The sequence below is a fragment of the Carcharodon carcharias genome, chromosome 17 (assembly GCF_017639515.1).
Source record: "Carcharodon carcharias isolate sCarCar2 chromosome 17, sCarCar2.pri, whole genome shotgun sequence".
Lineage (NCBI taxonomy): Eukaryota > Metazoa > Chordata > Chondrichthyes > Lamniformes > Lamnidae > Carcharodon > Carcharodon carcharias.
The window spans coordinates 114,712,025-115,000,382 of NC_054483.1; the positions used below are offsets into that span (position 1 = coordinate 114,712,025).

Here is a 288,358-nt window from a genome sequence, read left to right on the forward strand (position 1 = left end):
TTAGGACCCAGACGGCTGACGGCATAACCATCATTGTTGGAGTGATTAAAATCAGGGATGCTTAAGGGGTCAGAAGTAGAGGAGTGCAGATTTGGAGGGTTGTAGTGCTGGAGGAGATTACCGAGATAGGGAGAGGTGAGGCCATGGAGGGATTTGAAAGAAGGATGAGAGTTTTAAAATTGAAACATTGCTCATCCAGAAGCCAATTTGGTCAGTGAGCACAGGGGTGATGGGGGAGGATGAGAGTTCAGTTACAGGCAGCAGAATTTTGGATAGTAAAATGTGGGAGACCTCTCAGAAGTGCATTGGAATAATAAAGACATGGATGAGGGGTGGTGGGTGGGGAGTGGGGGGTGCGGGGTGGTGGTAGGGAGAGAACCATTTACAGCATCAGCTAACATGGAAGCCAGGAAGGAAAGTGAGTGGTCAGCAGTTTAGTGGGAATAGGATCGAGGAATTGAATTGGGTGTCGTGGATGATAAGCTCGGCGAGGGCGTGAGGGAAGGTGAGAGAGAAACCAGTCAAAGATTCAAGTTCAGTGGTAATGCAGTGGAGGACTTTCGAGGAAGGTTGGTCCAGTGGGCTAGTAGAAGGGGAGGAAGTGGCACTGATTGTCACTAAAATTGGGACTATCCAAAGAAGTCCAGGAATTCCTTGCTCTTCTTGGAGGTGTGAATGGAGGAGACAGGAGAGATGGATTTAAGAAAAGGTCTTGCAGTAGAGAAAAGAAGCTGGGTGTTTCCTTTGCATTCCAGGATGATCCTGGAATATTTAACTCTTTTGGCATATTAGAACATCACCAGATGTTGCTTTATGCAGATCTGGCAGTAAATGGTTAAACCAATTGACCACCATATCTGTTCATACCTGCATCCCATGGGCTTAAGGGAGTAGAGATGAAGGCAGTACTGGCAATAGCCAAGTTGGAGAGTAATAGTTTTAATAAGGAATAAGACATCGATGGTGTAAGACCGAACTATTTAAACCATTTTCACAAAACCTTTTCAAATGCTCTTTTTAAGTTATTTACTCGTTTCCCTTTAAAAGCTATTATAGATTTTGCTTTTGGTAGGGCTTTCCATTTGCTAACAATCCACTGCATTAAAAAGAATCTTAGCTGTCCTGTGTTCTTTTGGTAATTGTCTTAAATGTGTGCAAACCAATTATTGACTCAACAGCCAACGGAAATAGATTTTCCCCTGCTTCCTTATTGGAAATTGTTGACAGATTTTAGTTCCCTTATCAGATCTCCTCTGAACCTTCTATGCTTTAGTAAAGGGTCTGCATTTCCCAGACTACCCTCCAAACTAAAGCAAATCTGATAAGCCTCTGTGCTGCCACAACAGTAAATCATGTTTCTTCCTGTTCAGCTCAAACTTGAGTCACAGATTTCCAGGCACAGGACTTTATTATTGCAGATGCGGGTCCGCCGATAATTGATAGGCCTATTAAGGCCATTAACCGGGAAATTATCCGGAATTTTACGCTGCCCGTCCAACCCTACGGTCGGCGGGGCCAGGCGGAAAGGCCGAGCGGCCTTTACGTTTTTTAGGAAACCTCATCCACGAGCGGGATGAGCTTTCCTGAAGCTGTTACAAATTAAATTAAAAGTTTCGGTGGAGCAGTCAGCTCCGCGACCGCCCCTGCCCGCTCCTGCTGAGCTCACCCGACGAACGGAAAATCCTGGCCCGAGAAAGGACCGCTCTTTTGACCTGTCCATTGGAAACTATTCCACTTTTAATTGACAAAGCACGTGCAAGTGCACCTTCTGCAGCCCCTCGCCCAGTTCACTGTAAAAATGGATGGTCTACTGTGACTATGTGCATGATGAGTCCTCACTTTTGCCAGAACCATCTAGATGAGGGACAAATGGATGCATCACTACAAAGGGAAGGGAGAATCAAAGCACAAAATGTCTTCATCCACTCTTGCAAATATCCTAGCAACTGACTGAAAATCATTACTGGGAGGACCTTTGTTTAAATGCTGATCTGAAATCAGTGTCACATCACAAAGGGACCTATGGAGGGGTCAAGGAGGACTGGTGAAATGGTTGGGGGAGATTTTTTTTTGTTTTATTAGTGTGTATTTTATTCTATTATACATGTCTGTATTTTATAGATTGTTCCTCTGAAGAACAGGGTCCAAATGATGAAAGCGAATTGGTGGAGCACAACTGCTTAATACATCCAAATTTCACTCTATATTATTTTAAAGAGGCAGTAACCCAATTATATTAGAAGGTTAACACCTCCAAGAAAAGAAAACAGAAAGAGAAATTTGTTAGGTGTGCATTAAGCATTTGTAATGTATCATTGCAGTGATTTCTGTCTTGCCTTAAGGAGGAAGGAAAGTATCGGCAAGCTTTTTCAGTTCAAAGTATTTCCACCAAGTCCCTGTAAAAAAGTACCTGTAACACATTAAAAATGTACATGCCGCTTGTCGACAAAACCTAGCTTCAATCTGTCACATTTTTGTCACCCCTTTTTCCAAATTTTATCCTTTATAAATTCCTATATTCACAGTTATAATGATATACAAATTTGTTACATCATAATTATGGCCTCCTGCAGGTGGTAGCACTGTAGCACATCAATAATAATAATAATAATAGTTATTTTAGTTCTGTTGAAGGGTCATGAGGACACGAAACGTCAACTCTTTTCTTCTCCGCCGACGCTGCCAGACCTGCTGAGTTTTTCCAGGTAATTCTGTTTTTGTTCTGTAGCACATCGAGTCTTGCCACTGCCCCACCCCCACACCACCAGCTCCATAATTGGCTATATAGTAGAGCAGCTTCTTTGTTCCAAACAAATCTACTTTTCTGCTTCTCAAACTGCAATAGCCTTTAACCGTAACTGATTAAAAAAAAAATCATCAAAATAATAAAAAATGTTTTTTTTCTTTTCAAAGCATTATGTAAAAATAAATATGTAATGCATGACGTTAAATCAAGGACTAATTTATAGCTGCCCTCACTGGTCCAATTAATCCTTACTATCCAACCCCACTTTACATGATTATTTTGGACTGGATTTTCAATTTGAGAACCTGGCGTTAAGGATTGGCTGTTTGTTATTGAGAAATCCCAGTTCAGCTCAGTGGAAGTGAAAATCAGGAGGTTTCTGTAATGGGTGGCTGATCTGTAACACTACTGTGAAAATTTACCATTGTGTTGCTCTTAATTCTCCAAGTACCATGCGGCAGGAGATTGGCTTTAATTATAAAACAAATTCCTGTTTTTGTTTTTGTTTAAAGGGTTGTGCCTTTAGATTGACATTTTCGTTTTGAGGCCAGGACTCAACAATAGCTTTCAGCCCAGTCCAAATCTTTGGCTATCACTAATGTGATTTTTCCTTCCTTAAATGACATTTGTGCACCAGTTGGGTTTTTAACAACACCCCCATAGGCACTGTCATGCATACAAAGTATTTAGTTACAGATCTTGTTCTTTAACTGAATTAAAATTCTCAACCTCTCATGGTGGTGATTTGAACTCACTTCCCTGGGATTGAGGCTGTGCCACAAGATTGCCAGACTAGCAACATAACCACCACACTATCAAGGCCGTAATCATTAGGACACTTAAGCAATTTGCACAATTATACAAAGCCACTGCAGTTAGATTAGTTTTTATTAAATTTTACTTTGCTAATGTATCAAGAGTAAAACAATTAATCTAAAATATGTCATTTTTTTCCATATACTGTAATCCTCCCTAAACTTAAAGCTATTGGACCATTGGTATTTACAGTGCAGAGGAATACCATTTAACCTGTCATGTCTTCTCTTGTTCTTTGCAAAAACACCCAATAACTAATTCCACTGCCCCACTCTTTGATGTTCCAGACAAAGAAAAAGTCATCCCCAGCATAGACATCTATCACCTTGAATCTTCAATCAAGTTTCTTTGTAAAAGGAGGAAGACGGACAAAGATAGAATTTTATGAAGTTTCACCAGATCTACTCACCGGGTCCAATGAGAATTAACAATGACGAGAACATCAAAAGGCCTGTTTCTTCCATGATGCTTTATTTAATAATCCTTGCAAAGTTCTCAAATTAGCAAGGTAAGTTGTTTCTGCTTTCTGTGCAAGTCCAGTGAAGGCTATTGACTGAGAAAAGCACTTTGACTAGCTCAGTGGTACGAAAAGCTGTCTTCAGTTACTGCAAAAGTAGGGTGGGTAGGGGTGTTTGGGTGGGGGTGGTGGAGGAACGGGGAGAGTTCTGCTGCTACAGGAAACAGATGTACATTCTAACAGCCTCCACACATCGTCTGAACTGCTTCGTCTGTGGTACACTGTGGTCCATACCACTCTACTGAATTATACTCAGATTTCTAAAGTCCACAAGCGTTTCAAATATTTGTTACTTATTTAAAAAAAAATAACTATTTTCTTCTTTACCCAATGCAAGTGACTATTCATGTTTTGATATGCAGTGGTAGAACACATCCCATGGAAACCTTATTAGTTGTTCCCTTCCCAAGCAGTATCACAAAAATGCAGTAGGGTCAACACTCTGGAGGTACCTGGGCAGGAGGAGAAAAAAAATGTTTCCTTGATGGAACTGTCAACTTTCTCCTTTCGTCCGCACACATGAAATTGTGGAAAAGGTATAGAAAACTACATCCAAAACCCATCCATTAACACATGTATTGGTTGCCTGTTGTTGGACACAGTACATAAACTAAGCTTGTATTTCCTGAAATATAGAAGGTTAAGGAACAATTTGACTGATGTATTATGATTTTGAAAGGGATTATTAAGGTCTAAAAAGGGAAATATTTTCCACAGGGGAATCTAGGACAAGGAGTCATAACCTTGAAATCTGAGCTTAACCATTCAGAGGAGAAGTTAGGAAACACTTCTTCGCTTGAAGAGTTAAAGAAGTGCGGAACTCCCTCCTACAAAAGGCAATAGTGCAGTTAGTCATTTTAAAGTTGAGACTGAAAGATTTTTGCTTGCCAATTTATTAAGGGATATGGAACCAAGAGAGGTAAATGTAGTTAGGATACAGGTCAACCATAGCTCATTGAAAGTTATAGGATTGGATTTTATTGGGGTGGTGGTGACCTCTGATAATGGGCCAGAAAGCAGGAGGAAACCCTACCTTGACCATTTGGAGAAACCTCAGCTAGATTCTAGGTCCATCAGAGGGCTGCCACCTCTTCGGTCCCAGCAGCGCCGCCGAGAGCGGTGGCCACTGGTGGGGCTGCACCCAGCTGCAAGACTCAACACCAGCCTCACAGCAAGTTACATGGGATTGGGGGTCACAGGCAGGCCCAGGTAGTGCCAGGGTGGGGAGGGGGTATTGTTGGTCAGGGAGGTGAGATATTGATGTGGGAGTGGCCATTGCTGCTTGGGGCTTCTCCCTAGGCCGCAGAATGCCCCCTCCCCCCTCCTCAGCCCACAGGAGAGACCACCAAGGTTTATCAGGTGGTCTCCTCATGTGGCACCATGGCAAAATGCCAGGAGTGATGTGAGTTGCAGAATTGGTGTCTGGGCTGGAGGGCTGCCCTCTACCTCCTCTCCCCCAACTGGCAAAATGCCATGATGGGTGTGGACACTCCACCCTGCAGCCTCCCTCCAGATTTTTTCGCATCCCCTGCCTCCTATCTTGCTCACACAGGCCCCATAAAATTCAGCCTATAATGAGGATTATTTTGATTTTACGCTGTAGTGTAAAGTGGGTGATAGTGAGCTGGAGATGGTTTTACATCTCTCCTGCTCTTTATCTCTATCCAAGCCTATGCACTTATATTAATGTTGTAAAATGTCCCAAGACACTTCACAGGAGCTTTATCAAACAAAACTGGACACCAAGCCAAATCTGGAGATATTAGGACAGGGTGACCAAAAGCTTGGTCAAAGAGACAGGTTTTAAGTGTATTACTTAAAAGGAGGAAAGAAAGGTAGAGAGGCGAGAAGTTTAGGGAAGGAATTCTAGAGCTTAGCGCTTAAGTGGCTGAAGGCAAACTACCAAGAGTGGAGTGATTACAATTGGGGATGTGCAAGAGAGCAAAATAGAGGAAAACAGAGGCTTTAAATGCTTGAAATAAGAACAGTAAATGCTGGAAATACTCAGCATGTCTGTCAGCAACTGTGGAGAGAGAACCAGAATTAATGTTTCAGTTCGATGCAACGTTCACTGTATTTTGCTTTGACTTTGAATGCTTGTAGGGTTAGAGGAGGCTACAGAGAAATGGAGGAACGAGGCCATGGAAATGGACCTCTAATAGGTCACTCCCTCCCCTTTTCTATGAAAAGGATCCCCAGCCTGTTTAGCCTTTTCTGGCAGGTAAACCACTCAGTTCTGGATCTGATTTTCTGTCCATTAAATAAAAAAACTAAGCTAACAGCAACGCACGGCAACTATTGTACTGGTTTCCAAACCAATGGCAAATCAATGGGCTTACTGACCTTCAAGACAAGCAATGGGCACTAGATGAAATTTTAAAGTCTGGAGATTTGGGAGTGAGCTTTTAGTCAATGATTGACTCTGTATCCCAGTCAACATAACACGTATTGACTTGCTTTGATATGTCGCAGCAAAAACTTGATTTGCAGGAAACTCTGGAGTGCTGGGGAGGGGGGAGAAATCACAATGATTGACAGCTGGGGACCAGGAGGAAATCCGCCATTTTGGTTTTTGTATACATTGTGCAGTGGTTTTAAAATTCAATTCCTTTGGCAGGCAAATTGTTTGAAGACCAATGTGCCCACCATAAAAACTGTTTACAATGCAGCTAAGGTAGCTCATAGATAGTTAGAAGCTTTATATCTCGTGTCATAAGATATATTAGCTGGGCCTCATACACAGTCTGCAATTTTCCGGCCTATATTGTGAGGCCATTGGTAAAACATGGTTTACAAAATTTACCCTAGATGGAAGTGCCCTAGAAACAAACTTGTCCACAACCGTGTACATGATGTATATAATTTATGGGCAATTGACAAATATACCAAAAGAAATGCCTTAAAACAAGTTGCACAATCAATACAGTCTTATTAGGAAGTCCCATTTGTTCACAATCTCAAGCTCTCCTAAAGTGCTTTGCAGTCCCTGTTGTAATGCTGCATGAGTTTGTAGCAGGTCCTGTGAATGTTCTTCATGCTGAATCATTGTTAAACATTGGCAAAAGCTTATCTGTAAACATCCCTCAGTGATGTGGAAGAGCATGTTGCCAGTGGAGTGATTCCACATGTTTCCTCTGAGCTCAGGAAAAGGAAACAAGGATTTTTTTTTTTTCATAGTCACTTCTCAGAAATAGACCAATGTAGATAGTTGTGGTTATTTTTGTTTTTGCACTAGCTTTGCACATTGGAATAAGGCATTGCAAATAGGCTGTATTCGGGTCACCATGTGGGCTTTGTAACCATCATTTGAGAAGCAAAGTCCTAATGCTCTGTCTTTCAAAAAAAAAGAGCTGTAAAAGACAAGAAAGGCTTCCATTTATATAGTGCCTTTCTCAGCCTCCTTCTTAAGTAGTCTCCTTCTTAACCACCCCCAAGTTAACAGAGCCATTGTCCCAACTAATTGACCATCTGCCCCACCCCCACTCCTCCCTCCTCTGTGTTTTACAAGTGTACTTTAGCTCCTTGACATTCTCCCACCAGCACTGGCTGCAGCCAGCCCATCTGACATTGCCGCCTCTTGACTGGGCCAGACATCCCCGAGGCACTTTCCGACCAATGAGCTACTTTTGAAGTGTAGTCACCATCGGAATATAGGAAGCACTGCAGACAGTTTGCGCACAAGAAGCTCCCACAAATAGCAGTAATCAAGGGGAACTTGTAGCATAGCCAGGCAGATACAGTGTACATAAATTTGTACTTTTGATCTCTTGCGATGATAAATCAGCTGTTGAAGAATGAGATTGTGCTGCAACAACTAACTTGCTACCCTCTAGGGTCTAGTCAGGAGCTGCTGCTACTCCATTCATTGATTCCCCCAGTCCTGGCTGCGGCTGGTATTTGACCTTGCTGCTTTGTTGTAGGGTTGGCTTCTGCGTAGTTAGATAAATCAGGGATTACCTACTGCAGCACCAAGTCTGGCCCAGTCAAGAGGCGGCAATGTCAGATGGGCTGGCTGCAGCCAGTGCTGGTGGGAGAATGTCAAGGAGCTAAAGTACACTTGTAAAACACAGAGGAGGGAGGAGTGGGGGTGGGGCAGATGGTCAATTAGTTGGGACGATGGCTCTGTTAACTTGGGGGTGGTTAAGAAGGAGACTACTTTCTGAACTGAGGGTAAAATATTAAGAGAGCGGCACAGCGGAGGGAGCAACTAGGACATGGTGTCTTAAATTGCAGGTAAATGGGGTTGTTGGAGGAGGGTGTATCCCTGTTAATTAAGGAATTGTTAAATGGGGAGAATGTGTCTGTGAGTCTGGGTAAGGGAATTTCAGGAAGAGAAAGTTTCAGTGAATGGGGGAGTTGGACAGGTAGAGTGTCTCTGAACTGAGAGACTGTATTAAAGATTGAAGTCGTAGTTTCACACCAAGTGATAAAACTAAGAGAACATGGGATGAATTTTCTTGTAGAAATAATGGTGAGGTTAACTGCACGCAAGGTTACTAAACTGGATAACAACTTCCGGAAGCTGCTCATGTCCAGTTAAACATGGAAATCAGGTGGCACTGTCCAGTTGGCCAACTTTTCCAGAAGTTGCAATATACTGATATCTCGCTGGGAGACTTGACATTGAAATACGTCTAATAGTGTGAAGTTCCGGTACTTGGGTGATAGATGTACACTCCAAACTCACCAGGAAAAGTTAAGGCTTGTCCATTCCAGCGCAAGTAAGTATTTAACGGTGTGGTGAAATCCAGTCTGTTCTCTCAAGTGGACGTATTTGTAGAAGAACTGGGAAGTTCTCCTTGCCAATATTTATCTCTCAATGAACATCACTAAAGCAGATTATTTGATCATTATCACATTGCTGTCTGTCAGAGTTTGTTGCGTCCAAATTGGCTGCTGTGTTTTCTACATTACAACAGTGACTACACTTCAAAGGTACTTCATTGGCTGTAAAGTGCTTTGGGATATTTTTGGGTCATAAAAAATGCTGCAAAAAACGCAAGTTATTTTTTGTTTTCTGTGTGTGGCTCTACAACAACAACTTGCATTTACATAAGTCAATTAATGTTGCGAAATGTCCCAAGGTGCTTCACAGGAGCAATTATCAAACAAAATTTGATACTGAGCCACACAAGGTGACCCCCTACAGCCTACATTGCTGACAGCGGGCATGCTCAGGGCAAGATGGCCAGAAACAAAGAAAGGTTTGCATTTATACCATGCCTTCCATGATCTTAGGACATCCCAAAGCACTTTACAGCCAGAAAAGTACTTTGTAAATGTTTGTCACTGTTGAAATGTAGGAAATGTGGCAGTCAATTTGTGCACAGCAAGCTCCCACAAACATCAATGTGATGATGGCCGGATGGCACAACTGTTGGATACAAGTGTTAGTCTAGGGGTGTGGCTCTTACTTAAAGTCTTTCATTGAAGGATGGGACCAATCTTGGGTCCAAATCCCAAATGAGCCTTTCTGTGTTGTCACATGTAGTCCAAGCCACTGTTTGCGTTCTCTAAATTTGAGCTTGAGTGTTGCAGTCGGTAGAGATCCAGCCTATGGGTTAGAAGGCCCTGGGTTAAAGAACCACTGCAGCACTTATGTCTCATGGGATAGTAATTTTTACGCAGGTTGAATTTTATGGAGACCTTGTGGCTCAGTAGGTAGTAGCCCTGTCTCTGAGCCAGGAACTTTGGGTTCAGGATTTATTCATAGGGCATCCAGATTTTCAAAAAGTGAAAACCAGGACTCCCTGAGGTAATGCTCCCTCACAGCACAACAAGTTTCCCTTTCAGGCTCCTCAAGTGCAACACCTTCTTCATTTTTACCATTATTCTACTTGAAACAAGTAAAGTGGCCATAAATCGGTGCCTTTTCTTCTGTTCAAAGTTGATCCCCTGCCATGTGCAGAGGAAACCAGGCTCTGTGGATGTAAGCTACTCGGACAGGCACCTCCTGCATGCCTGCCACTCATTTTCTGCCCACCTCACCCAGAAGTGCTTTCCATGTGTTATCCAGAAATGTAATGTCACGCTGTGAGGCAAAGTGTCACACAAACTGCACTGACTGTGGGCAAAGTGTCACACAAACTGCACTGACTGTGAGCAAAGTGACACACAAACTGCACTGACTGTGAGCAAAGTGACACACAAACTGCACTGACTGTGGGCAAAGTGTCACACAAACTGCACTGACTGTGAGCAAAGTGACACACAAACTGCACTGACTGTGAGCAAAGTGACACACAAACTGCACTGACTGTGGGCAAAGTGACACACAAACTGCACTGACTGTGGGCAAAGTGTCACACAAACTGCACTGACTGTGAGCAAAGTGTCACACAAACTGCACTGACTGTGGGCAAAGTGACACACAAACTGCACTGACTGTGGGCAAAGTGACACACAAACTGCACTGACTGTGGGCAAAGTGACACACAAACTGCACTGACTGTGGGCAAAGTGACACACAAACTGCACCGACTGTGGGCAAAGTGACACACAAACTGCACTGACTGTGGGCAAAGTGACACACAAACTGCACTGACTGTGAGCAAAGTGTCACACAAACTGCACTGACTGTGGGCAAAGTGACACACAAACTGCACTGACTGTGGGCAAAGTGACACACAAACTGCACTGACTGTGGGCAAAGTGTCACACAAACTGCACCGACTACAGAGCAAAACATCACACAAACTGCACTGACTGCGGGCCAAATGACACACAAACTGCACTGACTGCGGGCAAAGTGGCAAATCTACGGTACATGCGCAAATCTAAATTCAATTTGAACTCGTTCCTTTGGTATAAAGGGTTAACAGATGGGTTGTGCTAATCTATGATGTAGGTGATGATGTACCGCTGACATCAGTCAGTCAAGTATTAGACTCTCTTGAGAGTTTGGAATCATGCCTAAGACCTACACGTGTACTCTGTGACCTGGTTAGATGTACTACGAAACAAGTGTTAAGTAGATACTAAAGTATGCCTACATTCTGTGTAAGAACCAAGTCCCACGCCAAGAGTCCAAGGTAGAAGGACCCAATCTCAGAACGGTTCCCTCCTGCAGAATAGACGCGAAAGCTGAAAACTGGGACATCTGAACCATTGTGAAGGGAGATTGTCAGGAAGCCGGGGAGTGAAAATCTGGGACTGAACTGGCAAGACCAGGGCTTGGAGGCGCTCAACTCACTGGCCAGAGAAGGAATGCTGGTGATGCAGTCCAGAGAAGGTTGGCAGTCAGCCTGCTCCCCAAAGGGGAAGAACGTGTCTTGGCGGGCCGAACGGCCTCCTTCTGTGCCGTTGAGATTCTGTGACAACAAACATTCCTTTGCCAACATTGCTGAGGAATTGTGGTGATTGATATTGTCCAGCAGTGTGGGTTCACAGTGAATGGACAACCAGTTTCTTTTTTTAAAAAAAAAAAAGGTTTTGGATTTGAGAGAAATTTATTTCTCCTGCGTGTGAGTTTTCTTAACTTCCTTTTTAATGTGTCTGGGCTCCCAATAACCAACGGCAACTTTTTCTGCCTAACTTCTTCAACTTGCCCCCACAAAGTTTTGCTGCTCTTGCCAGTGAGGGAGGGGGCGGGGCCAGAGTGGGGTGGGGGTGGGCTGGGGGGGGGGGGGGGGGGGGAACGCACGCGACGCAGTGACGCACGCCGTGACGCAGGGCTGCGTGGTCGCTGGGAGACCGGGAGGACGCGGGGAGAGAAGAAGGTGGGCGGTGGGGCGGTGGGGCGGCGGGGGCGAGTGAGCGGCTGGACAGCGGGGACCGAGGCGGCGGGCGGATCGGCGGCGGGGCTGCGTCAGGCGCCCGGGGGAAGCCTCCCCACCTCCCTCCTTCCCTCTGCCTGACCCTCAGCAACCACCATGGCGGTAAGTGCATGGCTGGGTCGCCCGGATCCCTCGGCACTGGAGCAAACCTGCCCTTACCCCTCCCCCCACCCCCCCCAACCAACCAACCTACCTACCTCCCCCCTCCCCCACAAAACCCACTCTGCCTCTTAACACCAACCCCTTTCCTCCCACCCACCCACCTTCCAACCCCCCCCCCACCCCCCAGCCCCCACCCCCCCCAACCAACCAACCAACCTACCTACCTCCCCCCTCCCCCACAAAACCCACTCTGCCTCTTAACACCAACCCCTTTCCTCCCACCCACCCACCTTCCAACCCCCCCCCCACCCCCCACCCCCCCCAACCAACCAACCAACCTACCTCCCCCCTCCCCCACAAAACCCACTCTGCCTCTTAACACCAACCCCTTTCCTCCCACCCACCCACCTTCCAACCCCCCCCCACCCCACCCCCCCACCCCCCCCCAACCAACCAACCAACCTACCTCCCCCCTCCCCCACAAAACCCACTCTGCCTCTTAACACCAACCCCTTTCCTCCCACCCACCCACCTTCCAACCCCCCCCCCCCACCCCCGAAAGGGTTCACTCTTCCTCCGACCGGGTCCCATCGATGCCACCCCTCCGTTGAGCGCACCCAGCCCATCCAGGCGGCACCCTCGCCCACGTCTTCGAATCTCTTTAGGGCTGAGTCAGCGCGCTGGCCGGTTCAGGTCCCACTCCGGGGTCTGAGCGCAAAAGCCTGGTTTGGTGCTCCCAGTGGAGTGCCACTTTGCCAGGGGTGCTGCCTTTCGGTTGAGATGTTAAACCAAGTCTCAGCGGGACGCGAGAGCTCCCGTGGCACTGTTACGAAGAAGATCGGGGAGTTATCCCTGGTGTCGGGGCCAATATTTATTCCTCAAGCAATGTCATAAAAGCAGATTACCTTATCGTTGCCAGATTGCTGGTCGTGGGAGCTTGCTGTGTGCAAGTGGGCTGCCTGGGCTCCGATATTACCTAACAAATTTGATTGAATTTTTTCAGGTGGTGACCAGGTGTGTAGATGAGGGTAGTGTAGTTGATGTAGCTTATATGGATTTCAGCAAAGCCTTTGACAAGGTCCCACATGGGAAATTTATAAAGAAGGCAAAGGTACGTGGGATAAAGGGTAATTTGATGAGGTGGATTCAAAATCGGCTTAGTTGTAGGAGCAGAGGGTGATGACAGAAGGATGCTTTATTGACTGGAAGCCAGTGTCCAGTATCCAGTACCACAGGGATCTGTGCTCGGTCCCCTATTATTTGTCTTTTATATAAACGACATAGATGACTATGTGGTGGGTAGGATTAGTAAGTTTGCAGATGACACAAAGACTGGTTAACAGTAAAGTTGAGTGTCTTGGGTTACAGGAAGATGTAGACGGGATGGTCAAATGGGCAGACAAGTGGCAGATGGAATTTAACCCTGAAAAGTGTGAGGTGATACACTTTGGAAGGAATAATTTGACAAGGAAGTATTCAATGAATGGCATGACACTAGGAAGTTCTGAGGAACAAAGGGCCCTTGGCGTGTGTGTCCATAGATCTCTAAAGGTGGAGGGGCATGTTGGTGGGGTGGTGAAAAAGGCATATGGGACACTTGCCTTTATCAATTGAGGCATAGATTACAAAAGTAGGGAGATCATTTTGGAGTTGTATAGAACCTTGGTGAGGCCACAGCTGGAGTACTGTGTGCAGTTCTGGTCACCAATTATAGGAAGGATGTGATTACACTGGAGAGGGTGCAGAGGAGATTCATCAGGATGTTGCCTGGGATAAAACATTTAAGTTATGAAGAGAGGTTGGATAGACTTGGGTTGTTTTTGTTGGAGCAGAGAAGACTGAGAGGCGACCTGATCGAGGTGCACAAGATTATGAGGGGCATGGACAGGGTGGATAGGGAGCAACTGTTCCCCTTAGTTGAAGGGTCAGTCACAAAGGGACATAAGTTCAAGGTGAGGGGCAGGAGGTTTAAGGGGGATGTGAGGAAAAACTTTTTAACCCAGAGGGTGGTGACGGTCTGGAATGCACTGTCTGGGAGGGTGATGGAGGCAGGTTGCCTCACTTCCTTTAACAAGTATCTGGGTGAGTACTTGGCACTTCATAACATTCAACGCTATGGGCCAAGTGCTGGTAAATGGGATTAAGTAGGTAGGTCAGGTGTTTCTCACATGTCGGTGCAGACTCGGTGGGCCGAAGAGCCTCTTCAGCACTGTGTAATTCTGTGATTACAACTACAATTACACTTCAAAACATACTTCATTGGCCAGAAACCGCTTTGGGAAAGCCCAAGGTTGTGAAAGGCACTATATAAATTCAATCTTTCTTTACTTTGTTTTTTGAGTTGGGGTTGCCTAGAAACGTCACCTGGTGTGGCCCTTTATGTTTTTCTCTGATTGGTGCCTCTCCATCATCATCCAATCTATGGAGAAATGCACACAACTAGAGAACACAAACACAAAGTACACTTTCTCCATGTAGGACTATACTCCGCTGAACCAAAACTGTCGGCTCAGGTTGAGAAGAGCCAAAGTTTATGAATGGCCAAGTGTTGCACTGCAGTGCTGCTTACATTTATGTTTATTATCATTGCAGTTAAAACTGCATAGTAGACCAGCACTGGGCACTAGCACATCTTGCAGGTTGTCTGATCTGGCCTAACTGTCGGGGCTCTGCCTTGTAATGTTATCTAGAGTCAAGTGATAGGAAAATGATCATTCTAATACTCTGGTTAGCTACCTGTCGAGGCCTCACCAATGATTCAGTGTTTGCTGTTCAATCATTAGTTGTGGTTCAGAGATATTCAATTTACCTTGTTCAGGTATAGTGCCTTTCACAACCTTGGGCTTTCCCAAAGCGGTTTCTGGCCAATGAAGTATGTTTTGAAGTGTAATCGTAGTTGTAATCACAGAATTACAGAATCACACAGTGCAGAAGAGGCCCTTCGGCCCACCGAGTCTGCACCGACACGTGAGAAACACCTGACCTACCTACCTAATCCCATTTACCAGCACCAGGTGTTGGATTACCATGTTGCTGTAGAGATTTCACTCAATTTTAATCTCCTGCTACCAGGAATTACAGCAAACTGGTAGTTTTCATACTTGGCTCCGGTATACTAATGGCTAGATGACCCTAGCTCCCTGATGCTTTGTACTGACGAATGTCATGGTTTTAGCAAGTCAAATTCCAACAATACCCATTTGTATATAAGAGACCGCTAAGCCAGGTCATTTATTGACTTGTTCATAAATTTTCTGCACGTAGTAAGTGGCATGTGTCTCATTTCAAGCATATATTTCTCACTTTTGTTTGGAGACTATGGGGTATTGATGATGGGTTTCTTTGACGTATCGATCACCAGAATGACCATAAAAACATAACTTTTATGTTCTTTCTTACCCATTTTAGATTTTAGACCATAAGACATAAGAGCAGAAATTAGACCATTCGGCCCATCGAGTCTGCTCCGCCATTCAATCATGGCTGATAAGTTTCTCAACCCCATTCTCCCACCTTCTCCTGTAACCTTTGATCCCCTTACCAATCAAGAACCTATCTAACTCGGTCTTAAATACACTCAATGTCCTGGCCTCCACAGCCTTCTGTGGCAATGAATTCCATAGATTCACCACTCTCTGGCTAAAGTTTCTCCTCATCTCTGTTCTAAAAGGTCTTCCCTTTACTCTGATGCTGTGCCCTCGGGTCCTAGTCTCTCCTACTAATGGAAACATCTTCCCCATGTTCACTCTATCCAGGCCTTTCAGTATTCTGTAAGTTTCAATCAAATCCCCCCTCATCCTTCTAAACTCCATCGAGTAAGGACCCAGAGTCCTCAAACGTTCCTCATATGTTAAGTCTTTCATTCCTGGGATCATTCTCGTGAACCTCCTCTGGACCCTCTCCAGGGCCAGCACATCCTTCCTGAGATATGGGGCCCAAAATTGCTCACAATATTTTAAATGTGGTCTGACCAGAGCCTTATAAAGCCTCAGCTGCATATCCCTGCTTTTATATTCTAGTCCTCTCGAAATAAGTGCCAAGAAAATTGGACCAGGAAAGGGGATACAAAATATACTTAAAAGGGAGGATTTTCCTAAATGCCTGCAAAGATAAGTAAAACAAAGTTATCTACATACATTTTTCGAGCGCACCAAGCTAGTTAGCTTATTTGTAGCATTTTCTATCTGGAGATCATCACCACTTACTGTATTGTACAATGGAACTTTACACCTACCAGTTTATGAAGCAAGCTCCCAAGGAAGGCAATGAGGCAAATAATATTAGTGCATTCCAAGCACTAGATGTGCTTCTGACGAGAAGAGATTAAAATGGAAGATTTTTTTTCTGGTTTTAGACATTCGTGCACCTGTGACTAATTTATCCCCCCTACTTCTCCATTTTCTTTTGCAGGATAAGTCAGAGAAAGTAATTTTGGAGGACCATGCCTTTGAGGCGCTGGAGCAAGACTTCCAAGAAGTCCTTGCTGAACTTATGGGAGACAAGGGACTGGAGAAATTTCGCATTGAGTATGAAAAGCTGCATCGGGCCCTCAAGAAATCCCACGAAAATGAGAAGCGCCTGATGGCAAAATGCAAGGACCTAAATGCTGAGATTGTTGCAAATTCAACAAAGGTGACAACTGCACTGAAGCTCTCGCAAGATGACCAGTCAACTATAGATTCCTTAAAGCAGGTGAGGTTTGTGACAATTCTCTGGTGGAGCTGGGCTGTACTGATTTGCCTGTGAAATGCAGAGTGTGGTCTCTGCCATTTCTCAATAAACCTATGTCAAAATTTCACAATTTAGAAGTAGACAGGTGCACAAACAAACCAATACGCAAACTGTTTCAAAGATCAGTAAATTAGTAAATACTCAAAGCATTTCAAATTTAAAATACAAATTTATCATCACTTATTCCTTCTGGTTCCACCTAGTGCACACTAAGGTCCAGTGTTTAACCATGCAACCAGCTATGCAGTAGGTGTACTCTTCAAAGTAACTTATGCTTTCCGGGTGGAGAGGGAGATATCTAGAAAGCTTAATTTAGTTTGCAGTGTTTTTGCATGAATAAATAATGATGAGCTGGTGTCACAGTAATTAAGAAGGCAATTGTGATTAGTAAGGAAGAGCATCATTTTGTCCTTTAGTTTTTTCAAATGCTCTGTTTATTTTGCAGCATTACCTTTAGAGGCATTGTTATTAATATAAATGAGCCACTGCAAGTATCTCCAGAGGGGCTGAGAACCACATGAACTAGATTTTTCTAGTAGATCTCCTGGTGAAGTATTGGTGGGGGCTCTGCATGTGCTGGGCTCTTATTCTCTCTCAGTTTGCCAATATGTCCAACTTTGTGTTTTCTACATTGCTGGGCTGTGTGGAATCACTACTGACATAAAGGTCCACAGCCAGAAACTTGAAGCCATCGAACAAAGCAGTCTGATTCACGTGTGGGTCACTTTCACTGTTGCTGCTGGTCACTTGAATCCATCCTGTGGGGCAAGCAGCTAACATCTGGAACACCAGCAGCATTTCCTGACTCAAGTGGCAAAATATTTTAAATATTTCCAGTCAGTGTCCGTAGTTCTCTGACCATCATATGAAAAAGGACTTAAAGGACCACCTGGTCCTTCAAGCTTGTCCCATCCAGATGGGGGTCACTGTTTTAAAATAAGAGGTCGCCCATTTAAAATGGAGATGTGGCGAAATTTTTTTCTCAAGGGTTGTGAGTCTTTGGAATTCTCTTCCTGAAAAAGCAGAGGAAGCAGACCCTTTGAATATTTTTAAGGCAGAGGTGGATAGATTCTTGGTAAGCAAGGAGGTGGTAGGTTATTGGGGTAGGCGGGATGCAGATTTGAGGTTACTATCAGATCAGCCATGATCTTATTAAATGGCGGAGCAGGCATACTCCTGCTCCTTGTTCGTATGTATGTATGAACCAATATACATCATCTTCCCCAGTCACATAATCTCCTCTAGAGGAAAAAATGCCAGATAAAAATCCTGAGGTTGATTTAGGAAAAAAAAACACTGGGCAATTTGTCTCTGACTTTCAAAGGCAATGAAATAAACTCAAGGGAACTGCAATAACTGATGCTATAACTAATGCTCCCCCTTATCTATCTTCTGTAATTCAATGTATCCTTTCCTTTTGGGAACTTGTTCAGCTATTTTTAAATTACTGCAGAAACCCACATACATAGCACATGCTTTGGTGGCTTCCCGAAGTCAATGACTCTCGTGAAAAGCAAATTCTTCCCGATATCTAACATAACTATTTTGTATTTCATACTCACGTCCCTTAGTTTACCTATCCCCTCCTGTTCAGATAATCTACTGGAACAGAATCTATTTGCTTCATCGTTTTAGCATCTTTAATCATATTTTGATGTTTTTCCAATTAAATAAGCCCCATTTGATTAAAATAGTAACAGAACTTGCTGGAAATACTCAGCAGATTTGGCAGCATCTGTGGAGAGAGAAACAGAGTTTAATGTTTCGAGTCGAATATGACTCTTCTTCAGAACTGAAGGAAGGTAGAATTCTGATGGGTTTTATGCTGTCGAAAAAGTGGAGAGGGAGGAAGAATAAAAGGGAAGGTTTGGGATAGAGTGGAAGGCAGGAGAGTTTAAGTGACAAAGATGTCATGGAACAAAAGGCAAAGGGAGTAACGAGCAGTGTTGTCCAAAAGCAAAAACACGAAAAACAAGATTCAAACAGGCACAATGCAAAAGAAAAATCAAAATGGTGGGGACAGAATTCATGGTCTGAAATTGTTGAATTTAACGTTGAGTCCAGAAGGCTATAAAGTGTTGATGAAGTGCTGTTCCTCAAGCTTGTGTTGAGTTTCGCTAGAACACTGCAGCAGGCCGAGGACAGAAATGTGAACTTGGGAGCAAGGTGGTGAATTAAAATGGCAAGCAACTGGAAGCTCAGGGTCATGCTTGTGGACTGAGCGGAGGTGGTCTGCAAAGCAGTCACCCAATCTACCTTTGGTCTGCTCAGTGTAGAGGAAGCCACATTGTGAGCAGCGAGCACAGTAGACTAAATTGAAAGAAATAATAGTAAATTGCTGCTTCACCTCACCTGGAAGGAGTGTTTGGGGTCTTGGATGATGAAGAGAGAAGAGATGAAAGGGCAGGTGCTACACCACCTTTAATTGCATGCAAAGGAGCCATGGGAAGGGTACCAGGGTGTTGCAGAAGGAATGGCAAATGGCCCCCATTTGATTGAGCCTATTTTAATAACTAGGAATCCTAAGCCTGGGAATTATTCTGTTTACCCTTCTCTCTGCGTTCTCCAGAGCCCCAGTATCTCCTGCGCATTGTAAGGACGAAAACTGGACCTCGGACTCTAAATTGGAAAAACATCAAAATATGATTAAAGATGCTAAAATGATGAAGCAAATAGATTCCGTTCCAGTAGATTATCTGAACAGGAGAGGATAGGTAAAATATGGGACATGAGTATTAAATACAAAATAGTTATGTTAGATATCAGGAAGAATTTGCTTTTCACTAGATCACACCTATGAATATTTTTGTTTTATCAGAAAATGTAAAAATAGTTTCTTCAATCCCTTTTAAAAGCATAAAAAAAAAGTTGAGGAGAAATGAACAATGAAGTCCATCAAGCTCGTTTGTCTTTTCCTTCAACTCATCCACAATAAATCCAATTGCATTTTGAACTCTGTTAGGTTATTTGAAATTTGCATTTCCCTTTGGATTTTTTTTTATCTATGATCTGTTTTAAATTAAACTTTTATGAATTTACTTGTATGTTCTCTGCGTTATGCGGTTATATTCTGTGTTCACCTAAGTTATATCATTGAATATTTTATAGACCTCACTGAGGTCCCCATTTATCTTTCTCTTGAAACTAAACAGTTTAAGCATCTCTTTTCTTTGAAACTTACCTCCCTGCAACTTTGAATCATTCCTGTTGCCATTTTGTTTAATCTCACCCATGCAGCTATGAAGGCTTTTGAAGTTTTGTAATCAAAACTGCACACAATACTCCAAAGGGAGGCCTGACTTCTGCTTTGCAAAGTCTCTGCATAACCTTTTTTCACGTATACTACATCGTTCTGGCTAATATTCTCTTTTCCTTTCAATCGTGTCTTCATGTTTTTCAACATTGGTAAATAATGAGTCTTCTGTCATTGGAAGGTCCTTTATCAATGCGATAAGTCACAAAATGAAAATAAAGAACTAAGCCTCAAAATGTGCACCATCTTTTCTTTCCTGTACCACAAGACGGTCACAGCAGGAGAGAGCAACGTAGAAGCTTCTTGTACAAATTGCAGAGCAGGTAAGCTGGCTGAGGTGAAGATGAGCAAACTGCAACTAGTCAGCTTTCTGACCTTGTCCTTAATACTGGTATTGATTTTATTATCGCTGGGGACTAGAATTCCTCAGCCCAGTTATAGAACTTGGCAGCTACATTGCTTGCTTCTTAGTTATCTTATGTTTGTGATTGGTGACTTTCACTGCAGTGCTGTTCTTTTTTTAATCTAACTGTGATCCTCCTGGAAAACTTAAAAGAGCTATAAGTGCAACCCCTACATCACTTAACTTGGAGATGTAGTGTCACAGACATATTTCAGAGAGAAATATTCATCATTGAACTTGAATATGTACTTGGTATATGTACAAGTTTGTTGCTACATTCTGTCATTTCAGCAAAACTAGTAGCAGATAGCTGACAACCTTGTTCCAAATATCTGCTGTTGGAGCCTGTTATCATATTTGTGTGGGCTGCCATCTGTAGAATATTTTGTATTTCCCCTGTTGTTGTTCACAAGGTTGAGTCCGTGGGTGGAACCTTTCTTCTATTCAGCTTCAAGCCTTGGGCGCTGCTGGCAATGGTGGGATTTATTGCCCATCACGAGGTGCCCTGAATGCAACTGAGTGGCTTGCTAGGCCACATCAGAAGACAATTAAGTGTCAACAATAGTTAGCAAGGCACTTGAGTCACTTATAGGCCAGATTGAGTAAGGACAGCAGGTTTCCTTCCCTAATCAGTTGAGTTTTGATAACAGTGTAAGCGTGGCCATTTTACCTTGTACCGGCTTTTTAATTTCCAGATTTTGTAAAGTGAGTTCAAATCCTCAAACTGATTTAGAGAGATTTGAACCCTTTGAATTCCTAGTCCAGGCCTCTAATTTACAAGTCCAATGGCTACACGCACACCTTGTCTTTCGGAGTTAGGTTCACTAGGCTGCCAAACTAGGATCACACATAAATGAGACATTCAGGGTTGAGAGAAAGGATGTATTCGGTGATTTACGAGGAGGTGATAAGATTATTCATCACTTCCTTCAAGGCCTTTCCTCCATTTCTTTCTGGTTGTGGAATGCGATTTTCTCAAGGAATACATTTACAATTTTGCTAAAAGTGTCAAATGGAGGTAATTGTCAGAAACAATTTACATTACTTGTAATGACCAGAAGAATTCATATTCCATTGATCTTGAGGCCATATCGCTTCCTCTTTTTAAAAAAAAAAGATGGATCACCGCAAAATCTGCAGGTTGAGCTAATTCTGTTTCACATGTTTTTATTAAAATAAAAAGGAGATTGAAAAAGCTTGGAAAATGGTCGATTCAGCTCTTGAACAAGAAAAACGAGGAAAGGAGACCATTCGCACTCTAAAGCAGGAAATTAGTAATCTAACTAGGTTGGTGGAGCAAGGTGCTGGACTTTCTTTGGGCCAGGAAAGCAGGTTGGTTGATTGAATTTTTAAAAAACTTTTAATGATAATGTCTTTACTGGAATGTTATTGTATATGCCTGGTCACAAGCTGTCAGCATGGGCTGAGTGACAGCCTTGACTACTAATTAGAGACATCGCATTTATCATACTGAGATAATTTTGATTTTGGACTATAGTGTAAACTGGGTGATAGTGAATTAGCCATCCGTTCGTTATACACTCTCCTGATTTTTATTTCCATTAACCTTAACAACAATAGAAGCCGGGAGAGGTGCATAACAGGTGACTGATCTGCTGTCGCCTGTTTTTCACTATCTATCAAAGTCAGAATTAGCTCCACTTACTCTTTCTTGGGTGTAGCTGACCTAATCCAAGTAGCCATTTTGGATTGAACTTCCCAAAGCCAATAACAGGCTGCGTCTTGCAGGCAGTGGGTGACTTTCCTGGAAAATTGCTGATGTGATACCTTCAATTATCCAGTCCTGTGGTGTGTTGTCTCAGAGTCCTTACTGTTGGCTGACAATCTGATTATGGAGGGCACGTTCAGTTTAGAAGGTTTTTATGGTCTATCTATGTTAATCATTCCATAATATTCCTCTCAAGAAACATTAATGTCAAGGCTGTACTGCAAAGTATGATGGTTAGCTTCACTGAAAATGTCAATTTGTTAAAATGTGTGTGTGTGTGTGTGGCTAAGCAGGTGAAAGAGGCCACAGATGCTGACTCATACAGTTCAAGCAGAGTTCGCAGATTATAATATATTTTATGCTCATGAAAGATAGAACTAATTATACACTATGTGCACTAATATATTGAAGTCTGTTTTAGTAAATGCTTGCTTTATTATGAAATAATTTGATAAGATTATACTCTGTTAAAACCTTAATAAGAAGAATGGAAAAGAGAAGATGGAGGCTTTAGTGCGTGCTTGCTGAAAATAAAGGATAAGATGAATGTTGAAACTGTAGATTTGCAGAAGTTGAGCCATTAACAGAAATATGAATCTTAGAACCTTCGGAAAAAAACAGGAAGTACCTGAATATCCAAGCAGCCAGAATTCCTTTGCCACCTGATCTCTGGCATTGAGTGCATTAGGATACGGAGTGATAAGAGCTAGACGATTTTAACTCACTTTGAAGCCTGAATCTTGGAAATAATTCAATTTAACACAGTTACTAATAATTGCAAGGCTTGTGTGCCAAAGTGAAGAAGCCTGAAGTCTGAAATTTCCAGTTTGAGACCTCAAAATTTAAGGTGCTTGAGAAAGGGAGAGAGGACACCAGTAAATCATTGTCAGTGTTGAGAAATGAGAGTAAATGGCATTTTTTAAAAAATGAGAACTAGGGAAGATAGAAAGAAGTTTTTCAATGAGGAGAAAACTAAGCAAGACAGAAATGCTTGTAACTGGAATGCCAAGGAAAGATGCACTGGTTAGAAGTTTTGCTTTTCAGAGAACACTGACTTATTTATTTACAGCTATAATGCAAATCTCCCAATAGGGTAGGGAGGTGGTAATAATAATGCATGTGCTTGAATAGCTGTCATCAGCTTTGCTTCTACGTTGCCATCCTTGGAGACTGCCATTGAATTTAGATGCAGTTAGATAAAATTATTTGATAAAATCTTCATAAAACACTGGTTAGGCCTCGTCTGGAATATTCAGTTTTGGGCACCATACTTTAGGAATGACGTCAAGGCCTTAGAGAGGATGCAGAAGAGACTGACTAGAAGAGTACCAGGGATAAGGAACTTCAGTTATGTGGAGAGACATCTTTAGAGGGCTAGATGGAGATTTGATAGGGACAGGTGTTGATAGAGTAAATAAGGAGAAACTGTTTCCAGTGGCAGGAGGGCCAGTAACCAGAGGACGCAGATTGAAGTTGGACATCCAGAGTGGGGTAAAGAAAGTACATAGCGAGTCGTTTTAATTTGGAATGCACTGCCAGGATACAGTGGTGCTAGCAGATTCATTAGTGACTTTCAATAGGGAGTTGGATAAATACTTGAAGGGAAGAATGTACAGGACTATGGGGAAAGAGCAGAGAAGTAGAACTGGTTGGATTGCTCTTTCAAAGAGCCAGTACAGGCATGTTGGGCTGAATGGCCTCCTTCTGTGCTATATGATTCTATGAAAAACTATGTTTGGATTTCAGAGTTCCTTCAGCTATCTGAACTTACATGCATGAACTTACACCACTTAGGGACACAATTTGAGTGAGAACTCAATTTAAAATAATTATGGGGAGCTGTTACTTTTGTGCTGAGACAATTAAGCTTTCCCTCATCTTGAGCTATGCTGGAGGAACATGTCAGCTAAATAGCTCTAACTGCCTAGTGATGGCTGCTGTATGTTAATTGAACACTATATTTTGGAGAGCACAAAGGGATAATGTTGCATTAAACTGCAATAAGTTGGGCAAATACAGAAGATACTCAATACATCTTTGCAACACCCTCCTATGGTTAATAAGGGAAGAAAGAATGGGATATTTGGGCCTGGGTATCTGGTCACCATATTTGTAATTCTGTAGGCTACTGATGTTTTTCTATGCTATTACACATTCTTTACTTGGACACTGAAAGAGGTTAGAGTCCTATTTTGTTGTTCTGGTGCAGTATCTACTATCGGATAAAATGACACTGACAGCGGTGAATTTACTTTCTTTTTGCTTTCGGATGGTAGCTGCCATTCACACCTCCTCTAGACATATCTTTTGTTTCTTTACTTCTCCTGTCTTCCACCCTTTCACAAACCTTGCCTTTGTTCTTTCTACACTTCCTCCTTTCACTTGCTTAAAATCTATTCCGTTTCTAACTTTTTCCAGTTCTGATGCAAGGTTGTTGATCTGAAGTATTAACTCTGTTTCTCTCTCCACAGATGCTGCCAGACTTGCTGAGTATTTCCAGCATTTTCTATTTTCACAGAATCACAGAATTGTTACAGAATTGCGCAGAAGGAGGCCATTTGGCCCATCATGTCTGCACCGGCTCTCTGAATGAACAACTCATCCAGTGCCAATCCCCTGCCTCCTTCCCTTAACCCTGCACATTTTTCTTTTTCAGATAACAGTCTAATTCCCTTTTGAATGATTCAATTGAACCTGCCGTCATCGCACTCTCAGGCAGTGCATTCCAGACCCCGATGACTCGCTGCGTGAAATAGTTTTTCCTCATATCGCTATTGCTTCTTTTGCTAATTACTTTAAATCTGTTCCCTCTCATTCTTGATCCTTTCACGAGTGGGAACAGTTTCTCTCTATCGATTCTGTCTAGACCCCTCGTGATTTTATATACCTCTATCAAATCAACTCCCAGCCTTCTTTTCTCCAAGAAAAACAGTGCTAAATTCTCCAAGCTATCTTCATCCTTGGAACCATTCCCATGAATCTTTTCTGCACCCTCTCTAATGCCTTCACATCCTTCCTAAAGTGTGGCGCCCATAACTGAACACAGTATTCCAGCTGAGGCCAAACTAGAGACTTATACAAGTTTAACATAACCTCCTTGCTCTTGTATTCTATGTCCCTATTAATAAAGTCCAGGGTACTGTATGCTTTATTAATTGCTCTCTCAACCTGTCCTGCCACCTTTAATGATTTATGCACAGATACACCCAGGTCCATCTGCTCCTACACCCCCTTTAGAGTTGTACACTTTATTTTATATTGTCCCTCTGTATTCTTCCTACAGAAATGAATCACTTCACATTTCTCTGCATTGAACTTCATCTGCCACCTGTCGTTCATTGCACCAGCTGGCCTATGATCGTTTGAAGATCTACATTATCCTCCTCACAGTTCACAATACTTCCAAGTTTTGTATCATCTGCAAATTTTGAAATGGACCCCTGTTTACTAAAGTCTAGGTCATTAATATATATCAGGAAAAGCAAGGGTCCCAACACTGACCTCTGAAGAACTTCACTACAAACCTTCCTCTAGTCCAAAAAACATCCATTAACCACTACTCTTTGTTTCAGGTTGCTCAGCCAAATCCCTTTTATTCCATGTGCTATAACTTTGCTCACAAGTCTGTATCAAACGCCTTTTGTTGATGTACTTCACATCAACAGCGTTGCCCTCATCAGTCCCTTCTGTTACCTCTTTAAGAAAACTCCAGCAAGTTAGTTGAACATGATTTTTCCTTAATTAACCTGCATTTGTCCATGTGACTATTAATTTTGTCCCAAGTTATTGTTCCCAGAAGTTTCCCCACTGCCAAAGTTATACTGACTGCCCTGTAGCTGCTGGCCTTATCTTTACACCCTTTTTTGAACAAGGGTGTAAAATTTGCAATTCTCCAGTCCTCCAGGATCACTCCTGAATCCAAGAAAGACTGAAAAATTATGGCTAGTGCCTCTGCAATTTCCACTCTCACATCCCTCAGTATCCTTGGGTGCATCTCATCTGGGCCCAGTGCCTTATGAACTTTAAGTACAGATAACCTATCCAATACCTCCTACTTTTCAATTTTAAACCCTCCTAGGGTCTGAATTACCTCCTCTTTTGCTATGGCCTTGTTATGATTTGGACCAGGCCCCTAAGTTTTTGGTAAGATCTGGTGAGGGACCAATATTGTTTTGTTGACAAAGTTGACAAAGTTTGTGATACTAAGCGAATAAAGTCACAAGACCCCACGGTTTTTGAACAAATTAAAATAAGCTTTACCGTGCAAGGTCAGAAAGATGAAACAATTTACAACACCTCTCTTGTGCTTATACTTCAGCGTTGATGGTTAACATGAGGTCCATGTGAATTAACAGGCAAACTTTGGTCGAACACACCACACTGCACAATCAATGGCAGATACGACCAAGACAGAGTCCACGGATTTCTCAACAACCCATCCAGAAGTTAGTAAACACTGTGAATCAACCAATTTCATTGAAACGCTGTCTCTTTCATGAGGGATTCCGTTCTTCACCTTGGCTGTGACGAGCAGAATACTACTGCTCCAAATGCTACTACAGAATACTACTACTACCTTTACCCCAACGGCCTGCAGCACAGAGTCACGCCTGAGCCCTCTTTGATTGCCAGGGCTTCTCCTGAGCCCTCTAAACTTTAAAGTCTGTCAATTGCTGGTCTGTTTCTGCTTTTGCCTCTCAATCTGTTCCTCTTTCTTCCTAACTTAACTGGGATCTATCTCTGTCCCCTGTCTCTGTTCCCTGTCTGGGACTCCTCTTTAGGGACCTCTCCCACTCCACTTTCCAATTTGGACCTCTCCCTGTCCCCTTTCCCTGTACCCTGCCTGAAACTCTTGTCTGCAATGGCGCTGCCCGCACTACTCACGACCCGGGTTTTCGCGCCATTTTCCCTTTCTGTGCAGGCGCGCTGGGCCCATCCTCGGCCTGAAGAACTTAAAATGCTGAATTGCGCGTGCGCAGCCCTCTCCTGGTCCACGCATGTGTGGAACCTCTGAGGTCTGTCGAGGCTTGGAGGTTCCCGTCCTCTGCTCTCGAAAAGAAGATAAGTTGGCTTTTGTAACAGCCTGGGTAGCATCTTCTTCCATGGTAAAGACAGATGCAAAGTAGGCATTTAAAAATTCAGCTATGCCCTCTGCCTCTATGGGAAATTCCCCTTTTTGGTCCCTAATCAGCCCTATTCCTCCTTTTTTTTACTATTGATATGCCTATAGAAGACTTTGGGATTCCCTTTTATGTTAGCTGCCAGTCTCTTTTCATGCTCCCTCTTTGCGTCTTCTATTTGTTTCTTCATCTCTGAACTTTCTATATTCAGCTTGGTTTTCAATTATATTTTTTAGCTGACAACTGTCATAAGCACACTTTTTCTCATTTATCTTAATTTCTAGCTCCTTTGTCATCCAGGGAGCTCTGGATTTTTTTGCCCTACATTTCCCTTTCGAGGGAATGTACCTTTGGACTGTGTCTGAATTATCTCTTCTTTGAAGGTAGCCCATTGTTCAGCTACCGTTTTACCTGCCAACCTTTGGCTCCAATATATTTGGCCCAGATCCTGTTCTTACCCCATTAAAGTTGTCTTTCTCCAGTTTATTTTCTCACTCAGGGCTGTTCTTTGTCCTTTTCAATAGTCACCCTAAACATTATGCCACAATGATGAATGTTCCCTAAATGTTCTCCGACTGACACTTGATCTACTTGGCGCGCCTCATTCCCAAGGACCAGATCCAGCAGTGCCTCCTTCCTCATTGGACTGGAACCATTCTGCTAAAAAAAATGTTCTTGAACACATTTTAGGAACTCTTGCCCCATCTCTTCCCTTTACACTACTACCATCTCAGTCTATATTTGGATAATTAAATTCCACCATTATAAGTACTCTATAATTTTTGCACCGCTCTGTAATTTTCTAGCAAATTTGTTCCTCTACATCCTTCCCACTAGTTGGTGGCCTATTGACTACACCAGGCAATGCAATTACACCTTTTTTGCTCCTTAGCTCTAGCCAAATAAATTCTGTCCTTGATCGCTCAGGGGCATCCTGTTTCTCCAGCATTGCAATATTCTCCTTAATCAATACTGCCACCCTTCCTCCTTTTCTTCCTTTCCTATCTTTCCTGAACACCTTGTATCCAGGAATATTTAATGCCGAGTCCTGCCCTCCTTTGAGTCAGGACTCCATTACGGCTATAATATCATATTTCCACATGGCAATCTGTGCCTGTAATTCACCAATCTTATTTATCACACTCTGTGCATTCACATATGTGCACAGTAACCCTGATTTAGATCTATTATTTTCTCTTTTACTCTGACCCTACCTATTAACTTACTGTTCCCTACTCTAGCGCTATCTATCTCTCTCAGTATTCTGTGCACTTTGGTATTCTTCTCTGATATTATCTCCTGGTTCTCGCATCCCGTGTTAGTTTCAGATTTCCAGCATTGGCAGTATTTTGCTTTTGTATGAGCCTTACATTTGTTTTGCTTCAAAATGCAAACACCTTCTACTATCAAAGCCAGTTCCCAAGCTCCTGCCATTTTGTTCCTGAACCAGCTTTAGAAGTTAATTAGAATAGTTTGGTGGCAAGCTTTTCCCCCAGTCTCATCCATCTTCGAGCCTCATCACAATGTGGGAATATTCATTACACAGCTTTTTCCACAGCACTCCAGCTGAAACAGCTCTGACATCTTCTCACACTGTGAGGGTTGAGGGGGGTCTGAGACTGGAGGAAATGCTGTCTTTTTCTTTCAGAAACATACTTTGTTCATAAAATTTGTCAAAGTGCATTACAAAACATTACAAATTGAATACTACAAAAACTGCAATAGAATTCACCTTTTCTCCACACAGCATGTTCTACTCTGAGGTGCCAATTTCAGCACTCTTAATATTCGCAACATACCATGTCCGGCATACAGCCGAGGGGTTCTACACAGTTTCTAGCCCCTAGGTGTACTATGCCTGAAAGGCCTTAATGCTGACACCCGACAGTCCGATTCATTTCCAATTGACCAATTCAAGAAGACTAAGGCCGGAATTTTTCCCTCGTTGGGCGGGCTCGGCGGGAGCGGCTGGGGAGTGGTTGGGAAGCCGACCGCTGCCCGCGATCGGCCCCGCACCGCCACTTCAAGTGGGCGGGCCAATTAAGACCCGCCCTGGGTGGATCGTGAGCGGCAGTGCTCGGTGCTGCCTGTGCGGGCAGGGGGAGGAGGGAGAGCCAGCCTGGCGCGCTGTTCGCACAAGCGCGTGAAAGACGGGAACATGTTTTTAATTCCAAAATAAAGTTTTTATTTAATGTATATTTGCTTTAGGAAACCTCATCCCGCTTGTGGATGAGGTTTCCCAAAAAATGTAAAGGCCGCTTGGCCTTTTCGCCTGCCCGCCAACCGTAAGGTTGGACGGGTAGTGTAAATTTGAATTTAATTAGCTTGTTAATGACCTTAACGGGCCTTTCAATTATTGGCGGGCGTGGGCTGGCCGAACAAACTATCACGCGAGTACACAGTGACCTCGGGACACATGCCCGACGCCATTGCGCGTCATTTTACGCTCAGGTGTGTTGGGCGCGTACCCGCACACTGAGCGTAAAATTCTGCCCTAAGTGAAGTTAGGAGATCAAGTTCGAATCCCATCACTTCAGGATGCTTTGGCCCATGCTCCAATAAACGATTTCACCACTCCCAGATTGAGCTTCCTCATTATTTTACCCAGTTACTGTTTGAAGAGGGGCGTGGGAGGAGGAGGTTGAGAGGGTAATTAAACGCAAATGCCAAAGATTGTTGTCTTTTTCTTGGCTGTGCCATCTATGGGCTGAATTAACAAAATTGTGCTCCCAGCAGGGAACCTTGCCTGCTGAGATCAATAAGTTGCTCGCTGGTTCCCCACTAATTCCTGGTTATTCGACACTGTCAATTATTTTTAGTTATTGGTTGTCAAGTAGGAGTTTGAGGTTCTGTGTTGGGAGTGCACATTTGTAGAATTGTCTTTCTAGCACCCTCTCTCTTTAATAATTTAGAGTGAGTGAAGTCAGCTTTTGTTCTGTAGTTTGGAAAATATTTAAGCTTTGACAAATCTGAAATATGTTCTTCTGCCCCTTGAGAAATGCAATGAAACACTTTGTGTTTTGTGTTGTACAGTGTTAATGATATGCTGAAAATCCAAGAGCAGCTGACCAAAGAAAGAGATGAGCTACTCAAAGAGGTTGTCGCCTTACGCGATAAAGTGACGGAGATGGCAGCCAATGAGCAAGAGTATGAACGTCTTAAAGACGAAGCCGATCAAAACGTTGCCCAGGTTGGTAAAAGACTGCATTCCCCATTATCTCTGGCCTTTGGCAGATGTGATGTTGCGTATGTCTTTGGTTCTTTTGTCTCAGCCTGCCAGCAACGATATTTTGACAAATGAGATTCAGTTGTTCCTTCATTTACCCTCTAGTGAGAGAAAACGCAGGAATGTTATTATGTGGTAGCATTTCATCTCTCATCATAGAGTCTCATCATCTTAAAAGTGCCTTTTACTTAATCCTTTGATTCTCTGTGCAGCAGGACTGAATTTCTGCTAGGGTCTTATCAGATCCTGGCGGAGTTATGGTGGAAGACTAGTGGACCCCCCCCACAGAATTTCAACCTCCATTTGCCAGGTGATCACAGTAACACAGAAGATCATTGTATTGCGAATCACTTCATGTCCCTCCAAGGTGCAGTGTGCTGAAATATTCCAAGGGTAGCCCTTCATTCAAGGCACTGCTTGGGACAATGTTAATTGAAGATTGTATTTAATTGTTTGCAGGTGCTGGACATTCACTGGGGATTCATTTATTCCCCTATAAATAGGAACAGACTGTGTGTCGGGGGCTAAGACCCCACATTATATATTTTTATAATGTTCATATACATATACATATATAGATTTCCTCATGGCTAATTTCTAAAATTTTAAAAACTGGAAATTTTTTTTGAAATGGCTAAAGTCTATCTGTGACCCTGAACAAAAGGGGCAATTTGACAGTATTGAAGAAATTTGTACCTCGTTACCTCTGAAGAGCCCCAATGACCCCTGAGGACCGCAGAGACTAAATTCACAGGGAAATACATATACAAGAGGCCATCTACATTTCATGACCAGCCAGAGCCAATTCGTCTATTGGGACAAGGGAACCCGCAACCTCCCTTTAAAGACTTATTGGTTGGAACATTAACCCAGGAACCCAGACAAAGGGATACACACCCTTTGTCAAAGCCAAAGTGGAGAGGTGGGCATCATGTGACATGAACCCCTCCCCACCTAAAATTGGTTGGTGGAACCAGTGAAGTTGCCTTATGGAGCTGAGGGGTTTAGAAATACACCTCTGCTTATATAGGGGGGAACAAATCAAAACACGCCTTTCTGTTTACAGATGGGTGGTGAGAGGAAAAATCAGGGCTGTTTAAATTAACCCCCCCATCCTGTCCGTAACACTGTGCTTGTTGGGTTAGGAGGTGCATTTTTGTAATACGTAGCTCTGCAAGTAAATGTTTGGCTCCAGTTCTATTCTTTACCATCTGGCTTTCTGGAATATACTAGTTGAGAATGATGGCTGAAAGATAAAAGTTGGAAACTAATAAAAACATTTTCAGACAGAAAACTAAAATCTAGAGCATTGTGGAAAATGGCAGGAAGCAAGTGTAAAATGTTTGGGTGTGACTGATGTTCTCAGAGTCTGAAACATATGACCAGTAGAAGAATGTAATGGATGTGTGGACACTAGTGACCTTCCTATGAAGGGGAAAACAAGGTAGGGCCTTGGCATTGTTACTTCTGACAGGAAGTAAAATCTGAAGCCCTTCAGTTGGATGGTGATGAAGGTTCTGACCTATTACAGTTCTTGAATAAAATCTACAAGAAAGATGATCTGTTAAATGCCTTTGAGTTATTGTCAGAATTTCATAGGTTTTGGAAAACAGATAATTATTCCATGGAAGAATATACCATGGACTTGTAACAAATTGTGTAAAAGATTGATGACATTCAACTTGGGGATTCCTGGATTGGTGCTAGCATTTAAATTACTGGCTTGTGTTAAGGTGTCTCATATGCACAACCAGCTGGTTCTAACTGATATTTGGTTCTTGTGTTTGGTTCTTGGAGAAAGAAACCCTGTTGGATCAGATGTCTGCTGCCTTAAAAATTCCTTGGGAAACAATCACTTCCTTCAGTCTTCGAGAGATTCCGCAGCAACACAAAGAATAGAATACTCAATAGTTATCAGATTTTGAAATAATTGAGATGCTGGAGTTAGGTGTCAGTACAATGGAAGGATTAGAGACAGGCAGAATGAGGATGAAAGCATCTTTATCAGATCTTGCTATTACCACAGAAGACAAAGTTAGAACAAAAAAATAGTGGGTGAATGAAGTTCATGAACCCTCAAGGAATGGTTAATATGTGGTTCAGGTGTGATTTGAAGTATTATTATGTGATAAACAGACCAAAGCGAAGTGGAAGAATCCTCAAAATGACATATAATAAAGAGAATTCTGAGGAAGGGGATGAAGATAACGATGAATCTGAACAAATTATACTGGCCACAAGGAGTTTTAGGCCTGTGATGAATGTGTTAGCCACAGCCTCCTTTAACTGTATGGTACGAGATACTGCTTGTGCTTCAACAGAATGTGGAACAAATTGGTTAAAATGTTATCTTCATTCAATTAGTAATGCAAGGTTAAGGAATGTAAAAGTACTACTTGCTTTGGGTTTGACAAGGGCAACACATTGAGGTCACTAGAGAGAGTTGTGAACCCATGTAAGATAGCTAGAGTAACCCATTTTACAAGTACTGGTATAGTCCTTATTGAGATACCTATGCCGTTGAGTAAACCTATGAAAAAGACAGGAATGAAACTCGATATGGGGCATGATAAGGTAATTATTTTTGCAAAGTCAGATGATCTGGACTTTACCCAGTCAGAATATTATTATATCCCCTTAACAAATCAGAGTGTAAGACAAGTATTACTGGCATCAGGTGATATGAATTGGAGAGAGAGAAAAAAATGAATTGTCTTAAAGTTACATAGACAGTTTTGTCACCCTACTAGTCAAACATTAAAAATCCTGCTAAAAAATGCAGATGTAAATTTGTCCACTTTGGCAGGAAGGATAGAAAAGCAGTGTACTATTTAAATGGAATATTGGCATTTATTACAAGGCGAATGGAATATAAAAGTAAGGAAGTTTTACTCCAACTATACAGGGCCTTGGTGTGACCACATCTGGGATACTGTGTACAGGTTTGGTCTCCTTATTGGAAAAAGTTATAATTGTGTTCGAAGAAGTACAGAGAAGGTTCACTTGATTCATTCCTGGGATGAGTAACTTATCTTATGAAGAAATGTTGAACAGGTTGGGCCTATACCATTGGAGTTTAGAAGAATGCAAGGTGATCTTATTGAAACATATGAAACCCTGAGGGGATTTGATAGGGTAGATATTGGGAGGATGTTTCCACCTGTGGAGAGACTAGAACCAGGGGACAGAGTTTAAGAATAAGAGGCCTACCGTTTAAGATGGAGATGAGGAGATTTTTTTCTCTCATTCGGTTGTTATTATGTGGAATTCTTGTGCCTAGAAAGCAGTGGAGGCTGGGCCATTGATTTATCCAATGCAGAGTTAGACAGATTTTTAATAGATAAGGAAGTCAAGGGTTATGGGGGGCAGACGGCAAAGTGGAGTTGAGACCACAACCAGGTCACTTGTAATCTTATTAAATTGTGGAGCAGGCTCAAAGGGCTGAATGGCCTACTCCTGCTGCTAAATCCTATGTTTGTCCCTATGTATATTTGATGAAGAGAATAGAAGAGATTAGTTAGAAGTGTAAAGTCTGTAAAAAAGTATTGAAAGATGGTACCATGTCCCATTGTAAGCTTCCATTGGTATATGACTTTAAGCTGTTGCATAGATCTTGTATGGGACAGAGAAAGAAATACTTTCATCCTACATTTATAGATCTAGTGACCAGATTTAATCTATCTATAATAATTCATAGTACGGGTAAAGAATTATAGACAAACTCACAGAGAAGTGGATAGGGTTTGGACTTGGGACACTGGTTTCTGACTGATAATGGAGGGGATTTTGCCAATGATGAATTCAGAGACATGTGCGAAAATATGAACGTCATGGTCATGAATACTGCAGCTGAAAGTCCTTTCAGCAATATACTTCGTGAAAGGAATCATGTGGTGGTCGATGAACTGCTGCATAAAGTTTTAGCTGATTAACCAGACTGCAAGTTGACAACTGACCTGGCATGGGTAGTTCATGCAAAGAATTCACTCCAGATGGTTGGAGGATGTACCCTATCAATTCGTCTATGGGCGAAATCCCAAATTACCTTCTGTTTTGTGTGATAGTACTGCTTCTCTAGAAGGTATGACAATCAGTGCCATTTTTTCTGCATATTTGAATGCTTTACATAATGGGAAACAAGCTTTTGTCTAAACTGAGGTTTTGGAGAAAGTCCAAAGAGCACAGAGGCATCATATCAGACTTTCTGAGACAGAGCTTAACTCAAGAGATTTGGTATACTGTGTAAGAGTGGGCAATAAAATGGAAAGACCCTGACAAGGTAATTTTCTTTGATGGTAAGATGGCAGTTATCAAATAAACTGATCAAGCTGTTAATGTTTGTTGCTTACAATTAATCAAATTTAATTACAAAATCTCAGACTCTGAGTAGCTGATTGAAGTACCTTGTGCCTCACATGAAACTCTAAGTCAGCTGCAGCCTATGCAAGATCAAATCTGCAACTCCCTTCTTTGAGAAGCACCCAAATAAGTTATCAGCAGAACCTTCTAACCCCCACAGCCCATCTCTAGGGCAACGTGGCATGCTTTGGGATCTTCCAAAACAAACAAAAACTAGTTATGTTTCATCCTCAGCGCAGCACTTTGATCCTGTCTTAAACGTTTTGAGTCCCATATGACTCTTCTTCCCCAGAGATGAAGAGAGGTGGGAATGTGAAGGGTTTTATACCGTTAACAGTGGGGTGGTCGTGGAGCAGGTGGAGCAAAATAGAAGGCCAGGAAATGACAAAGATGTCAAAGACATGACAAAGAGACAAAGCCAAAAGGACAAAGGCATCTTTGTCATTTTATCTCTCCTAACCTCCAACCTATCCTTGACTTTTCTGTTTTGCTCCACCTGCCCCTGTCTTGCCAACATCATAAAACCCACCACATTTCTACCTCTCTTCAGCTCTGAAGAAGAGTCATATGGGACTGGAAACCTTAACTCTGTTTCTCTCTTGACAGATGCCGCCAGACCTGCTGAGTTTTTCCAGCATTTTCCACTTTATTTCAGATTTCCAGCATCTGCAGAATTTTGTTTTTACTTTGATTCTGTGGTGCAGATGAAATAATCTATATCTTTAATGGAATGATTGTGCTGTCTTCTGATTTGCTGGGTCCGTCAAGAAACCCCCCCACGTTTATAAACTGCCTCGAGCTTCTTTTCATCTGAACTACATAAACAATTGTTTATTGAGATGAAGGTAGACCTTCTGAGCAGAATTGTCCGGCCCTGCCAGCAGCGGGAAGTGTGTTGGGCAGGGGAACCTAATTTGGCGTGAGGCCAGAAATCAGTTTCCTGATGTCGAGATGAACTGTAGGAAATCTGTTCTCGGTGTTTTAAAGGGTGGGGGGGTGGGGGGTGCTGTGGGGTGGTCAAGCTTCCCAATGAACAATGTTAGGAAGCTCTTTTGGATGCATTAGCGTGTCATACTTTCTCATTAAAAGGTCACCTCGTCGCAATTAAGTTCCACCGCCAATGAGAGATTAGAATGTTCACTTTTACAGCTGTGTATAAGTGGCGTGCAACTGGCGAGATAGACGTCTCCCAAGGCCAGAACATGGCCCTCGGCTTGCAGGTGCGGGGTCCGACACCCCGACGCGTAAAACGATGCGAGGTGACGCTGGGCACGCGTCCCGGTCTTTCGTTTGGCGGGTGTGCACCGGAGGCGGCTGTATGCCCGCCGAACTGTCAATGGCCTATTAAGGCCATTAAAAAATTAATCAAGCTTATTTAACAACGCTGGGCGTCCAACCTTAAGGTTAGCAGGGGGGGCGGTGGCAGGCGAAGAGCCCATGTGGCCTTCGCGTTTTTCAGGAAACGTCATCCATGGGTGGGATGAGGTCTCCTGAAGGTTTTATAAAATAATTTAATAAATTTTACCACACTCACAAACGTCCCAGCGCATGTGACACTGTCACGTGAGGGGACATGTTTCAATAATTTTTTATTTATAACAAGATTTTTTTTTATCAGCTTAATCCCCCTGAGGCAGCTCCATGCCTCAGGGAGATTGCTGCACTCTTTCTCGCGAAAGAGCTCAGGCCCCGACTCTCCCTTCTCCCCCCCCCGCCCGCACAGGTAGGCGCTACCAGCCAGGACTTAATTGGCCCGCCCACATAAAATTGCAGCGCACAGCCGATCATGGGCAGCGATTGGCTCTGCTCCTGCCCCTGCCCCACCTGCTTGACATAGGTAAGATTCAGCCCCCTGACTAACAGTGAGTTACTGCTGCTTTGTCGTCTTTGGGGAGCATCTATAAATACCAGCCTATGCTTGAGACCGGGTAGTGACAGTGCAAGTTACATGGAGAATGACAGAGAAAGGGAGGAAAGGTTACTAGGGAACATTGGAGCAGTGGCTGGGCAAAAGTGGAAGAGAATAGTACAGGCTGTCCAGATGCCCTTTAAATATGGCGCCAGGACTTTTGAGCTTATGAGGTAACGTCGCGGTTGGTGACTTCCTGCCTGCCCCTGCTGTGAGAGTCAGTGAGTGCCTCACAGATGTGTATTTAATAAGCTAACCAGCGCAAGATCATGTATGGTCAGCCATCCCACCATGCACCCCACCCCTCAAGCAGGAATCACTCTCACCTCTGTGCCCGCCACCGAACTTAGTCTTCAGTATGGAAGATTCTGACTAGCTTAGAGATCCATTGTTTAAGTTCTCTCACTACCAACTTTGACTCTGCAAGATAACCATGTTACCCTTTAAATGTAATCAACTCACGCTTGTTTGATTTGCATTCACTTTAGGGTTGTTTACTGTGTTCTTAATCAGGTTTCCCCTTCATCTGACATTTAACAGTTCAATCTCTAACCTGAAAGTTATATTCCCAAAACTGACAGTTGCACCTCTAAAACACATGAATTATGGAATCAGATATCCACAACAGATTGCATATGGTTAAAATTGAAAGGGGTTTTTTGACCATATTGACTACGATTGTAAAATAAAAATGGTCTTAAGTTGCTGAACTCTAAGTAACTTGCAGTTTACCAAACAGCCAATTTAATCACTGGAGTAGAATGAATTTATTAAAAATTAACTAATGTGGATTCTGAAATTTTATATTATTGGAAAAATAATCATGAATTGGCATATTTCAATGGAAAAGTAAAGAAAAATTCTTCAGACTTTGAAAAGAGGCTACATATTGTTATGTACTAAAGTGCCTATAATTCTTGTGGCATTAATTATGATATTATTAGTATAGATTGAAATACTATGTGATTTTTAAATACAATTCTTTGGCTTTGATTGGGCAAGTTTTCCTCAGAGCTCGAACACATGCTCCTTTTGATGCCCATTATCCCATTCCAATACTTTGTAGCTTCAGCATGATATACAGATGCGAGAGAATGAGATTGCCCGAGAGATGCGACGGAAGGATAAGCTGCAGAAAGAACTGACACGTCTAAAGGGAGAACTGGACGATAATCAAGCTGAGATTAAGTCACTGACGGTACAACAGCAAAAGATCAAAGACGACTATCAGAAATTGGATCTGCAGCTCAAGGAACAAAAGGTAACCAGGGCACAATATCCCAGCAATACCGCAACCTTTGAAATAACTGATCAGAAATATGGAGGATATGAATTGGTGACATTCGTTTTGACTATGCTTTTGGCATAGGTGCCATGTCTTCCTGGGCAGAGAGCCAACACTAGCAGTACAGAACAATAGGAAAATGCTCTGTTAGTGAAACCTCTGTAAAGGATTGTCTCACATCAGTAATTGTGGGCATTGTGCTCTAAACACAGCTGGTGCAAAAAAATTCCAAATAGATAAGCTTTTGAAATACAAAAATAACTCATAAGGCCTGTTGTGCAACAATGATTGAGGAGAGCTGTACTTTCAGTGACTAAAACTTACACTGTCATGGGAGATTGGTGACCAATGATTCATACAGGTCCTTGATGACATGCAACTGGAGCTGTGACTTCTCCAACTTTGCAATGATCCAAGAGACCATCAAATACGTAGTTCTTTGGTTGCTTTATGGCACAGTTATTTCCTCTCCTTTTTTTTCCTCCCTCGTTTCCTTTCTCTCTCCTCTGACTTTCCTCTATTTTGACTCTCCTCTCATGCTCCTCTTTCTTCTCCCTTCTCTTTTTCTCTTCTCATTTCCCTTCTTTTTTATCTTCTTGTCTTACCTCTCCTCTCCACTCTAACTCTTTACCCACCTGATTCTCCTCTACACCCCTTGACTCCTCTTTCTTCTCTACCTCTTCTGCTTTTTCTGCCTTTTCTCTCCCACCTTTTCTTTCAGTCTATTCAGAGCCTTTGCAGCTGTGATGTTTGCCAATTTTCAATACTTTGCTTCCTCTTTCCTTAACTTTTGAAAGAAAGATAATGAGGCAAATTTGTTCCAAAATCAATAGGGCAAGTGTCAAGCTGATTCTTTGAATAAAAGACCTCCTCTTGTCAATGGACTATAAGCAACTTCCATCCAAAAAATGTATAAAGAACATCTCATTTTAATTTTTTTTTTGTGAATGTTGAGCTCTGCAAGGTGAGACGATTTAATTTCTGTTTCTGACGCTAGGTAGCAGCATTGAGCACTCCCAGGTTAGATACAGGAAAATGACTTTCAAAGTATAACACATTTTACTCAGCTCTGACAATATGTCTAAACTTAATCTTAGAAAGGTATTCCCCACTGCACTGCTATGGCATTTCCAATTTCTGCTGTAAGGCACAATTTCAGATAATGTTAGAGCACAGATTATAGAAGAAGGTCATCTGGCCAGAGTTGGAACGAAATTGGCAATTTAGGGCCAATATGGGGAAGTTTTCGTGCAAGTAGGAGGAGAGGGCCAGACTCATTTCACATGGGGTCATCACAACTTAAAAATAGAAAATACTTTTGTCCCAATGGTCTTGGCTGGATTAGAGCCTAGGTCTAAAAAGCAAAAGACCATCAATCAGCCCTTTTCAATACCCAGACCTCTTTGGAATCAATTTAAAAAAAGACTTACATTTATTATAAAGCTTTTCATGACCACCACATCCCCAAGGGCTTTACAGCCAATTAAGTACTTTTGAAGTGTAATCACTGTTGTAATGTAGGAAATGAGGGAAAGGAGTTTAGCAGAAAAGATGGTAGTTGAACAATGGCAGATGTTTAAGAAAATAGTTCACAACTCACAACAAAGATATGTTCCAGTAAGGAAAAAGAATACTAGGAAGGTTATGGTTTCATGGTTAACCAAGGAAGTTAAAGATAGTATCAAATTGAAAGAAAAAAATGTACAATTTGGCAAAGATTAGTGGTAAGCCAAAGGATTGGGAAAGTTTTAAAAACCAACAAAGGATGACCAAAAAACAATAAAGAGGGAGAAAATAAACTTTGAGGGTAAGTTAGCAAGTAATATAAAAACGGACAGTAAGATCTTCTTTAAATGTATAAAAAGGAAGAGAAAGGCCAAAGTGAACATAGGGTCCTTAAAGAGAAATGGCAGAGGAGTTGAATAAATACTTTGCATCAGTCTTCACAGTAGAAGACACTAATAGCATTCCAAAATTACTAAATAATCAAGGGGCACAAGGCAGGTGGTGGGGGGTGGGGGGGCAGAATAAATACAGTAACGATCACTAGAGAAAAAGTATTAGGGAAACTGATGGGGCCAAAGGCCACCCTGGACCTGATGGGTTGCATCCTAGGATATTAAGGGAAGTGGCTACAGAGATAGTGGATACACTGGTGGTAATCTTCCAAGAATCCTTAGATTCTGGAAAAGTCCCAGAGGATTAGAAAACTGCCAATGTAACACCTCCCAAAAAAGGAGGGGGACAAAAAACAAGTAACTATGGGTCAGTTAGCTTAACTTCTGTCATTGGGAAAATGTTAGAGTTTATTATAAAGCATGTAATAGCAGAGCATTTAGAAATGCATAATATAATCAAGCAGAGTCAGCATGGCTTCATGAAGGGGAAATCATGCCTGACAAATTTATTAGAATTCTTTGAGGAGGTAACAAGCAGGATAGATAAAGGGAACCAGCATATGTAATATATTTGGATTTTCAAAAGGTGTTCGATAAGGTACCGCACATAAGGCTACTTAAAAAGCCAAGAGCCCATGGTTTGGGCGTAGTATATTAGCATGAATAGAGGATTGGCTAACTAATAGAATATAGAGAGTTGGGATAAGGGGGGCATTTTCAGGGTGGCAACCTGTAACAAGTGGAGTGCCACAGGGATCAGTGCTGGGGGCCACAATTATTTACAATATATATTACTGACTTGGATGAAGGAAGTGAATGTACTATCGCCAAGATTGCGGATGACACAAAAATAGGTGGGAATGAAAGTGGCGAGAATGACACAAAAAGTCTACAGAGGGTTACAGACAGGTTAAATGAGTGGGGAAAAGTTGGTAAATGGAATATAATGTGGGAAAATGTGAGGTTCTGCATATTGGCAGGAAGAATAGAGGAGCTGAGTATTATTTAAATGGAGAAAGACTGCAGAAAGCTGTGGCACAGAGGGATTTGGGTGTCCTTGTGCATGAATCCCTAAAAGCTAGCATACAAGTTTAGCAGGTAATAAAGAAGGCAAATAGGAAATCGAGTATAAAAATAGGGAAGCCTTACTAAAACTATACTAGGCACTGGTTAGACCACAACAAAAACAAAAATTGCTGGAAAAACTCAGCAGGTCTGAAGAAGAGTCATCTGGACTTGAAACGTTAACTCTGTCTTTCTCTCCACAGATGCTGTCAGACCTGCTGAGTTTTTCCAGCAATTTTTGCTTTCGTTTCAGATTTCCAGCATCCACAGTATTTTGCTTTTATCTTACTGGTTAGACCACACCCAGAATACTGTGAACAGCTTTGGTCCCCTTACCTAAGGAAAGATATACTGGCATTGGAGGCAGTCCAGAGAAGGTTCACTAGGTTGATTATGGGTATGGAGTGATTTTCTTATGAGTAGAGGTTGAGGAGGTTGGGTCTGTACTCATTGGCGTTTAGAAGAATGAAAGGTGACCTTATTGAAACATATAAGACTCTTAGGGGGCTTGACAGGGTGGTTGCTGAGAGGCTGTTTCCCCTTCTGGGAGAATCTAGGACCAGAGGGCATAATCTCAGACCATTTAAGACAGCGATGAGGAGGCATTTCTTCTCTGAGGGTAGTCAATCTGTGGAATTCTTCACCGCAGAGGGCTGTAGAGGCTGGGTCATTAAGTATATTCAAGGCTGAGATAGACAGGTTTTTAATCAGTAAGGGAATCAAGGGTTATGGAGAAAAGGCAGGAAAGTGGAGTTGAGGGTTATCAGATCAGCCATGATCTCATTGAATGGCGGAGCAGGCTCGATGGGCCAAATGGCCTACTTCGCTCCTACGTCTTATGGTCTTATGGTCTATTGTATACAGAATGTAAATTCTGTATGACTGAGATAATTCTTGTTTTAATTGATTGCTATTCTTTACCCTTTTATAGATTTTGAATGAAAGAGCTTCGAAAGATTTGGAACTACTTCATCACAAAGTTATCAAGCTCCAGCAGGAGAATGAGCAACAAGCTATAATGACAGACCAACTGACCCATGAAAACCAACTGAAGATGATAGATCTTAAAGTAGGTGATATTTCCTCTCCCTTTACTTAATTAGATGAAGTAAAGCCTATCATACATCATAGAATCATACAGCACAGAGGAGACCATTGTCTCACCATGCTTGTGCTGGCTGTCTGGAAGACTCACTACATCTCTGAAACATCGTTCATTAAAAACACAATCTGTAACCTTATGGCCCAGCATATAGCTCGCTCTACCATTACCATTAAGCCAGATGACAAACCCTGGTTCGATGAGGATTGTGGGAGAGCATGCCAGGAGCACTCTAGGCATATGCAAAAATGAGATACTAATCTGGCGAAGCAATAACAGCACCATATGAATGCTAAACAGCAGAAGAAGCATGTGATAGACAGAGTTAAACAACCTGACAATACGGATCAAAGCCCTGTACTCTTGTTGAATTCACTCGTGAATGGTAGTGGATGTAAATAACTAATGGAAGGAGTTCCCATTAGCATGCTGATCCTCAATGATGGCAGAATGCAGCATGTGAACGCAAAAGGTAAGGCTGAACCATTAGCAACCATCTTCAGCCAAGTGCTGATTCACCTCAGCCTCCTCCTGTGGTTCTTACTATCATAGATGCCAGTCTTGACCAATTTGATTCACTCCACATAATATCAAAAAACAAATGAGTGTATTGACACAGCAAAGGCAATAGGACTGAAAACAACCTGGCTGTAGTGCTGAAGACCTGTGCTCCATAAGTAACCATGCCCCTAGACATGTTGTTCCAGTACAGCTACAACACGGGTATCTACTCGACAATATGGAAAATTTACCAAGTATGTCCTGATTACAAAATTTTCACAATTGTAAGTTCTAAAATTTAATTCTATAAATGCGCGCTATTACTACTGGACTGTAGCAAAAATTCAACTGGTTCCCCAATGCCCTTCAAGGAAGGGACATTATCCTTAAATGTGACTTGAGCCCTACGCTGAGGGTCTAACTCTTAATGCCCTCAGAGCAGCTTGGGATATTACTGACTTGTCATGCCCCAGGAATTAATTTATGAGAAAATAGAAACATATAAACAACAGTTGTGATTGAATGGCAGATTCCTCCACTTAAATATTGGGAAGGGCGAAGCCATTATCTTTGGCCCTCACCAAAAAACTCAATGATCTTGCCTCCAATTCCATCCCTATCCCTGACCACTATAGCCACCCCTTGTCAGCTCTGGCTTAGTGGGCAGTCCGTCTTGCCTCTGAGTCAAAAGATGGATGTAAAAGAACCATGGCATAATATTTCAAAGAAGAGCAGGGGAGTTGTCCCATCAACGTCTTGATGAATATTTATCCTTCAACCAAAATCATTAAAACAAATTATCTGGTCATTATCTCATTGCTGTTTGTGGAAGCTTGCTGTGTGCAAGAAGTTGCTGTGTTTACACTTCAAAAATAGCACTTAATTGGCTGTAAAGCGCTTTGGGAGGCTTGAGGTTGTGAAAAGTGCTGAAAATTTAAGTCTTTCCTTTATTATCTCAGGCTGAAGCAGACTTTTCATACTTTGAGTATTCAATTCAAACCCAAGCTAAACTTCCAACCCTAAATACTCTCCATCACAAAGACCCTCTACTACCGCTTCCATAACCTCGCCTGGTTTAGTCCTGTTGCAGCCGCCTGCTGCTGAAACCCTCATCCATGATTTTGTCAAGTCAATGGTCGACTGAATTGTCTCCCATTATGGACAGAATTTTGCCCTTGGTGGGCCCCACTGGTTTGATGGTGGGCGGGCAGCCGAATTTCGCCGCCGAAACGGGGCCTGCCGCCATTTTGAGTGGGTGGGCCAATTACGGCCCCTCCAGCGGCCTGCCCAACGGGAAGGGCTATGCGCTTCCTGTGCGGGGCTGGGGGGGAGGGATTCCCCATCTGTCACGGTGCGCTCTTTCGGCACGCACACGAAAGAGCGCACTGCTCCCTGAGACCAAGTGCTGTCTCAGGGAGATTATGGACAGGTTAAAAAAAAACTCCAAATATAGAAAAATATTAAAATTATTAACATGTTCCCCCTCATCTGACAATGTCACATGAGATGGGACATGTTAATAAGAAACACTATAAACTTTATGAAACTTTTTAAAAACGGGCATGAAACCTCATCCCGCCAGTGGATGAGGTTTCAGGTGTTACCAGGAACCCTCTGGGGCTCCTGGCCTGCCCGCCAGCCTTAAGCTTGGACGGGCAGGGTCTTTAACAATCTTAGTTAGCCTGTCAATGGCCTTAATTGGCCATTGACAGGTTGGCGGCGGACAGCTGATTTCACTGTCCGCCCGTCTTCCTGAAAATTTAAAGGGACCGGGATGACGTTGCGGGTTCTTCCTGACATCATCCCGCAACATTTTCCTGTCGGCGAGCGGGCCCTGCCCCCAAATCGCCAACAGGAAAATCCTGGCCCATGTGTTCTGGCCTTTGGGAGATATGAATGGAAACGACTGAGCGGGAAATAGTTGCAAACGGCCTGTACGAGTAATTGCTCTGCTGTCATTTGATCTAGACCAAAGAGGATGAAGTGAGTCTGTTACGTCATGACGTTGTCAAGCTGACTAAGGTGAGGGAGGTGTTGCAGCGTAAGTTACATCAGATTGAGGATCAGAAACTGGAGCTTGACCACCAGCGGGAAACCTTGAAGAACCTCACTACATCGATGGAGAAAGGTAGGAGCTCTGCTTGCCAACCTTATTGTGTGATGCAAACTTGTATTAAAGCCTTCTTAACCTTTACAATAGTATTCACAGCACATAAATTCACTGCTCACAATGCAGTTTGGTCTACACCGGGAGACTAAACGCAGATTCGGTGGCTGCTTTGTGGAACACCTCGTCATTCCATAAGCGTGATCCCGAGCTTCCAGTGGCCTGCCATTCAATTCTCCAACTTGCTCTCACGGTGACCTCTCTGTCCTTAAGCCTACTGCAGTGGCCCAATGAAGCTCAATGCGTATGCTTGAGGGACAGCATCTCGTCTTTTGATTAGGCACTGCGCAGCTTCCCAGATTCAATACCTAGTTCGACAATTTCAGACTGTAATCTCTGCCTCCAATTTTTTTTCCTTTTCTTTGCTAGTTTCAGTTCTAATCTTGTTTCTCTCCTGTTTTTTGCTTTCAGACAGCATGTTCCTTATTCTGTTCTTCACAGCTCCGCTGGACGTATATTTTGTTTTTTTTTTTCATTTGTTCCATTACTACTACCCTTTGGCCCTTCAAAACCCTGTCATTTAATTTCTCCCATTTCCTGCCCTTTCACTAATCTTTCCTTTGGTTACTTTCCACCCTCCTCATTTCACCTGCTTAAAAAGCCATTACAATTCTAACTTTCCCCAGTTCTGATGAAAGATAATTGACCCGAAGCATTAACTCTGTCTTTTCTCTCCACAGATGCCGCCTGATGGCATTTCTGTTCTTGTTTCAGGATTCCAGCACTATGAGCATATGAACATACGAGTTAAGAGCAGCAGTAAGCCATTTGGCCCCTCGAATCTGCTCCACCATTCAATAAGACCTGTAGTATTTTTCTTTTGTTTTACGCAATCGACCACTTGGCCCAACATGCCTTTGCTGGTGTTCCTGCTGCACACATGTGTCCTCTCCTCCCATCTTATTAACTTAGTTCATCTCACCTTTTCAACATATCCTTCTATATGTTTTCTTGCTCATGTAATATCTAGCTTGCCCTTAAGCTATCTAAACTATTTACCTCAATTACACCATGTGGTAGCAAGTTCCATTCTCTGGGTAAAAAGCTGCTTCTGAATTCCTTAATCAATTTACCAGTAAGAAGTTTAGTAGTCAGGAGTCCTGAGCTTTACTAAAATATTTCTAGGCCTCTTTTGATGGAGCAACAAAGCAAAATTTGTTGCATACAAATTATAGAACCATTTCAAAAGCGACACTGTCAGCTGATTAAGAGACCAGCTGGTGTTTCTTGTTATTGATTAATACAGTAGAAATTTTGTAAATTCTGATATTGGTAATCGAAACAGGCCAAAAACCATGCGTAAGAGCTCCAGGAAATGTAAGTCACTCATTCACAGTTTAATGTGCCAAGCCATCAAAAAATATGGTTATCTTATTTAAAGATTTCAATATAGTTCAGCAGCAAGATCTGCTGAGAGATGCATCTCTTAAATGCAAATTGCTTTTTCCTACACTCTGGGGTAAATCACTCAAAATTATACTTCAAATTCAGTTAGAAAGTGTTTTCGCTCAGCAGTTCAGATTTAAACCGTTGTATTATTCAAGATTTAGTATCAATAAACCTTTATATTTCAATGATCCTGGATAAAAACATGTATAGGACATGCACACTTTTATTTATAACCTCTTTGTACCATAGCATTATAACTCCAAGTATTTATTTTTAAACATGATTTCTGTTTTTAATAATGATGCTGTGAGGCAAAAGGTTTACGATGAAGAGCAAGAACACAAATGGCATTTATTAACCTGGATGACCCTCTAGATATTGACTCTATACCGTTGGGATTTGGATTCTTATTCTGGCTTAGCTGTTGGAATGAAAGGTTACTCTGTTTACTGACCATAAGAGTGCTAAATCAAGTTCCTGGTGGATATATCGTACAACCTTGCTTCTCATTTGGCACTTAATTGGCAGTCACTCAGGAAAGCCCATGAATGGTTGTGGTGGGAAATAGAACAGAAATGCCACACTGGAGCACAGAGGCACTTTTCTTACATTGCACCTGATGTACGTTGATGGATTAGAGTGGAATGAGCTTTTTGCAATGTGTGACAGTGCTACATCTGGCCCGTATTCTTGATGCTGACACTGCATGCCTGAAATGCTAATTGTTGCATTTCTGCATGGACACCTTGTAATGCGCACAGAGGAAAATAGTGGGGGAGAAAAAAAACTTTGTAAAAATTAAATGTAAGGGGGGTAATTTATATAGGAATGTAAAGCAACAATACCAAAACTTGCTTTCGTAAAGTGCCTTTTATCGTAGTAAATGTGAAATGACATTTGCAGCCTCAACAGTCCAAAAAGTACTACACTATACACTATCTCTAATACCCCTCAACCATTTTTATTTGTCAAAAACTATCCTGCTGCTGCTGCTTGAACTTGCCAATATGATCCATTTTCTCTGCCTTCCTACATATATTAGCCTTTGTGCGAAACTCTCTGCCTATCTATCTTCTTTCAGATTGCTGCATAAATAATCCTACAGTGCAAATAAGAATCAGATAAATAAAGAGTACTTGTTTATAAAGATTAGAAAATAGAGAAGGTAAGCTGTCACAATATTCATTTGGTTATGAAGGCAGGGTGTTTGCTACCACTGTACTGCATCTAATATTCAGCTTTCAGATCCTGGCGCAAACACACGCTAACAACATCTATAACAAAGTGATATTGCAGCAGTTTTTTTTTGTCTACCTTATTTTTACCACAGTGGGTAATATCTCAGATGTCCAATAGATAGACTGTGGGGTTAGGAAGAGGGACCTGAAGTTTGGAGGGTTGGTGAGGGGGGTGAGGTGGGTGGTTGTGGGGGGTGGGGGGTGGGGGGGTGGCTCTGACATCGGGATCTGGGGTCCCAGATGCCGGGGGTGGGGGGGGGCGGTGTTAAGGGTGCTGAGCTGGACCATGAAACTGGCTCATTTTGCAGAGCTGGAAAAGGACTCCCGTTCCTTGCACTCCAACAAAACTTAAGAGGAACAAACCTGTTGGGTACAGTTCCACAGGCCTTCCATCTGATTGGAGAGTTCCCACTTGTGTCCAAAAATGGTAATTGGTAATATGTATGCCGTAAGACTCCCACTACCATTTTAAATTCAAACGTTGCTGTGGCCAACAATGACATCATTGTTAATCATTCTTGGGCTGCTGTTGCCCTGATTCCTGTTGGACTTCACGGCTGAAATTTCACCGCCTCCCTTATCTGTGCAATCTACATTGAAAAAACTTTTATCCTAATACAGTGGACTTAACCTCTGATTTCTTATCTTTCCATTCACCCACCAGAGTATTCTCAGATTTGACTAAACGTTACCTTATTACACAACCCACTAACACTAATTTCTTTATATTGGCACAAACCACTCTCACCAACCAGGAAAGATGATGTTCAGTTTAGGTTATATATTTTGCTACAAGTCCATGGCCAGGATATTGGTGTGCCTCATGTACAAAAGTAAAAGTTGGGGGCTTGCATTATGATGAACAATGGAAGTTCTGTTGTATACCAAAACAGTGATATACAAAAATGCTCCATCACTAACATAGAGATAGATTTTTTTTGTTCTGCAGTGATAACATGCCCATGGGGTTAAATTTCCATGGGCGTTCTGATCATCATCAAGTAAACCCTGGGTGTAGATAGCCGTAGTGTATCTATATGTGTAGTTGCAACTAGGATTGTGGGAATATCTGGATACAAAGCATGTGGATATTTCCAGAGAACACGTGACTTCTTGTTTCCTTTTTTTTCAGCCTGTCAATGATAACTGCCAAATCTCTGTCCTGATTCCCAAATTCATCCTTCTACTGCTGATTTAAGATTCTGAGTCAGTCCAGTAGAACATATACAGTGAGAAGAAATTTAATATCAGTGCTGGGAGCTAGGACCAGGTCACAAGGAAAGTTACTATTTAGTAATGACTGTGCTGGAGTTACAAATTAGAAATTTACCCCCGCATGAATGGAGATGAAGGGGTAATAGACTTTTTAAAATGTCTACACATAAATGTAAGGTTAGATGCAGCTGTCTCAAGCAGTGAATTTTGTATAAGATTGCATGAAGCCTAGATTTTTCTTCCCTGAATCACATTTTAATTTGTATATTTGGTGTATATAAGCACCGTCATTGCTCTTTTCAATGACAGAGGATGGTGTGATTCCTCCTTTATATTTTGAAAGTAACTAGAGTAAAGTCTTTAATTTTCTCCCCCACTTTTCTCTTCAGAACTGGAGTCCACTAAAAAGCAGGCTGAGATTGATAAGAAAGCTATTGATGAGCTGGTGAGAGAACGAGATATTGTGAATAAGGTAAGCATATTGATACGTAGCGTGGTTAAAGTCGCACAATATCGGGAATTAAAAATTAGTTTTTAAGTTTGTTTCAGCTGCAGATAAACAGCATTAGCTAAGTACATCAGTTCTTCTGTAGGTTTAATGAAGCACAAAAAATCTGAACTACCTAAATACGTACAAGATAATAGATGGTTAGCAGCAGTTTTTTTTTAACAAGGCAGTTATTTAGCCAAATAATACCTTTGACCTACTTCATTAATTTTTAAGCTTGTTTTTCATGGGATGTGGGTGTTGCTGGCAAGGCCAGCATTTGTTTTCCATCCCTAATTTCCCTTGTGAAAATAGTGGTGATCCGCCTTCTTGAATGAATGCTGTCCATCTGTTGCAGATACATCCACAGTGCTGCTGGGAAGAGAGTTATGGGTTTTTGATCCTGTGACAGTGAAGGAACAGTGACATAGTGCCAAGTTAGCCTAGCATGTGGCTTGGAGGGGAATCTGCAAGCGGTGGTGTTGCCGTGCGTCTGCTGCCTTTTGTCCTTCTAGATGGTAGAGGTTGTGGGTTTGGAAGGTGCCTATGAAGGGACCTTTGTGAGTTGCTGCAGTGCATCTTGTATATAGTACACACTGCTGCCAATGTGTTTCAGTGATGGAAGGAGTGAATGTTTAAGTTGGTGGAGGGGATGCCATTCAAATGAGCTACTTTGTCCTCAAATGGTGTTGAGCTTCTTGAGTGTTTTTGGAGCTGCGCTCATCCAGACAAGTGGGGAGTATTCCATCACTCTCATGACTTGTGCCTTGTAGATGGCAGATAGGCTTTGGGGAGTCAGGAGGGGAGCTATTCACTGTAAAATTCCCAGACTCTGAATAGCTCTTGTAGCCATTATATTTATGTGGCGAGTCTAGCTCATTTTTTGGTCAATGGTAACCCCCAGGATGTTGATAGTGGGGTATTCAGTGATGGTAATGCCATTGAACGTCAAGGAGAGATAATTCAATTCTGTCTTGTTGGAGATAGTCACTTCCTGGTACGAATATCACTTGCTGATTATCAGCCCAAGTCTGCATATTGACATAGACTGCTTCAGTATCTGAGGAATTTCGAATAATGGTACTGAGCATTGTGCAATCATCAGTGAACATCCCCACTTCTGATCTTCTGCTGGAAGGAAGGTCTTTGATGCAGCAGCTGAAGATGGTTGGGCCTAGGAAACTACCATGAGGAACTCCTGCAGCAATGTCCTGCGACTGAGATGATTGGCCTCCAACAACCACTAACACCTTCTTTGGTGCTAGGTATGTTGAGAGTGGAGAGTTTTCCCTCCGATTCCCATTGACTCTAGTTTTATTAGGGCTCCTTGTAGCCACACTCAGTCCAATGCTCTCTTGATGTCAAAGGCAGTCACTCTCACCTCACCTTTTGAGTTCAGCTGTTTTGTCCCTGCTTGGACCAAGGCTGCGAGTAGATCAGGAGCTGAGTGACCCTGGCGGAACCCAAATTGAGCATCAGTGAATGGGTTATTGCTGTGTAAGCACTGATAGCACTGTCAAGGACGCCTTCTATCACTTTGCTGATGATCGAAGGGAGGCTGATGGGGCGGTAATTAGCCAAATTGAATTTGTCCTGCTTTTTGTTGGCAGGACAGACCTTGGAAATTTTCTACATTGTTGGCTAGATGCCAATGTTGTATTTGCACTGGAACAGCTTGGCCAGGGGCATGGCTAGCTCTGGAGAACAAGTCTTCAGTACTATTGCTGGAATGGTAACAGGACCCATAGCTTTTGCAGTATCCAGTGCTTTCAGCTATTTCTTGATATTACCTGGAATTAATCGAGTTGGCTGAAGACTAGCATCTGCAATGCTGGTGGTCTCGGATGATCATTTACTCGGTACTCCTGTCTGCATATGGTTGCAACTGCTTCAGCCTTGTCTTTTGCACTGATGTACTTGGCTTCCCCATCATTCAGGATCATTCTATTTTTCCTCTTCCACCACCATTCATGACTTGATGGTTGTGGGATCGCTGAGCTCTGTTTATAGCATGCTGCTTCTGCTGTTTGGCGTGCATGTAGTCCTGAGTTGTAGCTTCACAAGGTTGACACCTCATTTTTAGGTATGCCTAGTGCTGCTCCTTTAGGGAAGCAGATCTGCTATCCTAATCTGGTCTGGCCTACGTGTGACTTCAGATCCAGAGCAATGTGACTGGCTCTAAAATGGCCTTGTAAACCACTCAAGGGCAAATAGGCATGGGTAACAACTGTTGGCCTTGCCAGTGATACCCAACAAAGAATAAAAAAAAGTTGACTCACTTCACGTGTAGTTTTGCCTTCAGGAGGGAATGTTAAAAACTGATGCACAGATGTTAAGATTTTCTGCAGAATGCACTGTTATGGGGGTGGGGAGTGGCTATAACTGTACAGGTCTTCTGCTTGGAGTGCAGATTCATGGAACCAACGTTTGTGTCCCTGGATTCCTGGTAAAATGTCTTTTGGATCTGGGTCCACCAGCTGGAGAGTGAGGTAGAAGTGTCTTCACAAAAATTCTGGAACACAGGCACACACACCCCCCTAAGGGCAGGACTTAAATTTTGGGGTCGGGACCCCGACGTTGGAATCGTTTCCAGGCCCTGACCCTGGACGTCTCCATTTACGCCACATGTGGCCTTCCAAAATTCTGGCCTATGTCTCAGGGTCAGGCACTTCAGACATGGCTTCCACATCTGTCACATTGTCATGGGGCCTTTATGGCCTTTCAGTTTTCTGAAAATAAAAAGTGGAGAGTTCAGCTATTTCTTCCCAATGGAACAAAGCTTTTTTTTTTAAAAGAGTTATCATGCCTGGCTCTTCCCATTGCCTGTGGTTATTATCCAATTTCTCTGGAGGCAGTTTTAACCTCACTTGCCAGATGGGCAACTCACGGGACACTTATTGACTTCAGTGGAGAGTAAAATTGGGCAGAGTGTAAGACCAACATTGCACCCAATGCCATCAGTTTCCTAACTGGTGGGATAGGTTAAAATTTCCCCCATTGGGCAGGGGTGTAAAATTAGAGTTCCACCTGATCCCATGGGTTTGTCACCCAGTGAGTTAGGTTAACGTTGCCACTTTGTTTCTAATCCTATGAAATGAGGTTTTATTTTAATTATTTCTGTGAAGAGTTGGAACAATTCCATGCCACACAGGAGGATAAATTTTATTCAAAGTATGGAATCCTGATTCATTGGTTTGCTATCCAGGTGATGCTGTAAATGATTAGGAACTCTGGAATCAGTCCTACATATAGCTTGTTAGCTCCAGTCTAGTCATATACTTTGGCGTTACTATTGGGAAGATGCATCTGATAAAGACAGTTTTCATTCTAAACGTGCCAAGGAATTTATAATGCCAAAGTTGACACACAGTGTATGGAAATGTAAGATTTTCAACATGGTACAGGCCAATATCATTGTTCACGGAGAGTTGAAATTTAATGTTGTTTTAAATTGAAGAATGGTTACTAGATAGGGAAAAGAGAGAATCCAACCATCTCCTCTTGACATTCAATGACATTACCAATGCTGAATCCCCTACTATCAATATCCTGTGGGTTACTATTGACCAGAAACTGAACTGGACCAGCCATTTAAGTCCTGTGGGTATAAAGGAGGTCAGGGACTTGGAATTCTGCAGTGAGTAACTCAGCCCCTGACTGCCCAAAACCTGTTACCTGTCTACAAGGTGCAAATCAGAAGTGTGATGCAATACCCCCCGCTTGCCTGGATGAGTGCTGTTGCATCAACACTTAAGAAGCTCGACACAACCCAGGACAAAGCAGCCCGCTTGATTGGCACCACACCTCCATCACCTCCAACATCCACTCCCTCCAACATCGACGCACAGTAACAGCAATGTGCACCATCTGCAAGATGCAGTGCAGCAATTCACCAGAGGCTCCTTCAACAGCACCTAAACCCGTGACCTCTACCACCTAGAAGGACAAGGGTGGCAGATACATAGGAACATCACCAACTGCAAGTTCTCCTCCAAGCGACACAACGTCCTGATTTGGAAGTATATTGGCATTCCTTCACTGTCGTTTGGAAAAAATCCTGGAACTCCCTCCCTAACAGCACTGTGGGTGTACCTACACCACATGGACTGCAGCGGTTCAAGAAGGCAGCTCACCACCACCTTCTCAAGGACAATTAGGGATGGGTAATAAAAATGCTGGCCTGGCCAGCAACATGCACGTCCCATTAAAGAATAAAAAAAATCTATTATAAATTCCTATGCCCATGTTTTTAATGAAACCTGCCCATGTAAACTCATCATGCTGAAATTATACCTTACTGCCAATGGGGGCACTACAACATCTTTCATGAATAGGAGGATTTAGCTACAGTATGACAAGTTCGTATAGATGTCTATAAGTGTAGGCAAAGGAAGTTACAGTGGAAGAAATTGACAAAATGCACACTGAAATATGATTGTTGACATAGAAAGATGATTGCTGTTTTATATAGATTTCTACTTTTGTCTTCTAGGACTAGATTCTTAGGGTTTTTATGTGATTTTGTTATGAGAATGGTTAAACATTGGGGATAAAATGTTTTAAGTTAAGCAAATGGAACCTTCTGGAGATTGTTACAGGTCACTAGCCAAAAAAAAGCTGCTGCGCGATTCTGTCCATTGGATCTAGTTTAGGTGGATAGAGTCCTAGCAAAGATACGAGGCTCTAAATTTCAGAAAGGCTAAGATTCCCCTTCCATAGTTACACACCACGTTTACCATATAGGCCTTTTGTTTGAGGTGTCACTCTGTCTCAACAGTTGGCTAAATGGCTCATCAAACTTTTCGATGAGTAGTGTGTAGCAAAATAACAATGGTTATGTTTTCCTTTTCCTTTAGAATATGCTGAAGGCAGCAAGCGCCACTGAGAAGCAAACGAACTTGGTCAAATTACACGAGCAATCTAAGAAGGTCCTAGAACAGGAAATTCAAAACTATAACAATGAGGCGCAGAAACAGCGGAAGATTATTTTCCACCTGGAAAAAGAGAGGGACCGATACATCAACGAAGCCAGTGACCTTACACAGAAGGTTAGTCCTTATCCGTGAATAAAATTAACACAACTAGGAGGCTATAGGAAATACCGTGCTTCCAAATGCTGGCCTTCAATTGAGAGAATCAATATCAATTTCTTTTTGATGAAAGACGATAAAAAAAAGGATCAATTAAACATTAACTTGGCGAATGACAGAGTTGGCGGGAGAAATGAGTCATACTGCAAGCTAAATTAATGATGGTTGATGAGTAATTAACTCAGGATGTGTAGGGCTGCTTGGTAGGCTGGATCCTTTTTCTCTTGAAAAAAGGCTGAGGGGTGACCTAATAGAGGTCTTTTAAAATTTTGAAAGGTTTTGAGAGAGTGGATGCAGAGAGAATGGGGAAGAGCATAACTAGAGGCCATCAATATAAGATAGTCACCAAGAAATCCAATAGAGAATTCAGAAGAAGCTTCTTTACCTAAAGGGTGAGAATGTGGAACTCGCTATCACAGAGTGGTTGAAGCAAATAGTATAGATGCACTTATGGGGAAGCTAGACAAGCAAATGAGGAAGAAGGGAATAGAGGGTTATGATGATAAAACAAGAAAAGATGGGGAGAGGCTCGAATGGAGCATAAACATCAGCGTGGACTGGTTGGGCTGAATGGCCTGTTTTGGTGCCATATATCCTTTGTAATCCTACGTTGTACCTCATTGGTGCTTGGGACTGAGCTCCTATAAATGACATAATTACAAAAATGCCACTTTAGGCGAAACTCATCGTTTTAGTGTGCTTCCAAAGGTTTGTTTTCCCACACTTTCAAATTCTGGCGTTAGCAGGTCAGGAGATAGTTTGGCTGCTGTTTTCATTGTGTTGCCACTAAGAAAAGGGCCGATTTATGAGCAGGAGTGCAAAACCAGTGAATGTGAATATGTGGTTTTGAAAGCTGTGTACAAATACAATATTATTTCAAAATAATCTGACCAGTCTTATTTTAGTTCTGTGGGATTTTACTGCTCTTTTCTTGCCAGGATCAGTAATTGCTTAAAACCAGGTATCCCAGTGACTTCAACAGCACTCACTTCCTAAAGGAACTGCGACCTGACTAATGATTTGCCTCTTGCATTTTGCAGCAGGGTTATCAATTTTACTTAAGCAAGATCTGTTTAAACATTTTTTCCCCAATTTAACAATCTGATTTAAAAAAAAAGCCTTTTTACTCCACTCCTCTGATGGCAGTGTGGGAGAAGATGTGTGGTTGCACAGCAGTTGCAGCCTTTACTGCCTCACCTAAGGCACCTAAATGATGATAATTTTGTTACTCATGAAGCTGTAAAGAGAGGGCTGACAGGCTGTTCAACCATGGGGAGTGTTGCAATGAGCCAATTATATCCCCACACTTGCTGTTCCAGCTGGATAATGATGGCAAGTAGAAAGCCTGACCTTCTTTCTATCATTTTCTAGCCTGAGATCATTAAAATCAATTGGAGCACTTTCATGGGTGTATTGTTTGAAATTCAGTAATGATCTTCTTTTTACTTTTAAAACTATTCGAGCATGTTATGTAGAGCATAATGAAATAGCTTAACTGCTTGGAGTCAGATTCCAAAATGGCAGCCCATCCGAGGCCAGGAAGATGGCCTGATTCTGTGATTGGTGAGCACTTGCTGAACAATCCTGGGTGCGTTAATAGCTACACTAACAAATAATTTAAATTAATCAGTCAAGCTCGTAAAGTGGCTCATTAACGCTTGCTAGAAGAGCAGGGACACGTTCTCTGTAAACAAAAGAAATATGTTCAAGCCTTGTGCCTTTTTGAATTGCCCAGAAGCTTGGGGCACCTTTAGTTGCTTTCCCCGTGGTAAGGCCTTGGCCAATCAGAGTCGACTTGCCAACGAATCTGAACTGCTTACCTCCTATAGTATAAATTGTAATCCTTTGAAATTTGGCATTCTTGTGCTTGTCCTGATGAGCTCAAGATGAAAATCTTTAGCAACATGTTTCCCTTTTCAGCAATATTCAACTTTGCTTTCTTAAAACATTTTTTTTAATGTTAAAATGGAAAAAAAAGAGAAAAGCGTTCCCACTGGCTGATTAGAGAGGGTCTAAATATCAGATCATTAAAATCTTAATCACATAAATTGCAGTGTACCTTTTGCAGCAAAAATTTTAAAAAAACGAACACTTGGAGCAGAGGGAAGGATGTTAGCTCATCATTGTTCTTTCTTATGGTTTAATTTGCTGAATAAATACAGATACCACATGCTTTAGAACTGCTCATTTAAATGAGGCTTTGAAATCTTTAGTCTCCTGTGACGATAACTGAACACTGACCTGAAGCATGGTATTAATTAACATTCTCATTCAAAATGATCACAAGCATACTGCACAGGGAAGTGTTACACAGAATGTGGCAGAGGTTGGCTTCATGTGTTTTCTTAAGATAATGGACAACAAACTGAGTATTGCATCAGATTCATGTCAAATTACTACCTGGTAGTATCTTTCAATTCACAAGTTCTCTTTCCTTGCTTCAGCTTTGCTTTCCTCTATTAGCCACAGGCTTTTAAAAGGCAACCTTGGCATTACCCTAAAGCTAATTCCTAATTTAACTTAGGCTTTCCTCCCTTTTCAAAGCTGTCATGCTTGGGTGACAATTCGGAGGTGGGGAGGGAGTAGGGTGGATGTGTTGAGGTCAGGAAACCTGGGTGGAGGCCTCTGTGGGGAGATCGGAAGGGATCAGTTGTTTAGGTGTTTGGAGGTCTCGGGTTGGGGAAGGGATGCTGCTAGCTTGGAAGGGTCAGGGATGGGGGGAAGAATTGGAAGAGTCGTGGAGCAGATCGTGGAGTAGGTCATGATGGAGGAGATTGGAAGAGTTGTGAAGTAGATTGGAAAGATCAGTAGGAGGTGGTTGGACAGGGAATGATGGAGAGCGGATCAGAGATGCCTTAGCAGAAGGGGATGAAAAGGGTTGTGGTGGAGGAGGTTGAAGGCTTCGGGGAATGGGGGGGATTTGGTGGTCTTAAGAGGGGATGGGGAGATTATTAAAGGCTGCGGAAGATTGAGATGTGTCCGATCACCGGGGGCCAGTGAAACAGGTAAGCTGGATCTAGCAGGTTAGTGGAAAGGCATTCACTTCCTGGATCTAGTAGACCTCGCCTCCCTTTAGCTGTTGGGTTTCCTGAGAACCAGAAAGCTCAGCCAACCGGAATTGAATTTAAAATGGTGGTTAAATATGAAGCACACAGCTCAATACAATATTTAAATGGCCAAGTCAAGGTTTGGTTGCCTGTTCCTTGCCTTGCCTCTGGTGAAACTTGATGGGTTGGGGTTGGGATTCAGATTTTTGACATTTTTGCTTCCTATCTAACCCAAACACACTAGTTTTTGGGGGTTGGAATCCCCCTCAGTGCCTGAAAAAATGGGGCTTGGCCTTTGTGTAAAACAGGGCTGCTTCCCCAGTTGGATGCACTCTACAGCGAAGAACCACAAACAGTGAGCCCAGGTTGGCAAATGGCAGCCCCTTAATGTCTGATTTCCCATTTGTTTGAATGAATGGACAGAAAGAATCTAAAACTAGAGGCCATAAAAACAAGATAGCTACTATTAAATTGAATAGAGAAATAAGGAGAAATTTACTTTCTCAAGAGTGGTTGGAATAGAGCTTACTACTACAAAAAGAGGTTGGGGAAAATATCCTAGATGCTTTCAAAAGGAAACATGATGAGTACATGAGAGAAAAGGGAACATAAAGATATGTTGAAAGGATGAGATGAGGTAGATAGAACGTTGAGCATAAACACCAGCACAAACTAGTTGGACTGAATAGCGCATTTTGAGCTGTGTATTCTATTCAATTTTATGTAAAATCAGCAGCTGTGGGCACCTGATTTTGTGACATCTCTTTACTGCTCGCCAGAGTGTTTGTTTGGGTAGTCAAGAGTTACAGAGGTATGGTTTCCAACGGGTGCTGTTGCATTCAAATACCCACCATGCTAAACTAAATTCCTGTGAGTGTTTTTTTTTTGAAATGAAGGTATTAACCCACATGAATAAAAAACGAAGTTGAGGAACTTTGCCTTCAACGGTTGCTCAGAAATTTTCCTAACTGAAACCAGAAAAGAAAATTCCAATTTCTATTACTGTCTTTTTTTTTTGAACAAAGTATCCGTGTAAATTCCTGATCTAACCCATTTCACAAGTAAGGGGTAGCCTTATATTTTAGCTGACCTGTTCTCGATTCAGTTACTACATGGTGTCACTATGTGGGATGGACAGCTGCTTCATCCTCACACATTCTGATCCTCAGCTCAGCCATTATTATTACTATTAATAATTGGCATAATTAATATTTAATATACATGTTTCGCTATGTTAAAGCTGCTCTTAATTTATTTGAATTGCGAATTCATTATAATATACTCTTCGCAAATGAGTATAAAACAAGCACAGAACAACACTAAGGAATATTAAAGTTAGCTAAAAGGAAGGAAAAAAAAAACAAATCAGACATGATTAACTTATCCAAAACCAGATTGAAATTGTGTAGTATTCCTGTAAATTAAATCAATTTATATTGATAATTTTGTGCAGTGGAGTAGCTAAATGTGATCACAGGGGAAAGTTAGATATCGGTCTAACTCTGTAATTTCTCGGTTGGTAACTTTTGCTAATTTGATTGCTTGCTGGAGGAGTGAAGTGCAATACAAAATGGAGGCGTAGTGCTCTCCTACAGGGCAGGATAGACATTCAGAAGGTTTGACACATCACATTGTTCACGCACAGCATTTAACATCTAGCTGCAGGGCCTGACAAACTTGAATAATTGCAGAACTGAAATATGGAAGGAAGCCAAATCGGAGAAAAATAATATTTTGGCATAAATATGTACATATTTACAAATTAGTGGAAAATATACTCAATGAGCAGTATTTAATGGAGGCAATAGGATCTTGTCTGCCAGCTGGATAACTGGTGAGAGTCCTGTGTCCCCTCTTCTAAGCGCAGCCCACCACATTATATGGCATTCATGCACTTGACAGGCCAGTGGCGGGTCTTCCCCGGGCTCAAGGGCCCCAGAGGTGGAAGTTTCACCTGCCAAGAGTTGCCGGCCAATCAGAGGCCAACAGCCCTATTGAACGGCAGCACTAGCGGGGATGTGGTGGCTGCTGCTGGTATGAACCCACCCGAGGCCCCGTACCTTTGCTGGATCCCAGGCCACAAGTGAGTGATGATAGGAGGGTGGGTCATTGGGTGATGGAACGGGGTTGAGGGAGGGAGGGGAGTGGGGAACAAGGGCAGGGGGTGGTAGCTGTCAGTGAGCCCTCCTTCCCAATACTGAGTCCTCACCTGAGTGCCTCTGATTGAGGGACCACCCCCTGTAAGCCAACAAACAACACAGCAAGGGTTTGCTTGTTGTGCTACCCGCACGAGGAGGCTCCAACCCGCCACTGTGTGAATACTTAAGGGCCTCAATTGGCAGTGGGTTGGGAAAGTTGTCCGCTAGCCTTCCCTCTATGGACTTAATCAGATGGAGGCAGAAGGCGGTGGCATTCCCACCTGCCATCTTCCTGCCTGATTAAATGCCCTGCAAGCTACCAAACCTGTCCGGGGGCGTGGGGGCTCATTAAATTCCATCCAACACATGACTTACTTCTTAGTGTGATTTGGCTGTGGCTTTCTGATTTGTGTAGTGGAAATCGATTGACTGGACCACTCCTGTCAGCAAACCAGCTGAGCAAGTGGTAAAGAGCAAAATGCTTTTAAAGCAAGTGGAAACAGAATATGAAGCACAGCAATTGCTTGATGTGTACATGCAAATCACACTGCTATAAAATTGTCCTTATTGTCATGCAGTTGGGATTTAAGTAATGGCTTATCATCTGTAGAAATAATTGAGTTTAGCCTAACCAATATACTAAAAAACACATTAAAACGTTTTGAGATCCATTAATTAACGTAAGGAGATTCAGTGGTTAACTCAGGTTACCACATGGTCTTTCATCCCTTGGAACTGAAATTAAACTTGGACCGTTGGGACGAAAACCTCCCCTTTCTTCAGCTATTGCCTGTCGTAAGTGAAATGTGGTTGGTCAGTTCTAGGTGCCCAAAGTCCAAGATTTCCCTAATTTCAGCTAATCGGCACTAGGTTATCAGCCACATAGGTGCAATGATGATTGGTATAGGAATTGGAAATATCAGCCTGACCTGTTAAAAGGCATCCTTCAGAGTGGGGGATGAGACACCTTGTTTCCAAAGGTACCAAAGGAGCCTTACCCTGCAAATAACATAATCTGATGAGAGTGTTAAATGGCTGGGCTAAGTGTAAAAAGTGACAGAAAAGTTTGCTGAACTTCAAAGTTAGAAAAAAATGTACATAACATGTTGTTTCAGCCACTCCATGTTCACAACATGTTTTCAAAACTCAAACCTGCGAGAAACATCTGGACTGATTTTTTTTTTTAAAGGCTATGTCCTATATCTACCAATTTAATAAAATTACGGGTCTCTAAGTGTCAAGTAATGTTTCTTCTGCAGGTTCTTCAGTATATGGAAGACATTAAGGTGTATGAGATGCAGAATTTTGACTTCAAGAAGAAAATCTCAGAGGCTGACAGTAAGCTGAAACAGCAGCAGAACCTCTACGAGGCTGTGCGTTGTGACAGAAATCTTTACAGCAAGAACTTGATTGAAGCACAGGTATGGACAGCCCTTCTTGCAATCCAAAGTTTTAATACAGTTTTGTTGAATAAAAATTATTCTTGGGATGTGGGCGACCCTGGCAAGATCCCATGTATTACCCACAAAAATTGTCATGTGAAAGTGTGTGTTTGTTCATCTCCTCAAGCCATATTGCAGCCTTTGTAATAATGGCTCCCATAATGATGTTAGGTAGAGAATTCCAGGATTTTGACCCAGCAATGATGAAGGAATGGCAATATGCTCGTGACTTGGAAAATAACTTATTGGTGATGGTGTTCCCAAAGCATTGCTGTTTTTGACCTTCGTGTTGGTAGGAGTCTTGGGACAGGAAGTGCTGTTTGAAGAAAGCTTAACAAGTTACTAAAGTGCATCCTCTAGCCAATAAAGCCAAAGTGCACTGGAGGTGAACAGGATCAGTATTGATAGTACACAGTGACAGTACACAGTGGAGCTACAGTACACTGGAGGTGAATAGGGCCAGCATTGACCAGCAATAAGGGTGCTAGTCAGCAGGCAGTTATGTTGTGGGTGATACCACACTTCATGATTTTGATGGCTGCGCCTATCCATGCGAATGCTGCACGAGTTTCACACCACATAGCTGACTTGGGCTTAGGTACAGGAAAGGTTTTGGGGTGTTCAGGAATGTGAGGCACTCATTGTGGAGTACCCAGCTTTATCCTTTTTGCCGGGTTGCTGGTCCATTTAAGCTTCTGGTCAGTGATGTTGATAATGGTGGACTTGGCACAGATCACAGAATGGTGATTGGGCCTTTGTTGTTGGACATAGACATTATCTGGCAATTACCTGGCATGAACCTTACCAAATTTGAAGTATAACCTTCGTGTAAAAATATCCCCTCAATATGGTGTCACTTATCCCCAACTACAGCACATAGCAGAAGAGACATGTAGCCCAGCTTAACACTGTGGTGAGATTCTGTAATCACAGGGAGAGTCACAGTCACAGGTCACATATAATCAGACCCTGTTCTCTGCACATGCTTGGGGAGAATAGAATTGTAAAATTACTTCTACACTGTCATTGTTTTGATTGTTTCTGCCTCATTTTCTCAACAGCTTAGCCTTGTCCCCCTCTTTCCCACCTCCCCACCCCACAGTCTGGAAGCTGTCCCTCCTTACAGGGTTGGATGGTTTTGGGGACTAAGAACTATCCCAGTGATAGTAACGTGTTGTCAGTTTAAACTTTGTCTTGTACTAGGCTACAAACCCATTTCAGATTAGTCAATACTAAATGCAAGTTAGCTAAAAAAAACACTATTATAATTTATTGGCAAAGTATAGTTGTTGTGTAAAGAAAGACCGAGGGTGGAATCATCCCAGCTGTGCACTAAGTGCAGTAGCAGGCTGGAAAAAAAGTAATTTTACCCGCCGGCTGAAATAGTGGGTTTTCGTGCCATTTTGTACCATTCCTGCCGCGGTCACTTTCATGGCCACTGACAGTGGATGCCCTCCATGTCCCCATGGCACCAAATCCTGCAGCAGGTGGCATATGTGACCGACCAGCTCCCTTGACATGCACAGTCTTCGGCGACACTGGTTCTCAGTCATCTGCAGGAATGACAAGCGCCATCTAAAGATCCTGGGTCCAGTGAGGCGCCTCGGAGTGATGACTCTGTGGACCTTCAGCTGCGTGTGCAGCAGGCCCTGCCCTTCGTCTTGAGGGAGGTGCTGCTCCCTTTGCCAAGCCAGGTGCCTTCGCCCCTCTCCTTGTCTCTTCTCCGTAAGCTTGGTCACGAGGCTTATCAATTTACAGTCTGCATCTGATGGGGTGAAAAGCTTTGGAGCATTTGGGGGCACTTTCATGCTTTTGCATTGCATGAGTGGACAGAAAAGCATGTCAACGGAGCTGCAGAAGAATGCTCAGTATTGACAAGCTTTTCCAGTTGCGTGACTGCTTCCCTCACCCCCTTCCTTTCCCCACATGCTCTCTCCCCCACCCTGTGCTTGTGCACTTCCTTCAGTCTGTGCTGCCTTGTTCCCCACCCACACCCTCACCCCACCGGCCCCGGCCACACCCGCACTGGAGCCCTGGCCCCAGCACTGCACTGAAAGCCAGCCGAGAAAAAGGGACTTGCCTGTGCACCCGGCCGCGATGTCCTACAGGTGATGCTTGCGAGTGCTGCGCATGGTTGTGTGCACCGCCCCCCCCCCAACTCCGAGTTCCCATCGAAGTTCAGGTTGCCAGGTGCATGCCTTGTAAAGGTAATCATGAAGCACGCCATTCTGAAGTCACGGCGATTTGTGGGGGGGAGGGGGGGGGGGTGGGTGGTAAATGTGACGTGCAGGGGTAATTTCCGTGAGCAGGGCTGATAATGAGATGCTAAAGCATTGAAATTAGTTTCCTGACGTGTGGCGGCGAGAACGTGTGGAGTGGACGATCGCAAACTAGTTGCACAATGGCGCGAAACCGATTTTTAGCTTTCTTGCCATATTGTCGTCCACCAGCCCCCCTCCCCCTCACCCACCCACCCACCATGATGCCCGATGCCAACGGGGCCAGCAAATTCTGGCCCTAGGCTAATTCTACAGAGCACAATACAATATCATGCTACATACAGCCGTGGAAAATCATCAAAGGAATCATTCTCTCTTTCTAACAGAAAGGCAATAGAGTCTCTTAATTGGACAGTGGTCAAAGTTCTGGCTGAGCATAATCAAACAGTTAAATTTTCTTGTGCTGCTTTCAATGTTGGATTAAAGTCTCACTTTGTGTTCCTCAAGTAAGAAGCTCCAGGGTGAAGCACATGAATCACTTACTTACTGATGCCTTTCACCTGACCAACTTTCCAAATTTCAGCAACTGTGACAAGGTCCTGCTTTTACCCACGTTTTTTGAAATGGATTAGCACACGGTAGATTACACTCATACCTACGATGGGAAGATTCAGAACTTATCAGTCACTACTCCTAGGCATGCTAGCCAACCATTTTTAATGCATAATAACCACATGTGGATGCTTGACAATGAACAATAACATAGTTTAGCTGTTTCCACATAATGAATTGGTCTTGGAAGGGGGGGATAGGATGTAAAAAAAAAAACTATAAAATGGGAATTGGTGAGTCCATAGCTTACCCAAGAAAGCCAGTTGTCACATGTAGAACTCAGGAACATCTTTAAAGCAGCAAATTCGTAAACTGAGTGACAGCATGGAGGGTGTATGAAGACACCTTCAGCAGAATTTTATGGCTCCTCCCTCCGGAGGGGTTTTCCAGTCCTGCCGAAGACCGCTGCAACAGGGCCATAAAATTCCACCCCTGGTGTTAAATCTTTGCCAAGTTCCATGTCCTGTAGGAATGTTTTGTATGTGAGAAATTTGAGTTGTATATCTGACTACCTCATTCTCAAGTAACCTTACTTGTGCAGGGTCAGGATGGACATTTTTTTTTTCCATTTCTTTCCTGAAGTCACTGGGGTGGATTCTGACTTTGTGTGATAGTGAGTAGGCAGCCCATTTCACATCCTTCCTCGTTTTCACTTCCTTTGAAGCCAGTGATGAGATGTAAAATGGGCCACCTACTCGCTTTTGCTGTTTTACTCTGTTGCAACAATTCAAGGTCCACCTCACTGATTCATGCTGGGCAACAGCTGTGTCTGGTCACTTGCTAAAGCGACCATCCAACGACGATCCTCCAACGGGGAAATCACGATTTTGTGCTCCTGAGTCCAGAGGCAGTGCAACCAATTGCAAGGCCCTTCTGCTTTGATGCTGAAAGCAGTTAGCTCAGCGGAGCGATCAAAGGAGGGACCTTCCCAGTCAGCGTGGTTCAGATCCATGCTAGGTAGCTAATTTAATAACTGTTCTTGCTTTGGACATATCATTGATATATTTCCAGATTGCTAGAAGCTCAAATATTTCACCTCTAAGATTACTGGACAACATGACACAACTTAGTCACTCTGCATCAGGTTGTGAAAAGGCCCAATGCCTAAATGTATAAATATATCACGTAGATGATGCCATGATACCACATTTAAACTTTGAGCATCTAGGGAAGAGCAGGAATTAGTGGAACTCTTTGGAAAGTGAAATGGTTCTGGATGTTGAAATGGGTAGGCTTGAGTGCCTGATGAACTTTGAATTGAAATAGTGAGCTGGTCAAAGGTTTGAGATTTAAGAAATGCTAAGTGACTGTGAAAATGGAGTTTTCCAGTATTGGCCTGAATCCTAAGCTTTTGATTTTGTTGCTTGTAACATAATGGATTGCTATAAGGCTTTACCTTGTAATTAAAACCAGTTATGCTTAGGCAGAAGCAGTGGCTATGATAACTCTTGAGAAACCACCTACACCAGGTAATTAACTGGCGCATAGTATGAGGAGATCCTGAGCAGACTTAGAGTGGCTGACTGGCAGTGCTGCAGCTGGGCAGCTGACTGTGTACCTGTGGGAGTTCTGGTACTGAGCGGGCTATGGTTGGAAAGCAAACAATCACATGAAGCCGTCCTGCTCCAGGCTATCATCTGAGATGGAAGTTGATACTGGGTAGGAAAGGGTACTATCTGAAAAACCAGTGATCCAGGCCAGAGGGGCACTCCTGCTCTTTCCAACTGCATAAAATTAAGGCACCAACTGACCTGCAGGGTCAACCTTTGGCTGGACTCCTAGTTGATATGGGCAGAGCATATGTGACACATGGCCCACCCAGTATTCTCTTGAAATGGCAAATGGGCTCCTATGTATGTATTTGGGACACTGCTTTGTATTCTAACTGGGTCTACAGCTTGAATTGGATGGTTGCTTCTATCGTTAGCAGTAGGTCTTGGAGAAGATTTTGGTAGCCACAGCGATGGCAGGAATAGGATAGTTAGTCATTCCTCACCCATTTTTGGGGAGCTACTCTTTTCTGCAGGTAGCAGGGGAGGCTTCAAAATGTACCCCTACAATCAGTAGATTGATGCTTAATGGGAGAATTGTGGTTAGCCAAGGAATAAGCATGGTATTCCGCATGAGTGACTGAATCAATCAGGGTCTGCTACTCGCTAGTCAGTGACTCTTGGCTTGAAGATGCACTTGTGGACATGGTTGGTGATGCCTCCTTTCCTGATGTTGTTGAAACTAACTGGCCAACTCACATAAAGAATGGCACAAGGGACTGGATACCACCCATGAATCTCTTTGGTGAGATCCTGGAAACTGTGGATCTTTTTCCGTATCTTAGGACTCTCCTCTTGGGAGGAGACATAGATGACGAAATTCATCATTGCCTTCAATGTGCCAGCTCAGCCTTTGGTTGACTGAGGAAAAGAGAATTTGAGGACCAGGATCTCAAACCCGAGACTAAGGTCATGGTTTACCAGGCATCAGTGATCCCCGCGGCCCTACATGCTTCAGAGACTCGGACAGCCTACAGCAGGCACCTCAAAGGACTGGAGAAGTACTACCAGCGGTGGAAAGATCCCCCGAATCTGGTGGCAACAAAGGCAGCCCAACAGGAGCATCCTCTCCCAAACCAACTTGCACGGCATCAACGCGCTAATAACTCAAAAGACACCAAACCTCAGAAGCAACTGCTCTATTCAACAGAGGGCGCTGGTGAGAAGTGACTGAAGCATTCTGGGAGAAGTCACCGCAGACACCGTGACTCAGGAGGGAATCGAGGAGGACCCACTGTCAAAGAACGGAATAGCCCCAAACATTACATTGCTCTAGTGTTTCCATCCCTCCCTCCTCCTCAAACCTAAAAAAAGGAGAGAGAGGAAGAGGCAGTGCCTTCAGGAGTGCACCAGACCTGTGAGGGACACTCTTCTGAAAGTGGATTTTAAAGAAAAAGCAGCTGATTGTTGAGTAAATCCTGGGACCAGATTCGGAGGGAGGAGTACCAGAGCGGTGAGTATAAACCTAGCTAACCTCAGGGATTCGCGACCTTGTCTCTAGGGATCAGACTCGGAGGGAGGAGCACAGGACCAGGAAAGACAGTGGAACAGCAATGGCAGGAGTTTCTGGGAGTAATTTGGGAGACACAGCAAAAATACATCCCTAGGAAGAAGAAGCATACTAAAGGGAGGACAAGGCAACCATGGCTGACAAGAGAAGTCAGGGACAGCATAAAAGCTAAAGAGAAAGCATACAATGCGGTGAAGAGCAGTGGGAAACCAGGATTTGGGAAGCCTACAAAGGCCAACAAAGGACAATTAAAAAAGAAATAAGGAGGGAGAAGATTAAATATGAGGGTAAACTAACCAGTAATATAAAAGAAGATTGCAAGAGTTTTTTTTAGATATATAAAGAGTAAGAGAGAGGCAAAAATAGACATTGGGTCGCTGGAAAAAGATGCTGGAGAAGTAGTAGTGGGGAACAAAGAAATGGCGGAGGAACTGAATAGGTACTTTGTGTCAGTCTTCATGGTGGAAGACAGGAGTCACATCCCCAACGTTCAAGAGAGTTGGGGGGCAGAGGTGAGTATGGTGGCCATTACCAAAGAGAAGGAAAACTGAAAGGTCTGAAGGTGGATAAATCACCTGGACCAGATGGATTACACCCCAGAGTTCTGAAGGAGATCGCTGAAGGGATAGTGGAGGCATTAATGGTGATCTTTCAGGAATCACTGGAGTCAGGGAGGGTCCCAGAGGACTGGAAAATTGCTAATGTAACCTCCCCTGTTTAAGAAGGGAGTGAGGCAAAAGAGGGGAAATTACAGGCCGATTAGCCTGACCTCGGTCGTTGGTAAGATTTTAGAGTCCATTATTAAGGATGAGATTTCAGAAGTGCATTTGGAAGTGCATGGTAAAATAGGACAAAGTCAGCATGGTTTCATCAAGGGGAGGTCATGCCTGACAAATCTGTTAAAATTCTTTGAGGAGGTAACGAGTAGGTTAGACAAAGGAGAGCCAATGGATGTTATCTACTTGGACTTCCAGAAGGCCTTTGTTAAGGTGCTACACTGGAGGCTGCTCAGTAAGATAAGAGCCCATGGTGTTAGAGGCAAGGTACTAGCATGGATAGAAGATTGGCTGTCTGGCAGGAGGCAGAGAGTGGGGATAAGGGGGTCCTTCTCAGGATGGTGGCCAGTGACTAGTGGAGTTCCGCAGGGCTCAGTGTTGGGACCACAATTTTTCACTTTATACATTAATGATCTAGATGAAGGAACTGAGTGCATCCTGCTACGTTTGCAGATGATACAAAGATAGGTGGAGGGACAGGTAGTATTGAGGGGGCGGGGAGGCTGCAGAAAGATTTGGATAGGTTAGGAGAATGGGCAAAGAATTGGCAGATGGAATACAACGTGGGGAAGTATGAGGTCATGCACTTTGGTAGGAAGAATAGAAGCATAGACTATTTTCTAAATGGGGAGAGAATTCAGAAATCTGGAGTGCAAAGGGACTTGGGAGTCCTAGTCCAGGATTCTCTTAAGGTTAACTTGCAGGTTGAGTCGGTAGTTAAGGAAGGCAAATGCAATGTTGGCATTTATTTCGAGAGGACTAGAATATAAAAGCAGGGATGTGCTGCTGAGGCTTTATAAGGCTCTGGTCAGACCCCATTTAGAATATTGTGAGCAATTTTGGGCCCTGTGTTTTAGGAAGAATGTGCTGGCCCTGGAGAGGGTCCAGAGGAGGTTCACAGAGGAGGAGAACGATCCCAGGAATGAAAGGCTTAACATATGAGGAACGTTTGAGGACTCTGGGTCGATACTCAATGGAGTTTAGAAGGATGAGGGGGGATCTGATTGAAACTTACAGAATACTGAAAGGCCTGGATAAAGTGGAGGTGGGGAAGATGTTTCCATTAGTAGGAGAGACTAGGACCCGAGGGCACAGCCTCAGAGTAAAGGGAAGACCTTTTAGAACAGAGATGAGGAGAAACTTCTTTAGCCAGACAGTGGTGATTCTATGGAATTCATTGCCACAGAAGGCTGTGGAGGCCAGGTCATTGAGTGTATTTAAGACTGAGATAGATAAGTTCTTGATTGTTTAGGGGATAAAAGGTTACGGGGAGAAGGCGGGAGAATGGGGTTGGGAAACTTATCAGCCATGATTGAATGGTGGAGCAGACTCAATGGGCCGAATGGCCTAATTTCTGCTCCTATGTCTTATGGTCTTATTCAGAAGTTGGTTGCAACAGGAGACTCCAGGAGGACAGTAGGAATGCTTTAGGGATGCTGTCAAAGCATCCCTGCAGAGGTCAAACATACTCATTGACTCATGGAAGACCTTGATTTGTGACTGACCAAAATGGAGAAGGGTCATTCGCGAAGGCACCGAACACATCGAGAGATTTCATTGAGAATGTGCAGAGGTGAAGTTGAGGTGTCAGAGGGAGCGCACAAACCACAAACAACCCATCTACTCAACCCTTAAAACACCACCTGCCCCACATGTGGCTGGCAGAGTCTACAGATCTCACTTTGAAATTATCAGCCATCTCAGAACCCATCAAACTGGAGTGGAAGCAAGTCATCCTCTATTCCAAGGGACTGCCTAAGAAGAAGTCTATGCAAGCAAGGTATTGCTAATGGATGGGAGGCAAGCTTAGGGAAAAAATTAAAAGACCAGTCTCTTGTATAAGTATTATTGAACGTAACTCTCTGCAGTATAAAAGTATGCTTCTTTTCCAGTGTACCCATGTGGACTTTTTTTGTGGGTGCTGTGTGGCTGTTTTGTCACTGAAAGTCAGTTCCTGCTGGCTGACATTTGAAATGCCTCCAAGTTGGATCATCATAAACACCTCGAGCAGCCTCTTTCTACTTTTCCACACCATTGGTGTTGTGACGTAACTGGGAGTAGCAGCTTTGTCACCGATTTGTTAAACTGAAAGGTTAGACTTGCGTCAGTGCACCGTGCTCCTATTTTCAGGCTGTACTTAGCACAGCCGGTGGTTTCACTGTTAACGGTGGTGCCACATCCTTGGTGTCAGCAACAACCTTTTCAGCGCATTCAAACCTGCAGCCTATCACAGTACTGGGTTCACAAGTCAGGATTGTGATAATGAGATACCAAAAAAAAACATTTGTTGCCGGTGTACACCACATGTGTTCTAAACATCAACATTTGAAAACTGAGGAGAAAAATAACATTTTAAAGGTCATAAGTTATTTTTTCCCGGAAAGGAGAGAAAGGATGGATCAGTTACCAGTACTAATTTATTGCCCTGTGTGAATCTCACCTTGATGGATCGGGAAGTTTCCAAGTCCGATCATAAACATCATGAGTTAGCTGACACCTACCAGAGTGACAATATAATTTTGCTCAGTACTCATTCTTCATTAGTGAGTCTGGAAGGAAAATGTCAGCAGGTGTTCTACCTGGGAAATCACCTTGGCTAAGTTCAGTCTTGTCCTCACATGGTGTCCATTTGTACATTTTTCAGCCAAGGGTCAACTAGAAAACACTCAGGAGCTCATTTTTCATCCTTACACAAGCCTGGGGTTGCTGAGGCCAATTATAACCTAATTCAGATCATGTAGTTAATCTTTTTAATTAGTCAATGTAGGCTGTAAGGAGCCAGACAAACATCTTTAGCATGCAGTTGATGATGGAGAATTATAAAATGAATTTCACAGCCATCAGGACTAATTTTATTCGCAAAATAACCTGCTTTCACTATAACGTCATTTACTTTATTACAGAAAGGAATGCAGTCTAATAATCAAGTTTGATCATGGATGTCAGTGTGCAGGTCACATTTTCAGCACTAAGATTCAAACACTGTGAAAAGGAACAAAGATTATTAAAGATTATTTCAATAATCTTACTCTCCAACCGGCTAATTGGATGCTGAAAGTGTTGATGGATACCTTACCTAATGTGTCCAACATTGCTAAATAAAGGATTGCTGAAAGTGTACTGCAAAGATACCGTTCACTGGAGAGGTGCTGATGATTTTGGAAAGTAGGACGGTGAACCCACAGTGGGTTCCACCTCACGCATGAGTTTATTGGCTTGGCAAAGTTCATATCCTAGCTGTGCTGTAGTTGTTTTGTCTTCCACTATAGAGGCCTCCCTGATCACTCATCATGTTTATTCAGTGAGAAACTGAACCACGCAGATTAACTAGGTCCCAGTTTCAATCCCTGATCTTTGATAAACTGGGCAGGCACACTGCAATTGGCTTCATCACCCATAGGTTAGCAAAGGTGAAAATGAGCCTTCTGGTTGCAATCCTTGCTAGAAATGTGTGCGTGTGGCTATTGGGTGAGAACAAGGTTGACCTGGCCTTTTAGGCTTCCCCCACCAGCCTCCAGAATGGCTTATTAACCTACTGCCAATTGCTAGTAGTCTTGTACATAGATCATAGTTACATGGTTGAGGCAAGAGAGAATGCACTTCGCTAATAGCTTCACAGTGCCCTATCTTACAATCGACAGCTTCAGGAAGGATGAAGAGAAATTAATGAGGGAAAATTGATGTACGCAATGATGGAATAAGAAGAAACTTTTCAACTATCTTTTATTGTTTAACAAACTGCTTAAGATGGCTTTTATTCATTTTTACAATTTCTATCTTTAAGGATGAGATAGCTGAAATGAAACGCAAGCTGAAGATCATGAACCACCACATCGACCAGCTGAAGGATGAGATCTGCTCAAAGGAGGCTGCACTAGTAAAACAAAACTTGGAATATCAGCGCATAGAGAAGGAAAAAGATACACTAAAGGTATTGGTTGTAGGAATTACTGAAATAATACTTCCTTAGCTCTCATTACCAAATTGAATTGTCAACAATTTTTTGCATCTTCATTAATTCAATTTTTTTTTAACGTGTTCATGGGGTGTGGGCATCGCTGGCTAGGCCAACATTTATTGTCCATCCCTAATTGTCCTTGACAAGGTGGTGGTGAGCTGCCTTCTTGAACTGCTGCAGTGTGTATTTAATTTATCAGTGGACCTTTTTGTTGGGCTAATAGAAACTAACAGGAAGTTTGAATGATGTGGAGATAGATGGCTTAATTGTCACTTCCTCCTCCTCATGATATGCTGACTAAAATTGTAGCTTTTCTTTCTGTGAAGGAAAAGTACAAATAGTGGTCAAAGAACAGGATTTGACCTCTATGCCACTGCCCCACCATGCAGGTTGGGAGTTCTGCATCCTCATTGCAACTGCTCTGCCTCCCTCCCTTCAACAGGAAAACACTCCTCTCACAGGCTGCAACCATTGCTGATATTTTAATTGGTTATTATTGATTGACTGAGACAAAATATTTTTCTTTTCTGTTTATTTTCATTAAACTACAGTGGGGGTTTGGATAGATTACTCGATGTTTTTGCTGTTTGATTGGTACCTGCAGGGAGTTGCTGAGCAGCATAAACTACGGTGTGCTGAATTAGTAACTTCACTGTGATCCGATTGGGTATTAAGGTCATTAATGGCTTGTGTGACTTGACTGGAACAATAATGAGATCCTCGGGGCCAGTAATGGCCAACATTAAGGTGAGTTTTGTTTTCAGCAGTCTCAGTACCATTATTTCTAATCCTCTGAACTTTGCTTTGATATATTAGAAAGAGGGAGAAGGTGACTAGTGGTATTGTCACTGGACTAGTGATCCAGAGACCCAGGCTAATGCCCTGGGGACAAGGGTTCAAATCTCACCACAGCAGTTGATGGAATTTAAAATCATTAAAGAAAAAACACCATAATTGAAAGCTAGCCTCACTAATAGTGACCATGAAAATATTGTTGATTATCTTTAAAAAAAAAAACCCATTTTGTTCACTAATGCCCTTTAGGGAAGAACATTTGCTGTCCCTATCTGGTCTGGCCATCATCTACAGCAATGTGATTGACCCTTAACTGTCACCTGAAATGGCCTGATAAGCCACTCAGTTCAAGGGCAATTAGGGATGGGCAACAGATTGGCCCTGTCAGTGACACCCACATCCCATCAAAGAATAAAGAAAAAAGCAAAAGCTTCTTCAGCATTAAATCTGATGCTGCACATTTGTTTATTTGTTATCCATCCTTAGTTGCCCTTGAGAAGGTGGTGGTGAGCCACCTGGTTGAACCGCTGCTGTCCATGTGGTGTTGGTATACCCACAATGCTGTAACGAAGGTTTTTGACCCAGTGGCAGTGAAGGAATGGTGATATAGTTTCAAGTCAGGATGGTGAGTGACTTGTAGGGGAACCTCCAGAGGGTGGTGTTCCATGCGTCTGCTGCCCTTATTCTTTTAGTAGTAGAGTTGTGGATTTGGAAGGTGCTGTGGAAGGAGGCTTGGTGAGTTATTACAGTGCATCTTGCAGATGGCACAGGCTGTTGCCACTCTGTGTTGGTAGTTGAGGAAGTGAATGTGTGTAGGTGCCAATGAAGTGGGTTTGCATTGTCCTTTTTTAATTCTTTCATGGGATGCTGGCGTTGCTGGCTGGGCCAGTATTTATTGCCCATCCCTAACTGCCCTTGAGAAGGTGGAGCTGAGCTGCCTTCTTGAACCGCTACAGTCTATGTGCTGTAGGTACACCCACAGCGCTGTTAGGGAGGAAGTTCCAGGATCTAGAGCCGGTGATAGCGAAGGAACGATGATATAATTTCAAGTCAGGAAGGAGTGTGACTTGCTGGTGGTGGTGTTCCCTTGCATCTGCTGCCTTTGTCCTTTGAGGTGGTAGAGATTGCAGGTTTGGCAGGAACCTTGGTGAGCTGCTGCAGTGCATCTTGTAAATGGTAGACACTGCTACCGCTATGTTCAAGGTAGTAGATAGGGTGCTAATCAAGCAGGCTGCTTTGTTCTGGATGGTGTCGAGCTTATCGAGTGTTCATTCAGGCAAATGGAGAGTATTCCATCACATTCCTGACATGTGCCTTGTAGATGGCAGACAGGCTTTGGGGAGTCAGAAAGTGAGTCAGTGTCCGCTGAATTTCCAGCCTTTGACCTGCTCTTACAGTCGCATCTGGTCCTGGATGGTGTCAAGCTTCTTGAGTGTTGTTGGAGCTTCCATGTGCCACCAGGCACATGGGGAGTATTCCATCACACTCCTGACTTGTGCCTTATAGATGGTGGACAGACTTTGGGGAGTCAGGAGGTGAGTTATTTACCTCAGAATTCTAAGCCTTTTACCTACGCTTCTGGTCACAGTATTTGGCTGGTCCAATTAAATTTTTCGTCACTGGTAACTCCAGATGTTAATGGTGGATGACTCAGTGATGGTAATGCTGTTGCACGGCAATGTTCATTCTTAAATGTGCATTGCTGTCTTATGGTGAAGTCCTGCCTGTAGCTATTGATTCTGCATGGTGTTAAAAGGGTCTCCAAAAGCCGCATTCAACTACTTACACTAACTGGTCGATGTTCACTTTGAAGTTTATTTTGTTGATGCCTTTGGCCTCAAACCAATTTAATGTCACTAGTATTACTGCACTTACTTTCTGAGAGTTCTCTTGATTGTGAGTAACGACATATATGCACTGCTGCTATCACTCTCCAGTATCAAATTTCAGCGATAAAGGATCATAGTGTTAGGAGAAGGTGTTGGCCAATGACGACTGAGATAAGAATGGATTGCTCCCCTCCATTTTGTGAATCTTTGGAATTTTAAAAAATTTATTTTTGGAATGTGAGGGTCACTGGAAATAAAACAACATTCATTGCCCATCCCTAGTTACAATTGAGAGTGTGCTGGTGAGCCAACAGAGCTGTGGATGCTCAGTCTTTGACTATACTGAGACAGAGATCGATAGATTTCTGGATACTAAGGGATGAATTTTAGCTACCAAGGCAGGTAACTGACTAATTGGGCCTGCCCCTGTAAATTGTGCTCCGATACAAACAATCTTTGCTCCAGGATGAGTGGGGATGTGGGGGGTGGGGCGGGAGTTGCAGGGGAAGAGAGGGGATTTGGTGTTGTGGGTGGGCACAAGCAGGTATCTGGCCCGGCAACCGTGGAAGCAGAGAGTTGGTGTCCACAGGGGTGGGGAAGTGCTGAAGGAGCCTGGTTAGAAGGCCTGTCTTGGTTCTTTGGGACTTTGTCCCAGTTGTGTCAGAAGATTTTAGGCCTTCAAACCCTCAACCTGACACTCCCTCAACATTGCCCCCCCCCATGACTCCTTATACCTTCCATGCCAACTCATGCCAACTCAATGCCAATTCATGTCCCCCACATTGTTTTAAACAATGCATACCAACTCATGTCCCCAACCATTCCCCATGGCCCCTTATACAGTCCATGCCAACTCTGTGCTAAATCACATCCTTCCATACCCATTCACCCAGTATGCATTATGTATATACCAAAGAGCCCTATAATTACAATGGCGTGTGGAACTGCTGAGAGAGAAAAAAAGACCTTCTTTTGGAAACAAACTGCAGTGTCTACAACTCTATCTTAGTGTCAATTAGGCAGACCATTAAATCATCAATAATAGAGGTTTCAAACACTTCACACCTCTTAATATTGTCCAAATAAACAGAAATTGACAAAAGAGATCACAGAAAGAACAACTTATTATAATCACTTAAAGATGTCAATCACCAAAGTCAACAATTCACTTTAGTTGTCACGTAGAACCCCCTGCTGAAATGCTTTTATTGGTCTGGGCCCATTGCCACCTGAAGGCCTCTGGTCCAGGGACCACACTCTAAGAACCACTGCTGTAAACTAGTACTCACCCCTGGCCTTTCGTATGACTGTGAATACAGCCACTGTCACATTGTTCTCTGTAAAATACTGCACTTCAAAATAACTTGTATATAAAAGGCACAATTTTGAGGTGTGATAAAGCTACAAATAAATGCAAGTCCTTCTTTCTCCGATTGCCTTTCTGTTATGGTCAGGCGCAGAGTTTGTTAAGATTGTCAACATGCTAATACATTTTGTGTGACGGTGAGCATGTATTCTAGCAACCTTCCCACATGATGCAGGGTCCATTAAAACTAATCATTTCCACTATATGCAGCCCTTTCCTCAACTCATTCTTCAGCAGAGAGCTGCCCACATTGGAATGAAGCACTGATTCAGTCGGCCTTTCTTCACAAATGTCAGACTTAATTTTCCAGCAGCTTGAACTCTTACCACATAGTTGGCCACCCGTGTGTCCTGGTTCACGGCTGCACTCAGTCGCCATTTGACAAGATATTTTTACAGCAAGCTGCAAGATTTATTTTTCACACTTTTTTCCCGTTTTTTTTGTGAGATAATTTACGTACGCATCATGTACTGTGATTGCGTTTCCCAAACAGGCTATTGGCAGGTGGCAATGAATGATACTCTTTCACTAGTATTTACCGTGACTTAGTCAGCAGTCAGAATCTTGTGGCTTCAAGTCCCACTGCAGGCTTGACTGTAAAATCTAGACTAACATTGCAGTTCAGTACTGAGTGAAACACTATCAGGGCTGTTAGCTTTCGAAAAGGCGTAAAACCAAGACCATGTAAGCCCTCTGAGCTGGAGCTAATAGATTCTATGGCACTATTTTGAAAGAGTGCAGAGGGGTTATCCTCAATGTCCTGGCTAATATCTATCCCTTGTTAAAACTCCGTTAAAACGGATTGGTCATGAGCACATTGACGTTTGCGGGATCCTACTGTGCACAAATTGGCTGCCACTTTTGATCACGTTACACCAGTGGCTAGACTTTAAAAGATACTTCACTGACTGTAAAGTGTCTTGGCGTGCCCAGATGTCATGAAAAGCACTGTATAAATGCAAATCTTTCTTTTTGTTGCATGTTGTATATTTTGGTATCAAGGAGAAGGAATGTGACTCAGTACTGTGTTCTCCAAACCTACTGTCAGTGGCAATTATTCTGTATTTCATTGGTATTGGCATATGGCATTGCCCCATTAAATGCCTGAATCAAAGGCTAATAGTGCAAGAGACGCAGACAACAGTTATTTTCAATTACCAAAGAAAAATATCCAGTTGAAAGCAGTTTTGTGTGATCAAAGAGGTTAGCATGTTTTTTATAACCAGATGCGGATCAGTTAAGATATACTTTCCTTTGTTGTTGATTTGAGCTGAGAATAGGTCACAGTTGGCGGTCTGGATCATTTATCTTCCTGGTTCTTTGTTAGCCTATTTGCTGCTCAGATAAGCTTCAGTAACTCTCCAGTAGATGATGGTCCATCAGATTAACCAGTGTTCATGGGTAAAAGGAGATGAATGGTAAGTTCTGTAGCCGATGAGGGAAACTTAAAATTTCATAGATTAGATGATTTGATATGTGGGAATAAAAAAGCCCTAAGATGTCTCATAAGCAATGTTGGCACACTTGTTTTTTTTCCCTTCTGGGAGCTGCATTTGATTCCACTCAAAATGATGCTGGGCTCCTCTCTGCAGTTTGTAAGGGTCCTAGATGAAAGAAATCTAAGCAGCCTGAACCCATGCCTTGTGGGTGTGATCTACAAAATTGACCATGATTCTGCACTAATTTCAAACCACCATTAGTTTGAACTAGAGACCTTGGATGAAATTTACCTTCAGCACAGAGCCAGAAACCAGAAGTGAATAGTGAGGATGCCGTGGTAGTGATAGACTTCAAGAGGACATAGCGAGGCTGGCGGAAGGGGAGGACATGTGGCAGATGAAATTTAATGCGATGTAGTGTGTGTGCTGGTACAGTTTGGTAGAAAGGATGAGGAGAGGCAATAAAAATTCAAGAACACAATTCTAAAGGGAGTGCAAGAGCAGAAAGACCTGGGGCCATAGGTGTACAAACTGTTGAAGAAAGTGTTAGAAACACAATAGGAATCCTGGGCTTTATAATTAAAGGCATAGAGTACAAAAGCAAAGTAGTTATGGTGAATCTTTATGAAATGCTGGTTTGGCCTCAACTGGTGCATTGTATCCAATGCTGGGCATGTACTTTAGGAAGGATGTGAAGGCCTTAGAGAGAGTGCAGAGAAGATTCATGAGAATGGTTCCAGGGATTTTAATTAGGTGAATAGATTGGGGAAGCCGGATTGTTCTTCTTAGAGAAGAAGTTTTATAGAAGAGTTCAAAAATCATGAGGGGTCTAGACAGAACAGATAGAGAGAAACTTCCCATTACCAGAAGGGGCGAGAACCAGAGAACATGGATTTAAGGTCATAGGCAAAACCAACGGCGTCATGAAGAAAAATCTCTTTTACACGGCAAGTGGTTAGGATCAGGAAACTGCCTGAGAGTGTGGTGGAGCTAGACACAATTGTGGATTGCAACATGGAATTGGATAAGCATCTGAATAGAAAAAAAATTACAGGGCTATGGGGTAGGGGCAGGTGAGAAGGACTAGCTGAGTGGATTTTGTGGAGAGCTGGCATGGACACTGTGGACTAAGTGGCCTCCATCTGTGCTGTAACCATTCTATGATTATTTTTGGCCAGCACTCTCCCCGCCCCAACCCCTCAAAGATTATCTGTTCAATAATTTTAAATTTAGGATATATGTACGTCATGTATGAGAAACCTTAATGCTGATGCCGAGAGATCAAAATGGAAAATTAGTCTATTTCTAGGCATATCTGCCAGTCTCATAAAAGACAGAAAAAACTCTTTTAAAAAAAAATGAAACATAAGTAAATATATGACTGTGCAATTAATTCCTGCCTTCTTTGATAATAAATTCAGAGGGCAAACCAATTGATTAAAAAAGTAAATTATAGTGTGGAAATTCAGTCCCTTGGAACCTGTAATACTTAGATTTCTGCTTGCATTGTTTGGGGAAGAATTAGAATTCTGGCAGGAGCAGACTTGCTGGTGCTTCACCAGCTACTATTCTGTCATTGAGCAGAGTTGTACCCCAAGACATTACTACACTTGGTTATAGCTATGTTATGGGCATATGTTACAAAGCTTCTATTCCAATGGAATCCATGCAGGATCTATAAATTTTCAAACCATTGACCATTCTACACAATTTCAGCTATTTCAAAACGCTCTCCCTTTCTTTCCTAACCACAGACTGAACTGCAGAAGATGAAGCAACAGGCCCAGGACACCAGGATTTTCATTGAAAACCAAGAGACAGAGGAAAGAAAGCTGCTGAGAATTATTAATGAGGCTGACACAGAGAGGATTCGGCAAAAGAAAGAGTTGGACCAGGTATGTCACATTGGATTGCGAGACGATTAATTCATTCCATTCTAAAACGACGCTGCAATTTGAGAGTGTCAGCAAAGGTAACTAAGTACTATATGAATGCAAGCATTTAAAATTATGCGCTGTGATTTCTGAATAGCAGTTGTCAGTCCCCTCTTACAGAATCAGCAGTTTTGTTTAAGTTCTGTGTTTTAGCATTTATTTATACATAGTTCTAGGCTTTTTATAAAATTTGTTTTTGGGATGGGAGCATCACTGCCTAGGCCAGCGTTTATTACCCATCCCTAGTTGCCCTTGAGCAGGTGGTGATGAGCCGCCTACAACTGATGCTTGCTAAGCCATTTCGGCAGGCAGTTAAGAGTCAACCACATTGTTGTGGGACTGGAGTCACATGTAAACCAAACAGGGTAAGGATGGCAAATTTTCTCCCCTAAAGAATACCAGTGAACCAGATGGGTTTTCATAACAACTTGGTAGTGTCATAGTCGGCATTACTAATAGTAGTTTTTTTTAATTCCAGATTTGTTAATTAATTGAATTTAAATTTCTCCAGCTCCCATGGAGGGGGAGTTTGAATTCACATTTCTGGACTATTAGTCTGGGCCCCTGGGTCAATAGTTCAGTAACATTATCACTATGTTACCATCCCCCTAAAACTGTTGTGCTTGTGTTCTTCTGCACCCTCAATCTCACTTGCTTCAGAAATCTGGTGTGCCCTTCCCATGAGTTTTACTCTGTGCCCAAATGTCCAACACGTTTTCATCGTATGTGCAACTCTGCTGGAAGTGCACATCGTAAAATATACCCTTGCATGTCAGTAGGCTATTGGGGGTTGGGGGGGTGGGGGGGGGTGGGGCTTACCGTCAAACCAGGTTTAGCCCTGACGTGGACTTTCATTAGGCGGGGTTGGGGGGGGGCGTCACTGGATCAGTGGAATGGAATTGATGCTGAATGTTTCCTAGCTTTGTAACATTAACATTCAGGGATGAATTTTCCCTTGATGTGATTTTACCACAAGTGGAAGGTTGGTCTTTTGCCACAACTCGGTCAGAACTCTAGCCCATTTCCCTCAGTTATTGCTCATTAGTTGTGCAGAATAAGCTCTTGCAGCACAGAGCTTGTTGCTGTGGAAAATGCAATAGTGCCCGGTAGGACCCCAAAAGCAATTTTTAAATTATTATTCATTTTTACAGGATGTGGGTTTTGCTGGCTGGGCCAGCATTTATTGCCCATCCCTAATTGCCCTTGAGAAAGAGGTGGTGAGCTGCCTTCTTGAAGCGCTGCAGTCCTGTGGTGTAGGTGCACCCACAGCACAGTTAGGGAGGGAGTTCCAGGATTTTGACCCAATGACAGTGAAGAAATGGCGATATATTTCCAAGTCAGGATGGTGAGCGGCTCGGAGGGCAACTTCCACGTGATGGGGTTCCTATGTATCTGCTACCCTTGACCTTCAAGATGGTAGTGGTTGTGGGTTTGGAAGGTGCTGCCTAAGGAGCATTGGTGAGTTTCTGCAGTGCATCTTGTAGATGATACACACTGCTGCCACTGTGTATTGGTGATGGAGGGAGTGAATGTTTGTGGAAGGGGTGCCAATCAAGTGGGCTGCTTTGTCCTGGATGGTGTTAAGCTTCTTGAGTGTTGTGGGAGCTGCAGTCATCCAGACAAATGGGGAGTATTCCATCACACTCCTGACTTGTGCCTTGTAGATGGTGGACAGGCTTTGGGGATTCTGAGATCTGCTCTTGTATTTAATGGCTAGTATTTAAATGGCTAGTCCAGTTCAGTTTCTGGTTAATGGTAACCCCCAGGATGTTAATAGTGCTATTCAATGTCAAGGGCAGGTGGTTAGATTCTCTCTTGTTGGAGATGATCATTGCCTGGCACTTGTGTGGCGCGAGTGTTACTTGCCACTTGTCAGCCCAAGCCTGGATATTGTTCAGGTCTTGCTGCATAGTCATAGAGTCATAGAGGTCTACAGCACAGAAAAAGGCCCTTCAGCCCATCGATTCTGTGCTAATCAAACAAGTACCTAACTATTCTAATCCCATTTTGCAGCATTAGGCCGATAGCCTTGTATGCCATGGTATCTCAAGTGCACATCCAAATACTTAAGTGTTATGAGGGTTTCTGCCTCTACCACCCTTTCAGACAGTGAGTTTCAGATTCCCACCACCCTCTGGGTGAAAAAATTCTTCCTCACATCCCCTCTAAACCACCTGCCCCTTACCTTAAATCTATGCCCCCTGGTTATTGATCCCTCCACCAAAGGGAAAAGTTCCTCCCTGTCTACCCTATGTATGCCCCTCATAATTTTGTACACCTCAGTCATGTCCCCCCTCAATCTCCTCTGCTCCAGGGAAAATAATCCCAATCTATCCAATCTCTCCTCATAACTAAAACCCTCCAGCCCAGGCAACATCCTGGTAAATCTCCCCTGCACTGTCCCTAGTGCAATCACGTCCTTCCTATAATATGGATTCCAGAACGGCACGCAATACTCTAGCTGTTGCCTAGCCAGCGTTTTATATAGTTCCAGCAAAACCTCCCTGCTGTTGTATGCAATTCTCGGCTAATAAGGGCAAGTATCCCATGTGCCTTCTTAACCACCTTATCTATCTGCCCCACTACCTTAAGAGACTGCTGGACATGCACACCAAGGAACCTCTGATCCTCGGTACTTCCCAGGGTCCTACTATTCATCATGTATTCCGGTACCTTGTTTGTCCTGCCCAAGTGCATCACCTCACACTTATCCAGATTAAATTCCATTTGCCACTGATCAGCCCATCTATATCCTCCTGTAACCTAAGGCTATCCTCCTCACTATTTACCACTCACCAATTTTCATCTCATCCGTGAACTTACTGATCAACCCGCCTACATTCAAGTCTAAATCATTTATATATACCACAAACAGCAAGGGACCCAACACTGATCCCTGTGGAACCCCACTGGACACAGGCATCCAGTCACAAAAACACCCCTCGACCATCCTGCTTCCTGCCACTCAGCCAATTCTGGATCCAATTTGCCAAATTGCCTTGGATCCCAAGGGTTTTTACCTTCGTTATCAGTCTCCCATGCGGGACCTTATCAAAAGCCTTGCTGAAGTCCAAGTAGACTACGTCAAATGCATTGCCCTCATCTACACACCTGGTCACCTCTTTGAAAAATTCAATCAAATTGGTCAGACATGACCTCCCCCTAACAAAACCATGCTGACTGTCCTTGATTAATCCCAGCCTCTCCAAGAGTAGATTAACTCTGTCCCTCAGAATTGCTTCCAATAGTTTCCCCACCACTGAAGTTAGACTGATTGGCCTGTAGTTCCTTGGTTTATCCCTTCCTCCCTTCTTGAATAACGATACCAAATTGGCTGTCCTCCAGTCCTCTGGCATCTCTCCCGTGGCCAGAGAGGTATTGAAAATTATTGCTCGCACCCCTTCTATCTCCTCCCTTGTATCACTCAACAGCCTGGAATACATTTCATCCGGGCTTGGAGATTTATCAATTTTTAAGCCTGCCAGACCACTTAGAACCTCTTCTCTTTCTATTCTAATTTCTTTAATTATATCACAGCCCTTCTGCCTGATTTCCATCCCCATGTTGTCCCTCTCACTTGTGAACACCTACACAAAGTATTCATTTAGAACCCTACTACTCTGGCTCCACACACAAATTACCACTATGGTCCTTAATGGGCCCTACTCTTTCCCTAGTTATCCTCTTATTCTTAATGTACTTGTAAGATAACTTTGGATTTTCCTTTATTTTACCTGCCAATGTTTTTTCAATGTTTTGCTCTCCTAATTTCTTTTTTAAGTTCCCCCCTACACATTCTATACTCCTCAAGGGCTTCTGCTGTTTTGAGCCCTCGGTATCTGCCATAAGCCTCCCTTTTTCTCTTTAGCTAATCCTGTATATCTCTCGACATCCAGGGTTCCCTGAATTTGTTAGTCCCACTCTTTATCTTTATTGGAATATGTTGGCCCTGTACTCTCCCTATTTCATTCTTGAATGAGTCTCATGGCTCTGACGCAGATTTACCTAAAAGTAGCTGCTCCCAGTCCACTCTGGCCAAATCATATCTGATCTTATTAAAATCGGCCTTCCCCCAATTTAGAACTCTAATTTCTAGCCCATCCTTGTCCTTTTCCATAACAACCTTGAATCTAACTGAGTTATGATCACTGTCTGCAAAATGCTCCCCCACTGATACCTCTACCACTTGCCCGGCTACATTTCCTAAAATTAAGTCCAGGACCTTTTACGCACTGGTTTAAAAAGCTCTCCTAGATGCATTTTAAGAATTTCGTTCCATCTAAACCTATCACACCATGACTAACCCAGTTAATGTTGGGGATGTTGAAATTCCCCACTATTACTACCCTATTATTTTTACATTTCTCTGAAATTTGCCTACATATCTGTTCTTCTATTTCTCTCTGACTGTTTGGAGGCATATAGTACACTCCCAGCAATGTGATTGCTCCTTTCTCGTTTTTTAGTTCTACCCATATGGCTTCATTTGAGGAGCCTTCTAAGATGTCATCCCTCCTTACTTCTGTAATTGACTCCTTGATCAATATTGCAATACCCCCTCCTCTTTTACCTCCTTCCCCGTCTTGCCTGAGGACCCTATATCCTGGAATATTGAGTCACCAATCCTGACTCTCTCTCAACCATGTCTCTGTGACAGCAATGACATCATACTTCCATGTGTTAATTTGTGCCCTCAACTCATCTGCCTTATTCGTCAGGCTCCTTGCATTAAAATAAATACCATCCAACCTTGCCAAACTCCCTTGTGCCTTAACTGTCCGATAATTTCTATGCCTTCCAGACTCACTTGTTCTCTCTTCTAATTTTGGCTGTGCATCTCCCCCTGCTGAACCTTTCCTCAGGATCCCATCCCCTTGCCAAGTTAGTTTAAATCCTCCCCAACAGCACTAGTAAACTTCCCCTCAAGGATGTTGGTCCCATTCTGGTTCAGATGCAACCCGTCCGCCTTGTACAGGTCCCACCACCCCCAGAAATGGTCCCAATGTCCCAGAAATCTAAAGCTCTCCCTCCTGCACCATCTCTCCAGCCACGCATTCATCTGGACTGACCTCATATTTCTGTACTCACTAGCGCCTGGCACCGGAAGTAATCCAGAGATTACTACCTTTGAGGTCCTGTTTTTTAATCTGCTTCCTAGCTCCCTAGGTTCTGCTTGCAGGACCGCATTTCTCTTTCTACCAATGTTGTTGGTACCAATATGTACTATGATCTCTGTCTGCTTGCCCTCCCCCTTTAGAATGCCCTGCAGCCATTCAGTGACATCTATCCCTGGCACCAGGGAAGCAACATACCATCCTGGAGTCACGTCTATGGCTGCAGACACGCCTGTCTGTTCCCTACCACTATTGCTCTTCCTCTCTTTATCCTCCCCCCGTGCAGCTGAGCCACTCACAGTGCCACAGTTTTCCAATGGTTCTCGAGCGAGATGCACCCTGGGGATTTCCTGACTACCTGCCTGGCACCTTTCTTCTGACTGATGGTCATCCACTTCCTCTCTGTCTGCACTTCTGTAAGCTGCGAGATGACCACGTTTTAAAACGTGCTATCCACGAAACTCTCAGCCTCGCGGATGCACCTCAGAGCCTCCAGCTGCCGCTCAGGCTCCGAAACTCAGAGCTCAAGTAGCTGCAGCTGGTGGCACTTTCTGCACACGTGGTCGGTCAGGGCACAAGGAACGTCTAGGACTTCCCACATGTTGCAGGTGGTACATAACATGGGACTGAGCTGCCCTGCCATGCCTCTAGTTGAAAAAAACTCCTTATTTTAAGTTAAATACAGTAAAAAAAATTATTTATGTACTTTAAATAAAATCTAGAACTCTTACTTTTCCTTAGCTTAATCTATTTTAACTGGAGAAAAACTGGAGAAAAACACTTACCCACTACTCACCACTCAGCTCTCACCTTTGTGCTGACATCACTTTTTGAACCTTGCCCGTACTCGCACTGATTCTGATCTCTCCACCGCTCTCTCATCCTGTCTTCTGATGTCACTCTTGTTATTTTCAACAAGAACTGACTGCAGGACACTCTTCCCAGACTGCTTCACCATGATGCTGACTACAGGACACTCTTCCCAGTCTGCTTCACCATGATGCTGACTGCAGGACACTCATCCCAGACTGCTTCACCATGATGCTGACTACAGGACACTCTTCCCAGTCTGCTTCACCATGATGCTGACTGCAGGACACTCATCCCAGACTGCTTCACCATGATGCTGACTGCAGGACACTCTTCTCAGACTGCTTCACCATGATGCTGACTACAGGACACTCTTCCCAGTCTGCTTCACCATGATGCTGACTGCAGGACACTCTTCCCAGACTGCTTCACCATGATGCTGACTACAGGACACTCTTCCCAGTCTGCTTCACCACGATGCTGACTGCAGGACACTCATCCCAGACTGCTTCACCATGATGCTGACTGCAGGACACTCTTCCCAGTCTGCTTCACCATGATGCTGACTGCAGGACACTCTTCCCAGTTTGCTTCACCATGATGCTGACTGCAGGACACTCTTCCCAGTCTGCTTCACCATGACGCTGACTGCAGGACACTCTTCCCAGTCTGCTTCACCATGACGCTGACTGCAGGACACTCTTCCCAGTCTGCTTCACCATGACGCTGACTGCAGGACACTCTTCCCAGTCTGCTTCACCATGATGCTGACTGCAGGACACTCTTCCCAGTCTGCTTCACCATGACGCTGACTGCAGGACACTCTTCCCAGTCTGCTTCACCATGATGCTGACTGCAGGACACTCTTCTCAGCAAAATTCTGCCGTGATGGGATTTGAACCCCAGTCCCCAGAGCATTATCCTGGGTCACTGGATTACAAGCCCAGTGACAATACCACTGTGCCACCACCTTCCCCCTATTTGCAGTTGGACATGGGGCTGCTTCAGTATCTGAGGGAGTCGCGAATGGTGCTGAGCATTGTGCAATCGTCAGCGAACATCCCCACTTCTGACCTCATGATGGATGGAAGGTCATTGACGAAGCAGCTGAAGATGGTTGGGCCGAGGACACTACCCTGTGGGACTCCTGCAATTAAGGAAATTAATGCCTAAAGGCTTCCTAAAATGTTTAAATGAAGGCCACGATTATTATTTAAGTGTAAGATGGTTACTGGGCTTTCTCCCACCAAGCAACTTTTACAGTGGGTTTCATTGTTAGTCCAGGGTTTACTGGCACCACTCCTGAATTTCCTCTGATTCTGACTGCTTGGACATTTCCCACACCATTTGCCTCACCATTGCCCACTATTCCTTCATCTGGTCAGCCGCACACCCTGGAAATAACACACTCAACCTTGTTGCCTCTGCTCACCTGCATCTTCTCCTTTAAGACCACTCCCCTTTAAACCCAGATCTTTGATCAAGTTTTTGGTCGCCCCTCCTTCTTTGCTGGTGTGTACATCTATGCCCGTTTATGCTTCTTTGAGGGGGCTTGGGATAGTTTTCAACGATAAAGGTGCGACATAAATGCAGTTTGCTTCAGTGGGAAGCGGTTACGTTACACACTGATGCCGCAGTCATACTGCAAATGCAGCCTAAGTTGCTTGTGGTGTTCAAGTATAGCAAGTACATTGCGGAAAAGCAGTTTTTTTTTTCTTTTTGTTTGCTAAAGTAACAGCTTATGGTTATTTGAAATCAATTTTGTCCAATATTCTCCAAGCTGAGTCTTAATTTATGATTTCATTATTACCCCCATCATATACCTATTAGCAAACATTAAGGGCCATTAAGCTTATTATGTGTCTTTAATTGCAGGGAAGCCTTCCTTGTTTTTTCAAGCTTAAAGCTTATGTAGTTCCAAAGATTGATTCCTGGTCACCCTGTTCACTGATGGAACAAGACTTCAGTGTGTTTTCATGTTGTTTCTACAATTAACTTTTTTTTTAAACATCCTTGCCAGATTATCAGTGAAAGAGACATTCTAGGCACTCAGCTCGTGCGTCGCAATGATGAACTGGCACTGCTGTATGAGAAGATCAAGATTCAGCATTCCATGTTAAATAAAGGCGAAATACAATACAGACAGCGGGTGGAGGATATTCGGCTCCTCCGAATGGAGATCAAAAAACTAAGGCGGGAAAAACACCTCCTAAGCAAGAGTGTTTCTAATCTGGAGGACCTCAGGTAAAACTAGGAAATCTGCTTGTGAAGGAATTCGAAAAAAAAAAATCATTACTGGGTCTTGGATGCACTGGCATGGCTGTCATTTATTGCCCAGCAGAGAGTAGTTATAAGACTCATGTATGGGCCAGGCCAGGTATGGCTGGGAAGCAATGTGTCCTTTCCTAAAGGGCAGCAGTGAACCTGTTGGGCTTTTAGAACAGTCTGCCAGCTTTTATGTGGTCACTTGATATCAGCTTTTTATTTCCAGTTTTATTGGAAAACTGTGTTTAAATTCTCACGCTTCCGTGGTGAGGTTTGAGCTCGCTTTGAACTGGCTTATAAATCCAAACCCCTGGGTATTTTGTCCAGTAACATGATCACAACCATATGATCATATCCATAGAAGATGTTCTCTTAATTTAAAAAAGAAACAAAGCTCTTCTTCTTCTCCTGCTGGTCTGTTGTTTCTTAAGCATTGGACTTCTACCACCAACTCACCCAAGTAACCATGCTGCATGCCTGAGCTTATGCAGTGGATGCCAGCGAATAGAGAGCATCTTGCTGGAGTCCGATCCTGTTCCCAATGAATGGCGACACATTCAACTTTCCAGCAGGGATTTTAGATAGAACTTAGGATTGAGAAGGCTAACTGAGTTCTTTGCTTTCCTCTCTTTAGGCCAGGGATGTTGAGGTCATTTGTAGCCCCAGCTTTACTACCCTTTCTGTTGAGATCAGGCATCAGCACAGCTCATGGATTGAACCTGAAACCTTCCTGTTCTGTATAATTTAGTAGCACACAGTTCACATAAAGCTTATGGCAGAGGGCTGTTGATCTATTTATTATGGGGCATAACTTCCACGGGGTGGGGGTGGAGGGGTGGGGGGGGGGGGGTGGTTTCCAAAATCCCAACATAACTCATCATATTTTGAAATGTGCTTCCATTATTGTTTCTGTAAAGGCATTCAATGCTCTAGCAACCCTCTGTATAATACAAATCCTCTCAACTCTTCCATTCCTTCTTTTGGTCATTATCTTAATTTTATACTTTTTAGTTTCTGGTGCAGTGACCAATGGAAATAGCTTTTCCTTGATTTACTTTATCAAAACCTGTCATAATTTTTGAATAACTCTATTAGACTTTGGTCTTAAGAAAAGAACCACAGTTTCTTTAGCAAATCCCCTCATCCTTTTCTCCTCTTAGTGAACCTCTTCAATACCTGCCCTAGGGCTTTGACACCCTTAAAATATCTAAAAATCTGGCTGTGTTTAAACTGTACTGCCATGGAAGGAACTCGAACTGGACACTACTTTGTTTCTATTGGTGATCACATAGTTTCAGGGCAGCTGGAGAGTGTATATATTGTGATACACAGGTTGGGACAGGCTGAATGGACAGAGGGTTTTTATCCTTTCATTATTGTTTGTACGCTGTTATGATGTGGCTCTGTGGTTTGAACTGTGAAGGGCTCTACTCTGTGTCGGTAAACCAAGTGCTTTCAGGCTGCAGGTGGGACTGTCGGCATTTTCAAAATATTACAAACAACTCTTAAGTTATAAAGTGAGGCGCAAGAGACTCCTTTTAAACCAGAATTCACTACCGAACCCCTTGTGACATAAGTTCAGTTGATTAAATTTGCCATCCACAAGGAGGTTTCTGCATTGCTGGGAAGCGGGGGCCTTTACAGTGACATGAAATTGGCAGCATTACTGCTCCCTTAAAGATCTCCTTCTGCACCAGAGCTCTACCTTAACAGAAACTTCACTGGAATATGGTCACTGAACTCAATAATTTGAATCAAATGAAATGTATAAAAGCACGACAAGCAAAATTAGAATAAATTGGGCTGAATTTTTCCAAGCTGTTTAGTATTCTTTAGGGGACCTGAACGGTTTGTGATAAAATGGAATATCTAAATAGCTCATAGAAATCTCAACCGATGTACTGTCAGCATAAATATTGAACATCATAAGCAAGTTTTTTTTTCCTCTTCCCCCGCTCCCCCCCCCACCCCCCGCTAATTTATGAACTCAGCCTGCAACTGCAGTCGGTTGTGTGAAGTCTTGTTTCTCACCACAAAATTGGTTTTAACTGTTTTCGATAACGTTTTAATACAAGTAGACACTGCTGTCATATTCAATAAATCAATTATTACTTAATGGTGGGACGTTGTTGGGACAAAAAGTAAATTCATCCTGAATGTGTTGCAGATGTGAAAAGAAAGTGGTGGCTGATGGTAGGACAACTTTGCAAATTTACTAGACCCGCTCGAATGACCTCATCAGCCTTCTGTTATGTGTGAGCACATATCGGTTAATCAGCTCAAAGATTGCCAAATTTGATGCCTGATGGTTCTGAGTAATTTCTGAAGGTTTTCAAACGGTTGAAGGATTAAGTTTCACAGGAACAATTTTAATGCTCATTAACCCCTTCAGCCTTCCTTCCTCTCTCCCTATACGTTTTGACTGGCAGACCAGACGGTGGTGTTCTATATTATCTCAATTTTCACCTTTCTTATTTCCAATTGTTTATGGTCCTATGCATGAAGAGCCTCTGTGGCTATTATCCTGCACCCTCAGTTTATTTTAGTGTGCACCCAAAAATTACTTTGAAAATCATTCCTTACACATTTATGTCAAAGTGCTGTGAATCTATTGCATAATTTGTACCTAGTTTTTATGATGGCAACTTTTACATTGTCATTTACTGTCTGTATTTAAATATAAAAGACATAGAGGCATTCATTTTGTTTCGCCTACTTCGTGGTTGTCACGATTTAGTCATATTGTTGTCACTTTGTGAAATAATGCCAGCAATAATTGCCTGTTAAACTTTAGTATTCCTTGTATTTCAATCACCGTACCACTGCTGGTGCTCTAGCAGCATTCTAACCTGTTTCTGTCTGCCATATCCTTTACATTTTGCCATTTTATGAATTAATCTTCCACCTCTTTCGTGGCACAATGAGAAAAAGGAAAGTTGCAGGAAATTGGATACTGAACAAGAATAGTTTCTTTTTGTTATCAGATGGTTATTTTTTTTAATCTCAAAGCACAAGTTCCTCACTGTTTGCATGAGTGACTGACCGGCTTTCCATTTTAAATCTCCACCTTACTGATGCTCTGACTTCTTTATCCTTGGCTTTCTACTGTTGCAGTCAAACTCAGTGGAAGCGCAGGGACACCACCTCATCTTTCTACTAGACATTTTGGCTTAACGTTGCCTCTAACAACTTCACACAACCACAGCTCCCATTTTCTCTCTGCTAACAGCTACTGATAATCTAGGATGATGTATGAGAAATTTTGAGGATGGAAGAAGTTGTGGGTTGGTGCTTGGCATGTGGATCTACTTTTTAAATTTGTTTATGAAATGCAGGCCTCACTGGGAAGGCAGACATTTAGTGCCCATCCCTATTTGCCCTTGGGAAGGTGGTGCTGAGCCACCTTCTTGAACAACTGCAGTCCATGTGTGAAAGTAATCTCACAATGTCATTAGGGAGCGAGTTCCAGGACTTTGACTCAGTAATGATGAAGGAGCAGTGATATTTCTAAGTCAGGATGGTGTATAACTTGGAGGGGAACTTGAAGGCACTGGTGTTCCCATGCACTTGCCACCCTTGTCCTTCTAGGTGATAAATGTCGCGGGTTTGGGAGGCGCAGTTGGAGAAGTCTTGGTGAATTGCTGCAGTGCATTTTGTAGATGGTATGCACTGCAGCCACAATGTATCATTAGTGGAAGGAGTGAATATTTAAGATGGTGGATCTTAATGTGCCAGTCAAGCAGGCTGTTTTGTCCTGGATGGTGTCAAACATCTTGAATGTTGTTGGAGCTTCAATTATCCAGGCAGGCGGAGAGTATTCCATCACACTCCTGACTTGTGCTTTATGAATGGTGGACATGCTTTGGAGAATCAGGAAGTGAGCTGAATTGAATTGGCTGAATGCTGTGATGGGAACCTGAGGAAGAGGCCGGGATGGATTGTTGACTCGGCATTTCTGGCTGAAGATAGTTGCGAATGTTTCAGTCTATCTTTTCCATTTTTGTTGGACTTTTCTACACTCCTCTTTGACATAGAGCTGGCATTATGCTCAACATGCCTGATTCTTTCACCACAGTATTGAGACATGAGAACATGTTCCGCTTTGCCAGTTTTTCGATACTTTCCTCCCCCTTTGCTATTTTGCTTTAAGCATTCCATGGTTTATTTGGGGCTCGCATTTATCTGTGACTTGTCCAATGGGTTGGAATTGCGAATAAAATAATGGCAAGACTAACAGCGCTCACCCATCTGAAAATTGGACAGCATCTTCCACAGTCCACACGCAGTTAAACGTGGAAATCAGGAAATCCCTGTCTGAGATGTTCTGCTCCTCCAAATGCTACATGTAAACAATATCTTGTGGGGAGACTCGCCATTAAAACATGTTGAACAACATGAAGTTGCTGTACCTACCTGATAGATACATGGTCATGAGAAAAATTAAGAGTTTGTTCATTCCAGTGCAAGTAATCTTTTATTGGTATGAAGACATAATTTCTGTTTAGCAACCACTCTGGCACTGAAAATTAACATTTATAATTGTGGAATTTCATTCCTTCTGATTTTAATTAATGTTAAAGATTTAAATAAAACTTTTTTTCTACTTTTTCTTTCTTTCTCTTTTATTTCTCTCTTAGTCTTATCTTTCTTTCTGTCTCTTTACTTTCTGTCCCTGAGTTGAAATTAAATTCAATATTCCGACACTTCCTGGTTCAGACTCTCTGCTGCTCATTAACAAAATCTTCTAGTTGATTGTTTAAGGCAGTGCATATTGTTGTCCCCATTCACCTAGATCCCAGATACTGTTCAGAGGATGCTGCGCTATTTGGCTAGTTAGCTGACAGAAACTTCCAGACAAAAGCCCAAAGAAAGTCAATGGGCAAGTGCAGGTGTAACAAACTCCTGGTGCAATTCATTCACTGCTGACTGCAAGATCCAGCCCAATGATTTTCTCTTTTTTCATAAGGTGTTTTATTCTCATATTATTATATCTGTTCTCCTAGTCACTTTACAGATCATTCATTTTTGTTTCTTGTGTATGTGGCCATATTTACTCCATCCCCTTATCCTTTGCTTTGTTCTTTCTCATAACCTGTTCCTCCAGTTTTGATAAAGGGTTATAGACCTGAACTTTAACCTACCCCTTTATCTGTTTGCAAAGCCACTGTCTGACCTGCTGAGTATACCAGTGTTTTCAGTTCCCATTTTAGAGTTTCAGTATCAGCTGTATTTTGCTTTTTCTATTTGGGAGACTCTACGGACGAGCCCAAAAGGAACCAAGAGAAACAAAAAATGGAGATAGAACTCTGGCTTGTGGCAGCCAAAATGTAAAGCCAAATGGATCCAGGGATATTTCTGGTGATAACAGAGCATTGATGAGTGTGGCTCCAGCAGCACCCAAGAAGCTCGACACCATCCGGGAGAAAGCAGTCTGCTTGATCATCACCTCATCCAACAACTGAAACTTTCACTCCCCCCATCACCAGCGCAGTGACAGCGGTGTGCACCGTCTACAGGATGCACTGCAGCAGCTTACCAAGGCTCCTTCGACCGCACCTTCCAAACCTGCAACCTCTACCATCTAGAAGGACAAAGGCAACAGAAGAATGGGAACACTGACACCTGTAAGTTCCCCTCCAAGCCACACATCATCCTGACTTGGAACAATATTGCCTTTCCTTCACTGTTGTGGGATCAAAATCCTGGAACTCCCTTCCCAGCAACAGTGTATGTACCTGCACCAGATGGACTGAAGCAGTTCAGGCAGGTGGCTCAACCATCACCTTCTCAAGGGCAATTAGGGATGGGCAACAAATGCTGGCCTTGCTAGTGACACCCACACCTCATGAAAGAATGAAAAAAGAGATTAAGAGAAACATGTACCGGTTGTAAATAGAAGACAAAGAAGAGATGAAAGGAAATACTCTGCAGTAAAAATCTGTGGTCCTTTGGTGGGATGAGGTTCACTTCTACAAAAGATTAAGTCAACTTGGAGCATTCACACAAGAAATGGTAGGATATTGAGAAGAGTAGAGAAACAGAGGCACTTGGTGTGCATGTCCACAGATCCCTGAAGGTAGCAGGACAGGTAGATAAGACAGCTAAGATGACAAATGGGATACTTTCCGTTATTAGCTGAAACATGGAATACAAGAGTAGGGAGGTTATGCTAGAACTGTATAAAACAGTATTAAGCCACAGGCAGAGTCCTCCGCAATTCTGGTCACCACATTACAGAAAAGATGTGATAGCACTAGAGAGGGTACAGAGGAGGTTTACAAAGATGTTGCTAGGACTGGAGAATTTTAGCTATGAACAAAGATTGGATAAACTGGGGTTGTTTTCTTTGGAACAGTGGATGCGGAAGGGAGATTTAATTGAAATGCATAGAATTATGAGGTGTCCAGAGAGAGAGAGAGAGAGGATAGGAAGGACTTATTTCCCTTGGCAGAGAGGTCAATAACCAGGGCCATGGATTTAAAGTGATTAAAGATGAGAGGGGAGTTGAGGAGAAATTGTTTCACCCAGAAGGTGGTGGGGTTTGGAACACACTGTTTGAAAGGGTGGTAGGGGCTCATACAAATTAAATACGAATCCTCACTTCATTTAAAATGTACTAGGATATGTACTGGGACTGTCATAATCTACAAGGTTATGGACCAAGAACTGGAAAGTGGGATTAGGTTGGATAGCTCTTTTTCAGATGGTACATCCACAATGGGCTGAATTTCCTCCTTCTGTGCTGTAAATGTCTGTGATTCTATAATTCATTCACAAACTTGTGCCCAGAATCGGAGACAGTTGTGGAGGTAGGAAGACATTTTTTATTCTTTCATGGGATATGGGCTTTGCTGGCAAGGCCAGCATTTGTTGCCCGTCCCTAATTGCCCTTGAACTGATTGGCTTGCTAAGCCATTTCAGAGGGTGTTAAGAGTCAACCACATTGCTGCGGGTCTAGAGCCTACGCCAGACCAGGTAAGGATGGCAGATGTCCCTCTCTATAGGGCATTAGTGAACCAGATGGGTTTTTACAATAATCAATAGTAGTTATCATGATCACTATTACTGAGACTAGCTTTATAGTCCAGATTTATTAATTGAATTCAAATTCCATTAGCTGTCAAAGTGGGAGTTGAACCCAAGCCCCAAGCGCATTAGTCTGGGCCTCTGGATTACTAGCCCTGTGATATTTGCATTATGCCACTATCTCTCCCCAAAGGTGTGCTGCTGGACGTCTTCCAGTGGAATGAAGGAGCAAGGAGGAGTGGAAAGGTGACTGAACAGCAGAGTTTGATCCTGGGGTCCAGCACAGGTGCTTAGTGGCCACAGGTGTTGGAAGTGTGTACAAGCAGAACTGGCAAAGCAACAACAGAATAGTCAGAGTGAAATCTGAGAATCTGAAGTAATACATCTAGGGAGCAAGGGGAGGGTGAATGTGTATTCACAGGACCAGTGCAGATGAGGTAGCTAGTCCGGGAAGCAGCTGTTGAGAGGCAAAGAACATACGAGATCCAGAACAGTAGTAAGAGGTATGGGAACCAATCCAACAAAGGACATTGGACGAATTCTGAAGGATAAATGGCCATGGCAAAGCAGAGATCATTCAGCAACACAGGAGCAGAATCCGGACCAGAATGGGAACCATAAGGATATTGAGAAGAATAGAGAAACAGAGGCGCCATGGTGTGCATGTCCACAGATCCCTGAAGGTAGCAGGACAGGTAGATAAGGCAGCTTTCCTATGTTGGAACTGTATAAAACAGTATTAGGCCACAGGCAGAGTCGTCCGCAATTCTGGTCACCACATTACAGAAAGGATGTGATGGCACTAGAGAGGGTACAGAGGAGATTTACAAAGATGTTGCTAGGACTGGAGAATTTTAGCTATAAACAAAGATTGGATAAACTGGGGTTGTTTTCTTTGGAACAGTGGATGCTGAAGGGAGATTTAATTGAAATGCATAGAATTATGAGGTGTCCAGAGAGAGAGAGAGGATAGGAAGGACTTATTTCCCTTGGCAGAGAGGTCAATAACCAGGGGCATAGATTTAAAGTGATTAGTAGAAGGATGAGAGGGGAGTTGAGGAGAAATTGTTTCACCCAGAAGGTGATGGGGTTTGGAACACACTGTTTGAAAGGGTGGTAGAGACAGAAACTCATACAAATTAAATACGAATCCTCACTCCATTTAAAATGTACTAGGATGTGTACTTGGAAATCTAGGCCCTGATATTTATAGAAAGGCACATTCAGGCACATAGTCAGTAAACACAAACATACGGGTTTCCAGGGCACCTGCAGCTTTTAACTGCAGGACAACTTTTTAATTTTTCTGGGGTTTTCCCACCTGACAGTCAGTCTGAGTGACAGACTGATTGACAGGCTGATTGATGGGATAATTAATGTGCTGATTGACAGCCTGTTTGACAAGGGCCATGGCAAAGCAGAGATCATTCAGCAGCATAGGAGCAGAATCCGGACCAGAATGGGAACCATAAGGAGCAACTCAGAGATAGTCCAGTGTAGAGTGGAAACTTCCCCATGGATGAACAAAACAACAAGCCCATTGAAGCAAGCCAAATACTGACACTAGGCAGTCCGTGGAGAATAAGGCTTCAGTCGAAAGCGGTGACAAAGGTGAACATAAACAGAGGGACAGCAGTCAGCCACTTAACCCCTTGAGACAGTCCAATGACATGATGCCTGATCTGTGACCCATCTCCAATTATCTGCCTTTGCACATATTCATTGGTACCTTTCGTTAACAAGTATCTATCAATCTCGGATTTAAAATTAACAATTGACAATCTAGCATCAATTGTCACTTGCAGAAGAGAGTTCCAAACTTCCACCCCTCTTTGCACGTAGAAGCATTTCCTAATTTCACTCCTGAAAGGCCTGGCTCTAACTTTTAGGATATGTTCCCTAGCCCTAGACCCCTCAACCAGTGAAAATAGTTTCTCCCTCTCTGTCATATCAGTTTCTGTTAACACCTTGAAATTTTGATCAAATCACCCCGTAACTTTGTAAATTACAGGGAATACAGTCCTAGTTTGTGTAATTGCTTCTCAGAATTAACCATCCATGTAGTGCACATATCATTCTGTTAATTATACACTGCAGTCCCTCCAAGGCCATTATATCCTTCCTAAGGTGTTTTGCCTAGAATTGAACACGGTTCTCCAGGTGTGGTCTAACCAGTACTTTGATTGGTCTCCAAAGCCTTCATGTTCTTCCTAACGTGTGGTGCCTGGAATTGTACAATACCCCAGCTGGGGATGAACTACTATTTTATGCCGGTTTATCATAACTTCCTGGCTTTTGTACTCTATGCCTCTAATTACAAAGCAGGATTCCATTTGCTTTATTAACTGCTTTGCCAACCTACCCTGCCACCTTCAAAGATTTGTGCAAAAACACCCCCAGGTTTCTCAGTTCTTGCAACACCTTTAACATTACACCATTATTATGTGTTGTCTCACCTTATTCTTCCTACCAAAATGTATCAGCTCATACTTTATTGTGCTGATTTTCATCCACTGTTTGTATTTCCATTCCATTAAACTGTCCATGTCCTCTTAAGTCTATCACTATCTCCCTTATTTCCATTCCATTAAACTGTCCATGTCCTCTCACTATCTCCCTCAGTTTATTGTACTTCCAAGTTTTGTGCCATCAGCAGATTTCAAAGTTGTATCCTGTACTCCCAAGTCTGAGTTATTAATGTCTTTGAAAAAGAGCTGTGGTCCTAGTACTGAACCATAGGAAACTCTACTGTATACCATCCTCCATTCTGAAAAACAGCCGTTCACCTCAACTCTGTTTCCTATCCCTTAGCCAATTTTGTATACATGCCACTCCTATTTTATCCCATGTGCTTCAATTTTGCTAACAAGCCTAATATGTGGTACTTTCAAATGCTTTTTGAAAATCCGTACACACATTATCTGGGCCACCGTCATCTGCCCTCTCTGTTGCCTTATCAAAAAAACTCAATCCAGGATCCTTATTTCTTAGGGCAGAATTTTACATTCGGCGTGCGAGCACATGCCCGATACGCCGGAACGTAAAATGACGCGCCATGACGCTGGGCGTGTGTTCCGACATCACTGCGCACTGTCGTGATATTTCACTAGGCGGGTGTGCTATGAGGATGGAGGCACATCTACAGGCAGGCGGGTAGGCCACATTTTCAAAAACCTCAGCCATGGGTGGGATAAGAGGGGTGAGTGGACTCGCTAATGTGAGTTGTTTGTATTTTAGCTCATAACTTGCTGCTGCTTGCTTGTATGAACAGGTCATCTTCATTTCGCTTCAGAGCTGCTTTGATAGAAATAAGAGGCTTCAGTTCAGGACTCTGGAGGAGTCATACCACTTGGGACTTTCCAGGTATCAGACAGCCTTCTGTTACCCTGGGAATGGGGATTGCGGTCTCCGCTGGAGGCACCTACTCTGAGGAGGAAGAGAGGGCCAGAAGGGGGAGGAGGCCAGGTGTCCCTTCTTAGCCTCCAGGAAAGCAACCTGTGGGAGGACAGGCGCAGGCAAAAGGGGGGCAGGGCCAACAGGAAGTCCAAGATGGCAGGGGCTGCAGAAGATGCCAGGGTTTACAGGCGACGATGCAGCTACCTCAGTATGCCTGGGGTGCAATGTCGAAGGAGGCTCCGCCTCTCAAGGGAGAGCGTGACCGCCATTTGTCAGATGATTGGGCCTGAGATCAGCTCCAACAGTGTGGGTGGACACCCCATGCCAGTGGCGTCGAACGTCACAGTGGCCCTCAGCTTCCATGCCTCCGGCTCTTTCCAGGGGTCGGTGGATGATCTGTGTGCAGTCTCCCAATCAGCTGTCCACAGTTGTCTCAAGCTGGTGACAGACGCTCTGTTCAGGCACGCATTGATTTTCATTCACTACCGCACGGACGAGGCCAGCCAGGCAGAGCGAGCCAGAGACCTTGCAGTGATTGCTGGGTTCCCCCACGTCTAGGGTGCAATTGACTGCACACGTGTGGCCATCAAGGCACCAGTGGGTGAGCCCGGTGCCTTCATCAACAGGAATGGCTTCCACCCCATGAACGTACAGATAGTGTGTGACCATAGGATGCAGATTCTGCAACTCTGTGCAAGATATCCAGGCAGCTCTCATGACGCTTACGTCCTGAGCCACTGCCAGATGCCGAGGCTCTTCAGTGCTCCAGCCTGGCTAAATGGATGGCTGCTGGGCAACAAGTGTTATCCCCTCAAGAGGTGGCTCATGCTGCCTCTCCGCCATTCAAGAACAGAGGCCAAGCAGCGGTACAATAGGAGCCACGCCTCCACAAAGGCGGTGGTAGAGAGAATCATCGGTCTTCTCAATATGCGTTTCCGATGCCTGGACTGTTCAGGGGGCGCACTGCAATACCCCCCTGATAGTGTGCCACTGATAGTGGTTGCACGCTGCACTCTCCATAATCTGGTGCTGGAAAGGGGGAACGCAGTGGAGGAAGAAGATGTTGATGCAGCTGCTCTGGCAGCAGACTTTGAGTCCAGTATTGAGTCTGGGGACGAGCACGGTCAGGAGAACACTGAGGGGATAGACGCTGACCTAGGCAACCTCCAGGGAGGCAGGGACACCTGGGACGCTTTGATCCAATGCTCCTTCAGCTAGCCTACCAAAGAAGAACCATCACCACATGCCAGGGCTGCAGGCTCTATACTCGAATACCTGACAGGAACATTTGCTTGGTGAATAACATGCACTATGTGCCATTTCAATAATGTTCAATGACGAACAAGTCACTCATAACATCATGGGTTACCCTGCACCTGCAGAACTAATGAAGCTCCCAGAAGCTTGCTGAACACAAATACATTTAATGGTGTTGTGCCTGGCATACATAAAACAAATTAAATGGAAAGGTGTTATCCATCACACCTACTAATAAATAAATTAAAAGCGGGGACAAAAAATATCACCAGTGATAAGCCCATGTTGTGTTTAAGGTAGTTTAAGTTTTCACTTGTGGGTGCTATGTCTAGGTGCTCCCCCCTCGCTGGCACCGGCATTGGAGACATCATGCTCATTCTGCTACCTAGTTGGCCTTGATGACCTTAGCGGGCGTCCTCTGGCCCGTGGAGCCTGTGCTGGCCCCGCCTGGGAGGGAGCGGCTAGTGCCACGGCTGGCATCTCCCCAGTCGCCGCAGCCTCATCAGGTGCCACACGGTCACTGGCAGAGGGGCGGAGGAGCTGCTGCCATCATCCGGAGCGCCCTGAAAAGAGCCTGCAGGGGATGACAAGCAGCTCATGCGCCAATGTCAGGTCGCTTTGGACCTCCCTGCTCACCATTGATGGATGGGCACCTAGCTGGGATACTGGGCACCCAATCCATCTCCCACGCTGACATTGCCCACCTGAGGTCAGTGTCGGTGTGAGGGCTTGCGGGTCCGAGCGCGTCCCTGGGAACCCCTGATTCAGCTCCTGGAGGAGCCTCTCCGTGAGAGTCGCAACTCTCTCCATGGAGGAGGCAGTGCGCTCGGCCATGAGGGTCATTGCATTGCTCATGCTCCGCGTGGATTCCTCCATAACAGAGACCATGGCACGCATTTCCGCTCCTGCTGAGCCCGCCCAACGAATGTAAAATCCTGGCCTTAATTTAAATATCTGAATCAAAGGGAAATTTGTACAAGAGTTTATTTTCACTAGGAACTTTTCAAGAAAATGTACTACATTAACAATTGGGATCTCCAGCACTTTGTTGTCCTCCAGCGTTGATTTTAAACCCTTATCCTATCAAATAAACAGGCACTAAACACAATTGGCACAACAAATGTGACAGCAAGTGCTTGTTGAATTAAAACTACACATTCAGTAATTGGTACAAATCTTGGATATATTTGCAAATCCGTTTTTAGCATGCCGTTTCTACAGCAGGAGCTTAGTGTGATGCATCTGTACCTCCATCTGCATGTTTCAAATAAAACAACCAAGGAATTCCAAAAGAATTAATAATAACATTGAGGATTTGTTCGAAATATATTGCATGTTAAAATTCATAAAATGCAGAAAGGGAATTAAGTTGAAATATTAGGAAAATTGGCATTAAACCGCTCAATGGCAACAGTGGTAGTTACTGACTATTTGATTTCTTTTAATCTCTCACAAATAAAGACATTTTGTCAAATGTCAACATTTAATAATAAATATTATTTTAATATTAAATGTAGCAAGCATTCTTAGATTTTTGTAGGACCACTCGCAGAACAAAATGTTGCAAGGCGTGTTACAGAAGGAGAATTGGAGACCAAGTAGAAAGCAGAAGAGAAATTAACTTAACACATTTTCTTAATTCATTTATCTATAATTTTATCCCCTTTTTTATCCAATTTTCTATCCTTTTTTCCCACCTCTGCTCCCTCCCCCACCCCATCCCCTACAGGGCCATCTGTCACTTGTTCCATGTTGTCATTTTACACAATGCTATCCTTGTTCTGCTATAATCACATTCTGCTTTCTTACCTTTATGCTACCATTAACATTTCTTTTTTAGCACTAACCACTACCATTAACAATCCCTTTGTCCTTTAGTTCATGACATCCTTGTCAATCCCTCCTTTATCCCCATCTATCGATGGCCTTCTATCTAGCTCCATCTGCCCCACCCCCTCTTAAACAGTATAAATTGCATCACATTCCCACTTCTCTTCAGCTCTGAAGGAGGGCCCTCTCTATAATGTACTTTGGCTGTGGTTCAGTTAGTAGCATATTCACCTCTGAGTCAGGAGACTTTAGCTTCAAGTCCCACACCAGAGACTTGAGCCTACAATCTAGGTTGACACTCCAATGAAGTACTGCAGGTGGTGTGAATTGTCAGAGATGCTGTCTTTCTGATGAGGTGTTAAAGAGAGACTAGCTTTCTCTCCTCACAGGACGTTGGAAGATATCCCATGATGCTATTTCAAAGAAGTGCAGGGGAGTTGTCCCTGTTATTCTGGCCAATATTTAACCCTCAATCAACACTACCAAACAGATTATCTGGTCATTATCATATTGATGTTTGTGGGAGATTGGTGTCTGCAAATTGGCTGCCCTGTTTCCTATATTACAGCAGTAACTACAGATCAAAAGATTTCATTGACTGTAAAGCGGTTTGTTATTTCCTGGGGTTGTGAAAGTCACTAAATAATTGCAAGTCTTCATTTTCTATGACAGTTCAACACTGGCTTCAATATTGTATGGAAGTATCATTCTAGATTATGTGCTTAAGGGCTTGAACCCATGTCCCTTTGACTCAAAAGAGAGTGGGGACCAAGCTAAGATCTAGTGAGAACGTAGCAGAGTATGCAGGTGGTATGAGTGTAAGTTGTGCAAATGTATCACCGCTATTCAAGAAAGGGTGGAGACAGAAAGCAGGAAAATATAGGCCTGTTAGCCGAACATCTGTCATAGCGAAAATGCTGGAATCCATTATTAAAGAGGTAATAGCAGGGCATTTAGAAAATCATAATGCAGTCAGGCAGAGTCAGCATAGTTTAATGAAAGGAAAATCATGTTTGACTAATTTGCTAGAGTTCTTTGAGAAAGTAACAAGCGAGGTGGCTAAAGGGGAACCTGTAGATGTGTACTTGGATTTCCAAAAGACATTCGATAAGATGCCACATCAAAGGTTAATGCACAATACAAGATCTCACAGTGTAGGGAGGTAACATGTTAGCATGGATAGTGGATTGGTTAGCTAACAGGAAGCAGAAAGCAGGGAAAAATGGGTCATTTTCAGGTTGGCATGCTGTTTCTAGTGGAGTGTCACAGGGTTCAGTGCTGGGACTTAACTATTTACGATTCATATCAATGACTTCAATGAAGGGACCAAATGTATGGTAGCTAAATTTGCTGATGGCACAAAGTTAGCTTGGAAAGTAAGTTTTCAAGAGGACATAAAGAGTCTACAAAGGGATTTAAATAGATTGAGTGACTGGGCAGAAAATTTGACAAATGGAGTATAATATGGAAAAATACGAACTTGTCCAGTTTGGCAGGAAGAATAGTACATTATTTGAATGGAGAAAGACTACAGAACTCTACAGTTTAGAGGGATCTGGGTGTCCTGGTACATGAATCACAGAACGTATGCAGGTACAAGTGATTAGGAAGGCAAATGGAATGTTGATGTTTATGGCGAAGGGAATTGAGTATGAAAGTAGGGAAGTGTTGCTACAGCTGTACAAGACCTTAGTTAGACAGCATTTGGAGTACTGTGTACAGCCTTGGTCTCCTTAAGAAAGGATATAATTGCATTAGAGACATGGAGACAGTGGTGTAGTGGTAATGTCGCTGGAATAATAATCCAGAAGCCTAGGCTAATGCTCTGAGGATATGGGTTCCAATCCCACCATGGCAGCTGGTGGAATTCAAATTTAATTAATAAAATCTGGAATTAAAAGCTATTCTCAGTAATAGTGACCATGAATCAATTGTCGTAAAAAACCCATCTGGTTCACTAATGCCCTTTAAGGAAGAAAATCTGCTGGTCTGCCCTACGTGTGACTCCGGACCCTACATCAATGTGGTTGACTCTTAACTGCCCCCTGAAATGGCCCAGCAAGCAATTAGGGATGGGCAACAAATGCTGGCCTTGCCAGCGACACCCACATCCCATGAAAGAATAAATAAAAAAGAGGAGTTCAGAGAAGGTTCACTGAACTGATTCCTGGAATGAAGGAATTATCTTATAGGAAAGGTTGGCAGGTTAGGCCTATATCCATTGGAAGTTAGAAGAACGAGAGGTGATCTTAGTGAAACATATAAAATCTTGAGGGGACTTGAGAGGATGCTTGCCTTTGTAGGAGATTCTAGAACTAAGGGACACAGTTTAAAAATAGGGGGTATCCCATTTAAGACTGAATTGCGATTTTTTTTTTCCCCTCCCAGGGGCTTGGTAGTCTGTGAAATTCTCTTCCCAAGAGAGCAGTGAAGGCATGGTCATTCAGTATATTCAAAATAGATTTTTGATCGACAAGGGATTCAAGGGTAATGGTGGGGGTGGGAGTGGGGGGGCAGACCGGAAAGTGGAGTTGAGGCCACAGTCAAATCAGCCATGATCTTATCGAATGGGGGAGCAGCTCAAGGGGTCAAATGGCCCACTCCTGCTCCTAATTCTTACGTTCTTGTGATCAGGTGCTACCCACTGTAGCTGTTTTTTTTCCAGAGGTACATTATAAGAAAATGCTTGTTTTGTTTTAAACAAACCATCAAATAGCTCATATTGATGCTTAGAACAACGACATTTGTTAATTTCTTTAATATAGAAATTCATCTGATAAATTTGAAGTTTTCTGTTCCTTCTTCGTTGACTCATTAGAATGGTATGAAGTGGAGATGAGGTGATTTCACTCTGAAGATATCAAAAGTTACACTACACTTTCAGCACAAAAAGATATTGCTGTCATTCAGATATGAGGGCCAATAAGTTTAGCTTTGTCAGCACTGCCCACATCCCAAAACAAAGGTTCTTTAACCAAGGAGAATACATGGAATCATAGAATGGTTACAGCACAGTGAGGCCATTCATTGTGTCTGGGCTGGCCCTCTGGTGGAGCAATTCAGCTAATCCTAGACCCACCAACCCCCTTTCCCCAGAGGCCTGCAATACTTTTCTCTTCGGGCGCTTATCCAATTCCCTTTTGAAAGTCACAATTGAACCGGACTCTAGCAGTCGCTCGTGCAGTGCCGTCCAAATCCTAATCACTTGCTGCGTAAAAATGCTTTTCCTCATTTCCCCATTGGTTTTTTTGATAGTCACTTTAAACCTGTGTCCTCTGGTTCTTGACCTGTCTGCCACTAGGAGCAGTTTCACGCTACTCTGTCCAGAGCCCTCATGATTCTGAAGAACACCTTATCTTCAAGGAGAACAGCATCGCTTCTCCAACCTATCCCTTATCTCTGGATTTAAAAAAAGGTCAAAGAAAGTGATTGTCAGCAATATGCTACCCTGGTATGGACTGTTTGGACAATATTTAGCAAGTATAAAAGAATATTTTCTGCCCTTGCAGAACTTACATGGGTGGAGCTGAGGAATGGGAAAGGTGTGACCACACTAAGAGGGTTGTATTATAGACCGCCCAATAGTCAGAGAGAATTGGAGGAGCAAATCTGTTGAGAGGTAGCAGACCGATGTAAGAAACAGAAAGTTGTGATAGGAGGAGATTTTAACTTTCCACATATTGACTGGGATTCCCATATTGTAAAAGGGCTGGATGGCTTGAAGTTTGTCAAATGTGTTCAGGGAAGTTTTCTTAATCAATATCTAGAGGTACCAATGAGAGAGGATGCAATACTTGATCTCCTATTAGGGAACCAGACAGGTCAGGTGACAGAAGTATGTGTAGGCGAACATTTTGGGTCCATTGACCACAATGTCATTAGTTTTAAGCTAATTATGGCTAAGGATAGGTCTGGTCCTCGAGTTGAGATTCTAAATTGGGGAAAGGCCAATTTTGTGGAAATGATAAAGGATCTAGGAAGAGTGGATTGGGATAAGTTGTTTTCTGGCAAGGATGTGTTCAGTAAGTGGAAGGCATTCAAAGGTGAAATTTTGAGAGTGCAGGGTTTGCATGTTCCTGTCAGGATTAAAGGCAAAATTAACAGGCATAAGGAACCTTGGTTTTCAAGGGATATTGGTGATCTGGTTAAGAAGAAGAGAGAGGTGTATAGCAGGTATAGGCAACAAGAAGCAAATGAGGTACTTGTAGAGTATAGAAAATGTAAGAAAATACTAAAAAAGGAAATCAGGAAGGCAAAAAGAAGACATGAGGTTGCTTTGGCAGATAACGTGAAGGTAAACCCAAAGGGTTTCTACAAGTATATTAAGAGTAAAAGGATAGTAAGGGACACAATTGGTCCCCTTGAAGATCAGAGTGGTCGTCTATGTGTGGAGCCTCACGAGATGGGGGAGATCTTAAACAGTTTTTTTGCATCAGTATTTACTCAGGAAACTGGCATAGTGTATAAGGAAGGAAGGGAAACAAGCAGTAGTGTCATGGAACATATAGAGATTAAAGAGGAGGAGTGCTTGCTGTCTTACAGCGAATAAAGGTAGATAAATCCCCCGGGCCTGACATGATATTCCCTCAGACCTTGAGGGAGACTAGTGTAGAAATTACAGGGGCCCTGGCAGAAATATTTAAAATGTCTTTAGCCGGTGCCGGAGGATTGGAGGGTAGCTCATGTTGTTCCGTTGTTTAAAAAAGGCTCCAAAAGTAAACCAGGTAATTACAGGCCAATGAGCCTGACGTCAGTAGTAGGTAAATTATTGGAAGGTGTTCTGAGAGATCAGATATATAATTATTTGGACAGCCAAGGGCTGATTAAGGATAGTCAGCATGGCTTTGTGTGTGGTAGGTCATGTTTAACGAACCTTGTAGAGTTTTTCGAGGAGGTTACCAAGAAAGTAGATGAAGGAAAGGCTGTGGATGTTGTCTACATGGACTTTAGTAAGTCCTTTGACAAGGTCCCACATGGGAGGTTAGTTCAGAAGTTCAGACACTTGGTATCCATGGAGAGGTTGTAAACTGGATTCGAAATTGGCTGTGTGGGAGAAGACAGAGAGTGGTAGTGGATGATTGCTTCTCAGACTGGAGGCCTATGACTAATGGTGTGCCTCAGGGATCTGTGCTGGGACCATTGTTGTTTGTTGTCTATATCAATGATCTGGATGATAATGTGGTAAATTGGATCAGCAAGTTTGCTGATGACACTAAGATTGGAGGTGTTGTGGACAGTGAGGAAGGCTTTCTAAGCTTGCAGAGAAATCTGGACCAACTGGAAAAATGGATCGGAAAATGGCAGATGGAATTTAATGCGGAAAAGTGTGAGGTGTTACATTTTGGAAGGTCAAACCAAGGTAGGACATACACAGTAAATGGTAGGGCACTGAGGAGTGCGGAGGAACAAAGGGATCTGGGAGTTCAGATACATAATTCCCTGAAAGTGGCGTCACAGGTAGACAAAGTTGTAAAGAAATCTTTTGGCATACTGGCCTTCATAAATCACAGTATTGAGTATAGGAGTTGGGATGTTATGGTGAGGTTGTATAAGACATTGGTGAGGCCAACTTTGGAGTATTGTGTGCAGTTCTGGTCGCCTAACTACAGGAAGGATATCAGTAAGATTGAGAGAGTGCAGAGAAGATTTACTAGGATGTTGCCGGGTCTTAAGGAGTTGAGTTACAGAGAAAGATTAAACAGGTTAGGACTTTATTCCTTGGAGCGTAGAAGAATGAGGGGAGATTTGATAGAAGTTTACAAAATTATGAGGGGTATAAACAGAGTAAATGTGAGTAGGCTCTTTCCACTTAGATTACGAGAGATAAACAGGAGAGGACATGGCTTTAGGGTGAAAGGGGAAAGGTTTAGGGGGGAACATTAGGGGGAACTTCTTCACTCAGAGAGTGGCGAGAGTGTGGAATGAGCTACCATCTGACATAAATGCGGGCTCACTCTTAAGTTTTAAGAATAAATTAGATATATACATGAATGGGAGAGGTCTGGAGGGTTATGGACTGGGTGCAGGTCAATGGGAATAATATTTTGGCACAGACTAGAAGGGCCGAATGGCCTGTCTTTTTGTGTTCTATGGTTCTATTAAGCCCTTATGTAAGTTATATTGAAATATTCATTGTCCTTGTATAGCAATGTATTGACTTTAACTAGATTGCATGAAGAAATTCACCATGTTTGCAAAGATTATATGGAGAATAGAAGTTATGTATGGTGTGAATAGCTGTTTTATTGACGAATTTGGTGGTGTGCTATTAAGGTGCTTTTGAACTGCAGTGGGGTCTTGGTCTGGATGTCAAGAAAGCAACCTACATAGCTATTATATTTCATAAAGAGATAGTTTCCATTTGGGCTTTCTCCCAATGTGTAAATATTCTAAGTGTACACAGTGTGCAAGTAACTTTTAACATGTCGGCCACTGCGCATATGCTGAGTAATTCTGTGATCAGGCCCTGGGCTCAGTTATCTATGTCACATCTGTGCAGCACAACGGCACCATGCAGACAAGCTAAATCCTACTCGGTATATTTATTGAACAGTCCCTGGAGCTCCAAGAATTGGCAGATCAGGACACCAAACAAAACCAAAGGGCTAAATTTTCCAAGCCCATGCAGAAGGTTTTAGAGGCTGGTTGTTGGGAAGGAAAATGTGAGCAACTTGTATCAGACAGGCTGGCTGTATCTGGCTGGCTGGCAGTGTCAGACAGGCTGGCCGTGTCTGGCTGGCTGGCCGTGTCAGACAGGCTGGCCGTGTCAGACAGGCTGGCCGTGTCAGACAGGCTGGCCGTGTCTGGCTGGCTGGCCGTGTCTGGCTGGCTGGCCGTATCTGGCTGGCCGTGCCTGGCTAGCTGGCCGTGTCTGGCTAGCTGGCCGTGTCTGGCTGGCTGGCCGTGCCTGGCTAGCTGGCCGCTTCTGGCTGCCTGGCCGCGTCTGGCTGCCTGGCCGCTTCTGGCTGCCTGGCCGCGTCTGGCTGCCTGGCCGCGTCTGGCTGCCTGGCCGCGTCTGGCTGGCCATCTGCGTCTGGATGGCTGGCCGCGTCTGGATGGCTGGCTGTATCTGGCTGGCCGTGTCTGGCTGGCTGGCCGCGTCTGGATGGCTGGCCGCGTCTGGATGGCTGGCCGCGTCTGGATGGCTGGCTGTGTCTGGCTGGCTGGCCGTGTCTGGCTGGCTGGCCGCGTCTGGATGGCTGGCCGCGTCTGGATGGCTGGCCGTGTCTGGCTGGCTGGCCGTGTCTGGCTGGCTGGCCGCGTCTGGCTGCCTGGCCGCGTTTGGCTGCCTGGCCGTGTCTGGCTGGCCATCTGCGTCTGGATGGCTGGCCGCGTCTGGATGGCTGGCTGTATCTGGCTGGCTGGCCGTGTCTGGCTGGCTGGCCGTGTCTGGCTGGCTGGCCGTGTCTGGCTGGCTGGCCGTGTCTGGCTGGCTGGCCGTGTCTGGCTGGCTGGCCGTGTCTGGCTGGCTGGCCGTGTCTGGCTGGCTGGCCGCGTCTGGCTGGCTGGCCGCGTCTGGATGGCTGGCCGCGTCTGGCTGGCTGGCCGTGTCTGGCTGGCTGGCCGTGTCTGGCTGGCTGGCCGCGTCTGGCTGGCTGGCCGTGTCTGGATGGCTGGCCGCGTCTGGATGGCTGGCCGTGTCTGGCTGGCTGGCCGCGTCTGGATGGCTGGCCGTGTCTGGATGGCTGGCCGTGTCTGGATGGCTGGCCGTGTCTGGCTGGCTAGCTGAGATATGCTCCCACCTCTGTTCACTTTTCCTGGAAGTGACATCTCAGCAGCAACAGATACCCCTCTGGCAGTGGTGTGTAATCAATTAGGGTGCTTAATGGGGCAATTAATCCCTGTTATGGAATTGTATTGTAATTTTCCCAACAGTGCACGGGCCCCCTAAGGGGGCCAGAAATTGAGCAAGGGGACAGCTTCAAAGTGGGAGGTCCAAGCTGTGAACCGAGTGAGGCCTTTTATTAAGGTGCCGACATTAAATTGCAGTGCCCAGGTCTCCCCAAGCAGAAGGCATGCCATTGCAGCCAATTCATGGAGACTGATGGCTCCACTAATTTCTCTGCCCACACTGTGAAGAAGGTGGCCAGCGGCCCTACCCATAGGTCACACGGACTGGATCTCCCAACATTGGAATCCAGTTGTTGTTGTTACTGAATGGGGCTCCCAGAGGCAACTTCTTCGTTGGCCATCTCGGGGAAGATTGCACCAGACGTCTTGCCATTTTCAAGTTCCCGGCCCAGAACTGAGGCCACCATTGGGATCGCGATCCACCTGGGAAAATTTAGCTCCAAGGCTCTGCCACAGCCAGGGTTGCGTGGACACGTATCTTTCCTATAATTACCGGCAGAATAGGACCTACATGTAAGGAGTTGGTGGCACTACCAAAGCAATAAGATACGTTTTTTTATGAGATGCGCAGATGGAATTGAAGGTAAAGTTTGAAACAGCGAGGCAAAAAGTGTGATATGCTTTATATTTGTGCAGGCATGAGATTTACCATGTACAGAAGGAACTCCTGAAGGAACGGACACGGTGTAGGGCCCTTGAAGAGGAGTTGGAAAACCCATTGAATGTTCACAGGTGGCGAAAGCTTGAGGTGATTTTAATTTTACTTCTTGCATTTTTGCATTCATTAGTATTTTGAACACTTGCTGGTTAACAGCAAAAAAAACCCTTCTCTCTGTGCCTGCTTATGTCTGAAACATGTTCTATTTAATTCAGCCTCAAGGTCCATAAAATATTATATTAATTTTATATTGTGTAGATAATTTTCAAGAGTAAACTATAAATTTTCCCATGATATAATCTGTTTCCACCATGAGAATGCATTAGAATGTGATTTATAGGAATAAACTATTAAAAATTCAGCAAAATTTACCAGTACTGGCATGAGTCTGGTAAGTTCCTCATATCTCAATGTTTCTTCTTGACACTAATAATGACTGTAATGAGTATATCACATGCAAAATACTTTTCCAGTAATATTTATGTCACTGAAAATGAGCATTAGATAATATAGAAATGCCTTACAACTATTCTCTGCCTTTTAGGCAAGAGCAGTGATTGTGAAGACACGGAACATCAATTTTGTTGGTGGTTATTGCTCTGCTATCATGTGACAGAAGGGGGTAGTTTATAATGCATCTGGAGCCGCTGTTCTAAGTGTTAGATTAATGCACATTGTTGGGCCAAGTGGAGGGAACTCTACTCTGCAGCTGAATGGGATATGTTGACCTCAAAGCGCCGTGAGAATATTGGAGATGAAGTGACCTTTGTTGAAGGACCCTTCATGTGAGATCCTTTAAACTTAATTCTGTGTATAACTTAACACCTAGCAACCCTGAGCAGCCATGGTCTGACACTGTACTGGTGCCATAGGAAAAATTGTGATGCCATTATGACACCTATAGCATCTATTCTAAGAGGGAGCCTTTTCCAACCATCCAAATGCCAGTGGAAATGGGCAGCATATGCACAATGGGCAAAGATTCATTGAGACTGCTTTCTGCCTATTTTTAAGCTGCTTTATGCCCAGTCTGCAGCTTTTTCTGGAGCATTGTGGAGACTAAAATCAGCCTCGCTGTGTCAAATGTAAGAGGGATATAAATGCAAGGAGCTTAAGAGCACTCTGTGACATTTCCCTTTTGAATTTTGGAGCTGGGCCTTTGCTATGTACTGCCTATAATTTGGAATGTCACTACTTACAATAATTTAAATATTTGAAGGAACAGAATAACTTAAGGTGAAATATTAGCTAAGGCTTTCTGCTGCTACTGTAAGAGTTTAACAGGAATTTCTATGTTTTTTGTAAAACCAAAGGTCAGCAGAACCTTGGGGATCATAGGGGATTAACTGGTTATGAGACCGAAGTGGGGATGAGGATAAACAGATAAGGATAAAGGCAAACAGTGTTGGGACCAGAGGCATCTGCTTATCATGTCACTATGTACTGACAAGATTAATTTGAATAATGCAATATGTACGTGACTAGCTGTGTATAAAATAAGATGGTTTTCCTGTAATCAGTAGAGTTCTGTTTTAGCTAGTCTGAGGCAGACTCTCCCTGCATGCGCTTGAATAAAACAATCATTAACCTGTATCAGAGTCTCCTGTGGGCGATTCTGAGAAGGCACCACAGCATCTGGCGTAGTTGGCAGGATACTCGTCTCGAACCATTGGAGCGGCGCTGCAAAACGGGTGAGTATAGCTTATTCACCACCCACAGTTAGTGTAGTAAACCAACCTGAGGATGGTCCAGTGGAATATCAAAGATCCTAAAGGAAAACTCGGTACAGAAAGTGCTGAGAAAAGGGAGGCCGCTAGCAAAGGGCCAAATCCATGCTGGTGGTATTTGCACAGAGGCTGAAAGGTAGCCAAATCCACTGGATTTGGGAAGGGCTGGAAAGGGTCAAATCCACGGATACTGCCAGCGCGGATTTGGACCTTTGCTAGCAGCCCCCTCCCCCCTTTTATCAGTGTTTCCTGTACTGAGTTCTCCTTTAGATTCTTTGATGCTTGACCAGACTGTCCTCGGGTTGGCTTACTGCATTAACTATAGGTGGTAAATAAACTATACTCACCTGTTTTGCAGCGCCGCTCCAATCATTCGAGGCGAGTATCCTGCTGACTGTGTCAGGTGTTGTGGTGCCTTCTAAGAATCGACCATAAGAGATTCAGATACAGGTTAACGATTATTTTATTCAAGCAAACGCAGGGTGAGTCTGCCTTAGACTAGCTAAAACAGAACTCTCTGGATTACAGGGAAACCATCTTTTTTTACACACAGCTAGCCATGTACACATTGCATTATCCAAATTCTAATCTTGTCAGTACATAGTCACATGATAAGCAGACGTCTCCAGTCCCAAGCACCACAACATCTGGCCCCTGCACAGATACCACCAGTGTGGATTTGGCTACCTTTCAGCCCTTGCGCGGATACCACCAAAATGAATGGGAGATATAGTATTATCACATGGCAGCAAGATTCTGGTATGGGAACAACTGGTCATGCCCCATTCAGCGTGCTTACACCCACAGGTGCCGGTAAGAATGGGGAAGGTAGAACTGGTTGAAATATATAAGAGAGGAACAGTTAATGTTCAAGCTGTGTAAAAGACAACTTGACGTATTACCTGAGCCCAGCTCTCCTACGCTATCTCACTATTGCCCGATCACCTCACCCTAATCCGGAATAAGGCCCAGTGAGTGTGTAGGACATATTATACACTCCAGTAACAGACTTGAGCCTTACTGATTTTTCAGTAGATCTGGGATGGATGGAAGCAGAAAGCTGCTTGGGGATATGCCCTGTCTTACTGCTGTTTTTCCGGATCGGATACTGTCAGACCCCAGTTTGCCTGCCTGTCTGTTGTTGTGGACCTATGTAAACTGGGTATTCATGGGGTTAACACTGGATCTGCAGTGTTATACCCTGCTGTTTGTGAAGTTCCAACAGTGGACACTGTTAGTTTCCAGTGCTTAGACATTATTGGAAGAAACTTCAGGATAAGTCGTGACCTGGGACCTCTGCAAGTGTTTTCAGAGTCCATGTACATATGCTCCAACAAGAAAAGGCAACACTTGCAAATTTAAACGTAAGCACATTTCCAGAGGCTGCATCAGCATGCTTTCTGCCCCCAGATCAATCTGCCTCCCTCTGTGTCATTCTCCACAAAATAGGAAAGCTGGTCAGGGCTGACGGACTTTTTGAGGGCAGATAAAAGCTCCATCAAGTCTTAGATGGCTTTACAATTAAGAGGTGGATTATGGGAAGCCTAAAGGCCAATAAGTAGGACGGAAAATATGGTATTTAAGGTTTCCAGGTTCATGGAGTGGATTCTTTTGCCTGAACAACCTAGGATAGAGTATAGAGGGGAAAATTGGTGAGGAAGACTTGCATGCCCTTAAAGGCAACATTGATTTTGATTCCATTTAAATTAATGGAAAGAAAATCATGCATGGCTCATAGTTAGGGGGTAATGGCAGGGAGAGGAATTGACATCGCTCACAGTAATTTCCAGGCTATAATGAAGATGTCTTTGAATAACCTTTAAACACACAGCAATAATTGAGATGGATAACCCTTAATAGTGCTTTTATGATAATTTTTTAAACTTATTTGTTACAGGCGACTGATCCAAGCAGATATGAGCTGATTCTGAAGGTTCAGACATTACAGAAGCGTCTGATCTCAAAGACTGAGGAGGTGGTGGAGAAAGAGCTGCTTTTACAGGTGCACACTAATGAAGTGGATAAAAGTCCATGCTAAAAGAGCTGAAAGAATTTGTTTGTTGCTTGTTGAAACCAGTGAGAATTGAAAGCTTGATGTGGCCCATCAGTGATTCAGCTTTTCATGTATTCAACGTAATCAGTGCAAGAGCTTGGACTATGTCAAACATAACACAGCCAGCCTTAATGGAACACAGCTAGATCACAAATGCGTGGATTAACCTTCCCACTCCTTCAAGTGGATTAATATCATTCTCTAGTGGAAAAAACAGCATTAATAGAGCTGACACAATTATTAAATTCCTGTCCTTTCACCTCTGGGACATGGGGTTGAATCCAGCCTGGACTGATGAAAACCCCTTCACTCTGGAAAAGTCCTGGGGGAAATGATGAGACCACTGGTCAATGGGCCACGCCAAAAAATCTAATCCTCATTTGTCACTAAGTTAACAATCTCAGTCTGAGAAGCCACAAACTGGTGCAGTGGAAACTGAAGGCTAGATTTTCTTGCTGGAGGAGGGAACCGGGGGCGGGTGCGGGTGCGGCATCAATTCTGGGTCACAACCCATCCCCGAAATGAAACAGAGCGGCAGGTATTTTGACTGAGTTGGGAGTTGGGGGTGGGGGAGGGGGTGCGTTAATTGCCTGAAGGATTGGTCTGCCGCACAATGAACTGGCCAGAGCTTTGGGAACAGAGGCGCAGTCAGTCAAAAAGTGGGCTACATTGTGACTCGCTTTGTTGCGGCTGCCATTTTCACATTAATGTGTTTGAACAAGTGTCAGCAAGGTTAAATATTTCCACATTTAAGAGGGCAGTGGGAGACCTGGAACCCAGGACAGGGTAGTGTGGTGATGTGTCCTTTAAAATCAGTGAATTTTTATATAATGGGCTAGGACCCCTCTGCTCGCTCACCTTTAGTGCCACTTCGAACTGCACCTTCTCAGGTAAGCTTGGAACCGACCGGCTGTCCTCACCTCCTTTGACCTGGTCCGATTCCTGACAACTGCGGAAGTCTTCATAAACCTACAACAATATTAAGTGCCCATTAACAGGAGTTGGCCTGTTAGGAAGCACGCTCTGTTCTCCGCTCTCCGGGAAATGTCGAAAAGTGGAAATGGAGGTGGGGGTCCCCGTCGCGCTCGTCGGCATCCATTTTACCTATCGCCCTACCTCAGTTCCTGCCTCATCAGGGCTGGGAAAATCTGACCTAGGGCTTGGGGTTAGGCATGTTATTGACTGAAGTAGAATGTGTTGTCCTTTGCATCTTAATCATGATATACTTGAGTTGAGCGCACTTTATGCTGATAATGCATTCCCAAAATAGAATGTGTTCTATTTCTTAATGCTAACATTGCTCAACTTGACAAGTGCAAAAAAAAAATCTAAAAGAGAAGGAAAGGCTTGTCCAGGAATCCGAAAATAAGGAAATAAAAGTACAAGTTCCCCATAGCTTATATGATCAGGTCACCGGTACAATATTGTTGACTGCAGAAACCTCATATTCTCTATATTGTAATGAGATTCTAGCTGTTTAATCAAACTGTGGTGCTGGTTCTGCTTCTCTCCCCTGGAATTACACATCAGCTTTCCAGACAAAGTATACTGAAATTTAGTGAGCCAGGTCATTAACACGATCGGGTTGTAACCCTGATACTTGGCGGTCCCTATTTCCCTCTCCAAAGCTCTAGAAAATGAGCTTTCTCCAGGTGCTATGGAGGCGAGTATCTGGGCCTACATGTTTCTAATATAACAAAAACCAAAAAATGTTGCAAATGCACAGCAAGCCTAATTAATGGCCCCAGCTAAAATGTTAAACTTTCTCTTTCCAAATCAGGAATTTATCTTTTGCAGTTTTGCAACATGTTCTGTCCTTATTTTTCAGATTTCCAAGGCCTGATTTTAACATAACCAGCCTGCGGGCACGCTCTGGGTTCAGGCTGGAACCTGTATTACACCTTGCCCGATTTTACCCTCCATTCGTTTCAGTGGAAAGTAAAATCAGGCAAGGTGTAAGGTTGGTATCTGACCCCCAAGCTGTTCCGTTTTCGCGGGACAGAATGGGTTAATATTGAGGCTGCAGTGTTCCTTTTGGGCTGTAGAATTTAAGTGAGGGAAGTATTAAGTGAGGGAAGCCGAGCCTTTATTACATCTGTCACGGAATTGCTTTGTGTTATTATTCAGAGCAAGACTTCCTCTCACCTTAAGGAGAACGAACAATTGGTTTCATTTTTGTGTTGGACCAATTGATTTCTGCAAAACTCTTGTATTCAGGAACTTGTCCTATTCTTTCATGAAATGACCCATTAACAGCAGGTGGCAGTAGATAACCAATATTAACCTGCATTCTACCAGTGGAATAGGAGGAATGATTAAAAATACATTTTCTTGTGATCAATTCAGACTGGAAATTGCTGATAAACATTAATTTCTCTGCAACCAGAAGATAAAGTTTAGAAAAAGAGAAGTGTTTAAGGTAAAACAAGTTTGTCAAAGTAATCTGTTCCTTTCAGGCCACATCACTTCACCAGGGTTTTGTTCCAAGGAGAGCATATTCTTAGTGACAAATTATTTAGGACAGCATAAAACAAGAAATTTGCTTTAGAAATTAAGGGAGAAACAAGAGAAAATCACCAGTCAAGGACTATATGAGTAGCAATGGAAAGTCACTTAAAGTCAACTGTGGATTAAATTATTGAATCCAGTCTTAGGTAAACTAGTCATGTTTGGATTGTTGACCTAATGGCTGATCCTTTTCAAATAAGACATAATTATATTTGATTCTCACATAGCAAAATAAATTGTAGCTTTACTTTATTCAGCATATTGCACCATTTTGATATTGGATTTGTTCTTTAGGAGAAAGAGAAGCTCTATGTGGAGCTGAAACACATCTTGGCACGACAGCCTGGACCAGAAGCTGCTGAACAGCTAATGCTGTATCAGAGGACACTTCGAGATAAGACGAAGCAACTGAAGGTGAGCACAGATGTCGGACATTTTACTTTTCCTAACACTCCTGTGGAGATACAAACCACTGAGTCCATTTTTCTTTTAATTCAGCTGTGCCTTGTTTTGCATAATTTTTATCAGCTGGGAATTACTTTGCTGTACTCCCCGCAGTCCCTGCTTCATTTGCAGCTCAGAAAACAATGTATTTCAAGATTCTGTCACAGAGAATATTTATACTTGTAGCACCATGACTCACTGACATGATGTGAATGTGACTAAATTAGTAATTTGGTTTAACGTTGCGGCCAGGCAGCCTTATTGCAAAGTGACAAGGGATTTTGATTTAATGTTTCACAGGTCAGATAAGAACGGTTAAAAAAAAATGTGGAATTAAGGCGTGGAGCAGCCCCATTGCTGGTGCCTAATGATAAAGCCGTATTTAAAAAATGTACATGTATTTGTTTAGTATTGACAGCACCAATGTGTGAGGGAGCTTCATTCTAGTCATCCTCCACACAATCTTGCAGCAGGCCACCATCAACACCAATTGGGGAACAAATTTGTGTAAGGGACACCGTACCTTTAAGAGCTTTTGACAACCTGACATTGGGGCACAGTACCCAGGTTGTCTTCCAGGTCTAAAAGGGAAACGTATTTCTATGTGAACAATGAGAAAGACCCTAGAAGGTAGGCAATCACTTTTTAAAATCTTAGTAATAAATTTACTAAAGCAGCAGCGAATCTCACATGCCCACTGATAATAAATATTTTTAAAAAATGAATCCATAAATATGTAGTCCTTGCCCAATAGTTAGATACAAGAAATATGTTCAAACAATATATACACTGCAGTTAAATAAACAGACCTGTGCTCTGTACAGGCTGTAGGTACATAAATAAATAAATGTGTGTGGCTTGCACATCTCAGCTACATAAATAAATCTGTGCCACATCTGTCTCTACTGCTCATTATATAATAATTAGGAGTACACTGAGAATAAATATCAGCTTCTGTGCTAGCATGATCCTCATCCTGAGGGGGCTCGTTCAGAAGTCCTGGCATCACCTCAAATATACATTCCTGTTATCACAAGGGAGCAGGACGTTTTCCTTGATGTGTTTGGCTGTAGCCAAATGGGTGATGGTGAAGACATTGCTTGTGCCCTTGCTTCTAGAGCCCCTCACAGGACTTGGTTTTGACTGGGTGCTCCGAGCTGCTCCCCACTCTGCCTCCAATGTAGGGTCATGAGTGGGCAGGAGCAGGGAGAGCCCAAGAAACACTGAAGTGCTTAAGGAGGAATAGGTTGAGGAGTCCAAAAGAGCCACTGCTACACCACATCCAACGTAGCACTAGCTTTTACTCTCTTTCTACCTTTACTTTCTTTTTCCCCTTTCTTTTCCTGCCATTCTGCCTTTTCTCCTTATTTAAGTTTTTTTTGCCTTTTCCCTTTTTCCTTCCCTCTTTACTCTTGGTCACTTCAATTTTTTTTTTTGCCTTTCTTTTGTTCTTTCTTCGTGCTGCTTGCATTTCCTCTTTCTGCTTCAAGCTGTCAACTCATTTTCCAGCAGATGGAAGGGAATGCAGTTTTGACAGTGCGCAGAGAGGTAGGCAGTGCATATGCGGAGGAGAAAATGAACTTTAGCAAGTCTTCATCCTGTGCATTCACTGCTGATTATGGGACAGCGTGGGACTCCTGAAGCGTTGATTCTACAGTTTTTTGTTTAAAAACCGGATGCTGAGTTGAACATATTTTCATACAAAATTTGATATCACTCTTGAAAAAATGCTCTGGATGTGGAGACCCCTACAGTGTCCAGGAGGTTTGGCAACTCTGCCACAGGGAAGCAGAATGTTGAGAATTTAAACACCATTGCCCATTCCATGCCAATGTAATTGACAAAGGAAAACTTGTGTTCGGAGGGGAAAAATTCCAGCAGTGGTTTCCAACAATTTCATTCCCAAATGATCTGGTAGTTCCGGCACTGGTAGGCTATATAGATTCAGGAATAGACGGAGTGAAAGTATTGGAAGTGGTTGCGGTGGTTGGTGGTGGGGGGAACTGAAAAGAAGAACTGATTAAGTGATTACCTAAAATGGCTATTGCTGCAGCTAAACTATGAGCAACTTTGGCAACTTTATTGCCTACAATACACACACGGTCCAGTGTAGGCTAACCTGCCAGTGAAAACCACCCTCACTTCTTGTCCATTGGCCAGCTATGCATTCATTTGTCAAAGCTCTACTTCTCTCCGCTGGTGTGCTGCTGTTGCCTAAAAACTTGACTTCCTTATTGTCTGCCTGGTTGTTCACAGTAGTGGCCAGGAAATTAATTTCCTATCCTGGGAGCTATCCAGACCTTCCAGGAGAGTTGACAGCTTAACATGTTACCACTAGTGACGAACTGCTTCCTGGCTAATCAGATGAGGACATAGCCAATTCTCAAGCTGCTCTACTCCAACTGCTGTGAAACTGGTCACTACAATGGTTTGGCTTGTGGTGGTACTGTTTTAACTTTGTTCCTTCTACCCTCATCTCCACTGATGAAGGTTCGCATTCATGCTGCGATGCAGTTTCACTCCCGCCAAACCCATCAGTGCCCCGGCCTTGTGACATTCTTTATGTCTGTACCTAAACAGCGAGTGCCAACCAGTTGTCTGATTGCAGGGTTGAATTGCACACTGAAGGATGAGCATGACCTTATTTGATGTCCACACACTTTCTGCACAGCTTCTAGTGAGGGCCAACCTCTGTCCTAACACATCGGAAAAAAAGGTAGCAAGTCGATCCCTGTGACAACTATATTGGCTAATTGAACACCAATGATGATGATCTATCTATGAATACATCCATCTGTCTGGGTGGCACATTGTACATTGACTTTACTCAACTGAGCTACTAAGGAAGATTTCACGATAATTTATGGCGACTCAAAATACTTTTTTTTAAAATTCATTCACGGGTTGTGACAGTGACTGGCAAGGACAGCATGTATTTCCCAGGTGCCTTTGAGAAGGTGATGGGGAGCTGCCTTTTTGTTGGCAACTGAGTGGTTTGTTCGGCCATTTCAGAGGACAGCTAAGAGTTAACCCCAAAGCTGTGGGTCGGGAGTTACATATAGACCAGCCCGAATAAGGAGAGCAGATTTCTTTCGCTAAAGGGCCTCAGTGAACCAGATGGCTCTTTACGACAATCCAGTTGTCTCCGGGTCGCCATTGCTCATGCTCACTTTTATCCAGCAATAACTTAAGTTGATTGAATTTAAATTCCTCGGGCAGGATTTTTCGCGAAGTGGGCGGGCGTAAAAATGACACGCGACGACGTCGGGCGAGGGTGCCCACATCATTGTGCAATCATGCGATATTTCGGGCGGGTGTGGGAGTTTCCCGCCGACCATCATCAGGCCTGCTAAGACCATTAAAGTCACAATTGAGTGCAATTTTTTTTGCTGCCCATCCAACCTTATGGTTGGCGGGCAGGCAAATGGTGGCCTCTGGATTTTTTTATGAAACCTCATCCACGGGCGGGATGAGGTTTCCAGCAGGAATTAAAGATAAAATAAAAATGTTGGAGTATCAATTTCTGACGCCTCCCTGCTCGTGTGACAGAGTCAAGTCACACGAGCGCGGACATATTTTTTTCAACATTTGTAAAATCTTCATTTGCGTTTTTAAAAATCTTCAGCTCCCCGAGGCAGCTCTGTGCCTCCGGGAGCTCTCAGTGCCCGCACCTGCCTGCATGTGCAGACCCCCTGTGCTCGTCCTCCCCCCACCCTCCCTACCCCGGCGATGCACAGCGTTGCAGCGCACCTTTCATGCTGGCTGCCCGCTGACTGTCCAGCCAGCGTGAAATCGATGTTGGGGCCCAATCTCGGCTGCCGGTCGGCTTCATGACCACTCCCTGGCCCCCCCACCGCGTCCGCCCAGTAGGAAGGTAAAAATGCTACCCCTCAGGGTTTGAAGTCATGCCTCCAGATCATTAGGTTTCAGGATAACGGGTCTAGTAACATAACCGCTATGCTGCCATACCTCATTCCTCAGGTGATGTTTTGTGCTCAGTTTGATACATAGACTTCGGCCAAGATTTTCCAGTCAGCGAGCGGGGGTGGGGGTGGGGGGGGCCCACTCGCCAATGGGTAAGATGACGCGGGAAGATGTTGGGCGGAACTCCCGACGCCACCCCGCCCCATTTCAATTCTCAGGTAGGCGGGGGCTCAGCAGAATCAGCCAAGTGCCTGCCGACCTGCCATTGGCCAACTGAGGTCATTGGTAAAGTCATTAAAGAAATTAGTGGGCTTGCCTGTCCAACCCTAAGGTTGGCGGGCAGGCTGGGAGCCCTGGCGGGCATTAGAAAAAGCATGAAACCCTCATCCACTGCAGGATAAGGTTTCATGCAGGTTTTAAAAAATGTAATAAAAGTGTATTTGAAGGTGATGGACATGTCCCAGCTCATGTGATGAGGGGACATGTCAGGGAATTTTTTTTTCTTCTATTTTTCAGATTTTATCTTGTGGATCCGATCTCCCTGAGGCAGTACTTAGCCTCAGGGAGATGAGTGCGTTCTTTCAGGCGCATGGACGAAAGAGCGCACGCTCGACTCAGGGAATCACCCACCCCCCCCCCGCCCGCCCGCCCGCCCGCACAGGGTGTGCATAGCGCTACCTGGCAGACGTCACGCTGGGCAGGCCTTAATTGGCCCACCCACGTAAAATGGCGGCGCCGATCAGAGGCACACCTTCACGCTCCCGGTCCTAAACTTCTCCCCCGATGGTGGGGGTGGGGACAATTCTGCCCCATAGTATTTAAAATCCAGTCTTACAGTATAGAAAGCGAATGATGCATGAGAATTATTTTCATTGTTCAACCAGGGTGAAGAAGTTAGTACATACAGATTGATGGATGAGTCTGTCAGGAAGTAGAATGGTGAGAGAGGCGGTAACCTCTGTCATTGTGAGCCTGATCGTTTGGCCCACTGTCACAACATTATTCTTTCTACTCTACTTGTCCTGATTTATTGGTAAAATAATGAAAAAGCTGCTTACTGTGTTGTTGACCTTTCATTCCACCCTGTCCCACGGCCAACTTTTAGACATCTATTTTGACTGAGAATTGTGCTGCTATTAATTGGAGGTTAAGTTGCCAGGCATCCTAATGTTAATTAAATTATTTTATCTGTTACGTTTCCTGTGTGTGCCTAGGATCTCCTAAATATCGCAACAAAGCACAGTTTTCAGAAAAAGAATTGGGAGTGGTTTGTGCGTAGGCATTATGAGAATGACAAAGCAGCTTTGCTTGACCTTCAATCTATACAGGACATCTTTCCAAGCATGATAAAAGGCCGTGATCACGTCAGATAACCTGTGAGGATCAAGAGAAGCAGCTCATTCTCTTTCCAGCGACAATGATGGAGGATTACTATGTGATAGCAATCTGAAATCATTGACATAAAAAACACAAGCGGAGCTCTTATTGAAAAAGAGATTCATTCTACTACTTTACAAGATACATTTCTTTCCCATCTCGTAATCTTTATGTGAACAAAATTGAGTTTTTAATATTAAAAGGTAGAGTTTCAGGACCTCAGAACATTTATGATATTCTTGGAATACACTTTTAATTGAGTTAATTCTTACCTTTACTATAGAAATTCTGCTGCTGTCATTAAACTGTTAAATGTAACATTTGAAGTCTATTTAATTTGTAGCATTGATTTAAATGCTGATGTTTCCATCATTAATATTTGTTGCTGCTAGGGCTGATCTATGACCCTCAAGAGACATTAACCTGCCCTCGAAGTTTGAAACATACTGGATGTGTGAAATAAGTGAATAATCAAAGATAGAGTTTTATCATTAGGGATGAAACAAAGCCAAAGATACTGGAGATGCCAAAACAAATAGGACTGAATCTTCTGGTTGGTGTGCGGTGGGGTTTGGGGGGGGGGGGGGGGGGGGGGGGGGGGGGGTGGGTGGTGGTGGGGGGGGGTGCTGCGGGGGGGTGGGTCCTGCTTGCCGACACGTAAAATGGCATGAGGTGTGTGCGTCCCGACATCACCACACATCATTCCGATCTTCAGTTCGGCGGGCACGCACCGGAGTCGGCTGCCCACCCACCAAACTGTCAAAGGCCTATTAAGGCCATTTAAAAACTAATTGAAACAATTAACAGGGCTGTCTGTCCAACCTTAAGGTTGGCGGCGGGGGTGGGGTGGGGGGGTTGCAGACGGGCGGGATGAGGTTTCATGAAGGATTTATAAATCCAATACATTTCGTTGACATGTCCCAGCTCATGTGACGCTGTCACATGAGGGGACGTGCCTTAAAAGTTTTTTTAAAAATTTTTCATAATGAAATTAAACTCCCTGAGGCAGCCCCGTGATTCAGGGATATTTCTGCGCTCTTTCGTGCGCATGATTCCTGACTCTCCCTCCTCCACGCCCCCCCCCCCCCCCCCCCCCCCCGGCTTGCACAGGGAGCGGGGTGTGCGTCTTGCTGGGTGGGTCTTAATTGCTGGATCGCTGCCCACGTAAAACGGCAGCGCGCAGCTGATTGTGGGCAGCGATGGGCTGTACGCCCGCTTGCACCGAGACCATTCTCCCCTAAAGTACACAGGAGATTGTCTGCCACCTGAAAGAGAAAAGATAAGTTAACATTTTGGATGTGACCCTGCACTAGTACTTGCATCTTGCTGCTTTTCCTTCTGTTTTAGAACTGTGACTCACCCTTATTGCTTTGGATTTAGGATTTTTTGAACATTGGCGTACAAATGATTATAACACATCCAAAAGCAAAAAGGATTAACTCCTATTTTAATGGAGGTGCTAATCTATTTAAAATAAATGTTTATCTTCTGTTAAAACCTCAGACTTAAGAGGCATAGGGATAGAAGTGGGCCATTCAGCCCCTCGAGCTTCTTCCACCATTCAATTAGATCATAGCTGATCTGTACATCAATGAATTAACCATGCTTACAGTAATCTCTGAAGAGCATTAGTCACAACATTTGTCTTTCCAGTGAATTTTCACAGGCTGGAGTGAGATGATCTTTTCTGTATAATACAGTACTTTACATTTCTTCAAAATCTAGTCAGTGCCAGTAACTCCTACCATCCAGTTCCTTTAATGCTGTCATTGACACTTGTGCTTTAAATAAATTTATTTAAAAACAAGTGACGGGGAGAAAAAAACAGATTTTAGAAGGCTATCTCAGGCTGCAGATTGGAACTGAAGGAAGCATTACTGATCAGTAATGTTGGCAAGTTCCTCTTGCAGGCTAAAAATTGCTTCATAGGGAATACAATGTACACGTTTCACCCACAGCAGATAGCTGTATGAGTCAGTCTGGATCGAAATATCATGCTCAAAGCTGTCTAATAATATGTAAGCATCTCGTAGTCACTGCACCGCCAACAGGAAGCATGGGTAGTGATTGGCACATCATTCTATGACTATCTTAAGTGTGGCATTTTTGGTTTAGACAGATTTATTGGCAGCTTCCACTGAAGATATAAAATGAGCATATTGTTTACCAGTCAATCAGAGATGAAGCTAAACCTATAGAGAACTTGTCAGACTTATCGACACTACTGTTGGGTCTTATTTAGTTAAATCTTGACATCCAGCCTGGATCCGTCCTATAATGTTGATCAACAGAATAATTTTTCTGTCTATTTTCAGTTTTAACAAGATGGTGTTCACGCACGTGGAGGCTCTGACACCTTGTGTGACAACCAGCACCTGTTAAAGCAGAGATCATTGATGTGCAGTGTTTGTTTTTGTACAGCATTCTCCACCAGGGGAGTGATGTATACTTTATTTCTGCCTCATTGGACCTGTAGTTGATGCTATTGAAATCCTAGTTTTCTATAAATGAGTGCATATGTGCACATTGCGTAATCTGTCATTGGGGTTCATCCAGCTGACTGTCTCATATTTGTTACATAAAGTGTTGTACTCAAAGCACCGGTGTGGGTTTTGCAGTGATACGATAGTCCATTGCTGCCTGTTTAGCAGTTGTTTCTCTATAAATCTTTCACAGCATCCTCTGCTCATTGACCTCTCCTATCCTCAAACACCTGTATTGCATTTACAATAATTCAGGGAAGAATTACATTTTCCCCAAGTTTTAAGTCTGTGGAGCACAAAAACTACTTACACTCAGGGGAATGGCATTTTTTCCCCATACTACAAGGATCAAAATGTTTTTGAACAAATTTCTGATTCCCCCTTCAGGCATTTAGCAACCTGGAATTGGTGCTCTCCAAGAATATAATTAGAGGAAAAAAAAACAGTACCTTTCTCTCCTTCCCATCTGAAATGGAAACATGCACCTTGGATACTCAATCCGCCAAGTCATTCTCTGCAGGATTGAGGAAATACTGTTGTGATACCTCTTCCTGTTAAGTCAAAGTAATGAAGCTACATTCCTATGCGGATCAGGAAGAGCAAAAACGTCTGATTCTTGGGCACCTTTTTCAAAAAATAAACTAGTTCCAAGTTTGAGAGCATGGGATTCTTCTGGGTAATTTAGTATGATGGAGTGCACAAAAACTAAACAGGGATTAGAACCTTAAACTACTGCTTTTCTTTGAGCATGGAGGTAGAGGTAGTTGCACTTTGAAGATTCAGGTCTCAATACTTAACAGTCTGCAGAGACCCATCTGTTGATTTACAGGGATATTTTTATGGTAAGAGCAAACTATGGAAGCCCAGATTTGATGGTAGAAAATTATTAGCTGTCACCTGTACTATAACATCTCATAGCCAACTTCTAAACTATTTAATTCAAGCTGAAACTGACAGTGATGCATCTTTGCTGTTGAGATGTTTTATCCACTTGCAACCTCTGAGTGTTGAAGCACTTCACATATTCCGCAATGTTTTCACCTTCTCATTGTCATGGGCTATTTGCTGAATAATATGATATCTCACATTGAGTAGTCAGATGCAAGTACTTTGTCACAATGCTTTATTTTCAGATAGTCTTGACAAAACCTTCTATTGCAATTGATAACAGCTTTAAGAAATGGAACAGCAAGTTAATTACTTGCTAATATCATGATCTGTTGTTCATTTTTGTTTTGAAAGGCCTTGACTTCAGAGTTGAACATGTTTGAATCACAGAGTCAGGAGTACAAGTATGAGATTGAACGTCTAGCCCAGGAACTGCAGAATGTGAAAAAGAAGTACCACTGTCAGAAACGCAAGGAACAGCTGGCTAAGTATGAAATGTTAATCATTGCAAATGTGAACCAGTTGCCAAGGTTGCACTTCTTCATAAAGAGCTATTAACTCTTAAAGAAGATAGTGGTCCTTTTACACCACATTTCAAGGTTAAGGAGTCTGAGTTTATCTATAAATACAATAAGATCTTTTATTCTTGGCCCATCATAATTCACACAGCTGAGCTGGAATCGCATTTGTGGCTGTCTAACATGTGGCTTCATTTTATCGTCTTTTCATTCTTACTGATGGCTTACCTTTGATGAGTGACAGGAGAGAGCAAAGCCTGTTACTGTCCAATCTCATTTATTCTTTCTGCAGATGGGGAACAGAGGGAATTAGGGTGGCCAGTTGTAATTATGTATGCAGTGACAAAGTCTACTGGCGTAAATAGTAAAAGAGAGGTCATTGCTGGTTATGGGCCACATTGTTGAATTCCCCTCCTGTCTTTTCTTGGAGCTAATCATTTGCACCAATGATGCCCTCACCATTTGTTGTGACCATACAAACTGTTACCTCTTAAAAACAAATGTCTTTATTTTTATAAGTTGCTTGCTCTTTGTTTTTCCATGGGGATAGTTGGAGCAATGCCTTGTGCCCAGCAATTGATAATGTTCCTGACTGATAAGCCATATCTGTGCCACATGTTGATTCCCCCTAGGCTTGCCTTACACACTCAAAGGAAAGGAAAAAAACAGTCTTGCATCTATATAATGTCTTCACAACACCCAGGCCATCCCAATGCATTTCATAGCTATTGAAATTCAGTTTCAAGAAAGAAACTTGAACTGGCCATTTTAGAGCCATCATCCTATGTGCCAGCTTCCAGGTTGTGGCAGTAGCTTCTGCACAAGGTGCTGCACCATGTCACCTCCTGAAGGCATTGTGTAGTAGTGTCTAAGGGTCTTGGTGCTAAGCAAAGACTTAGAAAATATGGCTTTATTTGTGTTTACTGGCTGGGTAATTGAACACAGGCCTGGTAACTGAGCCCAATTCTTTCATCCACGCAGGATAGTGAAAAGCAGGAACCTTGGTTGATTATTTTCCCTCTTGCCTCAGCCAAGGGCCTTTCAGCTGGGTTAAGTGCCCTCACTGCTAAAAACACTTTCCAGAACTAACAACATTACACATTTGTACCCAAGAAAGAAAGAATTAGCATTTATATAGCTAGTACCTTTCACAACCTCTAGGCATTGCAAAGCACTTCACAGCTAATGAAATATTTTTAAAACGTAATCACTGTTGTAATGTAGGAAACAAGGCAGCTAATTTTCACACAGCAAGTTCCCACAAACAGGAATGTGCTAATGACCAGAACTGTTTTTTTAATGGTGGTGATTGAGGGATAAACATTGGTCAGGACATTGGGAAGAACTCCTCAGATCTTCTTCGAATGGTGCGTTGGAATCATCATATCCACTTGAGAGGGCAGATCGTGCCTCGGTTTAATATCTGATCTGAAAGACAGCATCTCCAGCAATGTGGTGTTCCCATAGTACTGCACTGGAGTGTCAGCCTGGATTTTGCGCTCAAGTTTCTGAAGTAGGGCTTGAGTCTCCAATCTTCGGACTTAGTATATTACTAACTGAGCCACATCTGACAATCTAAGGTAAACTCTCACCCCCTTCTCTCAATTCCCCAGATAGCTACTAAACATCACTGGGTAGAATTGGGTCAAAAAATCAAATCATTATGGGCCAGATCTTCTGAAGAGTGGCAATCACGATTGGATTTTCACTCCACGCCTTACCTGAGTCAAGAAGTGCACGTTTTGTGCCCAACCTTCCGACTCGGGCCTCCTCAGAAATGGGCAGTACAGCAAGTTCCCAAGGCCTTCATTCTAGTGCAGCAGAGTTAGTGAAAAGGAAGCCATGGCCCCTTTCCACGGTACTAGGTGTGGGGAGTGGAGGGGGGTGGGATGGATGGTTTGTGGGGGGTTGAGTGGTCATTCTGGGGTTAGAATAGGGCATTGGGAGGATTGTCACGGCAGTGGGGGGTAATCAGGGTGGCGTGGGGGGGGGCGGGATCTGGCCGGGAGGGTAGTCAAGACAGTGGGGAGTTGTCGCAGGGTAATCAGGGCTGGGGAGTTGTTTGGGGGTCAGGAGGTGTTTGGGGGTAGTTAGGGAGGTTAGTTGGGGGTGGGGGTTTGGTAGTCAGGGGTCCAGTGGGGGCGCGGGAGGTGGTTGCAGAGTGTATTCGGGGTCTAGTGAGGGGGTCAGGAAGGAGTCAGTACTCTAGATACCCAGGAGTTAGAAGTAGTTTTAATCATTCTATCTTCTCCTGGGTAACTAATCTGGTAAGGCAGTCGGAAACATCTGAAGTCTCTGATTTAAATCGAAATGTTGGATGGTTCCTCATTCAAGGTAATTGCCTCGGAAAATTGAACTTCCTGGGAAATTTGTGTGCAGTGCTTGCATTGGGATTTCCGGGGAGGGTCCTCCAGCGCATCTCTGGGGTACCTCCTAGGTACATCTCCTGGAGTTCAGAATTTCTGGGCCAATATGAGATAAAGAACGTCTCGCTGCTTAGTGTTAGTAAAGCTATTCTATAAGCTGTAAAATTTATGTCCATTGTTTTTCTCCCCATTCATCCTGTCCAATAGGCAGATCAAAGCAGCTATAGAAGATGGTGAATTTGAATGGCAAGATATCTGGAACTTTAGGACAATATTTTAGTATGATTACATTCTACAGCAAACATTATCCTATTAGGTTATTTTTATCCTGAACATTCACAATTCTATCACTGAAATGTTCTTGGGAACTTACTGTATAGTTCCATGCTCCAAAGATGAAGGGAACCAGTTTTGCACAATAATGTGAAACAAAAGCAAAAAATGCTGGAAAAGCTCAGCGGGTCTGACAGCATCTGTGGAGAGAAAGACAGAGTTAACGTTTCAAGTCTGTATGACTTCTTCAGAAGTGAAGGGAAGTCCCTTTAGCTCTGAAGAAGAGTCATATGGATTCGAAACATTAACTCTGCCTTTCTCTCCACAGATGCTGTCAGACCCGCTGAGCTTTTCCAGCATTTTTTGTTTATGTTTCAGATTTACAGCATCCACATTATTTTGTCTTGTGCAATAATGTATTTATTATATTCACTGTCTGTACGATAATCTTTTACTTTCAACGTTTTCCATCCACAATGTAGCTACCTTCCACGTAGGGCCTGTGTGTGAAATTAGAATTTGTTGCATGAGAAAATAACTTGTAGCTATGGACTGGATCATGCCTCAAAAAGTTGGTTGGAAACTGACCATCAAGAAATAAGTCCACCCTGCAGTATTAACATTCTGCAGACGGTAACAACAAGGAAAGTGTGGGACTCCTGTCCCTCAATGGGAAGAAGTCCAGCTGGTCAATCTGATTGGCCCGCAGCGCCAGAGCTCAGTAGTGGGCACTGCTGGGACTGCAAACAAGCCCAGGGGATAAAGGACGCAATGGATCCGGATTCCGGTAAATCATGGATATTGGGTGGGGAGGGATTGGGTACCTTTAGGGAGAGGGATGAGGGGTTGGGGCTATGGGTTTTGCAGTGCAGGTGGAAGGAATTGAGGGGGGGGGGTATTATCTTTGGCGGGGTGCTCTGGATGTGCATACCCCAAAGATAGTAACCCCCTTCCTTCCTGCCCTTTGGAAAACGTTTTGAAAGAACGGGTTGTCCATTCCTGCCAGCCTGCCCACGCCAACCACGTTATAGCATGGGCAGTGTAATGTTGGAGTCAATTGACTTGTAAACAAGCTTAATTGATTCTTAATTATTTATTTGCATATGGTGTCCGGTGTCGGTTTCCTATGTTTCTCATGGGATGTGGGTTGGCTAGGCCAGCATTCATCGCCGATCCCTAATTGTCCCTCGTTCAGAGGGTTTTAAGAGTCAGCCACATTGCTGTGGGTCTGAAGACACATGTAGGCCAGACCAGGTAAAGATGGGCAGATTACCTTCCCTAAAGGACATGAGTGCACCAGATGGGTTTTTACAACAATCGATGATAGTTTCATGGTCATCATTAGACTTTTAATTCCAGGTTTTTATTGAATTCAAATTCCATCATCTGCTGTGGTGAGATTCCAACCCAGGTCTCCAGAGCATTATCCTGAGTCTCTGGACAATACCACTATGCCACCACCTCCCTGTATCTTACCCTCCCCCCCAACCCTGTATTTTATGTGCTCCCCTGGCTGAAAACACACTTGATAGGGGGTTGTAAAATGCAGCCCCATATTTCTCACAGGGTGTTAAAGTTACCGTTCCTTCGGTAATGGCCTGAAATGATAGCAAAGGGGTAAAGTGCAGTAACAGCACCCGCTGCTGATGCTAATGCTATTCAAAGTGTTCCACCATTTCTAATTACTGAGTTAAACAAATTAAGAGGAAAGTAAATATTTCCACTGTGTGGAATATTAGCAGCCTATTACGACCTTGTTAACAATATTTCATGAGAAAATGGTGGATATTTCCACTGGGTTGAAGTAATAATTAGGTAAACATTAGTTTGTGCATTTAGCTGAGGTTAATTAGATGATGTAATGGCAATGGTACCAGGTAGCAGCAGATGTGATTCATGGCCATTTAGAAAATGGGTCAAGTGCCTGTTTAACTGTCCTGGAAATGGCAACAGATAGCTGCTTAGCAGCACTGACTTCACTGAAGAATACTTCATCAATGGCTTTTCCTCTATCGTAAAGTCAAAAATAGGGATTTTTATTGATGATTGCACAGTGTTCAGTTCCTTTCACAACACATGAGATAATGAAGTGGTCTGTCCCTGCATGCAGCAAGACATCATTAGGCTTGGGCTGATAAATAGCAAGTGACCATCTCCAACAAGAGACAATTTCTCCTTGATGTTGAATGGCATTATCATTGCCAAATCCCCCACCATCAGCATCCTGATGACCAGAAACTTAACTGGACCAGCCATTTAAATATTGTTGCTACAAGAGCAGATCAGAGGCTGGGTATTCTCTACTGAGTGACTCATCTCCTGTCCCATCAAAATCTTTGGATCATCTACAAGGCTGGAGCAAAATGGAATACTCTCCATTTGCCAGGATGAGTGCAGCTCCAATAACACTGAAAAAGATCAACAGATCATCAAAGCAGTCCACTTGATTGGCACCCCATCCACCACTTAAACGTTCACTCCCTTCTCTGCAGCTGCAATGTGTACCATCTACAAGATGCACTGCAGCAACCCACCAAGGCTCTTTGACAACACCTCCTAAACCTGAACCTCTACCAAAGTCAGAACAAGTTCAGCAGGTGCATGGGAACATCACACCTGCAAGGTCCCCTGCAAGTCACACGCCATCCTGTTCTGGAAATCTGTTGCTGATCCGTGATTATCCCTGGGTCAAAACCCTGGAACTCCCTATCTAACAACACTGTGGGAGTACACCACACGGAGTGCAGTGTTTCAAGAAGGCATATCACTACCACATTCTCAAGAGGGCATTATGGATGGGCAACAAATGCTGGCCTGGCCAGTGACATCCACGTCCCATCAATGAATAAAAATAGAAATGCCCACATGTAATGCAAATTGCCTCAGAAACCAGATCTGCTGCAAGGGATGAATCTATTTTCACTTGATGGAGATACTGAGCCTGATGAAGTTTAGGGGCTGCTGTGACTAATCTGTACTAGCTTGTGAATGAAAACGTACAGGAATAATTAACCAAGAGTAAAATGATCCTTGTGGCTGTTAAGACTAGCACCACTTTCAACATCTAAGCCACAAGAAGCTTTTAAGAGACACACATAAGTCATTCTGTGCATTGCTGCATATTATGACACAGCCGATGGTAAAGGCTGAGTTGTTCAAATACCACAGGGAAACTTGAAACAACGGTCATAACCCATTTTACAATTTGTATGTTTCGAAATGCAGGCTTTGAATTCATCAAGTCCCAAGAGGTTTTTATAAAACTAAATTAAATATTTATTAATACAAGAAAGAGTGCAAGCACATATATATATGGCTACAAAATTACTACTGTAATAACTACAAAAATCCCCTAATTAATCTGACTCTCAGTTACACCTCCGTTAAGACAATAATAAAACACATAGATTTAAATAGTCACCTGGCAAAGCACTCCCTGGATAGTCGCCTTCAAAATGAGTTTCTTTCAGCTCTGGGTCCTTGCAGACACTGGCATGAGGCTTACTTGGAGGCTTAAAGTCTTAGAATCTCTCTACCTGTTATCAACAGCCTACTCTTCCTTTATACATATTTTCCTCTTTGAATGCAAATTCTCATTGTATCGCTAGGTTTTTTGAACTTTACCTCTTCTAACAAAACCCTTTCATAGCACCAATTTTATTAGTAAGCTTTGGGAAACGTAAATTCGTTGTTTGGCTTCCTCTGGCTAGGGTGTAATATTTCACCCATTCTTTCAAATGGTTTATTTAAAAATGAAAATTGCCCCCTTTACACTTCACATTGTAATTTACCTAATTAACATTTCAAACCTACTTCTCTTCTATACATCAAAGCCTCTCGACCAGCTGGCATTAATCCAATTAAGACACACACACACACACACACACATATAGCTACACACACCACTAGAACTCTATTTTAAAATAATTCCAATAACATTATCGACATTCTTATATCTTCTTGACACTGCATTAAGGATGGTACTGATGCACTGTTTTGCCAAATACACAAGTTCAGCAATGACCATAGTCTCAAGTTAAACAACAGCATTAGTTATTTAAAATAGTTGGTTCTCCCATGACAACAAACTCAGGTAGCAATATGCACAATAGCCAACAGTCCTATGGACATTGGAGCAAAAAGGGTACCTCTCTATGTCCGAATGGTGTAAAGAAAATCTATTCCTGGCAGTTGGCATTGTGCTTAAATTCTAAAGCAGTTCATTATCCTTGAGCTTTTTGTGGGAGAAGGAAGGATCAATGGCCGTCTATTTCTGATATGGACAATGCTGTGCTACCATGACTGATGTTACATTTGCACAATATTCACAGTATGGCAGTGAATAAATATTTGATGATCATGTGTGAACAAGGGTATTCTTTTAATCTACATTTGAGTGTGTGTACTGCCGAGACAGGTAAAACAATGACTGTTTGTTGCATGTAGCCTAACAATCAATGGGCAAAGGCATTGCAGTGGACTTGAGTGAGAAGCAGCAAGTCAAAAATACTGATAAGATCAGTGGCTAATACACATGGGACAAAGACATGTCAAGAGTTAATGATAAATAAGCTCTGCATATGTCTTGGGACGGCCATAATAGCTGCACCAGGCTTCTCCCCAACAACATTACCTTGTGCAGTGCCAGGTACATAGGCCAATTACTGTCAGATCATATTAAACAGCACGTTCCTTTGGCTGTTCGTAATTGGCAGAGTACTGACCGTACTCAACCGGCTGTGCTTAAAAAACCCAGAACATAATGTCTGACGTTAGATATGATTCTGTAATTGCACAGCACTTGATGAACGATCCTGAGTATGCTAAGAATTACTCTAACAACCAATTTAGGATTATCAGTCAGCCTCGCAATATGGCTCACTTAATGTTTGCTAGAAGTTACATATATTCATATACTGGGGCCTGGCCAATGCAGGAAAAAGGAACATTTCCATGCATTGTGCTTGTTTATATTAAACAAAAGTGTAAGGGATAGTAGTTTACTGGTGCATTCTCCATGGTAATACCTTGACCAAACAAGGTTGACTTGCCAATTAATCAGCACCCTTTTCTCATGAAGTATAAATTGTTCCCTCTGAAATTTGGCATTCTTGCATCTGTCCTGATGAGTGCAAGATGAAAGGCTTCAACAGCATGTCTCTTTCTTCAGTAATATTCAAGTTCTGTCATTGTCGGCGGCCCTTCAGAATCGAGGATGACGTCCGTCAGGCTTGGTGAGACTTCAGATGACGGAGGAGCCCAATTCTAGATCCATATGTTCTTCCGCAGTGGGGGCATGTTGCTGTGCAGGGGAGTGGAAATCGCAGCCCCAGGTTGGCTTCTTTCTCCTTCCTCTGCTGCTGTCGTTCCGCCTCACTGTCGAGTCGCTGAGCCTCGAAGTGGCTTGTGCCTTGATGGACCAGGTGGTGACCGAGCGATCGGCAGCATTCTCCCTCCACCCCCCCATCAGAGGTATTAATGCCGCTGTGCTTTAGGACAATCTTGTGCATATCCTTGTATCCTTATACCTTTTCCTTTGGCTACCCTTTGGGCGTTGACTAACGGAGAGCTGTGAGGAGAGAACCTGCCAAGGGAGGCAGCTTTTGGACATCCAGACACAATGGCCTGTCCATTGGAGTTGCTTCTGCAGAGACAGGGCTTACTCGAGATCTGTGCTACCAAGCAACTATACCATTTATAAACAGATGCCCTTTTTACAATATCTTAAAATGTAGGAGTTTCTTTGGATGCATCATGTGAACCTACTTAGTTGCCTGGTGTGCCTTCCAGTCTTGAAATGTGTCTTTTGGGATATCCTATCTGTAGCATACATGAGCCTAAAATGATCGTTGTGAAACCTGGTGCATTGTTGTCAGTACTAGAGTTGTAGCCTGGATTTGAATATTTACTCCAAGGAATCTTTTTGATGTAAAGTGATTTATTTTGAAGCAACCAAGCAAAAAAAAAATGTTTACAGTCTTCAAATCTTGGCAGAGGATGGGATGATTACCCACAACAGCCGTGTTTTAGCATTTTACTTGAGGCTTTTTTCACACTTGGACATAACTAGAAAATAACTCATCTGTTAAACATTCTAACCATACAGTTCTGACATCAGAGAGAATCCTTTATTAGCTAATTCATGGATATCAACTATGCCAAGTTCCCAGCAACAGAGTTTCTCTGGCCCACCATTTTGTATTTGGCAAGAAGAGTTGCTTCCCCTTTAAATTCTAAAACAGAAGCCTGCAAACCTTATTTTTGTCACAGTGCCTTCTGTGTTACTTGAGTTTCCAGACATAGATCAGTATTAGATCACAAAATGGGTGGAATCTTGTGGTGACTTTGGTGGTAAGGGATGTTTAATCAGGCAGGAGCCTCCACCCCCATTATGTCCATATATAAGGCCATTTGGCCTTAACAATGCAGAAGGAGGCCATTTGGCCCATTGAGTCTGCACTGGCTCTCTGAAAGAACATTTAACCTAGTCCCACTCCCTGCCTTATCCCCATAACCTTGCGTATTCTCTCCTTTCAGGTAGCAATCCAATTCCCTTTTGAATACCTCAATCGATCCTGCCTCCACCACCTTTTCAGGAAGTTCATTCCAGACTCCAACCACCCTCTGGGTGAAAACATTTGGCTTTATCCCACTGCCACTGGGATGAACCCAGTGGTGGATCAGGGGCTCGCCATGTGAGGAACATGACAAGCAAAGACTGGTGTGTGTGCCTGTAGCTCCTAGGAGATGGGAGGGTGGGTGGGGGGGGGGGGCGCTGTGGAGAGGGGGGTGGAGGGGGATGGGGGGGTGTGGTGGGGGCTGCGGTGGGGGGGGGGGCGGTGCGGTTGTGGGGGGGGTGGGGGGTTCCCTCATTCAAAGGCACTCAGTCTCGTGGTCTTTCGTGGTCTGCTGCCACCACAGATGTTGAGGGCCTTAGGCCTTAATGTAGACCTCAAGGAATCTGTCTCTATGCCATCTGTCTCTAAGCATTATATTGATACCGAGGGTTCTGATCAGACACAATTACGTGGGCCTGAATTTTTAGCTCGGCGATGGGGGCTGCGATTGGTGGGCCTGGGATCGGCCGGGAAACAGACTGTTGAGGTGCAGGGGCAGAGGGATTCAGGTTTATACATACATAGATCATTGAAGATGGCAGAGCATGTTGACAGAGTAGTTAATAAAGCATGTAGTGTCTTAGGCTTTATTGATAGGGGCATTGAGTACAAGAGTAAAAAGGTCATGTTGAACTTTTATAAGACACTAGTTAGGCCTCATCTATAGTACTGTATCCAGTTCTGGGCGCCATACTTGATGAAAGATGTGAAGGCATTGGATAGAGTACAGAGGAGATCCACAAAAATGATTTCCAGGATGAGGAATTTGGAGAGGTTGGGACTGTTTTCCTTGGAGAAAAGAAGGCTGAGAGGAGCTCTAATAGAGATATTCAAGATCCTGAGGGGTATGGACAGGGTAAATAGTGAGAAACCATTCTGACTGACGAGAAAATCAAGAACTAGAGGGCACAGATTCAAAATAATTGGCAAAATGATTAAATGTGTTGTGAAGAAAAATGTTTTCACCCAGAGGGTGGTTGGAGTCTGGAATGAACTTCCTGAAAAGGTGGTGGAGGCAGGATCGATTGAGGTATTCAAAAGGGAATTGGATTGCTACCTGAAAGGAGAGAATACGCAAGGTTATGGGGATAAGGCAGGGAGTGGGACTAGGTTAAATGTTCTTTCAGAGAGCCAGTGCAGACTCAATGGGCCAAATGGCCTCCTTCTGCATTGTTAAGGCCAAATGGCCTCCTTCTGCACTTTGATGCTATGATACACAAGGTGTGGTGGACCATCCCGAAAAGACATGACATGGGGCTCTTGCCTGTTCTCCAGCTGGCAACCGAGACCCTCATCATCTCCTCAAAGTCCTGTCTAACATGCTTGTGTCTAACTACGGCAGCATTTTGTGTTCAAATGATGGCCCATTAGCATCATGATGTCTAAACCCTGAATTAAGTTTATTCAATGTCTTCATAGCTGCAGCATTGTATTTGGTCATACAAAGATGAGCAGTTTCATTATATCTTTAAATGTCATCGTGTTCGTAACTGCACCTGACTCTCTAATTGTCCATAATAGCACTGTAATCAGTGCTTGGCTCTGTGCCAAAAATGTTATGTATGTCATGGTAGGCAAGTTTTTGGATGTCACCATATTGATGGGCCCAAAATTTATCAAAAACAAGCGCAGAATTACTTCCAAATGTGTTGTGACTTCATTTCAAGATGTTTACATTCTTGCAAGAGTGATATTTGACACCCATTATTTACTTATATTTTAAATATTTCCTCCTTCCCTCCCTACTTCTGTTCCCTTTGTTGATGTAGCTTTTGTCTCCCCACAGCTAGGCCGATGGTCTCCCACAGTTTGTGGTATTCTGCAATTTACAAATTTAGGGGGATGTAATCCAGAGAGTGAAAAGACAGTCTGTATTTTGCAGTGCTGCCTTTTTGAGATCTAGTTGCTTGGATGGGTGAGGATAAAACTTATCTGTCCAAGCAAGGGAAAATTGACTGACAGGAATGTCTGCAAGTCCTTGGATTTGGAATTCATAATCTATAGATTCAAAAGCAAGCATTGTAGCTTTGGCATTTGTAAGCTTTTCTTTATCATCAATATAAAAATGAAGTACTTGCGTTTACGTAGCACCTTTCATGCCCTCAGGATGTCTCAAATTATTTTTGAAGTGTGATTGCTGTTGTTCTTTAGGCAAATACAACAGTAAGGCACCATAGAGAGAAATGAGATGAATGATTGGTTAACCTATTTTTAGTGATGTTGACTGAAGGATTCTGTGCCCTTCAAATAGCGCCCTTGCTGCTGACCCCCTCCCACCATCACTCACCTGTGGCCTGGGTGGCTGATTGGCTGGCAGCTCTTGGGAGGTTGGGTTTCTGCCACCGGGGGTTTGATCCAGAGGAAAGCACCTCTGCCCACTGAAGAGCATAATTCTCACTTAACTCGGCAGGCCCTTCCTGCAAGTATACGACATGGGGCACTCGCCTGTGCTCCTCCTGGCCGGTGAGACCCCGTCACCTCTATTAAATACTCCTCGTCATAATTCTGTCTGTCTGTCATCAGATTTCTGTCTTAGTTGACTTGCTAGCTTGTTTGAATTCTAGTATATTAGCAAAACCGGTTTTCTGCAATGATAATACTGTTTTGTGTTCCTATCTGACATTATCCTTTGGAAGTTGGGACTGGAGTCCCCAGAAGTATGCCAATGTAATGGGAAATCCCTGGGGCACTATCAGTGCCAGCAAGGGGCATTGGGAAGTGGTTCAATTTTTATGGTCTCTCTATATAAAAAAAAAACCCAGCCATATTGCGGGTGCACAGTTAACCCATGCTTGTTGATTGCAATGCAGACAACACTCCAATTTGGTGTGCTGCCTGCTTATTTCAATTATTTTGGTGATCAGCTGGGCCAATATTGCCCGTTGCTCACACCATTTAAAGCTAGCTTGCACTGCTTAAAAAGGAGGTACATTGTGACTGGCAGAGATCCTGGTCATCATGCAAGAAATGAATTTGATGTGGGAAACACCAAAGAATCCACAGAATGGGCCAAGCAGATGCTGTGATGGTCGGTAACAGTGGGAAGGTCAAGTTGGATAAATGTGAAATTGTGTTTTCACAGATGAGTTCTTCATGGACAACCAGGCAGAATTGTAGCTGGTGGCAAGAGCTGATCACTCACAATAGCGTGATTGTGCAGCATGCAACAGACCATCGTGAACCTTGACCCCAACCTCTGTCGAACACTGTGCCTGCAGAGCAATCCAGGCAGTGAATGCATTGTTTCAGCATGCCGGAGCTCTGCTCTGATGCATTTCTTGTGGTATTATGACTTTCACTGCTGCACACTTGTGCTTGGGTCATGAGCCATGTCTTCAGCGGATGTCCCTTGTAGCCACCCTTTGGATTTCCAGTGGTGGCTTAAATGCAGCCTACACAGTGGACTGCTGCAGAATGAAGGCATCATGACTGCTGCTAGGATACTGCGTGTTGATCTGCACGATTTGTTGCCTGTGGTCACACACCAGCTGGGCGATGAGGGAGTAGAATCCCTTTTGGTTCTGGTATAGGGTAGAGTTGTCATGCGGCACTCGCAAAGCAAAATACTTGCAGCAAATGGCACCTTGCAACTTGGGGAAAGCTTGCAATCCTAGCAAAGCCACATGCTCTCTCCACATGGCAATAGAAAATGAAGTGTAGTTACCGCTTTGATTAGACAGCCTCAGTGAGCTCCCTTCTCCACCCAAGGATAGCAAATGGCAAAATGTTGTAAATATCTCCAGCTCCAGACTGGAAAGAGCCAAATGCATGAAAGTTTATCACTGCTGGCATTGAGGTCTATACCCTGCTCTGAGATTGCAGTTGTGGTTGCAGCTGGTGGCAGATTTCAGTGAGGATGCCACTACTGAAGCATAGACATCTCACGCATTGTTCCTCACTGAGATTCAGGTAGGGGAATTGCTCCCTGAACAGCCTGGGTGGATTTGCCTGCTGCTGAGAGCCTTTCTCCCCCTTTCGCCTCCTCTTCCTCCTCCTCCTCCATTTTCTTGCTCTGCATGGCCTCTGTTTATTGTCTAAGTCATTCTCTATGCCAGTGGGAGCACCTGCTAATGCATCCATGTCTGTAAATAATTAGTTTGTGCATTAGCCTTGAAGTCTGCAAAAAGTCCTTCATCACCTGCCAAACCACGCCCTGTAGACTTTTCAACTTTAAACTGCAATAGAAAGTACCAAACAGTTGTAGAATCATTGCAACAGCCAGATGAAATCTACCAGTGACTCGCCTGTGGGTAGATGCTGGTCCCTGTAAATAGTGATGATGGGCAGGTCGGGGAGTGGTCTTGCTGTAAATGAATGTTCAGCTGTGCGAGATTAAGAGAGAACATTAGCTGGAACATTGACCTGAAAAATGGCATGGCTGGGGTCAAGTCAACTTTGCATGCTGACTGACATCATGGGCAGCATTTTCCCCCCTGTTTGCCGGGGGGCGCTGTGTGGAAGTGGGTGTGGGCGGGCGGGTTCCCGATCGGCTCCCTTGGTCAGGGTCGTGCCGCCATTTTACGCGGGTGGGCCAATTAAGGCCTGCCCAGCGTGACGCCCGCTTGGAAGCGCTGTGCGCTCCCTGTGTGGGTGGGGGATTCCCTGACCTGGGAGTGCATCTTTCACGCATGCACACGAAAGAGTGCACAGATCTCCCTGAGGCAAAGTGCCGTCTCAGGGAGATCGCTGGAAGTTGTAAACATTTCTTTTGAAGGTAGAAAATATGTTCCTGACATGTCCCCTCATGTGACACTGTCACATGAGCTGGGACATGTCAATTTCTTTCATTTAAACATTTCATAAAATATTTAATACCCTCATGAAACCTCATCCCGCCCGTGGATGAGGTGTCATGTTTTTTCTGAAGCCCGCCTGGGCTCCGTGCCTGGCTGCCAACCTTAAGGTTGGACAGGCAGGTCCATTAATCGTGTTAATTACTTTTTTAATGGCCTTAATAGGCCTTTCACAGTTTGGCAGGGGCGTAGCCGATTCGGTTGTGCGTCCGCTGAATTGAAAATCTAAATGACGCAGGGTGACGTTGGGATGCACGCCTAACCTCACCCTGCGTCATTTTACACGTCGGCGAGCAGGCCCCACCCCCATATCGCCGACTTGAAGATGCAGTCCATGATCTACTTGCCCAGCATACTTTCAGCGGACATTCACTGTGCACAGTAATGCCCTGACTGGTATGGCCCCCATGATCTGTTATGATATTTCCCCATAAAAATACACAGCAGACACCAGACACCATTTTGGAGCACTAAGGACACTTGTCATGCCTAGAAATCAAGGGCTAACAATGCCAATCCCTTGCCCGCAGTGTTTATAATGCGGAATCTCAGACTACACAGCCATAGCTTGCAAAGGCACAGCTTATTACTGAGAAATGGTTCCTTTACATGTTTGTGAGAAAGAAAAGTTCAAAAGGCTCAAACCATTACATTGGAATGAAGCTGAGGGGACTTTTATAGATGCTTCTTTCTTTGTGATAATTCTGTTGTTTTACACCTAAGTACTGCATACTGCCCCGTCTGCACTGGTAGTTTCTCCTGCTTCGTGAAGTTTAATTTGTTCCTTCATCCAGGAACATGGTCTGAACATGAATTTTCACAAAAATCTGCAGCAAGCATTTGAATTTAGGCAATTAACATCAATTCATGTGGGTTTTTTTTTTAATGTTTGCTGAGCTTCTTGACCTTAAATATCAACAATAGAATTACTGAAGAAATCTGCGAGCAGAAAAACCCATGCGATTTGATTAACAGATTTGATTGCACAAGCCTACTCGGAAAGAAATAATTTGCATTTATATAATGCATTTTGGAATATCCAGGAGGATATTACAGTGATTTATTTTTGAAGTCATTGTCAGTAAACTTTTTTTTACATTTCTTTGTTGCTTCATCTCTCCATTTCTATGTGCGTGGTTCTTGTAATGCTCTACTTGCTGTGCATCTTCACTGATCTACAGTTGAAAGCTGATATCTGCTCTATGATTACAAGAGTGATGTTCAATTGAAATGGAGCTTTGTTAATGATTTCAATGTTAAATTGCAGTTAAAGAGACACAGCATGGGAAGGTGATACAGGCCTATTCTCCCTTTATTATTGTTGTTTTGAACACTGTTGCACATGCTCTTCAGTTATCCATTTTTTCCGAATTGTAGAGCGCATACCAACTACACGTAGTGATCAGATGGCAAGACAAGCTTCCTAATACTGAAATTCTCTTCCTGACTGACATGTCTAGCATCCACACCCTGCTGAAGAGAGTTCAGATAAGATGGGCAGGACGTGTTGCCAGAATGCCTGATGAGCAGTTGCCAAAAAAGCTCTTCTATGGCGAGCTAATTGAGAGGGAAAGTTCAAGTGAAGACCAGAAAAAAGTGCTTCATGGACATCTTGAAGGTGGTTCTGAAGAGTTTCAGCATCACCCCTGAGGCATGGGAGAACCTCGCACAGCATCACTGTATAGGCTGCAGTCACATCAGCAAAGGCACTGCCTCCCATGAACAGAGCTGCACTGGTCAACAGGAAACGTGAGCTTCACAAGTCCAGAGCCGCAAGCAGCTCTTCTGCACCAAAAGTACATGTGCATCCAACATGCAACATCTTTTTCTGCAGAAATTGAATTAATTAGCCATCTTTAAATACATCACACCTGAAACTTAATGAATTCTGAAAAAAGACATGTTGAGTCTTTTGTCTTGCTCTCATCAGGACACTTTGTAAGAATACCAACATAAGGGGAAAGCAACAAATTACACTGAATGAGAAGAGAGTGCTGATTAGTTGGCAAGTGATTTGTAGAGGTGTTGCCATGCAGAATCCACCAATTGATGGTGACTGACAGTTAACTGTCAAGCATTGTTTGAAATTTAAACCAGGTAGCTTGACCCTGATTGGTCAAGGCAATGTTCTGAGGAATGGGTCAGCGAATGGTTGTCACTTACTTTGTTTGACTGAAACAGGCACAATGTGTGTACATTTTCTTTCTGTGTGCAAAGAACAGGGCCCTGTATATTAATATATGTAGCTTCCAGTGTACACCTGTCGCAGAATCAACACCCTGTGTGGGACAGATGGTGAGTTATAGGGGTCTGCAGTGGGTGATTCACTGAGCAAATCTGGACAGAGGTGGATGCAGATGGAATGCACAGCAAAGAAAGATAGCGTGTTTGTAACTCTGCCACTGTGGATAGTACTGCAAACTTTGGAGGACCACTCTTTCTTTTTGTGGACCAACAATTGCTCATTGTCTTGGACTGCCTGTCAGGGAGCTTTTCCAAGATGTCTGAGAGTTTAAAGTACAACGCAGGTCAGCCAATATGCCAAAGAAACAGATTGAAAGACAAACTGATTCAGGGTCTCACCTGAAATATCAATCTGCCTTTCTCTTTACCTTTGTACAGGATGAGGCCATTTAGCCCTTGCAGCCTGCTGCACCATTCAAATAGATCATGTTTGATCTGTACCTTAACTCCATCTACCCCATTTGGTTCTGTAATCTTCACACCTGATGAAGCTGTTATACATTTGCAATATATTTTGTTTTTAATCTCTAGGATGATTAACCCTCTAATGATTCTTCATTTTGAGCTTTAAAAAACACAAAGCGAAGGAAGTCAAGTAAAGACTAACCTAAATGAACGGTTTTGTGAATCCCTGCATTTCCCCTAATTGTTGTTTATGATAGACATGCCAATTTACAGGAAATCATCTTTTAAATGACATCTGGGAGAGAATATATGGATATCTTGAAAGTGTTAAACTTAGGAATGTGCACACTGTAAAGTTGATAGCTTTGTGTAATCATTGCTCCAACATTCAGCTCCATTATGCCATGAATCCAACATTTTAAATTAATATCAGTAGACAGTACTGATCTTTAAAGAAGATAAATTGATCTGAACATTTGGCCTGGTTGGGTACGCTATGTATGCCAGTATTTCCATGTTTATATTTATTTAAAACATCAGCTCTGATATCATTCCGTTCTATCTCATGGAGAAGATGACTGCAGGCACATTAAGGATATCAGATGGATTGCTTAATTTGAATGTACAATTCCCTTCTTACCAGCATGTAATTGAAAACCAGTCTTTTATCTAGCCTGCCCACAGATCACTTCTGCGTGTTCTGTTAAGCCCTTGAGAATGGCATTTCTTTTATCATATCTCCATGCAAACGGGGAAAAGCAACCCTGAAAATTCCTGTTAGATTTGTGGCTGTAGGCGTTATGCTTTCAGAGATTAAAAACAACAGATGCTACTGGAGGAAAATATTGGGTGAAACCTGCCATAAAAATTCTGTAAAGATATTAGCTTTATTAAAGACAGGTAGCTTTAATGCTGATGGGATTTTAAGAACAATTTAAGAAAAAGCCAGCAATAGCTTGAATATTATTGAGTTATTCTCCATGGCAATCACAAGAAAGCCTATGGCAGATAGGACGGTTCTTCCAACTTTAAACTGTTAACAACTGAATTACCAGAGAAATCACATTTACAAGTCAACTTCATACTTATTCTGTTTCCAACAAAAACATCGAAATGTAATATAATTTCCTGAATATTTGAATGTTGTGAAACATATCCTTGTGGCCAAGTCAATTAACAGCAGCCAGTCTCAATTCTCATTCTGAACACGCTGTTCTCTAATAGACAGTTTTAGTCCTCATAATTTCTGATCCCATTCCCCTTCACTACCCAATATGGCATCTGTTCCAAAGTAAAAAAAAGTTATATGGACTAAAAATGTTTAAAGCTATGCAATAAGGCAATTCTGGTGTAATGGTGTTTGGGCTATCATTCCTCGTGTGCTTTGCATGCCAATAGTGCAATAAAATGACCTTAAAAGATATCACAAGACCAGCTAATATACATTTCATCATGATACAGATTGTGTGACATGTGGCACACAAGGGTTGAGGTGCACCTCCGGAACAGGAGCTCTTAAAGGGCTACGGGTGTATTTCATTTAGTAGCACCACATTATGTTGCTCTTTTGTATCTCAGCAATGCTATGACTGAAGTAAAAACTTTACAGCCATCTATCGAGTTTTGCTGACTTTGAGATAATGGTGGGACTATGAATTGGTGTAAAACTCATGGACATATAACAACCGTCATGAGAACAAGCCTTTCAGCGTGTGATTATTTTTCTGTTGTAACAGCCCAGCCACACATTGTTAGAATGAAAAGAATTGCTATTAAGGATGGGCAATAAATGCTGGCCTTGCAGTGATGCCCACATCCCATGAGTGCATTTTAAAAATTCTGTTCATGGAGAGGCCAGCATGAGAGACAGGGGTCAGTATGGCTCCATGTGTGCCATCAGTAAAGCTCTGCACTTCATGAAGTACAGTCAGTTAGTAAAAATACAAGGCTCCATCATGTTGCAGTTTTCTTTCCATAGAGAAATAGATAAATTGAATGGCAGAGGCAAACAAATGGATCCACTGACGCTTCAAAGTGGGGACATGACTGAGACTGACTCTGTGCTGAAAACGTGGCAAAATACCTTTGAGCAAGGGTGAATATCAGGTTTTGAGAATTGCTGCGACTACACTGTTTTCTGTGTTCAGCTCAACTTGATTGCATGTGTCAACACTTTAAGAAATCGCTCCAATGAGGTCACTTGTAACTGCTGGACAAAATGCTGAGAGCTACATGAAGATTTGCCGTATGTGTCTGATAAATTCAAGGCAGAATTCCAAACTTGGAGAAAGAGACTCACTGGACGGCGGTGGATACTTAGGTTAATATACAGATGCAGAGTATATTTACCCGAATTGTGTGTGTGTGTGTAAGCTGGTTTCTACTAAAATGGTGGCTATATTGATGCCGATGTAGTCTCACCTGTGGCTAGTTAACAATTTCTAATGGGCAGTAATAGCTAAGATTGAGTAATTGAGTTACACAACCCAGATACCATCCCCCACTTGTGCTGAATTAGCTGTGCTCAGACAGAAGTGGTGAGTCTGCAACTATTATCTTTGGGATAGAAAAATCCACTCAGACTCCTATAATGGATCGCAATGCAGGAATCTCTGCTGAAAATGTACATGTTGATGGAGGGTCAGGATAGCATTGGGATTTGGGTCTGATTCTCCCCTCTCTTTGATGCCCACCATCAAGTTGCTGATTGGCACTTAGTGTTTCACAATGAATAGCCACTTGAGTGGCTATTCGTTATGAAGAGTGACAGACACGAAGAGCACTTCGCCCAAGTAAATGGAGGGGAGAAAAGTGACCATTGTTGCTATATGACTTTTGTCACAAATTGGGGAGTATGTTGGGACTGGTAAGTGAGATGGTAATGTTCCCACTGGTGCTAACACTTTTTATTTCTGAGTTAGGGAGAGGTGTAGTGCATGATCAGAATACTAGACAAACTGCCTACACAATCAATTAAGAATGCATGCAGTCATTCCATAACAGGCATATTTTAATCTCTCCGTTTTCAATCCATGACATTCTCTCTGTAAGTACCCACATACTTTAAATAATCATTTTGGTCACCAATTTTACTTTATAATGGAATCTACTTAGGTGAACTGGGAAATAGTGAAATCCTTTTCTGAACTGGAAAAACAATGACATTGAGTTTGTATGCTGTGTAACAAGTGGGCCTACCATTCTTGTTATGAAACAAGGGCAATGTGCTTACAATCGAATCCTGAAAACCAATCTTGGGATTTTGGCCCCTAAACAACTTTAAAAAAAAGTGCACGCTAAACTATTTTCTTAATTATTCTTTTAAAAGTGTTTATTCCAATTCAGTTAAAGGAAACTAGCAAGTTTTAGGATTTCTGGTGAGGCTCCGGACCTGAGGAACTGAGAGCGATGCACTTTTTTTCATTGTAAGGAGTCCTTATATCGATTTTGAGAGCATTGCAATTTCAAACCAGAGGCGATTGATTTGCTGAAACTCAACTTGAAATTGCTGTAGCCTCCATTTTTTAAAATAAACTCGTCAGCTATGTCTTGCAGCAACAAAACTTTAATTTGGAAAAAATCAGATTTGATTATGAATGAGTTCCATTGTATGGTAAAATAAACAGCAAGTTCTGCTAATGCGGCCAGTAAGTTTAGTTTCTTTTAATTCACATTTTATTTATTCTACGTGCTCTCAGACTTGGCAAAGGCTGACAAATTACTTAGGTCCGGATTTTTGTTCCCTAGTCAGGTCCGGGCAGTCGGGAGATTTCCCGGCTCGGCGAACCTGACCTTTAAACGTATCCCCCGCAGCTTGGATTTTCGGTTGGGGGTAAGCGGGCTGAAACAGCAGTTGGGGCGAGTGACACCAGGATCAATGCGCAGGCTGCCAGGTGTAGAGGGAGGCTGGTCGCAAGGCCTGCCTCTGTACTGAGGAACATCAAAGTGAATTCCTGAAAGCAGTGGCACGCCTTGTTTTGTTCCCAGGAGAAGTGAAGGAACCTTCAAGATCCTGTAAAGTATAGGGAATCCTTGCGTGGAATTAAATATAGAACGGGGAGTGTCTTTTTGAGACTTCCAGGCTTAAAGAATAAGTGCTTAAGTAAATAAAAAGTTATAATAAGACAAAAAACATTCCTCTATCCCTCACCCGTCATCCCTCACCCGTCATCCCTCACCCCACACTCTTTATGCTCCATCATGCCAACCCATGCCCCTGCACCATATCTTTATGCCAACTTAGTGCACTCCTACCTATCCCCATTGCCCCATACCCTATGCCAACTTAATGCCCCTCTACCCACCCCAATTGCCTTCATACCCCAAATAAGTGCCAACTCGCGCCAACCCATGTCACCCAACCACCACTCTTTGCCTTTACACTCTCAATGCCAACTCACCTAGTATTCTTGGACAGTTCCTTGGCAGCTTTGACACTTCCTGGATAGCTCTGACAGCTAGACAGCACCTTAACATTTCCTTGACAGCTAGATATATCCTTGACAGCTGGACAATTACTTAACAGTTCCTTGACAGCTGGATGGTTCCTAGACAGCTGGACAGCTCTTTGACAGCTTGACTGTTCCAGTGATCGTGTGGATAAAAAGTGCATCATCACGTTCACTTTTAACAATGCCAAAGGTGCCTTACCTCTCCCAAAGGGGCTATTCAAACAATCCATCAAGGTCAGGCCTCCTCTTAGCTGTTCTAATCTGCACATTCCAGATTCCACACTCCTGTTCTTCCAAAATCCCACTTCAGTGGAGGCAGCTGGTGATTTAAATGGCTGGTTGCCCCCAAGAACTGCGCATGTGCAAACCCCGGCCTCACTCCACTCCTGACCCCGCGAAATGGGAAATAGTGGGTTCGGTTGAGGCCAAACCAGTGTTTTATACAGGTTTGATATAACTTCCTTGCTCTTGTACTCTATGCCCCTATTGATAGAGCCTGGGATGCTGTGTGCTTTATTAACCACACTCTCAACCTGCCCTGCCACGTTCAATGACTTATGCACATATTCACCCAGATCCCTCTGCTCTAACATCCCCTTTACAGATGTACCCTTTATTTTATATTGTCTCTCTGCGTTCCTCCTATTTTATGAATATGTAATTTTATGGTTCATATGTTTTAGGAATATAGCTTTGAGTTTGGGAATTGAATTTTTAAATGGAAAAATAAATGGAAAAAACCTGAGTTTGAGAAACGCCCCTAAGATTTTTGCAGTTCAAAGGGTGGTCCACGTTTTCTTAAATGGCCCTAATAGAGGTTTACATTATTCATGTAATTTCCCAAGATCAAAGAAGGGTTTGCAAGCAACTGATAAACAAGTGAAGGTCTTAAAGTGTCCATATACTTTGTAGATCAAAGGGAGGTCTGGAGATTGGAGATAATTGGTTCAAATTTCTGCCTGTAACATCCCATTTATGCCAAGTTGCAATGAAAACAGGTTATGCAGGGAGACACCCTTTTGTTCTGTTTTTTTTCTCTCTACGATTTTTCACAGAAAGGCAGTTGAAGTCAATCTGGAAGCAACCTTAGTACAAGCAGAGAGATAGAATCTGCCAGGACCTATAGGCCAGTAGCAGAGGGCTATCAGAAATCAAGGTTATGGAGTCACTGAACAAGAGTGCAGTGAGGCCTATGCTTGAGCTGGGGAATCCACAATGGTGAGGTGCTTAAGGAGATTTGGAGGTTCACCTAGCCGAATGCTGGTGGAAGGACCCAAAAATTCTTATACCTTGGAGAATAGTGGGAATGTTGAGGAAAATGAAAGTGAATTCCTGAAAGCAGTGGCACGCCTTGCTTTGTTCCCAGGAGAAGTGAAGGAACCTTCAAGATCCCGTAAAGTATAGGGAATTCTTGGGTGGAATTAAATATAGAACGGGAAGTGTCCTTTTGAGACTTCCAGGCTTAAAGAATAAGTGTTTATGAAATATTGGGCCAGCACTTCCAATCTCCGGTGGTGGGGGTGGGGGCGTGGGAAGGCGTCATATCCTGGAGGTATCCCAGAAGATGCAATGGGGAATCCCCGCCCCCCCCAACAACTGGAAGGCCCCACACATGCGTGGCAATTACCTGGGAAATTGAAACTTCCGATAGGCAATTACCCTGCATTGGGAACCATTCCAAATTTAGTTAAAATCAGAGAATTTGCATGGTCGTGACTCTCTTAGCAGAATAGTTACCCAGTTAGAAGGATTAAAACCACTTCAAATTCCTGGGTTGTTATTGTACTGAACCCCCACTGGATCCCCCTGACTATCCTCACTGCTCCCAACTGCTTCCCACCCCGACTACCCCAGACTACCGCTTGCTCCAACTACCCTCTCAAGCTCCAACTACCCCCCGTCCGCCTCCCCACCCTCTGACTACCTCCCACCCCCGCGACTTCCCTCTCAACCCCCAACCCCCCCCCACTACCCTCCCAACCTCCGACTAACCCCCTCACCCCAAACAACCTCCCAGCACCGTGACTACCCCTGAGGATTCCTCCCAACCCTGACTACCCTCCTGACCCACCCCTGCCGACTCCCCAACTACCCTTCCCACCCCTGACTAACCCCTGCCCCTGACAAGCCCCCAACTATCCCCCATCCCCGAGAGCCTTCCTCAGCCCCCAACTAACCCCCCACCCCCGACAACTCTCCTGACCCCTCGACGACCCACAACATCCTCTCAACTATCCTACCTCCTCTCCCACTACCTGACTACACCCCGACAACCCTCCCAACCCTGCTTCTCTTATATGCTTTTTCAATCCTTTATTCAGCCCAGTTCTCATATGTATTATCTACTTGACATTTGTCAAAAGCACGCTTTTTCTGCTTCATCTTAATTCCTGTCTGTTTCGAAGCTCTGGATTTGTTTGCCCTATCTTTCCCCTTCATGGGAATACTCCTGGAATCAAAAATTACCAGGCAAAACTAACTGAACAATGGGCTGCCTTTAAAGAAGAGATAGTTTGATTCAAAATTATCAGGGCTGGATCCATTCATACTCCATTGATGTTGGCTTTCCCTCAATTAATTATTCTTACACTGGATTTCTCCTTGTTCTTGTCCATGGAAAACCTAAATTTTACAATACAATGATCACTGTTCCCTAAATGTTCCCCTAATGACACTTGATCCAATTAGCTTACCCCATTACCAAGAACCAGGTTCACAATGCCTCCTTTCTAGTTGGGCTGGAAACATCTGGTTGTAGAAAACTCTCTTGAGCAAACTTCTGGGAACTTTTGCCCTTCTCTGCCCTTTACACTACTACTTTCCTAGTCTATATTTGGATAATTAAAGTCCCCTGTTATAACTGCTGTAAAGCTCTGTAATTCCTTGCAAATTTGTTCCTCTACATCTTTCCCACTAATTGTTGGTCTAAATAACCTAAAGACTAACCAAGCAATGTAATTGTACCTTTTTTGTTCCTTAGCTCTAGCCAAGAAATCCTATCCTTGAGCACCTCTCCCCTCCCCCAACCTTGAGAAAATCCTCACCCTCCAGCTCTGCAATGTTTTCTTTAATCAATACTACCACTCCTCCTTTCCTATCTTTTCTGAACACCTCGTATCCAGGAATATTTAATACCTACACCTGCCCTTCTTTGAGTCAGGTCTCTGTTATCGCCACACCATCATACTTCCACGTGGTTATCTGCATCTGCAACTCAGGAATCTTACTTACCGGACTGCACACATCCACTTGCAGGCACTGAAATCCCAGTTTAGACTTTTCCTCTTACGCTGAACCCAGCTAATGCTATACAATTTCCTACTCTAGTACGATCTTAACTTTCCCAGTATTCTTTGCACCATGGTATTCCCTATCTAGTATTATCTTATTAAAGGGAGGCATTGACATAGTGGTATTGTCACTGGACTAGTAATCCAGAGACCTGGCTCTGGGGATCTCCACCCCCTGCCCAGAATGTCACCTCACCTCTGGAGTTCAGCTCTTTTGTCCATGTTTGAACCAAAGCTGTAATGAGGTCAGGAGCTGAGTGACCCTGGCAGAACCTAAACTGAGTGTCAGTGAGCAGGTTATTGCTAAACACGTGCTGCTTGATAGCACTGTTGATGACCCCTTCTATCATTTACTGATGATTGAAGGTGTACTGATAATTGGCCAGGTTGGATTTGTCCTGCTTTTTGTGTACAGGACATGGTTGAGCAATTTTCCACATTGCTTGGTAGATGCCAGTGTTGTAGCTGTACTGGAACAGCTTGGCTAGGGACGTGGCAAGTTCTAGAGCACAAGACCTCAGTACTGTTGCCGGAATATTGTCAGGGTCCATAGCCCTGACAAAACCTTCATCAAGCCTCTCAAGTACTTTATCAAAGAAGTCACTCATGTTAGTCAAACACAAAATTAAAACAAAAACTGCTGGAAAAACTCAGCAGATCTGGCAGCATCTGTGGAGAAAGAAACAGAGTTAATATTTCAAGTCAAATATGATTCTTCTTTAGAACTGACATGATCTGTCTTTAACAAATCCAAACTGATTTTCATTTATAAGCTCATAATTTCCCAAGTGTCAATTAATTTTGTTTCGGGTTATTGCCCGTAAAAGTTTCCCACAACAATGCTAGGTTGACTAACCTGGAATTGCTCGGTATATCCCTCTTCACCTTTTTGATCAGGGGTTGTAACATTTACAATCCTCAAGTTCTCTGGCACCAGCAGCACACGTAAGGGAGATTGGAAGATAAGTAAGGGTGAAAGCTGCAGAGGCTCCAGGCCATAGTCTTTTCTTTTGTTCATGGGATGTGAGCGTTGCTGGCAAGGCCAACATTTATTGGCCATCTTTTTTTGCTTTGCATCCCTAGAAACTTGGTAAAACTTGACTTCACATCAGATTGCAGATGTATACTATCCTATGTGAAGCCCAAGGCTGCTTAATGGGCATAGTCTCCTTCTTTGGTGGCTGTCAGTAAATATTTAATAATACTCCCGTAAAGTACATTTCCAAAAATGTACTGCAATCATAAAATTTGTAAAGGTACATTCCATAACAGTTAAATTTTAACATTACACAAATTTCATAACAGATCAGTTTCTTTCGATACGGTATGTGGCAGTCTGAGGTGCCTCAGCACGCTTACAAAGATAGGTTATATTTACGATGTTCATTTCATGTCAAAAGTAGATCTCGAGGGTGTTAACATGGTTTCCAGCCCCTCAATGACGGAAGGACCTTAGCCTTAGTGGCCTTTCCGCATTGAGCCTTTTTGGAGGCTGCCCCAAAGTTCAGTGTATCCCTTAGCACGTAGTCAAGGACCTTGAAATGTGCTGGACTGCAGCACTCGGTCATCGATAGCTCTTTGCACTAGAAGACCAGCAAGTTTCAGGCAGACTGAAAAGGATCTCTCACTGAGTTGATGTTCCAGCAGCAGTTGCTTAGGATATTTTATTATAGTAAAGGTGTTTTTAAATGCAAATTGCTGCTATTGTAGCCTCACACCTGGCACAAGACTACCTGATGGAACCACTCCTTAGCAGGCCTTAGTGTCCAATAAATGACTTTCCATCAACAACTTACTTTTGTATAACACCTTTAATGTAGTAAAATGTCCCAGTGTGCTTCCCAGTAGCATTATCAAAAAAAATCTTCATCAATAGCGTGAGGAGATCCTAGGACAAACCTTGGTCAAAAGGCAGGTTTCAAGGAGCGTCTTACAGGAGGAGAGAGAGAGAGAGAGACACAGAGAGGTTTGGGGAGAGAGCTTAGGGCATAAGCATCTGAAGGCATGGCTGCCAGAGGTGGAATAATTAAAATCGGGGAAGTGTAAGAGGCCAGAATTGGAGGGGCGCCGAACCCTTAAAAGGTTGTAGGGTTGCAGACAATTTCAGAGATGGGGGAGTGGGGGTGGGCAAAAGGACATTTCAGAGATATGAAGGCTGCGAAGCCATGGAGGGATTCGAAAATGAGGATGAGACTTTTAAAATCGAGGCATTGTTGGATCAGGAGCCAATGTATGTCAGTGAGCATGGAGGTGACAAGTGACCAGCAAATGGAACCTTGTGCTAGTGTACAGAATTTATTACTGTGACAAAATTTAGATTCCTTGAGCGTAATCACATTGTAGTTGCTTTTACTATGTATAAATTTGCTAATCTAAAAATGATTGTCATAAAAATGTAATGCTAAGTAATGAAAATTTGAATAGGTAATAGATAATATTTGGAAATGTGGTGCATCGCTTCAAGAAGAAAGAGTTTGCTGCATTTATGGTAAAGGCTGATAGGGAAATAGGAAGCTTTTATGCCTTTTTGTTGTAATTTCTTTGGGCTCATCAAAGTAAGATATGTTAGTGGTGTAAAATAGAATGCCAAGATATCCAAATTCAAAATCAAGGTTCTCGCTCATACAGATTAAAGCTATTCTCCAGAAAAGTGCTTTAGTCACAATCTCAAAGGCCACCCATTTTAGTGCCAAATTAAGTTTGCACTGTGAGCCCTCCTCCCCCATTGTATTGAACTTGGATTGCTCAACTGCATTTCAGGTATGACTCTTATTGTCAGAGGTGTTAATCTCATCCATTTGTCCAGTTCTTACATTTTCTGGTGGGTTCATTTTTTGAAGTTTCTTTTTATTACCATTTTTTTGCCTCTCCTCTTCTGAGGTGTTGACTTTTCACTGAGATATAGCTCCACATGCACTGGATGCCCTCTTGCATCAGCCTAATTAGTCCATTGTTAGAGTGTAAGTCTCAACAGTGCGGTTAACAGTAGGCTTTGGCTTGGCCTAAATAGCCAAGTGGTTATGGTACTGGGCTTGTAACCCCAAGATCAAGAGTTCAAATCTCACAATGGCAAACTATGAAACAATATAACTTCATCTGAAAAACAGATGGAAACGGGTTTGTACTCGAAAGAGTTACTTCTTAATTTTAAAAGATTATCAAGAGTTCAAATCTCACAATGGCAAACTATGAAACAATGTAACTTCATCCGAAACAGATGGAAACGGGTTTGTACTTGAAAGAGTTAACAGTAGGCTTCTTCACCTTTGGAGCCATTTACAGCTGATCTCAATCATGCCCTCATTCAACATTCCCCAGCAGTGTTGGTGGACAACAATCAGGAAGTCTCCTTCCTGCCTAACCTGTAACACTCTTACCACTACCCTGGCCATGATTAACTAACTCAATATGGACTGGGGAAAGAGCATTAGTCCTTTATGTTCTGAGCCATTGGTGGAACCTTATGGCCAATATTTATTATGAAAGAGCATTGTACACTGAAACATTTGTTTTTGTATTGTATCCTTAATGATGTATTTCTACATCGTAAGTGCTGTTTCCTTGCCACCAACTCCATCCCCCTCTCTGGCAACTCCATGAGGCAGAACCATGTTTTCACAACCGTGGTGTTGTAATTGACCTCGTACCACATATCTATGCCACTAAGACTGCCTATTTTCACCTCTGTAACATAAGACATAGGAGCAGAAATTAGGCCATTTGGCCCATCGAGTCTGCTCTGCCATTCAATCATGGCTGATAAGTTTCTCAATCCCATTCTCCCGCCTTCTCCCCGTAACCTTTGATCCCCTTACCAATCAAGAACCTATCTATCTCGGTCTTAAATACACTCAACGACCTGGCCTCCACAGCCTTCTGTGGCAATGAATTCCAAAGATTCACCACTCTCTGGCTAAAGAAGTTTCTCCTCATCTCTGTTCTAAAAGGTCTTCCCTTTACTCTGAGGCTGTGCCCTCGGGTCCTGGTCTCCTACTAATGGAAACATCTTCCCCACGTCCACTCTATCCAGGCCTTTCAGTATTCTGTAAGTTTCAATCAGATCCCCCCTCATCCGTCTAAACTCCATCGAGTATAGACCCAGAGTCCTCAAATGTTCCTCATATGTTAAGCACATTGCCCACTCTGCATCATCTCAGTGCATGCCTTTGTTACCACTAAGCTTGACTATTCCCCTTTGACCAAGCTTTGACCAAACTAACATTTTTCAGTGTGGCTCTGTGTCAAATATTGCTTGATAACACTTGTAAAGTGCCTTGAGATTTATCCTTACTCTAAAGGTGCTATATAAATACAAGTTGTTGTAGGTGCAAATTACAGGTGCAAATCTCATAAAGCTGGTCTGCTCTTTAGTGTGTGACACTATGTTGGGCTGCTTAGAAATATTAGGGACAGGTATTGCACTATTCAGGAGGTTATTGTGGCATGTTTATTACTGTTGAGATCAAGCTCAATTCTTTGTTGACAAAGCAGAGGAAGAGGTTGGGAGAGAAGATGCTGAGAAGATTACATTAAAGCAGAAATGCATTCAACTAAGCTGGTATAAAATCCCAAGTTTTACAAAGGGAAATATCTGTCTCCCACTCTTTTCAATTTTCCTCTGTTCTTGTGCTTTAGGTTTTGAAAGTTGCTGGTCAGAAGCAGCCTGGGAGAAGATGTTCTGTGTAGAATCATTAAGCTGTGATTTTTAGCCCCTCTCATTTATGCTCATTGTTTCTCTTGTGCCACGACTTTGATTTAGGGCATTTGGGTGATGAAGTGGGAAGAGTAATGGTATTGATCCCAAAAAGGAGGAACAACCATAAGCACATTTCTTCAAATAGTCCTTACATAATCCTGGTGTCCAGCTACAGAGTTTTTATTAGCTGATGCAGGTTTTGTATATCTGTCTTTCAGACATTATATACCAAAGAGAGATAGAAGTGTGAAAAAAAAGTACATTAGTGTAAATTGAAGTGTTATTGAACTTTGACAGATGCAGCATTAAATAAAGTCTCAAATCAAAATAAAAATCCTCTAATTAATGGGAGAGGTTTTGCAGGCTCCCTTGTGCTTCACCAATTTTGTGGTGGAGGCAGGTTCAATTGAGGTTTTCAAAAGGGAATTGGATTGCTACCTGAAAAGAGAGAATGTGCAATGTGATGGGGATAAGGCAGGGGAGTGCGACAAGGTGGAATGCTCTTTCAGAGAGCCTGTGCAGACTCGATGGGCCGAATGGCCTCCTTCTGCACTGTAAAGATACTGTGATACTTGACAGGCAAAGCACGCCCATATGCTCTGCCTGACCAGGCCAAGCTGTGCAGAGCAATTAACATTGTCCTGTCATACCCCAGATGTACTCTTGGCGGTGGATGAGGGATGCTGTAACAGGCCTGAGAAGCCCCCCTGACTGTTTTCTTGTCACTTGTCAGAATGTCTTCTGACTGCTTTGGAAAACAGTCCAAAACATTAACATTGCCAAAGTGCAGTTGAAAAGCAATGGTCCACTATCTTCCAGACCACTTTGCCTTTCTGCCAGGGTTTTATAAACCCTCCCATACCCCCCTCAATTTGTTGGGCGGACACCTTTGTGCAAAGCTAACTCCTAGCAATTTTAGGCAGCCCATGCATCTGGACATCTTTGACTTAAAATGGCAGGATATTGGGGTTGGAATATGGAAACACCTTCTCCGCCTCATCAGCACTGTCATATTAGACCTGTTATGACCCCTGGGGAGAAATCCCAGAGCAAGGTAAAGAGAATGGAGATCCAGTGTAAAGGGAACACAGCCTCCTTTCTCTTCACCTTTGCTCTTAGAGAATAGCCATTCCTTATAGGTCAGGGAAAGATGGCTTGATTAGCGTTTTAATATCCCAACTTCAACTGTGAATCATCTGGAACTACGGAATTTGATTACTTACCAATTTTGGAGCATCTACCTTATACTTGATGATTGAGTTTTCAAACAGACGGAATTTCTTGGTGCCGCGTTGAATTGCTTGTTTTGTTGAAGGTGTCAGTAATATAGTGGACCCTATCCTTTCATGTTTAAAAATTGCTTTTGAGAACAGTCCAGAGAGACAGAGCTGGCGCATTTGGAGGTGGGAGCCGTTTAATTGGGTGGCAGGGTTCGGGGTGGGACCTCCAGCACCTTCCCACCTCCGCCCAATTAAGCCGGGGGCAGGATGGCTCGTGGACTGCTTTCCCACATGGCGCTAATTGAGATCCAATTAATGTCCACTCAAGGGCCTCATCCCCCCACCACTGGTACTCAACAAGCAGTGTGGCGGGGGAGTCACCACTCGGGAAGCTCAAAAAGCAAGCCCTGTCATATTTGCTTTTGGGCATTCAGGGGTGGTCCCTCGTTCAAAGACACTTAATGCCTGTTGAGTGACCCTGGCATCGGCAAGGGTGGGGGGAAGATACTGAAAGCTACGCCCAGCCCTTACTTCTGACCCCCTACCCTTGCCTCACCTGTGACCCCCATCCCTTAACCCCCATTCTGCCCTTTGTCCTGGGCTCCCATGTTGAAATTGAGCCTCGAGTGGGTGCATTGCCAGCTGCTGCGACCGCTCCCTGTGGCGCAGTGGAGAGCTGCCAGCCCCTGATTGGCTGGTGGCTCTCGGTGGTAGAATTTCTGCTCCTTATTCCAAAGAGTGGCCCAACACTGACCACCTAAGTGCCTGATGGCACTTAATACTGGCAGGCCTACGGAAGTGACATGGGGCTCTCTAGCTGACGAGTGAGACCCTGCCGCAAACATTAAATTCCGCCCATAGAATGGTTACAGCACAGAAGGGAGTCATTTGGTCTGTCATGTCCATGCTGGATTCTTAAAATTAGCATTAGGACATTTAGGTGGGAAAACAGGAAACATTATTTCACACAAAGGGTGATAAAATTCTGAGGTTCTCTCTTCCAAAAGACAGTGGCTGGTGGAACAGTTGGAGCTTTCAATGCTGAGAAGAATGCATTTTTGCTAGGTAGGGGATATAGAGCTAAAATGGATAAATGAAGTTGAAGTACAGATCAGCCATGATCTGACTGAATGATGGTTGATTGGCCTCTTCCTGTTCCTAACTCCCTCTGCATGAGGAACAGCTAGAATGAAATCTCCCAGTTTGCAGTCACAATCCATAGTCCCTGTTTTAAGTGGCAGCACTTTGCTTTTTCAGGCTAAAATCAAAAGTGTCACTACTTTTCAAATTCTGCTTGCGTAATACTGCAACCAGGTCAGCAAGTATAATTTCAAGAAAGTTGCTATATTGAGGAAGAGGCAGCAACTTGTTCCGAGGTAGACATACTCATCATAAACCTTCACAGAAGGTACTCAGACTTGTTGAAGACTGTGAGTACATAGCCTGGCATTTGCTATTAGCTTATCGCCTCTAGTGTTTTCCTTGGTCTCTACCCTGGAACCTACACCGAAGGCATTCTTTTCAAAGAATATTTAAAAAACCTTGAAACCTGGCTGAAATTAAAGTTACAATAAATACAAATCAATTGTGCTTTACTTTGCCTCCCAACGTAGTCACTTGTATATGAATAAATACCTTATGCTGGCAATCACTGCAGGAATGACATTCAATATGCCATAAATTATTTCTGACTTTTTAAAAATAGATAATGCTTCCCCTCAGCCATCATCGAGCATTATACTGCATAATAAAATGGTAGATATGATAATGTTATCATATTTTCTAACACATTATGTCGCCTTGCATTAGAATATTGTAAGCATTAAAATGGAGAGCGAGCAAAGTCATTGTATTAGTAATAGTATTTTCTGAATAAATGGGGAATTTGCACCATCCTTCTCCTCAGCAATGCTGGAAATATGTTTTCAAATGGAAAGCTGGCTGACTGTCAGCTGATAACTACTGGCATGATTGATAGCTTTGCCTTCTTCACTGCAAAGAAAGAAATAACTTGCATTTATATAGTGCCTTTCCCATCCTCAGGATGTCCCAAAATGCTTTACAGACAATGAAGTATTTCTGAAGTGTAACTTTGGTTGTAGCGTAGGAAATGTGGCAACCAATTTGCACGCAGCAAGGTGGCAATGTGATGATGACCAGACTATTTAGGCATTGGTTGAGGGATTAGTGTCGACCAGGACACTCCCTTGCTCTTCTTCAAAACAGTGCCACAGGATTTTTTGCCTCTACCTGTGAGGGTAGACAGGGCCTCAGTTTAACATCTCATCTGAAAGACAGCACCTCCAACAGTGCAGCACTGCCTCCATCTTTAGGCTCATGTCTCTGTTGTGGAACTTGAACCCACAAACTTCTGATGCGAGGTGAGAGTGCTACCATTGAGCCATGGCTGCCCTTAGTAGATTCGATGTTAGTAGTTGCATCTTTATCCAATTTATAGGTTGTTTTATTACAGTCTAATAGTTTTCATGGCTGGACATTCATTGCCAAAATAGGTTTGCTATAAACCGTTTTGAGAATTTCATCACTGAACACTGCAAAGTTTCAGGTTGCGAGGGAGAGAGCGGGGAGAACTGAATGAGCATTGCCAGGCCAATGTGCTTACCATGTTCAGAGAAAATGAGTGTAAGAAGCTTGATGCTATGATACTAAAATGCTTGTGGCGTAGCTGTTTTGTTGAATACGGGCATTAAGGCAGAAGCCAAGTTCTTCTGTCACTGTCTGTCAGACAATGTGTTTGAAAGGATAGTTGACTGATTAACCAAGCTGGCCAAATTATTTTAAAGGGGCATTGTTTTCTGTATGTGAATCTATTGACGTCTTGGCCTAGACATTAATGAAACAGACAAGGGTTGGTAACCATGATCAACTGGCCAATGGAACATGGTTGTTAACATCAAGTGAGCCTTTGTTGTGAAGACAATTCAACCTGTCACTGAAGTGAAAGTCCTAGTGTATGTGAAACCCAGTGATGCAAAAATGCATACAAAAAAAATTCAAAAGAGTGCTACCAGGATAGAAAGGAATCTCCAGCCAAGCACCAGAAAGCATGTCTTGCAGTCTAATAACCCTTTCCTTGATAACTTCCAAATGTGCTCTATCCTGATAACTCCTTTCTCTTGGCACAAGTGTAGCATAAACTTTGGTTCCATATACAAAGTCACTCAAATTTTTTGAGGGTATGGGGGGAATTGATAAAAATTAGTTGGTATAAGAATGAGTTACAGCCAGAGCCAATTGCTAGGTATCAGTTTTCCTTCCTGCGTTTGTGAAGTACATTGGGCTGTTTTGTATGCCAAAGATGCCATATAAATGCAAGTTGTCTGTTGTTGCACAACATTAAACTCAGTTAAGAGCACCAAATGTTTGAGAGTTTGTGCTAAAGTACCAGTGCGCAAGCCTAGAATTATTTTTTTTAATGACCGATTGCATACTTGACTATTACGATACTTAATTCTTTACTCATTGAACAACAGTCCTCCCTTCAAACTGTTCTTCCTGTCTTTTGTTTTGGTTAGGTATTTTGGCCTGATAATCCTCATTGTTGCTCTTTTGGAATAAATGTGATGGAACAGGTATCACTTACCTCCACTCCTGCCCTGTCAAAGGACTTGGGGTCACTGTGGAGTCCAGTAATTTGCATGGGATTAGCAATATGGCTGCAACCTGTGGATGGACCCCTTTAAAGGAGGGCTTATCTGAGCGGGCACGTGAAGAATTTCTGTGGTCTTACTAATGGGTGTGATGGCTGCATGGTATGCAGAAAAATTGGAAAATGTATGGCATAAGATTTCCTTACTATCAGTCAAGTTTTCCTAATCGCCTTCATTCTATGAAAGTCACCTAGTATTCAAAGAACGCTGAGGATGTGGCTAAGCTATCTTTTTCTGCACATCATTTCTCCCTTTTTTTGAACTCTGAGGTTCCATTCCTGTCGTTTCCATTTAATTAGTTGGAAATCACAATCTTCAGTGTGAACTAGAATAATTTTTATGTACAATGGATGAAAAGAGTTCAGGTGGCTGACAAAACTCCAGGTATTTACACCACTGAAATGTACAACAAGGAAACACTCCATTCAGCCCAACAGGACCATGTTGGTGTTTGTGCTGCGCATAAGTCTCCTCACACCATGCTTCGTCTAATCCCATCAACATTCCCTCCTATTCCTTTCTTTTTCATGTGTTTATCTAGCTTCCCCTTAAATGCATCTGTGCTATTCAGCTCAACTATCCCCTGAGCTATTCAGTGAATATTGCTGCAGACAAACCAAACTGAAGCTAAAATATCTTTGTAATATTTATTTTGTAAATTAGGTGAAGGAACATAGATCATAGTGTAGGACAACATAAAAGTTGAAAAGAGTAGGAAAACTGACAAAGCTTCTTGAGTGAAGAAGTAATGGTTAGGGAGGTAAGACATAGCACGTTTTTCAAATCCTACCAATTAGTGCATTAGGTGTGCTAATATATTTAAGGAACTCGTTGATAAATGCTATTGCAGCATAATTATTATGCAGAATAGTTGTGGAGGCCAGACTCGTTCTCCTAGCCAAATGGTTTCAAGATAATTAAATTCTGTTTCCTGGCATAATAGCCGTGGACTCATACGACCTATAGTTTTGTTGAAAATGAAAAACTTCCTGTTATGCTCTCCTATGAATCACAAGACAGTATTATTCTACTGTGACAGCATTAAAAAGACCTTTGCATTCATCATTTAATGTAATTTCAGTAGAACGATTAACTACCATTAGCAGTGTTTTCATTTTATTGTTTATGTTTTTAACTTTGTAATAAAAATTTAACTTCCTAGTTTATGAGGTGTTATGATCCCCTTGGGGGAACCGTCAACCAGAATAACAAAATTTACTGAATGAACCCCCCCACCCCCCCACCCCCCCCACCAAATGAAGGAATTACCAACAAGATTTCATTTTTTTGTAACTTTTACTTTAACTTTACTTTAACACAATGTAAATTAAACATGAATTGACAGGCTAATGATACTTTAAATAAAAAGGGTCATTTTCACCTTAATTAGGCAATACAACAATGACACATCTTACAAAACCATAAGCACCGGCTTCACTACCCGCACAAATGCGGCACTATTTAGCCACACAGTTCCACAATATGCTGTTCTTTATTCATGCAGGGTAGTTCAGGAGTCCCATCTGACAACAGCTTTCACCTTCGAGTTTCATTGTACGATTATCATCAGCAAGGCACACTTCTAGGAACCCTATCTTCCTTGGGTCATGATGGTCCTGATGGCGTAGCTTTGCAGAGTTCCTTTTCAACTGACCCACCGATAGAAACATAGAAAATAGGAGCAGGAGTAGGTCATTCGGCCTTTTGAGCCTTCTCCACCATTCAATATGACCAGGGCTGATCCTCTATCTCAATGCCATAGTCTCGTGCTCGCCCCATACCCCTTGATGCCTTTAGAGTCCAGAAATCTATTTCCTTCTTAAATATATTGAGTGACTTGGCCTCCACAGCCTCCTGTGGTAGAGATTTCCACAGGTTCACCACCCTCTGAGTGAAGAAATATCTCCTCATCTCATCCCTAAATGGCCCACCTTGTATCCTGAGACTGTGATCCCTTGTTATAGGCACCCTAGCCAGAAGAAACATCATCCCTGAATTCAGTCTATTCAGCCCTGTCAGAACCTTATACGTTTTAATAACACCCTGGTTCATAGTCTGGCCACTTCTGGGAAAACAGTCAGCTGTGTCTCTGAGCTATTCACACAGCTTTCCAGGTTTTAGACCTTTTTCAGCCAGCTCATGCAATACTTCAAGAGCTCCTCTCTCCTTTACTGTCAGACAGAAAAACTGACTGCTTGTTGGAATGATTTTCTTCTTCTCCTTACAAGAATTTTCTGTGTTCCTCTTTCTGTCCCTGTCTGCTTTCTCTTTGTGTCTGCATCTATGCGCTGATCGCCCTCACCCTACAGTTCCTCTGCTTGAAGCTCTACTTTACATCTGCAGCTTTCCTCTGTGTCTACCAGCCAGTTTCTTTCTTAACTTCCTTCCATTTGGTACGGCTTCCAGGTCAAAGGTTGCCAGGTCACAGGACCATTATTCCTTACTGTCCAAGGAATTTACAATTAATCACTTTAGAATTGACACAAACTCTTATAATTGCTTTTCAAACATTCTTAAAAACGATTACAGATTCCATAGGTCCTATAAAGAAATTACAAATTTTCCTTACTGTACTGCTTCTGGGTCAATGGCCATCACAACAGTAATCTTAGCTTTTTGACTAAATTTTAGATTTATTACTGCTCTTAATTAACTGCAGGAAATGTAGAATTTTACATAGGAGCACTGAATAGTCATTACAGTAAAGTGTTAGAACAGTGAGAAAATTTTCATTAAATTGGAATTTGCATAGTACAGTACTTCATACAGTTGGGCTCCACTGTACCATTCCTGAACTTGTTGGACATCTTTGATTAAATAATAAAGTAGTTTTTGGCTGTAATCCACTCTGAATAATTCAATGTTCTGCAAATAGGTCATGTCTCTACAAGCCTAACTTGGAATTTCTTGCTGTCTCTTTTATTCCCTTTTGTAGCTGCCTCCCGTTTAAATTTGCAGCGATCCAAATCCCATTTTGATTCACCGGTGAGCTGCCTTGAAACAAGCAGCCTGTGTTTGTAGCCCGTCCGACGTCAATGAATCAAAGTCCGAGGTCCATTCTCATCTGTGCTTCGGGCTTAACCTGTTTCCTCTGTCTAATTTCTCTAGCACACCATAGATCCACAGGGGCTAGATTTTACAAATTAGAGGTCCTTGTGTAGAGTTTAATGCATTGGGAATTTAGGCATGGAGATCACTGTGTGACACACAACCTGCCTTCCATGCGTTCTCATTAAATGGCACCAAATTCCCAATGCACTCTGCCATTGTTCATAAGTTATGTACCAGGGGTGCAACTCTGTCGCGCTTCAGCATCGATATGCTTCTTCAGAAGGAAAGAAAATTAGGGTACAAATCCAAAATCTTTTTTTCTTAAGTTTGGTTTGTTTTAAACTGTTACACCCCAAAGAAAAATACTAATTCTGTTGTTGTAAACACTTAAAGAACTTGAAGGGCATGTTGTTTTGGCTATTTGGAGTAGGATTAATTGAACATGCTATTTAGACCTATTGTTACTGAGTTATAACCAGGTTTTGTTAAGTAATGCTCTTGGATTATGGCATTGTTAAACTGCTTGATCTTGTTGAACCCCTACATTTTTTTGTATAGACATCTTATCTACCCAAGATTAGATTAGTAGGTGGCTTGGAAGCAATCCATAATTATTCAGTCTTTCACAAAAGACCAAAAAATATGTGTTTCACTTACCTTTCCTTCACTCTTAAGTATATGGTTAAAATATAATGAAACTTGATCATTTTTACATTGTAGATATTTATATAAGAAACCTCCTTGCATCTGTTATATGTGAAGTACTCTGTATTATCTTGTAAAAGTGATGAGCCTCTCATCAACATCTCCAGTCAGGTCAAGAATACATTTCATGAACAAAAAACTAGATGGCATTGATCCTCATAATATATCGAACTAATCTAATATTTCCTATGAGAACTAGTGAAGACTCACACTGGTTTGAAGTAACAGTTCATTCCCAGCTGGTGCAGTTTGGTTTGTGTGCACTCTTGTACACATGCCAGAAACTGAGTTAGTCATACTCATCATTGCAAAGAAGATGAAATTTGCGAGCAGAACAAGCTGTGACAGGAACAAATGAATTGAGCTCCTTTTTTTTTGTTTCCTCTGTTGAGTCCAAAACTGGTATTAAGCCAATTCAAGTCCAATAGAAATACGGACTGACTTTTTGCCTACTTTTGCCATTTACCAGTTTTGTATCAGATTCCCAGCAGTTCCTTTTCTCTCTAATGGAAAGCTCTCATACATTACATATGTATTGTAGCAGCAACAACTATTTCAAGGCATGTATGGTACATATTTTATATGTTTAAGACATTGGGTATCTGTTGTAATATGGATTCTTTAGATGTTTCAATGAGAAGATCTTGAGATATGTATATTTAAAAATGAATCCTTTATTGTTAACCTTTAACTATTTACAGATCCCGGGTTACTGTATTGCATGGTGCTGTTACCTGCAAGCAGGCTAGTTCCAGAGGGCAGAATTTTCCTTGCCCATTGGCGATGGGCATGTCCGGCGGCATGAGCAGACAATATGGTGAGAAGGCCAAAATTCGGTTTCACAATGATATGAAACCAGTTTGTAATCGTCCGCTCTGCCCACCAATGGCGGGCCATGTTTCCCACTGTCGGACATCGGGAACGTCATTGTAATACATCTTCATGTCATTATAAGCCCAGATCGCTAGAATCATCCTCCCACACAGGATCATACGAGCAAATGTTTCACAAATGTACATAAGCGATGTGCACCTGGCGAGCTGCGCTTCACTCGGGACTTTGAGATTTGCCTACCTTGCTTCGGTCAGCACTCGTGGTCACCAGCACCAAGCTTCGTAGACAGCATCACATCGCTTTTAGGGGGGCTCACGGGCAGGTCTCCACTTCCCAGATAAGGTGGGAGTGGCTTTTCAACAGCTGAAGGCCTAGGGCTTGCTTGGGGGATAGGGGAGAAATGGCCTCAGGCAGGGGAAGAGGTTGCAGGGCAAGGGCTGTACTGGGGAAGGGGGTTATCTTGGTGTTTGGGGGCACACGTTGACCTATAAAAGTGGCCTCAAATTGGTGAGGGCTGAGGAGGAAGTTTCCAGAGGAGATGAGGCTAGATGGAGACATGAGGTTGGGTGTGAGAGTATGTGTGGTGATGTCCCTTGAGCTGGCAGTGAGTGAGATGCCAGTGAATGTATGATGGACGTGAGTCTGTGAGTTTAGAGTGATGAGATGTTTGCCTTACCCTTGTGGCCCGGATGAGATAATCATCCTCTTTCTGCATTGGATGGCCAATCTCTTCTGTCCAGCATTGGCACTAATCACCCCTGTCACCACCCACCAAGCTGGAGTGGTAAGATTGCTGCCCCTCCTGCGGCCAGAGTGGGGGTGGAGGACATCACGATGGGCTTCCATTGTGTCCAGAAGGTGTCCCAGGGACCCATCACTGAATCCGGGGGCTGCAGTCTTTTTGCTTTTTGGAGCCATGGCTCCTGTGCAGCAGTCCTGGGCTGGAAGCACTGAGAGGTGAGTGTGTGGCTGCACTTTAAATATGGTGCTCGGGGTGAGGAAGTGGCAAGGTAATGGTGTGGCGGGTGAATTGGAGGGCTCCCGTCAACGGAACAGCGTGTTTCCCAGGAATCCATGATTAATGAGGAAGGATTGGGATGATACAGCGTTAAAAGCCACCATTGCAGCTGGTGGGTAAACATTTTTTTCCCACCCACTAGCCCACTTAGCGCAAATCTGGGACAATTCCACCCAGAGTGTTCTTTCTAGACTGTTCTCTCTACGTCTATTACCATGTGACTGTATCCAGCAAACCGTGGGCAGTGCTATTCTCCAGTCCCACATTAACCCTTGCTTTAATCCTGCAATGAATAACTTACCTCCTGACTCCCTAAAGTCTGTTCACCATCTACAAGGAACAGTCAGGAGTGTGACGGAATACTCTCCACTTGCCTGGATGAGTGCGGCTCCCACAACACTCAAGAAGCTTGATACTGTCCAGGACAAATCAGTCCGCTTGATTGGCATCACATTCATATTCACTCTCTCTACCACCGATGTCCAATAGCAGCAGCAGCGTGTACCATCTACAAGATGCACTGCAGGAATTCATCAAAGCTCCTTAGGCAGCACCTTCAAAACCCATGACCCCTACCATCTAGAAGTTCAAGGGCAGTAGATAGATGGGAACACCACCACCTGGAAGTTCCCCTCCAAGTCAATCACCATCCTGACTTGGAAATATATCGCCGTCCCTTCACTGTCGCTGGGTCAAAATCCTGGAACTCCCTCCCTATCGCACTGTGGGTGTACCTACACCACATGTACTGCAGTGGTTCAAGAAGGCAGCTCATCACCACCTTCTCAAGGGCAACTAGGGATGGCAATAAATGCTGGCCCAGCCAGCGAAGCCCACATCCCATGAATGAATAAAAAAAGAAAGGCACATACAACATCACACAGCAGTATCCAACCAGAAAAATATGACAATTCTCATATGGCTTTCCCCCACCATCATCTGTTGATGTTCTACTTTAAGGAACTCTAAGCTCCTTCGTCTACCTCCTCAAAACTTAAAGGTAAAATTGCAGTGTTGATATTTCTGGTCCTCAATCATCCTCCTTGCCTCTTTCCTGCTCTTTTTGAAAAGATGTTACTGAACCCCGTCCCTGGAAATTCATTCCATATTTGCACCCGCCTATGGCGGGGGAAAGATTTCTCCATTCTCTTAAAAATATACCCCCAGTTTATTGAAAATGCTGAGAACATCACTGATGTTTCATAAACAACCAACTTGAACCAATAGGTTTACCAGGGTGTGAAAAAAAACTGAAACATTGAAATTATGATCAGCCTAGGCCTGGGTTTTTGCCCACGGATCAGGTGCGCAGAGTTGGCATATTGCCCGGCTCCATGAACGCAATCTGGGAAAAAGAGGACTGGTGGTCGGATTTTCGTTCCAGCGGGGGTGGGGCTGCTCGATTAGAAGGTCAGGCCCGCCAACCTCGGAACAAAAGCGGAGGTAGGCCGGGCGGAAAGCCTGCCTTGGTGCCCTGGTGTTTTTTTGAAGTTATTTTAAAAAAGAAATAAAACAAAAAAAGCAGGCTTCCAGAACCCACCCCTCTCTCTCCCACACACTCCCCGTGCCTCTTCCATGCCAACCTATGCCATCTCATGCCTCCCACCCAACCCTCAGGTCCCTCATACATCCTATGCGAATCTACCCACCCCCATGACCCCTCATAACCTCCATGCCACCCTATGCCCCTCTACCAACCCCCAATGGCCCCTCACATGCCCTGTGCCACCCCGAGCTCCTCTACCTCTTGGCCCCTCATGACAACCCATGCCCCTCACTTACCCCATGGCCCTTTGTAGCCCCTGTATCAACTTAGTGGCAAATCAGGCCAACCCATGCACCATCCTTTCCCCTTATTGCCTCCCTGCTAGTCACCTAGTGTCCACTATGGGAAATCCTCAGAAGCCATGCTGACATAAAAAAAGTTAAGTGTCTATTGATGACATTACTACAAAAATTGACTGATTTTAAAATACATGAAATACATCGAGATTCCTTCAACTAATCTCTTATGAAAGCAAACATTTCTATTTTATAATGAAGTGGAGCAGCCAATAAAAATGTTCACTTAACAGGCACCCCACTGTGATAATGTTAGATTGTAAAATCAGTCATGCAGCATTAATCCTATAATGATATCCCTCAGGCTTATGTCAACAGGTAGAGTGAAATAGCAAGCATTGTTTTTTTTAAACTCCACAGTTTTTAAAATTTAGAGCCCAGTAGAGTTAAATCCCGTGACAGCTTCAACAGCTTTGACTTCTTGACAGTGAGATCATAATGAGATCATATACTTTTTACACACAATCATGCCTACTTTTAACAATCTCAAAGGGCACCGGACCTCTTCCAAAAGGCGCCTTACCTCTCCCAAGGGACACCTGACCTCTCCCAAAGGGGTTCTGGGACCATATCCCAAGGGGTGCTTTGTCTCTCCAACTGGGTACCCAGGCTAACCAAATGAACCCACAAGGTTCAGACCTGCTCCTAGACTGGTCAAATCTGCCACTTTGGATTTCAGGCACTTAGCTGTCCAAAATGGGATGGGAACTGCCTGCATGAACCAGGAATGTGCGATTTAGAATCTACCTCTATTCCCCCACCCCCCGCAAAAATGGCAGAGGCCAGGTTTGGCAGTGGGACCTCCGGATTCGGGCGTCTGCTGGCATTTTCGGGCAGAGAGCCTCTTAACCTGTGGGAAAATGCCGTCCTAAATGCCCCTCAAATAGCAGGAAATGCAAATATAAAAAGCCCTCTTACCTGGACCTCAGCTAAAAATTTGATGTTGTTTGATCTCACGGCCTAAATTTAGGATCGCATGGATCAATAATTCAGGCCTGGTGCATTGCCACCGAAACCAAAGCAAGTCGTTTGTTGGGCACAGCTGAGAGCTAAAACTCTGTGACCTTCGCTAATAATGCCAAAGCAGCTCGTTGTGGCACAGCACGTTGCACAAGAGGTACAGTGAGCATGTCAGGATCACAAAGGCATAATTCCTAGTGTCAGCAGCTCACAAAGCATGACAGCTTTGCATGCCAAATCTCATTATCAGCAGCATGGAATCTTAACAGTGTGCCTTAATCCCAGCCTCAGAGTAGCAGCTCCCACTTCACCAATGTGACTTCTCATGCCAGCCATCCTTTTGGCCAGCTTCATCTGTATGTATGATCTTTGGCATTATGGCCATAGTGCTGGATCCTAAAAAGAGAAAGACTTGCATTTACATTGGTACCTTTCACAACCTCAGGATGTCCCATGGCAACTCACGGCCAATGGAGTCCTTTTTGAAGTGTTGTAGTAGTCACTGTTGTAATGTAAGAAACTTGGCAGCCAAATTGTGCACAGCAAGGTGCCGCAAACAGCAATAACCTCGATTAACGTTTGCTCACGTCCACAGTGTTAGCGCATCATGACTCTATTTCACATCAGATATTTATTTTCTTTGCTTAACTTCAGCCAGCTCCTCTATTCTGGCTTTTACAGCCTTAAGACTCAACATTTGTCAGCTTTGGAGAGCTCTAAATGACCGCCCGCTCCCATTCAAAAATTTTTTTTGAATGGCAGCTGTTGGTAATGATTCTGTTTTTCCCCGTTGACAATCCCCTAGATCTATATTTTGTTTCTTTGTATTCCATTACCATCTCATTTTTCCTTGCACCACCATCTTTTCATCGTTTACTCTCTACTGCTTTCCACCCTATCGTAGACTTTCCCTTTTGTTCTTTCCTCCCTTCACCTTTTTCCCTGCTCCGGGACTTATTAAAGCATGCTACACCTCTAATGTTTGCCAGTTCTGTTGAAATGGCACTGTCCAGAAGTAAAAACAAAATTACCTGGAAAAACTCAGCAGGTCTGGCAGCATCGGCGGAGAAGAAAAGATTTGACGTTTCAAGTCCTCATGACCCTTCGACAGAACTTGAGTGAATCCAAGAAAGGGGTGAAATATAAGCTGGTTTAAGGGGGGTGGAGGGGGGTGGGTGGGGGGGGGTTGGTTTGGGTGGGGGGAGAGAAGTGGAGGGGGTTGGTGTGGTTGCAGGGACAAACAAGCAGTGATAGAAGCAGATCATCAAAAGATGTCACAGACAACAGAACTAAAGAACACATAGGTGTTGAAGTTGGTGATATTATCTAAACGAATGTGCTAATTAAGAATGGATGGTAGGGCACTCAAGGTATAGCTCTAGTGGGTGGGGGGAGCATAAAAGATTTAAAAATATTTTAAAATAATGGAAATAGTGAAAAGAAAAATCTTTATAATTTATTGGAAAAAACAAAAGGAAGGGGGAAACAGAAAGGGGTGGGGATGGAGGAGGGAGCTCACAACATAAAGTTGTTGAATTCAATATTCAGTCCGGAAGGCTGTAAAGTGCCTAGTCGGAAGATGAGGTGTTGTTCCTCCAGTTTGCGTTGGGCTTCACTGGAACAATGCAGCAAGCCAAGGACAGACATGTGGGCAAGAGAGCAGGGTGGAGTGTTAAAATGGCAAGCGACAGGGAGGTTTGGGTCATTCTTGCGGACAGACCGCAGGTGTTCTGCAAAGCGGTCGCCCAGTTTACGTTTGGTCTCTCCAATGTAGAGGAGACCACATTGGGAGCAATGAATGCAGTAGACTAAGTTGGGGGAAATGCAAGTGAAATGCTGCTTCACTTGAAAGGAGTGTTTGGGTCCTTGGACGGTGAGGAGAGAGGAAGTGAAGGGGCAGGTGTTGCATCTTTTGCGTGGGCATGGGGTGGTGCCATAGGAGGGGGTTGAGGAGTAGGGGGTGATGGAGGAGTGGACCAGGGTGTCCCAGAGGGAACGATCCCTACGGAATGCCGATAAGGGGGGTGAATGGAAGATGTGTTTGGTGGTGGCATCATGCTGGAGTTGGCGGAAATGGCAGAGGATGATCCTTTGAATGCGGAGGCTGGTGGGGTGATAAGTGAGGACAAGGGGGACCCTATCATGTTTCTGGGAGGGAGGAGAAGGCGTGAGGACGGATGCGCGGGAGATGGGCCGGACACGGTTGAGGGCCCAGTCAACGACCGTGGGTGGAAAACCTCGGTTAAGGAAGAAGGAAGACATGTCAGAGGAACTGTTTTTGAAGGTAGCATCATCGAAACAGATGCGACGGAGGCGAAGGAACTGCGAGAATGGGATGGAGTCCTTACAGGAAGCGGGGTGTGAGGAGCTGTAGTCGAGGTAGCTGTGGGAGTCCGTAGGTTTGTAATGGATATTGGTGGACAGTCTATCACCAGAGATTGAGACAGAGAGGTCAAGGAAGGGAAGGGAAGTGTCAGAGATAGACCACGTGAAAATGATGGAGGGGTGGAGATTGGAAGCAAAATTAATAAATTTTTCCAAATCCCAACGAGAGCATGAAGCAGCACCGAAGTAATCATCGATGTACCGGAGAAAGAGTTGTGGAAGGGGGCCGGAGTAGGACTGGAACAAGGAATGTTCCACATACCCCATAAAGAGACAGGCATAGCTGGGGCCCATGCGAGTACCCATAGCCACACCTTTTATTTGGAGGAAGTGAGAGGAGTTGAAGGAGAAATTGTTCATTGAGAGAACAAGTTCAGCCAGACAGAGGAGAGTAGTGGTGGATGGGGATTGTTCGATCCTCTGTTTGAGGAAGAAGCTAAGGGCCCTCAGACCATCCTGATGGGAGATGGAGGTGTAGAGGGATTGGACATCCATGGTGAAGAGGAAGTGGTTGGGGCCAGGGAACTGGAAATTGTTGATGTGACGTAAGGTGTCAGAGGAATCACGGATGTAGGTGGGAAGGGACTGGACAAGAGGAGAGAGAAGGGAGTCAAGATAGCGAGAAATGAGTTCTGTGGGGCAGGAGCAAGCTGACACGATCGGTCTACTGGGACAGTTCTGTTTGTGGATTTTGGGTAGGAGGTAGAAGCGGGCTGTCCGAGGTTTGGCGACTATCAGGTTGGAAGCTGTGGGAGGAAGATCCCCAGAGGAGATGAGGTCAGTGACAGTCCTGGAAACAATGGCTTGATGTTCAGTGGTGGACTCATGGTCCAGGGAGAGGTAGGAGGAAGTGTCTGCGAGTTGATGCTCAGCCTCCGCGAGGTAGAGGTCAGTGCTCCAGACAACAACAGCACCACCCTTGTCAGCGGGTTTGATGACAATGTCAGGGTTGGACCTGAGAGAATGGAGTGCAGGAAGTTCAGAGAGAGAGAGATTAGAATGGGTGAGAGGAGCATTGAAATTGAGACGACTAATGTCGCGCCGACAGTTCTCAATGAAAAGATCAAGAGAAGGTAAGAATCCAGAGGGGGGGGTCCAGGTGGAGGGAGAATATTGGAGGTGGGTGAAAGGATCCATTGAACGGGGAGAGGACTCCTGCCCAAAGAAGTGAGCCCGGAGACGAAGACGACGGACAAAGAGTTCAGCATCATGCCGAGCCCAGAAATGTTGGACTGGATTTTCCTGTTGGAGGCTGGATTTGGGAGTTGGGTCCGATTCCTGGTCACAAACGAGCCCTGGATGCCAAGGCGTGATTTTCACTTACTCCGGGTCTTAATGATCCCAGAAGCGAGTCTGCCACTCAATTAGTGGCCAGGAGGGTGAGCTTGGAGGTGGGACACCAAGGAAGTAGGTCATGTTCTCGCCCCAATCAGCAGGCATTGCTGTGGCTGTCACCTGTGTATGACATTAAAAAAAATAGAGAGGATCGTCATGGGTGGAATTATACTGCCCTTCCTGCCGGCGGGATTTTCTGGTCCCGCTGAAGTCAATAGACCTTTGAATGGCTCACTGTATTTTCCAGCCCTGCCCGCGCTGTAACAGGACCATAAATTTCCATCTCCTGTTCAATGTGGCCTGGGCAAATGTAGCGTTGGGACCCAGGATGTGGTAGGGAAAAGTTGGTTACTAAAATGTTATTGCTGCTCAGTACTTTTTTGTGCAACTTTCACTATTTTCCATTATATAAAACTATTACAGCGCTGCTGCCCCCATTCCTGCCATTTTGCAGCAGGTCAGCTTCGGAGAGCTCCTAACGACTACCTGCTCCCATGAAATTCTTGGGAGATCAGAGGGCGAGCTCTTAACAAGCTTCTTAATGACCTCAGGCCGCCCAAATAATGAGATGGGTGACTTCGCTTTCCCACCCCCAATTTGGGACAGGAAAATTCCAGTCGTTATCTCTGTTATTTTCTCTACAGTTCCTGCCAGGCCTTTTAAAAAACATTTTCAACGGGATGTGGGCATCGTTGGCTACGTGAGCATATATTGCCCATTCCTAATTGCCCTTGAGAAGTTGATGGTGAGCTGACATCTTGAATTGTTGCAGTCCATGTGGCATAGGTACACCCACAGTGGTGTAAGGAACTTCTAGGATTTTGACCCAGCAACAGTGAAGGAACAGTGATATAGTTCCAAGTCGCGTGGCTTGGAGGAGAACTTGCAAGGTGGCCTTGTTTCCATGCTTCTGCTGCCCTTGTCCTTCTAGGTGGTAGAGTTTATGGGTTTAGAAATTGCTGTCGAAGAAGCCTTGGTGGGTTGCTGCAGGACATCTTGTAGATGGTTCAAAGTTACACTTGATTCCTGTCTGACAGTAGGCTTGCAACATAAAAATAGAAAATGCTGGAAATACTCAGCAGACCAGGCAATATGTTTAGAGGGAGAAAAACAGAGTCAACATTGCAAATTGATGAGCTTTCATCAGAACTGATTTTGTATAAGTAGGCTTGCAACATATGGGAGAGTGCATCCTAAATTACTCGGATCAAGGCCTGGGTAATGGGCAGGAATATGACTGAATGCTTCTCTGCCCATACACACTTCCAACCAACTCCAGTCAGCTGCTGATGGTGTTCAGCTATTGCAGATGAGTAGTTGTAAAATTAATAGAAAAACGTTCAGTTGGCAGGCCTGATAATATCATTTGAGCAGATATTAGCTGGCTACTCTTAACATCTAAAGGTTGTAATCTGATTATGGTTAATACATTAATGAGTAGCTCTAATTAGAATTAATTGATGTATGGAAATTCAATTAGTTGAAAAATAGACTTTCCTGTATAAGAAAAAACCCATCAGAGCTACTTATAGAAAAGTTGAAGGATGCCATTATGAATATTGTTAAGAAACAATTTAAAACAATTGTACCTACATTACGTTAGTTTGAAGATTGACGTTCACAGGTAGACCTAGTTTAACCAAATGTTATGCTATTAAGAATAATATGTTAATTATAATCATTAGATCTGATTGGCACTTGCAATTTAGCTTAGTTAGATAATAGATATTCAGCATAAATCAAAAATTAGATCCCCTTCCGTATATTACTCAGAGTCCTTTTGATTTAATCATATATTGTAAAATGTTTCTTTATTGGACTTCAGTAAGCGCAACAAGTTCCCATTATATCACTTGGTTTTAATGAACACTCTTTAAAGAAGGTTGTTAGTCATCTCATTTTGGTATGCAAAATTCACTTGTGTGCGATATTGAAAAGAACGGGGAACAAAACTGATGATGAGTTTGCAATTGAGCAAACAAGATTCAGGTCGAGTTAGTGATATTAGATTTTGAATATTGCTGAAGAGAGAGACATGTTGCCGAAGCTTTTCATCTTGCACTCATCAGGACAAATGCAAGAATGCCAAATTTTAGGCAGTGCCTTGACCAGTCAGAGCCGACTTGCCAACCAATCAGCACTCTTTTCTCCTGTAGCAAAAATTGTAATCATTTGAAACTTGGCGTTCTTGTGCTTGCTGTGATGAATGCAAGGTGTTGAAGTAGAAGATCAGCCGTGATCTCATTGAATGGCGGAGCGGACTTGAAGGGCTGAATGCCTGCTCCTGCTCCTATTTCTTATGTTCTTAAAGGTTTCAGCAATATGTCTTTCTTTTCAACAACATTGGATTTATGTGTCTGCAATTAATGATGGAGAAGAAATGAATGAGAATATGCCTATATTGCTCATTCCACTTGGGTGAGTCTAGCAGAACTTTTTAAAACATTGTCCAAGATAGACTGTCCTACAGGCCTTACTCTATTGCAAGATTTCTTAACCATCTTGTACACACCTCCGGAGCTTCCTCCCTCAGGAAATCCTGACATCTTCTTCCCTGCCTTCAAATGCCTCATGATTCTCTTCTTTGACTGTTTTGTCTCCATTGTTCCTCTGTTATTTTCCCCATTGCCACCACTCTTTATGAGCTTGTTATCCATCAACCTGTAAAGCTTCCTGTAATCTCCTTTGCACGTAATGAGTGTTGTGTTAAGCTAAATTGTTGATGCGTGCTTGTATAGAATTACCAACTTGGAAGCTTTGAAACATAGCAAGTAATCCAATTTCATAGTTTTTTGGTCACTCTACATCACCAAATGTACTTTCAGATTCAATCCCTACATTGTAATTTAGCCTGACAGCACTAATTCATTGTTTCCTGCACCTTCTGTGAGGAATTCTACATATAATAAATGAAGATAAGAGTTGCAGACAACAGAATATTAAGATGTTCTTGTAACAGCCACAGGACAAGACTAAAGCACAAGAACAGTACGCCTACTCTTGCTATCTTCAACACCCATGAGCAGGGACTGAGGCAATGCAGTTGTGCTTATTAGAAGTAATAGTTTGGTTACACAAACAAAATAGATGTTTGCAGGTAAGTTAGTTTAGAAACATCAGCAAAAATCGTAAGAAAAAAGCGAAAAACTGCGGATACTGGAAATCTGGAATAAAAAACAGAAAATGCTGGAAATACTCAGGCAGCTTCTGTGGAGAGATAAAGAGTGTTCGTTTTTCAGATCGATGACCTTTCATCAGAGTTCTGGTTCATGGACCTGAAACGCTGGCCTGGATTTTCATCCTTGAGACTGGTAGTGGGAATCGGGAGAATTCCTAGCTCGGCCCACCTAGCTCAGGAGGAAGTGGGTTCTTCATTGCTAGGGGCGGGTGCGGGCTGGTGTCAGGCCAGCTGACCCAGGAAGGAGTTTGGAGGCAGCCACAGGGGCTGCTGGGTGTGGAGGCGGGATATTTAAAAGGCCTGCCTCGGTGCAGTGGGAGTTTGTCCCAGTTAAAAGGCCCTCCAGCCCTCACTCCTCACACACTCCCTCATCCTCCAAACACTCCCCATGCTTAATCCATGATACCTCATGCTCCCATAGCAATCTCTGCCCTTCCATTCACCCCGATCAGAGGATTGAAAGCAGAGATCAGAGTTTTCAGTCAAACAATGTTTTCACTGGGGCACAGATGTTGCAGCAAGAGTAATAGTTACGTGGGCTCTCAGCCGAGCATACATAAAGGGGATTAAAAACAGAAAACGCTAGTAAAACTCAGCATGTCTGGCAGAATTTGTGGAGAGAGAAACAGAGTTAACTTTTCGAGTCCGTATGACTCTTCTTCAGAGCTAAAGAGAAGTAGAAATGTGGCGAGATGGATCTTGTACTGTTCCGCAAAGTGGTCACCAAGTCTGAGTTTCATCTCCCCAATGTAGAGGAGACCACATTGGAAGCAGAGAATACAGGATGCCAAATTGAAGGAGGTGCAGGTGAAGCGCTGCTTCACCTAAGTGGAGTGTTTGGGGGCCTTGGATAGTAAGGAGGGAGGAGGTAAAGGGGCAGGTATTGCACCTTCTGTGATTGCAGGGGAAGGCACTGTGGGAAGGGAGTGAGAAGTTGGGGGTGATGGAGGAGTGGACCAGGGTGTCACGCAGGCAATGGTCCCTGCAGACTGCTACACCAAGATGTGTTTGGTGGTGGCATCATGCTGGAGTTGGGGGCAGAAATGGCGGAGAATGATCCTTTGAATGCGGAGGTTGGTGGGATGAAAAGTGAGAACAAGGGGGGCCATGTCATGATAAGGGTGGGATGTACCTATCTCCGCAATGGAGTATGCCTTGTTGGGAGATCTGGATGCAGGCTTTTGACAGGAACCAGACTGCACCCTTTAAAGGCATTCCCAGAAATCAGGCACCCCGGGAATGGAATCAGGAATCCCGGAATGGGGACCCACCTGCCATTCTTAAGGGGCTCCCAAGTCATCACCTCTCAGTGAAAATCTAGGTGATTAACTCTGTTTCTCTACACAGATGCTGCCTGACCTGCTGAGTATTGACATTTTCTGGTTATATTACAGCAAAATCATGATCAGCAGAGCACACCATTATCCTTCCATTCCAGTCACATACTATTATTATTTATAATGTTTGTGGATTATGGTTGATAGATAATCTTCTATATTATGCAGTGAAAGAAATGAAGGTGGTTTTTTTATTAATGTCTTTTCCATTGCTGGTAAGATTGCCTGTCTGCATAGTATCATACATCAGGACGAGGCAATAGCACTCTGTGCGTTCTCCAATTTTTACAGCTTTTAAGCTTTCTTCAATCAGTTTTTTTAAGTGGTCATTGGAACATAGGAGCAGGAGTAGGCCCTTTAGCCTGCTCTGCCATTTAACTAGATCATGGCTGATCTTCTATCTCAACAGTAACTTCCTGCACTATCCCCGTATCCCTTAATGTTATTATCTAGAAAGCTACCGACTTCTGCTTTGAACATGCTGAATGACTGAGCCTCCACAGCCTTCTGGGGTAGAGAATGCTGCCACCCTCTGAAGACATTCCTCCTCAACTCGATTCTAAATGGCCTACCTCTTATTCTGAGACTGCCCCCTGGTTTTAGACCCTCCCCAGCCAGGGGAAACACCCTTACTGCGTTTACCCTGTTGAGCCCTGTCAGAATTTTGTACACTTCAATGAGATCACCTCCCATTCTTCTAAACTCAAGAGAATGCAGTCCCAGTCTCCTCAATCTTTCCTCATAGGACAATCATTTTCATTTTTTATGCCTCCGTTTCTTTTTTAATAGTAATAAATCAAAGCTGTAGTCCAGCAGAGTACAATATGGGTATAAAATTCCTTTCTGCGATATAAAAACACACATGAGTGTAAAGCAGTGTGCTCAGCTTAGCCAGTGGAGTAATTTTAACGCAGAATTTTGCCCTTATTGGGCAGGCTTGGCGGGGGCAATTGGGAAGCCTGCGATCGGTGCCAGACCGTGATCTCACGCTGTCAGGACGATTAAGGCCCGCCCAGCGTGAAACGCGTGCTGCAGCGCCCAGCGCTCCCTGTGCGGTCTGGGAGAGGGGGACAGGGGATGAGGGTGAGTGGGGTGAGGGGGCAACTTGGCGCCTGCGCTGGAAAAGCTCCCTGAGGCACAGAGCTGCCTCACGGAGACGAAGAGTTCTGAAACACAAAGGTAAAGATTTTTTAAGTGTTAAAAAGAACATGTCCCCTCATGTGACCCTGCCACGTGAGCAGGGACGTGTTATGAATGAGACATAAAATTTTTAATTTTATTTTTATTTGTTGCTGGAAACCTCATCCCGCCTGTGGATGAGGTTTCCTAAAAAGTGCAAAGGCTGCTTGGCCTTTTCGCCTGCCCGCTGCCAACTGTAAGTTTGGCCGGGCAGCGAAAAATTTAAGCTGATTAATCACCTAATGGCCTTAATAGACCTTCTAGTTGTCGGCGAGTGCGCTGCCTATTCCCGTGTGCGCCTGTCAACCGATCACGCGACTGCGTGTTGATGTCGGGATGCTCGCCCGACGCCATCACACGTCATTTCATGCTCGAGCGGGTCGGACAGGTGCCCACCCACTGAGGTGAAAATTCTGCCCTATGTGTATTGTTGAGCTCACTTCTCATTTTCTTCTCCCTCCATCCCATGCAAAGTACATTACAGTTGAGCAGCTTTAGCACAGCAAAATGGACATTTTCCATTTTAGGTACCTAAGTTGACATTTTGCACCTTGATTCTTCCCAACTTTGATCTGAGTGGAAAACTGGCTAGGATGCAATCCTGTTGACTCCTTGTCAATCGGTCACTTTCTCCCAAGGTGCTGACAGATGTTGAAACTCCAGTTCAAGTATGGGGAGCCGTGTTCAAATAGCATGGTAATGTCAGTGTGAAGCCACTTGTCATAATTTTCATCATTCCTATCGTATCCATTCTAGACACAAGCAATGGCAGCAACTGATATTCAGTTTTTGCTAAATTGACTAGGGAGGGGATTTAAATTATAAACGACCCCATTAAGGAGTGCAGTGGATCACAAGGTGATCAATACCCCACTGCAATCTCATTATGTTTTACATTTTTGAACCATGTGGCCCTGCTATTTCGCTGCCTCAGAAGCAGTGAGCCCCTCCTTGCTGTTGCAGCTGGGGCTATCGGCCACTGGGTTATCCCACTGGGATTCCACCAAGATGGTGTTAATTAGTTAGTTCTGGAAAGTTTTGTTGGAGACAGCAGAAGAGGAGTTGGGGGTGGAGGGGTGGGGTGGGGTGGTGGTGGTGGTGGTGGTGGTGGTGGTGGTGCAATTCCCTCTGTGCTGACATTGTCAAATTGAAGAATGTAACCTCTGCTTTCAGAGTCAAGCCAGGTAAGGAGCAGGTAGGTGCACTGTATACTGCCTCTACCGTGACACAATAGTGTGCCTTAGCCCTATTCAGAAGAGTACCTCTTGTAAAAACAGAGAATGCTGGAAGTGCTCAGCAGGTTAAGCAATATCTGTGAAGAGAGAAACAGAATTCACATTTCAGTTTGTTGACTTTTCTTCTGAACTGGCAAAGGCGAGAGATGTACTAGGTTTGAAGCAAGTGCGAAGGATGGAAGGCATGAGTGGTTAAATGAGAAAAAGGATGATAATATAAGGGAAAATGAGTGGCAGTGGCACAAATGAAGGAAGAAAAGGGTAGTAAAGCTGTCTATGGAACCTGGAGTAGTGTTGTGGCAAGCATTTAACTGCGTAGTTTATATATGATTATGATGAAGAAGCTGTCAGTTTAATACTTCCAGGTTTTCAGTGTAAATGGTGTGGGCGGGGTCACGGTTTCAGGGGTCTACATGACACATCCTGGAGGCCTAATGCGGCCTGCCAGCTACCATTGCTTGGCTGTCAAAGCCCAAGGCTATTTAGTTGCTGGTGGGATGAGGTTTCCAAAAACAAATAGAGATAAAAATAAATGTTTTAAAATTGATTTAAAAACGAGTCCTTGCTCATGTGACAGGGTCACACGAGGGGACATCTTTCATTACATTTTTTTAAAATTATATTTTTTTCCTATCTCTTCGTCTCCTTGAGGCGGCTCTGCACCTCAGGGAGATAATGAAATATGCGTATGTGAAGACCGTGCTTATTCAGCTCGCATTCCACCCTCCCCGACCACTGCCCGCACAGGCAGCGCCGTCTTAATTGGCCCGCCAGCGTGAAATAGCGGACCGGTGTCGACCGTGAGCAGCGATCGGCTTCCCGACTGGCCCCCCCCACCCAGCCCGTCCGATGTGGGTGAAACTCTGCCCTTCATCTCCCTGAGGCAGCTCTGTGCCACTGGCGGGCCAGTTAAGACCCAATTAAGCTGCCGCTCGTGTTTCACGCTGGGTGGGCTTTAATTGGCCCGCCCGTGTGCAATTGCCCTCCGGCCTCACTCACAGGTGTGGCGGCCGATTTCCCAACTGCTCCCGCTGAGCCTGCCCGACAAGGGTGAAATTCTGTCCTGGGAAAGAATGCTTCCTCACTGGTGGATACAGGCGGCTCCCTCATTTGGTCTACCAATCAGAGCAACCTTGCCTAAACTTGGGCGTTTTAGCTTCCTCCGGCGTGAAGAGAAACTGTTGGGGTCAAGTCTGCCACTGTTTTTACACATCAGCCAATTTTACATGCCATTAAAGTCAATGGAGAGTGAAACTGGGTGGTCTGTAAAGCATGTAAGTTAGGTTAATATTACCCCAAATAAGTGGGGAAGATCAGATAATCCTAAAACTCCAGTGAGGACCAGACAGTGCATCAGATTGATTTGTAATGCATAAGGTTTGATTTCTGTAAGTTTGATCATTGAGTTTTACTGTATTAGGGGGGTTGATTTTTAATGTGCCTGGGTTCGATTTCTGGTGTATGAGCATCTGTTTCTTTTTGCCTACGAGCTCCTGCTTTATGTCAATGTTAGTAGGGAGCCATGCACCGATTGTCACTAATACTCAAAGATCGTGTGACATTTGAAAGGATATGAAAGGTTTCTGTAATCAAAATGGAAATGATTATCGCAGAAGAAAATGATCATTGCATAGCATTTACAGCACATTATGGTGGATGTATCATCACTAATGGTTCTGCCTGACCTAAAGGTGATTTAAACGCGCGTCCAGTCCACTCAGTCGTTATGGGATAGCATTGCTCTCTACTCCAACAGGGTTGGAGACCTCTGTTCTATCAACAATCAGCATCTGAAGGTGCAATGGTCATATCGCACAGGCCTTTGAATTCCTGAGACTAGAGAGAATTCCTATGATCCGTGAAGCATTTAGAAATAATGAAATTACAGCTGCCAAGCCACCGTTACGGAGCGATATGAGGAAGCTTGTGTTTCCCAGAAGAGGGGAAAGTGGTCAGGGTAATCAGTCTGGCTTGCTGTCACACGCTTACTTAGCGACCTGTTAGCAGATTTTCTGACAAGGCTCGCAGCTGGGAACTGGTGACGGAAAGGGGAGAACAAAAGGCAAATGACAAATGTATGTGTGAAAGGAAGAGGGGAAATAACAGTCTAATTGTCATAAGGGCAGTATTTACATCTTGATGTGTGTCATCCTCTGTGAAATCTGATTAGACTGAAGCAGGGCTCAATATACTCGAATGCGTCAAAATTAGATGTTTTATCATGCCGCTTTGAATATTTGAATACACACCATGCAGACTTCCTTCTCAAAATGACCTGTTTGCATGCATCATCTCATTTCTTGCTATTTTTTATCAGCTTTGTATTGACAGTCAGAATAACTTGAATCAATGTTTGTCAGATTGAAGCGTATGATTTGGTATTTTGTTGAATTATTTTTGCAAAACAATTAAGGCTGGAGTTGGTAGCTCTCAGTTCACAGCAGGAAAGACTAGACAAAGGTTTCCAAAGTAAACTTCTTCTGTGAATTGGAACAGTGTAAAATTACATCTTGCGACTTACTGACTTTGTTGCATAATTAGCAAACAATCGAGCCACTGCCAGCATTTCGAAAAAAATTGACACATGATTTGGGTAAATGGAAAATTAATATGTAAATTATGCAATGGTAAAAATGGCCTCACCTTTCAGCCATGCAAATAAAGCCTATTGTAAGAATTAATGAAGCAGGGGAGGGGCTCACTCTGACACCTGTCCTCTTTATTGCCAACATATGCCAAAAAGATTAGATATCATACTCTATCATTTCTCCAGGTAAAAGGCGTTTGCTTGAAATCACAATAAAATAAAGGAGAAAAAGAAACTGTATACAATAAACATGAGGTGCTGAAAGGCAGAAGTTCATTTTGTTTCACAGTACCTGGAAAGGAGTATTGGTAGCTGTTCTTAAAGTTCTGGGTGCATAAGCAGACAGATCAGAAAATAGGCTGTACAATGTTAACAAAATCCAAGTCAGTTGGTGAAGTCAAAACCAGGGTACAGAACTTTTTATTTACCAAGAGGGTTTATTGACTTGTTCAATCCCACAACCTCTCTCTCAACACCCAGTGTCCCAGCTTTCCCTTATTTATATGTGATCAAAGTGCTGAATTAAACAAGGTCCTTACCTGTGTATATTAACAATATAATTAACATACAAAGTTTCTCCATGATTCACGCAGCTTCTGATGTTGTACGAGAGTGACAGAGTTGATCAAGCTTCACTTGCTGCAAACATCCACTGGTCAATTTGGTGGAAAGGAGCATATTTTTGGGATGATTAATGCACAAACTTGCATGCAAAATAGATTTTTTTGCCTGTAGAATTAAAACATGATCCTTCGTTGCCAGCATTTTGTTTTAAGGAAAGAAAGACTTGTATTTACATAGCGCTTTTCATAACCACTGGATGTCTCAAAGCACTTTATAGTCAAAGAAGTACTTTTTTGAGGTGTAGCCACTGTTGTCGTGCAAGAAACATGGCAGCCAATTTGCACACAGCAAGTTTCCTCAAACAACCATGTGATAAAGACCAGATAATCTGTGTTTGTGATGTTGATTGAGGAATAACTATTGGCCAGGACACGCCCCCAACCTTACAATCTACTGAGATCTCAGCACCCTGCCAATTCTGGTCTCTTGAGCCTCCCCATTTTTAATCACTTTACCTGTGGCAGCTGTGCCTTTAGTTGCCAAGGCCCTAAGCTCTGTAATTCCTTTCATAAACCTCTCCACCTCTTTACCTTTCTTTCTCCTTTTTAAACCACTCCCTAAAACCTACCTCTATGACTGAGCTTTTGGTCATCTTACCTCAAATCTCTTTTTGTGGCTTGTCATCAAATTTTGTTTGATTATGCTCCTGAAAAGTGCCTTGGGAGATTTTATTACATACAAGGTGCAATATAACTGCAAGTTCTTCTTGTTGTAACATACTCTGAAGTCTACGCCAGTGCTATTCTACACTGACCACAGATATATGTGAGACAATGGCCTGATTGATCTGCCTTCTATTTTTGCATCACCTCCTCAATGAATGCTTGTCTAGAATTAGACCTTTCTGTGGAAATGTAGGCCAGTGTGGGCTACCCATTCCCCTGCCATAATACAGGCCATTTATGTCCTTTCCTTAGTCTCTGCTGGCCTGTCAACAGCATTCCAGTGGGAGAGTGTGAGTATCCCTGTGGCACCTTGGGGTCTATATTTGCAAAAACCCATAATTAACTAGACTATGGTATAGTCAACACAGTAGGGTTTCTTTTTATTGTTGTTTCCGTGGAGATTGTAGTTTAACTTTTATTTTTGAATCAATGATACAATAAATTAGAGATTGTACATTTCACCTTTCCTATCAGTCAAGCAGTGCCATATCTTTATCTATTTTAAATATGCAATCATTATTTTACATGCATTTATGCATAACTGCAATGGCCTAGAAGAGTAGAATATTGCATATGTATGTGTACATAACAAAGCTCCATCAACAGCATTACCTCAACACTATTATTAACTGATGGTGGCAATATTATATAGAATTCCCACATTAACAGTTTTACACCAATGTTATTAACTAATGGTGCATATATTATGGCAATCCTCTAAATTAAAGCACTACCTCAAAGGCAGAATTATACTTCTTGTCTTCACAAGTTTAACAACATGATGCACAGTAGTTATTTCACCCTAATGTTTTATTTTAAAAGTTGTGTTGGTCACTGATCTTAGATAAAATTACTCAATCCCTTTCTCCAATAATAATAACTCATGAGAAATGGCATCACTGTTGAATGAAAATGTGCATTTTGGCATTGTGAGGCTGGACTTTAAACTTTCATCTATTCAGTTGATGGATGTCTGAAGCAAGGAATATTTTAATGTTTGTTCTCTGAGTGATGTGTAGGACCCAAGCACTATCTGTGCTTGGTGGAATCGGGCTGGGATTAAGTGCTACCAGCACAGTTGGAAATCAGGGCCGCAAAATTCATCTCTCTTGTGCCGGTGGAGGTCTGATGCCCATTTTGCTGGAGTGCACAGCACCTTCAACTGCTTCTGGTATGGCCTCTTCAAAATAGCTTCTCTATGTGGGTGTCCTTAGCATGCACAAGAAGCTTGTGAAATTGCATTATCCTAATATCTCACAGCTTGACCAGCCAGTGCAATACCAGGGGGATACCCAATTTGGCCTACACGCTCCTGGCACTGAATTAGTGCATCACTCTGCAAATAACAGATAGAGATGCAGGGTGTGTCCTGTACTAGCCTTTGTTAAAGGGCCAGGCACCCAAATTGCATTTGAAGTAATTTTTAAGAACTTCTGCTATTGCAACATGCCTGGAAGCACTCTGGATGTTTTTGGAGCTGTTGCGCCGAGTACCTGGATTCGTCAGAATCACAGGGTTGTTACAGTGCAGGAGCAGGCCATTCAGCCCATCGTGTCTGCACCGGCTTTCTGAGCATTTTAACTTAGTGTCAATCTTCTGCATTTTTCCTGTAACCCTGTACATTATTTCGATTTAAATAATCGTCTAATGCCCTCTTGAATGCCTCAGTCCAATCTGCTTCCACCACACTTCCAGACAGTGCATTCCAAACCTTAACTACCATTGTATGAAAAAGTTTTTCTCACCTTGCATTTGCTTTTTTTTGCAAAACACTTTAAAACTGTGCCCTCTGGCTCTCAATCCATTTATGAGCAGGAATAGTTTCTCCCTATCTACTCTGTCCAGATCCCTCATGATTTTGAAAACTTCTATCAAGTCTCTTCTTAGCCTTCTTCTTTCCAAGGAAAACAGCCCCAACTTCTCCAGTCTTTCCTCATAAGTGAAGTGTTTCATCCCTGGAACCATTCTCGTAAACCTCTTCTGCACTCTCCCCAGTGCGTTCACATCCTTCCTACAGGGTAGCGTCCAGAATTGTACACAATATCCAGCTGAGGTCTAACCATTGTCTATATAAGTTCTTCAAAACCTCCCTGCTCTTATACTCTTTGCCCCTATTAATGAAGTCTAGGATACTGTATACTTTAGAAATGGCTCTCTCTACCTGTCCTGCCACCTTTAATGACTTATGTACATATACACCCAGGTCTCTCTGCTCCAGCATACCCTTTAGAATAGTATGTTTTATTTTATACTGTCTTTCCATGTTCTTTACACCAAAGTGTATCACCTCACACTTCTCCACATTGAACTTTATCTGCCCACTCCACCAATGTGTCAATGTCCTTTTGAAGTTCTGCACTGTCCTCCTTACAGTTTACAATTCTCCCAAGCTTTTTGTCATCCGCAAGCTTTGAAATTGCCCCCTGCACACCAAGATCTACATCATAGAGATTGTTGCTGCTTGCTGACAGGGAAGGCAGCAGGTTATGTGACCTGTTCACAAAAAAGCTGCAACAGGTATAGGGGATGCAATGGGAGAACCTCCATCTCTGCAACATTATAGGAGAGATGGAGCAGAGACTGTAGAAAGGGGAATCTCTGCGCCATGCCCTCTTCCAACTTGGAGCCAGAGCTCCTCCATGCTCCTTGATAGCGACAGGAGGCTGTCTGCCAGTTCAGCCAATGCACCCAGCATCTTGTGCTGTATCCCACACGCTCCTCAAAGTCCTGAACTGAGTCCTCTGCAGCAGAGTTTACCTTCAATAATCTCGCCTTCTTGAGGAATTGCCAAACAAGCCATCCTTTACGCCTAGCCGGCTGCTGCCCATCATGCCCACATGGTTCACCGCATGTTGATCCCAACTCTATACCATCCAAATGTTGATTCTAATAATTATATGTTGAGAAAAAAATGAGTCTTAAGCCAGAATGTACTTAAAACCGTTTATTTCCAAGCCTGGAAGACTCTTCCAATTCCCCCCAAAATCTAGTGTGAATATCTTTTTATATTCTTGTAATGAAGCCCAAAAACTTTCTCCATTGGGGACAGCTGCTCTTAATTACTAACTTAAAGCATGTACTCTATTGCAGCACGATTCCAACAATAACACCAAAGGTACATGCAATGCCAATATCTTGCCCTGATGGCTGCAAGTGTCATATTAAGTGATGGGGCTTCTTTATTAGTGTTGCGCAGTTTCTCTTTCTCTTCCCGACTTGGTCTCCTGTGGCTGGGAAGGGGATGGGTCTTGGGTGTCTGAAAGCAAAAAATCAAAAGGGAAGTCTGGGGTGAGGGAGGGCTGCGGGAGATGAGTTGGGAAGCAAGAGGCACATAATCACACCATTTGCAGCTTGTGCATCATGCCAGATAGCAGATAAAAGCAAAATACTGTGGATGCTGGAAATGTGAAACAAAACAGAAAATGCTGGCAAAACTCAGCAGGTTTCACAGTAACTGTGGAGAAACAAAACAAAGCTAACATTTCGAGTCCTTATTTACATCTTCACACCTTCTTCACATCTGCTGAGTTTTTCCAACATTTACTGTTTTTGTTTTTTGTTATGCCAGATAGCAGGATGTGAGTGAGCTGGGAGTTGGGAAGGAACTTAAGGCAGGAACATACTGTCATCCTCGATGTTCACAGTGATGCATGAGGCCACATGCTCTGCTGCTGCTGACCGATGATGCTCAGTGCCACCTCTTCCATAGGATTCAGGAGATGCAGACATCCTTTCAGTTCTTCTGTGCTCTGGTCCAAGGTGTGTCACCCTGTCCTGCAAGAGACAGAGCAGAGTATCAGTAATTGTATAGTGCTGTGACGTTCCTGCCATGGACATCCTTTCAGTTCTTCTGTGCTCTGGTCCAAGGTGTGTCACCTTGTCCTGCAAGAGACAGAGCAGAGTGTCAGTGATTGTATAGTGCTGTGACGTTCCTGCCATGGATGAATAGCTGGTGATATGTGCAGGCAGCGAGAGGTGGACCTGAGGCTTATAGCATTGATAGGTGTGTGAAGTTGCAATGTCCATGACTTATCACTTTAATGACCTCTCCCATTCCCACTCTCACCTCACTGTCTTTGATACATAGATACATAGGCCAGAATTTTCCCGTCGGCGATTTGGGGGCGGGGCCCGCTCGCCGATGGGAAAATGACGTGGGATGACGTCGGGAAGAACCCCCACCATCATCCCGGTCCCTTTAAATTTGCAGGAAGGCCATTGACAGGCTAATTAAAGTAATTAAAGGACATGCCCGTCCAACCTTAAGATTGGTGGGCAGGCCAGGAGCTCCGGAGGGAACTAGAAAAAACATGAAACCTTATCCACGGGCGGGATGAGGCTTCATGTTCCTTTTTAAAACCTTTAATAAATGTAATGTTATATTTATTAACATGTCCCATCTCGAGAGACATTGTCACATGAGGGGGACATGTTAATAATATTTTTATTTTTCTATTTTTAAAGATTTTTAGACTGTCACTAATCTCCCTGAGACAGCACGTCGTCTCAGGGAGCAGTGTGCGCATGCGTGAAACAGCGCACTTTGACAGCTGGGGAATCCTTCCCCCCCCGCCACATAGGAAGTGCAAAGCACTTCCCGTCAGGTAGGCCGCTGGTTGGGCCTTAATTGGCCCGCCCACTCAAGATGGCGGAGGGGCCCGTTTCGGCCGTGGGGGTTGGCTGTCCGCCTGCCGCCGAGCCGGTGGGGCCCGCCCGCTCATCAAGGGCAAAATTCTGCCCATAGAAACCAGGAGCAGGTGGAGGCCATTCGGCCCTTCGAGCCTGCTCCACCGTTCATTATGATCATGGCTGATCATCCAACTCAATAGCCTGCTCCCGCTTTCTCCCCATATCCTTTGATCCCTTTCGCCCCAAGAGCTATATCTAACTCCTTCTTGAAAACATACAGTGTTTTGATCTCAACTACTTTCTATGGTATCGAATTCCACAGGCTCACCACTTCTGGGTGAAGAAATTTCCCCTCATCTCAGTCCTAAATGATCTACTCCATATCCACAGACTGTGACCCCTGGTTCTGGACTCCCCCACCATTGGGAACATCCTTCCTGCATCTAGCCTGTCTAGTCCTGTTAGAATTTTATAGGTTTCTATGAGATTCCACCTTATTCTTCTGAACTCCAGCAAATATAATCCTAACTGACTCAATCTCTCCTCGTATGTCAGACCCGCCATCCCAGGAATCAGTCTGGTAAACCTTCGCTGCACTCCCTCTATAGCAAGTACATCCTTCCTCAGATAAGGAGACCAAAACTGCACACAATATTCCAGGTGTGGTCTCACCAAGGCCCTGTACAATTGCAGCAAGACATCCCTGCTCCTGTACTTGAATCCTCTGCCTTTGAAGGCCAACATACCATTTGCCTTCTTTACCGCCTGCTGCACCTGCATGCTTACCTTCAGCGACTGGTTTATGAGGACACCCAGGTCTCGTTGCACATTCCCCTCTCTCAAGTTATAGCCATTCAGATAATAATCTGCCTTCCTGATTTTGCTACCAAAGTGGATAACCTCACATTTATCCACATTATACTTCATCTGCCATGCATTTGCCCACTCACTCAGCTTGTCCAAATCACACTGAAGCATCTCTGAATCCTCCTCACAGCTCACCCTCCCAGCCAGCTTTGTGTCATCTGCAAATTTGGAGATATTACATTTAATTCCCTCATCTAAATCATTAATATATATTGTGAATAGCTGCGGTCCCAGCGCCGATCCCTGTGGTACCCCACTAGTCACTGCCTGCCATTCGGAAAAAGACCCGTTTATTCCTACTCTTTGTTTCCTGTCTGTAAACCAGTTTTCTATCCATCTCAGTACACTACCCCCTATCCCATGCACTTTAATTTTACACACCAATCTCTTATGTGGGACTTTGTCCTCATTTAGCCTCAAATGCTGTTCCAAGATGTTTCAGGAGCAACTTTTTCCTGGGCACCCTGTGGACCTGTGGTCTGAACATTGACTTTCACTTCTAGTTATCACCCTCACTTTCTTGGGAATGGTGGGTGATAGGGATGTAAGGTAGCCCTGATGTCTTCTGGGGGGGATGAAGTAGCTTACTATGTTGTGGATCAAGCTTTTGTTGAAATCTAATTCTGGTGAAGAGAAGTCTTCCTTTTTTTCATTTATTCACAGGATACGGACATCACTGGCTGGGCCAGCATTTATTGCCCATCGCTAATTGTGCTTCAGAAGGTGGTGGTGAGCTTCCTTCTTGAACTGCTGTAGTCCATGTGGTGTAGGTACATCCACAGTGCTGTTAGGGACAGAGTTCTAGGATTTTGACCCAGCAACGGTGAAGGAACAGTGATATATTTCCAAGTGGCTTGGAGGGGAACTTCCAGGTGGTGATATTCCCATGCATCTGCTGCCCTTGTCCTTCTATATGGTATTGGTTGTGGGTTTGGAAGGTGATGTCTAAGGAGTCTTGGTGAGTTCCTGCAGTGCATCTTATACACACTGTTGCTACTGTACATCGGTGGTGGAGGGAGTGAATATTTGTGAATGGGGTGCCAATCAAGCGGGCTGGTTTGTCCTGGATGGTGTCGAGCTTCTTAAGTGTTGTTAGAGCAGATGGAGAGTATTCCATCACACTTCTGACTTGTGCCTTGTAGATGGTGGACAGGCTATGGGGAGTCAGGAGGTGAGATACTCACCACAGGATTCCTAGCCTCTGACCTGCTCTTGTAGCCACAGTATTTATATAGCTAGTCCAGTTCAGTTTCTGGTCAATGGTAACTCCCAGGATGTTGATAGTGGGGAATTTAGTGATGGTAATGTCATTGAATGTTAAGGGGCGATGGTTAAACTCTCTTTTGTTGGAGATGGTCATTGCCTGGTACTTGTGTGGTGCGAATGTTACTTCCTACTTGTCAGCCCAAGCCTAATATTGTCCAGGTCTTGCTGCATTTGGACATGGACTGCTTCACTATCTGAACAGTGGCAAATGGTGCTGAACATTGTGCAAACATGCTCACTTCTGACCTTATGATGGAAGGAAAGCCGTAGATGAAGCAGTTGAAGATGGTTGGGCCTAGGACACTACTCTGAGGAACTCCTGCAGTGATGCCCTGGAACTGAGATGATTGACCTCCAACAACCTCAATCAGCTTCCTCTATGTTAGGTATGATTCCAACCAGTGGAGAGTTTTTCCCCTGATTCCCACTGACTTCAGTTTTGCTAGTGCTCTCTGATGTCACATTCGTTCAAATGCTGCCTTGATGTCAAAGGCAGTCACTCTCACCTCACCTCTGGGTTTCAGCTCCTTTGTCCATGTTTGAACCAAGGCTGTAGTGATATCAGAAGCTGAGTGATCCTGGCGGAACCCAAACTGAGCATCAGTGAGCAGATTATTGTGAAGCAATTGCCGCTTGTTAGCACTGTTAGTGACCCCTTCCATCAGGGGTGCGGCAAATTCTGGAGCCCAAGTCTTCAGTACTGTTAGCAGAATGTGGTCAGCACCCATAGCCTTTGCAGTATCCAGTGCCTTCAGCCGTTTCTTGATAATTGGATGAAGACTGATATCTGTGATGCTGGGGACCTCTGGAGGAGGTTGAGATGGATCATCCACTTGACGCTTCTGGCTGAAGTTTGTTGAAAATGTTTCAGCCTTATTTTTTGCACTAATGTGCTGGGCTCCCCCATCATTGAGGATGGGGATATTTGTGGAGCCTCCTCCTCCGGTGAGTTTTTAATTATCCACCACTATTCACGATTGATATGGTAGGGCTGCTGAGCTTAGATTTGCTCTGTTGCTTATAGGATCACTTAGCTCTGTCTATCACATGCTGCTTATGCTGTTTGGCATGCAAGAAGTCCTGCGTTGTAGCATCACCATGTTGACACCTCATTTTTAGGTATGTCTGATGCTGCTCCTGACATGCCCTTCATTGAATCAGGGTTGATCTTCCTGGCTTGATGGTAATGGTAGAATGGGGGATATGCTGGGCCATAAGTTCACAAATTGTGGTTGAGTACAATTCTATTGCTGCTGATGGCCCACAGTGGCTCATGGATACCCAGCCTTAAGTTGCTAGATCTGTTCGAAATTTATCACATTTAGCACAGTGGTAGTGCCACAGAACACGATGGAGGGCATCCTCAATGTGAAGGCAGGACTTCGTCTCCACAAAAGCTGTGTGGTGGGGACATATGATCATATGAAATAGGAGCAGAAGTAGGTCGTTCAGTCCCTCGTGCCTGCTGTGCCATTCAATAAGATCATGGATGATCTGTTTGTGTTTTGAATTCCACAGTCCCATCTATCTCTGATAACGTTTGACTCCATTGCCGTACAAGAATCTATCTACCTTTGCCTTAAACATACTCAATGACCCCCCTCCACCGCCGTCGGAGGCAGAGAGTTCCAAAGTCGCACAACCCTCTGAGAGAAAAAATTTCGCCTCATCAGTGTCCGAAAAGGGAAACCCCTAATTTTAAAACAGAGCCCCCTAGTTCTGGACTCACCCATAAGAGGAAACATCCTTTCCACACCCACCTAGTCAATAGCGTTCAGGATCTTATATACTTCAGTCGTCACCCCTCGCTCTTCTAAACTCCAGTGGAAACAATCCCAGTCTGTCTACTCTTTCCTCATAAGACAACCCACTCATTCCAGGTATCAATCTAATAAACCTCGTCTTTTTTTTCATTCATGGGACGTGGGCTTCGTTGGCTGGGCCAGCATTTACTGCACATCCCCAGTTGCCCTTGAAAAGGTGGTGGTGAGCTGCCTTCTTGAACTGCTGCAGTCCATGTGGTAAAAGACAGCGCAGGAGTGTTGGCTTGGATTTTGTGCTCAAGACTCTGTAGTGGGGTCTGAACCCACCCCACAGCCTTCTGAATCAAAGACAAGAGTGCTGCCCGCTGAGCCATGGCTGTGCAGGTGGCCCTCTGAACCGCCTCCAACATATACACCCTTCCTTAAATAAGGAGACCAAAATTGCACACAATAGTCGAGATGTTGTCTCGCCAATGCCCTGTATAACTGAAGCATAACATCCTTGCTTTTATGTTCAATCCCTCTCCTAATAAAGATCGCATTCTATAAGCCTTCTTAATCGGTTGCTGTACTTGCACACTAACCTTTTGTGACTCAAGCACTAGAACACCGAGGGCAGAATTTTACATACCGCAGGCGGGCGTGTGCCCCACCTGATTGGGAGTAAAATAGTGCACAGGCGTCATTGCGCACTCGCAATATTCCGGCTGGCAGGCGCGTGTGAGAGTCGGCACTGTGCCCACCGACAATTAAGAGGCTAATTAAGGCCATTAAACTAGCAATTGATTCTGTATTTTTTGCTGCCCATCCAACCTTACAGTTGACGGCCTTTGCATTCTTTACAAAACTTCATCCACAGGCAGGATGAGGTTTCCAACAGTCATTAAAAAAAAATTTTAAATATAATTTTTAATATGTCCCTGTTCATGTGACTGAGTCACATGTGGGGACGTGTTTCCCTTAATTTCAAAATCTTCATTTTCAATTGTAAAATTCGTCAGCTCCCTGGGGCAGCTCTGTGCCTTTAGGGAGTTTTCAGTGCACGCTCCACCGCGCATGCGCAGACCTTAGCACTCACGCTCCTCCCACCCCCCACCCCGCAGCTCTGAGGTTCTCAGTGCGCGTTTCACGCCGGCTCAGCCATTAATTGGCCGGCCAGCGTGAAATCGTGGTGGGGGCCCGATCGCGGGCAGTGGGTCCGTTTCGCAGTCGCTCCAGGGCCTGCCCGCCTGGTGAAGTGAAAATCCAGCCCCTCGATCCTGTTGCACCTTGGAATTCTGCAGCCGTTCTCCACTGAAGCAAATCTCTTTTTTTAATTCTTCCTGCCAAAGTTAACAACTTCACATTTTCACGCATTGTACTCCATCTGCCAGATTTTTGCCCACTCACTCAACCCATCGATATCCGTCTGCAACCTCCTCAGGTCCTCTTCACAACATATTTTCCTGCCTATCTTTGTGTCATCTGCAAATTTAGCTGCCATGCCTTCACTCCCCTCATTTAAGTCATTGATATAAATTGTAAAAAGTTGAGGCCCCAGAACAGACCCCTCGTCACATCCTGCCAATCAGAAAGAGACCCATTTATGCATGGTCTCTGTTTTCTGCCAGCCAGCCAATCCTCTTGCCATGCTAGTACCTTACTCCCTACACCATGAGCTTTTATTTTCCACAATAACCTTATCCAATGCAAATAGTGTCATGGACAGATGCATCTGCGGCAGGCAAGTGGGTAAGGATGTGGTCAAGTATGTTTTTCCCTCTTGTTGGTTCCCTCTCCACCTGCCTCAGGACCAGCCTAGCAGCTATGCCCTTTAGGACTCAGCCAGCCCAGTCAGTAGTGATGTCATTGAACTACCCTTGGTGATGGACATTGAAGCCCCCGACCATGAGTCCATTTTATGCCCTTGCCATCCTCAGTGCTTCCTTCAAGTGGTGTTCAACATGGAGGAGTACCGATTAATCAGCTGAGAGGGGGTGGTATGTAGTAATCAGCAGGAGATTTATTTGCCCATGATGCCCTGAGACATCTTGGGGTCTGGAGTCGATGTTGAAGACTACCATGGCAACTCCCTCCCGAACCTTCACCAGTCTCCAGCTGAAGCTGGTAGAACCTCCCATGGAATTTCAGGCATAAAAACAATTCTATTAACAGCTGAAAGTTACACTGACGCTAAATTAGGCACCGTAGGGGTGAAATATGTCTCTACCAGTCACAGGAAACTGGTTCCTGGTGAATTAGCAAATCCACCTTACAATCTGCCGATTTTCTTATCTGTTGAAGTCAGCGGAAACAGGTCTCCGATTCACTATGAACCTTTTTCGCACAACTTCCTAGCCCTGTTTCCTGCCCTCCTGTATCGTTTTTCCATACCGTATGCTAGAATTTTGCAATTTTTCTGCTCTTATCTTGTCGCGGCTCTGTATTGGCCACATGATTCACGCAGTTGAGCTTAAGATGAGAAAAATGCAAATGCTGGGAAACTGCATTACAAACAAAAAAGTGCTGACAATGCATAGTAGGTTTGCAAGCAGCTGTTTAAAAAAAGTTAACATTTCAGATGTAGAGCCTTTGGCAAATGAAGGGTTTCACAACCGAAAAGTTAACCGACTTGCCTCTGCAGATTTTGACAGGATCTGCTGTGTATTTCCAGCACTTTTCTTTTTATTACAGGCAACTGATGTGTGACTACAGCCTCACTAAAGAAGTGACCTATGGTGATGTTAGTACTGCGGGTTTGTCAAGTGATAAATTACAGTTGATTATCAGGGAATGGCATACATTATGCCGTCTGCTCCTGACGATTCAAGTTCATTATTTGTGCTAAGGATTTGAACAGTCGTGTAATTTGAATTAAGCAACATTAAGGACACAGGTGGAATTTTAATGCTTAAAAAGTAATTAGAAAATCATTTGAATTAAGTGGCGTTAATTTTTATTATTTGTTTTCAGGGCATGGTGATGCTGGCAAGGCTGTGCTGAAGAGGAGGTGGTGGGCATGATTGATTTTTACCCCTGAGTGGCTTGCTCAGCCATCTCAGTGGACATTCAGAAACAACCACAACAAAAACAGAATTACCTGGAAAAACTCAGCAGGTCTGGCAGCATCGGCGGAGAAGAAAAGAGTTGACGTTTCGAGTCCTCATGACCCTTCGACCGAACCGGTTCGGTCGAAGGGTCATGAGGACTCGAAACGTCAACTCTTTTCTTCTCCGCCGATGCTGCCAGACCTGCTGAGTTTTTCCAGGTAATTCTGTTTTTGTTTTGGATTTCCAGCATCCGCAGTTTTTTTGTTTTTATTCAGAAACAACCACTTGGTGTGGGACTGGAGTCACGAGTAGGGGGTTCCATGGTTCTTGTCCCCTAAGGACATCGGTGAACCAGTTGCATTTTTTTATACAACAACTTGGCAGCTTTTATGGTCAACTTCCCCTACAACCACCCCCCACCCCACCACCTCCTCCCAATAGCCCACACTTTACCAGCAAGAAGAATTAATCAGATTTATTGAATTCAATTCCACAAATTGCCGTATACCTGCAATAGCAGCATGCCGGCAGAACCACCGGAGAAATGGTTAAAAAGGGAAAATTTACTGCAAGTCCCCAGGGTTTCCACTGATGTTATGCCAAAGGTAACAGCAGGAGATTGGAAAATACCTACTTGAATTCTTCCCCATCCCAGTCCAGTACCAAAAGTGCCGAATCCTTCATGTCTGCTGTGTCTGAAGGCAACTCATTGTCTATTGATGCTCCATCCCGAGCCAGTTTCTTGGAATTTTTTTTGTCAGTGGTGGTTTGTCATCGCCTTCTGCCCTCGGGGCAGAGCGAGGAGGCAAATCCCAAATCTACCTCAGCCAGAACGAGAATCAAACCCATGCTGTCAGTGTTATTCTGAACCACACACTAACCATCTAGCCAACTGAGCTATCTGGCCCCCTAAACACTGCATTAGTGTACCCATGATTAAAAGGAGTAGCCTATATACTATAGCAAAATACCATATTGACTTTGCAATAGCTTGTACACTAAGAAATTCATTGCCATTGTAATGATAAGTTGGGTACGGTAGCAACTGAGTGAAATGGTGTATAAGGACAAACCTGTAAGTGTAAAATGTTGAGACAGTTGACGGATATTATTAGTTTAGAGATTATAAAGCACCAAGGTGCCAGATATACAGTGAATAAACCCCATTCATTAAAAGGTCCTTTCTAACCATCATTTTCCAATCCTCACTGGATGCAGTTGTGGTGCCAGAGGATTGGAGGTCTGTTAACATTGTACATTGTTTAAGAAGGGAGCGAGCAATAGACCAAATAATTACAGGCCAGTCAATCAGTGTAACCCCAGTAGTGGGCAAATTATTGGAATCAATTCTCAGGGACAGGATCAACTTTCACTTAGAAAGGCACAAATTAATCAAGGACAGTCAACATGGATTTGTTAAGCGATGGTTGTGTCTGACTAACTTGAGTTTTTTGAGCAAGTAACAAGGAGGATTGATAAGGGTAGTGTAGTTGATGTGGTCTACGTTGATTTTAGCAAGGCTACGTGGCAGACTGGTTAAAAAAAATAAAATTACCCAGGGGATCCCGGGTAATGTAGCAAGTTGGATGGAAATTTGGGTCAGCGTCAGGAAATAAAGAGTAATTGTTGATGGATGTTTTTGTGACTGGACGTACTAGAATCCTGCTTTTAGTGGTATATATTAATGATTTGGAAGTAAATTAATGATTTGGGGGAATGATCAAGAACTTTGCAGACGACACAAAAATTGGCCGTTGGTTGATAGTGAGGAGGATAGCTGTAGACTGCAGGTTGTTATCACTGGACTGGTAGAAAAGTAGCAAATGGAGTTCACCCCAGAGAAGTGCGAAGTGATGCATTTGGGGAAGTCAACAAGGCAAAAGAATACTCAACAAATGGGAGGATGCTGAGAGGTATAGAGGAAGTGAGGTACCTTGGAGTGAATGCCCGCATATCGCTGAAGATAACAGGACATGTTGATAAGGTGGCTGAAAAGGCACATGGAACCCCTTCCTTTAGCCGGCATGGGAATTGAACCCGCGCTGTTGGCATCACTCTGCATCACAAACCAGCTGTCCAGCCAACTGCATCTTCAAAAGCTCATAGCTCAAGCAAAATGGATGCACATACATACATGTAACAGCAGGTTGGTGTGTTAGGAGCTGGATCACATGGTACACAGTTCCACTTTACTGTATGATTGTAAGACAGTAATGAATATAGGTCGCCCTCCCCACAGACAGACTCCAAATTAAAGTAGAATCATAGAAAGGTTAGGGCACAGAAGGAGGCCACTTGGCTCATTGTGTCTGCGTGGCCGTGAAAACAAGCCACCCAACCTAATGCCGACGCTGTGGATTCAATTCCCATATTGGCTGAGGTCATCCATGAGGACCCTGCTTCAGTATCTGAAGAATCTTGAATTGTACTGAACATTGTACAATCATTGTGCATGACCTTATGATGGAAGAAAGCTCATTGATGAAGTAGCTGAAGATGGTTGGGCCTAGGACATTACCCTGAGGAACTCCTGCAGCGATGCCTGGAGTTGAGATGGTTGAGCTCCAATAACCACAACCATCCTCTTTTGTGCTAGATATGTTTACAACCAGGCAACAGTTTTCCCCTTGATTCCCATTTACTTCAATTTTACTAGGACTCCTTAAACACTTTCTCAAATGCTGCCTTGATATCAAGGACAGCCACTACCAACTCATCTCTGCAATTTAGCTCTTTTTCCCATGTTTGGACCAAGTCTGAAATGAGGTCTGGAGTCGAGCGGTCCTGGCAGAATAGAAAATGAACATCAGTGAGCAGGTTATTGCTGAATAAGTGCTGCTTGACAGCACTTATTGACAGCTTCTATTACTTTGCTGATGATTGAGAGTAGACTGATGGGGCAATACTGGCTGGGTTGGATTTGTCCTGCTTTTTGTGGACAAGACATACCTGGGCAATATTCCACATTCCAACATGGGTTGATGCCAGTGTTTTAGATTTACTGGAACAGCCTGGCTAGGGGTGCAGCTAGTTCTGGAGCACTACTTTTCAGTATTACAGCTGGGATGTTGTCAGGGCATATAGCTTTGCTGTATCCAGTGCCTTCAGCCATTTCCTGATATTACATGGAGTGAATTGGATTGGCTGAAGATTGGCATCCATGATGCTGGGGACCTCAAGAGGCGGTTGAAATATATCATCCTGTCAACACTTCTAGCTGAAGATGGTTTCAAATGCTTCAGCCTTGTCTTTTGTACTGGTGTGTTGGGCGTCCCCATCATTGAGGTTGGGGATGTATGTGGACCTTCCTGCTCCTGCTAGTTATTTGATTATCCATCACCATTCATGATTGGATGTGGATGCAAACTTTGATCTGATCCGTTGGTTGTGGGATTGCTTAGCTCTGTCTGCATGTGTTGCTCCTGCTATTTGATATGCAAGTAGTCCTATGTTGCAGCTTCACCAGGCTGACACCTCATTTCCCAATATGCCTGGTGCTGCTACTGGCATGCCCTCCTGCACTCTTGATTAAACCCGGATTGATCCCCTGGCTTGATAGTAATGGTAGAATGGGGGATATGCCGGGCCATGAGGTTGCAGATTGCGGTTGTATGCAATTCGGCTTCTGCTGCTGATGGCTCAGAGTACCTCATGGTAGGCCAGTGCTGAGCTGTTAGATCTGTTCTGAATTTATCCCATTTTCTCAGTTATAGTGCCACACAACACAGTGGAGGGGATTCTCAGTGTGAAGATGAGATTTTGTCTCCACAAGGATTATGCATTGTCACTCCTACCAATACAACCTTGGTTAGATGCATCTGCGATAGGTAATTGGTAAAGATGAGGTCAAATGGGTTTTTTCCTCTTGTTGGCATCATTATCAAGGTCCATTTGTGCCCACAAAGGCATAATCAATGATCCAATTGCATGATTGTGTTGTCAATATGTATCAATGGTGTAACAAATTTATTCTAACCTAAATTGCAATTTATTTACCTTTGTTTTGTTGGATTTACATTGTGTTCTTTAATGTTCATCTTCTTAATGGGAAACAGAGCACCTTACTGCTGCAGTAGACCCCACCACCATCCCCATCCCACTGCCGCTGACCTCTTAGCACTGAGCTGCCTGCAGGGTCCAATCAAGGGGGTCCCTGTTGTCATGATAATAGCTGATTGTGGTTGTGGACTCCATAATTAGATACTATACGGTGCCCTGTACTATTTATGGGGTCATCTGACCTGGGGTTGAAGGTCAGATAGCACATGTTGGAGCCGGTCTTGGTAGCGTTCAGACACTGCAGACATGTGTTCATGTTAGGAAAATGTGTTATCAATAAAGTTAGCTCAGTTACAGCGTCGACGGCCTGTGTGCCTCATTAAAAAAGGAAACATGAAACAAGACATGGTGTCAGAAGTAAACTAAATGCAACGATGGAGGTTCTGAAACCACTGGCAGAGCTCAGTTTGGAGGGATATCTCACCGAAAACTGGAGGAGGTTCCAGCAGTGATTCAGGCTGTACCTCACAGCAACGGGCAGTGATAAAAAGACCCGCAAGTACTGTCTCCCATCTTTCTTCACGTAGCAGGGGAAGAAGCCCTCGAAGTCTATAACACATTCACGTTTGAAAGTGATGAGAAACAAAATGACTTGGAAAAATAATGGAAACATTTGAAGCCTACTGCAGCCCTAAGAAAAACATCAGGTATGCAGGATTTTCTTATGCGCACCCAAGGCAGTGACAACGTTAGTCAGTATGTAACTGAGCTGAGAAAAGGAGCTAAATTGTGTGAATTTGGAGAGCTTGATAATCACTCATCCAAGATAGAATAATATGCGGGATCGCAAATGACTCTGTGCGAGAACGGCTTTTGAGAGAAGTTGATCTTACGGTGGAGAAAGCAATAAGTATCTGCAAAGTTAAAAACAAAAAAAAAACAAAAAAAACCCAAAAAAAACCCAAAAAAAAACAAACAAAAAAAAAAACTGCGGATGCTGGAAATCCAAAACAAAAACAGAATTACCTGGAAAAACTCAGCAGGTCTGGCAGCATCGGCGGAGAAGAAAAGAGTTGACGTTTCGAGTCCTCATGACCCTTCGACAGAACTTGCGTTCGAGTCCAAGAAAGAGTTGAAATATAAGCTGATTTAAGGTGTGTGTGTGGGGGGCGGAGAGATAGAGAGACAAAGAGGTGGGGGGGGGGGGGGGGGGTGTGGTTGTAGGGACAAACAAGCAGTGATAGAAGCAGATCATCAAAAGATGTCAACGACAGTAGTACAATAGAACACATAGGTGTTAAAATTAAAGTTGGTGATATTATCTAAACGAATGTGCTAATTAAGAATGGATGGTAGGGCACTCAAGGTATAGCTCTAGTGGGATTTTTTTCTATTTTTTTAAAATTTTTTTTATATAATGGTAATAGGTGGGAAAAGGAAAATCTTTATAATTTATTGGAAAAAAAAAGGGAAGGGGGAAACAGAAAGGGGGTGGGGATGGGGGAGGGAGCTTACGACCTAAAGTTGTTGAATTCAATATTCAGTCCGGAAGGCTGTAAAGTCCCTAGTCGGAAGATGAGGTGCTGTTCCTCCAGTTTGCGTTGGGCTTCACTGGAACAATGCAGCAAGCCAAGGACAGACATGTGGGCAAGAGAGCAGGGTGGAGTGTTGAAATGGCAAGCGACAGGGAGGTTTGGGTCATTCTTGCGGACAGACTGCAGGTGTTCTGCAAAGCGGTCGCCCAGTTTACGTTTGGTCTCTCCAATGTAGAGGAGACCACATTGGGAGCAACGAATGCAGTAGACTAAGTTGGGGGAAATGCAAGTGAAATGCTGCTTCACTTGAAAGGAGTGTTTGGGTCCTTAGACGGTGAGGAGAGAGGAAGTGAAGGGGCAGGTGTTGCATCTTTTGCGTGGGCATGGGGTGGTGCCATAGGAGGGGGTTGAGGAGTAGGGGGTGATGGAGGAGTGGACCAGGGTGTCCCGGAGGGAGCGATCCCTACGGAATGCCGATAAGGGGGGTGAATGGAAGATGTGTTTGGTGGTGGCATCATGCTGGAGTTGGCGGAAATGGCGGAGGATGATCCTTTGAATGCGGAGGCTGGTGGGGTGATAAGTGAGGACAAGGGGGACCCTATCATGTTTCTGGGAGGGAGGAGAAGGCATGAGGGCGGATGCGCGGGAGATGGGCCGGACACGGTTGAGGGCCCTGTCAACGACCGTGGGTGGAAAACCTCGGTTAAGGAAGAAGGAGGACATGTCAGAGGAACTGTTTTTGAATGTAGCATCATCGGAACAGATGCGACGGAGGCGAAGGAACTGAGAGAATGGGATGGAGTCCTTACAGGAAGCGGGGTGTGAGGAGCTGTAGTCGAGATAGCTGTGGGAGTCGGTGGGTTTGTAATGGATATTAGTGGACAGTCTATCACCAGAGATTGAGACAGAGAGGTCAAGGAAGGGAAGGGAAGTGTCAGAGATGGACCACGTGAAAATGATGGAGGGGTGGAGATTGGAAGCAAAATTAATAAATTTTTCCAAGTCCTGACGAGAGCATGAAGCGGCACCGAAGTAATCATCGATGTACCGGAGAAAGAGTTGTGGAAGGGGGCCAGAGTAGGACTGCAACAAGGAATGTTCCACATACCCCATAAAGAGACAGGCATAGCTGGGGCCCATGCGGGTACCCATAGCCACACATTTTATTTGGAGGAAGTGAGAGGAGTTGAAGGAGAAATTGTTCAGTGTGAGAACAAGTTCAGCCAGACGGAGGAGAGTAGTGGTGGATGGGGATTGTTCGGGCCTCTGTTCGAGGAAGAAGCTAAGGGCCCTCAGACCATCCTGGTGGGGGATGGAGGTGTAGAGGGATTGGACGTCCATGGTGAAGAGTAAGCGGTTGGAGCCAGGGAACTGGAAATTGTTGATGTGACGTAAGGTGTCAGAGGAATCACGGATGTAGTTGGGAAGGGACTGGACAAGGGGAGAGAGAAGGGAGTCAAGTCCACCAATATCCATTACAAACCCACCGACTCCCACAGCTATCTCGACTACAGCTCCTCACACCCCGCTTCCTGTAAGGACTCCATCCCATTCTCTCAGTTCCTTCGCCTCCGTCGCATCTGTTCCGATGATGCTACATTCAAAAACAGTTCCTCTGACATGTCCTCCTTCTTCCTTAACCGAGGTTTTCCACCCACGGTCGTTGACAGGGCCCTCAACCGTGTCCAGCCCATCTCCCGCGCATCCGCCCTCACGCCTTCTCCTCCCTCCCAGAAACATGATAGGGTCCCCCTTGTCCTCACTTATCACCCCACCAGCCTCTGCATTCAAAGGATCATCCTCCGCCATTTCCGCCAACTCCAGCATGATGCCACCACCAAACACATCTTCCCTTCACCCCCCTTATCGGCATTCCGTAGGGATCGCTCCCTCCGGGACACCCTGGTCCACTCCTCCATCACCCCCTACTCCTCAACCCCCTCCTATGGCACCACCCTATGCCCACGCAAAAGATGCAACACCTGCCCCTTCACTTCCTCTCTCCTCACCGTCCAAGGACCCAAACACTCCTTTCAAGTGAAGCAGCATTTCAGTTGCATTTCCCCCAACTTAGTCTACTGCATTCGTTGCTCCCAATGTGGTCTCCTCTACATTGGAGAGACCAAACGTAAACTGGGCGACCGCTTTGCAGAACACCTGCGGTCTGTCCGCAAGAATGACCCAAACCTCCCTGTCGCTTGCCATTTCAACACTCCACCCTGCTCTCTTGCCCACTTGTCTGTCCTTGGCTTGCTGCATTGTTCCAGTGAAGCCCAACGCAAACTGGAGGAACAGCACCTCATCTTCCGACTAGGGACTTTACAGCCTTCCGGACTGAATATTGAATTCAACAACTTTAGGTTGTAAGCTCCCTCCCCCATCCCCACCCCCTTTCTGTTTCCCCCTTCCCTTTTTTTTCCAATAAATTATAAAGATTTTCCTTTTCCCACCTATTTCCATTATATAAAAAAAAATAAAAAAAAAATAAAAAAAAACCCCACTACAGCTATACCTTGAGTGCCCTACCATCCATTCTTAATTAGCACATTCGTTTAGATAATATCACCAACTTTAATTTTAACACCTATGTGTTCTATTGTACTATTGTCGTTGACATCTTTTGATGATCTGCTTCTATCACTGCTTGTTTGTCGCTACAACCACACCCACCCCCTCCACCTCTTTGTCTCTCTATCTCTCCGCCCCCCACACACACACCTTAAATCAGCTTATATTTCAACTCTTTCTTGGACTCGAACGCAAGTTCTGTCAAAGGGTCATGAGGACTCGAAACGTCAACTCTTTTCTTCTCCGCTGATGCTGCCAGACCTGCTGAGTTTTTCCAGGTAATTCTGTTTTTGATTAGTATCTGCAGAGTGGCAGAAATGCCAGATTAACCAGGTGACAGAAGATGATAAGCTGCACACAGTCAAGCAGTTAGATGCAGTTAAATAGAAACAGCCCTGGGAAAGAACAAATAGACAGCCTGAAGGTAAAAAGAACAAAACTGCTATCAAAACATTAAAATGCAGCTGATGCAGAACAGAGCATTTACCATGTAGTTGTCCAGCCTACAAAAAGCAGTGTAAGAACTGTGATAAACTAAATCACTTCGCGAAGATCTGTAAATTGAAGAAAGTGCGCATGATTGCAGATGATGACACGGACACTGAAACTGAACTTTTCATTGGTGCAGTATCAACAAATTCCAAAGAAGGCTGATTTAAAAGTTGCCAACATGATGGTGAATTTCAAGCTTGACACAGGTAAACAAGCAAATGTCACTGCCATAAGATAAGCAAAGAAAAAAAGCTAACTAAAACAAAAGTAAATCTGTCTACTTACACAGGTGAAACAATTGCAGTAGAAGGCAAGTGCACACTTAAAATGAACAACAAAAAACAGCCTCACGCACTTCCATTCGTAATGGTGAAAACTGATACAAAACCCATTCTTGGAATCAAAAGCTTGTGAAAATCTGAAACTAATCAAGAGAATAATGACTGTCAACACTGATGACACCCTAAGTGAGTATAAAGATGTTCCAGGGGATTGGCTGACTAAAAAGCGAACACACCATCAAGATTAACGAAACTGTGACACCCAAAACACACCCACCCAGGAAAATACCAGTAATGCTGAGAGAGCGACTGAAAGCAGAGTTGGGCTGAATGGAGAAACTTCACATCATCAAGAAAATTGAAGAACCAACAAAGTAGGTTAGTCCAATTGTAATTGTAGAAAAATCAGATGGGAATCTGAGAGTCTGTCTGGATTCTAGTGACCTAAATCAGGCAGTACAAAGAAAGCATTACTAGCTTCTAGCAGTAGAAGAGATCACGTGTAAGCTAGCTGATGCTAAATACTATTCAGTCTTGGATGCGAGTTCAGGCTTCTGGCAGGTCAAGCTGCATGAATGCAGCTCCTATCTCTGTACCTTCAACACACCATATGGGCGATACAGGTTTTTACATTTACCTTCTGGAATTCATTCAGCTCTGGAGGTGTTCTACAGAACATTGAAGCAGCTGTTTGAAGGGTTAGAGAGCATGGAAACCTACATCGATGATGTGCTGCCCTGGCGAGCCTCACAAGAAGAACACAAACACAGACTGAGGCAGAGCTAGAGAAAGGAACCTCAAGTTGAAGAAGGAAAAGAGCAAATTAGGTTTTCATGAAATCAAGTACTTGGGACATGTGCTAACAAATGAGGGACTGAAGCCAAACCAGAGTAAAATCGAAGCAGTGATGAACATGCTATCCCCAGAATGTAAGAAAGACTTGGAGAGGTTTTTGGGAATGGTCACCTATCTTGGGAAATTCATTCTGAACATGTCAAACCTGGCAGCACCTCTCAGAGAACTTCTGCAAAATGATGTGGAATGGCAGTGGGAACAAAGTCAACAGGAAGCTTTGACCAGCCTGAAGAGAACGCTGACCCAGGCACCAGGGTATTATGATGTCAACTGATCAAGTTCTCAGTGGACACTTCAAAGACTGGCCTGGGAGCTCTCCTCTTGCAAAATGAGGTACTGTGATATACGCTTCAAGGGTAATGATTGAAACACAGCAGCAGTATACCCAAATAGAGAAAGAAATGCAAGCAATTGAATTTGGCCTCGAATGTTTCCACCAGTTTGTCTATGGCAAAGACATGGAGATCATAAACCTTTGGAAGCTATACTTAAAAAGCCCCTGAACTGTGCACGACCAAGAATCCAAAGATTACTAATGCATCTGCAGAGGTACCAGGTCAGAGTTAAGTACATCGCTGACACTCTGTCACGTGCATACCTACCCATCACGGAGGAAGAGGATAAAGAAATAGACGCACTGGTTCACATGCTGACAAAGAACTTACCTGTGGCTGTAACCAAACTGGATGAGATCAGGGAAGTGACCAAGAGCGATGCCACCCTGAGAAAACTGCATCAGATTGTGCAAACTGGCTGGACCACACACTGTAGCGGAGCCCCTTCTGCTGCACAAGAGGACTGGAACCTTTGTGAGGAACTTCATGTTTCAGTAGGAATACTTTTCAAGGGAGAAAAGATCATAATTCCTGCAACACTGAGAAAAGAAATGCTGCAGCGCATGCATGAAAGTCACCTCGGCACAGAAACATGCAGGAGAGTAGAATTGAGATGTAATGTATTGGCCTGGAATGGGAGCACAAATTGGTGAAATGGTGAATGCGTGTGCAATGCGCCAGAAGTACAGTAAATCGCAACAAAAAGATCCACTTCAACCACACAGTGTTCCAGAGAGGCCCTGGCAGAAAATTGGAGTGGACTTGTTCACATTTGACAACAGTGAATACCTCCTAACGGTAGATTGTTACTCAAAAGTTTTTTTGAGTCTGCTGCTGAGAAATGATAGTAAGAGCATCACCGTAATAAATAATTTACATTCAATTTTTGCTCGCCACGGCATCCTGAAGTGCTCATCTCAGATAGCGGTCCACAACTGTCGGGCACTCAGTTTTGCAAGTTTGCGCAGGACTGGGAGCCTTGCCACACTAAATCAAGTCCCAAATACTCGCAATCCAATAGAGTGGTGGAACGTACCATGCAGACCTTATAACACTTGTTGAAGAAGGCAAGGGTGGATGGAAGAGACCCCTACCTGGTTCTGCTGGGTTTCAGGAAGACTCCGTTAGGGGGAATTGCATCATCTCCAGCACAGCTCCTGATGGGGAGAAGACTAAGAATTAAGCTTCCAACTGCACCCCAACTGTTATTTCCACAGCTAGTGAGCTACAGCTTGCAGGTCCTGCTCAAACTGAGACAACAGAAACAGTGCTTTGAATGAGGTGCCCGACCTCTGCCTGACCTCAACACGGGAGAGACATCAAGGATTCAGCACAAAGGGATTTGGAATCCTGCTGTTGTTACAGGAATCCTGCTGCCAGCCTGGTATCACATCTGACCCTGATGAAAGGCGTGGTAACGGGGCCTGGCCTCCATATATCCAAACTCCCCTGATGCACCTCCACCACAATTCCCCCTACCCCTGCATCCCATCGCTTTAAAATCAGGGATATTGATGGCTAAAGTTTCCCTTAAGCTTAGTGTTAATGCTGCGACAGAAACATGGAACCTAACAATTCTTATGTCGAAGCACACTGGATCACACCAGCCTAAAAACCTAGACTAATTTCAAAAACAAGTGCTTTTCTCCCCCCCCATGCTTTGTTCTTCCTTCCTTCTTTATTTGAAACACGGGTTCAGTGTCTCAAAAGCGGCAACCTCTGGACCGGGTCCGTGCCGGATTTCGGATCCTTTTGGTTTTCAGAGAAAAATATTCGGAACCATAATGTGAATTAATAGGAGACACACAAAATCAAGTGAATACATTTATTTTTATTAAAGCTTTGAAAAAAGCTAATACTAGTGAAGGAATAATGTTGGAAAAAAAATGAAAGATGGTTAGTAAGGCTGACTTGCAGGCTGTGCTAGATTGAAGGTACTGCGGCACGCTAAACTGAATCGGGTGGGGTCAAGGGCTGCTTGGATCACTCAGAGTGTAGGGAAATAAAAACAAAAAACTGCGGATGCTGGAAATCCAAAACAAAAACAGAAATACCTGGAAAAACTCAGCAGGTCTGGCAGCATTGGCGGAGAAGAGCAAAGTCGACATTTCGAGTCCTCATGACCCTTAAGCAGAACACATGTAGGGAAAGACCGGTGATAACTAGCCCAGCCCATCACCGCGCCGATGCAGCACTTAGCCAAATTGTCCCAGTAAGTTATTTTACTCATTACATAACAATTAAAATTGATGCACGACAGCTTACAAAAATTCCAACTTTCAAACAACTCCGTTTTCCAGATTTGAGCACCTGTAACCGGCGACAAATTGAAACAAAATCACATCAAAACAAGGAGCTGTTTATGAATCAGTAAATATAAAAAGGAACAGTTTTTTTTTGTTTCCTTTATTAATTTCCCATATCCTTCCTACACTGCTGTCACTGCTGAAGGTTCCAGGATTTCATGCCTGTTTACATTATGTTAACTGATCTCAGCTGAAGCTAAGGGAGGCTAAAATTGACTTCAGCGCAGGTTCCTGTTCCTGATCGCTTTCCAGTGATTTCTGCTTGAAAGCTGTGTGGACATGAGTTGATGAGAGGACTGGGCCTTATTACGATGGTTTCCATGGTCAACTAGATGCCGGATACCAAGGTCTCAATATTCCCCTCTGTCGCTCGTGTGGACACTTGGTTCCCCTGATCAGCATAAAGAAAGAAAGACTTTGATTTATTCAGTGCCTTTCGTGACTTCAGGACATCACAATGTTCTATACAGCCAATGATGTACCTTTTGAAGTGTAGTCACTGCTGTAATGCAGGAAAACGCAGCAGCCAAGCTGTGCACAGTAGGCTCCCACAAGGCAACCATAAAATTTGTTAATCGGTTTTTAGTGATGTTGATTGAGAGAAAAAGGAGGGTGAGGGCAGGACTGCACCTTACTTGCGACCAAGTGATTCAAATGATCCAGCCCACTAAAATTTGGTGGACTGTTGGGCTCGGCACACTTTGGGCATTGCTGTATTGAGAAGCATGCGGGCAATAATTGAGAGGAATATCGACACCTAGCATCACACCTGAGCTGTGGTCACCTGGAAGAGGGTCTAGCGTGCTCAGCTGGATCAGATTTGTGTGCAAAAATGGAGAAGCCAGGAGCTCCATCACCAATATCTTGCAATTGAATCAAAGAAATGCATGTGGCACTAAGGCATTTGTATGCTAATGGTACAGCAAAACTTATTAAACACATAAGAGCTGTGCAAAGCAATTTTACACTTTGCAGGCATCAGAGGCAGTGTATTGGATCATTTCCCATACATAATTTTTATGCAATAAAGCATGATCTTTGCAGAAATGTCACAGAAGTTTCACTGAATTCGCCAGCAAAGCCATAACTATAAAGCAATTACTTAATAAATACACTTGGTTTCCCATATCAGGCTCTCATATTTTAAAACTAATTAGCAGTAATTTTCATTTAATTTTCAGCCAAACATGCTGGGCTAAAGCAGTAACCATGAAAGCGCAGCACAGTATATTTTGTTGGATTAAACAGTAGTAAAGTGCTATATGATTGCACATCACAGTTGCATGCGATAGTCAACTTAGAAACACAGGCACGCAGGAGCTTCCAACTTGTACAATTTACGTCAACTTTTCTCGGTCTGTTTGATGAATTAAATATTCTCCTGCAGTTAAAAGTGTGCAAACAAAATTGTTCACTAGAAAATTCTTGCTAATGTCTTTGAATCCCTGCTAAATGAGTCAAGCAATAATTCATTGAGCCATTTTAGCACATTAGTTTAATTGAGCCAAGTATGATCAGATCTGAAACAAAAACAGAAAATGCTGGAAATACTCAGCAGCTGTAGCAGCATTTGTGGAGAGAGAAACAGAGTTAAAATTTTGAGTCCGTATGACCCTTCTTCAGAGCTCTCTCCACAGATGCTGTTAGACCTGCTGAGTATTTTCCAGCATTTTCTGTTTTTATTCCAGATTTCCAGCATCAGCAGTATTTTGCTTTTATTGCTATGGTCAGATATGAACAGTTGCTAAAGTATTCTATTGGTGAATAAACAACATTTAAATAGTAACATAAAAGGAACAAAATGTTCCAATTTAGGAATACTTCAGAATTACAGCCCTGACTTGGAGATGGTTAAGTGCTGAATATTGTCCTTGTGCTATTAATACAATATCAGAAAAAAATAAGAAAATAGTAAAGGACAGATTGAATGCTAGTTTATACTTCTGTTGCTTTCATGCTTCCCCATGATGCCACACATGAGCCTCGGACTTGTACAGTGGATGGGTACTTTGACGTGCTTTCAAGTAATTGTTAATCCCTCTCTCCGACTGACAGCTATGAAAAGATGCATGAGCGTGGATGGGTGATTCTGTGCCCAACTTGCCCTGTCTACCTTTGAGCAAGTGCCTGACCTTTGATGCCCAGCGTCTCTCAATAGCATGGCTCAGACCAGTAACTCAGAGAAAGTGCGAAGGACCTGGGTGTTTCGAGACGCTATGCCACCGTGCTGCCTATTCCGATAACTTTGTAAATGCAGTGCATCTTTTTATGCAACCTGATTTAGCTAGCCTTTTTGAAACAACCTGATTATAGTGGGTGGTCCACTGAACCGTACTTTTTCATGTTTTCGGATCACCTAGCTGTTCGACTTCAAGTTCACAATCCTGGACTGAATTCCCCCAAGGTCTTGTTGGGAAACAATATACATAGGGGTGGATCTTCCAGTTGGCGAGCGAGGGTGGGGCCCACTCGCTGATGCATAAAAATGACACGAGATGACGGGTGGAACTCCCGACGTCACCCCGTGTCGTTTCCATTTTCAGGTTGGCGGGGGTGCAGCTGAATCAGCCTATTGAGGCCATTTAAAAGGTAATTTACATCATTAACGGACCTGCCCGTCCAACCTTAAGGTTGGTGGGCAGGCCGGGAGCCCTGGCGGGCTTACGAGAAAGCATGAAACCCTCATCCACGGGCGGGATGAGGTTTCATGAGGGTTTTAAAAAATTTAATAAAGGTTTCAGTAAAAGTGACGGACATGTCCCAACTCGTGACCGTGTCACATGAGGGGACATGTTAGGGAAGTTTTGCTATCGTTTCTTTAACATTTTAAAATTTGGAGCCGATCTCTCTGAGGCTGCACTTAGCCTCAGGGAGATCTGTGCACTCTTTCACGCGCATGCGCGGAAGAACGCACTCCCAGCTGAGGACCCCCCCCCCCCCCCTACCCCCGCTTGCACCACAGGGAGCACATAGCACTTCCTGGTGGACGTCACGCTGGGCGGGCCTTAATTGGCCTGCTCACATAAAATGGCAGCATGCCCCCAATCGGGGGCACCAGTCAGAGGCGTGCCTGCCCTCACCCACTCCTGCAAAATTATTCCCGTAGAAATAAAAGATGACTCCACCAAATTCCACTTTACATCAGATTTTGAGTGGATCCAACTTCCCTGATGACTAATAGACAGAGGCATTGCCAAGTGGAGCAATTATCCATAAGGATCAAAAGGTCAGGCAGATTTAATTATGTTCTGTTCTGAGGTCGCTCATCTCAGTTGGCAACCGCTAGAGCATATAAATTAGCATCTAGCCTAGCTTAGGAAAATCTCCTGCTGAAAAGTGTTCAAGTGACTATAATATGAGAAAAGGATTGCATTTGGTTGTGATGTCCTCAGTGGTCCAATAGGCTTATGTCTTTCATAGCCCTGACACGCACCTAAGAGATGATCACATGGACACAATAATGGAGGTCAGCTGGCACCCATGCCACTTGCCCTTAACAGGAGTGAGCAACTTTAGAAATGAAGGGGAGAGGATCAGGGAAGGGACTGGTTTCAGAAAGTGATAATAGGAGGAGACAGCAGTGAAGGTACCAGTGGCAAACAATAAGTGGCACTGGTCTGCAATGCAGAATACATTTTGAGGAGCTAGTTGTAGCAGGATGGGAAACTCTACCAGTTGGGATGAGGGGGTGGAAGGGTTGTAGAGAAATAAGTGAGCACTTAGTAACTGGAATTGTCACGATACATTGTGTTGTGTTTCTGATGTGCAAAATTCAAACCTTCACTTATTCCTGTTTATTTGTTGTTAGGAATTTAGCTCCCTGTTTCTGCTCTTTTTTTTTGGTTGTGGCTATGTGATTCTTTGGGGATTTGTTGGATCCTGGTCACCAGTTTGTTGGGACTTATGGATCTGGGCTGCATGTTTGTTGTGGGATGGCCAAGCTGGTACAATAGACAGAGTTGATCAGCAGACCCTTCTTAGGTGGAACACATTCTGTTTATTCACAAAGGTACTCAGCAGCTACACTTGTGTGCTTTCAACTCAAACCCATCTCCATACTGTTGACTACATACTGTGCTAGTCCTCTATTGGTTATGTAAGATCATGTGATCTTCCTTTATAACATCCTTCTTAAAGGTACACTACACATTACGTAAAACCATAATTACCGCACTCCCCCCCCCCCTCCACCCTTTACTCGGAAACACATTTTACATTTACAATTACAATTTTCTCAAAATAGCAAATTATTTACACTGATAAGTAATTTGCAAGTTCAGTCTTTCTGCGATTTCCTTATGTGTGTAGAACGTCTCAGCTCTACAACAAACATGCTTTATCAGGAACCTCCTTTTCTGGAGTTGTCTGAACATCAGGTTCTTCGGCAGGCACCTGCAAATCTGTTTCCTCGATTCTTGCAGGTACATCTGACACACCTGTTCTAGTTCCCTCAGCAGGAAACGTTGACCCGGAACACTGATGGAACCAATTCTTGGTGATTTGTTTCTCTCTTCCTTAGATGATCCACGCCCTCCATATGACTCGGTCTTCCACCTTCACATGGTAAGATCGAGGTCCGGTCGCTGCACTTACTTCACTTGGTCACCACTTTGGTCCTTCTCCAAAGTTCTTCACGTATGCCGTTTCTCCCACGGTAAACTTCCTGTCACGGCTATGCCAGTCGTGTCTAGTTTTCTGACTTCCCTGACTCCTTTCCACCTTCCCCTGTAAATTGGGCATTATTAAACTCCATCTCGTACTGAGCTGGCACATTATCAATAATTCCGCAGGTGTGACACCTGTTTTTGTGTGAAGGGCAGTACTATAATGGAAAAGAAAGCGTGCTAGCTTGGTTGCTATGGAATCTGCAGTTAACATTTTCATGCCTGACTTGAACATTTGAAGCACTCTTTCGGCCAGCCCATTCAAGGAAGGGTGGCACAGTGAAGCTTCTACATGAGTGATACCGTTGAGGCTGATAAACCGTTGAAAATCATCACTCGTAACTGCTGTGCAGTTAACAGATGTGGCTACTTCTGGTGGTCCATTAATAGCAAAAATCTGACGCAGCTTCTCAATTGTGGCAGAAGATGTTGGTGACTTCACCTCATATATGTCTGTCCATTTTGAGTGAGCATCAACATTGATCCCATGAAAGGTCCCACGTTGTCAAAGTATAACCGCATCCATTGCCTTCCTGGCCATTCCCAAGGGTGTAAGAGAGCTGTTGAAGGTAACTTTTGCAATTGCAGACACTGCACACAATTCTTCACTAAACTCCATCCATCCCAGGCCACCATAAGTAGCTGCGTGCTATGGTCTTCATTCGGGAAATTCCTGGATGTGCGCTGTGTAATTCAATTAACAAAAGGCTTTCTTCTCTTTGAAGGAACAATCACTCGTGCTCTCCACAATAAGATACCATCCTGGCTGGTTATTTCATGTCTTCTGTTAAAATACGGCTTCCTTTCATCAGATGCACGCTCTTGTGACCAACCATGAGGCACTTGTTCTTGTACTTTAGATAAGACTGGGTCTTGACTTGTCCAGTCTCTGATCTGTCTAGCACATTACCAAGAAATTTAACAGTAAAACTAGTTCTTGAGGAACTGGGGCATCCTCATTTTTTTCTTGTAAGGGCAAATGACTAAGTGCAGCAGCATTTGCAATTTGATTTCCAGGCCTATGGGTGAAAGTGGACTCATATGCTGCCAGGATAAGGGCCCATCGCTGTAGTCTTGCTGAGGCTATGGGTGGTATAGCCTTGTTCTCGCTGAACAATCCCAGCAATGGCTTGTGGTCTGAAACAATAATAAAATGATGGCCGTGTACGTACTGGTGGAATTTCTGGACACCAAAGACGATTGACAGGTCTTCTTTTTCTACCTGTGAGTATCCCTCATCCACTGTGGTGAGTGTTCTTGATACATGTCCTATCGGCTGTTCCGTGCCATTGTCAATTTGATGAGAGAGCACTGCTCCCATTCCACAGGAAGATATGTTACATGTCAACACCAATTCTTTCCTCTGGTCAATGTACTAATAGATTGGATGAGTGCAACAATTGTTTCACCTTTATGAAAGCTTCTCTCTGTAGTGCCTGCCAAGACCAACATTGGTCCTTTTTGAATAGATAATGCAGGGGTGCGAGTTCCATAGACAAATTGGGTAAGAACCACCCATAATAATTGATCATTCCTAAGAATGATTTGAGCTCTGAGGTGTTCTTTGGTGCAGGTACCTCTCTTATGGTTCTCACTTTTTCCTCAACTGGGTGGAGGTCCTGTGAATCTACCCAGTGACCCAGATAGATCACCTCCCTCGCTTGGAACATGCACTTTTTTTTAAAACACACTCCAGCCTGCAAGAAACATTTGTAAGATTCTTCTAAATTCGACAAATGCTCCTTTTCAGTGAATCCTGTCACCAGAACATCATCTCAATAAACTACAACGTGGGGCAGTCCCTGCAGTAAACTTTCCATTGTTCTCTGGAATATAGCGCAAGCTGAGGAGACGCTGAAAGGCATGTGTGTATTAAATGTGACAAATTTCCAGGAGGCCTTCTCTAATTCTAATTGTTGATAAGTGTGACTCATCAAGCTTCGTGTAGGCGGTTCCACTTGCCATACAGTTTTGGTGTGGGGTGTCTGTCCAGCTTAGCTACTTTATTAACTGCCAATTTTTAGTTTCTGCAAATTTGAAATCTTTGCTTGGGTTTAAGGATGGGGACCATTGGTGCTGCCCATTCTGAGAACTGCACAGGTTGTACAATGCCCAATTTCTCTAATCTGTCCAGTTCGACCTTTTCCCACAGTGCGTAAGGTATTGGTCTCGCTTTCATGAATCGGGGGTTGCCTCTGGATCCACATTAATTTTTGCTTATAGCCCCTGGATCTTCCCAAGTTCGTGCTTGAAGACTGAGGCGTATTTTTGTAGTAGCTCTGGTATCCCACTTGCTCTCAACTGGAAAATTTTAGCCCATTCTAACTTAATCTCCTTTAGCCAGTTTCGGCCAAGGAAGCTTGGCCCTCCCCCGCTATCACCATCAGGGGTAGTTTTACCGATTGGCTTCTGTAATGGGCAGGAACCCAGCTTGTGCCTTTGACTTGGATATCTTCACCCATGTAAGTTTTTAATTGGGAGTCAGTTCCTTCCAAATTTAATTTATGTTCACCATAATCCAGATCATTTGAAGGTGTGTTCACTAACAACTGTAGTGGAAGCTCCTGTGTCCATTTCCATTCTAATAGGTCTGCCATTTACCTTCACTGTTATATGTATTGGCTTTGCCTCTCCAACCTTCAAATTAAATAATGAATAAATATCTGAATTTGTTGCTTCAGGCTCTTCTACATTGCAGATCTCACAGGGTTTTTTTCTTTTGTTTGAAAGTCTGCCTGATTCTTTCCTTGCACTGTCTCATTAGGTGTCCATTTCAACGATAATTGAAATTTGATTTCCAGGCCTATGGACGAAAGTGGACTGGTATGCTGCCAGGGTCAGGGCCCATCGCTGTATTTTTGCTGAGGCTATGGGTGGTATAGCCTTGTCCTCGCTGAACAATCGATTTTTTTAAACTGCCAATCTTTATAAGGTTGCTTGTTTCCACCTCTGTTGCAATCATTCCTTGTTTTTGCTGCCAAGTCATTTATTTTTATTTTTCTGCTAGTGACAGCTGTTTTCTGATTCTTGGCAGAGTCTTGCATTTTTGAGCTCTTTTTGGCTGGGGCTTCCCGTCTACCGTGGAGGATGGCATCATTTTGCACTCCCTGAATGGCTGTTGAATCCCATATTGTACTTTCCATGGCCAGTGCCTTCTTAAAATCCAAATTTGTTTCAGACAGTAATCTCTTCTGAACCGTGTCTTCATTCACAACACACACTAAGCAATCTCTAATAATGTCACTTAAAGACATACCAAACTCGCAATGTTCTGTTAACTGTTTCAAACTTGCCACATAACAAGCAACTGTTCTCCCCTGCACCCCCCCACCCCCCCCCCCCACCCCACCGGGCTCTATTTCTTGAGTTAAATTTAAACTGTTGCACTGTTACCGAGGGCTTTGGCTGGCAATGATCCTTCACAAGGTCCACCAGTTCATCAGCCTGGGGCGCTGGGTGCTGTCAAACTTTGAGTCAAGTTGTAGGCTTTATTCTCACATGTAATTAAGAGGATTGCTCGCCTCTTCTCTTCCCCCGTAATGTCATTCGCTTGGAAAAGGAACGCAAGGTGTTTAATAGAATGAGACCAATCATGCGTGGCTGGATCTAAAGAATCAATTCTTCCGAATTGCGGCATTCTGTGAGAGGATTGCTTCAACGATTAGGACGGAAATTCTGCTTTCAATTACCGTGCGAGGTACAGCCCGATTTTGTTTCTCTTGATTTCTTCTGTTAACTTGTTTTATTCTCGAAGCCAGTGTTGTATGTTTGCTTTATCCTTGCTTTTTCCTTGCTTTTTCATTATCGCCAGCTTGTTGGGACCTAGTCACGTGTTTGCTGGGACTTATGGATCCGGGATGCACGCTTGCTGTGGGATGGCCGAGTTGGTATGAGAGGCAGAGTTGATCAGCAGACACTTCTTAGGTGGAACACACTCTGTTTATTTACAAAGGTACTCAGCAGCTACGCTTGTGTGCTTTTAACTCAAACCCTATTTCCATTCTACTGACTGCAGAGATAGCCTGTGCTACTCCTCTGTTGCTTACATAAGATCACGTGATCATCCTTTATAACATACTTCTTAAAGGTATTCTACACAATACATAAAACTATAATTGCCCCAGAATTCAACAGATTTCTTGCTGTAATCCCAGTGGAACTGTCGTGGAGACAGTGTAAAACAGGCATTCACACTCTTCCTCCAAAACCTCTGCAAGGAGACCTGTAGAAACCCTGTGGAATTTCATGGTCTTTGTGCTTTTTCTGGAAGGATGGTACTGGTTCATTTCAAACAACGGTGTGCCACTCTGTGGGCTGCAGTTGTCTCTTTGCTGAAACTCGCTTTCCGCCCAAGAGTACTTCTCCAAACTTCAGCCCAACCACAAAATTCATTTATAAGGTAAGTAGGTTCATCAATGCTGCCATTGGAAAACAGATCCTCTGAAATGAGAGTTAATCCATCTTCCATTCGAGATAATGGTTGGAGCTTTTGAGTCTCTTAGTCTATTCCTGTTTTTAAGTTCCATGATCCAAAGAGACTTTGGTGTCCATGTACATTATCATGATCATTAAAATGTCACAAACATGTGCAGAAAATAATCCAGAAAAGACTAATTGAATATTGGCCTTTGTATCTGGAGACTACAATACAAGGGGTTATAAGTCATGCTTTAGTTATACAAAGCCTGTTTAAACCAAACTGTATTGTGAGCAGTTCTGGGCATAACACCTAGGGTAGGTTATTGGCCTTGGAGGGACCGCAGTGTAGATTTGCCACCACTATACCTGATTCCAAGGGTTAAATTATGAGAAGAGATTCTACAAAGTAGGGTTTTAATCCCTGAAGGTTAAGGTGTGATTTGATTGCAGTTTTGGCTATTAAGGGGAACATTTAGGTAGATAAAGGGAAACTATTTCTGCTGGCTGGGGAGTCTAGGATGAGGGGCATAATCTAAAAAGATCTTTCAGGAGTGAAATTAGGGAACACTCCTACATAAGAAGGTAGTAGAAGTTTGGCATTCTCTTCCACAAATGACAATTAAAGCTAGATCAATTGTTAATTTTAAAACTGTGATTTATTTTGTTAACCAAAATTATTAAGGGATACGGGGCAATGGCAGGTTTATGGAGTTAGGTTGTAGATCAGCCCATGGTCTCACTGAATGTGGAGCAGGCTCATAGGGCTAAATGGTCAATTCTTGTTCTGAAGTTCCTGTATATTCCTAAGAATGCTTAGGGTGGAACTCGGTTTATTGAAGGCACGACAGAGATGGAACTTGAAGAATTTGACCTAAGCTTTCTGTTCCAGCAGTTCCCTGGTGGATCTGAGTGGACGAGGATTGGAGATATGACAGAGGGTGCACTCTGGTGCATCGCTGCCTTCTCCCTCACCTCCCCCTCATTTCTGGGTAGGCTGCCCAGCAATCTGAAATGTGCCCACTTGCCTGTGGTCAAGGTGTGAAAGTCACAGTACAATAATAATGGAGGCTCTGTAGACAGTATGGTTTCCAAATATTAACTGTATTTTGGCTGTAGGAGTGGCCATTTTAGGCAAGTGTTTGTGATAACTGCATAATATTAATTAGTTCCTTTTTCTATTTCCCCCTCCCTTTTCACTGCACCTTTTCCCGTTTGTATCCTATTCGTGTAGGAATTATCCGGCCCTTTCTGGAATGCTGTCATTTTTTGATTGAAACGGTATTTAAATTCCCACCCTTCTGCTTCCACTATTTACGTGTGTGTCAGGATCGCCGACTTCCCTGGCACATGTGTGTTTCCAATGGTTAGTGCTGGTGTTTGTGATTATAAACAATTGACTACCCTTGATTCCTCGGAGGTGCTGGGGATTCAAAGAGCGCAGCTCTCGAGGGTAGTTTGGGAACAATTCATGGGGTCACTTGGGACATTTCCATATACCCCAGTCTTCTCCTGGCAGTGAGCAAAGACATTCTTTTCATGGACATGCATGGAGCAAAGACACCCAACTCAAGGGGAGGCAATCTTTATAAGGTCAATGGAACAACGTTTGCAAATCATGGACAAGTGTCACATAATCCAACCTTCAAGAATATCCTCAGCCACAACAGCTTACATTTATATGGTGCCTTTAATGTAAGTGTGCCCAGACGCTCTGCAAGAACGTGGTAAAACAAAGTATGATACCAAACCACCTAAGGGAATATTAGGTCAGATGTCCAAATGCTTGACCAAAGCGTTAGATTTTAAGGAGTGCCTTAAAGGAGGAAAGTGAGCTAGAGAAATGGAGAGGTGCATGGCAGGAATTCCAGAATTTAGGGGCCTTGGGCAACTGAAGGAACGGCCACCAATCGTGAAGAGATTAAAATTGGAGACGCATTAGAGGCCGGGAATGGAGGAGTGCCGATATTTCAGGGAGCTGTGGGACTGGAGGAGATTGCAGATATAGGAAAGGGTGCGGCTATGGAGGGAATTGAGAACAAGGATGGGAAGTTGACAACCTGAGGCCCCAGTGCATTTTTATATACTGTGTATTCCTTGTTTTTTAAAAATTTGCACTTATTACAGAAACCTTCAAAAGGTTAAACTATTAAATAAACTGACGATTCTAAACATATCAGATTTATTGAAATGGCTCAAAAGTGCTGAAATGTGCTGTAATACATAGTGTGATGAATAAGCCTGAATTTCCATTTGAAGATAAAATCTAATACTTCGTACTAGTCAAATGATCAATATCTCAAACTTGCTTAAGCTATAGCGCAATTTTAAAAAAAAAAGATCAATAAGAAGTGACTATTGTTTAATTTGTTTGGAGGAAAAAGACATGATGGCTGGTGAATTCACACATCTCAGTCCCTTAAAGTTGAGCTGCCTCTTTGTGTTTTATTGCATTATAACTCACTTAATGCCATTATGAATGAATATACTGGGGACAGCTTTATCTAAATCAAAATTTTCACTCCAATCAGCTCAGATAGCTTTGCTATTTTTTAACCTAAGGAAGTGGGTAAGAAAGGCAAATGTGTGGCTTTGATGATGATGGACTAAAATGAAATAAGACCCTGAGCAGAAAGTGAGGGGAAAGTGCAATCCAGCACGGACGGCTTATGCTGAACTGTGCAGCACCACAAAAGCCTTTCTATAGGGCAGCACTCACTTAGCAGGAGGCCTGAACTATCAGCCTGTGGGGCTTTCCTACCCTGGATTTTAACCGCTTTGACCGGGAAATACAACGTCTTTATTGAAGGCATCTCTAAGTGGGGGAGTTTTTCAAACCATTTCCCGGAGTGCAAATTCTTAAAGGCCTGTTTCCGTGGCTTGTATATGAGCCACTATAGGGGTTTGTTCTGTGGCAGCTTAATTCGGGGATTCTTTCTTCATTTTTCTATTTTAAGGATAGGTGAAAAAAGAAAATAAAGGGAGCTTAAAAATCAAAATTTGGGTGCAATAGACTTTCCTCTAGGGATTCTTTTCCTCCCTCAGGAGACAAGGCGGAACTCCATAGGAATGCCAAGAGGCAGTCGCTTCTGCATCCCAGTCAGTCTACCCTGAAGCATTCTCACCCCAAGGGGAACCAAGCCTTGAGAGAGGCTGCTGGACTTACTTGGGAATACACGAGGAGATCTGTTTGCACTTTCCCTTGTGTAGCCCTTGCAGATTCTCACATTGTCTGCTCCCATATTTGTGATGTGAGATACGCTTATGCATTTCTAAGCAAGTCACCCCTGCGCCAGACTGCAAAATCAACCCTCATGTAACTGGCATCTTTTATATGTGTACCGAATTATATGGGATTTCCAGCGTAGAAGCAGGTCTTTCAGGCCAACAGGTCAATGGTGATGTTTACTCTCCGCATGATCCTCTTCCCACTCTCCTTCATCTAACCCTATCAGCTAATCCTGCCTTGCCTTACTCCCTTGAGTGCTTATTTAACTTCCTCTTAAATGTTTATACGCTACCTCAACCATTCCATGTGGAAGCAAGTCCAATTTTCTGCCACATCTCTTTTAAAGAGATGTAAATATTTGGAATTTTGGTTGTACTATTTTTTGGGGGGAATTGTAACCTTGTCCAAATGAAAAACTGACCGATTTCCATTTCAGGTCCCCAGAGCCAGTACCAACAAATCCCGGGTCAGGGTTTGTATATATTTATAATAAACGATTACGTGGGGACAGACTCAGGATATGCCTAGACATGGGAATACAGTAAAGACCCATCGCTCGCGGGGGTTACATTTCCTGCAATATCTCGCAAATGGCGAAATCGCAAACGGGGAACATGTTTTTAAATGGGATCCAGTTAGATCAGCTCCGGCCATGCGAGAGCCGTACTGGACTTCCCAGCAACAATGTGGTGCAGCACCAGTGAAGGACAGAGGGGGGAGCCTCTGAGCAATACATCAGTGAAGTGTTAAAATTGAATAGAGCCATTATTGTAGCTCCGGATCCAGCAATTCTGACGTTTTCGGGTAAACCCCTTCATTCGGGCTGCGCTTTGGCTGAAGCCGTTTCAGTCTCTGCTCCGTTGTGGCTACCATCTCCCCAGGAAAAGAAGGGAGAGAGAGAGAGAGAGAAGAAACCGCGGATAAACTAGAATTTGTCGTGCGATGGGCGATGCAGTCTACAAAGTAAAACGCACGGGTAAGTGAATTCGCGAACAGGGAAGTTGCAAATGTTGGGACTTTACTGTATAAGAAATGGGAGCAGTAGACCATTCAGTCCTTCAAGGCTACTCCGTCATTCAGTAAGATCATGGTCGATCTTCTACTTCAGCTACACCTGCATTATCCCCATTGATTCCCTGGGTATCCAAATATCCGTTGATCTCTGGCTTTGAAATAGGCCCAATGACTGAATGTCCACAGCTTTTCATGTTAGAGATTTCCAAAGGTGCAGAATCCTTTGAGTGAAGCAATTTCTCCTCATCTGAGACCACATAGAGTTTCAAAAAGAATACCGTACCAGTAAAAAAAAAACACAATTGTAGTACTTTTGAAATAAATTGATTCTCTTTTGTTTTCCCTTCAGTGAGAAACAAAAAGCCTTGGAGCGGGAGGAACAGCCTTTAATCCATCCTCAGAGGAGAAACTACCCCCAGTTCACAGGAGGGGGTTTCAATCTTAAACCGCAAACAAAGGTCTCAGCTTAAATACCCACGAAACTCCATTCTCCATCTGCTGCTGATTCTTTTACATCAAACAAGATTTTTTTTCACTTATTATTATTATTACAGAAAGTGTTCAACTCAGCCAAGAATAACAGTGAGGGACAAATATGATTTTCATGTAGCTTAATTTTATTTTGGCATTTCAAATGTCCCAGTTTCAGCCAAGATAATGAACTTTGTTGAAAAGTGTTTTATGGCATATTGATTTTTTTTTTCCTTGATTTCATTATATTGAATATGAAAATACCTGTGTTGCACTTTAATGCATTCTCATGTCAGCTATACACAGACATGTAGTCGAATAAAAACTGTCTGATTTTCACTTAAATGCTTTGTCACTAAACTTATTAAGTGAATCACTGAAATAACAGTCCTGCACAAATTTGAAAGAAATAAGATGGAAGCCAAAGAAATTAGGACATAAAAGCGAGGCTGGTTTTCCATTTTGGGGAACATGCCAGCAGTCTACAGAGATTTCTTGAGCCCTTGTTTAATCTCAACAGACATTCAAGATGGGTTTTTGTCACTGACTAACCCCCACCCAATCCCTGTTTCAAATCCTTTTACCCAATCAGTTTCGAAGACTTGATCCTGGTGCCTAAAACAAGGCAAGTAGCATCATCCAACACAATGATTCATATCGACCGTGAGCAAGAAAATGACACCCAGAGACGGAATCTTTCAGATGAGACCTAAAGCTGTTTGATAAATGATACGTCTGCTCTTTCATGCTGTTTCTTTTTTCGAGATTGGGAGATTGCCTCCCTTCCTCTTCCCATTGTCCTTCATCTTTTTTGGGGGTGGGTGGGGAGATGGTGCCCGGGGATTGAGAGAGGTTCTGCAGATGCGCAGTCCCTCTGAGGTGCCCTGTCCAACACATTCCTGAACCGATCACACTTTACCGACAAGGCTCACCGGATAGTGATGATCATACAGGACTGGGGGGTGGGGGGGGGGGTGGTGGGGGGCAGGATCCCCAGCAGCCCTCCTGCCCCCACAACCTCCCCTCCCCCAGCCAAGGGCAATTTAGTTTAATTATTGCCAAGATCAGCCAGTTCCCTCAGATTGGTAATAGAGAAGTCATTTTACAAATCTAGCACTGGGAGTATTAGCCACCTGAAGCTGTGGTTATCCATCTGTCACACTTCATACATTCCAATAAAATGTTAAACCTTCTGCAGGATAAAAAAAAACACTTCACCAGCCTTTGACTATCTTAGTTTAAAAAAAAACATTATGTGCTGCAAAATTTATCTGCACTCAGGAGAGATGGAAATAATGTTTAAATGGCTTGCATGAAGCTGGTCTCGCACCTGAATAAATCAGTAACATTACTGCAAATGAATTCAAGCAGAAAACTCACATAAAATAAATAATTCCACCCAAAGCTCCTCTCTGCTCTGTAGGATTCTGGGTCTCTACTCGATGGAGTTTAGAAGGATGAGGGGGTGGATCTGATTGAAACTTACAGAATACTGAAAGGCCTGGATAGAGTGGACGGGGGGAAGATGTTTCCATTAGTAGGAGAGACTAGGACCCGAGGGCACAGCCTCAGAGTAAAGGGAAGACCTTTTAGAAGAGAGATGAAGAGAAACTTCTTTAGCCAGAGAGTGGGGAATCTATGGAATTCATTGCCACAGAAGGCTGTGGAGGCCAGGTCATTGAGTGTATTTAAGACCGAGATAGATAGGTTCTTGATTGGTAAGGAGATCAAAGGTTATGGGGAGAAGGCGGGAGAATGGGGTTGAGAAACTTATCAGCCATGATTGAATGGCGGAGCAGACTCGATGGGCCGAATGGCCTAATTTCTGCTCCTATATCTTATGGTCTTAAAGGTACAAAATTGTCTTGTTGAAAGAAGCTTGAAGAATTCTCTTCCTAACAGCGCCACGGGTGTGCTCGCAACACACGGATAGCACAGGTTCAAGAAGGTGGCACATCTCAAGGGCAATTGGGATTAGGGATGGGCAATAAATGCTGGCCTTGTCAATGATGCCCACGTCTGATGAATGAATGAAAAAAAACCAAAATTCTTTGCAAGATCAAGACCCAGCTTAGATTCTGACCCTTAGTTGACTGCAGCAAATGTTATGGGAGGATTCTAGTGAGAGGGCCATGGTTTTGCAGGTTCTTTTGGGAGGTTTTTGTGAAACTCCTTGTTACTGACGCATACCTATTTGATGCTGAAGAGCACTTGTGCTGACAGGTGAGGCATTCAAACCTTTCAACTGTGTTATTCCTCCCTGTCAATCTGAATCTGACCCGTACCATTCTGTGCACATCAAATTACTTGTCTTTTCGTCCCAGTACATGTTCATTTCAGCCTGAAATACTCCACTTCCATCTCCTCCGACAAGCCATCCCAGTGCGTCTCTAAACCTGATGCTAGGCGCCCAGAAGTGTAAAATGTGGCAAAGTTCTTTGAAATGCTCTCTTTGTACAATTGACAGAAAATGTGAATTTTGAACAGGGATTGATCGTGAACTGATCTAGTTGAAAATATATAACAAAATGAAGAATACCATAGAATCAAGAAAGTGATTAAAAGGAGATGTGCCTGAAAAGCAGGGGGTTGTAATCCATAACAGTTTGTGCAGGGCTGGGGGTGGGGGGGGGGGTGGTGCATTTAGCATGTGTAAAAGCTCATCAAGGCCCCGTATTTGAAGCAAATTAAGGACCTCCTTGTGATGTTGCTGAAGGATTGGGAATTGGTATTGTGCCCATTCTTCTGCACAGGCTTTGGTCCCACTGCTGAATTCATGGGGATATTTTTATTGGTGCCATGGGCAGATGCCTAGAGCAGGCATAAGGCCCCATGAATATGTAAAGTAGGAGCCTAACTTGGCTAATGGTGATTGACTTGGAAGTTCCCCTCCAAGTCACTGACCACCCTCACTTGGAAATATATCGCCGTTCCTTCACTGTCGCTGGGTCAAAATCCTGGAACTCCCTTCCTAACAACACTGTGGGTGTACCTACACCACATGGACTGCAGCGGTTCAAGAAGGCAGCTCACCACCACCTTCTCAAGAGCAATTAGGGATGGGCAACACATGCTGGCCCAGCCAGTGAAGCCCACATCCCGTGAATGAATTAAAAAAAAATACATCTCTTGAAGGGAAATCGATGAGCAGGGTAACTGTTGTGCCTTCCAATGTCTGTAGTTGCCAATTCCAATTCAGATAATTAAGTGCAACAAACCTAAATGCTGACATGACCACATCGTAGATGCGACCAGTTTAACTTTTGAAGTGTTGAAAACAGGAAGCCTCCTGTGGACCAGCTGCTTTGCTCTTATTTTTGGATAAAGTAAGTTGAATGTGACACTCAGTGGGTTCACTTTCTTGCACTTGAACTTTGACCTAGGTTGGGTTTTTCTGCCAACCAGGTTGTGGTAAATATCATGGCGGATGTGTGCAATACATGCCTCATTCTAGACAATTTGTCTGCCACTGGTTGAAGCCTTTGAGCGTATCATCAAACTCAAGAAGAGGAGGCCAGCAGCCAGAACATACCTACAAATCCCTTGCCACCCAGTTACTTCACAAAATACAAGCAAAGTGTTCGTTACCTGAAGTTTCCATTGTGAATGATGGCAAGTGCAAAAGATGAATGACGATGCATTCCAGGAGAACTATAGCTTAGTAATATCACAATATTTCATGTTGAAGGCACAATTTTTACCGCAAAATTATGTGTGCTGTTATGTTTGAGATTGTAGTTCTCAGGGATATAATTTCCTGAAAAATATGAGCATATTAATAAATGACTGCATTAAACATGAGCCACATAACTCATTTTAACTAGAGATTTTGATATTGTATAGGGTATTAGCTTGACAAATCTGGGACAAAGTTTGACAAAGAGAGTAACCTTTAACAGTTGCTTGGGAATCATGGTTTATTATAAACACTTTAGCCCAAGAAAGTAGCATTCCCTTTCAAAATCAGCAGCCAGGCAGTTCAATTTCACATTTAAAATGATTTTTGAAAATGTCCCCGAGGAATTTGAGGAGCAGCAGTGCCAAATGTAACCCACTGCAATCAGCCCTCCTGGAAATAATTGATGGTCACTGCTGGTGAAGCAGGCAGTTCAACGTTGATCCGTCTGCTCAGGTAAGACCCCAATATTGTGTAGGGCATTAGTAGAGGTGCAATCAGTGCTGACAACTCAGGCCCAAAGTGTTGGTTAGGACTGAGGACCCAATTTCCATCAGCCTTTGAGTTCGGCCACACACTTACATAGCAAGCACTAAGTCGGCATGAAATCTACCCCATATTTTCCTAGTGGTCCTTAGACAGAGCACCCTTTCCAATGGACAGTAAAGAAGAGCATCACATGACAGTTGAAATAATATACCACCAGGTAGCACGTTTCTTATAGTAGAACCACCCTTCGTCACTCAGTTCTTCATTACTTGCCTTGCTTTTCCTTGGCTTCTATTCTGCAATTGTTTAAAGTGGTCTTTATATCCAAAGTATTGAACTGTGTATAAATTGTTCACATTTGAAGAGTAGCTAGCAGACCTTAAGTAGCTGTGGGTGACAGATAACATGGCGGCCAGCCATGTTGTGGTACCAGTGTCATGAGTGCCGAACACCAAGAAAACCATAAAATAATTATTTCAGTAAGTTGTCCTTGACTAAGGCCATCTGATTTGGGGGCATCAGGATCACATTATCTACCCTAATACTAAGAGCAGAATTACAGTGACTCTGGACGAGCGAGCTGTTAAAAATCCTGGACTTGTTTTGACCTGGCAGCTTTAGTCGTCCTGTAGTCTTCCTCTGAGGGCACTGTCCTCCCCTTTTGCTTTCATCTCCAGATTCGCTCACTATCTCGCACTCGCATATCCAAATCCTGGCAGTCACCCTGACCCTCACTAGTGATGTTGATGTGAGCAGGTAAGTCATCTACAGAGTTGCCAGGCTGGAAACGTATCCCTAAAAATACCAGCAACACATCTGGAAATTTTTTAAAGCTGCATTGCAAGGATACGTTTTCATAAAAGGACAGATTAGACTAATCAAATATTAGTGCACAAACTACTTGTGTTCATATGAAATGGTTTTGTCCTTTGTTTTAATGAAGTCACTATCACTTAAATAAACAACTTTACACCTTTTGTTAAGGTGACAGAAGAAAATCAAATTTATGCAACCGTGGTAAGCATTCATGTGCTAATATTCAGAGTCTAAGTTCTGACAAGTCTCAGCTGATAGTTGTGGCTTAATAGATCTGAATCAGAAGGTTGTGGGTTCAAGTCTCACTGTGGCGAAAAGATTCACCCTTTTGTGGTGGAGCTTCGGTCAGACCCCAAACGTATTTCAAGCAAAACCTAATGCAGTTGTACACCTTTTGCAATAGAATTGCATTTTGTCCATACAGACAATAACTCCATGCTTTAGTTGGGTAACTCTCTAGGAGGACCCTAAGGGGTTTGTTTGTAAGGAAAGATAAAACATTATGAAAGATGCGTTGTGAAGGTTGCAGGCATTCTGGAAATCTCCAACCCTCCCCAAAAAGGAGATGGATGCTGGGGGACATTTGGACCTTTCAAAACTGAGGCTTATTTTTGTAAGGTAAGGTTATCAGGGGAAGTGTGGTGGATAAATGAGGTACAGATCAGTCCTGACCTAATTATGTCCAATTCTGGGCACCATACTTTAGGAAGGATCTGAAGTCAGTGAAGAGAGTGGGTGTAGCAAAGGTTAAAAGAATGGTTCCTGGGATGAGAAATTTCAGATACGTAGAAGGAATGGAGAAGCCCTGCTTGCTCTCTTTAGAAAAGAGGAGGTTGAGATGAGATTTGATAGATGCTTTCGAAATCATGAGGGGTCTGGACAGAGTAGCTAGGGAGAAACTGTTCCCATTCACAGAAGACCTGAAAACCAGAGATCACCAGTTTAAAGTGATTGGCAAAAGAACCAGGGTGACATGAGAGGAACTTGAGAAGACCTATGGTCCTCTCTACCACCGGCCTTGTGGGGGCATGACTCCTATTGTACCGTTGCTCTGCCTCTGTTCTTGGATGGCGGAGAGGTGTCATAAGCCACCTTCTGAGGGGATAGCCCTTGTCACCCAGCAGCCATCCATCCAGCCGGGCTGGAGCACTGAAGAGCCCCGGCACCTGGGAGTGTCTGAGGACGTAGGCGTCGTGGGAGCTGCCTGGGTACCTTGCACAGACTTGTACAATCAGCATCCTGTGGTCACACACTATCTGCACGTTCATGGAGTGGAAGCCCTTCCTGTTGACGAAGGCACCGGGCTCACCTGCTGGCTCCTTGATGGCCACATGTGTACAGACTATAGCACCCTGGACGTGGGGGAAGCCAGCAATGGCCGCGAAGCCTCTGGCTCGCTCAGCCTGGCTGGCCTCGTCCATACGATAAAGAATAAATGTCAGTACCCACCTGAACAGAGCGTCTGTCACCAGCTTGATGCTACTGTGGACAGCTGATTGGGAGACTCCACACAGATCCTCCACTGACCCCTGGAAAGAGTCGGAATATAGAAGTTGAGGGTCACTGTGACTTTCAGAGCCACTGGCATGGGGTGTCCACCCGCACAGTCGGAGCTGATCTCAGGGCCAATCATCTGTCAGGTGGAGGTGACGGTCACCCTGGAGAGGCGGAGCCTCCTTCAGCATTGCAGCCCAGACATATTGAGGTGGCTGCATCGCTGCCTGTAAACCCTGGCAGCAGGATAGCAGTAACCTCTGTGGCCCCTTCTGCCTTGGACTCCCTGCTGACCCTGTGCCCCTTGTGCCTGGGTCTCTCCTCCCACAGGTCCCTCCCCTAGAAGCTGCACTGGGACACCTGGCCTCCTCTCCCTTCTGCCCCTCTCTTCCTCCTCAGAGGAGATGCCTCCAGCGGAGACCACAATCCCCATTGCCCGGGTAAGGGAAGGCTGACTGATACCTGGAAGGGTCCAGGGCCTGGCAGACAGCAATGAGGCCTGGAAACGAAGCCTGGAAATGCTAACAATGAAGCCCCGAACAAAGTTGAAGCTGCCAAATACCAGTAAGCAACCAGCAGCAACCTCCTCGCTGCTCACGCTGGCACTGCTGCCGACCCTTTTCATCCTGCCCTTGGATGTGGCTTAAGCAAATTATCATCTGCCCGCCTGCTCATTTTGCCCGTGTGACGAGCGCAAAGATCGCACTGGAAGCGTAAGATCCAGCTTAATTGCCTTTTTAATCACCTTAACTGGCCTTGTAATCGATGGTGGGCGCAGCTCCGACCCCCCCCTTGCGCTCGCCCGCCGACCGAAATATCGCGCAAGTGCGCGATGACGTCGGGACACTGGTCGGACGTCATCACGCGCTATTTTACGCTGGAGCGGGTCAGGCGCTCGTCCGCCCGGCTCAGCGAAAAAAATCCTGCCCGTGATCCTAATTGGATGTGGGCACAGGTTCATGGGGCTGAATGGCCTACTGAATAACTGACCTTGCGTTGCGTGTTTTGTAGACGAAGGAATAGGCCATTCTTTCGGTGCTTCTACCGATGAGAGAATCGGAGAACTGAGAAATATTTTTTCACAGCAGCCACGCCTTTATCAATTGTACATTTTTACTGGAATATTCTGAAAGGAAGTAGAAAAGGTGGGGGGGAAAAGAAAATCAAGAGCGACAGAACATGGGCTCACACATCTAAAATCCTAAATGCAATCTATAACCAACAGTGGCAGGTGGCGTAAAAAGGTTGTGTCATGGTCCTGATGGTGCCACCAAGTGGGACACTGAAACTGAACTGCCTGGCTGCTGAGTTTGAAAGGGAATTCTACTTCCTTCAGCCAAATTGTTCTCATAATAAACCACGCTCCCCCAGCAACTATTGCAGATTGATCAAAATTTTTATCAAGCTATTTTATCGAACTATTTATCAAACTTTGTAACAGACTTGTCAAGCTAATACCCCTTACAATATCAAAATCTCCAGTTTAAAATGAGTTATATGGCTCGTGCTGATCTACTGCAGTCATTTATTAATATGCTCATATTCTTCAGGAAATTATATCCCTGAGAACTGCAGTCTCAAACATAATGGCACACATAATTTTGCGGTAAAAATTGTCTTCAGCATGACATATTGTGATGCGACTAAGCTATAGTTCTGGTCTGTGTCATCATTTACTTTTTGTACTTGCCATCACTCACAACGGGAACAAAAAAATATTTTGCTTGTATTTTGCGAAGGAACTGGTGGCGAGGGTGGGTGCTGGGCCCCCTCTTTGTGAACTTGATAATTCGCTCAAAGGTTTCAGCCAGTGACAGATAAATTGACCTAGAACGAGGCATGTACCACACACACATCCGCCGTGCGGTACAATAATTATCACTACCTGGTTGGCAGGAAAACCCAACCTAGATCAAAGTTCAAGTGCGAGAAAGTGAGCCCACTGAGCGTCACATTCAGCTTATGTTGTCCAGGAGCAACCAAGCTACCAACACAACATGCCTACAGGAGTCTTCCTGCTCTTACACCTCAAACGTTAAACTGGTCAAAAATTCCTTCGAAAGAGACATATCTCTGTTCAAGAGCAGTGTTACATTCCGTAATCATTAGAAAAAACACTACTCAGATATATATTCATCTACTGAAGGATTCAGTTCTGACCATCTGAGGCTTTAGCTCTTACATTATAGTGCAGCTTGGGTCTTCATTCTCAGCATGGCTCGTTGGACTATATTCAATCCGCCTTCTGTCCTCACTGGCATCTTCATCGTCTTCACCTCTAGATTTTCTTTCCAATATTCCCGATATTTGCACAAGAGTGCGTGCAGCCATCTTCTCTCCACTAGCATTGCGGAGAATCACCCGCATATCATCTCCTGTTCCCCAGGATTGGGTCTCTATGATGGAGCCATGTCAGTGTCCAGATTTGTTGCACCTAATTACCCGAAAGAAAGGCAGGGAGAAGTGGTCCTCAGCCAATCAGAAACCGCTTACTCGAAAGTAATGTCCCAGTTTGAAAAGGGGCGTTGATATCTTGGAGATGGGTAAGTAAAGTCCTCCAGAGCCTAGCAGACAGCAATGAGGCCTGAAACGAAGCCTGGAAATGCTTCAGGATTTAGGATTTAGTCCTAGTGGGAAGCTGAAGACCCTGATTTTGTAGATCATTTGCAAGACATAACTGATGTTGGAATTTTTTGAGTCCTGCATATTGAGGTAGGATCTGCTCCCACTAGGTTTCTGCCACATAATGGGTGTGCTGCTACTACTGAAAGGCTGTGTAATGCACACATTAATAGTGCCTGGAGCTTATTTGATAAATGTTACAACAGTTTACATTTATAAAACACTTTAATGTAGTAAAATGTCTCAAGGTGCTTCACAAGAGTGTCATCAAACCACAACTGATACCAAGTCACAGAACGAAAAAGACTTGCATTTATATAGTGCCTTTCATGAACCCCAGGTTAAAACACTTTACAACCAATGAAATACTTTTTGAAGCGTAGTCACTGGGCGGAATCATCCCAGAAATCGGCAAAGTTCGATACTGGGCGGGGAAAGCGGCATTTGACCTGCCGATGGCAATGGTGGCTTTTTCCGCCATATCATAGAGTCATAGAGGTCTACAGCACAGAAAAAGGCCCTTCGGCCCATCTAGTCTGCACCTGTCAAACAAGTACCTAACTATTCTGATCCCATTTTCCAGCACGAGGCCCATAGCCCTGTATGCCATGGCACCGCAAGTGTTCATCCAAATACTTCTTAAATGTAATGAGGGTTTCTGCCTCTATCACCCTTTCAGGCAGAGAGTTCACTGCAACTGCCCCTTCCTCTCAAGGAGTCAGCCAGGGGCCCACTGGCACCCATAGGGAGGAGGATCGGCAGATGCATACCCTGGGGCCATCCATCCAGGTGACTCCAGGAGTGTCCGCCCATCCGAATCCCCTCTTCCTGTGATCTCAGCAGCTTCAGCTTCACAGGCCGAGGAAGGTGCCACTGCCACACAGCAGGACCCCGAAAGTAGGCCGGGGCCCTCCACAGGATGCCTGCCAAAATCATCACAGGCAGGGTATCACAGTCAGCAGGCTGCCTCCACCTCCACTGTGGAAGTCTGGGGGAACACCAAGACGTTGTCGGCAGGGTTAGAAAGGTCATGAAGATTTAACTCTTTTAGAGTCAACCAAATAAACTAAATTAACAAGATGAGGGATAAAATAAACACAGCCCCTAAATTAGGGAGACTGCAAAACCAAAGACTAAGTTTAAAGTAAACTTAAAAACATCAAACCAAAATGTGATTAAGGGGGTTGATAAAGCACCCCAGTCCCTGTAGTGCCCACCGGGCAAGGGAGGCCTCGACAGTGCTGGCTGACACCGCGTGTTCCCTCTCCAGGGACACCTGGCTGCGAACATAGCCTCAGAAGAGGGGCAGACAGTTGGGTGGGACAACCCCCTTGGTCACCAGCTGCCTGGACCTGTTAATGAAGATTTAGTTGCACAACGTGGGCACGGGTGTTAATCACTTGTACTTAATGTTGACCATTGTAAATATACTCACAAGAAAGTCTCCTTGTCTATGGCTCCTTGTTATGTTGAGCAGCGTTCGTGTCAATCAGATGTGAAACCTTGTTTCCTGCACAAAACGAAGGCTCCTGTTGCAGTCCAGGGTCTCTCCCCTGTAGAGAGTGTAACTCTCTGAGCTCAATGATTGCCCAGCTTCAAGGTCACTGTCCAGATCAGTGGTGCCTGCACCACGATGTGGCTTGTGTTTGCTGAAAGAATCACGTACCCAAGTGGCACTGGGTTCCATGATGTTCTCTGTGTGCTCCCAGCACCTTAGAGGCCAGGCTGCCCACCCTCCCACCAGCATCCCAACACCATTCCTGACAGGTGAAGGGAACAGGTGATGGGCCGGCCAAAAGATCAAGTGTTGTTAAAGTCCATGCGGCCACTGTATCTCAACAGCGTCTCGATGATATGAGCCTCTTCACAGAGAGTACATGTGCTGCCCTTAGCCAGACAGGTGTTAGACATTCCCAGCTGCAACGTGAAGATCTTAGGAGCCCACCTCCCTCGTCTGGCCATTGCAATAGCCTCATCGTCTGCACCCTCGCCTTCCAGGAGCTCATCACCCTCATCCCCTTTGAATCCCTCCTCATTGGAGGAGACGTGCAGCTCTTGCATCTCCTCATCGTCGAGGTCCTCCCCGCTTTGTAGCACAGGTTGTGTTGCGCGCAGCAAGCCATGATGGTGCATGACACCCTCTGGGGAGTGTACTGGAGCACCAGATCTGCTGAGGTACTGGAACCCCACTTTCAGCCAGTGGTGTGCTCCACCAAAATCTGGGTTGCAGCATGAGCCTCATTGTACCTTCTCTCACCAGGAGTCTGAGGCTGCCACACAGGCGTTTGTTGGGTAGCCCCTGTCCCCGAGGAGCCAACCCTGCAGCCTGTGTTGTCCCTGGAAGATTTCAGGGCTCTGAGACCTGCTAAGGATGTACACATCATGGACACATGCACAAACCTGCATGATCCACTTAGTAGGGTCACAGACCATCTGAACTTTGAGACAGTGGAAGCCTTATTGATTTCACATACTGACATGCCTGTTGCCAGGGAGATTTAGGAGCCATGTGGGTGCAGATGATGGTCCCCCTGCACCTGTGGGAATCTGGAAATCAGAGCAAATCCCAGTGCTCTTGCTTCCTTACTTGCCTGACCCCTGTCAAAATCGTGTGCCTTGGCAAAAAGGGCACCCGTGACCTCCTGAACGCATTCATGGGTGAAGGCTTGCGAGATCCCACAGAGGTTCCCAGTGGACCCCGGAAGGAGCCATTGCAGTAGAAATTGAGCGCAGCGCTAACTGTAACTGCCACTGGCAGTGGATGCCCTCCCAGTCCCTGTGGTGCCAAATCCTGCAGAGGGTGGCATATGTGAGTGACCAGTTCCTTTGTCATGCGCAGGCGTCGGTGACACTGGTTCTCGCTCATCTGCAGGTAGCACATGCACCATCTGTAGACCCAGGGCCTAGTGATGCTCCTAAGAATGACGGCTCTGTGGGGTTCATCCTCTATGTGCAGAGGAGGCCATGCCGCCCCTTGGGGTCCACCTCCCTTTGGCGATGCAGGCACCTCTTTTGCATTCTTCCCCGTCTTCTCTTCTGCCTGTGAATAATCAGGCAGGCAGCGAGATCACCAGAGTCCATGGCCCTGATGGTCTCCTCACTGCAGTGCCAAAGAGAGAGAAGCAAGGGTCAGCAAGTTTCTCCTAAGGTCGCTCTTGGTCAAGTCATTGCCTGCAGCTGTCTCTCCAATGCATGACGGAGATTCCAGACCAGCACATGGATGCCCAGTGTTCAGTGCGCATGATGGATCGCCATGCCCATACCCGCAGCTTCAGCCACTCGACTGTGCCCTGAACTCTCATCTCAACCGCAAGCATTTTCCTAACCGGCTTTGCAGTTTGCTTGTACCACGAGGGTGACTTTTCAATGTCCACTGAAACATAATGCAAGGGACTAGGAGCGCAGCCCTCCCTCATCCCTGTTCCATGGTCACCTTTCCCATCAGGATCCTCAGGCTTACCCAGTCACAGAATGGTTCTACAGCACCATATCAGCCATTGGAGTGTGAAGTGTGTGCTCGAGGGGTTAACAGTAGAAGAGGTATCGCTGGCACTGTGAGGAATTAGTGCTGCTTGCGTGGTCACAATTGCTTGACTCGGCTGACTCCAAGCATGTCAACTGAACTCAAACTAAACGCTCTCTTCTGCGGTGGACTGCTCAGCTTTGACAAACAGCCCGGCTGTTTTCTTCCCCCCCCCCAGCCCCCCACCCACCGACCCCCAACATATGTTTCTGCTGAAACCTCAGTCGGTGCTGCCATGACCCCCACCCCCACCCCCCCCCAACCCAGCCCTGTCACCCTTGCCCCGAGGTTGCCTTCTCTCTCCCCTTCTCCCTTATACTGTCGGCCTTGCCCTGGCACCACAAGCCAGCCACTAGCCTGTGCCACCACCACCCCCCCCCCCCCCACCCCGAATCCTCAGAGCTGCCTGGATCATCGCAAGCACTGCGCCAAGTTGTGTGCACTCGCCTCCGAGTTCCCCCTAGAGGTTAAGGTCACCATGGGGGTTGATACCGGCGTGTGGCCACAGTAATTAGATGCAAATTTATTAAAATTAAATTCCTGGCATTCAGTGGCAGGAAATGCGGTCCATCATTGATTGGGGCGGAGGGGGGAGGGGGGGCAGTGGACAATCGCGTCCCGGGTTTACGGTGTTGGGAAACAGGACTTCTCACGACATTCTCCGATCTAGCCGCTGAACACTGTCGGGTGTGGAAAATCCCAGCCACTGTTGTAATATAGGAAACAGCGTCCAGTTTGCATGCAACAAGGTCCCCACAAACAGTGGGGTGAAAATGAGCAGATAATTTATTTTGTTTTTGTGATATTGATTGAGGGAGAAATATTGGCCAGGACAAACCTATGCTTGCCTTTGAAACAGCGCCAAGGGATCTTTTCTATCCACCCGAGACAGAGCCTCAGTTTTTAATGTCACATCCGGAAGACAACACCTTCTACAGTGCAGCCCTGGAGTGTCAGCCTTGAGTGTTGTACTCAAATCCTGGGGCAGAATTTTGCCCTTGGCGGGCAGGCTCGGTGGGGGTGGTTGGAGGCAGTTGGGAAGCTGACCCCCGCCTGTGATCGGCACTGGACCATGATTTCATGCTGTCGGGCCAACGGCTTATGCGGGTGAGGGTGGGGGTGGGGGCAAGCGGGCTGAGAGCGAACTTCTCGCGTATGCGCGAGCCGGGACTTTGAGATCCTTGTTGACGTGAGAGCTAAGTGGCGGAAGAAGCATATGCGCAGGCTGAAGGGTAAAAGGCGAAAGATGAGGCAGAGGTCCAGCTGAACAACTGCTGAAGATGCAGGACTGATCAGTCTTTGTTGAATCTTACATGGCAAATGGACTCTGTGCTTCTGTTTATACATCTTTTTCTAAGACCAACAATTTAGAGGCACTTCAGACGTTGGTCATGAGAAGATCTTGTACATTGGTCCGTTGTGAGACATTCCCTTCACATACAGTCATTGCAAAATAAAATGTGAAAATTCGAAAAAGAAATAATCTCCCTGAGGCACGGAGCTGTGTCAGGGAGATGAAGACTTGTTATAAAAAGAACTTGAAGAAAATAGAAATGTAATGAAACATGTCCCCTCGTCTGACTCTGTTACACGAGCAGGGACATGTTATTAACTTCATTGCAAAACTTTTATTTTTGTTTGCTTTTGGAAACCTCATCCTGCCCGTGGATGAGGTTTCCCAAAAAATGCAAAGGCCGCTTAGCCTTTTCGCCTTCCCCGTCAACCCTAATTTTGGCCGGGTGGCGAAAAATTGAGGTTAATTGGTGATTTAATGGCCTTAGCAGGACTTTTAATAGTCGATGGTGCATGCTGCCGACTTTGGCATGCGCCCACCGACCGAACTATCGCACGACTGCGCGTTGACACCGGCACGCCCAGCTGACCTCAACGTGCGTCATTTCATGTTCGGGCGGGTTGGCGAAAATTTCTGCCCTTGGAGTGGGACTTGAACTCACAACCGTCTGAGTCAGAGTCAAGAGCGCTACCAACTCCGCCACAGCCGACAGGTAGCAGTGGACAGATGAGGAAGGCTTAAAGGAGGAAAGTGAGCTGGCGAAACGGAGGAGTTTGGGGAGGGAATTCCAAAGCTTAGGGCCTAGTCAGCTGCAGACATGTCCAACAACAGGGCAATAGAACTGGTCAATAGAGGTGTCCTCGCTTCTTTTTCCCTCTGAAAACTCTGCAGGGCTTCTTGCATGTTTAAAGGTGAATCTAACACAGCGATTTGAGATCAAATCATATCTAGTGATCAAGCAAGTTTTTATTTGCTTGTGTGAATTTTATTTTGACTGAATGCACATTGACTTATTTGAGTAGCAGGGAACTAGCAACGTCTGGAAACTGTGGAGATTGATGTTTATGCAACTCCCCCCACCAGCCCCGCTTCCAGCCCCTTCCAACAATGCGCACATATCTACATACCTGGCTAGGAGTTTGCCTATTAGAGCATCTGAGATATCAACATAAATGGTGTGACTGCTGTCAACAGTATTGAGCTCCACACTGAGTTTTGCCTGAGACGGAGGGGATAGAATTTATATCCAACATTACCTGAGTAGGCAGATCATGCTTCTTGTCTGTCCACAGAGATAAAATAAGATTGGCTCCCCAGAAGACCAATAAATGTTAAGGACTCCCTGTGAGTTAAGAAATCGCATTCAAATAACTGGCACAAATTGTGCCTGATCAGGTTGTCCGTTTAGAGTGGAGAACAGCTTGCATTGTTTAATCCATAAATAATGAGTGAGGAGCAATCTACTCAAATCAAAACATGAGATCAACCTGTATTGTATTCCAGCCCTGCCTCTGAATTCATTGTGATCTCATTTTAATAGGTTTTACCTTTTCTAGCCCAGAATCTTCTCAGGAGAGAACTCTCTTGCAGATTAGACTGTAAGCCATTTCCTGCATTTTCATTGTACCTGCACCACCAATGCAAAGCGGGTTCACTTCCCTTGTTGCAATAATGAGGTAGCTGCAGCTGAACTCCAGAGCCGGGGCCCAACTTGACACCATGGTGAGTGGAAAGTTGTCAGAGGGCAGACTTTTGCCTTTTGAGTCAGAACCGCAATGTCGGGGTCAAATGGGGGGTCCTGACCCAACCCTGTGTGGGAAACAGTCGCCCGGCAGTGATTTTCCCTGAGTTGTCCATTTAGTGGCCAGAGAGTGGGCTTGCCAACCAATTAAGGACAGCGGGTGGGCTCTTGAAGCCGGAGGGACGATAGTGGGCCCTCCAGCATGGAAGGTGCTGCAGCCTGTCGTTGTAGGTAGGAGAGAGAGAGAGAGAGAGAGAGAGAGAGGCGCCTCCATCTTGATCCACCCGCTCAGCAAACTTGAACACTTGAAAATGGCCACTGCGGCCAGGTCACCATTGTGGAGGTAGAGCAATTCCCCTTATTCGAAAATGGTCAGCCACAAAATGTCGTTTGTCTTAACGTTGCCTTCTTCCTTGCGTGGGGCCTTGTTGCTCAATGTGCACCTTCTTCCCCATTCCCGCTCGCTCGCATGAGTCAATTCTCCTGGCGACATAAGTCAAGACAAGTTACTTTAACCTTGGACAGACCATGGGTGAGTTCTGACTTACAGACAGCACTGTGCTTGGCTCTATTCCCATCAGAAGGACATTGATGCATGAGAAGGAATTCAGGGTTGATCTTAGGGCTCGCAGTAATGAAAAGGGACACGCAGAATTGAGCTATGTTTTCATTTGGAGAAAAGAAGATTGATAAAGGGACATGATCCAGGTCATTAAAATGCTGTGGAAAATGAATAATATTGATACAAGCTCATTATTTAATGTGGAAAGTGAGCATTGAATGCATGAGCCCAAAATTAAGAGTTTCTGATTAGAAAGAGCCAGATAAAGTAATTAATGTGTAGAATATTGATTAGTACAGCAATGGAAGGGAGATAGAACAGAACAGCCAGAATTATTGAGGAGACAAAGGGTTTGGATTATGAGAAGCGAATATGAAAAATGTACACATTGTCACTGGAAAAGGGAAGGTTTACAGATGATACAATAGCTGCTTTTAGGATTCTAAAGGAATTGGATAATGCAAATAGAATACTTTGCATCTCCACCACACAAATGGGCCTCCTGGAATGTACAACCTCTGACCTACCTCTCCGGGCTCTCTGATGTCTTGGACCTCAGGCTGTCAATCTCTCTGGGCCCCGTCCTGCTGATGACCCACCCTGCACCCACACTCTCTCCCTCCTTCCCTCCCTCCTCTGCATGTCTTGGTGCCTACACATCCCACAGCTGGCTGTAGCTGAGAAAGAGTTACATTAAATTCAGCAGAAACTGAGGGGAGCACTGTTTTGCTTTAGGGACACGGTATATGAATAATTTGAGATGTGACATATGGTAAGTGTAGCAAATTTTGGAAGGAAAGGTGACTTTAAACTTTGGGTTCCCAGAGCTCTCCACCGCTGGGATTTTCCTTGCCTCATGTCTGGATGTGTTGTCAACTAATTGAGAGATTGATTGCTATGATTAATCAACAATTATTATTGTGATGCGACCACCAGGATAGTAGATGGTGAACTAGATTAATCCTAGTCATTTTTCATCTATCAATTCCTATGCTGTGCCAATTGACGACTGGGACACAGAATCTTAATGCACGTGGTAACATTTTCATATGATGCCTAACTGAGAGATGGGGTAAAACTACTCAGAGGAGGCAGCTTGGAATCTACAAAGTGAGTGAGGTGAAGTATGTAATTGGCCGGAACTGGCAGATGGAATTTAGCAAAGGGAAGTGTAACGTATTACACATGGGAAGAAAATATCGGCTTTGAACTTACCTCATGAATAACCAAGAGTGCAGTTGAAAGAGAGACTCATTTAGTTAGCACCTTATTGTGCTTCTTGGAAATATCCCAAACAGCTTCACAGTTGACGAAATACTTTGAAGTGCAAACTGTTGCCAAGTCCCTAAATGTGGCAGCCATTTTGCACAGAGTGGTGATCACCCACAAAAGCAGGTAAAGGCTGAGCTGCGACCTCCTACAAATATATGAGATCGTAAGTGGCAAACCTGGAATGTTGTTCCAAATTAAAACCATATGGCAGCTTCAAATTAGAAAATGTATGTTCTGAGACTGATGCCAGGAAGGGTGGTCAATACGTGGAACTGGAAGCTAAGTCAGCAGAGGCAGCAACTGTTCAATCCTTAGTTTAAATATCTTGAATGATCACTTTGAATTGTTGCCCAACCTGGCTGCTTATGGAGGAACCTGATTAAATATGGCAGGTGGTGCACTTAAGCACACAGCTCGTCCCTTCTGTTTCTCCGACTCTGGCATCTTGTTCATCCCTCCCCGCACCCCATCCCATCCTGGGAGGCTGTGCCTTTAGCCTGGTAGTACCCATGCTCTGCCATTCCCCCCCCCCCCCGAACTCTTCAACCTGTCTGTTTCTGTGTGCCCTGTTAAGACACTCCTTCGGAAACATCTCTTTCACTGAATCTTTAGTCACCCCTCCTAATGCCACTTCCTTTGGCTTGCCATTGATATTCTTTTCTCTGTGAAGATCCATGTGGCTTTTTTTTTTAATGTTAAAGGCTTTATATGAATGGCAGCGGTTGATTTGTTCCTTGGGAGCTAATGGGATACAGACTTTCTACCAGGACAGGAATTTAATTGGAATCTTGTCACCTCTGAACTGGGATTTAAACACTGGGATAAGAGAGATGAGCTAAGAGTTGTTTTCTCATGCAGTCACAATAGGTACTTGTTCAATGCTATTAAGATAGGGGAAACTTCCCAAACCGCTGTTTAAAATTGGGTGGGACTTGAGCAGTCGTAGGGTTGGGGGAGATGGCCAACAGTTTGGTCAAAGAGGTAGGTTTCAAGGGTGTAGGCATAGCACAGAAACAGAAAATAGATGGTTGTGACTCAAATTGTTCTATTGTCGGTGCTGAGGTTGAAGGAGAAATTCCACCTGTGCACTCCGAAAGTACTCAGCTCTCCTCTGACCAGCGTCATTGGGATTTTTCAACACCTGCTTAAACAAACAGCTTAACATTTCACCTGAAAAGTGGCACTTTCAACGACACAGCTTGCCATCAGTTCTTAAGAATATAAATCAATGGCACTAAACATAGGGAGTGATGAAAGTTGGGCTGTTAACCCATTATCACCAGTGGCGGACGTAGAGAGGTAGTGAGGACCGGTGTGCAGCAACTTCATTTTTGGGCCATCCCAGGACCCAGCCAAGGAAAAGAACCCTCTCTCTTATCTCCCCCCTGCTACCCCATTTTCCCTTCTTTGCAAACGTTACAGCGCATTTACCCGGGAGTTGGAGAGGCGGTGGGACCTGTGAGGAAGCAACGAGGAGTGAGAGAATATAAATCAGGCCTGAGGCCTGAGGCCTGCGCCACTGACCTGGGAGTTGGAGAGGTGATGGGACCAGTCAGCTGCTCGGGACCAGCCCGCGCTGAGTTCGAAAGGAGAGGGAGAAAAAATAAACAGTGATATCACAGGAAAACCGTAAGTTCATTGGCTGGTAAGACACTGCTGTTGGGGACTGTCTTTAAATTGCTGTAAATTGGAAAAGCACCTTACTTTAAAAAAAGTATTAGCTATACTTGGATTTAAGCGAGAAACATCAGGAATAAGGGAAAGTCAGGGCCAGTATAATAAAATAAAATAGATAAAGCAAAGTAAAATAACGTTAAGACATGGCAGGGTAGCTTGGTCGAGTAGAATGTTCTTACTGTTATTTGTGGGAAGTCCTGGATGCTTCCTGTGTCCTCGATGACCACATGTGCAGCTAGTGCCGCCAGCTGCAGAACCTCATTGGTTCCTCAGAGGAGTGCGGTCAGAGCCAAGTTTGTGGCACCATGAGTGGCTCAGCTGTACAGGAGGGGTAGGAGAAGAAAGGAAGAGCAATAGTAATAGGGGCAGGTTTAGTTGGAGAACAGGCAGGTGTTTCTGCGGCTGTCGACGTGACTCCAGGATGGTAAGTGGCCTCCCTGGTGCCAGGGTTAAGGATGTCACTGAGCGGCTGCAGGACATTCTTCTGGGGGAGGGTGATCAGCCAGAGGTCGTGACCCACAATTGCACCAATGACTTAGATAGGGAGGGGGATGTGGCCCTGCGATCAGAATTTCGGAAGCCAGGACAAAAATTAGCAAGCAGGACCTCAAATGTAAAAATCTCCGGATTACTCCCAGTGCCACGTGTTAAGTGAGTAAAGAAATAGAAGGATAAGGCAGATGAATGTGTGACTGGAAAGATGTTGCTGGAGGGAGGGCTTTAGATTCTTCGGACTGGCTCTGGGGGAGATGGCACCTGTACAAGCTGGACTGGTTGCACCTGAGCAGAGCTGGAATTGAGTTCCTTGCGGAGCATTTTGCTAGTGCTGTTGGGAGGGCTTTAAACTCACTTGGCAGGGGTGTGGGAAACAGGAGAGAATATTATAGGGGAATACCAGGATGCACAAAATACTGGGCAGGACAGGTTGCACCTATATAGAGGATAGTAAGTTAATAGGTGGAGTCAGAGTAAGGGAGGAAGTCATGAAGTCCAAATCAGGGCTACTGTGCATGTATGTGAATGCACGGAGTATAATAAATAGGATTGGGGAGTTACAGGCCACAGATTGCCATGTGGAAATATGATGTTGTGATGATAATAGAGATCTGGCTCAAGGAAGGCCAGGACTGGGTGCTAAACATTCCTGGGTATGAAGTGTTCAGAAAAGATAGGAAAGGATCAAAAGGAGGAGGGGTGGCGATACTGATTAAGGAGAGCATTGCAGTGCTGGAGAAAGAGGATGTCCTAGAGGGTTCAAGGAGAGAATCAATTTGGTTAGAGCTAAGGAACAAAAAGGGTGCAGTTATATTGCTTGATGTAGTCTATAGACCGCCAACTAGTGGAAAGGATGTAGAGGAACAAATCTGCAGGGAAATTACAGAGAGATGCAAACATTATAGAGTAGTTATAATGGAGAACTTTAATTATCTGATAGACTGGGACAGTGGTAGTGTAAAGTGTGGAAAGGGGTAAGAGTTCCTAGATTGTGTTCAGGAGATTTTCTATAGCTGTATGTGTCCAGTCCAACAAGAAAGGAGGCATGGTTGAATTTGGTTCTTGGAAATGAGGTGGGCCAAGTAGATCAAGCGCCAGTGAGGGAACATTTAAGAGACAGTGCTCATTATATCATAAGGTTTAGGATGATGGTAGAAAAGGACAATGTGCAATCCAGAGTAAGACTAATTAACTGGGGGGAGAGTCCACTTCAATGGGGCAAGAACGGAGCTGGGCCAGATAGACTGAATCCAAAGGTTGGCAGGCAAAACTATAGCTGAACAATGGGCTACCTTCAAAGAAAAAATGATTTGGGCACAGCCATGGTATATTCCATCGAAAGGGAAAGGTAGGGCAAACAAATCCAGAGCTCCCTGGTTGAAAAATGAGATAGAAATTAAGATAAAGAAGTAAAAGTGTGCTTATGACAGGTGTCAAGTAGAAAATATAACTGAAAATCAAGAGGATTACAGAAGGTTCAGAGGGACGGTGAAAAAGCAAATAAGGGAAGAAAAGAGGGGTTATGAGAAAAGACTGTTGGCCAACATAAAGGGAAATCCCAAATAGTAAGAAGGTGGTAAAAGGAGGAATAGGGACGATTAGGGATGAAAAAGGGGATTTACACATGGCAGGGGGTATGGCTGAGGTGTTAAATGAATACTTTGCATCTGTCTTTACCAAGGAAGCAGATACTATGGCCATGGTGACAGAAGAGGAAACTCTATCACTAGAAGGTTTCAAAATTGATAAGGAGGAAATGTTGGATAAACTGTCGTTACTTAAATTTGATCGGATGATTACTTAAAGGGATCGGCTGAGATACATCCAAGGATATTGAAGAAACTAAGGGAGGAAATTGCAGGGGCACTGGCCATAATCGTTCAGACTTCCCTAGACTCAGGGGAGTTGCCAAAGGACTGGAGAATTGCAAACATTATGCCTTTGTTCAAAAAAGGTTGTAAGGATAAGCCCAGCAGTTACAGACCAGTCAGTTTAACTTCAGTGGTGGGGAAGCTTCTTGAAACAATTATATTGGACAGGTTTAATAGTCACATAGGAAAATATGGGTTGATTAGGAAGAGCCAGCTTAGATTTCTAAAGGGGGAATCATGTTTAACTAAAATAAAAGCAAAATACTGCGGATGCTGGAAATCTGGAACAAAAACAAAATTACCTGGAATAACAGCTGGTCTGACAGCATCTGCGGAGAGGGATACAGTTGACGTTTCGAGTCTGAATGACCCTTCATCAGAACTAAGACATATAGAAACAAGATGAAATATAAGTTGTTTGAGGGGGGGGTGGAACAGGTAGAGCTCGATAGGGGGCCAATGGTAGGTGAAGGCAAAGAAGAGATTGCTAAAGATGTCATAGACAAAAGGACAAAGGGGTGTTGACAGTGGTGATATTATCTAAGGAATGTGCTAATGGGGACATTAAGGGTAGCAAGCAAGACAAGCTAGTGGCAGATGGCCCTAGTGGGAGTGTGGTGGGGGGAAGGGATTGAAATGGGTTAAAAGGTGGAGATAAAACAATAGATCGAAATAAATTTAAAAATAGGTGGGAAAAGAAAAATATATTTGTAAAAAAAATTATAAATTATTGGAAAAGGGGGGATCGAAAAGGGGGTGGGGATGGAAGAGAGAGTTCATGATCTGAAGTTGTTGAACTCAATATTAAGTCAGGAAGGCTGTAAAGTACCTAGTTGGAAGATGAGGTGCTGTTCCACCAGTTTGTGTTGAGCTTCACTGGAACATTGCAGTTTAACTAACATCATGTTTAACTAACTTGCTGCAGTTTTTTGATGAGGTAACAGAAAAGTCTGATGAGGGGTAATGCTCTTGATGTGGTGTACATGGACTTTCAAAAGGCATTCAAAACAGTGTCACACGACAGACTTGTGAGAAAAGTTATAGCTCATGGAATATAAGGGACAGTAGCAACGTGGATACAAAATTGGCTGAATAATGAGAAACAGAGGGTAATGGTCAGTGGATATTTTTTGGGCCAGAGGAACCAGAGGAAGAGTTCCCCAGGGGTCGGTATTGGGACCCCTACTTTTCCTGATATATATTAATGATCTAGATCTTGGTGTGCAGGGGACAATTTCAAAATTTGTCGATGATACAAAACTTGGAAGCTTCGTAAACTGAGGAGGACAGTGCAGAACTTCAAAAGGACGTAGACAAGTTGGTGGACTGGGCAGATAGGTGGCAGATGAAGTTTAATGGGGAGAAGTATGAGGTGATGCATTTTAGTAGGAAGAACATGGAGAGACAATATAAAATAAAGGGTACAATTCTTAAGGGGATACAGGAGCAGAGGGGCCTAGGTGTATATGTGCAGAGATCATTGAAGGTGGCAGGACAGTTGGAGGGAGCAGTTAATAAAGCATACAGTATCCTGGGCTTTATTAATAGGGGCATAGAATACAAGAGCAGGGAGCTTATGCTGAATTTATATAAAACACTAGTCAGACGTTAGCTGGAGTAGTGTGTACAGTTTGAGGTGCCACACTATAGGAAGGGTGTGAGTGCATTTGAGAGAGTGCAAAAGAGCTTTACAAGAATCTGTGTCCCCATAATGTCCCCATTAGCACATTCCTTAGATAATATCACCACAGTCAACACCCCTTTGTCCTTTTGTCTATGACATCTTTGGCAATCTCTTCTTTACCTTTACCTATCACTAGCCCCCTATCGAGCTCTACCTGTCCCATCCCCCCCCCCCCCCCGCCTCAAACAGCTTATATTTCACCTCGTTTCTATATTTCTTAGTTCTGATGAAGGGTCATACAGACTCGAAATGTCAACTGTATCCCTCTCCACAGAATGCTACCAGGAAAGAGAAACTTCAGTTATGAAAATAGATTAGAGAGGTTGGGACTGTTCTCCTTGGGGAGGAGAGAGCTAAGGGGAGATTTAATAAAGGTGCTCAAAATCATGAGGGGGCTGGACAGAGTAGATAGGGAGAAACTGTTCCCGCTGATAAAAGGATTGAGAATGAGAAGGCACGGATTTAAAGTGATTTGCAAATAAAGCAAATGCGAGGTGAGAAAAAAGCTTTTCACACAGCGAGTGGTTTGGGTCTGGAATGCACTGACTGGAAGTGCGATGGAGGCAGGTTCAATCAAGGCATTCAAGAGGGCATTGAATGATCATTTAAATGGAAACAATGTGCAAGTTTACCGGGGAAAAGGCGGGAGAATGGCATTAAGTCATGATGCCCATTCTGAGAGCTGGTGCAGACACGATGAGCTGAATGGCCTCTTTCTGTGTCATAACATTCTGTGATTCTGTGAATTGTCTGGATGACTCAGCACTTGAACTTAGTAAGTAGATATATTGCAGCGACGTTTTAACACATTGCATGTTGGGGAAAGAATATTCAATCCGTTTCTCTTGTGTAAAGTAGGACTGTCTTTTAAGATTACAGAGAGAAAAGATACAACTTTTACTCCGCAGTAATACATTTATTGCAGATTTTCTACTCCCTGATAAACTGTCCCCTGCAACCCAAGATCTAGATCATTAATATCTATCAGGAAAAGCAAGCATCCCAATACCGACCCCTGGGGAACTCCACTACAGATACAAATACAGGAAATCATGATTCAACAAAATAAGTCCATGATGTGTGATTACTAAAAGTGTCTTTTGTAAAATGTAGATGAATGGTGTGTGTAGAATGGGCACTGTGAGCCCTGACAACTCAATTGTCCTCTCAGGGAACAGCACTGGCCAGATGGGCTGATTGGCCTCCCTCCAGTGCTCCGTGACCACCTCATAGCCGGACAATCTCAGGGGATCTTGCTCCGGGCCCCATTCATAAAAAGCAAACCTGAGCACGGGAATTTAAATGTTGGGGGAGTCACCAAAAAGAATTTTTAAAAGGGAGCTGTTAGCGGGTGGCTAAAGGTTTAATTCCAGCCAACCTCTCAAGAAGCACCAGCCCTCCTTTTCTACCTCAGCTGAGTGGCTGCCCAGTGTGTTGGCGGCTTTGGAGTTTGGCGTCCAGATCCCATCTTGTCAGTGGGGAGGGGGGTGGGGGGGGTGGTGCGCAGGGGGTCCGGGACCTTGAGGGAAGGGAAGGGCCTTGGTGGGAGGGGCGAGGTACAAGACTGAGCGTGACAAAGCGTCATTGAGAAGCTGTGAGGGTTGGATGGCAACCCATTTCCCGCTCGTGCTTGGCAAGTCCCCAACATCTGCGGGGTTGGTGCCCCTTCTCACCCCGTGACCCCGCTCCCCCTCCCCCAACCCCGGGCCACGTGCTGCAGCGGTGAGGATCCGACCCGCCGCATGTGCGCGCACACACACACCTTAGAGACGTTTTGTGACACAACAAGCCACAACCTTAGACTGTGCCCAACTCACCTTCTACTGTCTATCTCTGCGAAGGAAACCAGTAAACGTCATTTTGATTTAGTCCATCGCCCCCTTGTGCACGCGTTATGTAGCAGAGAAAGCTGATTTTGCTTTTTCGTGGCAGGTTGCAATTCATTGCTCAGATTTGCCCTGCATTTTGGGGCTACCTGGCATTTGGGGGGGTCCCCCTCGCGTTTGGGGGTCCCCTGGCGTTTGGGATCCCCCTGGCATTTGGGGGGTCCCCTGGCATTTGGGGTCCCTGTGCCAATGCAGGGTTTGTTCCACTGTAATTCTGCTCCCTGATGGTGCTAATCTACCAAATCTAAACATTGCCCAAATTGTGGACTGTTGTGGTCTCAGCTGCAGTTCAGTCAGACGTACTTTTAACTCTGGGTCAGAACCTTGTTGTGTTCAGGTCCCCTCAGAGACAAAAACAAAAAATCTCGGCTGACGCTCCTGTGCAGTAATGAGGGAGTGCTGCATTGTTACAGGTGCTGACTTTCAGATGAGGCAAGATGTCTGCCCTCACAGGTAAGACATCCCGTGGCACAACTTCAAAGAAGAGCTGGGAAGTTATCCTTGGGCAGTGTGCATCCCTCAATCAACATCACAAAGAACAGATTTTCCTGTCATTATCAATTGCTGTGTGTGTGAGCTTGCTGTGCACAAATTGGCTGCCATATTTCCTACATTGCAACAGTGTCTACACTTCAGAATTACTTCATTGGCTGCAAGGTGCTTTGGGTCATCTTGAGATTGAGAAAGGTGCTATATCAATGCAAGTCATTCTTTCTATTTTCTTTAATCTAGATGCAGCAGTGATATCTGCCACTGGCAGCAATTCAACTTCAAGGGTCTACTGGGACACAATAGATCACCTCATTCTTGCATTAATTTGTGACTCCGTACGGGATGAACAATTTGAATTATGGTCACTGTCAGATAAATCAAATATCCCCAAGTGACCATAAAAATGAGACTGAATCTGAGGCCATGGTTATTGCATAAAACCCATAAAATATGATCATTGGGACCCTGGACTTAAAATGGCACCATGAGACATTGGTTCTGAACTTCCCTGGAGTGACAATCGGCGTCAGACTGCCACTCCACGCTCAATTCCTTACCTGACTTTTTTTAGGTTGCCTGTCTTTCCCGATCTCCTGACTCAGGCCTGGTGAGATCCAGGCCGTGCAGCACATCCCTGGGGCCTAGCGTCGAACTGCAGCTGAATCGAAGGGAAGGAGGCCACTCCCCCTTTTTTATGGCAGCTGCTGTCGTAAACCAAGTAAGTTTAAAGGTCTGTTGAAGGTTGCAGGTCCTTGACGGGCCAGGGAGAAGGTAAGTGTCTAAGGTAAGTGGATAGGATTTGGGGGTGAGAGGATTGGGGGTCGGGTTGGGGGGGGCGTGGGGTGGATCGGAGGCTGGAGGGGGGGATTGGAGGTCGGGCGTTGGAAGTCAGGGAAGTCAGGGATTGGGGGTCGGAGGTTTGGGGGTCAGAAGTCAGTGGGTCGGAGGTCAAGTGTTGGGCATCGTTGGGAGGATTGGGCTTCAGATGGGGGGGGGGGTGGGAAGATGCCTTGGAAGGTGGAGTGGGCCTTGTAAGGGGAGGGGGAGGATTGGGCCTCGTGGGGGAGGATCAGGCCTCGGTGGGGGCAGGGTTTTGGGACATGGGGGGGGTGGGGGGTAGGGGATTGGCCTTGTGGGGGAGGATCAGGCCTCAGGGGGAGAATTAGGCCTCGGGGTTGTGGAGGGGGGGATTGGGGGCAGGGTTTGTGCCTCAGCAAAGTGTCGGGCCCGCCGGGAAGACGGGCAGGATTCATGTGCAGGTGGGGGGAGTCCTGTTGGGGGGGGGGGTGGGGTTGGTCAGGGGATGGGGAGACCCTGGGGGTTGGGGGGGGGTTCCGTGGGAGGTGTAATTGGGGAATGGGGAGACCCCTTTGCGGGGGGGGGGGGGGGGGGGGGGCGGGGGGGTCAAGGGTGTGGGGGCAGACCCATGGGGGGTTGGGTTGGGTATTTACAATAGTTGCCCAGAAGTTAGAAATGGTTTTAATTCTTCTAACTTTTCCTGGGTAATGAACAGTCAGGACCACCCGAAGTTGGAAATTTAAGTTGCATTTTCGGATGGTTCTCAGTGCAGAGCAATTGTCCAGAGGAAGTTTGCAGTCCTGGGAAATTACCATGCAAACCTTACCTTGGAACTTCCGAAGGGAATTCCCCAGTGCACCCTTGGGGTACCATTCCAATCCGACGCTGGGGAGCTCGGAAGTTACGACCCATTAGTATCCAAACGCTCTTGTGAAATTCAGTGCTCCACTGTTTAATGGAGGTGTGCATCCAAAATATTTCAAACCAGTACCTGACTCCATTCAAAGAAACAGAGGAGGGAATTCCAGGAGAACGCATTAACATGTCACAGCGTTAGCTCAGAGCAAAGGCCATCTGGAAATTTTTCAAATGCTTATTGCCAATATTTTGGCCTGGTTCGCTGGATTGGCTAAACTGCCCCAACTGTTAAAACTAGCAAAATCATGGTCGCACACCCACGGTTTCCCAACATTCCCAATGGGCAAGACAACTCAATAGAGCCAAGTTGGGAAAAATGGGCCTTTGCAATTGTGCACAAAGTGTATTGATTAGAGTGCATGGTGTTAAAATTTAGACCTCCTGCTTCTCTCGCAGTGTCGACTGGATTAGTGCTAATTGGAGATTAGTTTTGTGAAGATATGTGCCCATTGGGAAAGCACAAGAAAAATCATTTCTTGTTCTAAGTACATGGAGTTCCAGTTCATTTGGCAGGCAAAGAGTTCAGACTGCCAACATGCCTGAAATCATTTCACTTAGGACAGAAATCACGGAGTAGAGGACTGCATCTCCTACTGGGTTCGGTTTTTAAGTGCAAGCACACTTGAATTCCACACAATGGTTGGGGGGATGGGGGGAGGGTTAACCTAGAAAAGCTGACGCGTTTGGGTGGGGGAGGGTTAGGGTTAGGGTTTAACACTGAACCATCTGTTTGCCCGCACAAACCCGCACACTATTTATCTGAGGCTGGAAGCTGGTCAGCAGGCAATCCCACTCCAAGGAGGCCAGGGTGGAGGGGAGGGGAGGTGTGGCGAAGTGGTATTTTCCCTGGATGAGTAATCCAGAAACCCAAGGTAATATTCTGGGGACCTGGGTTCAAATCCCACAGCAGATGGTGACATTTCAATTCAACAAAAAACCTGGAATTCAAGAACAGCCAGGTGAAACCATTGTTGATTATCATAAAAACCCATCTGGTTAACTAATGCCCTTTAGGGAAGGAAATCTGCCCTCCAGCCTGACCTGGTCTGGCCTACATGTGACTCCAGACCCACAGCAACGTGGCTAACTCTTAAATGGCCTAGCAAGCCACTCAGTTCTCAAGGGCAATTAATGCTGGCCCAGCCAGCACCACACACATCCCATGAACAAGTTCTTAAAAAATGCCCTTTAGGGAAGGAAATCTGCTGTCCTTACTCGGTCTGGTCTATGTGTGACTCCAGACTCCAGACCCAATGTGGTTGACTCTTAACTGTCCTCTGAGATTGCCTAGCAAGCTATTCAGTTGTATCAAGCCGTTAAAAACCAACAAGGATTGGAAATAGTTGGACCACCCAGAATCGACCTAGGTAACAGAAATGACAACGGCAAACTCAGCTCTGTCAACCCTGCAAAGTCCCCCTTACTAACATCTGGGGGCTAGTGCCAAAATTGGGAGAGTCTGTCCCACTGACTAGTCAAGCGACAGCCTGACATAGTCAGCCTCACAGAATCATACCTCATGGATAGTGTCCCAGACACCATCATCACCATCCCTGGGTATGTCCTGTCCCACCAGCAGGACAGGCCCAGCACAGGCGGAGGCACAGTGGTATACACAGTCAGGATGGAGTTGCCCTGAGAGTCCTCAACATCGACTGCGGACCCCATGAAATCTCATGGCACTAGGTCAAACATGGACAAGGAAACCTCTTGCTGATTACCACGTACTGTCCCTCCTCAGCTGATGAATCAGCTCCACCATGATGAACACCACTTGGAGAAAGCACTGACCATGTCAAGGGTGCAGAATGTACTCTGGGTGGGGGACATCAATGTCCATCACCAAGACTGGCTTGGTAGCACCACTACTGACCAAGCTGGCCGAGTCCTAAAGGACATAGCTGCTACATTGGGTCTACGGCAGGTGGTGAGGGAACCAACTAGAGGGAAAAACATACTTGACCTCATCCTCACCAACCTGCCTGTCACAGATGCATCTGTCAGTGACAGTATCAGTAGGAGTGACCACCATCGTTGTTGAATCGAATTCCTGTCTTCACATTGAGGATACCCTCCATCGTGTTGTGTGGCACTACCACCGTGCTAAGTGGGTTGGATTTCGAACAGATCTAGCCACTCAAGACTGGGCATACATGAGGTGCTGTGAGCCATCAGCAGCAGCAGAATTGTACTCGAACACAATCTGTAACCTCATGGCCCAGCATATCCCTCACTCTACCATTACCATCAAGCCAGGGGATCAACCCTGGTTCAATGAAGAGTGCAGGAGGGCATGCTAGGAGCAGCACCAGGCATACCTAAAAATGAGGTGTCAACCTGGTGAAGCTATAACCCACTACTTGAATGCCAAATAGCATAAGCAGCAAATGATAGACAGAGCTAAGCAATTCCACAACTAACTGATCAGATCTAAGTGCTGATGTCCTGCCACATCCAGTCGTGAATGGTGGTGGACAATTAAAACTCACTGGAGGAGGAGGCTCTACAAATATCCCCATCCTCAATGATAGGGGAGCCCAGCACATCCGTGCAAAAGATAAAGCTGAAGTACTTACAACAATTTTCAGCCAGAAGTGCCGAGTGGATGATCCATCTCAGCCTCCTCCAGAGGTCGTCAGCATCACAGATGCCAAGGTTCAGTCAATTCGATTCACTCCATGTGATATCAAGAAATGGCTGAAGGCACTGGTTGCTGCAAGGACTATGGGCCCTGACAATATTCGGCAATAGTACTGAAGCTCCAGAACTTGCTGTGCCCCTAGCCAAGCTGTTCCAGTACATCTACAACACTGGCATCTACCTGACTATGTGGAAAATTGCCCAGGTATGTCTTGTACTCAAAAAGCAGGACAAATCCAACCCGGCCAATTATCGCTCCATTAGTCTACTGTCGAACATCAGTGAAGTAATGGAAGGGGTCATCAACAGTGCTATTAAGCGGCACTTGCTTAGCAATAACCTGCCCACTGATGCCCAGTTTGGGTTCAGCTAGAGCCACTGAGTTCCTGACTTTATTACAGCCTTGGTTCAAATGTGGACAAAAGAGCTGAACTCCCAAGGTGAGAGTGATTGCCCTTGACATCAAGGCCGCATTTGACCAAGTGTAGCATCAAGGAGCCCTAGCAAAAGTGGAGTCAATGAGAAGCAAGGAGGAAACTCTCAGCTGGTTGGAGTCATACCTAGCACAAAGGAAGATGGTTGTGGTTGTTGGAAGTCAATCATCTCAGCTCCAGGACATTACTGCAGGCATTCCTTAGGATAGAATCCTGGGCCCAACCATCTTCAGCTGCTTCATCAATGACCTTCCTTCCATCATAAGGCCAGAAATGGGATGTTCACTGCTGTTTGTACACTGTTCAGCACCATTTGCAACTCCTCAGATACTGAAGCAGTCCATGTCCAAATGCAGCAAGACCCGGACAATATCCTGACAAGTGACACTCCTGACACTGGCAAGTGGCAAGTAACATTCGCGCCACATAAGTGTCAGGCAATGACTATGTCCAACAAGAGAGAATCTAACCATCGTCCCTTGACATTCAATAGCATTACTATCACTGAATCCTCCCATTATCAACATCCTGGGGGTTACCATTAACCAGAAACTGAACTGGACTAGCCATATAAAAACTGAGGCTAAAAGAACAGGTCAGAGGCTAGGACTCCTGTGGCGAGTAACTCAGCTCCTGACTCCCCAAAGCCTGTCCTCTATCTACAAGGCACAAGTCAGGAGTGTGATGGAATAATCCCCACTTGCCTGGATGAGTGCAGCTCCACCAACACTCAAGAAGCTTGACACCATCCAGGGCAAAGCAACTGCTTGATTGGCACCCCATCCACAAACATTCACTCCGTTACACAGTAGCAGCAGTGTGTACCATCTACAAGACGCACTGCAGGATTTCACCAAGGCTCCTTAGACAGCACTTCCCAAATGCACAACCACTACCATCTAGAAGGAGAGCAGGGTCGTGGGAGTACTAGTCCAGGATTCTCTTAAGGTTAACTTGCAGGTTGAGTCGTTGGTTAGGAAGGCAAATACAATGTTGGCATTTATTTCGAGAGGACTAGAATATAAAAGCAGGGAAGTGCTGCTGAGGCTTTATAAGGCTCTGGTCAGACCACATTTAGAATATTGTGAGCAATTCTGGGCGCCATATCTCAGGAAGGATGTGCTGGCCCTGGAGACGGTCCAGAGGAGGTTCACGAGAATGATCCCAGGAATGAAAGGCTTAACATATGAGGAACATTTGAGGACTCTGGGTCTATACTCAATGGAGTTTAGAAGGATGAGGGGGGATCTGATTGAAACTTACAGAATACTGAAAGGCCTGGATAGAGTGGACGTGGGAAAGATGTTTCCATTAGTAGGAGAGACTAGGACCCGAGGGCACAGCCTCAGAGTAAAGGGAAGACCTTTTAGAACAGAGATGAGGAGAAACTTCTTTAGCCAGAGAGTGGTGAATCTATGGAATTCACTGCCACAGAAGGCTGTGGAGGCCAGGTCAGAGAGTGTATTTAAGACCGAGATAGATAGGTTCTTGATTGGTAAGGGGATCAAAGGTTACGGGGAGAAGGTGGGAGAATGGGATTGAGAAACTTATCAGTCATGATTGAATGGCAGAGCAGACTCGATGGGCCGAATGGCCTCATTTCTGCTCCTATGTCTTATGGTCTTATGGAGAAGGGCAGCAGATAGATGGGAACAACACCACCTGGATGTTCCCCTCCAAGCCACACACCACCCTGACTTGGAAATACATCACTGTTAATTCACTGTTGATGGGTCAAAATCCTGGAACTTCCTCCCTAACAGCACTGTGGGTGCACTACGCCACATGGACTGCAGCATAAGAACATAAGAACCTAAGAAATAGGAGCAGGAGTAGGCCATTCGGCCCCTGAAGCCTGCCCCACCATTCAATAAGGTCATGGCTGCTCTGCCCCAGGCCTCAACTCCTCTTTCGTGTCAGCTCCTCACAGCCATTAACTCCCCGATATTTCAAAGATCCATCTACCTCCTCTTTAAATACTTTCAGTGATCCAGCCTCCATAACTCTCTGGGGTAGAGAATTCCGGACATTCACTATCCTCTGAGAGAAGAAATTCCTTGGCATCTTAGTTTTAAATGAATGTTCCCTTATTCTGTAACTATGTCCGCTAATTCGAGATTCGCCACTAGGGAAACATCTTCTTAACATCTACCCTGTCAAGCCCCCTCAGAGTCTTGTACGTTTCAATAAGATCGCCCCTCATTCTTCAAAACTCTACTGAATAAAGGTCTAACCTGTTTAGCTGTTTTTGATAAGTCAATCCCTCCAACCCAGGAATCGACCTAATGAATCTCTTTTGAACTCTCCCCAATGCCAGTGTATCCTTTCTTAAATACGTGGACCCAAACTGTACTCAGTACTCCAGGTGCGGTCTCACTAACACCCTGTACAGTTGTAACAAGACTTCCCTATTTTTAAACTCCAGACCCCTAGCAATACAGGCCAAAATTCCATTTGCCTTCTTAATTACTTGTTGCACCTGCACGCTAACTTTTTGTGTTTCATGCACAAGAACACCCAGATCCCTCTGTGCTGCACTTTTTTGGAGTCTCTCTCCATTTAAATAATAGTCTGCCTTTTGATTCTTCCTACCAAAGTGCATGTGACCTCAAGCTTCCCTACATTAAACTCCATCTGCCAAGTTTTTGCCCACTCACTCAGCCTATCTTTATGGGGTTATATAGCAGCGGTTGAAGAAGGCAGCTCACCACCACCTTCTCAAGGGCAATAAATGTTGGCCAAATCAGCTTTGCCCACAAAACCCATGGACAATTAAAAAAAAGAGGCTTTAAATATGATATGAGGCTGCAAGCCTTCTGTTTTTCAACTTTTAACTCTGGTCGGCCTTGTGGTAAATTGGAGTGCTATGTACCTTTAAGAGAATGTAGTTAGTTGACCATGTGACTTATTGACCAATTGCTACACAGCGCGGGCTTCTGGGTAACTGTAAGTCGAGAGCTGGAGGTGATTGAAGAAGCATACATGATGTTTGTTCTCTGTTCTTGGTTTCAATAACCTACCATGTTTGTTCAGTTAATTGGTCTCTGCCTGAATTGTTTCAAGCGCCAACTAATGTGTTAATATCAAGGGCGCAGCACGTGTTCGCTGGACAAAGCAAACTTGATAACCAAAAACATAGAAGGCCCCATGTCTCAAGCATCAGGAGACCTGGCAACTTCACTGAGGTGAGGATTGGTGGATTCAGGAGGTGATTTTCTTGACACCTTCCTCCTGGGTTCGGGTGTCCTGCCTGAGGCTGCTCCACAGTTGGGGTTCTCCCCAACCAATCTCCCCCCCCGCCAAGGTCACTGCGATACCACCATAAGCCCCCATTTCCAGCCCACCGGGAGGCCCCTGACCCCTCACTACTACGGGGCTTCCGATCCTCCCTCCAAGCACTGGCAGCTGACTTGATCACCCTTTCTCCCACCTGAGGGCTCTCCCTTGCCTCCAATCGACCTCTTTCTCCACACAACCCCCCACTAAATCCCCCAACCCCCCCCACCACCTACTCTCCTCCAAGTGAATAAGGTTTTGCCGATGTTTCCATCAGGGTAAATATATTGCAACATGGGCTCAGCTGAACTTAGTTTAACCTCTATTCCTTCTTCACATTGTATTAACGTCATGAATTGCTGTGAATAGTCTTTTTTTGAGAACCGGAATAAGGCAGATAGTGTGTGGTTGTCACTAATGAGAGGGAGCTGGAGTCTGCTCCATGTTGCTAAAGTGCGGCTGCTGAAGGGGAAAGTTAAAGAGAGGAAAAAGTTAAATGCGGGATGGGGAAAGGAATATAATTCACTGAATTCAATGCAGACTCGAAATTGAGACAAGGGCCACCGTAGCCTGTATAGCTGAGTTATTGAACAGAGTGCCTCATTGGACAGTCAGGAGAGACCTAGAACAGGGACAAAGCTGAAGAAAACCATCATCCCAGGTTTTAGGGTTTTAAACGATTTAATTTCCTGACCCCCCCCCGATTGGATGTTCCTCCCATTTCCCTTCCTTGACCATCTCTTTAAAATTCTTTTCTTGAAGAACATTCGTCACCACACGCTTTCTACCTGAGGTCACGAAGGAGCCATGAAAACATCAGGCTGCGCAGTCAGTTGCATGTTGGGGCCAGGCCTGCTCACTCCAGTCGGTCGGGGAACCCGGAAGTGGGATGCTAACGCCAGGGCTGAGTTAAAGAGCCGTCGTGAAACCCTCTTCTCGAATACTCAGGATTCCAAGCTGTGGCTGGCTTCCCCCAGCCCGAGCGGGTTCACAAGTTTAAAACACTGCTTTTATCAGGAGGGATAAATTTTGGGCTTAGTCTTCTTCAATTGGAGAACGCTTACATCCATCTGAGCAGAGGAGGCTTCTTTTCAGCATCCCATCTAAAAAGCAGAGCCTGCGACCATGCAGCACACCCTCAGTGCTGCACTGAATGTGTCGGCCTAGATTTTGTGCTCTAAGTCTCCCGTGGGTCTTAAACTGACTTGCATCCTGAAAGCTGATGGAACAGCGGAGGAACCACCTACCTTAATGAATTGAACTGGGATGTGCGTAAAAAGCTCTGCACCTGAGTGAATGGAAGCCGGGAGATTGATGGAGATGCTACATAGGTGTGTACAGCCTCTTCCATAACTACTGGGTATTCTGATTGGCATTTTGGAATGTGACTTGGAGCATTGCTATCAACAAGGGGGAATCGGCTGGTAGGGTTACACATGCTGAATGTTTGCCTGTAATGTTCTAGCTTCTCCATATTCGAAATCATTCTGGCAGGTTGAATGGGTGGTTTCTGAAGAAATCTTCCTTTCCCTCAAATTCATTTGTAATGGAATTCTGAAAAGGGAGTACGGGGATAATTTTTGATTCCATTCAACATTGGACGAGGTATTTGAGATGGCCGCTGGCAAAAGGGCGGACTAGATATCATGGTTGTGTCTCATTGCTATTCCGTCCACCAGTAAATTGTGCATTTGCAGCATCTTACCAGTCGGAAGGTAACTGAAAATCAGGGGGCCGCATAGTGGAACGTAGTGGCAAGGGTCACCATGGCGATCAATTTAAGTTGGGGTGGGGAGGACCCATTAACAATCATTAGAAGCATTCGCACGCCTGGAATGGCCTCTTTAAGGAACCACTGCAAAGCACCAAAAGAGTGGAGCGTGCACAGCACATGCTCTGCCCACTGGTACCTCAAAATTACACCAGGGGTCCAGTTGATGTAATAGGACTGTAATATGTCTGGGCAAATGATGCTCCTGCTTAGTAGCAGCAGGCAATTGCACCCCCGCCTCCTCTCCCCTCCCCCCACCCCCCCATTTCAAGGCTCCCACCAAGATAGTGGCGACCTCAAAGTCACTGGGGTGGAATGGTGGTATGCCATGACTTTCAGCACGCCACTGCCCCCTATCAGTCTGACACCGGAACTGAAAATCCTTGCACATAATTCAGCTGATATGCTGTTCCCTACAGTGCCAAATATGGGCAGGTGCTGCAAAGAATAATCAGTCCGTCAGTCAAAAAAAAAGGAGAACAAAATGACAGTGATAGAGGGCTTGGATAAGCACACGCACAGACTTACCCATGTGAAAATTTCTCTCCAGATTGATGTCTCCACAGAGATGCTCATTTACAGAATGCACACAACCTTCCAGTTAGTGTTTATCTAAAGGTGAAGCGTTTGTGCACATTTTCCTGTAACTGCATCTGTTTATCTCACCCTTTGATTGAGAATGACAAAAGAGAGGAGTGTTCAGTTTGTCTCTGACATACAGAAGCCCATTGCCCATGTTTAAGAGTCTCCAACCCAAGCGACTGATAGAATTTCTCTTTGGCCAGTACAGAGGGTCATTCTGTTCCCATGGTGACAAAACCCATTTATGTCAGTCCAGATTAAGCTGGCAACGGTCAAGGACTGGAGATCCCCAAGTGTGAGCAAGTGTTATGTTGGGAGTTGAACCAAGTAAAACCATATACCTTACCAGCACAGAACAACATTTAGCCTCCCTCTGCTTACCCATATAGGACTGTCCTATCCATTAGGACATCCTTGTGCAGCATTAATTGTGCAGAATTCCTGGTGCAGGGTTCACTCCTCCGGATATCATCAATAAGCTAGCTGTTCATGAACAATGCCCTGGATGACTGCAGACCTGCCTGCTCCATCCATGTACTGAATTACTAAGTCTATCCAGAGCCTGGATTTAGTTCCAATCTTCCATTGTCGAATTGTGGTACCTCAGAGATGTTTTGACTCTGAAGAGACCCTGATTAATATCCCTTCTCTTGAGGATAATTACTTATTTTCCATTAGGCAACTGATAAGCATGGTCTTGATGGACTGACAACATTTGTTTGACTACAACATCATATTCCATTGCCCAGTGGAAATGGAGGGCTTGAGAAGCAGCTGCTGGCCTCAGTGTAATCTAATGATGGTGGACACCACATTTCCATATTCTCATACCTGAGGCAGTGCCTTCCTGCCCTGTAACCTTAGTTTCTTGAAACTTTTCATCACGTCTATACTAAATTTTACCATTATAAATTCTTATGCCCACATTTGTAAAATAAGTCACTGATTTGAACTCATCACTCTGTAATTGTACAAACTTCCCACCAGATGGCATTTCCCTGCAAATTCCTCAAAACGCTTTCTTAAAAATTTTCATCTGAACATTTTTTGTTTGCCACTCGTTTTTCTGAAATAACCAATCTCCAAAATGAAGGTCCAGAGAAAACATGCATTGACAATTGTGCTCGGTTCACAATAACACGATTAAATTTATCTGTTGAATCATCTTCTGCGGCTTTTGATGCTTTGGTTTAAATTTGTATTTTGAACCCAAAGATCTCATTAAAGTTTGGGCTTGGAGTCGGTGCAGTGTGTAATGGTAAAGTCACTGCGGTAGTAATCCAGAGATCGGTGCTAATGCTTTGGGGACATGGGTTCAAATCCCAACACTGCAGGTGTGATTCAAGTTCAATTAATCTGGAATCTAAAGTTAGTCTCAGTCATGGTGACCATAACAACCACCACTGCCTGTTGTAAAAACCCATCTGGTTCACTGATTCCCATTTGAGAAGGAAATCTGCTGGTCTGGCTTACATGTGACTCCTTACCCACAACAATGGTCTGATTATCGCTGTCGGTGTGGGGGAGTAGGCCCGACGTGCGAGATGATATTGGGCGTGCGGCCCAACATCATCGTGTGTTGTTCCGATATTGTGTCCAGCGTGCTGGAGGCAGCTGCTCGCTTGTCAAACTTTCAAAGGCCCGTTAAGGCCATTAGGAACATCATGAACACCACTGCCCATCCGACCTTAAGGGTGACGGTGGTGGGGGGGGTGGGCCCCAAGCGGCCTTCGCGTTTTCCAGGAAACCTCATCCACGGAGGGGGGGGGAGGTGGGGACGAGCTTTCCTGAAGGTTTTATAAAATTAATACATCAATCTTGTGAGCTTGTCAAACACGTCCCAGCCTCATGGGGCACTGTTACATGAGGGGACGTGTTTAAATAATTTTTTACTTGAATTTTAAAAAAAAAACTTTTATTGCCCATTCAACCTCCCCGAGGCAGCTCCGTGCCTCAGGGAGATTGCTGCGTGCGGGCGAAAGAGCGCAGGCCCCGACTCTCCCTCCTCCCCCTGAGCACTATGGAAGGCGCATTACGCTGGGCCCGCATTGCCTGCCCACTCTCACCCAGCCTGCCCGACATAAGTAAGATTCAGCCCAACGTGTTTGACTTTTAGGGACGGGCAACAAACGTTGGCCTCGCCAGCGACTCTCACATCCCCTTTAAAACGAAGAAAAAAAAGTGATCGCATTTGTATCCACCACCCCATCAGGCAGCGCATTTCAAATCTGCACCCCTCATTCCACAAAGTAAGTTTTCCCCTCATGTTGCCTCTCATTCTTTTGCTGATTTCCCAAAACCTGCGCCCCTGATTGTCAACTGTTCATCTGTTAAGCAGTGAAAGGGCTCCTTCAGAGCACTTCTCCAGGAACCAGATACTTGGGATGCGTTTGCAAGCCCATGGTTTTGGGAGTTAGCAAACACCTATGGACGTTTCACCTGTTTTCATTATAAGTGCGCAATGGGAAAAGGGTCGATACTCAATTCTCAGACATGGTTCAGTTCCAACTGGGTAAGAAGTCTTGAGCACTGAAGTTACAAATGATCTTCTGTTCCCTTTAGACAGATCCCAAAATCAAGGGGATTTCAATGAAAGCATTATTTCACATTACCTGCTGCAGTCCAATCCGCGAGACATGCTAACTAGAATACTTAGGAATTGAACATTTTGGGGGTGTCGAGGAGGAGAGCAAAATCTTTCAGAGTAAATTCCATTTATGTATTGATAGATTCACTAACTCTCAGTTTAAATCTGTTATTGTTCCTCTTTCATCATAGAATCATTGAATCTCACAGCACAGATGGAGGGCATTTGGCCCAGCATGTCTGTGCGGGCTCTTTGAAAGAACAGCTGTGTTTGGTCTCACAGCCCAACTGTTTGTCTGTAACATGGTAAATTCCTCATCCTCAAATACCTGCCCAACTAACTTTTAAATTTATTTATGGAATCAGCTCCCAGCTCCTTTTCAGGTTGAGTATTCCTGACCCCAATAACTATCTGAGCGAAAAAAATTTCTTCCCATTGCTTCTCTCGATCTTTTGCCAGAGATTTCAAATCTATGAACTCCAATTATTGACCCACTTGAAAGGCAGAATGGCCTTTCCCTATCTACTCAATCAAAGCCTCTCACGTTGTGAAGCTTTATTCATTCACCCCCTTAACCTATGTTTCAAGAAAAACAGTCCTCATGATTCACTTCTACATGAAACTGAGAAGCAATCAATAAGAGACCAGCCCACGTTGTGTTTGAAAGTAACAATCTTGGATGTATACAGGATCAGGTGGGTTTTTGAGAGCAGGGAATTAGGACTTTTATTTGAAAGAGTAATGTGCATTCTTGATAACTCACAAGTAATTATGAAAATATATTTCAACAAACTCGACACACACTAAGTGCATATGTTGTAAAACTGTGCAATCCTGGTGCATAATATTCCATTGATTAAATTGAGAATTCTCAGTGACCTTCTGATGGAAAGATCATCACTGATGAAGCCTCTGAAGATGGATGGGCCAATGAGGAAATTCAGCAGAAATACAACTGTGCATTTCAGAACACACCACCCTCAATTTGCACTAATGCGTGTGATCTGGCCAGTCCAATATTTATTGCCCAACTATGGCTACTCACCCATGAGATGACAGTGGTGAGTCACCTTCTTAAATGGCTTCAGTCCGTGTGGGGTAAGTACTCCCACTGTGCTGCTAGAGAAGGAATTCCAGGAATTTGACCCAGCAAAAGTGAAGGAATGGCAATGTAGAATGGTGTGTGACTTCAAAGGAGCTTGCAGGTAATGGGTTTCCCATAAGCCTGCTGCCCTTGGTGAGAGAGGTCGCAGGCTTGGAAGGTGCTGTGTATGGAGGCTTATGAGTTGCTGCAGTGCATCTTGTAAATGGTACACACACAGCTGCCACTGTGTGTCGGCGGTGAAGGGAGTGAATGTTTAAGGTGGGTGGATGGGTTGCCAATCAAATCAACTGCTTGGCCTTGGATGATGTGAAGCTTCTTGGGTTTTGTTAGGTGCACACTCATCCAGGCAAGTGGAGAGTATGTCATCACGCTCCTGACTTGTTCCTCCTAGCTGGTGGACAGGCTTTAGGGAGTCAAGGGCTTACCAGAGAATATCTGTTCTTGCAACCATAGTACTTACATAGTTGGTTCAGTTAGATTTCTGGACAATGGTAACCCCAATATGTTGACTGGGTATTCAGCAATGGTAATGCCATTGAATGGATAGATAATCAGTTTATTGAAAAATCATCAAGGCAGCAAGTTCCAAATTGTGATGACAATACAAATAAAACAAGTAATCATAACTCATGACATAATTATACACAATCATAAAAATAAGAAATATAAAATAAAGAAAGGAATGCACGGCTATGATCATTTCAGCATACAGGGATATGCATCGGGTCTCTCTTGTTGGTCGTTTCCTGGCACTTGTGAGGTGCAAATGTTATTTGCCTTGTACCAGCCCATGTCTGAATGTTGTCCAGGTCTTGCTGCATGCTGAAGCAGACTGCTTCAGTATCTGAGGAGGTGTAAGTTATGCAGTCATCAGTGAACATCCCCACTTCTGACCTTATGGGTGGGATTTTATGGGCCCATCGTGGTGGGTGCGAGGCGGTAAAATGCCATGAGCCATTCAAAACTCCATTGGATTCAGCGGGACCGTAAAATCCTATGAGGGAAGGAAAGGACTTGATGAAGCAGCTGAAGATGTTGGGGCTGGGATACTACCCTGAGGAAGTCCTGCAGTGATGTCTTGGGACTGAGATGACTGACCTCCAACAACCGCAACCATCTTCCAACCAGTGGAGACTTTTCCCCGATTCCCATAGACTTCCAATTTTATCAGGGCTCCTTGGTGCCAGATTCGGTCAAATGCTGCCTTGATGGCAAGGGCAGTCACTCTTACCTCCCTTCTGAAGTTCGGCTCTTTAGTTCATGTTTGGACCAAGAGTGTAATGAGGTCAGGAACGGAGTGTCCCTGACGGAACCCAAACTGTGCATCAGTGAGCAGGTCATTGCTGAGTAAGTGCTGTTTGATATGTTGATGACCACTTCCATCACTTTGCTGATGACCTAGAGCAGACTGGTGGGGAGGTAATTGGCTGGATTGGATATGTCCTGCTTTTTTGTGGGCAGGACATTGAAGGGCAATTTTCCACATTAGCAGGCAGATACAAATATTTTTACTCTGCTGAAACAGCTTGGCTCAATGTGCAGCACAAGTCTTCATTACTGAGCTCTGTCTGCTGCAAGCTGCTTCCACTGTTTAACATGCATGTAGTTGTGTGTTCTAGCTTCACCAGGCTGACACCTCATTCTTAGGTATGCCTGGTGTTACTTCTCGCATGCCCTCCTGCACTCCTCATTGAGCCAGGTTTGAACCCCTGGCTTGATGGTAATGGTAGAGTGAAGGACATCAGGCCACGAGCTTACAGATTGTGGTTGAACACAATTCTGCTGCTGCTGATGGCCCACAGCGTTTCACAGTTGCCCAGCTTTGAGCTGCTAAACCTATTTTGAGCCTATCCCATTTAACATGGAAGTGGTGCCACACAACTTGACAGAGGGTGGCTTCAGTGCAAAGCCAGGACTTCATCTCCAAAAGGACTGTGCAGCAGTTATGCCTACCAAGTCCGTCATGGGCAGGCCGATCTCTTTATACGTTAAGCCCTGTGAACCCAGGATGAATTTCACCCATTGAGGAAGAGTGAAAAAGGTTAGGAAATTAGAGCTGCAAACAGAGAATGCTGGAAATACTCAGCAGGTCTGGCAGCATCTGTGGAGAGAGAAACAGAGTCGACGTTCCAGATCGATGACCTTTCGACCGTTCCATTTCCAGAATTTTCTGTTTTTATTTCAGATTTCCAGCATCTGCAGCATTTGGCTTTTGTATTGGAAAATTAGAGGTTGCTTAGAGGACATTTTATTTTAAACAGCAAAACTTTACTGATGACACAGTAACATACTTATAGCTTTCTATTAACACTTTGCTCATGGCAATCCCCATTTTGCCATTGCTTAGCACCATGATGCTTACTCCCTGCAGGCACAGGTATCACGTTTCACAGCCATTTTGCCTGAAGTTCGCTGAATTACCAGCTCCATTTGTCCAGATTCATTCAGTCCTGCCACCCCAATCAGATAAGCAGCACTTAGTTGATTGCGTATGGGACTCCCATGGCTCTCAAAGACACAGTTGTTAAAAAACAGAGCTGCAGCTTTAACCAGCAAACAAGCACCTTGAATTCCAGGTCCATGACAAGCTCACTGCCCTCCAGCTTCCTGGATTTCACAAGCCAGATTGCTCTCGCACACACAGTCCTGAACCTTGTCAGGTTTTGTGATGCATGCGGCTCATTTCACATGAGATCTTTGCCTTTTAATTTAAAACGATTTCTGTACTGCTGGCACAGATACCACCAGGACAAAGATCTCACAGAGCGGCCTAAATAACTGAGGCACAAGAAGGAGGAAATCTTTTTTTTTTAAATTAAAAGATTCATGATAGAGATCTTACGTGAAATGAGTTGCCTGCATGAGTTCCCTGAGACACCAAATACCGAAGGGAAAAAAATTACAGATTAAACTTCACTTCCACATACAAAACATTTCCAACAGAGAGATAGCGGCCAATGCTGATAGCTACAAAAGTGCACTCAGTGATTTTTTTTTCTCTCTCTATCTTGCCACTCTTAACCCCATCACATCCGAACCCCTGAAGTACTAATCGTGGATGGGGAAATCCATGCCCTCATCGTAACTCCGCCGGGGACGTGGTGTGTAACTCTTACAGGGCCAAACATTTCCTGCCGTACCCATGGAAGTGTAATGCGTGGTGGAGTAGGAGCAGCCCCCAGGAATCTTCCCAGCCATACCAGTGTTTGTTTCACTAGCCATGCAGTTTTGCTGACTACTAAACGTGGTAAATATTGAAGGCAATGGGAAATAAATTTCTTCAGTGTTCTACTCCAGAGAGCTAGTTAACGGACGACAGAACTGGAGCCAATCTTAACCCAGTCTAATATTTATTTACAGAGTGAAATGTTACAAGCATACGCCGCCTAGCTGAACTACTCCACAGTTTCTGTAAGTTTCTCTTTATTACCATGCTCAAGTGAAACATGAATTAATCCTCTCTACCTGCATATAATTAAATACAACTGATATACAATTAACATTGAGGTAGCACATTTAAGGGGGAACCAACAACCATGGTTCCCAAACGAAGCAATTTTGGAAACATTTTCTCTTTTCACACCAACAATGTCACCTATTCAGTACAGGCTTTAAATTTTTTAGGTCCGAGAGAGAAGGGATATGCTGTAACCTTGCTGGGGGTGGAGTTGGGCTGCAGAGTGGGGGAAGGCAAGTGCGGACTGAGGTTTCAGATCAGCCATGACCTCATTGAATGGCAGGACAGGCTCGAGGAGCTAAATGACCTCTCCCTATAGCAGGGGGATGGAGGGGTGATACAACTTCAGGTAGAACCCCCGAACCACCTGATATTCAGCCCATTTGTTATCACTCACCTGGCCACTGTGGGGTTGGGAATATTTTTCATATCCTACTCTTCACCCAATGGCCCATAGGAGTTAGAGGAATTTCCAGGAACATTCATGTGCTATCCTGGGAATTACATCCAGCACTACTTCTTTAAGGCCCAGTGGGTCCCAAACCTGTTGATGGCAGGAATGTTGTAAGTCTTCTTAATGACCCAAGAGTGATTAAGTAAAGAAAGCAATTGCCTTCTAAATGCTACCCCGTTGTCCTTGCCACACAACAGCAAGACAGCCCAACATTAAAATAATTAAAAAAAAATTCTTTCACAGGTTGTGGGTGTCACTGGCTGGGCCAGCGTTTTTTGCCTATCCATAATTTCCATTGAGAAGGTGGTGGTGAGCCACCTTCTTGAACAGCTGCAATCCATGTGGTGTAGGTACACCCACAGTTCTGTTAGAGAGGAAGTTCCAGGATTTTGACCCAGCAGCAGTGAAGGGATGGTGATATATTTCCAAATCAGGATGGTGAGTGGCTTGGAAGGGAACTTGCATTTGGTGGTGTTCCCATGCGTCTGCTGCCCTTGTCCTTCTAGATGGTAGAGGTCATGGGTTTGGAAGGTGCTGCCAAAGCATCCTCAGTAAGTTTCTGCAGTGCATCTTGTAGATGATACTGACTGTTGCCACTGTGCATTGGCGGTGGAGGGATTGAATGTTGAAGGTGATCGATGGGGTATCAATCATGAGGCTGCTTTGTCCTGGATGGTGTCAAGCTCCTTGAGTGTTGTTGGAGCTGCACTCATCCAGGCAAGAGGAGAGTATTCCATCACACTCCTGTCTCGTGCCTTGTAGGGGGTGGACAGACTTTGGGGAGTCAGGAGGTGAGTTACTCAACATAGAATTCCCAACCTCTGACTTACTGTTGTAGCCACAGTATTTATATAGTTTGTCCAGTTCAGTTTCAGGTCAGTGGTAACCCCAGGATGTTGATAGTGGGGGATATCATTTGTAATACCATTGAATGTCAAGGGAGATGGTAGATTCTCTCTTGTTGGAGATGGTCATTGCCAGGAGCTTGTGTGGCGCGAATGTTACTTGATATTTTTCAGCCCAAGTCTGAATGTTGTTCAGATCTTGCTGTATATAGACATGGACTGCTTCAGTACCTGGTGAGTCAAATAGTGCTGGATATTGTGTAATCGTCAGTGGACATTCCCACTTCTGACCTTATGATGGAGGGAAGGTCATTGATCAACTAGCTGCGGATGATTGTCCCTAGGACACTATTTCATATTTAAAGGCAACAGTGCTCCTTAGTATCTTCTCAGTGAAAGGTCTTTATTGAACTGATCTCAAGATGGCAGTTTACAGAGATTGCCTCATGGCAGAGCTCATCTGACTACATCAAGCCAGGTAAGACATGTAGTATTGTGGGATTTCAAAATTTAAACATCCCCCTTTCCCTACCAAACAGAAGAAAATTTGCATGCACAATCATGTGTAATTGAGACAGCCAAGTTACCCACTATACACCCAGTGTTCTCATGCATTAACAACTGTTCGTTTGACTAGTCACTCTCTGCACCTGCATTGCGTACATAGTTGTTAAATAGTGCAGGTCTCTTAATGGTAAACGTGCATGTTGTCATTGTCTGTACGCCTGAATGATTTTCCCTCTTCAGGGAGTGTCGTTCCCATGGCACTTGTTGCAGTGGTAACTGTTGTGGTTCAATTGCTGTTCTTGGGGACACATGGACATGTGGGATTGATGGTAGTTCTGTACTCAGTACAACTGGTAAGGTCCCTTTCTTCTGATCGGCTGATTGTTGTGAAGGAACAGCTTTGCTAGTTGTGCGTTATGTCTGTGGTTGCAATGGTATATTTGTTCATTCACTTCCACCATGTACAGTCAAGGTGACAATTTCTCTTTACATGTCCCAAGTTTCCATGTGGACTGACTCCTGTTGAGAGCGTTAAAGGTTTGTACCCTGACTGGCTCTCCAAAGCTCAGCTCTGACAATGGTTTGGCAGCCTTGTCAAGCTGAAATTTCACTTTCTGCCATTTCATCTTGATTTTTTTTCACTCATGTCTGTTACTACTTCTGGTTTCAGTAGCTTTTTTTGCTAGTGGAAGAGTAGTTTGGGTGCAGTGTGACATTAAGTCTTTGGACTGGACTCATTTCCATGGCTTCAGCCGATGTGTTTCTCACCTCGAGCATTGCCTTGTATACATCTGTGCTAGACTCACTCGATTTTGTGATGGTCCCTTTGGTGATTTTCACTGCTGCCTCAGCTTATCCATTTGACTGGGGTTAGTGCGGAGATGATATATAGTGTTGAATTTCCCAATCCTTTATGAAGCAGCTGAATTCTTCACTCGTGAACCGAGGGCCATTGTCATGCATCACAAAATCTGGAATTCCGTAACCATTGAAGTGTGATTTCAGGCATTCTACTATCTCATTGCTCGTCTTTGAGGTCAGCTGGTCTACCTCCAGTAGTCAGAATAGTATCTACAGTGACAAGATAATCAGTTCCTGCTATAGTGAAGAGGTCTACTCCCACTTTCATGCATGGTCTGTCTGGGATGCCATTGGCTCTCTAGCTGGTTTAGCTTGGTACTTGTTGCAAGCACTGCACTGGCCTATGTGGTCCTTAATTTCATTGCTCATGTTTGGCTGGTAGAGCACTTCTCTTGCCTTCCTCAGATTCGATTCAATTCATTGATGGCATCTCTCCTCTCATCTCCTTAGGGATGATGACTCTATTTCCTTTGTACAAGATGACATCTTGGGCTGTCAATTCATCTTGGTATGCCCAGTGTGTCCTTGTGACATCAGGTGTCTCCTTGATGCTCTCAGGACATCCTTTCATCACTACTCCTTGTAGCGTTTGGAGACTTGCATCTTGCAGAGATTTACAGCAGCCATGCTAACTCACTCAGTATCCACATTGCAGCCTTCAGTTTGTTTGCTTTTGCTTGGCCTCTTTCAGCAGCTTTTAGCAGAGTTGAACATTTCTGTGTGCCTGTATGATCTGTTTCTTCTCTGCAGCTTTTCCAGGATTTTTAAAACTCTGTTTTATCTCCACTTCCTGACACTATGTTTCGCATTTAAAGAGAGCAGTGCTCCAACAGTGTCTTCTCAGTGAGAGGTCTTTATTGAACTGACCTCAAGTTGGCAGCTTACAGAGATTGCCTCATGGCAGAGGTTACTTGGCTATGGCAAGCCAGATAGGATATGTGGTAGTGTTGCAGTTCAAAACCCAAACAGACACTACCCTGAGGAATGCTCGCAGCGATGTCCCGAGAGTGAAATGATTGACATTCAGCAGCCACAACCACTTTGCTTTGTGCTAGGTATGACTCCAGCCAGCAGAGAATTTTCTCCCTGGTCCCCATTGACTCCAGTTTTGCTAGGGCTCCTTGATGCCGCATTCACTTAAATGCTGCCTTGATGTCACTCTCACCTCACCTCTTGAGCTCAGCTGTTTTGATTAGGTTTGGACCAAGATTGTAATGAGGTCAGGATCTGGGTGACCCTGGTGGAACACAAACTGAGTGTCAGTGAACAGGTTATTGCTGACTAAGTGTTACTTGATGGCACTGCCAACGACACCTTCCATCACTTTTTCGATGATCGAGAGTAGAATCATTGGCCGGGTTGGATTTGTCCTGCTTTTTGTGTACTGGACATACTTGGGCAATCTTCCACCTTGCCGGTAGGTGCCAGGACAAATCTAGGCAAATATTTGGAAAATAGGTGAACAATCACCAACGTTCTACGCTCTGGGATGCTTCATTGAGCTTGCACTGCTGGATGTGCCATCTGTCAGATGAGACATTAAACGGAGGCCCTGTCCGTCAGCTTCGGGGGATGTAAAAGATCCCATGATACTATTTTGAAGAAGAGCTGGGGAGTTATCTGCAGTGTCCTGATGAATATTTATCCTTCAATCAACATCATAAAAAGCAAATTATTGGGTCGTTATCACATTGTTGTTTGTGGGAGCTTGCTATGCACAAATTTGCTGCAGATTTTCCTACATTACATCAGGAAGTACTTTGTTAGCTGTAAAGTGCTTTGAGACGTTTGGTGGCTATGAAAAGCGCTATATGAATGCAAGTCTTTCTTTTTTTATAGTGAAATGATATAAAAGTGTTTTTTTAAGCTTGCAAAACAAAGTAAAACGAAAGCACATTTAACCTCGGAGACCTTTGGGGCAACAGCAGATTTCCTCTTCATCAGCTCCAATTATTTAGCCATAGGTGAGAAAGTGACCAGGGCTGCTCTGCTGAAGCACCTGCCAGTCTGTTACATAAAGAATCACCATACTACCTGTCCAAAGGTTTCCTGCAGCCAGACCTCCATAGCTGGATCCAAGGAAGCTAACGGCCCAGATCTTGCTGGAATGCACCATCTCGTGGAGTACATCGTTAGTTAGATCTTTATCGGGACCTGTCAGCTCAAGGTTTTTTGCTCTGTAAGTTGCTGGAAGCGTGAGAAAAACCACAGCTTGGTGCGGGCTTTGGAGCATCTGGGATTGTAGTGCATGGTGGGACCAACAGGGCATCTCCCTAACCAATGAGATTAAACGTTTGCTAAAGAATGGAGAAGGAGGGAGAGTTAGAGTCAATTTAGGTACAAAGAGAAAGAGTGAAAGAAAGATTGGAGTAAGCGAGATAGAAAAAAGACAGGAAAGGTAACGTAAGAGAAAAAAAATTAATTCCTTTTTAAAAATTTTGATCAACAATTCAGCAAATGCAGGAATGAGATTGAATGGTTTAAATTGCGTCCTTTCTGGGCTAGGGAAGTTGATTGGCACTGCGTTAACAATTATCATGTTAAAAAACCCTGTCAAAACCCTGTCCTAGCTTTTTACTGTGAGCAATTAATGCATAAAGTTAACAAGCTATCAGAAATAATGGGAAGACTGAGGGCAAGATGCTGTTTGTGTGAAGCAAAATGGGAAGCGATCTAAATAGACAGCAAATTCTGGAGATTGGCAACTGATGCTGCATCTCTTACTCCATCAACCTTTTGACAGATTTGTTCATTAATAACATCATGATTCTTAAAGCGCCGTTATTTTTGCAGTATGATCCACCTCATTGTTTGTTGCTCTGGTCATGTTACAATTGTTTCTATCCTTCATTTGGAGGACTCGTTTCAAGGTGACGTGTAGAGAACTAACTTTAAGAGCCAAAATGCCTGACAAAACTCACGAGGGGAGAAATGTCATTTTGCACAGCACCACTTGCCCTGGTTCATGCAAAGGCTTCCCAGAGGCAAGCAAGGTTATGGAAGGAGGTCTGTATATAATTTCTTCCACTGTCTAGAGCCAAAGCAGAAGGATGACCACTTCTGTGATAGCTGAGGGCAACCCCAAGAAGGAAGAAAGACCTTTAATAAAAAGACAGGAGAAAATTAATTGGCAAGGAAGAGCTAAGGTGAAATTACAAAAAAGACATTGCACCTCTCTGCCAGAGTAATTTGCTTACCAACAGATTAATTTACAAAGCAAACTGTTGAATGAAGGAGCCCTGTTGGAATTTAAAATTAGGTCTCTGATTGAGAAAAAACAAGCAATTACATAAATATTTTTGATTTAAGTATAGCAGGAATCCTTGGGAATGAATGACTCACAGACTGAGATCAATGTTCCGAAATAGAACAGATTCGATGGGAACTATACTATAGCTTCTAACTTGCACATGGCAACAATTACATGACATAAAGAGAGAAAAGTGGGTATTTTAAAGCTATTATGAGGTATTGATCTATTGCAGAGGATAAATCTGAGGTTAGAAACAGGGCGAATGAAGCTGAACTGGTTTACAACGGATACCTGAACCATGAAATTGTATTAAACTGAGATGCTATCAGCTTGTATCATTGGATCCTGTTGTCTTATTCAAGACAATTGTGATAAATGACTGGTTAGACCTCAGTTAGATGAGAATCTAGAAAATCCGGGATTATTCTCCTTTGAGCAGTGATGATAAAGAGGAACACAAGAAAACAAGAAATAGGAGCAGGAGTAGACCATGCAGCCTGTTGATTCTGCTCCACCATTCAACATGATCACGGCTGATTCAAAAAGGTTCACAATTCTTTGAGTGAAGTAATTTCTCCTCATCTCAGTGCTAAATGATCGGCCCCTTATCCTGAGACTGTGTCCCCATGTTTTAGATTCCCCAACCAGCGGAAACAATCTCTCAGCATCCACCCTATCAAACCTCTTCAGAATTCTATAGGCTTCAATGAGATTGTCTCTCATTCTTCTAAATCCAGAGAATATAAGCCCAGTTCGCTCAGCCTCTCATCATAGGACAACCCCCTCATCCAGGGACCAGTTTAGTGAACCTTCACTGTACCACCTCCAATGCAAGTATATCCTTTCTTAAATGTGGAGACCAAAACTGCACACAGTATTCCAAATGTGGTTTTACCAAAACCCTGTACAATTGTAGCAAGACTTCTTTAATCTTGTATGCCAATCCCCTTTCAATAAAGGTCAACATGCCATTTGCCTTCTATCTAATCTAAGGAGATTTATAGAGGTGTTCAAAATCATGAAGGATTTTGAGACAGTAGATCAAGAAATCGTTTCCACAGATAGGACAGTCAGTAACCAGAGGACACAGATTTAATTGGCACAAGAGAAACCTTAAGAGATTTAGGAGATTAAGGAGCATCATTTTACTCAATAATTTATGAGCTGGCATGCACTGCCTGAAGGGGTTGCGGAAACAGATTGATTAGTAAATAAAGAAGTTCTGTTGAAGGGTCATTCGGACTCGAAACGTTAACTGTGTTCCTCTCCGCAGGTCCTGCCAGACTTCCTGAGTTTTTCCAGGTATTTTTGTATTTGTTTTGAGATTGATTAGTAACTTTCAAGAGGGAATTGGGGGAAGCAGAGGAGTGAAACTAATTGTTAACTGTTTCAGAGAGTTATCAAAGCCGTGGTAGGCCAAATGTTATATGATTCCAAGCTCTCCTGACCAAAACCTCCATCTTCGATCAACACAAGAAAAAATAATTAACTGGTGCTCATCTCATGACATAATGATAAAAAGTGGCACTCGTGTTTGCCAACATATCAATAGTCTCTGCACTTTCAAATAATTGATTGTACACAAAGTACTTTGAGACAGTCCTGAGGGACATGATCAGGTGCTTTATAAACATGTTTTTCTTTCCCCAAGAGTATTTCCTAATGTAGTACATTACTTTAAAGTATGTAAGAGTCATCAGTCAGTGCCCTGACAAGCAAGGAATTGCAGGAAGGATCTAAGCTTGCTCGCTTCTCTTTGATGCCAGTGAATTGCGTATTGCATGCACTGCCCAGTTCCATTTTTATCTATCGGACTGTGGCCTGAGAATCATCTGCAAAGGCTTCTTTTCCCATTCCCGCACTGTTACTTCTGGAGTCCCCCAAGGATCTATCCTCAGTTCCCTTCATTTCTGATCTGCCTCTCGGTGACTGAATTTGTCACCTGAAAACACATCAGCTTCCACACGTAGACTGACGATACTCAGTTCTAGCTCATCACCACCTCTCTTATCTCATCCTCTGTCTTGGATTTGCCCCACTGCAACATCAAGTGGTTGAGAAGCAAAAATTTTCTCTGACCTAACAATGGAGAACACTGAGGGCATTGACTTTGGTTTCCATCACAACCTCTGTTCCCTGATCACCAATTCCCCTACTCCCACAGGTAACTGTCTGAAGCTGAGCCAGACTGTACACAAGCTTGGTGTTTAGTTTGATCCCAAGATAGGCTTCCAACCCCATATCTATTCCATCACTAAGATCACCTATTTCCATCTTTGCAACATCGCTCAGCTCATCTGCTGCTGAAGACCTCATCCATGCTTATGTCACTTCTAGACTTGACTATTTCAATGTTATCTTGGTCAGCCTCCCATCTTCCACCCACCAAATACTTGTGCTCATCCAAAACCCTGTTACTCATATCTTAACTCACACTAAGCCCCATTCGCTCATCACCCATGAACTCACTGACCTACGTTGGTCCACAATCCAGCAAAACTACAAGTTCAAAATTCTCATCCTTGTTTTTGAATCTCTTCATGGCCTTTCACCCCCCACCCCACCACATTCCCTTTCTTTGTCTGTAACTTCCCCCAGTCCCACAAGCTTTCAAGGTCCCTGCACTGCTACAATTCCAATATCTTGCATATCCCCAATTTTAACCATGACACCATTGGTGACTGCGCCTTCGGCTGCATTGGCCTAACCTCTTTAAATTTCAATGCCTCTTTACCTCTCTCTCCTTCTATAAGATGCCACTTAAAACCAACCTCTTTAGATCAAGCCTTATGTCACCGATCCTCATATCTCTTTCTGTGACTCGGCATCAAATTTTAATTTTAATTTTGAAACGCCTTGAGACGTTTTATTCCATAAAGGCACTATAGAAATGCAGGTCATTGATTATGTTGTTATACCTTGGCCTACCCAATCCCTACTATAAATATGTGGATCAATGTTCGTGGGACATCCAGGAATGGCTATATTTGAAGCTGGAAATCTGCCATATTAGGCCCCTAATTCTATGTATCTAATCCATTGGATTCACCTTCCACAATCTCACCCAAACCAGATGGACCAACATTTTAGGAAGAACAGGAACAAGTTAACTCTCCACAATGCGTCACATCATCCACGCCAGCCCCCCATGGCCCCCCCACCCATTCTATTGGAAACCCAAGCCCCTCTTATACATCCATCGTGTGACTTACTCAGATGTTGCCTGACTCCTGCTCACCGCGTTTCCATTAGTCCAAAATTGATATCTGTTCCAATCTGGAGTAGGACTACCCAAGTCTAAACATGTCTCTGTATGCCCTCTGTGGGTAGTTATGGTGGCAGTATAACTTTCATATACCTGCAATCCTGGATTACTTCGCAACTGTTGAATTGTTTCTCAACTATCGATGGGAATTACCAATGGCCATTTGGGGCAAATAAAATCCAAAATGTAACCCATTGAGTTGGCACAAAATAAGTTGCCCTGTGAGAGCAAGCATCGAGCTAATGTATAAAAAACAAGAGTTGCATGACATTAGATGATTACCAACCACAGCAGCTGAATTGTAACTTAAATATTTGACATTTCTTCTTTTCATTCCCAGATATTCTGTCACTATCTACTGAGCACATATTCCTATTGTTGCCTTAAATGCTTCTGGCGAGGTAGTGAAAGGTGACAAGGCCTTGTGATCTAAAGGTTGAGATCACAGATTAAGGCAGCCTCCTCTCCTCATTGTTCAACACGCCACAGGAGAATCATTATTATTGCTCGTCACAGTTCCTGCTGCTGCTGCCCTCACATTCCATTACTTTTTACATCTCACGACGGTGAAGGCACCAACTGTCTTTATTCGGGTTCCAATGATTAGCTTTTTGCCAATTTTGAAACAACTTGAATGTTATTTCTTGCTAAATAAAAAGGGGGTGGTGGGGAGGCGTGAAGATGGAAGTGTGCCTTTTGGAAATCTGAAGTAAAAGCTTCAGTTCGTTCAGCGCCTGTTAACATTTCAGAAAAATACCTACGAGTTTTCTGCTGATGGACCCAGAGTTGCCAACTCTGGTTGGACATATTCCTGGACGTGTCATCACATGACAGCCTGCCTCCAACCAATCCATCCCTGCATTCCTGCCTTTGGCTGATAACACATCCACCTTTATAGAGTCATAGAGGTCTACAGCACAGAAAAAGGTCCTTCAGCCCATCGAATCTGCGCTGGTCAAACAAGTACCGAACTATTCTAATCCCATTTTCCAGCATGAGGCCCATAGCCCTGTATGCCATGGCTTTCTGTGAAGCCTTTCCTGTGGCCCTACTGAGTAACACATTATGCCCTGTCTGTTAGTTTATATAAAAATATACTGAAACAATGCATGTTTGCGGGGAGCTGTCTCATCCCTGCTTAGGGCATAAAAGCTTGTGAAAATGGAAAATGATGTCAAGTTTTGACACTGAGGATTTTTAAAATTCATTCATGGGATGTGGGTGTCGCTGGCTAGGCCAACATTTATTGCCCATCCCTAATTGACCTTGTTCAGCAGGCATTTTTTTTAAGAGCCAACCACATTGCCATGGGTCTGGAGTCACGTGTAGGCCAAAGCAGGTAAGGACAGCAGATTTCCTAAAGGACATAGGTGAACCAGATGAGTTTTTACAATAATTGACAATGGTTTCATGGTCATCATCAGACTTTTATTGACTTATTAATTCCAGATTTTTATTGAATTCAAATTCCACCATCTGCCATGCTAGGATTCAAACCCAGGTCCCCAGGGCATCACCCTGAGTCTCTGGATTACTAGTCCAGTGACAGTACCACTACGCATTACCTCCCATGTGCTGTGGAATGCAAGTAACTCCAAAATAGTTCACACATTTTTAATGACTAGCAATAAACTCACATGCAAATCTATTAATTCAGCCAAAACAGATGATCTGGTCATTATCACACTGCTGTTTGTGGGAGTTTGCTGTGCACAAATTGGCTGCCCCTTTTTCTATGTTTCCAACTTCAAAAGTACCTCATTGGCTGCAAAGCACTTTGGAGCAGGCTGATGTCATGAAAGGTGTGTCAGGAATACAAATTCTCCAATATTTCTGTTGCACATTGTCAAGGACAGGGGAGAGACAGTGGAATGTCTTCCTCTTTTTCCATCTCTCAACCGACTGGAGGCAGATGGGTTTTAAGTATTTAACCCTTTAAGTGCTGTATCTCTCAAGAATGGACAAAAGACAGGTTTTCTAGTAAATTTAAAAAAAAAGATAAATGATTATTACTCAACACTAAAATATATATGCAACAGCATCCACTCTCACACAAACGTACACACATACACACATGCAAGAAAAGGTGATTACAAATGAGGTAGCACGCACTTAGATCATAAGAGTCCAAAATTTTACTCTCATCCTTGATTCACTAAAGATGCAATCATGGGATGTTGCAGGCCTGTGATTTCCTTTTGGCTCATTGAAGAAATAGAGGTTAGGTTTTGGATTCACAGTGGCCTACTGCTTGCAGTAGCAGGTTTCTCTGGCTTTACTCCAGTTGAGGTGCAGTCTCGGGGGGGGGAGGGAGACAGTGGTGTAGTGATAATATCAACAGACTAATAACCCAGATCTCAGGCTAATGCTCTAGGGATATGGTTTTGAATCCCACCATAGCATCTAGAAAAATTTAAATTCAATGAATGAGTCTGGAATTAAAAAGCTAATCTTGATAATAGGGACCATGAAACAATTGTTATAAAAACCCAAAACAAAAACAGAATTACCTGGTTAAAACTCAGCAGGTCTGGCAGCATCGGCGGAGAAGAAAAGAGTTGACGTTTCGAGTCCTCATGACCCTTCGACAGAACTTGAGTTCGAGTCCAAGAAAGAGTTGAAATATAAGCTGGTTTAAGGTGTGTTGGGGGGGGTTGCGGAGAGAGAGAGAGAGAGAAGTGGAGGGGGGGTGTGGTTGTAGGGACAAACAAGCAGTGATAGAAGCAGATCATCAAAAGATGTCAACAACAATAGAACAAAAGAACACATAGGTGTTAAAGTTGATGATATTATCTAAACGATTGTGCTAATTAAGAATGGATGGTAGGGCACTCAAGGTATAGCTCTAGCGGGGGTGGGGAGAGCATAAAAGATTTTAAAATATTTAAAAATAATGGAAATAGGTGGGAAAAGAAAAATCTATATAATTTATTGGAAAAAAAAGGAAGGGGGAAACAGAAAGGGGGTGGGGATGGGGGAGGGAGCTCAAGACCTAAAGTTGTTGAATTCAATATTCAGTCCGGAAGGCTGTAAAGTGCCTAGTCGGAAGATGAGGTGTTGTTCCTCCAGTTTGCGTTGGGCTTCACTGGAACAATGCAGCAAGCCAAGGACAGACATGTGGGCAAGAGAGCAGGGTGGAGTGTTAAAATGGCAAGCGACAGGGAGGTTTGGGTCATTCTTGCGGACAGACCGCAGGTGTTCTGCAAAGCGGTCGCCCAGTTTACGTTTGGTCTCTCCAATGTAGAGGAGACCACATTGGGAGCAATGAATGCAGTAGACTAAGTTGGGGGAAATGCAAGTGAAATGCTGCTTCACTTGAAAGGAGTGTTTGGGCCCTTGGACGGTGAGGAGAGAGGAAGTGAAGGGGCAGGTGCTGCATCTTTTGCATGGGCATGGGGTGGTGCCATAGGAGGGGGTTGAGGAGTAGAGGGTGATGGAGGAGTGGACCAGGGTGTCCCGAAGGGAGTGATCCCTATGGAATGCCGATAAGGGGGGTGAAGGGAAGATGTGTTTGGTGGTGGCATCATGCTGGAGTTGGCGGAAATGGTGGAGGATGATCCTTTGAATGCAGAGGCTGGTGGGGTGATAAGTGAGGACAAGGGGGACCCTATCATGTTTCTGGGAGGGAGGAGAAGGCGTGAGGGCGGATGCGCGGGAGATGGGCTGGACACGGTTGAGGGCCCTGTCAATGACCGTGGGTGGAAAACCTCGGTTAAGGAAGAAGGAGGACATGTCAGAGGAACTGTTTTTGAAGGTAGCATCATCGGAACAGATGCGACGGAGGCGAAGGAACTGAGAGAATGGGATGGAGTCCTTACAGGAAGCGGGGTGTGAGGAGATGTAGTTGAGGTAGCTGTGGGAGTCGGTGGGTTTGTAATGGATATTGGTGGACAGTCTATCACCAGAGATTGAGACAGAGAGGTCAAGGAAGGGAAGGGAAGTGTCAGAGATGGACCACGTGAAAATGATGGAGGGGTGGAGATTGGAAGCAAAATTAATAAATTTTTCCAAGTCCCGACGAGATCATGAAGCAGCACCAAAGTAATCATCGATGTACCGGAGAAAGAGTTGTGGAAGGGGGCCGGAGTAGGACTGGAACAAGGAATGTTCCACATACCCCATAAAGAGACAGGCATAGCTGGGGCCCATGCGGGTACCCATAGCCACACCTTTTATTTGGAGGAAGTGAGAGGAGTTGAAGGAGAAATTGTTCAGTGTGAGAACAAGTTCAGCCAGACGGAGGAGAGTAGTGGTGGATGGGGATTGTTCAAGCCTCTGTTCGAGGGAGAAGCTAAGGGCCATCAGACCATCCTGGTGGGGGATGGAGGTGTAGAGGGATTGGACGTCCATGATGAAGAGGAAGCGGTTGGGGCCAGGGAACTGGAAATTGTTGATGTGACTTAAGGTGTCAGAGGAATCACGGATGTAGGTGGGAAGGGACTGGACAAGGGGAGAGAGCAGGGAGTCAAGATAACGAGAAATGAGTTCTGTGGGGCAGGAGCAAGCTGAGACGATCGGTCTACCGGGGCAGTTCTGTTTGTGGATTTTGGGTAGGAGATAGAAGCGGGCCGTCCGAGGTTGGGCGACTATCAGGTTGGAAGCTGTGGGAGGAAGATCCCCAGAGGAGATGAGGTCAGTGACAGTCCTGGAAACAATGGCTTGATGTTCAGTGGTGGGGTGATGGTCCAGGGGGAGGTAGGAGGAAGTGTCTGCGAGTTGACGCTCAGCCTCTGCGAGGTAGAGGTCAGTGCGCCAGACAACAACAGCACCACCCTTGTTAGCGGGTTTGATGACAATGTCAGGGTTGGACCTGAGAGAATGGAGTGCAGTAAGTTCAGAGAGAGACAGGTTAGAATGGGTGAGAGGAGCATTGAAATTGAGACGACTAATGTCGCGCCGACAGTTCTCAATGAAAAGATCAAGAGAAGGTAAGAATCCAGAGGGAGGGGTCCAGGTGGAGGGAGAATATTGGAGATGGGTAAAAGGATCTGTTGAACTGGGAGAGGACTCCTGCCCAAAGACGTGAGCCCGGAGACGAAGACGGCGGAAAAAGAGTTCAGCATCATGCCGAGCCCGAAATTCATTGATGTGAGGGCGTAAGGGTATGAAACTAAGTCCTTTGCTGAGCACTGAACGTTCAGCATCGGAGAGGGGAAGGTCAGGGGGTATAGTGAATACACGGCTGGGGCTGGGATTGGAAGATGGGGTGGGGACGGAGGGACAGGCAGGGGTGGAGGGTCCTAGATGGGTGTTGGTGTCGATGAGTTGTTGGAGCTTGCGTTCCTTAGCACTTGAGAGAAACAGAAAAAGTTTCTTGTTGAGGCGTCGGATGAGCCGAAGAATAAAATGAAACTGGGGGCACGCGCAGCTTTGAAAAAGGGTACGGCGTTGCTGCTGGAGGGAGAGGTTGAGTGTGTTCATATGGCGGCGCATGGCACTGAGAGTGGATTTCAGAATGTGACGGGAACATCAGTCTGAGAAACGTTTTATGTCCCGGAGATACCTGTAATCCTGGGTGGGTTCGAAACATGAGGGGTGGAATTTCAGTTGAAATCCAAGTGGGGTAAGTCGGAGACGGAGACAGTCACTGAGAAAGGAGATATGGCTGTGAAAGTGGGTTTTAGTAAACACCTTGTCAAATACCAGGAGGGAAATGGAAAGCAATGAAGGTGAGCAAGGCAAAAGAGAGGTACGGAAATCTTGTCGCAGAAAAGAACAGAACAGAAAAGAACAGCTTGCTCCTGCCCCACAGAACTCATTTCTCTCTATTTTGACTCCCTTCTCTCTCCCCTTGTCCAGTCCCTTCCCACCTACATCCGTGATTCCTCTGACACCTTATGTCACATCAACAATTTCCAGTTCCCTGGCCCCAACCGCTTCCTCTTCACCATGGATGTCCAATCCCTCTACACCTCCATCCCCCACCAGGATGGCCTGAGGGCCCTTAGCTTCTTCCTCAAACAGAGGCCCGAACAATCCCCATCCACCACTACACTTCTCCGTCTGGCTGAACTTGTTGTCACGCTGAACAATTCCTCCTTCAACTCCTCTCACTTCCTCCAAATAAAAGGTGTGGCTATGGGTACCCGCATGGGCCCCAGCTATGCCTGTCTCTTTATGGGGTATGTGGAACATTCCTTGTTCCACTCCTACTCCGGCCCCCTTCTACAACTCTTTCTCCGGTACATCGATGATTACTTTGGTGCTGCTTCATGCTCTCATCGGGACTTGGAAAAATTTATTAATTTTGCTTCCAACCTCCACCCCTCCATCATTTTCACGTGGTCCATCTCTGACACTTCCCTTCCTTGACCTCTCTGTCTCAATCTCTGGTGATAGACTGTCCACCAATATCCATTACAAACCCACCGACTCCCACAGCTACCTCGAGTACAGCTTCTCACACCCCGCTTCCTGTAAGGACTCCATCCCATTCTCTCAGTTCCTTCGCCTCCGTCGCATCTGTTCCGATGACGCTACCTTCAAAAACAGTTCCTTTGACATGTCCTCCTTCTTCCTTAACCGAGGTTTTCCACCCACAGTCATTGACAGGGCCCTCAACCGTGTCCAGCCCATCTCCCGCGCATCCGCCCTCACGCCTTCTCCTCCCTCCCAGAAACATGATAGGGTCCCCCTTGTCCTCACTTATCACCCCACCAGCCTCCGCATTCAAAGGATCATCCTCCGCCATTTCCGCCAACTCCAGCATGATGCCACCACCAAACACATCTTCCCTTCACCCCCCCATCGGCATTCCGTAGGGATCGCTCCCTCCGGGACACCCTGGTCCACTCCTCCATCACCCTCTACTCCTCAACCCCCTCCTATGGCACCACCCCATGCCCATGCAAAAGATGCAACACCTGCCCCTTCACTTCCTCTCTCCTCACCGTCCAAGGGCCCAAACACTCCTTTCAAGTGAAGCAGCATTTCACTTGCATTTCCCCCAACTTAGTCTACTGCATTCGTTGCTCCCAATGTGGTCTCCTCTACATTGGAGAGACCAAACGTAAACTGGGCGACCGCTTTGCAGAACACTTGCGGTCTGTCCGCAAGAATGACCCAAACCTCCCTGTCGCTTGCCATTTTAACACTCCACCCTGCTCTCTTGCCCACATGTCTGTCCTTGGCTTGCTGCTTTGTTCCAGTGAAGCCCAACGCAAACTGGAGGAACAACACCTCATCTTCCGACTAGGCACTTTACAGCCTTCCGGACTGAATATTGAATTCAACAACTTTAGGTCTTGAGCTCCCTCCCCCATCCCCACCCCCTTTCTGTTTCCCCCTTCCTTTTTTTTCCAATAAATTATATAGATTTTTCTTTTCCCATCTATTTCCATTATTTTTAAATATTTTAAAATCTTTTATGCTCTCCCCACCCCTACTAAAGCTATACCTTGATTGCCCTACCATCCATTCTTAATTAGCACATTCGTTTAGATAATATCACCAACTTTAACACCTATGTGTTCTTTTGTTCTATTGTTGTTGACATCTTTTGATGATCTGCTTCTATCACTGCTTGTTTGTCCCTACAACCAAACCAACCCCCTCCACTTCTCTCTCTCTCTCTCTCTCTCTCTCTCTCTCCACCACGCCCCCCCCACACACCTTAAACCAGCTTATATTTCAACTCTTTCTTGGACTCGAACTCAAATCTGTCGAAGGGTCATGAGGACTCGAAACGTCAACTCTTTTCTTCTCCGCCGATGCTGCCAGACCTGCTGAGTTTTTCCAGGTAATTCTGTTTTTGTTTTGGATTTCCAGCATCCGCAGTTTTTTTGTTATAAAAACCCATCTGGTTAACTAAAGCCCTTTAGGGAAGGAAATCTTCCATCCTTACTTGGACTGGCCTGACCTACATGTGACTCCAGGCCCACTGCAATGAGCCTGCCTTTTCACTACCCGCTGAAATGGCCTAGCAAGCCACTCAAATATCTTTACCAAATATCTATAAATCCTACAAAAAGGAATGAAACCGGACAGATCACCCGGCATTGACATAAACACTGGTCATGACACAGCTGCAGAGTCTTCCTTTCTAACATCTGAGGGTTTGTGCCAAAACTGGGAGAGCTGTTACACAGACTAGCCAAGCAATAGCTTGACATTGTCATATTCACAGAATACCACAGTATTTGTTGGCCACTGTCCACACAAACAGCCACTGATGACTTGAGCACTGACGCACATTAGTGTTTGAGTTTCACTCATTTGCATCACCTTGCAATAGAATGGGTTTCTTCTCACACCTTTCCTGAGGGATTACGCTCTGAAGCCAAGAAGCCTGTAAATCAGTTTTGCACCAGCATCTGCAGTTATTTGGACAATGGTAGCCATTTGTCTAAAAGCAAAATACTGGGGATGCTGGAGATCTGTAATAAAAACAGGAAGCACTAGTTCTGGCAGCACCTGTGGGGAGAGAAGCAGAGTTAAGGGTTCAAGTCTAATATGACTCTTCTCCGGAACTCATTCATCCCCAGGAAAGGTTTACTGCATTTTAATGTCTTCTCAATGAAATGTCCTGAAGGTCGTTTGCATTTTAACCTTCTGTCCAGACAAGCAGACGAGCTTGCAGCTTTGTGTAGTTCCATGTATTTTGACAGAAATTAAAAGGGGTCACTTGACCTCTCAACTCCATTTTATTTCAAAACAGAGTGTCCGTTCTTCATGTTTTAACAGTAAATTGTCCATTTTCCATAAATTCATGGGTATAAGTGCATGAGCATGTGAACATGCAGAGACAAGATAAATGATATGGTAAAAGCAAAATACCGTGGATGCTGGAAATCTGAAACAAAGACAAAAATTGCTGGAAAAGCTCAGCAGGCCTGACAGCATTTGTGGAGTGGAATACAGTTAACGTTTTGAGTCCATATGATTCTTAAGGTTATTGTCTAATGCAATGCCAGAACTTGAGCACATAACTTGGACTTGCCCTCCGGTGCACTCCATTGGCAGAGATGCCTCGTGCTGAACCAAAGTACTAGTTCTTTGCTCAGGTGGATGTTTAAGTCCTCTGGCATGATTCAAGAAGGTGAGAAAAGAGATCTTTCAAGGTCCTGGTCAAAATTCCTCCCTCACCTGAGCTTTAGCAGAGCTTGACTGATTTGTTTTTCAGAAAGTATAAATAAAGGGGTTTCTCGGTGCTGTTGGTCAGCACAGTTTGAGCAACCAGAAGTTTGTCGAGTGAAGGAATTTTAAGGGTTAATTCTAGTTATCTGTATTTAGCCATTAACTAAAAATAATTGTTCAGGTAAGAGGTAAGTTAAGATTATTCCAGTCTCAAGCAATGATATAGAAGTTCTCTGGAAGCAGCTGTAGTTAGTTAACCAGGTAGCCAGCTTAAACTGGTTTCTGAGCTTTAGCAGATCTTGATTCATTTGTTTATCAGGATGCGTAAATACTTACAAATGCTTGTCTGCAGCACGTGGTAGCTCCTAGATACCACTGCAAACCATGGCAACCACACCTGCCTGTGGCTTGAGGAGCTTTGACTCAGAGTTAATGAGCTGGAGGTTGAGCTGCAGACATTGCAATACATCAAGGAGGGGGAAGGTTACCTCAACACTTTGTTCCTCAAGGCAGTCACACCCCTTAGGTTAGCATCATCTGATTTCATCAGTGGTAAGGGACAGGTGGGTGTGACTGAGAGACAGGCAGGTAAGGGGATTGAGAAGGTGGGAGTGGAGGAGCCTGAGCCTTTGCAATTGAGCGACAAGTTCAAGGTTCTCGCAGCCTGTATGTTCAAGAGCGAGGGCTACAGTATGGATGAGCAGGCTGACCATAGCAACATTTTAAAAATTCTTTCATGGAACATTGATGTCTCCGGCCAGGCTAGCATTTGTACTGTCCATCTCTAGTTGCCCTTGAGAAGGTGGGGGTGAGCTGTCATCTTGAACCGCTGCAGCCCATGTGGTGTAGGTACACCCACAGTGCTGTTAGAAAGGCAGTTCCAGGATTTTGACCCAGCGACAAGAATTGTGATATTGGTGATATTGCTCTGAGTCAGGATGGTATGTGGCTTGGGGGAGAACTTGCAGGGGGTGGTGGTCCTGTATCTGCTACCTTTGTCCTTCTAGGTGGTAGAGTTCATGGATTTGGAAGGTGCTGTCAAAGGAGCCTTCATGAGTTGTTGCAGTGCATCTTGAAATGGTACATACTGTTTCACTGTGTGTTGATGGTGGAGGGATTGGACGTTGAAGGTGTTGGATGGTGTGCCGATCAAGTGGGCTGCTTTGTCCTGGATGGTGTCCAGCTTCTTGAGTGTTGTGGGAGCTGCACTCATCCAGGCAAGTGGAGAGTATTCCATCACACTCTTGACTTGTGCCTTGTAGATGATGGACATGTTTTAGGGAGTCAGGAAGTGAGTTATTCAATACAGAATTCCCAGTCTCTAACCTGCTGTTGTAGCCTCAGTATTTATATGGTTGGTCCAGTGCAGTTTCTGGTCAATGGTAACCCCCAGGATATTGATAGTGGGGGATTCAGTGATGGTAATGTCATTGAATGTCAAGGGGAGATGATTGGATCCTCTCTTGTTGGAGATGATTACTGCCTGACACTTGTGTGGTGCGAATGTTACTTGTTCTGTTATTTGAATGTTATCATGGTACAGGAGGCCATTCATATGACGAGTGCGAAAAGGAATGTAGTGGCCATAGGGGACAGTAGAGTCAGGTGATAGGCATTGTTCTCTACAGCTGAGAGTGAGAATCTAGGAGGCTGTGTTATCTGCCCAGTGCCAGGGTTCAGGACATCTGTTCAGGGCTGGAGAGGAACATGCTGTGGGAAGAGGAGGATCCAGTTGTCATGGTCCATGTAGGTACCAATGACATAGGTAAGACTGGGACAGAGTTTCTGCATTGAGAGTATGAGGAGCTAGGCACTAAATTAAAAAGCACAACCTCAAAGGTGCCTGAGCCATTTGCTAGTTGGCACAGGGTAAATAAAATTAGAGAGACGAGTGTGTGGTTCAAAGACTGGTGTGGAGGAGTGAGGTCCGGTGTGTGGGCACTGGCACCAGGACTGGGGGAAGTGGAGCCTGTATCATTGAGACAGGTTTCACCTGAACCCGGTGTTCCAGCGAGTTATATAACTATGGAAGTAGGGAGGGCTTTAAACTAAACAGATGGGGGAAGGTATCATGTGAAGGAAGATTGAGCAAAGTAAAGGGAAACAGATCAAGTTGGCAATAAAGGTAATGATAATCAAAGAATGGCAGGAAGGGACAGTGATTGCAAACTTAAGAGTCTGCCAGCAGATAGGACCTGAGTTTACAACAACAGTAAAAAAAATGGAATTGAAGGCTCTGTATGTGAATTTTCACAGTATTTGTAATCAAACGGATGAATTGTCAGCTCAAATAGAAATTTATATGTGTGACCTGATAGCCATTACAGAGACATGGCTACAAGGAAACCAAAACTGGGACCTGAATATCTAAGGGAAGGACAGGAAGCTGGGAAAAGGTGGTGGGGTAGCTCTGTTAATTAAAGAGTGCATTAATACTGTAGTGAGAGATGATCTTAGTTCTAAAGACCAAGACATAGGGTGGAATTTTCTGTGCCTGCTGGCATTGGGTGTGTTTGGTGGCATGAGTGAACAATATGAGTGAACAATATGCGAGAAGGCCAAAAATCGGTTTCACGATGTTGTGAAACCAATTTGTAATCATCAGGCTGAGTTTCCCATTGTCGGACGTCGGGTACCTCATTGTAATACATCTGCATATCATTATAAGCCCAGCCTGCCAGAATCATCCCCCACGCTGGATCATCTGAGCACATGGGCGTGAATGCATGCCGAAATATTTCACAACAGCGTATATAAAGTGTGCGCTTAGTGGGCTGCACTTTGAGAGAAACTCGGAGGTTAGTGCACAGTAAGATTGTGCAGTGCTCACCAGGGTTGCCTGTTGGACCTCAATGTGGAGATGACTTGGGGGAGACAAGGGCTGCACTGTGATTGATAGTAGTGCACAAGCATGTGAAGGGTAGGGGGGAGGGAAGTGTCCATACATTAGGGAAACCTCCTATAAAGTGACCATTCTTCTGCAGCTGAGACAGTTCAGGCGCAGCCACATTGACATGTTGGAGTCGGCCCTCCAGCTTATCTGCCCACTCAAGCAACGCAGAGGCATGAAAGTGCCACCAAATGCTCCTGAACTTTTTACCCTCAGGCACAGTCTGCAAACTAATGAGTATTTTAGTGGACTGCTGAATAGTTGAATGACTGGGCACATTGTACAATCTCCTTGCTATAGCTGGCCATGGAGCAGTCACTGGTGAAGATGCTCACAGCCCCTTGCAATGTCTTTATTCAGGTTTGGACCAGGCTCCCCCATGGTTCTAGCTAAGAGCGCAGCCTTGCAGTGCAGGTTAGTGGAATGCCTGTGCCTGAACTGAGAGCACAGCATAAAGTCCAGTGGGCAAAGCTGCTGCCTATCGGTCAGGTGGAGTGGGGGTTGAGGTGGGTGGGGTTTCGGGCAGCCATGCAGCGCACTGGACTCTGGCCAGCCAAGTGATGCCCAGCCCTCTCCGGAGTTAATCGGCCTTTACTCTTAACAAAAAGAGTTCTTAGTACACCACAGCTAACCACATGTCTCTCTCTTTCATCCTGCAGGAGGAGTACATTAGGAGAATGGAGCCTGGTGACCTAGTTATTTGCCTCGTGGTGTACAGAAAGCAGAGATGACAAAGAAGAGAGAGACGGAGGTACCTGGCTGGGCAGAGAGAGGAGCAGCACCCTCAGGAAGAAGTGGGGGCGTGGGGTCGCGGGTCTCGCAGGTGCTGCTGATGTGCCACAGCGAGACGTTGCTGGTCAGCACCTGGCTAGACACATAGCCTCTGTGAATGTCTGTCTCCTGTCTGGCCAAGGGTACTCTGTGATCAGGGTCATATCATGGAGACGCAGCCGTGAAACTTTAAAAGCACCTGATCCTTTGTCAGCCTTCAGCACCTGACCCCTTCAGGAGCACATTGTCACTAGTCACACATGCTGAATAGATGGGGGCCAGCCCCACCTCAAAGGCGCTGAGAGCACACAGAGAGAATGATGGAATTCTGTGACACCTGCCCACTACATTCTGGCAGCAGTGACCAGCACCATCGAGGTGCAGGCATCAGTAATGTGTCCAGGGAGTGTGAGGCTGGACCATCACTTTGGTCTGAAGGCTGCACATAGCACAGAGGAGAGGCCCTGGACTGAGACACTTGCCTTTATCTTGTGCAGAAACCAAGGTTTCACATCTGAGTGACATCTCATTAGAACAAGGAGCCATAGGCAGGGAAACATTCTGGGGAGTTCATTTACCATGCCACTATGTCTTGATGCTCCCTGGACATCCACAGTGGAGGTAGAGGCAGCCTGATCACTGCAATGCCCTGTCTGTGATGACCTCTGGAGGGCCGAGAACTGGAGGATCCCAGCCTGCTTTGGGTGTCCTGCTGTGTGAAAGTGGCACCTTCCTCAGCTTATGGAGCTGGAGCTGCTGGGGTCACAGGAAGATGGGATAGACACTCCCGGAGTCACCCGAGTGGATGGTCCCAAGGTGTCAAGTTGCTGGCCCTCCTCCTATGGGTGCCTGGCAACCACTGGCTGACTCCTTGAGGAGAAAGGGAAGCTGGAGTGAGATCGAGCTGCCCCATACCTCTCTTGTGTTGACACTGTTGGGCACCAACTATAGCGTTATCGATGGATTTCAGTCCATGCAGCAGTGCAGGACCGATGTCCTGGACTGAGGTGTTGACCTCAGTGCATTGGCATGTTGGCACTATCATCTCAGACTGAATGGACTCCTCCATCGTGTCTTGCAATCTGAGGAGTGCGGTGGGCATCCCTTCCTGATGTTCCCGAGCTTGCCTTTGCAGCTCCAGCAACTGAGGTACAACCGAGTCCAGAGGCTCCTCATCTGACTCAGACTCGGCAGATTTCTGGCCTCCAGCAGTCCTCCGAGTGCCGGAAAACTGGGAAGTCCCTGCCACCTCCTGCTGTGGGATCAGACAGTGAGATGTGCTCACCAGATTGGCACCCTGAGCCTATTCTAAAGCTAGGTGTGTGTCTCCTCACTGGAGGAAGGTGTGGGTGTGCAATGTGACGAGCCTTCAATGGAAGTGCCTTCAGATTCCTCTTCAAAGGTTTCCTTGGGCCTTGATTGGAAGCCCTGGGTCGTGGACTGCATCGGCTGTCTCCCAGATGTGAATGCGGAGCTAAGGAGAGAAAATTAATGCATGGCAGGGGACTGTGGAACAGGAGAAGTGACTCACAGCATGGTTGTCTGATGGATGTTGCACTGCTGGATCTGCATTTGGTAGAGCACTGCCAACCTCACTGTCAGCACAGGAATGGTTCAGATCTTTGCTGGCCAGCTGGATGACTCTATTTTCAAAGACTGTGAGGACCTTGATTTCAGGCATTCCCCCACCAGTCTGCGGCCTCTGTCTCTTGTTGTGTGCCAGCCTGCCCTATATGAATACAGATGGAGAGAGAGTAAGCAGGATGCCAGTCTGGCCAGATGTTAAGTATGACTGGCCTGTGTGGGTGGTGAGTGGTCCCAAGGACGGGATGAGGACAATGAAGGTGTGTGTGAGACAGTGAATGGTGATGTCCCTTGAACTGGTAGTGAGTGAGGGCCCTGTGGATGTGTGATGGGTTTGTGAGTGTGTGAGTTGAGAGTAATGAGAAGAGTGACTTACCCTGGTGAAATGGGGGAGATCATTCATCCCCTTTTGGCAGTGGGCGGCTGTCCTCTTTTGCAGGGCGTTGGCACTGACCAATGCTGCCACCTCCTCCTAAGACGGATTGGTGATGATTGCTGGCCATCTTGTGGCCAGAGCGGGGGGAGGGGGGGCCTACACAATGTCCAAAAAGTGCTCGAGGGACGCGTCACTAAACCGGGGAGGGGGGTGGGGGTGGTGGGGTTGCAGTTGTCTTGTCTTTCGGGTCTATGATTTCTTTGCAGCAGTCCTGGACTGGAAGCATTGAGAGATGCGCATCAGGCTGCACTTTAAATATGGCGCCCGGCGCGATGAAGCGACGAGAGCTGAAGGAAAATCATATGGACTCGAAACGTTAACTCTGTTTCTCTCTCCACAGAAGCTGCCAGACCAGCTGAGTTTTGCCAGCATTTTCTGCTTTTATTTCAGATCTCCAGCATCTGCAGTATTTTGCCTTTTTCTCGATCAGATAGGGAATGGATTATTTTAGATCTAGTATCGTGCAATAAAAAAGGGCTAGGAAAGAGTGACCATAATATGATAGAATTTTACATTAAGTTTGAAAGTGATGTAGTTCAATCAGAGACTAGGGTCTTAAATCTAAACAAAGGAAACTATGAGGGTACGAGGGCCATATTGGCCATGGTTGATTGTGAAACTATGTTAAAAGGTTATGATGGAAGTCAGGCAATGGCTAACATTTAAAGAACTAATGCATAGTTTACGATAAAAATATGTTCCTTTAATGCACAAAACCCAGCAAGCAAAGTGTTCTAACGAAAGAGATCAAGGATTGTATTATATCAAAGGAAGAGGAGTATAAAGTTGGCAAAAGAAATGGTAAGCCTAAGAATTGGGAGTATTTTAAAATCCTGCAAAGGAGAAATAGATTATAAAAAGGAAAATAGAATATGAGAGTAAAATAACGTGCAATATAAAAATGACAAGTAAAAGCTTCAATAGGTATGTAAAAAGGAAAAGATTAGCAAAAATGAGTGTGGGTCCATTACGAGCGAAGACAGGAGGATTTACAATGGGGAATAAAGAAATGGCAGAGAAACTAAACAAATAGTTTGGCCGGAATTTTCTGCCCAAGTTGGCATTGGGCGTCATGGCAGGTCTAAGCGGACAATATGGTGGGTGGGCCAAAAGTCGGTTTCATGTTGTCGTGAAAACCAGTTTAAGATCGTCCGCTCCACCCGTCAATAGCAGGTGCCTTCCCCACCACTGCACATCGGGAACATAATTTTAATGCATCTGCATCCAATTATAAGCCCTGCCCACTGGAATCATTAACCCCATGTCAAATTTATTGGCCATGTTTGCAGGAAAACACACCGGCCTGGAACATATTTTGACAAGCGCAGCAAGACCTGGACAATATCCAGACTTGGGCTGACAAGTGGCAAGTAATATTCGCGCCACACAAGTGTCAGGCAATGACCATCTCCAACAAGAGAGAATCTAACCATCACCTCTTGATGTTCAATGGCATTACCACTATCAACATCCTGGGTGTTACCATTGACCAGAAACTGAACTGGACTAGCCATATAAATACTATAGCTACAAGAGCAGGTCAGAGACTAAGAATTGTGCGACGAGTAACTCGCCTCCTGACTCCCCAAAGCCTGTCCACCATCTACAAGGCACAAGTCAGGAGTGTGATGGAATACTCTCCACCTGCCTGGATGAGTGCAGCTCCCCCAACACTAAAGAAACTTGACACCATCCAGGACAAAGCAGC

General features: G+C 44.2%; 1 protein-coding gene across 2 annotated transcripts; it reads left to right on the top strand.

Annotated features, from left to right (window-relative positions):
• The first annotated feature begins 3,846 nt into the window (after window positions 1–3,846).
• Window positions 3,847–219,892, top strand: cfap58 (cilia and flagella associated protein 58). 2 transcript variants are annotated; one of them, XM_041209910.1, is made up of 18 exons: window positions 3,847–4,070; window positions 16,367–16,648; window positions 21,527–21,675; window positions 30,226–30,382; window positions 37,753–37,947; window positions 41,866–42,003; window positions 44,506–44,665; window positions 48,936–49,018; window positions 53,890–54,081; window positions 60,568–60,729; window positions 71,202–71,348; window positions 78,559–78,699; window positions 86,683–86,906; window positions 108,924–109,035; window positions 112,570–112,674; window positions 115,528–115,647; window positions 124,704–124,837; window positions 219,426–219,892. In XM_041209910.1, the coding sequence occupies exons 2-18, from the start codon at window positions 16,448–16,450 to the stop codon at window positions 219,544–219,546; spliced, it is 2,541 nt and encodes an 846-aa protein (XP_041065844.1). In that variant the 5' UTR covers window positions 3,847–4,070; window positions 16,367–16,447; the 3' UTR covers window positions 219,547–219,892. The 2 variants fall into 2 exon arrangements, with proteins under 2 accessions (XP_041065844.1, XP_041065843.1); XM_041209909.1 differs by lacking the exon at window positions 3,847–4,070 and adding an exon at window positions 11,865–11,956.
• The last annotated feature ends 68,466 nt before the right edge of the window (window positions 219,893–288,358 follow it).

Bases quoted from the DNA above. Each gene is read 5' to 3' on its own strand.
- cfap58 (XM_041209909.1), top strand. The intron at 86,907-108,923 runs GTAAAACTAGGA...ATATTTGTGCAG, and splicing joins TCTAATCTGGAGGACCTCAG to GCATGAGATTTACCATGTAC. The intron at 115,648-124,703 runs GTGAGCACAGAT...TTGTTTTGAAAG, and splicing joins ATAAGACGAAGCAACTGAAG to GCCTTGACTTCAGAGTTGAA.